Source organism: Amia ocellicauda, chromosome 8 (genome assembly GCF_036373705.1).
Source record: "Amia ocellicauda isolate fAmiCal2 chromosome 8, fAmiCal2.hap1, whole genome shotgun sequence".
In the NCBI taxonomy this organism is placed as follows: domain Eukaryota; kingdom Metazoa; phylum Chordata; class Actinopteri; order Amiiformes; family Amiidae; genus Amia; species Amia ocellicauda.
In genome coordinates this window covers 41,653,365-41,911,783 of record NC_089857.1, presented here as the reverse complement: position 1 = coordinate 41,911,783, position 258,419 = coordinate 41,653,365, and the positions used below count along the sequence as shown (strand labels likewise).

At 40.8% G+C, this 258,419-nt stretch overlaps 12 protein-coding genes and 1 long non-coding RNA gene across 26 annotated transcripts in view; 7 read left to right on the top strand and 6 right to left on the bottom strand.

The window, feature by feature from the left end:
• tpm2 (tropomyosin 2 (beta)) overlaps positions 1 to 31,740 on the top strand; it is a 34,483-nt gene extending 2,743 nt beyond the window's left edge. The window contains exons 2-9 of one of the 8 annotated variants that reach the window (XM_066711457.1): positions 261 to 386; positions 14,560 to 14,693; positions 15,990 to 16,107; positions 17,787 to 17,857; positions 19,409 to 19,484; positions 21,666 to 21,728; positions 22,033 to 22,102; positions 30,193 to 31,740. In XM_066711457.1, coding sequence (XP_066567554.1) covers positions 261 to 386; positions 14,560 to 14,693; positions 15,990 to 16,107; positions 17,787 to 17,857; positions 19,409 to 19,484; positions 21,666 to 21,728; positions 22,033 to 22,102; positions 30,193 to 30,275 — 741 coding nt within the window. In that variant the 3' untranslated portion in view covers positions 30,276 to 31,740. Of the gene's footprint in view, positions 1 to 260; positions 387 to 8,093; positions 8,332 to 14,559; positions 14,694 to 15,989; positions 16,108 to 17,786; positions 17,858 to 19,408; positions 19,485 to 20,457; positions 20,534 to 21,665; positions 21,729 to 22,032; positions 22,103 to 23,736; positions 24,849 to 30,192 lie in introns of those variants that run through there. The other 7 variants (XM_066711456.1, XM_066711459.1, XM_066711458.1 and 4 more) reach the window with 7 other exon arrangements.
• Positions 31,741 to 40,107: 8,367 nt separating this feature from the next.
• Positions 40,108 to 49,206, top strand: LOC136755081 (gamma-secretase subunit Aph-1b). Its single transcript, XM_066711455.1, has 7 exons — positions 40,108 to 40,633; positions 43,523 to 43,693; positions 44,690 to 44,763; positions 46,538 to 46,660; positions 46,889 to 47,016; positions 47,848 to 47,971; positions 48,107 to 49,206. Exons 1-7 carry the CDS (start codon positions 40,521 to 40,523, stop codon positions 48,142 to 48,144), a joined length of 771 nt encoding a protein of 256 aa, XP_066567552.1. The 5' UTR covers positions 40,108 to 40,520; the 3' UTR covers positions 48,145 to 49,206.
• Positions 49,207 to 55,589: 6,383 nt separating this feature from the next.
• Positions 55,590 to 75,332, bottom strand: ca9 (carbonic anhydrase IX). Its single transcript, XM_066711454.1, has 12 exons — positions 74,868 to 75,332; positions 65,098 to 65,127; positions 64,062 to 64,232; positions 63,670 to 63,812; positions 61,768 to 61,860; positions 61,486 to 61,552; positions 60,773 to 60,930; positions 59,901 to 60,027; positions 57,981 to 58,043; positions 57,622 to 57,645; positions 57,423 to 57,516; positions 55,590 to 56,870 (listed from the first exon to the last, which is right to left on the bottom strand). The coding sequence occupies exons 1-12, from the start codon at positions 74,992 to 74,994 to the stop codon at positions 56,810 to 56,812; spliced, it is 1,158 nt and encodes a 385-aa protein (XP_066567551.1). The 5' UTR covers positions 74,995 to 75,332; the 3' UTR covers positions 55,590 to 56,809.
• Positions 75,333 to 83,417: 8,085 nt separating this feature from the next.
• Positions 83,418 to 91,537, top strand: LOC136755079 (protein FAM221B). Of its 2 annotated transcripts, XM_066711452.1 has the most exons (8): positions 83,418 to 83,780; positions 84,411 to 84,474; positions 85,342 to 85,516; positions 85,853 to 85,996; positions 86,134 to 86,244; positions 86,514 to 86,717; positions 90,545 to 90,664; positions 91,064 to 91,537. In XM_066711452.1, exons 3-8 carry the CDS (start codon positions 85,384 to 85,386, stop codon positions 91,162 to 91,164), a joined length of 813 nt encoding a protein of 270 aa, XP_066567549.1. In that variant the 5' UTR covers positions 83,418 to 83,780; positions 84,411 to 84,474; positions 85,342 to 85,383; the 3' UTR covers positions 91,165 to 91,537. The 2 variants fall into 2 exon arrangements, with proteins under 2 accessions (XP_066567549.1, XP_066567548.1); XM_066711451.1 differs by having other exon boundaries at positions 83,418 to 84,449.
• A 2,300-nt stretch (positions 91,538 to 93,837) lies between these two features.
• On the top strand, positions 93,838 to 97,942 carry LOC136755078 (uncharacterized). Its single transcript, XR_010817619.1, has 6 exons — positions 93,838 to 93,992; positions 94,699 to 94,881; positions 95,515 to 95,679; positions 96,461 to 96,526; positions 96,871 to 96,949; positions 97,420 to 97,942. It is a non-coding gene; the product is annotated as an uncharacterized LOC136755078 (long non-coding RNA).
• Positions 97,943 to 99,050: 1,108 nt separating this feature from the next.
• On the top strand, positions 99,051 to 141,302 carry LOC136755077 (myosin-IIIb). 2 transcript variants are annotated; one of them, XM_066711449.1, is made up of 31 exons: positions 99,051 to 99,608; positions 101,830 to 101,895; positions 102,090 to 102,220; positions 106,747 to 106,849; positions 112,760 to 112,862; positions 113,042 to 113,198; positions 113,950 to 114,052; positions 114,350 to 114,475; positions 118,792 to 118,900; positions 119,335 to 119,451; positions 120,024 to 120,124; positions 121,341 to 121,427; positions 122,245 to 122,310; positions 124,531 to 124,644; positions 125,568 to 125,679; positions 126,745 to 126,791; positions 128,915 to 128,980; positions 129,916 to 130,035; positions 131,465 to 131,550; positions 131,743 to 131,790; positions 132,384 to 132,449; positions 133,678 to 133,725; positions 134,189 to 134,280; positions 134,558 to 134,722; positions 134,931 to 135,058; positions 135,434 to 135,606; positions 136,093 to 136,182; positions 137,177 to 137,342; positions 137,744 to 138,097; positions 138,922 to 138,994; positions 141,006 to 141,302. In XM_066711449.1, the coding sequence occupies exons 1-30, from the start codon at positions 99,507 to 99,509 to the stop codon at positions 138,976 to 138,978; spliced, it is 3,303 nt and encodes a 1,100-aa protein (XP_066567546.1). In that variant the 5' UTR covers positions 99,051 to 99,506; the 3' UTR covers positions 138,979 to 138,994; positions 141,006 to 141,302. The 2 variants fall into 2 exon arrangements, with proteins under 2 accessions (XP_066567546.1, XP_066567547.1); XM_066711450.1 differs by lacking the exon at positions 132,384 to 132,449 and having other exon boundaries at positions 99,052 to 99,608.
• Positions 141,303 to 144,718: 3,416 nt separating this feature from the next.
• LOC136755076 (uncharacterized) lies at positions 144,719 to 148,908 on the top strand. 3 transcript variants are annotated; one of them, XM_066711448.1, is made up of 5 exons: positions 144,719 to 145,159; positions 146,183 to 146,340; positions 146,528 to 146,690; positions 147,349 to 147,481; positions 148,674 to 148,908. In XM_066711448.1, exons 1-5 carry the CDS (start codon positions 145,108 to 145,110, stop codon positions 148,906 to 148,908), a joined length of 741 nt encoding a protein of 246 aa, XP_066567545.1. In that variant the 5' UTR covers positions 144,719 to 145,107. The 3 variants fall into 3 exon arrangements, with proteins under 3 accessions (XP_066567545.1, XP_066567544.1, XP_066567543.1); XM_066711447.1 differs by having other exon boundaries at positions 147,352 to 147,481; positions 148,528 to 148,780; XM_066711446.1 differs by having other exon boundaries at positions 148,528 to 148,780.
• Positions 147,021 to 155,888, bottom strand: LOC136755075 (uncharacterized). Its single transcript, XM_066711444.1, has 9 exons — positions 155,816 to 155,888; positions 155,260 to 155,493; positions 154,215 to 154,291; positions 153,905 to 153,993; positions 152,791 to 152,908; positions 152,382 to 152,518; positions 151,231 to 151,391; positions 150,367 to 150,484; positions 147,021 to 150,073 (listed from the first exon to the last, which is right to left on the bottom strand). Exons 2-9 carry the CDS (start codon positions 155,463 to 155,465, stop codon positions 149,810 to 149,812), a joined length of 1,170 nt encoding a protein of 389 aa, XP_066567541.1. The 5' UTR covers positions 155,466 to 155,493; positions 155,816 to 155,888; the 3' UTR covers positions 147,021 to 149,809.
• Positions 155,889 to 156,715: 827 nt separating this feature from the next.
• Positions 156,716 to 161,100, bottom strand: LOC136755074 (centromere protein H). The gene is made up of 10 exons (XM_066711443.1): positions 160,997 to 161,100; positions 160,515 to 160,649; positions 160,286 to 160,341; positions 159,831 to 159,879; positions 159,544 to 159,612; positions 159,380 to 159,436; positions 158,152 to 158,215; positions 157,845 to 157,896; positions 157,590 to 157,750; positions 156,716 to 157,173 (listed from the first exon to the last, which is right to left on the bottom strand). The coding sequence occupies exons 1-10, from the start codon at positions 161,041 to 161,043 to the stop codon at positions 157,081 to 157,083; spliced, it is 783 nt and encodes a 260-aa protein (XP_066567540.1). The 5' UTR covers positions 161,044 to 161,100; the 3' UTR covers positions 156,716 to 157,080.
• A 17,813-nt stretch (positions 161,101 to 178,913) lies between these two features.
• Positions 178,914 to 185,565, bottom strand: LOC136755261 (probable serine/threonine-protein kinase kinX). 3 transcript variants are annotated; one of them, XM_066711733.1, is made up of 6 exons: positions 185,409 to 185,484; positions 182,157 to 182,288; positions 181,198 to 181,330; positions 180,231 to 180,790; positions 179,512 to 179,863; positions 178,914 to 179,432 (listed from the first exon to the last, which is right to left on the bottom strand). In XM_066711733.1, exons 3-5 carry the CDS (start codon positions 181,310 to 181,312, stop codon positions 179,570 to 179,572), a joined length of 969 nt encoding a protein of 322 aa, XP_066567830.1. In that variant the 5' UTR covers positions 181,313 to 181,330; positions 182,157 to 182,288; positions 185,409 to 185,484; the 3' UTR covers positions 178,914 to 179,432; positions 179,512 to 179,569. The 3 variants fall into 3 exon arrangements, with proteins under 3 accessions (XP_066567830.1, XP_066567827.1, XP_066567829.1); XM_066711730.1 differs by lacking the exon at positions 185,409 to 185,484 and adding an exon at positions 185,521 to 185,565 and having other exon boundaries at positions 178,919 to 179,432; XM_066711732.1 differs by lacking the exon at positions 185,409 to 185,484 and adding an exon at positions 185,521 to 185,565 and having other exon boundaries at positions 178,924 to 179,432; positions 180,249 to 180,790.
• A 4,500-nt stretch (positions 185,566 to 190,065) lies between these two features.
• fbxo4 (F-box protein 4) lies at positions 190,066 to 193,621 on the bottom strand. The gene is made up of 7 exons (XM_066711442.1): positions 193,264 to 193,621; positions 192,606 to 192,841; positions 192,282 to 192,502; positions 192,090 to 192,165; positions 191,214 to 191,392; positions 190,700 to 190,875; positions 190,066 to 190,374 (listed from the first exon to the last, which is right to left on the bottom strand). The coding sequence occupies exons 1-7, from the start codon at positions 193,420 to 193,422 to the stop codon at positions 190,291 to 190,293; spliced, it is 1,131 nt and encodes a 376-aa protein (XP_066567539.1). The 5' UTR covers positions 193,423 to 193,621; the 3' UTR covers positions 190,066 to 190,290.
• Positions 193,622 to 195,100: 1,479 nt separating this feature from the next.
• Positions 195,101 to 199,396, bottom strand: rimoc1 (rab7a interacting mon1-ccz1 complex subunit 1). Its single transcript, XM_066711441.1, has 6 exons — positions 199,265 to 199,396; positions 197,749 to 197,858; positions 196,955 to 197,101; positions 196,683 to 196,814; positions 196,218 to 196,332; positions 195,101 to 196,031 (listed from the first exon to the last, which is right to left on the bottom strand). The coding sequence occupies exons 1-6, from the start codon at positions 199,386 to 199,388 to the stop codon at positions 195,796 to 195,798; spliced, it is 864 nt and encodes a 287-aa protein (XP_066567538.1). The 5' UTR covers positions 199,389 to 199,396; the 3' UTR covers positions 195,101 to 195,795.
• Positions 199,397 to 204,055: 4,659 nt separating this feature from the next.
• oxct1a (3-oxoacid CoA transferase 1a) lies at positions 204,056 to 251,185 on the top strand. The gene is made up of 17 exons (XM_066711440.1): positions 204,056 to 204,242; positions 207,586 to 207,694; positions 207,852 to 207,942; positions 213,017 to 213,152; positions 213,482 to 213,631; positions 214,420 to 214,526; positions 215,044 to 215,104; positions 226,419 to 226,526; positions 228,656 to 228,770; positions 228,978 to 229,072; positions 229,419 to 229,467; positions 230,088 to 230,160; positions 232,440 to 232,515; positions 242,714 to 242,803; positions 244,762 to 244,842; positions 249,787 to 249,888; positions 250,192 to 251,185. The coding sequence occupies exons 1-17, from the start codon at positions 204,138 to 204,140 to the stop codon at positions 250,225 to 250,227; spliced, it is 1,584 nt and encodes a 527-aa protein (XP_066567537.1). The 5' UTR covers positions 204,056 to 204,137; the 3' UTR covers positions 250,228 to 251,185.
• Positions 251,186 to 258,419: the final 7,234 nt, after the last annotated feature.

Below are 258,419 nucleotides of genomic sequence, written 5' to 3'. Positions count from 1 at the left end.
AGGACTTGGAGAAACTGGATTATGTTTCAGTCAGGCAGTATGACTTGCGACTGACACGCTTGCGAAATTATAATTTTGCGTGTGTGTCTGCTGGGTTCTGTCATGCTTTATTAAAGACAGTTCCCCACTTATAAAGAAATATAATTAGCAGACCAAAATGAATAAAAATGGTAACGATGATCCATGCTGACCCAGGGCTGTTCCTTGTTTTATGGAGGACAGGAGATGTGCTCAGAGTTTTTCTCTTGTCCTCCTGACAGCTGGAGGAGGAGCTGCTCGGCCTTCAGAAGAAGCTGAAAGGCACCGAGGATGAGCTGGACAAGTACTCCGAGTCCCTGAAGGACGCGCAGGAGAAGCTGGAGCAGGCCGAGAAGAAAGCCTCCGACGTGAGTACTGGGCACGCTTGGAGTCCTGTATACACAGGCATGCACACCTTTCACTGGCAACACTTTTGCACTGTGGTTCATTTAGATAAATATATGTTGTTGATTAAAGTACACCTGTTCATCAGTGATCTCCCCTGACTTAACTCTCCTCTGCAACCTGTACAGCTTCCATGCTTGGCTGCGTCAGCATTTGAGAAAATATATATAACTGAATTTATGATCAAATATGAATTAACAGAATAAAAAACGTTTAATGTGTGCTTGTGACGGCCACTGTGCTCTCTGCTGCTGCCAGTGAGGGTCGCTAGTACAGGACGGTTGGGACGAAGCACATGTGAAAAGCTCAGCAGGCGGTCCGTATGCAGAGGGCTCTGCTGCCCCCTAGGCTTCGGTCTACAGCCCGGCCTCCGCAGTCTGAGCCTGACAGCACCATCAATCCTCCTGCAACGAGACACACCACTTCCCTGTCGACAGCTGGGCCGGGGAACCTGCCAAGCTCAACTGCTGTCTGTAAACACGTCGTAGACCTTGTCAACACCTACGCATCAATGCCACGCATTTTAATTAATTTCAGCTCTGCACACAAGAGGCCCGAGGAGACACGCGGGTGATTTATTTGTTTTCTTGCTCCGTGACAGCGCTCTCCACTCTCAGGGTCACTCGGGACGGGCACAGTTTCGGGCCCTGGCAGTAGACAGGGCGAGCAGGGTGATATTTTCGGGAGACGAGCGCTTCATCTCTTGCCGAGAGGTTGTTCCCGGAATATGGGCAGACCCTGTGGTGGGATTTACTCACTGTGATCCCCTAGCAGCACTCGTACACATCCAGTAAACAGTTTAAAGTTGGCAAGTTGTCATTCTCTGGAGAGGCACGTACAGTAATGCCAGACATTGCCGTGTGGGAAAGTAGCTTTTTATCCAGATTGACGCAGGCAGTTGAACATTAATCTGGATGTGATCGCCTGTCATCTCAGCACATAAATAAAGGTGAAAATATACCACAGATTCCTGAATGATCTCTCTCTCTGCATGTATATGTGTGTGTGTGTGTGTGTGTGTGTGTGTGTGTGTGTATATATATATATATAGATCTAGATATAGATATAGATAGATAGATAGATAGATAGATAGATATAAACTACCCATATTTAAATTACCTAAGTATATTTTTACAACTTTTACTACAAGGTATTGTCGTAACATGGAAATGTTGATAAAAAAACTACTGAAACATCACAGTTGTAAATGCAAAAAAAATGCAAGTGTAATAAAGAAGATGTCAGGACAGGCATTTACAGAAAACGACCTCACCATCTATATCAGTGGTCTACTCAGAAGTAAAATCGGAAAAATGTGCCTTATTAAAATGTTTGAAAATTAGTCATTTTGTTTCAAGCCTACATGCAAAGTGAAGTGTGGAGAACGGAAACATGCATAAAATGGCCTATAGGGGTCGCTGTTGCCTAGAGTATGATCTAAACTGAATTTAACTCCTGTTAGTATGTATGTGTATTAAACCTCCAATCTGTAGTTTTCTTGGGGCAGAGTTGTTATTATTAACAGCCAAAGCACACACACACGATTCTGCAGTTTTCTTTATTCCACAACACTCATGTGCGGCAGAAACATGACAGTGGGCCACACCCACAATGCACTGCTCCTTCTTCACAGTAATCTGTCAATTCCATCTGTACATTTGTCATCCCAATCTTCTAATAAAGAAAAAACGAATACGATGTTACAGCAGGCAGCTTTTATAAGGAAACTACAGCGCCTTTGACGATGGTGTCCGTAGATAAGCAAGTCACGTTTTGCCGAGATGATGTTTACACTGCTGACATGAAAAGTGCAGTGTCATCGCTCTGGGTGGGTGCTACTGTAAGTGCCTTGCCAGGGAAAATACATAAATAATAACAGCGAAATAAACAAATATTGCCTTCGCCGGGAAATGAAACTGCTCTTAAAAATAGTCTTACCCATTCAACCACAGCAAACTGCTGTAGCAAGATTAAAACTTTGTGAGACACACCCTCCCGGCCCCCTGGCCCGTCAGTTGTTGATGAATCTCTAAATAAAGATGCCGAAGTCTTATCAACAACATTAACCATCAGTAATCATTGCTTCTGATGGTTTCGGTGACACTGAGGTAGTCTCTCTTAATGGTGCTAAAGTGTGTGTTTATAGATCTGGAGTAAAACACCAGAAAAGTTACTTTGTAGCTCTTTTACCTTTTTATTTGATTTAAATACTCAGAGGAGTCTCATCCCATGGGGAACAAAATAATTGTTGTTTATGCATATTAATTGCAGTCAAATACATACTACTAGCACTGTTGCGTTGCTATTATTATTATTATTATTATTATTATTATTTATAGGTAGTAGTAGTAATATTGGGGCTATTATTATTAAAAGCCCTGACACTGCTCTGCCCTCAGCAGCTGCTATGATGTCACTATGATGTCACTATTAAGGAGCGGTTTTGGGAACTGCACAGGACAAGTATCGAAAGTCTAGCAAATCACGAAAAAAGACGCTCAGTTAGCACGATGGAAACAGCATACCAGTACAGATGGTTACTGGGATGAAGCACAGTGTGAATATTCAGTAGAGATGCACATAATATTCCTTGCTTTTTTTTTAGCAGAGGTTGATTAATTGGTTAGTCATGCTCCTCCCTCTGTTGTAACCTTTCCTGTATTCTTATGTCTGAGGAATATAACACCATTCTCTGACTGTTGTGGTTACCCTCGGCTGAAAGAGTTAATGTGATGCCACCGAAGGAGGTCAAGAATGTAAAGAATGTTGCTGTTGGTTTAGAGTACTCTCCTCCGTACTTCCCGTTGCTTTGTAAATAGGGTTAGTCTTCTACCAGGGAAGAGTTATTCTGAATATTAAGCGTATAAGAATATCCCTCTTTCCAGCCCAGATAAATCGCATTGAAACAATTTTCGGAGTGCTTGTTAATCCCATTTCGTGCTCTACTAACAAACACTTCCCTTCGGTGCGTTAAGAGATCACTTTCTGTACTGTTGGAAATGCGTTCATTAGACAAGTGTGTGTTTCCTCTAATGTGATTACTTTCTATGTATACTTTACTCCTCCGCAGCTGGAGCTGGCAGGTAGAGAGGTATACCAGGCCAGCGATTGTCGATGAGACGCAAAAGGGTCTGTACCTGACACGTCCCCCTTGCTTCACTCGTTCCCTGTCAGAACTGGTTCTCCCACGGTACTCAAAGCTCACCGAGATGAAAAACGTTTTACAGCCATACTGAAGTACCGAACAATAGGAGGGGAATGTTAACTGGTACAATTAGGCCAATAGTGAGTTTAATGGAGTAAATGAAGTCTCAGATTGAACACAAAGCTCTGAACCGCTAAGACTCTCTGTGTGAAGAAGTGTCTCCCGTTTTCTGTCTTGAATGCCTTGAAGCCCAATTTCCATTTGTGTCCCCGGGTGCGTGTGTCCCTGCTGATCTGGAAAAGCTCCTCTGGTTTGATGTGGTCCATGGCTTTCATGACACACCAGACTAGTGCAACGTTTCGCTCATCAAATACAAGACTCGAATGCAAGGGTCTATGTTTTGTGTTGACAGTTTTCACTTATAGTATTTCTACCTCCGCTGTTCTACTGGTTTAATTTCCTCCGATTCCAGGCACCATTGTCTCAGAAAATCGATCGGCCTTCCTTTCTTCAAAACAAAGTGCTGAGCTGACACCAGGGAAAATGAGCAGCACATGTCCAGTGACTTCCTGTATGAGATACACCGTGCTAATATTATTTCAAGGTTCCCCACTATCCACTATCTCAACATATCCTGCTTTTTATGCACTGTTTTACAAGAGGAAAGAGGTGTCGTGTAACTGATTGTTGCAGAAAGTTTGTGAAAAGATGGACTTTGGTGGCAGTGTTTATTTTTCATTTTTCCACGAGTAACGCCAGGTCTTATTCTCTTATGCTGACACTTCCAAAGAACAGGCCGTTATTTTCAACGTCTACCACGGTTATATTGCTAGTAAACTGTTTGTTTCTCTTGATCAAACTATCTTTAGTGGCCAAGGAACTCCATAATTGCCGTCTTACAATAACACAGGTACTGTAAAACAAAAACAACAAATTCTCTTTACCTCGTTAGCTTAAATATTGGCTGACATGTAAAACCTGCTATAACTGTTTCATTTTAATCATTATGTGAGCTGTCAACAAGCCCCTGACTTAACTTCTTCCAGGCTAGACGGTTTCCAGTCAGCAAGTGTAATATTCTTCTCAAAATGCTCCTTCTCTAGTGTCACTATTGTTATGTCATTAACTTCCCATATTTTACGGAGTGCTAATGTTGATCTAATGGCAGCTGTTGAGCTGTTTCACCCTTGGGAGGCACATTTGACCCTTTACAAACGGAAAGGCAGTGAAACGCAGCTCCGCCGCGCTGTGTGAAGGAAAGTGTGTGCAAACAATACTGGCCCTAGTGGGTTAGTCAATGGCTCATCGTAGGAGTACGAATGTTAATTATTCTCTCCACACAACAGTTTCATTGTCTGAATAATATTTTTGTTGTAGTTTTATTTATTGATGAATCATAAATGTGATCTACTGCAATATGTATATATGTATTTGTATATACATATATTATCATTTTTATTTATATTGTGGGCCTTTAATATGGCATCATTTAATTAGTTTACCTACATTAAGTATTGTAGCACAAATCTCCAATCAGGGATATTGCAAGTCTATTTCAAAGAGAAAAGATGTCTAGATATATATTTGAATCTAATTTATGTAAAATTCTTGTTAGCAGAGCACAATTTGGCACATTTAAATTATGCTGCCTCTTTTTAAATATTTTATAGGGCGTAACAAAATAGTGTATGTCTCCCAGCAATCCAGTGTTACTTTAAATCGTACGCCAGTGCTGACATGATACATGATAAGAATACAAAACATTTCATTTTCATACCGCAGGAGAATGGCACCCAACGGCGACAATAAAAATGTATAAAATTACGAACATGGTGCAATATATATCTATAATACATGGATATACGGACATATATGCTTTATGATGATGTTAATGGTTAAGGGTGGCTGATTTGGCTAAAGCATTTTAATTATATACTGTTTTACCATCAGCAGCAAAATGGAGAATTAAAAAACACACTTTTCATGTTTAAATTCATATTTGTGGTTCCCTGGAGAGGGTGAACAGGAGGCATTTATCCTGGGAATTGAATAGCGTGCGTGTCCAAAAATCACTGTAGTCAAAGAAAACAAATAAAACAGTAAAGAAAACACCTCTCCTTATTACACAACCTGTGAGAGTCTCTCCCAGCTGTGTTCAAGCCGCCCTCTCCCAGAGCTGGCCAGGCCAGGCTGGGAGCTCCCCACTGGCATGGATCCAGTCACCAGCCTGGATGCACTCTCGTGACACCTACACGCACCGTGGGGCACATACAGGCTGTCCACTCCCTGACAAACACACACACACTCTCACAACTCACGGGACAACTCTGGACAACAAAGGATTTGGGGAATAATATGAATAAAAACTAAGCAAACTTCATCCTCATTTTCCTTTTCATTCTCTAAGAAATGTGGTTTCTTAGACAGCAAATTCATCGATATACTGAATCAGCACTTTTAAAGCCCTTTTGGTTCTCTGCAACCACACAATCTTACAATCGGTGTCAGTAGTTTTCTTGAAGCCTGTTCTACAACCAGACTTTTTCTTCATTGCCCTGTAATTCAGTAAGTCTTGCAATATAAGGAGCTCTATAGTGCATCTATGCAGACTCATGGCATTGGGCGGTTTCTGCACATTTAAAATTAGAGATACGGTTCACATGTTTTATTGCTTTTTTATGTGAATACTGATTACTATTCTGTGGACAATGACCTTCATTTACTGTATGCGCTGGAAACATTACACAAACCTGTATTTGAATCACAAGAGCTATAGTTCTGCAATGCCACCACCACGGCATTCTGGGAAAATGACAATGGGAGGTTATGGTAAAGGACTTGAATCACTTGCCCTATTAGATTATCAGAATTTCTGAGGTAACGGCCAGATAAATGCTTGTCTATGGGATTCAGACACCAACAAAGATGATGAGTGATTGCATCTTGCAAAGGGGAAGCATGCACCAGACAAAGCATCCACTATTTCTCTAAAGAATGGAGAACTCTGGACATTCAGTTTTACAGATTCCTCTTCTGTTCACATAAGAAAGGACCATAACTGCCACTGAAGTACACACCCTTTGTGCTGTAAATGGCCCATTGTACGGTCAGAATATAGGCCTAGCCTCAGTCACACTGCCAGAGTGTCCACAATCTCACAAGGCCTTGCAATTCACTCCAGCTGTGACCAAACTGTGGCTTAGAGCCGGGCATGCGTTCCTGGCACTCTCGAGGTGAGGTGGCACAGAGCTGTGATGTCATCAGTTGCTAATAAGGAGACTGCATCAAAGGAAATGAAACCGGGAGATATAGGAACAGGTGCATTAGCAGGGAAGACTTGGAAAAGGAGTAAGTGCTGTGAGAGAGTGCTGTACAGTGTGACAGATTATAGCCCTGTAAAGCGCATTTGTTGTGTGATACTAACTGACTAGATTACAGCCCTGTAAAGAGCAGTGATTGTGTGACACAAGCTGACTAGAGTACATCCATCTCTGACTTAACTAACTTTGTGAGAGCTGGGTCGGTCTGTCTGTGACACTGTTCAGTTTCAGAAGGAAGGGGGGCATTACGTGTTGCGTTATCCTGTGAGGCGCTCTGTGGCTTTCTTCCAAAGGGCGTTATACCAAATACATTACTGATCGATTGATTGAATTGACAAATACATGACATTTTGTATTTGCCTGCAAACATTCTTTGGTCGCAAATGCATTTTTTGCTACTGTATGGAAGCTTTTTTGTTTAACTTTGTCTTCCCATTATTATTATGGTGATGATTATTTAAATATTATTTCTCCCCACCGAGCTACAACCTTCCCATTGTCAATGAAAGGCTACGGAGGCCTGCCTAATGTCCCCGGGAATGCAAACCTAACGCTCACAGATGCACCGCAATGCCTGGCAATATAGACCCGCATACTGCTGCTTCAACGCGTGAATTCAGTCCACTCGTACTCTTGACTGTCGTGCAATTCATCCATTTTAAAGATCAAAATGTTAACGAACTTCAGGGCTTCATTGTTAACTAATGTCAGGTCCACGGCACCCATGTACAAAGCGTGCCCCCGTTTCTTGCCTTTTTTTAATATATCTGAATAGAGATTGAAAGTTACTGTACCTTTAACAGTACAGAGGCCTCTCTCCAGTGACATCATTGTATAAGACGGGGAATATTGGTGGCGTTCTAGTAGCGCAAATGTCCGCAGTTCTGCGCAGTTCTGCAGAATCCCAGCTATCCCATTGGTGGAGCCTCGCAGACCTGCGGACATCTGCGGTACATGGACAACGACCACTCAAAAAGAGGAGCAGGGGAGGGGGCGCAGTTGAGAAATTCCTGCGTTGTGCAAGTCGGAGCTCTGTGACTGCTGTGGGACGGCAAAGTGCGAGCTGGTGAGCCGAGAGAAAAGACATCACAGCATCTCCGAGCTCTCTGTGCAGACAGTTGCGCACACACGCACACAGCCGGTCACAGTGTTGCGCACACACACACACAGCCGGTCACAGTGTTGCGCACACACACACACACACGCACACACACACACACACAGCCGGTCACAGTGTAGCAGGCGAGGACTCGGCAGCAACATTGTCTCCGGAAACTTTGTTACCACAAAGAGACGAGCTGCAACACTGCGATGGCTGGAGCCACGTCCATCGAGGCCGTGAAGAGGAAGATCCAGACGCTGCAGCAGCAGGCGGACGATGCGGAGGAGCGGGCCGAGAGGCTGCAGAGGGAGGTGGATGCCGAGAGGCAGGCCAGAGAGAGAGTAAGACTTGCGCTGGGTTTATCTCGGTCTCTCGTATTTATTTGCACTTTATTACACCACGTCAATGAATGCTGTTTATAGCGAACGGACATTATTGGTTTGTATCGTTTATATTCGCAGTGTATTGGCAATGTCTCAGTGTGGTTTAATCAGTAGTTTAACCACAAATAAAACCCAGAATATTGCAGTAATTTGTAATTGAGTTCTCGATCCTGCTGAATGCAGTGTATGCATTGCCACAATGATGTCTTGGTACACAGTGCACCTTTTTTATTGCAACAATCGTATGAATCGCCTACGAATGCAGTGCATTTCAGTTGCAAGGTTATGTGCTCCAGGGCTAATTCGTCTCCAGGTGTTCACGTTAACGCATTAAAATAGCTCAAATTGGTTAATTGGCAGTCATATAATTAGCAAGTCGGTAAGATGCATGCTGTGGCAACCCGAATAGCAGGGTGTGTTTTCTTTTTGCAATGGAGAGGATAAGGCGTTTTACAGAGACGTACCATATTGTGTTCGCTTTAACAGGACCTCATGTGCATTAAACAGCACTGGCAGATGAAACGCCAGATCTGAGGTGTTTGGTGTGTTTGTTACAGGACGCTCGCATGGGACTCGGCTGTACTCGTGTACGCCATTCAGCTGTATGATGCAGCAGTTTCCCCCTGCGCCCGTCCTTAGACATGCTTTATTAGCCCCATTCCCTATTCTTCTAGTAACCGTCTTGTTTTAACATATTGTTGTAACAATATTTTTGAAAATAAAATGTTTGGGTCTGGTCAGTTGTATCGATTTGTTTCAAAATGGAGGGGTGGGTGTTGGCCAAGCGGGATGAATGGAAATGGTCAAGGTTTGCAAAACTTAAAATATAAGGTGTTGGAGATTACAACGAGACTGAATAGATCCATGCTTTTACATGCATTTAATCTAATATAAACGCATTTTATACAACGCAAAATAGGGAACTGACGCAACACTGGACACCGGTCAAGATTAGAGTGTGGAGTCCAAGTTTCTTAAAGCTACAGCAGCGGTTTTCCAATGCACCCTCTATAGTGAACATATTTTAAAGAACAATTTTACACACACCCATTATTGTTGTTCTCACCAAAGAGAGAGAACGGATGTAAATAATCAGTTTCCTGTGAAAATCACAGAAGCGGTCGGATGCGGGTTACCAAAGCCACATTTGAGAGGCTGGCCGTGTGCTGTAGCTTTAATGAGCTGCGTCTAGTAGTGGCGCTGGTGCGGTCAGGTGATCTACCTGCTGGCTTTGACGTCTGCGACGGTAACATAGTGGCCAAAGTCGTGTAGCGCGCAATTCCGCAGTTCTGCGCAGATTTGCACAATCCCACCGATCCCATTGGTGAACCCATGCAGATCTGCGGGTATCTGCGCTACATGGACGCGACCAGTACAAACGGTTGTGAACTACACTATCGGGAAAGTCATCTTGCATAATTACACCCAGCCCAGGAAGGCCACACAGGTGGAATAGCTGGTAGATTTAGTTCAAATTTGCATTGCTTGAAACTACTACTGCGCTACTCACTATAGAGGGAGGATTAGAATTAGCAATGTTTTCCAAGAACACTTTTCATAATTGTAATATGTCCAATATATCCTCTTGGCTTTTTTTTGTTCTACATGTCCTTGGCCAGAGAACAGCTTTGTGCCTCCCTAAACACTTTTTTCTCACTGCTTGTCACTTGGTTTTAATGTATTAATTTAGCAAATGAAAATGGTCTGAAGGATTCAAACTGCCACAGTATACACTTTGTTTTAAACTGGCTATAGAAAAAACGAGTTAAACTGGAGTGCTACAGCTCATTGTGAAGGACGGGTCAATCCTCCCACCTTCAAAAAACACTACCCGTGTGGTGGAAACGGTGTGGAATGTGAATCCTTCACCAGCCGCTAAAAACCTGCACAAGAGGAGGAAACAAAGGGAGGCCCTAGATTAGGAATGAATCCCAGGGTTACCATAGCCTTTCTCTGACCTTGGAGGCAAAAGGCATGTTATGGTTTCAGGCCTGAACCAACATGCATATTTACAGCAAATTCTTTAGTTCCTCACAGGATACGTTTTTTCCTTTTTCTTTTTTGGAGAAAATCTTACTGTAAAGCGGTCCCTCCCTTTTCTCTTTCAGTTCTTACTATCTTGTGTGGTATAGTATTGCAGTAATGTCTCTGAGGACATATCCAAAAAACTTGAAATCCAGCTCCATCTATGCCCAATTTAAAATTATTTGTAGTTCATTGTATGCTTGGAAGAACACAACTGGGGATGGTGTGGTGGAATGACCCCAAGGCACGGTGCAGCGAGGCGTGCGTTTTCCGCTCTTCCTGAAGATCAGTCAGGAATTCCATGGCAAACCGTTGACAGGACAAATTAAAGCGATTTTAGGTCACTGGGGGAAATGAAAATGTTGGCTTTTCTCTGACCGTTTGATCCATTCTAGTTCAATGGCATATCTAAGACCTGCCAGCATGCAGCTTCTACATTCACAGCTGAGGGTTATTTGGGTATGGCTGTACATGTTTTCTGACCCTTTAAACTGGGGATAAGATGTATGTACTGGTTTTACATCTGTAGAAATTAGCCTGGTGGCAAGTGGCGAGTGAGAATTTACTCTCAGTCATGTGTCCGCTGCTCAGAGAGAGGGCAGATGCCAGAAGACCTTCCCAATGTGTGAGATGGTTCTGTTTCGATTCCTTCAATAAGATTTGTCATGCCTACACAGTTTTCACAAGATCTAGAGACATGTAAAGCACTGTTTCAAAATACCCACATTTTAAATTTAAATTGCTGGCTAATACAGATTGTTGAATTCTTCAATGTGTAAAACTGCACAATGTTTACTCACTGGAAGATCTGCATTCTTTCTTCCTATCAAAGAAATATGGAAAGTAGTGTTTTTTTGTTTTATTAAACAGTGACCACAAAGTACAGTAAAGTCTAATCGTCTGGTCAACCTGTATTGGATTCTCTCAACCTTCAAAGGGGGCTAATAATGTTCGAGTCACACCACAGAGTTGACAGATTTTTCTCTTTAAAAAAACAAAACAAAAACATGGATTCCAATGTTGGCTTTGTGTGGCTGATATTGTGAGGGCATTTGCTCAGCTAATTTGTGATTTTGCAGAGAAGCGGGGGTTAAATAAATATCGGCATCGTAAGCAAAGCTTATTAGGAGATCTGTCCGTCTGGAGACGGCTGAGTTGCACAGTGTGGATTATGCTCTAGTCCCGAGTGTGCAGTACGACAAGAAAATCTGTTAACTATTTACCCCCCCCTCTTTCTTGGAATTGAACTGCAAAGTCTAAAGCTTGAAGACTATATTTGTGATTATTTATGGGCAATTACAAGTTTCCAAAAGGATAGATTTTGCTGTCCCCATATTGCAATAGTAAAAGGTTGTAATTTAGTTAGTTAACCAGGCCCTCATTGCTAAAAGTGGCGTGGTGCTGTCCCATGGGGCTGCCCTGTTTTGAAGTGTGGGAGTCTTCGGAGGATGAAGTGGCGGCAGAGCCTTCTTCTCTGCCTGTGCCGAGTCATCACAAGTCCTGATTTAGTCTCAAACAGACCGGACAGATTTAAAGATTACAGTGGAGGTGAACATTTTAATCAATTTAGATGCTGAACGACACTGAGAACAATGTACAGCCCAAACACTTACTGGAATAACTAATTTCAACTCTTAAAACTAGGTTAGTTATCCCCGAACACGTTTATCCACCATGTATAAAATTGTATTATTTTCATCAGCACTAATGTTCGCCCGGGACAATTCCAAACTTGGAGGAAAAGTAGCGTCAAAGCCAGTGTGAAGTCATGTCTCTGTGGAAATGGGAACTGATGTAGTGTTTGTGGGTGGGGAGGCCTTCTGTCAACCTGCTCTCATTCTAGCAGATGCAGCCCCCTCCCTTCTCTCCAGGCAGGGTTTAATCTGGCCCTTTGCCCTCTGAGCTTGTGTGTTTGGTTTAATTATTTTCTGACTCCCAGTGGAGGTGAAGGAGATTGCTGTAGGAGGTCCAGCTGCACAGATGTCATGTCCTCCTGCAGTGGAACATTAACGTTGAGAACATCAGCGTTGTGTGTGTAGAAAGAGCCCTGGGATCAATTTTAGATCGACCGCCTTTAAACTGCCAAAAGCTCAATCTGTGTAGAATACATTTATAAGTACTTGACATTCAAATATTTTAACTTGTTTTGGGGAAGTGCTTTCATCTCGATCTGAATATCCTTTCCAGTGGACTTCGCAGTGAGTGTGTAGCAGGCGGTGATGCCCACCGTTAGCGTCGGCAGATGTACAGTGCTGCCCTGGGAGGGGGGAGGAGGCCGAGACGTTGCTGTGAAACGTGAGCGGGGTCTGGAATGCATTCCATGCCACAATTGGCATTCCATAGCTTCCCCAACAAGTCTCTCAGGAATGGGGCAGATTTATGGGATTGCTCCGAGAAGTGATCTTCTGCTACTTAGAGAACATTGTGTCTATTGTTTGGCCATCCCAGCTCTTTGTCGGCACCAGAGTGGGCTTCAGTTTGACTGTTGGAATGTGTTCTACCTTTTCTTTACCAGGTCCTGCCTTTTCTCATCGTTACTCCGATTCCACCGACACATTCCACACTCACAAGTATATCCTGCTTGCGAATATAGAGTTGCACAATGTTGTCACTGTGTTACATTCAACTCGTTTGTTTCTCATCCACTCCAGTGTTGATCGGTGCACAAACACAACACAGGGGGAGAACAATTTAAAGAAACCCTGGGGTTAAAGCTCTAGTTACTGCAAAAAAAAAAAAGTCTAGATCAGTGAATGAAAAGCACATCTTTAGATACATTTGAGTGATGCACAGTGTTTTATAATGTATAAATGTTATGGTACAACTTGGCACCACCCTGTGAAGGTTTTATTGCTAAGATCATCCTTTCAGTGTTGCGGTTTTAGAAAATTTAATGTCTCCATCTATTAGAAAAGAAGTGAGTCATCATGCGGGAATAACATAATATCCCTATGTGGGCTGGGACAGGAAGCATGCTGTTCATTTCTGCATTTCTGTTCATCAGTCTGACATCAAGGTTAATGCTTAATTCCAGTTAAGGCCCCAAACCTTTGACTTTGTGTATCTTGCCTATTAAGTGTCTGCTGATTGTTCAGATTTCTTCTGCCTTTGAAAGAGCTTTCCTTTTTTAGCTTCCCACACACACTGGGACATTTCCTGCAAAATCTGTGGTTTGCCGACCAGGAGAAACTCTAGAAATACTGGCACGACGGGAAATTAAAACTCTCTTGCTTTCGTCATCTGCCGAAGATCTTTAATGCTGTTTATTATTCCATTTGTGATAATCTGTTCCTGATATGAAACCCAATGCAGCTACTGCTTTACCCCTGCGAGTGATGTCTTGTGTTGAAGAAGCTCTTGTGTAGTGCTTTGTTCCTGCCTGGATACTCTGTGTATCCAGGTAGGTATCTGGTGTTTTTCTGTTTGTTGGGGGAGTGAAAGTCACCATAGCTTAAGGCCGTTGCTCAGGGATCCAAAGAGCTCATGAAAGGGTGCTTCCAGAAACACTCGGCTTTAATATCACAGCATTGTAATGCCTTCTACCTTACCCGTGTTTGTAGTTGATTTTGTTCTTCAGCAGTTTGACCTGTGTTTATGTTAAACGGTACTCTGGTATCTGATAGGATCTTCCAGCACTTCTCATATAGACAATACTTCATCCATGCAGGGTTTTTAAAAAGTGAAAAAACATTTTGTTATGGATTCAACTTTCTCAAGGCCAAGGGATTCTGTTCTTAGTACCGGTATCCAAGAGGGTCGTCTCTAGACATCGCATGGGAAGATGCAGGAAGCTGCCAGAATTCTTCTCTGCAGTTCAGATTTTCTTCTCAAACCTAAACAAAAATGTGTCCTTTCTTCCAAATGATCTAGAAGAGACCCCTCATGTTGTATTGAAAATAACTCGCCACACATCAAACACATTGATTTAAAAAAAGCTGATCTCTGTATATTTTTGCTTTCACCATAACTGCAAACTACGAAGCTTTTCCTGTGCCAGCTTGTTTGGCCCGTGTTTGATCTGTGATGTTCATCCATATTAGCCATAGCACCCTGCCGAACACTGAGTGTTACACACATGCAGGAGTGGTGTGTGGGTGTGTGCGCTGGGTCAGGGTGTGGAGAGGTCTGTGCTGATGGCCTAGTGCTCTTTTTCTCTTTCAGGCAGAGGCGGAGGTGGCCTCTCTGAACCGCCGTATCCAGCTGGTGGAGGAGGAGCTGGACCGGGCCCAGGAGCGGCTGGCCACCGCGCTGCAGAAGCTGGAGGAGGCTGAGAAGGCGGCCGACGAGAGCGAGAGGTGAGAGCTACCCATCTTTTTTTTTTTAATTTTATATATATATATATAATATAATATATAATATATAAGCATCTTTTGTTTACTATTGGTAATGCATTTTGAAAAGGAAACATGATTTCGACAACTGCTACTTTTCATTAGTGTCAACAATACCTTCTATCTGGAAGTTTCTACACCGTGTCCTGACGCTGCGTAGTGCGAAGCTCTGCGCTCTTAGCGGTCAAATCACGGATCTCCACTTCCTTCCCTTCCATACCTTGCATTAACCAGAATGCTAACCATTACATCAACCTGCATTTGAAGCTTCCTTTGGTACACCCCCTTTTTGTCTCCTAATTGTTGATTCATGTGTAAACCCTGATCTGAGATTTCTGTTGGGCATCGAGTCGGACGGACTCTAAAACGTGCCCGCTGTATTTAATCTCAGGGTAGAGAGGATTTTCATTATATAAGAAAGTCTTAAGCCTTTGTTCAACATGCAGCTTTGCTCTGTGTCCAGACATACGTTAATACGAGATAATCTGTGAACTGGAACATCGCGTGTAGGGTTGAAAGACATTTCAGAGAGACCATCATTTGGCAACCTGGATTACCGATCAGCTGCTTTTGCCATGCTGTCCGTTCCTCCAGGGTTTCGGTGGAGGAAATGAAAGTGTGGACACTGGGGGGTTCCTGGTTTCAGCCCAAGTTCTGCCACAGTGTTATGAGCTAGTTCCTAAATCTCCTTGTCCTTCTCTTCTGTACAAGACCTTTTTGGTTTTGCTTTGTTTTTTGCACTTTGGTTTTGCATAAACCTGATCGCATGAACTTTTTTTTTTTTCCCCTCAGTCCCCACCCCCAGAATGATTTCTACATTGGCACTCCTTTGGCCACCTCTCGAGGCGCTCCAGCTTGGCCATCGCTAAAGCTGCCTCTGGTCATTTTTTCCACTGGCAGGCTGAGCTGGCCAGTCCTCCACAGAGCGGCTAGACCCAAGCCATTGACGAGTGCAGTCTGTGCTCCTCTCCTCTCCTCTCCTCTCCAGGAGCCCTCTTATCGGCTTCACAATGCTTATTGTCATGAATTAAACACAATCTAAGGCCTGAGTTGCAGTAAAATGGCTCTCCAGCACCTGCCATCTGCTTGTTTAATGAAGGGCAACCGTTCTGCTCCTCGTGAATGTGGTGTGAACTGTAAGTCGCCCAGGATAAAGTGCGTATGCCAATAAATATATTTACCTGAACTGACTTGAGCTGTTGTATCTTCCCTCAACGGGGATTCGTTGTTTATGCACTGCCCTTCACATTGTCATCACAGAGGCATGAAGGTGATCGAGAACAGAGCGATGAAGGACGAGGAGAAGATGGAGATCCAGGAGATGCAGCTGAAGGAAGCCAAACACATCGCTGAAGAGGCTGACCGCAAATACGAGGAGGTAAACCCCTTTGTGTGTAGAGATCCGTGGTCGCCTGCTGAGAGCGGCCCAACGCTCTTCAGATTAGTGGGGACTTTGCAAACCATACATCGGCACTTAGTGTTTAGTTCTGTTTTTAAAGGCAACTATAAGTTAATTAATCTTTAAAACAAAAACATTTAAAGGGGTTAAACATGCATGTGAGATATACTTTCTGAATGTGGTGACCTTAGGGATGGTTTGTTGTAAAGTGCTGAATAGATTTCCTTATTACCCCTAATCCTGACATTAAGCATGTCAAATGCATTTCAAGGCCTCATTTATGTCTCAACTCTCTGCACTTGGTTACAGTCGGCCAGTGTTTATTTGTATCTGCTTTGGATGCTTCTCGTATGTCTTAACGCAGGTCATGTAAACTGTGCTCGGTAAGATATTACACAAGAGGGTTTGCCACATCTTGGTCATGGGCTTCCCTCTCCGAACGCCTCTGCGCCACACAGCACGAGCAGCTGTGCGTGAATCAAAGGGACTGGAGCCCTCACTGTGGAATTAACATTCCTGTCTCTCCATGCCTGTTAGCCATTTCTATTGCGCCTGTCTCCGCTTTATTAATAGAGTGTGGTAATGAAATGACGCTGAGGAGAGTTTCCACCAGCGGGTCTTTGAAAACCACAGGCAACAACCGTTCTGGCTTTAATAGGAGTCCAAGGACACCTGCTGGCGTTTTGTTTTTATAGTTTTAGTGTGGTACCCAATTATCCCATTCAGAAGAAAAAACAAAATCGACATAAGCTTAGTGAACATAACATTTTTAGGAAGACTAGTGCGTAAATTAAGTCAGACTATTTTGCACGTGCAATTTATTGCTAGCAATTTAAGCTCTCCGCTGTATATGCATGTATATATGTGTGTATGTCAACATATGTATTGAGTGCTGTACATGCAAAGACCATAATGTTTGGGGGGGGGGGGTTCCCGGTACATTTTCTGCTGATGCTTCAAAGAGCATTTAATATCCTTTTCGCAGAATGACGGGTTTCGATCGCTGCTGCTTTTTTTTTTCGCAAGTGAAAATGATCACCAGCTGTATAGAGCAAGTCTGCAGTATAAATCACTGCTGACCCACTTTCCCAGTTCATCCGTTACAATTGTCCATTCCCAGTGTGTTGTACGCTTAAGCTTTTTACTACAATTTGGAAACGCTAGAAATCCTGTCCCTCAGAAACGCAACTAAAGCTAGATTTCTTGGGGCTGTAGATGTGAAAAAGCATAGTGTAGGGTCAGTGGATTGGGGCATTAGCATTGCTTGGATTCATGTGATGTGATTGTATTAAGCCCCAGATACGTAGAAATAAAACCGGTGTCAGATTTCAGTGTTCACAATATGTCAAGTCACCATTATTGGCATGAATGTATACCTAGTGGAGACACTAAAGCACAAGAATCTGTTACCATTGCACATTGTAGCGCATAACCTTCAAGATTAGAGCAACTTCTCAGCCCAGTTTATAGCTCGTATCATTCAGAGGGGGAAATTCTGGGGCTTTTTGATTTGTCGGGCAGCCACAGGACGTGCAAGATGATGGGGTCCTTGAAAGTTGACACAGCACTTGTGCTCCGGTGTGGGATATTCCTGAGTGAATAATCAGCCCAGGAGGCGACTCTGCCGGGTAAACTTGACTCTAGCTTTGCCTTCACAGGTGGCCCGGAAGCTTGTTATTCTGGAGGGAGAGCTGGAGCGGTCTGAGGAGCGCGCCGAGGTGGCCGAGGCGTAAGTGTAACCTGTTATTCATCTCTGCGTTTCCTCACATGGGTAGAATCAGAGAGGGGTAGGGAGCCTTTTCAAAACCTGCATTCACTCAGGTCATCCCTAACTCTCTGAACTGCAGTGAGTTACAGATGGTGAGAGTGACCCAGTTTCATCACGCTAGATATTCTGTAGACCCAGGAGTCACTTCAGATCTAATCTTTGCTTTAAAAATAATAAAATAACTGACACTGAACATTTTTTGTCTCTTGAATAGGAAATACATTTTGGGGGATTTTATTTAATTTTTTTCTTATCCAGACCGTCACAACCTCATTTACACCTTTCATCTCCTGCTCTCTCTCATAAAGACCAGTCATTGTACAGCCCTGCTGCAGCAGATTTACTGCCCAGGAAATCTCACAAAGGTGGTGCAATCTAGTGGAAGAACTTAATGAGGCCCAGTTTAGACGGCCCACTAGAAAAAGAAAAACGGGGCATGATTAGAAGTTGTCTTGGGGCATTCCTGATTTAATAATTTGCGCTGACAACTTTGCAGTGCAGTGTCACAGCACAGTGGTGTGTTGCCGTCCATAAAGTTTGGATCAGACCTCATTTACCACAGATTGGAATTGTACCAGCAGTTCTGTCACCCTTGCCAATCGAAAAATGCACATTTGTGATTTCAAATATACAAGTGATACTAAGATCAATTGGGTGAAATATTTTAGTGGCATTAAACTAAATACTGGCACTATCCCTGTCTCAAAACTGGATTTAAAAAATGTGGTGTTTGAGAACTTTTCTAAAATAAAACTTTCAATGTTAGAGGAGAGAGATGTGTTTATTTTGTATGCATGATACAATCAGACAAAATAACACCATGTATGCCTGTATGAAAGCTAGTTAGATGAGATGAACAATACTACAAGTTATGTTTTAAAAGCACTTGAAGATAACATGTTTTCATTTTTGCAGGTCCATCAAAATAGTTCAGTGACTTTTGCTGGGTTTTTCATGGCTTGTGTTGTGTTGGGATCTCGGGTTAGGTTTCTAAATGGATATCCTTTTGTTGTAAATGATGAAAGTATAAAAGGTTTTGTTTTGCATGAACATAATGGAAAGTGAGCCGTAAGTGGTTTTGCATGTGTATCGTGGGGACTGAAATGATTCTATGAAGCGGCAAGTTGTCTAACCTCAGCTACCCTTGAATGACCCCGGACTATGCACAGTCCACAAACCGTAAGAAATCATCTACTGGTTAAGGAATGCCACTGTACATCTAGAGCTTTTGCTCCTGGGGTTTTATTATTCTCCACTTCCAAAAGAGATGGCCACACTGAATTTATACACAGTGCCGACGTAAATTCCTCCAGTAGCATCTTTAAGTCCAACGTATGGTCATTCCAGTCCCCATTTCCCCCAGAAAGTGCTAACCTAAAGTAAGAGATGTTGGATACACTAACTGCAGCAGGGCACTTGGTTTTGTCTCCCCTTTTGGTAATGCATGCGTGAATGCACTCCCCCGGGATGTACATTTGGCCGCTCCTTCCCCTTTGCTGTGGACTAACTCAGTCGAGTCAGGCAGCTGGAAGAGGAGCTTAGACTAATGGACCAGAGTTTCAAATCCCTGATGTCCACAGAGGAAGAGGTACTGCCCAAGCCTAGCACAACACCTCCGATGTGTCACTAATGGTTCCTTTCCTCTGGCTAGTTCGGATTCCTGCTTCCTCTGCCCTTCATGCTATTGGTTTCCTGCGACTGAAACCCCCCCAAAAAAAAGACTTCTTCTGCAGCTTAGCCAGCTCTCACTTTTTTTATTTGGGGGGCTCGGGGTTTCTTTGACCACTGCTTGCTTTGCTGTAGCATAGTTGACCCTGTGGAGGCCCACGGCAAAGAAGTCGCAGGCAAACGATGAGACCCTTGGTGTGAAATATCTCGCACACTTACAGAAGAAGTTTCTAGTGTCATTGTCAATTATATCCTACTGGCTGTCCTGCTTCTCATGACCATGATGGTTTAATTTTTTCGCATCTCACAATCCAGGTGTCAGTTTGTTTTGTTTTTATAGATGTAGGACTTGCTTTTACTCCTTTACTGTTGAAAAGGCATTGATTTTTAATTTAATTACAATTAATTTGCAAACGAATGCGTGTCGGTGCAAGCATTTTATCACTGGAGGAAATTAATCTTGGGTAATGTTGCTTTATATAATTTCATGCACTGCTTCCAGTCGGAAGCAGTTTATGCCAAGAGAAATGCTTTCACTTATGAGGTTAATTTGGCATTGAAGGGAAGCGTAATTTGATACTTTTTCCACCAAGGGTCATTCTCTTTTGTCTCTGCCTTTCTGAAAGCCTTTTAAAAACTCGGTTGTTACTTGTTTAAGCCCCCTTGCATGGTGTGCAGGTAAGTTTTCTCCATCTCTCCAAAAAGCCACATGTAGCCGTCTCCACCAAGACAGTGTTGGTTTCCCTTGCTGACCAACTTCCGCAGCTTGACCATCTCCGAGGTCTGCTATGGGTTTTTTATTTTCTTCCGGCATTCGCTGCTCTCTCTCCATCTTCTCAACTCCCTCTCTCTTCCTTCCCCTCCCGTTTTCCACTTCTCTTGCTGCTGTACAGTAAATCTGGTGACCTAGAGGAAGAGTTGAAAAATGTCACCAACAACTTGAAGTCTCTGGAAGCCCAGTCTGAGAAGGTATGGGACAAGCTGTGTGATGGATCCCCTCGCACTGTCACAGAAAAGGCGCTTAGCAGCCTCTCGCTCTCGATAGACCTGCTGTTCGGCTGCAAAACGCCCACTGCCAGAGCCAAACCGTGGGAGTCATAGTAACTCTGAAACTGAAGCACTGATAATTAGGCAGTAACAACAACCTTCACGGAAAATTAGGAGTTGTTGCAGTCAAAAAGTCCTTTCTTCCCCAGCATTGTATAAAGTCTCAATTTGTAATCTGGTAGTTCCAAAATCAACGGTTATTGTGTAATTAAACAAGGCAAATTAGTATTTTGCCGATGGTAAAGCTGTGCGGCTGCCAGGGCACCTTCCGTAAAACAAGGATATTTCATCATGTAAAATGTACAATTTAAATTACCGTAAATGATCAGATCTTGCATAGTTCAGAAGTACTGTTAACCGCAGCACAACAAACAAAAAAAATGAAGTAAAACATTGTTGACTCGAGTACAAAGGTCTGAAAGTGGCAAACCTTAGATCAGTTGCACAGGCTGGAAGAACCGTAGGGTCCCCAGCGTTCAGGCACTCTGCTCCTTTCCAGGCCGATTTACAATTCGGCGTTTTCTTCCCATTGTGCTGTCGCCAGTGAGTAGGTGACGGGAATGTGAGCTGGCCTTTTGTTCTCATTCTCCAAGGATTCCCGTTAGGATACCCCCGTTTGTACAGAGAAAACATCTTGCTTTCTCCTCTTTCCCTGCTTCTTTGCTTTAGCTTTAGCATTAGCATTGCACATGGCTTTCATCTCTAGTACCTTCTGTGTCATTGTGTTGCAATTCTACACATGTAATACTTTATGCCTTACATGGGCTTCTCTTTAAATGTATAGTTTACTGAGACACATTTGCAACAGTGTTAAGCCAGACTCATTTTGTTCTTGGATGTGATTATCTTCTGAATCCTAGTTAGTTTGGTAGTGCCTTCTAGAGTCCTATGTTGAAGAAGTTACATTTATATACTTATATATATATATACATTTAATAAGCATGCAGAAGACATTTTAAATTGAATATCATTTAGCGCAAGATTGATTTTGAATATCTGAGAGAGCAAAGTTATGCAAGTGATTGTGTTCATAACATTTAAATTTATTTTTTAGTATTCACAAAAGGAGGATAAATATGAAGAAGAAATCAGACTTCTAACAGATAAGCTTAAAGAGGTAGGTAATGGTTTGACTCTCTTAACGGTCTACCGATCTTCGCCAAGATTGTTTTTCGTTAAACTCTGCTAATGTACGTAAAAATCCTTGTCCCTGGAAATGTCATTTTCTTCTGAAATTCACTTGGTGCCAAATGTCTGCATTTACATTTTCTAGCTGTAAAATTGTTAAGAAAAGATTGAAGTACATAGATTGTCTTGTTTTTGGTTTTGTTTTGTTTTGCCAATGCTTTGTAGATTTCTTGTTCATGATGATTCTAGTGTGCATCTATAGATCTGTTTATTTCTATTATTCATTTTCCTAGGCTGAAACCCGTGCTGAGTTTGCAGAGAGATCTGTAGCAAAACTTGAAAAGACCATTGATGACTTGGAAGGTATGCATGCATTTTGTTTGACTCTAATTTGGTATGTCCGGTTGCAGTCTGCTGATCGACATCTAACCAGAACAATAACCTTAACCATACTCTAATACACGTGAGCTTTTATGAAATGCTTTGTTGAAGCGTGTTCTGTACGGACTACATTTCATTCACTGATGTTTACTCGCAGATTTTAAAAGTTTACTAAGGCTGTTTCCCTTAAACCTTGAGTCCCTTTTTTGGGGGGGTTCATTAGATTTGTAAATGCATTTAAAAGTTCAAAACCTACTCAATATTTTGGCTTCATATGTATATTAGTGTGGTGGTTCTTGTTTGCCAACAGTTAGAGGAGGTATACAGAATCTCACTTGATGTAAATTTAGTATAAAATTATTTAATATCAGCTAAGAATTGATTTGCCAGCGCTTCTTATTTTATTATTTATTTTAACCACCTTTTATAGTGATTTTAATGCAATACTGCAGACGTGCGCACACTTAGTCATAGCTGTTCCATATTAATCTACATCCTGTATTCTGGGACAGATTTTAATGAGAAACTCTTGACCGAGATTGGTTGCTTGTTACATTTTTTCCCTATTTCATTGTACAATGTATTTAGACGCTTGACTGTAATTTTGCACATGATCCACTAATTGCCTTGACCTACTGTATCATTCACATCTCAACTCCAATTAAGCGGTTTCTGAAGTGAAAGAATGCTTAGCAGTAGCAAAGAGGTAAAGTATATCCTTTGATATCCGTCAGAAATGGGTAGAAGTCAGGGAAATGCCGATGTAAATGTATCTTTTAGGACATTTATTTCACACACTAGGTGATGTCAAGGTTTGCTGGGAAAACTGACCCCTTTCGAGAGTGCTAAACTGACTATTCTAACCTCTAATGAGTTTTGTCACTCATGGTCTTGGGATCCAAAATGGAGGTCATTGTGTTGTGCTGTGGCATGGTTTTAGTTTTGCACTTTAAGGTTAAAGAACCCACACAACCTTCTAGGCCTGGTTTGTATAGGGATGAGATTAATTGTAGATAGTGTTGTAAGACCCACTTCCCCAAAGATACGTTGGCAGTGACTTGTGCAGAATAGTCCTACTCAAGAGAATATTTATTTGCATCCGAATGTAATGCTGTTGACCTGCTAGTGCTAAAAATAGTCTGCACATTGTCGGCTTCTCTTGGGTGAGTGGGATTTGTGTTCTTTGCACTTTTATTATTGGATAAAATGGTGTGATCGATGGGCATTTTAACTTGCAGTATTGGACAGCTGCTTAGTATTCACATTAGATTTTAGTAGCTTATGCACAGTCTAATTTTGGAAGAATTGGCTCTAAATAACATGGCTGGTAGTCGGTTCCTCAGACAGCATCAAAGTTCTGTATTCTGAAAAAGCGAACAGACCAATAAATGACCAATAAGTGCAAAGAACTTGAAGAAACTACACTTGGACTATGAGCCTAGTTAAAAAAAATTGTAGACCTTTTCCTTGGAGTTGTTCACTCTGACTTTGTTTTTCCTCTTTTTCCACCCCTCGCTGTGTTCTGTACCATTTCACTGTCTTCGTCTTGTCATTTTCCTGCCATCTCTTTCCGCACTGTCCCCCCCCACGCTCTGCTTTGCCCTGGGACTCTGCAGACGAGGTGTACTCTCAGAAGCTGAAGGGTAAAGCCATCAGTGAGGAGTTGGACAATGCGCTGAATGACATGACCACTCTCTAGGCACCCCTCCTCTTCATTTTATCCTCCTGCATCATCTCTTACTTCATGATCGGCAGCTCCTTGGGGGGGGGGGGTTGTCCTTCTCCACTTATAATTTTTTATTCATTTCAGTGTTTTCATCGTTTAGCACAGTGTTTTTAAACCCTTTCAGAGTAAGGAAAATGTAAATTCTCTCTCACACTATTATGAATGAGTTTAAATCTATTATATGAAGGTATTCTGGCTAGATTTGCATTTCTAGAAGCTAATCGGATTGACTAGCCATTTACAACCCACCTTCAGAAATGCGCCAAACGAGCAAACTTTAGGCACTACGGAGAAGTCTAGGAAACTAATTGAGCCATTTATATTGATCGAACACTCGATGTTACTTTTGTTGGCCTCTCTTTCAGAATGTATCATTTTGTAAGAACTGCCATGTTTCCAAATCCCTTTTGCCTCAGCTAGTTCAGATCCCTGCTCTCGCCATCTGTTCGGTGCCACTTCCCTCCCACTCTTCCCAGATGAACTGTGATCGCTTAAATATGAAGGCCAATCTTCCCTGACAGAAACCCCAAACCCCACGGAGCTTCCCTCTCTCGATGTTCCTTCTGACCGACTTTACATTGTGTTTATAGCTCTGTTTTTGTCTGGAGGGCAGGCAGGGGGCTGTCAACATTTTTCATTCATCTTACAAGGCGTCTTCCAGTGCATCTCGTCTTGCTGAACAGGCTTATGTTCACTGCAGCTGCGATGTGGAAATGAACCGGCGTTTTCCTGTTGTGGAAGTTCAGCAGGCAGAATTCTGTATTGTAGATCTTAAAACTATGCTACAATATTTTCTACATAGTCTTCAGTCGGTCAGTTTTGATTTTACATAGTGCCGTCACAGCTGTTGCAGACGTTTACAATACACTCACTTGCTTTAAAGCCCTAGGATGTTGACAGACCTTTGACCGCTTCTTTTCCTGAATGATTTCAGTGTTTTTCTTTCTCCTTTTGTTTCTCTTTCCCCCTCTTTGTTCTTCTGTAATAAATGACTGAAACCTTTCTGTTGGTATATCTGTTTGATTTTATTACATTTAAGATTTCCATCTTCTGTGTTTCTCTCACTGCTTTAATTTGATATGAGATTTGAGTACTACAGAAAGCTGTGTTGTGGGGAAAACGTACAGACCCAATTTTAATTCTGCATATATTTTGGCAAGACACCACTGACAACCTTTGCATGTAGTCCACTAGTCAGGTATATGCTTTGTATTAAAGGTAGCTTTGGCAAACGGATCAGGTGTTTGTTCGATTTACATCCACTCCGCTGTACACAATATTGAGGAGGGACCCATCACTCACACATCTGTTTGCTACACGTGTCGTGGATTTCAGAGCTGTACCTCTTATTCCAGTGAAGGTGTTGGTAGTGGGGCTACGGCAGTGCTGTGCCATGTGTATTAAATGAGGACACTCAATGGGGGGCTGAGGAAACTCCTGCTTCTTCACCTACTCCACTTTAAAGAAACTTCTATTGTTTGGATTATATTGCCCCTTTTGTGACTGGAATGAGATTGTGCAAACCGCCACACCGTGCACAGACACTACAGCAGGAGTCAAAGGTATTCACACCCTTCTACTGAAACAGTTCTGTGGCGATTTAATTTAGTCTTATCAATATATCAATATTTCAGCTGTGTATTAATTGTATATTTTCAGTAAAGACTGTAGCTGATCAAACTGAATTTAGATGCTTGTCAGTGCAGGCTCTGGACTGCTTCAGTCAAATAATTGAAAACTACAGTTTAATGAATGTGTTCAACTCAATGATGTGCCATTTCAAATGAAGTGTGTATACTTTCAAATACAACAGTTTCAAGGGTCCTAGAAGGTGGATTTGATGCGACACAATGAAAGCCCATCATTACTGTGTATTAACCCAATAACTACCTTTTCCTTTAATGGCAGACAAAGAAATAAGTGCATTTTATTTAAAAAAAAATAACCTATTTGGTGCTGAAATGTCACAATTTTAGTCTTAAGAATTTAAGCTATGGTGGGTTATGGATCTTGGTTTTACTGGCCAAAATTTTGCTTGAACTGGACACCCATTGAAAGGTGCAAGCCTGTGCTTTGAGGAAATGGTTGGTCTCTAAAGAGCAGCACGACCCATTTCTCCCACTCCATCGACCGCCTCCCATATTGCAACGCTCCAGTTCCTTTCTGCTTGCCTTACTTCCTTTCATCTCCTCCCTGTGGGGTAGTAAGTGGGTGAGGATGGTGGGATGGGGGTTCATCATCTTCCATGCCCCCCCCCCCCGGTAACCCAGAGAGTCTGTTGATTTCGTCTGTCTATGTCCTATGATCTGTTTGCACTAATCCTGCCCTCTCTCTTTCTCTGTCTTCTCTCATTGGCTGTCATTGATGCTGCTGTCGCTGCAGACCGTTTCCACAAGGAGGTGGAGAGAAACCGCATTCTCAATAACGAGCTGAGGGTTGTGCTTAACGAGCTTAACAGCTGAGTCTTTGGTGGCACTAGCTTCAGAGCACCACTCGCCAACCTGCTTTATTACAAACATGCACTTGCTTCTGACAACTTTGAACCCTGTTCAGTTTGTTAACCCACCCCACTTTCCCCACCCATCTGGAGTACTGAAGTGTTGAGCTGGACAGTTCTGGAGAGAGAGACTATAAAGTGGGCTGGCCAATATGTGTTTTACACTACTATGTTGGTCAGTGGCACAACAGATTATCTCCCACCTCCCATCTGACCCGTTTTCCCTAGTATACGCATGATTCGCCCCCCGCCGTCGCTGCCTGTGCTTGTACTGGAAGTGTTACTTGCACTGAATCCATGCAGCAGGCAGCTTATGCAGAGGTCTTGGCTTGAGCGCATTTTGTCTCGCATAGGGTAAAGCTCACCAGGTGCTTGCTCACCTAGTTGTGCTTGTTATTTTATCCTCACGGAAATGATACACAATTCATATTAAAACCTAGCCCTTCTCCCTGTCCAATTTGAACATAATTTGACAACTTTTTCAGGCTTGTGTATTAGTCTGCTTTATACTGCAGAATAGCACTAATAACTGCTCTATGACTGGCTCAAGCCTGCATTTCTAGATTGATTATTTTCCTGTGTCATGAATTTCTTGGTATTGGTACTGCAAGCTTTAAGCATTGGTATTCAGACTCGTGACTGAAATCAAGGCCCATGCGTTCCAAAATGGGGGAGGGCAGCGAGCGAGGCAATTGCATGCCATTCATAAAACACACAAACGGGTTCAAAGTTTGTCAAAACCTAGTATGTCAAATGTCACTGGCTAAAAGTCATTCAAGAATGTCGTCTTTTTTTCGTCCTACCTGTCCCACGTAATGTTACACAGGTGAAAGAGTTGTGAGTTGTACTGTACCGATATTCTGGTAACAGAAATCCACACTTGTGTAGAGACTGAAAGTGTAGTGGATTTAAAATGTAGTCATAGGACACCTGTGAATATTGGTATGTTATTAGTTTCCCCTTTTACTCCCGTCTGAAACTATCTTGTGCTACTAATTTCAGTGGGCTTGGCTGCGTGATTAGAGGGGACGCAGTCTCATCCAACAGACTGTTAACTTACTGGATTTGTGAGAATGTGACAGTTGTCTCAGAATGGCCCAATTTATGGGAATTAAATGCTTCATGTTTCTAACTTTTTTGAAGATGGGATGAAAGCTCAGGATTTCAAAAATAGTAGCCAGAGGAGAGTAAAAGTGGTAACTTTATCCCACTGAATACCACAGCCTGGCATTGGTTTCCCCATGACTGTTTGTTTACTCCCCCTGTGCAAAAAAGCAGGAGAGGGTTTTGGAAAAACATCTGGGAGAAAAAAAACTGATAAACAACACTGTTTGCACTATTGTTGACTGTTAAATTATTGTTAATAGAATTAGTACAGCTATGTTTCAAGGTTAACAAAAGTTACCCACCACCTACCTCCACATTGATAGTTTTGCCTTGTCAGAGCACATGCATTTAAACAAAAAATACCTGCAAGTTAAGGAGGTTCATTCAGTTTCCAAATGTACTGAATGTCTTGCTCAAATAGAAGATCTAGGTCTTCCCATGTCAATTGTTTAATAGTTTTTTGTAGAAAGGTCTCATTCCAGATCAGGCAAAATTGAAATGGACACTTAAATGACATCAGATATAGTTGCCTTTTGAACGTGAATGTCTTCAGACAAACCTCATTTGATAGTTTTGAAGCTCTGGAAGGTGAGGATTTACATGATCTGGATGTAATTTCACCTGTGCATCCATACATTTAATTAATTATGCAAATTGCCTGTATGTAGGCTAGAATTCTTGCTGATTTTTAAATGTTTTGCAGTTTCGGACGAGTTACGCAAAGCTCGGCCATATTAAAACTGGCAGCCTTGTCAAAAAATAGAACTTAAAATTCACATCTAATGCAAAAGATGTGAGCAAATCTGTACCTGTAGGCCTGTCTCTAGGCAATACACACAGCCTGAAACAGTCGATTGGACAGGTCATTTATGGTAGGGGTGCTTATTTTGATTGCATGCCTCTGTGCTTTGCAGAACAGAACGCTGAAATATTGAAGAAACTAATACCTTTAAAAAAAGGCAGCTTACCTTGTACTACTGAACACGCATATTTAATATTGTACTTGAATTCCATTGGCTAGTCTTTTGAAGAGGGAGGTAAGCATGCTTCAAACGTTGTGTGGGTGCCGATGTTTTATGTATCATTCTCTGTGCAAAAACAATAGACTTATTCAGGTATTTGCACCTGCATACAGAGGGGTTTACTCATAAATATCAATATATACTGTCATATCAATCTGTTGCAGCAACAAGTTACTTTTTAAAGGTATAAACAGCTTCCTGTAATAGCTGCTACAATAGGCATACTTATTACATTGAATATAAAGATGTTAAATTCTATTAATTAGGGCTGGTGTAAACCCAAGTGTTTGATAATGTGTCTGAGCAGTCAGTTTACTCTGTCACTGATGCTGAGATCTTGCCTTGAACTTGAGACGTACTGCTCACAGTCTAAAGCAGTGTCTCCAACCCTGGTCCTGGAAACCCCAATCCACTTCATAGGTCTCCTTAAATCACCAATTTCTAAATACTGGGAACACATGGGAGTAATTAATCAATTAAGCAAGTCAACCAAGAGAATTCTTACCTCGAGAGGCTGAAGGTATTCAGAGGATTGCTACAATGGTTTCTTAATGACCGAATTTACCAAACCACCTGCTTTGTTTAGAATTAAATACTTTCAGGTGTTCATAAATTGGTGCTAGAAGGGTGACCTCCAAAACCTGCTGGATTGGGGCTCTCAGGACCAGGGTTGGAGACAACTGAAAAACCGGTATCTTACAGCTTTAAAACCTCTGCATAGTCTCCTGTCACACATGACAATTGGATTGTCGTCATTGATGTCCCAGACTTGAAGATGTAAAGTGTCCCTGGGAGTCCAGGCTTTGTCCCAAGAACCATGGCCTGTATCTGGGCCTGGCTTTACTGTGGGAGTCCTGCTGAGGGTCACATGTAAACAGTCATCCTTTAAAATGGGCATGGTAACATGGGAACTAATGACAGACTAAGTGGGTAATAAAGTAATCGCTTTACAATTTAATAAGCATGTCAAGTTTTGTCTTTTCTGCCTAGTTTGCACGGTTTAGCTGAATTTGTGGAGCACATTGTCAGCAGTTCTACAGGAATGTACAGTTTTGTTTGGCTGCAGAATGTGATTAGGAAGCCCTCATGTTTACAGTTTGTTGTGGGGGAAGATCTGTTCATATCAGTTAACCTTTTTGTCCTGTAGCTGACCCCACTTAAGAGTACACTCTTTGTTACTTGGTTTCTGTGGTATGATTGTATATCCCTGCTATTGTGATTTCAAAGTAAAAATAATGAAATGCCAGTTTTCCTCTGCACTCACTTGATAGCTAAAATCAGTCCTGGCTTTCTGAACAGATTTATTTTGCAGCTCAAACTCTAGTTTGGTTCGCTGTACATCCTCACCTGCTGTAGCTTCTTACTCTAGTAGAGTGGTGCTCGATTGCTGCGACAGATGACTAGAAGAGTCACAGAAGATGGACTACAAACTCGGACATTGTATTCGGTCTTCTGAAATGACAAGGAGTCGGGAATATTCTGAGTTGTGGCTGCATTTAACGTAGATAGCTGTATTTATTTTGTTTAAAATCCACCACTCTGCTATGACTAGATGAGCTACAGCATGTTCAGTTTGATTTGGAATCGATATGTGGTCGGCGCTCGAACGCCCACGCAGTACATTCCTCTTGAAGACCCTTGTCCCAAGTCCTCGAGCGCTTTTAGTTTAGACCCAGGCCTGGTTTCTCACCTGCCGCTCTCTTTTGTTTCCCGTCAATAGAGAAACTGGCCCATGCCAAGGAGGAGAACCTAGGCATGCACCAGGTGCTGGACCAGACCCTCCTGGAGCTCAACAATTTATAAAGAGTGTGCTCAACCCGGGAGGACTGAACCTAACAAAAAGCTTTATATCTGGGCCACGTTCCCAGTGACACAGTTCCCCTCTCCACGCATGCACGCTGCCAGACGTCAGCCAAAGCGAGAAAAAACAGAATTGGGTTTGTAAATTAAAATCGGACTTTTGGATTGACGTGGGTTTCCAAACAGGGGTGGGGAGTTAAATGTTAGCCCCAGGTTTTTGTCATGTGATTTTGAAATGGGGGGACTAATCTATAAGTCCCAAGTTTTTTTTTTTTAGTTTTTTTTTTCTCTCTCTAAGCTTTGATGTTAGTTTTTCATTGTAAAATGTCACCGGATTGCATTGTTTGAGAAATCATTTAAACTATGATTTATAATGAGGGTTTTTATTTGTAGGTGAAATAATTTTTTCAAATTTAAAATCTGACCCCTTTTGCATACTTTATATTTTAATTCCTGAATCGCATCTGCAATTGTATCAAAGCGCAAATTGCAAAACTTGTGACTGAACCAGCTATACTTAGTAATTTATCAAAATTTGTGGAAAGAAAGGGAACTTAATTAGCATCTCCATAGACCCCCTCAGTTTTCTCTAAATATTGGGAACTTTACATTTGTAATTAATCGCATCAGATCAATATTGACCTGTAGATTTGATAGCATTATCAGCGTGGCTTTTTTTAAATTCCATTTTTTTTTAAACCCCACTGGACATCAAAGCTCATTACAAACGTAATGTCTTAAACTCGGTGACGATGTCTTAAAGCGATTGGATTTTCTTTTACAATAATCCTTGATCTTTTGTAATTTTAAAATGAATGTATTTGTGGATTTTTCGTGTGGTACTAGGTCTGTTTTTCTGAAGGGAAATTCTTTAAAGATATATTCAGTAAATGTTCGGGGGGGGAGGGGATATTCTGCCTTAAATGAAAGCTCGATCTCTGCATTCATACTATGTGTTGCCCTCATAGAAACTGGTTTCCTTTCTCCTGCTTATTGTAATTTTTAACTTCTACAGTTCTGGGAAGCTCTTAATGTGTAGTCTGTCTGTGATTAAATTAAACATTCCCTGTTTAGAGAATTTCCCTCCAGAAGACGGCTCGTTAGCAGCCAGATTGGCTTGTTATGGAATTACAGTACTGTAATTGTAGAAAGGGTCAACTGAAAACTACTCTACTAGTTAAAATTTAAATTGTCGTCCTTTTTTTTTTTTTTTTTTTTTTTTTTCAAACACATGACTGGGATTTCCTCTACAGATTTATTTTCTTTTTAATTGAGTGAGTGTGTATTAGGGGTTGGAAATGGATCGCTACATTAAAAGCTTGTTTTCAAAGAGGTTGATTTTTATTTGATTCCCCTCTTGTACTCCACCCCCCCTGCCCTTGATATCACCCTGCTGTGTATCCTATGCAATTACCTGTGTAAGCTCTTTGTTACAGTTTATTAAAAATTTGAATACCTGAAGAATGTTCCCTCGTCTCATTTGTGTATTTGTTTTTGGTCAAATTCATCTTGTACCTTTGTCACACACCAAATATGTTCAGTATAACAACAGTGTGTGTTGTAAGCCTCTATTTGTGCCAATTTGTGTATCTATTGATGGCTGTTATAGTTGCATCCCTGCAGAGGTTACATGTATTGAGTAGTTAATTACTTTATTCCCCCCATTAGTTTAACAGTACAGGGATAATAAATGATACAAGATGGCCTTTGACTGTTGTATTGCAGGCCCACCCTGACAGTTTCCTCAGACGACTCCCCCATCGGTTCTGTACCACAGAGAGACGGCTTGGCTGCTCTAACTGCATGGTCTTAGAAGACTGATGTACACTACTGCAGTTTAACATTTCTATTTTTAAAAAGCACCCTGAATACTGTACTCCTTCACGCTGCTTGAAGTTGGTCCAGCTCTGTAAAACAATAAGGGGTCTTTCGTTCACTAACCGATGCCACTGGTGTCCGTTAGACATTTACATCCTGGCCTCCCCAGGCTTTGTCTCCAGCGGACTGTTTTGAAGGCCTTTCCAAAGAGTTCCTGGGGGGGGCTTTATTTATGAGAGGGGGCCGAGGGCTTCACCCATACACTACAAGTCTGTTTCTCTTGCTGATTTCCTCCCCTGCCTCATGCAGCAGTTTTCACGGAGGCATCGAGGATTCTGCAGCCCTGGGTTTCAAAGGGACTTTTCAGTATACTTCAGTTTTATGTCTTTAAATTTAAATGTATTGATATTCCTAGTAGATTCCATAGATAGTCCCCCTTTTGCCTCCAAAACAGCCCTGATCCGTCGAGGCATGGACTCCACTAGACCTCTGAAGGTGTGCTGTGGTATCTGGCACCAAGACGTCAGCAGCAGATCCTTTAAGTCCTGTAAGTTGCGAGGTGGGGCCTCCATGGATCGGACTTGTTTGTCCAGCACATCCCACAGATGCTCGATTTGGATTGAGATCTGGGGAATTTGGAGGCCAAGTCAACACCTTGAACTCGTGATTCATCAGACCAGGCCACCTTCTTCCATTGCTCCGTGGTCCAGTTCTGATGCTCACGTGCCCATTGTAGGCGCTTTCGGCAGTGGACGGGTTAGCATAGGCACCCTAATACACTCACCTAAAGGATTATTAGGAACACCTGTTCAATTTCTCATTAATGCAATTATCTAACCAACCAATCACATGGCAGTTGCTTCAATGCATTTAGGGGTGTGGTCCTGGTCAAGACAATCTCCTGAACTCCAAACTGAATGTCTGAATGGGAAAGAAAGGTGATTTAAGCAATTTTGAGCGTGGCATGGTTGTTGGTGCCAGACGGGCCGGTCTGAGTATTTCACAATCTGCTCAGTTACTGGGATTTTCACGCACAACCATTTCTAGGGTTTACAAAGAATGGTGTGAAAAGGGAAAAACATCCAGTATGCGGCAGTCCTGTGGGCGAAAATGCCTTGTTGATGCTAGAGGTCAGAGGAGAATGGGCCGACTGATTCAAGCTGATAGAAGAGCAACTTTGACTGAAATAACCACTCGTTACAACCGAGGTATGCAGTAAAGCATTTGTGAAGCCACAACACGTACAACCTTGAGGCGGATGGGCTACAACAGCAGAAGACCCCACCGGGTACCACTCATCTCCACTACAAATAGGAAAAAGAGGCTACAATTTGCACAAGCTCACCAAAATTGGACAGTTGAAGACTGGAAAAATGTTGCCTGGTCTGATGAGTCTCCATTTCTGTTGAGACATTCAGATGGTAGAGTCAGAATTTGGCGTAAACAGAATGAGAACATGGATCCATCATGCCTTGTTACCACTGTGCAGGCTGGTGGTGGTGGTGTAATGGTGTGGGGGATGTTTTCTTGGCACACTTTAGGCCCCTTAGTGCCAATTGGGCATCGTTTAAATGCCACGGCCTACCTGAGCATTGTTTCTGACCATGTCCATCCCTTTATGACCACCATGTACCCATCCTCTGATGGCTACTTCCAGCAGGATAATGCACCATGTCACAAAGGTCGAATCATTTCAAATTGGTTTCTTGAACATGACAATGAGTTCACTGTACTAAACTGGCCCCCACAGTCACCAGATCTCAACCCAATAGAGCATCTTTGGGATGTGGTGGAACGGGAGCTTCGTGCCCTGGATGTGCATCCCACAAATCTCCATCAACTGCAAGATGCTATCCTATCAATATGGGCCAACATTTCTAAAGAATGCTTTCAGCACCTTGTTGAATCAATGCCACATAGAATTAAGGCAGTTCTGAAGGCGAAAGGGGGTCAAACACAGTATTAGTATGGTGTTCCTAATAATCCTTTAGGTGAGTGTATATCCCACCCACTGGCAGGTGCCATGATAATGAGATTATCAGTGTTATTCACTTCACCTGTCAGTGGTCATAATGTTATGGCTGATCAGTGTATTTCAGTTGCACAAAAGTGAAATGGAAGAGAAACTTGTTTTCTGTTTTTTAATTAACAGAATAATTACCTTTTAATTTAATTAACACTACATTACAGTAACTGATTCTAAACCTTCTAAACAAAAGTCATTAGGTTAATAATTTTGATTTTCAGTTTATACCAGAAGTAAAACAAGGAAAAAAAAAAAATCGCATGCTGGCTGTGAAGACGTGCTTTGCTTGTAACTTTCCATTTGCTATTTAAAAAAGCATTTGAGAAATTCTTGACTGATGAGAAAATGAAAATGAGGATACTGTCATCGAAAAAGCTTTCAAAAACTTCCACTGGAGCTTTTGCATTCCATGTGGTTTTCATTTCTAAATATTTAAGTCAGAACATTTTCCTATTTTGTTATTGATTTTGGTAACCAGTGTTAGTTTTAATCATTTAATCATTTTATATATATATTTGTGAATTCAGGATAAAGGAAGGCTTCACCAAATTATTATGGTTTTGTGCTTTTATTGTTCTTGTTTCCACTTATTAGAAGGTTGTGTTGCATCTCAATAATACATCTCTGGTTGGTAGTGGAGCTGTTTCTTCCACCGTTTGTGTGTACATCTCTTCACAAACTGATTCCAATCCAGCATCCTGCTTTCAGCTTCCGATTGATCGCAATATCTGGTTCAGCAGGTCTGCAGTTGGACAAACATGCCAGGAAGGAGGCAGGTGAGCTGAAGCTTAATTCACAGCGAAGCGTGTCAGTAAAGTCACACACACATACGAGGAAAAATCACAACAGTCCCGCCAAGATAAGTGTTTTCTCAATCTTAACAGTTAACCCACTGACACTGGTGTCTAAGAGTTACAGGCAAAAGCAAATTATTTTTTTTTTGTTGTTGTTTAAAATAACCATCTTTGAAATGGCAACATTAGACCCGAGTACAAATGCCTGCTCCCCTTTTATCAATTAAATCAGTAAAGGCTGAGAAGAAGTAACGTATAGCAACACAGCTGAACGACGACTCTTTTTCTCTTCATGGATGTAGAATAAACTGAAAACTGTCCCTGCAATGCGAGCTCTTTTTTCTCGATAAAGAAAACTTGGGAAGAATGTCCCTGATTAGATAGAAGTTGTAAAAAGGTCTTTCCACCAGCCCGCCCAGCCAAGCCCAGCGCATGTCCTGCTTCCTCCGGGTTGAGCGCTCTTCCTGTGGGACGCTCGGCTAAAGCGTCCCAGTGTCATTAAAGCAGTGTGGGTGAAGTCGGAGCACCCTGGCTCAGGATTAGATGAAAAGACATGGTTATATTCCAGTTTGAACGAGGCTCTATAACAGTGCTATTCATATCCTGACACAAAAAACATTTTTGTTCTAGTTGCACTTAAGTATAACGCACTAAACATACTGTAAAATGATGTTTGGTCTGTTTCTCTCTCCATTTCCTGTGCTTCGACAGACCAGACTGGTTTCAGAAAACAAAAGTCTGCTGAAATGCATATACTCTTTAAGGTTGTTATTGTCATTTGAGATTACAGAAGCTGACATGATAAGGTAAAATGATATGGCCTACCACCTGGATAAACTTTAATTATTTCAACTGAATCGATGTGTCTTGCATTTCAAAACAAAAGGATTGTACAGTTCTGTGTGTATTACCTTTGGTTGCCCATGTATGGAAGAAAAATCTGTTTTCATATGAGCACAGGTGTACTGCCATATCAGTTTCTGTAGTTAGGTTTCTGGATACTTACACAATAAGTTTTGAAAAAGTAATAGGTATAATCTGCCCAACAAGGTATCAGATTTAAATGGTGACCATTCAGAACTGGACGCGCACAGGTTTTTAAAAGTGGCCTAGTGGATTTGTGTGTAATTTTTACAATGTGTATCATATTTTGTGACAGAGTGGAACATACTCAAGTGCATCCTGAGAAAAGGCCTAATAATATATTAATCTACACTGCACAGAGGATTAGAGAAATATTTTGAGATTCCAGTGCTGAGGACACATCTAACACATCAAGTGCCATGCATAAGCGAGAGAATGAAAGATATAGCGCTTTTCTTTGTGCATTGAATTCCATCATGGCTGCCTAGGTTTTTATTTATTTAAAAGTGAACTATCGCAGTGTATGTGTTCGTGTGTATACTATACTTTGCCATAATTGTACCATGATTTTACCAGATTTCTACCATATTTGTACCATGTTTTGACATTTTTACTATTATTTTATGTTTACCATTGGTTTTACCATAATTCTGGAATGTTTCTACCATAATTTTACATTTACCACATTTTCCCATGATTTGACTACATTTATACCATGTTTTTTTCCATAATTGTACACATTGGTACTATGCTACACCATACTACACTTTTCCATATATTACCATGTGTTTTTGCCATGCTACGCTATCATTAGTTATGACCATATTTAAATCAAAACACAGTAGCAGTAATATTTGCATCAGTGACAATGTGAGTGCAGTCTTAGTGATAACAGGTAGGTTAGTGTCTGTGCTACAATGTAAATTATGTATCTGTACCTCAGAAGCTGTGATATTACAATATGTAGTAAAGTAATAGTAGTGTAGGTAGGCTACAATCTGTTAATGTAGCCAGGGGTTAACAGTTGCCTATTTCATACTGTAAATACTCCTGGTACACTGATACGTGCTCCCCTATGACGTGTTTCGATGGCATATGACGGCAGGATTTAGCAGGCTCTTGTGTTTGTGTTGTTTCACATACGCTGATGCCTATGTCTAGTCGTGGACCGTGTCTCCCCCGTTCAAAACAACCACAGCTGTTATCCTGGGGCACTGTGTTAAGTATGTTTTCTTCATGTCAGAACACTTCAGCTAAGCCTATTGAGGCACAGGTGTCATCCAATCAAAGCAGTGCAGGCGGAGGTGCTTATACGAGCTGCTGAAATTCCCAGTGCCGTTTAACTCGCTGTCTGAGAGACTGAAAGGTGAGTAGATGCAGAGCAGGTGCTTTTATAAGAAATACCACCGAGGTCACATATATCATATACATTATAATATCAGAAGACCAGTGTGATTCGTGTAATGCATTAGTGCTGATGTATTTTTCTTCACATGACAGATTATGGCAGATCATAAGGTGCCCACCAACAACTAACCTAAAGCCTAACTAGCTGTGGATGAAACCTTTGGAAGTAGTTCTGTCCCATGTGACCATTCAGTGACATGGTAATATGAGTCAGGGCTGATAAGAAGCCCTCAAATGGAAAGGAAGCCTCCCATTGGCTTAGAAGGCAGTGTTGCTGTTTCAGTGGAGCATGCTGGGATAGATTCGTGCACAACGGGGGAGCTTGGCTTCCCACTAGTGTGACTATTGTAATGATTACCTGTGGATTACTGGCTCTGACGGCGGATTCGACGGGAATCCACATTTCCTGGTTGTGAAGACTAGAATGTAGTAGTTGTTGTAGAATGGTTAATAATAACTGAAACATTAAATAATCACGGGAGCTGTTGAAATCACACGTGTCAGGAGGGTGAAGAGTAAGCAGGGGAATACGTTGTTGTGTTCTGTTTGTTTTGCTGCTCTATAATACAATTTGAATTTGGATTACAAGTGTGTCTTTTAATACCCAGTACTGAGAATAGCCAACTACACTAAAAGCTGATAGTTAGTTGCATACATCACTGACTATATTACTAACATCACTGAGATGAGGAGCAGAAATGTTTTTTGGGGGTATTTTATTTGTCAAGCTACAGTCCACAGACTGACACCGTGTGTCTGACCTGTATTTGCATAAACACTGTATTTGAATTCATATTAGTTTGGTAGTTTACATTTGCATCCTGATTATTATTATTGTTATTATGCTCATTTGAGATGTCTATCTTAACACTGTCCTACATATTATGGAAAATGTTTTTGGAGTGTTATTTTTATTGGTAGTATTCTAGATTGTGAAACACTGTTTGCTGCTGCAAATACTGTAGTTCATTTTCATTAATTCAGTATTTGCCACCATCATAGCTGGGTCTTATAGTGTCCCCCCCTGGCCTTCACATCACACACAATGTGTCTTAATGCAGCAGGCTAATGCTGGATGTGTTTAGAATACACTGATCAGCCATAACATTATGACCACCTGCCTAATATTGTGTAGCTCCCCCTTTTGCCGCCAAAACAGCCCTGATCCGTCGAGGCATGGACTCCACTAGACCTCTGAAGGTGTGCTGTGGTATCTGGCACCAAGACGTCAGCAGCAGATCCTTTAAGTCCTGTAAGTTGCGAGGTGGGGCCTCCATGGATCGGACTTGTTTGTCCAGCACATCCCACAGATGCTTGATTGGATTGAGATCTGGGGAATTTGGAGGCCAAGTCAACACCTTGAACTCGTGATTCATCAGACCAGGCCACCTTCTTCCATTGCTCCGTGGTCCAGTTCTGATGCTCACGTTCCCATTGTAGGCACTTTCGGCAGTAGACAGGGGTCAGCATGGGCACCCTGACTGGTCTGCGGCTACGCAGCCCCATACGCAACAAACTGCGATGCGGTGTGTTCTGACACCTTTCTATCAGAACCAGCATTAACTTTTTCAGCAATTTGAGCTACAGTAGCTCGTCTGTTGGATCGGACCACACGGGCCAGCCTTCGCTCCCCACGTGCATCAATGAGCCTTGGCCACCCATGACCCTGTCGCCGGTTCACCGCTTTTCCTTCCTTGGACACTTTTGATAGGTACTGACCACTGCAGACCGGGAACACCCCACAAGAGCTGCAGTTTTGGAGATGCTCTGACCCAGTCGTCTAGCCATCACAATTTGGCTCTTGTCAAAGTCGCTCAGATCCTTACGCTGCCCATTTTTCCTGCTTCTAACACATCAACTTTGAGGACAAAATGTTCACTTGCTGCCTAATATATTCCACCCACTGACAGGTGTCATGATAACGAGATTATCAGTGTTATTCACTTCACCTGTCAGTGCTCATGATGTTATGGCTGATCGGTGTATATACTGCAGTCACAGTGCATTGGATAATGACAGACTACATGATATATTTCACTGGCAGTGTGTCATGTCTGGGTTTTAACTATGTATTAAAACCACTGCTTTAAAAGTGGGTAAAAATGTATTTGAAAACACAAAGGTTTCTCTCAGGTTTTTGTAAAAGTCCATTTACATACTAAACAAGACAAACTGTTAAAAAGTACAATCATTTGATAAATACATTGAAGCTGCCATGTGTTCGTTTATATCTGTTAATATTTTTTAAATTAATCTCGGGTAGTTTGGAGCAACTTTTGTTTTCTACACACATAGTATTTTGCCGCCATCTGTTGTTAAAAAAAATATATAACTTATCAGACCTTAGGTTTTGTGGTTTCATTTCAAAATAATTTAATAAATAATTCAAATATCCAAAGTATAACACAGTCTTGCCGAAAAAGATCCTTTCACGAAGGGTAGGCTTTTTTAAAAGATAATTGGCATTAAAATAGCAGAAACACTGATACTGTCTGATTGACGCACTAATGCAACTGAGAAATGTAATTATCCTGGTGGCCCGCTATACACTAATTTAAGGAAATACTGATCAATACTTAGTATGCTACATATTGTAATCTATTTCCTGGCAGGGTTAACTAATTAAGACATAATTAATTGTATACAATTATATCATAAAGTGTAAATGGACTTTGATACAAAATCTATATATCCCTGGATGTGACATCGCACGGGTCTCCTCCGCTACAGGGGGCAGCAGTAGCTTTAGTGGCCATTTTCAGTGAGAATAACAGAATAACCGGCCCCTCCTGATCTCTGCAGCGTCTTCGGTCTACAGCTGCCGCTGCTGCGCAGAGCTGCGAGGATCTGCACAGATCGCGGCGTGTGGGACTGGGTGACGTCACGCTCGGACCAAAACTGCGCAGCTCTGAGTAGAACTGCGCAGCGCGAACGCGACCACAGAGCAAACCCGGAAGCAAAAGGACAAGAGGAGCCGAACCGAAACGAACCGAAACGAAACGACGCGACGCCTCTGAAAACAAAGCGGCCGAGCGGAGAAAGAGGAAGCGGCAGCGGAGTTCACAGGAAGAAGAGAATAACGGCGAAGGACGCGACAGCTACTCGGCCGTGTCCCGTCTTTCAATGAGAGAGTGAGTGCGGCGGCGACGTGCTGACATGCGGCAGGACGCGGGCTGATCTGTGTGCACGCAGCGCGGATCACATACCTGTTCACAGCCGCACTCGACGAGGGAACCGGATTACAGACGCACCGGACCGGACCGGACCATGTCTCCGGACTGAGCGCGGCTGGACTCGTGTTTCGGGCCGGTCGGGGGTGTCCCTGTCCCGCACACAGCCATGACGGTGGCCGTGTTTTTCGGGTGCGCCTTCATCGCCTTCGGGCCGGCGCTGGCGCTGTTCCTGCTCACCGTGGCCCGGGACCCGCTGCGCGTCATCATCCTCATCGCCAGGTGAGTGCAGTCCGGACCCCTTCAGTCACTACTGTTATAGCCTTTGATCACTACTGTTATAGCCTTTGATCACTATTGTTATAGCCTTTGATCACTATTGTTATAGCCTTTGATCACTACTGTTATAGCCTTTGATCACTACTGTTATAGCCTTTGATCACTATTGTTATACCATTTGATCACTACTGTTATAGCCTTTGATCACTATTGTTATACCATTTGATCACTACTGTTATAGCCTTTGATCACTACTGTTATAGCCTTTGATCACTATTGTTCGACTTTAAAGCGGGCTACTGTGAATAATAGTCTGCATTGGAAACGCTTCTTTGGGGAGTTTTGTACAGGGCATTGAGGTGAGTTTAGAGAAACTCAGTGACATTTATAATTATCTATCAGTTCATGGTTTGTAGACTACATTTATGGTCTTAAGTTAAAAAATAAAAAAGCTGCAGTAATGAATAATGTATATTAAATCTTGGATGTTGTATTTTCTGCTGTGATGGAGGGAACATGTTTTACACATTGTCAATTATTAATAAAGTTACATTGTGTCTGTTCTCCTGATCTGACTACGTAACTGCCCTCCCCCAGACACGTCCTTGTAATGTATCCTAGAGACCAGCCTTTTTAGTACCCTCGTAAAAGCATTTGAATGATTGCGACATGCTATTATAAGTTGTTTTAAGACAGGATTGTCAGACTCCAGACCAGCCCAGCTCTTGGCTCTTTATTTGGTCTAATTAACCAATTAACTGGGTTAATTGATCACTTCTCTCCAGACTGTGAAAGATCCTGTGAGTTCAATGTTTTGAGTCGTCAACAAACTGTAAGATCTCAGCTATAAATATGAAAGTTGTAGGTAAGCCTAATTGGGAGCTCCTGTTGGAACGAAAACCAACAGACACTGCGGCCCCCCAGGACTGGAGTCTGACACCCCTGTCATGACACCCACTTGTGTTTCCCATTGCACTTTGTGACAGACGGCATGTCGGGTCAAGTCTCTTCGGTCATTGATCTTCACTGTGTATAGAATACGGAACATAAGAAAGTGTCCAGTCGAGAGGAGGCCATTCGCCCCATCGTGCTCGTTTGGTGTCCATTAATAACTAAGTGATCAAGGATCCTATCCAGTCTGTTTTTGAATGTTCCCAAATTGTCTCTTCAGCCACATCGCCGGGGAGTTTGTTCAGATTGTGACGCCTCTCTGTGTGAAGAAGTGTCTCCTGTTTTCTGTCTTGAATGCCTTGAAGCCCAATTTCCATTTGTGTCCCTGGGTGCGTGTGTCCCTGCTGATCTGGAAAAGCTCCTCTGGTTTGATGTGGTCGATGCGTTTCATGATTTTGAAGACTTGGATCAAGTCCCCACGTAGTCTCCTCTGTTCCAGGGTGAAAAGGTTCAGGTCCTCAGTCTCTCAGTAGGACATTCCCTTCAGACCTGGAATAAGTCTGGTTGCTCTCCTCTGAACTGCCTCTAGAGCAGCGATATCTTTCTTGAAGTGTGGAGCCCAGAACTGTCCACAGTATCCAGATGAGCTCTAACTAGTGCATTGTACAGTCTGAACATCACTGCCCTTGTTCTCAATTCTACACTTTTGACAATATACCCTAACATTGTGTTTGTTTTTTCGGTTTCCTTTAGAGGAACAGAAAAGGCAGTTTCCTTTGTGATCTTCCTGTTTTGAATTGTACAAATCGTAAGCTGCTTAAGCAATACACGCATTTGAATGGAAAACCAATGTTGCTGGGTTTTGAGACAAATTGTAACAGTCACTGTAGTCACACTTCGCTCCCCTGGCTCTGTGGCAATGATTAATTACACCAGAGATTAAAAGCACATCAAGATGGCAAGCTGCACTTTAGTTCTTGAGTATAGTGATTTATAGCTGGAGCGAAGGTCGGTAGACTGCAGGCAAGAGTTTGTCACTAACAATGTAAAGACTGCAGGCTGATGTGAATCTGAGTGCAGGAGAGGCACATTTTATTATTTTTTGAACAATCATTTGTATTTACATTCATCAACATTCAGAGCTGTTTTGGACAGCCATTTAACACTAAAGAATGAAGTGGCAGCTAAGATCATCTTAAATTAAAAGCTGAATGGCACGGCTTATGTTGTTTACATTCACCTCATTAGCCTTATATCAAAAGTAATGGATCTGTCAGCGTGGCATGCTGCCTCGCTCGTTTTGTTGTTTCAGCCTTCGGTATTCAAATGAATTCCCACACTTCATGTCCACAAAATAAATACCAGTGACGTTTCTGTCTTTGTAGTACCCCAACCAGTCTAACTTTTAACAAAAATAATACATTTCTCTTTGTGTGGAATTTTTACGTTTATAAAATGCTGATTCACATTTTGAAACCCCAAACATGACTTTTTATGCTAAGCAAAAAGCTGGTTGGGCTACAATCTTGCGTCTCTCCCTCCAGTGTCCCACGATGCTGTGCAGTGAGCACTCATTAGGACAGGACAGTAACTAATAAAACAATAGACCACAGTTACACTCCTGGCCGAGAGATCAGCAGCCTCCCACAGCTTGCTGAGTATCTAAGGCCTGCACGCGTCATGCAGAGACGAGCTGAATTTAGCACTCCCCGCCCCCAACCCCCGTGTTAATTTTATTTTGGTAAGTCTTTATTTCATTTCCCGAAGATGACATCACAGTTTTCACTTCTCCACATGTCTGCTTCTGAGGTAAACTGTTATCTACCCCTCCCCTATCTGTGATTTTCTTTTTCCATGTATTCCCAGTGTGTGCGTCTCTGGATATGTGCTCAGTTGAGTCGTCACAACATTGACAACAAATTGTTGCCCTTAAAGTTTCCATATTGTGTTATGAACTGTGCCTGACCCCCCTCTCCATCTCCCTCTCTCTCTCTCTCTTAGCGCTTTCTTCTGGCTGCTGTCTTTGCTCCTGTCTTCACTCGTGTGGTTCATTGCCATGAAAGCCACCAATAACCAGGACTACCAGCTACAAAGAGGTCTCCTCATTTTCGGGGTGATATTTTCAGTTGTTCTGCAGGAGGTCTTTCGATTTGCCTACTACAAGCTGCTGAGGTAAGTTCCTTCACAAGCTGGTGGCTGTTGTTTCCTTTTTTAATATCCAGCTGAAGATTCATCTAAGTGTCTCGGCTGACTTTGGAACATGTTCTCTTCCACTGAACTTGTGATTTGTAGCTCCGGGCCGCAGTCAAGTGTCTACTTTACAGCCGAGTCATCGTATAAATTTGTGTTTCCTCTGCTAGTCATCAAAGTCATGTGATTTTATTGTTCATATACTCCACCACTTTTACATAACAGTGCGGTTTACTCCAGGCAGATCACAGTGAATCTTATTAATCTGCTTCTCTGAATGTGTGAGCTCTTTCTTTAAGCGCGGGCGTCCGCACTAGTCCTTGGTCTGTTGTCACAGATAGGGTTACCCGGTGCACAATGGGGTTATGTTTATAACTGTCTCGGGTTCCAAACGCGTTGCAAGAGAAATATTGTGTTTGTTTTATCCTTCCCTCCGTTAGCAGAAAAGAGGAGTTGTTTGCATTGGGTAGACTTATGTTTGTGTTTACATTACATTGTAAACCAACATCTGGCTTTGCCTCTGAGTCGAAGTTAACGAAACGAAGACGCTGTGATTAACACGGGTCATCTGTCCAGCAGTGATCCATGGTCTCTTACTGCCACACTTAGATGTTCCCTGTCGTCGGTTATTTTGGAAAAGCTACTTAAGGATTAATTTTCCCCTTAGCACCAGGAATTTGAAGCAGACAAATCAATCCCTGATATTCAAGTCTTAGTCTAAATGGAATAAATGGAAAAAAATAGATCTATCTTTGTTCTGTAGTCCATAAGTGGCATTTTGGTTGGTTAATATGTTGGAGTTTGCACTGCTTCCGGGCTGGCCGACAGAAAGATGAACTGCTGTTTTTGAAAAAGAATGTGTGAAAGGGTGTAGTGTCTCTGTATTGAGAGAGAGCTTGAATAAGTGTGTAAATGCAGACACCGTACACACCTCTTGCTGGTGATTTCTCACGAGGAGTGCGTTTTCTTTTCCAACAGGAAAGCCACCGAAGGACTGGCCACACTCAGCGAAGAGGAACACTCGCCCATTTCAGTCCAGCAACTGGCTTATGGTATGATTTTATTTTTTTCTCTTTCACTTCTCTCCCCTTTTCCTTTGGATCCCTTCACTCCTTCAGCCCTGCACTCCAGCCATTCACTCATTCCGCCTCCAGATCAAGAGCTCTTCTCTCCTTCCTTTATCCAGCGTGGTTTAATGTAGTCGGGCTGCTGTGCGCTTGGTGTCGTGTGGTAATCTTGTCTTAGTTCGGGAAGCCGTCCCTCGGTTAAACAGATGTCAGTGTTCGTAAACTGTAAGCTTGTACAAAAAGGAGGTCAGTCTCTTTTTATAACTTGCTTTTTATTTTACCTTTGCACTATGGGAGCCCATACACACTAAAAGCCTGTATAAAACCAGGAAGTTCCCTGTTGTGGTAGTGAGAAGCATATTTGTGCAAGCTTTAACTTGATCAACAAATACTTTGGCCCTGATTATCACAGAACCTAATTTCATTGCTTATATATTTGCATGGGTGGTTATGATTCAATTAAGCATGTTCTCTCCATATATGAATAAACATAATGATGAATTGCCCTTGGAAATACTAACAACCTAGTCTGGTGTCTACGTAATTACTGTACATATTTGTTTTCATTAAGGATTTTACAACTTCCTTGAGACTTGCATGTTACGCCCTTCATACCAGTTCCATCTAGCACTCTTACTAGCGCCATGTCTCTGACAGTATTTAGTCGACTCTTGACTACGCTAAAAGACCGTTCCCCTGATGTGTGGGGTTTCAACGCTGTACCAAATCTGAAGGCTATGGTGTCACCAGCTATACTCACTGTGAGCCGGTAGCATTTCGGAAAGGATTACCGGCGACACCAGTAGTGAGAGAGTCACAGATTTCTTCTAATGCATTTCAGACCAGCGTGTTCTCTGAAAATCTCATGAGTAAAATCATCCCAGAACTAGGTCGCCGTGAGCTCGGTGGACTGACTTGCGTCATCGTAATAACATGCTCTGACAAACGTCCAAGCAGGACCTCGTCGCGTCGTGGGGAAATCACTCTGTCTGTTTCCCTCCCCTTGAGTTTCTCAACCTCAAAACAATGCTGTCAATCTAATCCCGAATCAGAATCTCCAGGAGGAGTATATTCTATATTAGACTTCTCTTTAAACCTCAAAGAGAAAAGCAGATGTCATGGCATATCTCTGTAAATGCATGTTGTGCTGTGTGTGTGTTTACTGGCTGTGAGTTTAGTCTAATGCTGCTTGTGTGATCTCTACTGCTGCCAGTCACTCAAATCATTGGGCATAAAACACGGAAACAAGCATTTTAGCAGTTTCTGTCTCTGAGGTGTATCATCCTTCTGTGTCCATAGCATGTCAAGATATTAATACAAATCAGATTGTTCCTTTTGAAGCTAAAATGCATGGCTGTCTTTGTTTTTTCCCCCTTTTCGGATGGCCTGTGCACAAAGCAGAGTCTATCCGATGTAGATAGTATTTGAAACCAGTTTATTTTCTAAGCCCTGGATTGAAAAACATCAAGACACACAAATAATACACACACTGATGCGTCTAAGAACCGAAGACAATCAATTTTGTCCCGTTTGATTGGATGACAACAGGTTTTCAAATTGTAGACCTTAAATGCCATCCTTAGTATAGATTTCAACTTAATTATCCACATGTGACCGTATCTGCGGTGATCTGACTACTGAATACAGCATCTTTCTTTAAATAATACTTGTCTATCTACCAACACACCTGTGATTAAAAGACTAACTAATGGCACCCGAGTTTCAAAGCCCTAATCTCTCACTGCTGTTGGTCTTGCAGTGGCTGGACTGGGCTTTGGCATCATGAGTGGAGCCTTCTCCATGATCAACACCCTCTCGGACTCGCTGGGACCCGGGACGGTGGGCATCCACGGGGAATCCCAGTACTTCTTCATCACTTCAGGTCTGTCCCCACACCCCCCTTCCCCACCGCTGGTTTTAATGGGACATTGACTGACATTTTGCCTGTTGATCGATGTACATGTCCAGTTATGCGTCATTTAAAGCTTATTGTCTGAACCATATGAGTGATCTCCGTGCAGAACAGAGACCTTTCTGTCATGCTTTTAATGTGCCGTGAAGGGTTTTAAAGGAATGATGTCCAGCCTGTCCTGTCCTGTCCCCCCTGCAGCCTTCATGACCCTGGCCCTGACCCTGCTGCACACGTTCTGGGGCATCGTGTTCTTCGACGGCTGTGAGAAGAAGCGTTGGTGGGTCGTCGGGGTCGTGGTGGCCCTGCACCTGCTGGTGTCGGGACTGGTGAGATCCTGTGCCTCTCTGTCTGTCTCTCTGTGTCCCTCCCATCTGTCTTTTCAACACCGCAGGATATAATGCTTACCTCATCAAACCTGGGTTGCTCTCATATGCTAATCAATGTTCTTAATGCTATATACAGCAAATCGAAGGCCAACACTGTAAATCAGCCTGCTTTAGAGAACTTCGAACATAGAAAGGGAGAATTAGAACATAAGACAGTGTCTAATCGAGAGGAGGTCATTCGCCCCATCGTGCTCGTTTGGTGTCCATTAATAACTAAGTGATCCAAGGATCCTATCCAGTCTGTTTTTGAATGTTCCCAAATTGTCTCTTCAGCCACATCGCTGGGGAGTTTGTTCAGATTGTGACGCCTCTCTGTGTGAAGAAGTGTCTCCTGTTTTCTGTCTTGAATGCCTTGAAGCCCAATTTCCATTTGTCTCCCCGGGTGCGTGTGTCCCTGCTGATCTGGAAAAGCTCCTCTGGTTTGATGTGGTCGATGCCTTTCATGATTTTGAAGACTTGGATCAAGTCCCCACGTAGTCTCCTCTGTTCCAGGGTGAAAAGGTTCAGGTCCTCAGTCTCTCAGTAGGACATTCCCTTCAGACCTGGAATAAGTCTGGTTGCTCTCCTCTGAACTGCCTCTAGAGCAGCGATATCTTTCTTGAAGTGTGGAGCCCAGAACTGTCCACAGTATCCAGATGAGCTCTAACTAGTGCATTGTACAGTCTGAACATCACTGCCCTTGATCTCAATTCTACACTTTTTTTTTCAATGCATGCTGTACAGTTAATGTATCTTAAGAAAGATAATTTATTTTCCTTTTTCTATTTTCAGACCATCCTCAATCCCCTTTACGAGGGAACTCTACCCCCTGCTTATATAGTCATGGTCTCAATGGGCATATGGGCTTTCTTCTCCTCCGGGGGCTCCGTGCAGAACCTGCAGTGCTTCTTCACATGTGAGTCAGAGAGTTGAGTGTGTGATGTTGTGAGGGGGTGGGGGGGCTCCTGCTCCGAATCGTGGTCACCTGTAGACCTGTTCACAGCGCTGGGAACGGGATGCTTACTCTAACAGCCCGTGCTTGTCTCTGCAGGTAGTAAAAGCGACGTGGATTCACAAGTTACTTCTTAACGCGGACATCCCGTCGATGCGGTGTCACTTTTGGGCAGACGATCCCACCCGGATTTCCCAGGCGTTCCTGCAACGCTCTGGAAGAAAACGACACCAAGCAAACTACAGGAGGGGGGGGCTGTGGACGGGCAGCCGCATGGACCCAACGCTCCTCCCTGTCCGGAGAACATTGCTCGAGGGATGAGTCATCCCGTACACATCGTAAATGGACTCGATCTCTTTTTATGCCTTCTTGTAATCCTGAGAGAGTGAGTGAGTGAAACGGATCCAAAAAGAGAGAACTGTTTTAATTTTTTCCTAGTCTTTTATTTGGAGTAGGGCTGTACTAAACGTCATCTGTTTTCTTTGTATTTTTTTACTATATGATGAGTGTGAAACGGGAACAGTAGCTTTTATAATCCTTCTTTTACAAGGATGCTTTTCAGTTTATTCTCCCTTTCAGCCCAAGGATTTGATTCATATCGTGATTTGGGGGGTGGGGTGGCGGGGGTGCAGTGTTGCCAAAGTCCTCTCTTTTCTGGGTTCAGCCTTTGTCTTTTTACATCTCCTGGGTTTCAGCTCTGGTTATTCGAGCTGTTTGTAGGGGTTGATCTAGACTCAAGGGGGGCGTTATTTCACATTGCAAAGCCGCCACAGAACAATATAGTGATTTGTATTTTTGTTTTAATGCTTCACGGGTTCTGCTCATCTGAATAAAATGGAGGTGGGGGGGAGATGCCCTGTAGAATCTGGTCTTTGTTCATCGTGTTGGATATTGTAGACATAGTTATCGGTCTGCCCCATCTACCCCACACCTCCTCCTCGGCCCGACTCTCATAGGATCAGAGAGTGAAGGAGAGGTGAAAAGTGTACAAAATATGTCTTGTGTCTTAGCCATTTGGACCACCTGATAAGAAAAAACACTGCCGGTATGAAAGTGTGTATTTGTTATGTTTTTTCTATCTTGTTTTGAAGTCGACACTATTAAAAAAAACTATTTTTGACTAACCGTGACTTCCAAGATAATGTAAATTCGGGTTCAGATGTCTGCACTCGTGTAATAAAGCCGAAGATCAGTTTAAAGTCTCTTTTATTATGTTTTTTATCATCAGAATATCATACTGACATGCTTTGACTCTTAACGGGCCATTAACTTGAATACCTTTTCCAGGTAGTTTTGTCCCAAATCAGTTATCCCCGAAAATAGTTTAAAAAAAAAAAAAAAATTGTGTCCTCCACGATTGGATAACAATTTCTCTGTACAATGAGGCTTCTGAAAATACTTCCTCAACCCAAATGGAAGGGAAAGAACAGGCAGGATATTACTGACGTGGAGGGTTTGAGGTTTTGTCCTTCATCGGTGGACTTGACAGGCAGTGTGTGATGGTTATTTTCCTCCGTTCGGTGTTTCTAGTGATCATGTCTGAGGTCTGTAATGCTCGGTTTTCTAGAGCAGTTATTTAGGCAGAAATCAAGCAGGTTTCGGAGTGAGAGTGTAACGGGAAAGGAAAATGCAGATTAAAGTATTTTATAATAATATCTTCAGTTGTCCCATCTTTGGTTAGCCCAGTCGCGATTGGGAAATCTTAAGGCATGATTAACTGGAATAATTAACTGCCTTTTCTTGAGTTCATTCCATTGAGCTGCAGGGAAAGGTGAATCTAAGGAAACGCCACTAGGGGACACTGTTAGTCTTTGAACAAACCCAGCAACGTCATACTGAGCAAAAAGACAACAGTTACTCATCCTGTTGGATGAAAGTAGGATGTGTCGTGTAAACACTGAGCAGTGTTTGTAAGGTACAGCTGGGCGATGTCCCCCACAGCACCACTGCCGATGGCTTGTCTATACTTTAGTTTCCTAATGTACACAACGTTTCACCGAGTGTTATTTCTCTCGCCGGGAATTCTGCTATGCAATATTATGCCATGTGGGTCGATCTTGGCACACCCACCTCATTGGGTGCACAGCCTGGTACTGCAACATGTGGCTTGGCACTCAGTCGCTGCAGCAAAATGTATTGTTTTCTCATCGTTTTCTTTAATAATTAACATATATAGAAGTAGGGTATCATTAGGATAGCGTTAAGGAAGGGAGTTGTTTTTTTATAAACGTCAACCACTTTTCACCTCCCGTTAAAGTTGAAAAGGTATTAAACATCTCCATGGCTCTCCTTCCCCTGACCTCTCTGTTCCTGCTGGTCATTGTTCAGGCTTCTCTTTGTAGTGTGTAATGCAAGTTGTGTGTAGTGGGGTTCTCTTTTGAGGAAATGGAAAAATAATCTGGTTTCCCCGTTGTTTTTATTTATTTTCCGTTCTCCGAGCACGTTTGTCTTTCTTCCTTGTGTCTGAAACACTGAGAAACGGGATATGCTGCCTGGAAAGGGTCTTGAGGCGTGCCGGACCCTCGAGGTTCCAGCTCGGCGGCCCGAACATCACAGAGTGGAAGGAGAGAACATTACAATATTCCATTGTGCGAGGTTTAATGTTCCCATTATTATTTTTAATCTTTCACGGTTTGTAGATAAGGTTTCACACCAAAAGCCGCGGTGCATGTTGCACATTTTACAACATATTAAAACAACCAGCTGACACAGATTTCAGTTTATCATTGGGAAACGCAGGTCAGACTGATTGACCTGCTGGGTTATAATTGTATCAAAGTCTTGTCAGCTTGGCATTGTTTTCCTGGGGAAGATGCTTGTGTTATATCTTTTTTTATTTATATATATATATATATATATATACACTCACCTAAAGGATTATTAGGAACACCTGTTCAGTTTCTCATTAATGCAATTATCTAACCAACCAATCACATGGCAGTTGCTTCAATGAATTTAGGGGTGTGGTCCTGGTCAAGACAATCTCCTGAACTCCAAACTGAATGTCTGAATGGGAAAGAAAGGTGATTTAAGCAATTTTGAGCGTGGCATGGTTGTTGGTGCCAGACGGGCCGGTCTGAGTATTTCACAATCTGCTCAGTTACTGGGATTTTCACGCACAACCATTTCTAGGGTTTACAAAGAATGGTGTGAAAAGGGAAAAACATCCAGTATGCGGCAGTCCTGTGGGCGAAAATGCCTTGTTGATGCTAGAGGTCAGAGGAGAATGGGCCGACTGATTCAAGCTGATAGAAGAGCAACTTTGACTGAAATAACCACTCGTTACAACCGAGGTATGCAGCAAAGCATTTGTGAAGCCACAACAGGTACAACCTTGAGGCGGATGGGCTACAACAGCAGAAGACCCCACCGGGTACCACTCATCTCCACTACAAATAGGAAAAAGAGGCTACAATTTGCACAAGCTCACCAAAATTGGACAGTTGAAGACTGGAAAAATGTTGCTTGGTCTGATGAGTCTCGATTTGTGTTGAGACATTCAGATGGTAGAGTCAGAATTTGGCGTAAACAGAATGAGAACATGGATCCATCATGCCTTGTTACCACTGTGCAGGCTGGTGGTGGTGGTGTAATGGTGTGGGGGATGTTTTCTTGGCACACTTTAGGCCCCTTAGTGCCAAATGGCCATCATTTAAATGCCACGGCCTACCTGAGTATTGTTTCTGACCATGTCCATCCCTTTATGACCACCATGTACCCATCCTCTGATGGCTACTTCCAGCAGGATAATGCACCATGTCACAAAGGTCGAATCATTTCAAATTGGTTTCTTGAACATGACAATGAGTTCACTGTACTAAACTGGCCCCCACAGTCACCAGATCTCAACCCAATAGAGCATCTTTTGGATGTGGTGGAACGGGAGCTTCGTGCCCTGGATGTGCATCCCACAAATCTCCATCAACTGCAAGATGCTATCCTATCAATATGGGCCAACATTTCTAAAGAATGCTTTCAGCACCTTGTTGAATCAATGCCACGTAGAATTAAGGCAGTTCTGAAGGCGAAAGGGGGTCAAACACAGTATTAGTATGGTGTTCCTAATAATCCTTTAGGTGAGTGTATATATATATATATATATATATATATATATAATGTATATGTATATGTGTGTGTAAAGGAAGATTTCTCTTCTAAGAAATGTCAAACATTTACAGAAAAACACCATGACCCACACATCCATTCACACAATTTCACACACATGGATAATGCTGATGAAAAAGTTTCCTTCTGTTAACATTTCAACATCTTACCCATTCGACTGGTGCTGCAGTTTGAGTCTGAGGATCTTTCACCTTAAAAAAACTATTATTTTAAACTATTAAAAGGGATTTTATATTTAAGGAGCAGAAATCTGTAATAATGTTGCATACCTGTGCCAAAAATCTGGGATTCCCGGTCCATTTAATAGCATCAGCTACTTCAATGCATTTTGTAATCATTAAAAACAACTTATCTATTGGGTTGACGTCTGTGTTGTTTTCTGCATAAGACTTTTAGGAAAGTCAAGTCTAAATCCTTAATGCATTTGTAAATACATTTGGGACTGAAACACCTTGGTTTGTGACTGGCTGGGAACAAACCCTTCCTTTTACAAGTAAAGAGCCCTTTTTGTCAGGTGAGCTCTTTTCCTGTAACATGAAGCCCAGTGTGAATTGCTTCCAAAGAAGAGCAAAGGCCAAATCGAAGGCTTTATTTAAACCCATGTCCTCCATAAACCTGTTGAAATAAACTAGTATTGTCCTTAACAAATCCAATATGTACTAAAGAGCCACCCAGAGGAGAAAATTATCAGTATTTAAAGAAGCCAACAACAGAAAACTAAACAATCGAGGGAAAACTGCTCTATAAATTATAGTTTTCACTGTAAATTACCTAATGTTTGCATTATGGTTTGGAGTCCCTTAGGATATGAATCCCTGATCCCTTTATGAAATTTAAAGAAAACCTGACAAAATGCACTTACCTTGTTTGTAAATGCAAAGACTGACCAAAACAAACCTCAATCAACAAATCGATCAGTCAAACAAATTGATTGCGAGTAAGTGCCAATAAATAGCTGATAATCGTGACCAGTTTTATGACCATCTGATTTATTACTGAATTTCAATAAATGAGTAGAACTACAGGATAAGACCATTGTTGCAGGGTTCTTGTGCCACAACTTTCTGGCTCTGTTGTTCAGCTTTTATTCGCTTTCCCAGTGTCCTCTGTCTCCGCTTGGTCTGGACAGGGACACACCCTTCACACAGAGTGAGCTCTTGCCCGGCTCTCTGAAGGGAAATGTCTACACAGCCTGGCTGGATCATGTTATCATTGATAACATTAGTTCAGGGGGAAGAGGCCAGCAGTGTCTTTGATGTGAGTCTTGGCAGATAACTAACATTTGTGCAAAGCAGATGACGCCATCATGAGTTTCACTGCTTCTTGGAAAAAAAAATAATATATATTTTTTAAGCCACAAAGGACTCCCTTTACACGATGACAGGCGATGTCATTGGGTGCCAACAGTTGGGTTGCAGTAGGAGCAGCCCATGAAGTCCAAAGCTGTTGGCTGGGTGTAGCTGCTTTTCCAATGGAGGGACACACTTGGACAGATCTTGACTTGTCATGTTGTGTGGAAATGAACAAATAGTGCATTTCACTGGTTAACACACCAGTTGGTCATTATTAGTGTGGAAAACTGTAGCTTGTTTTTTTTTTTGAGCATAGGAAATACATCATCTTTGTCATAAGGAAAGTTTTTTTCTCAGTGTTAGAGTTGTTCAATGTTTTTGAATGGTAGTCCATAAAATGAGGAAACAGACACTCAAAGAGTGGGGCAGGCCAGTTTGCCAGCAGTACAATCAGGAAAGCCCTGCTTGTCGTCTTGTGGACTGAGCTGAGAATTTACAAAACTGACCAGTTACAAATGATGCTGGTTTTACTGAGACGCTTTTGTAGGGCTTGGTCACGGGGGGGGAAGCAGTTGACCGGAGGTACCTGCAAATAATATTTAACTGTCAGACACAAGAATAGAAAATCTATATAAAGAAATAAAAAATAGAGGTATAGAAGATAAACTTGTAATAAGCTGTTGTGGTAAGGTATTCTGACTCTCGCTTTGAGATTAAACACAGATGTACATTGCTACCAATATTTTCCTAAACCCTCTGTATGCAAGGAAAACACTTGATTGGAAGGAACCTAAAAGATGAAAGATGCCTTTAAATGACACGGTGCAGCTCCCTGAGGAAGGGAAGCTTGTAATTATGGACGTTGTGTGGCTATGACCGTTGTGCTGTGTTTTCAAGCATAAATGGAAATTTCCAGCAGTATTTGCTGAACCCAACTTGAAATAAGACCACAGTTATCATAAATATAAAATATTTGTGTGTGTGTGTAGTTATATGCTGTTATTATTAAATACTGCTTATCTTTTCTTTGTAAGTTTTATTTTACTAGATAACCATTCTGAGATTAGAACCTCTTTGGCGAGTGAGACACAGTCAACAGGCACATAATTACTAATAATCTCCAGAAGACAACCATATGCAAATATGTCAGGTCTGCATTACTTACCAGTATTACTGTGACATAGGAGAATGATTTGTCACTGTATAAATACCCACGTTTTAATGGAAGGTCACCTGAGCATAAGGAAACAAGCAAACATTTTTGATTTAAGAAGAATAAAGTCCCAGCAGGACCTATAAAGAAAGATAAAGCGCCTCTGACCCACCACACAGTGGAAATGCTAAATTTAGATGCATCATGAATATCATGGCTCATAAATGGTTTGGTCACACCGAGTGATAGCACCTGCCCCTGAGCGAGGTGCGATCATATCATGTTCCACTTTAGTTTTCATATGTACTTCCAATGCCAGCTTTGAAAACTGATGGCTTAGTTAATGTGTTCTTCACTTCATCCCCACCTTTAAGTGACCTCTGGACACAATACTTTTTTGCTCACCTTGACTCCAGGTAACCCATCTTCCAATGAAAGTGTGTGTAGTACGATTAATATAATATGATTGGTTCTTGTTTAGTGAATTCTTTGCTTAATTAAATCACTATCATTTATCCAAGAGCAAAAAGCAGCAATCGATTAAACCATTATAGCTCCGTGCCCAGTCCAAAGTTGACTGGACAGTTTGATGTTATGATGTTGGTCAACAAGTGAGGATGTGGAAATAATTAAAATGCTCACCGACAATTTGAAAAAATCAGTCAACCCTTTATAAATGGACAAAACCTGTCTTGTCAGTCTTGTAGTTATTTTCTTACAAATAGGATTTCCTGAGGTGTTGAGTGCAAAACGCAAATGCTTGTATATGACTTTTTAAAGAATTCAATTCTGTTGTTGCCATAAACTAGAATATTGCACTTGTCCAGTTGAACCCTACAAAGGGTGTGTAGGCAACTGGGAAAATCATGAGCATGATACACTGAGAATGGGCTGTTTTTAATTTAAAAGAGTCAAAGGCTTTGTTGTGTACAAAAGGTTTTAACACAAGCAGTTGTATGACAATCTCAAGAGTATATATTCATCTGAAATTGAAATACAAACGGCAGACAAATTTGAACAAAACATTTATTGAAACGTTCTTTTCCAGTTGCTTCGCACGGCGCTCAGATTGTGAAAAGTTAGCACTGTCACTGTGCAGAGGTGACAAGAATACGCATCACAACACAACATTTTAGAGTATTACATACATTACATAGGTCTATACAATATAAAGATAAATAGCCTTCAATTTGTGCTTATAAAAACCCATATAATACGATATTATGTGACACATGAACAGAACACGGTCCTGGTGAGGCCTGGCTTTGACCTGTCCACGAATAGCACCCAATGGTGGTTTAAATTAGTGTCAGCAGCCACGTTCTACTATTTCAAAATAAAAAAGCAATCAGTGATCGGTTTGAACTTTGTGATTCACTGGAAGGTCAAAGTTTTGTACAGGTCTAGGCCTTAGTATAGTGCAGTCAGCACTTATTTCACTGTAGGTGTGGGGTAATAAAGACAGGAGTGTCTCATTGAAGTGAATACAGGAATGACAATTTTCATAAACACTATCTACTGATTCAATAAAATGTGTGCTAAGGTAAAGGGGTTTCTTTTGGGTTATTTATCTGCAAAAGAAAGCTCTCCAAAAAGTGCAAATTAAGAATTGTCTATAGGATTTAAGGATCTGGAGACTGAGGTTTTTTTAAGCCACTCACCACACATGACTCAAATTTTGCTGGAAATGGAAACAAAGTGATTTTAACTGCTGGCGTCAAGGCAAGGCAACTAAGCAGAAATACTTTGGTGTGCGTTCTTTGATGTAAGCAATCTTGTTAACTGGATTGCAAATACTTAATCCAGGTAAATTATACGCCCAAACCAGAAGACCATTCACACGTGAATTCAACCAATTATACAACAAAAACACCACCAACAATAGCAACAACAGTAATAAATATACTTATAAAAACAAGGTTTTGGAACTCTTGGAGTGCCTTCATGATATCTGCTTCTCTCGCATTTGAATGACAGTTGAAGTTGAGGACAATCCTGGACAATATGAACAATATAATTGCCTACAATGAATTTCTTATTGTTCATTTTAAGACCAAAAGGTGTGTTTTTTTTCTAGCTGCATTTTTTTTCATATTATTATTTACAGAAACAAAATGTCTTTAATTAAAAGCAATTCAAATACTTTTCAGACTCTGTACACAGCCCCCATAACTGAGAGACATTTTCTGTCAATGGATCACAGGACTGCAGAGTCTTCACCGTCTTTTCAGGCTAAGCCTCTTCCTTGGTTGCAGGCTTGTAGATGACATTCTGCCTCGAGTCCTTCGTGAATCTGTGGAAGCATATCAATAAATAAAGACTTCTTATTTATTTTACTTTTTTTTTTTGCATATAGTGTATGAGTCTGAATGCTGTCATGGTTTTAAATCTGACACTGAAAATTCTCCGGGCATCTCAACACACATTTGTAGGTGATCCCAGACTCACAGTACTGACTGGTTAAACGTGGCAATGAGCATTTAGCCCGTGGAGTTCAATTACTTTTATTAAACAAACCAGATTTAACTAAATGTTAATTTGGCATCAGGTAAACTTGATGTTATCTCTTCTAAATATTCCTTGACGTCGTTTTTTTTTGTTTCCTTTTATTTTTCCACACGACTAAACACCTGGCATCAGATGAAATGGGAGTCCTGGCACAGGAGTTTGTGAAATCTCAGTATTATCTAACAGTGTTTGACTTGTTAAGTAAACGCTTTTCTCCCGTTGGGTGGAGAGACACAGGTCCAGAATGATGTGAAAATACGAGTACTTCTTGTTTCCAATTTTGCCCGAAACACCCCAGAACCACAAAGAACCGGCAAACCTGACCATTCTTAATTACCTTGAAAACTTTTTCCGTTGGTGGACCATGTAAACTATGAACGCTATCAAAGTGACAACGAAAAGGGCTCCAAATGCAATAGCCAGGATGTCTCCTGTGAGGCAAGACATGGAAAGCAGTTAGTCTTTTTGTACTTTTGGCCAAAGACAGACAGAAAAAAACTAAATAATAATAATAACGGTAAGAGTGCAATAGATACCTCTGGAGAAGCCTCCTTGATTGCCTGTATAATGCACAAAGAGAGAACGATGATTAGACCAGGCAGTTATAACACAATTAAAAAACAGTTGTGCAAAGGCGTGGGAAATGTGTGTGCATGCAAGTTATCAGACGGTGACTGTCCCATGCATTTAAATGAAATCTAAAGCACTTAATGCGTCCTTGTAATGTTGATTTCCTGTTGTCTCTGAGGCCACAGAATTAATACAACGGGTAAAGAGCAGAGCAGGCTTTGTGGTCCCTTATGGGTTTTGTTTTGTGAAATGAGGTTTAAAATGCATTTCAGTGAGATAAACCTAGAGGCTGCTGTTTCTGGCGATTTTAAGATGTCTTACTTACCATTTTCTTCACCAATAGATCTGCTGTTCCCGCCGGAGCGACCAGTTCCGGACGGCTGGGAGCCTGAGAGCAAAAGTCATGCAGAGAGTTATAGTGTGGAGGGCGTCCGAGAATAGGCCTTGGTTACCAAACAGGTATGAGTTAAAATGACATACTCTTTAAATACCGTGAATAAATAAGAAAATACAAGGAATCATATACAGTGCTGTTGTGTGTGTGTTGAGGCAAGTTAAAACTTGGTTGTAAAGTGGTGTTTGTTACACTCTCGTAGTGAGAGACATTCACTAAATGTCAGTTAAATGGTCTGTTAATCCTTGAGATGAATATCTTTCTGACTCTGTCTTTCATGCTTGCTGCTGTGGTTGGAGTCCCTGGCCTCAGACACTGGTTGGCCAATCGGAGGTCTTCAGCGGGCACTGACCCCTGACTGGCAATCCAACCCTCACTTGCAATGTGTTATTGTAATATGTCTGTGTGGGATTATATAAGCCAGGCATACAACTTAAACAACCATTTCATACATTTTCTATGAATTTGTGGCCACACATGGATTGTAATCCAGCTTTATAACACATAGATGTTCAGAGGAGCATCTTCTAAGAGTGGCTCAATGTCAGTTCATTAGTGTGCCGGTCTTAGGACACCCCCATAGTTCATAGGACATATTTACAAGAAGAATAGGCTAGGCCTCCTCCAGCAGCACTTATCTTTCATAGAGAAGTCAAAGGTAAGTGTGAAACTTCGTAATATTTGCAGTACCTGTCGGGTGAGTTGCACCACTTAGTCATTAGCAGAATTGCCTTGTTTATTTTCCAGAGGAGGTTTTTGTAATGTGTTTATAGAGTGGATGTATCAACAGGCGGGGAAACTGGGTGGAGGCGTTTAGGCGACACAATCAAGTCCACACAAGTCTACTTCACACGACAACGTTTCACACAAGTACGTCTTGGCTGTGATACGGAGTAAGGCTGGAGTGTAAATAAACCCAAGGAAAAAGTATATGTTTTTATGCTCATTAAATACAAATAGTTATTCTGGCTTTACAATTCCTTCGGAGGTGATTTGACATATGTCATAATTAAATCTCAGCAAATGATCAATGAAACCACTCCCATTAACAATATTAAAGTAATCAACTGTCAGCTACTAGGCTTGTTATAAAATGTCATAGGAGACACAATTCTCTAACTGATGTGCTTTTAATGAGAAAGCTTATCTACAGCAGATTCCAGCTTCATTAAATAATTAAATGAATCAAATAGTCTCGTATCCAATCATAAATAAATAAATTGATAAATAAATACAATTAAAAAATGCTAATTCCTCAGAGTTTATTCAAAATATTTGTAGGTCACATCTGCCATTGCCATTTATTGCTCTATATAAGTGTAAAGTAATATTAAAATACAGTATAAAATATATAGTCTTAATGCTATTTTAGAGTTACTGTATAACATCTAGGAGTCCCTTACAATGCATTTCAATCATCGGTTGACCCAACTTTAATAATGTGGCACAGGATAATATATTGGCATTACAGGTTCTTAAATGGGGCAATGGGGTAATATTGAGTGTTTATCCAGTAGCCAATGTGTGTTGATGGATTAAATAGTCCGTAGATCCCTTTTCTTTTGCTGGTTTTCTGAGAGACAAGGTATTTCGACACTGCAAAGTATTTATAATTCACTGCAGTTGCAATGTTTGTGCTAATTATATGACCGACACTGAAATGCGTGTTACTGGCTTGAACAGTACGAGTTTACTCATTAACCTCAATGAGTGTCAAGGTTTCGTGCAGCACAGAGAGCAGAAACTAAAGTGAATGCATTTCTTTCACTGCAGTTTGAGAGGAGTTACTTTCGTAGTTTTAGTAATCTTTTTTCTAGACATGGAGAATTTAGTTTCAAAGCTCTTCCTTACCTGAGCCGCTCACTTCTGCCCTGAAAGATGACTGAACATCTCTGCCGAAGAGCAGCTGTGGGGCTCTGAAGTTCTTGGACAACAGTTCATTATGTTCAGCTTTCAAAGTGTCCTCGAGAGCTGCCAGCTGGAAGACAGGAAGAGCAATGTCAGGCACAATGTCAGCTGCCCTGTGGGAGAAGGGCCAGAAGATCTTTAAGACGACTGAAGGCACGATTATCAGTGTGCTTAACAAGATAGCAAGAGGAATCTCCATACATTCCAAGTTGTTGACGGAACCGCAGACCTCTACTGCACTTCAGAGTCCGATAAAAAAACATATAGGATATATAATATACTATAGGGAAAATATAGCACTTGTGGGAACATTCAGACAGGTTTTATGTTGAAGTTTTGTCTGGGGGATTCAAACTCTTTGTGGAGATGTTCACCCTGTCATCCCTCACTTTCTTCTTCCATCTCCTTTCCAGAAATATCCCAACCCCCTTTGAAATGTCTGAGAGTTGTATATCGGGGTTCTGTTAGTCCACAATGGTAGACACCTGGGATGGACAGAGCCTGTCCACTAAACCCTAATGTGCATTTCACCGACATATTTAAACCGAGCTCTACGTCCCCATCTGTGAAGTAATACAGCAATCTTATTAACCTGCTTTTTGAGGTGACTCCAGTGTTGAATTAAACAGAACTGTAGAGCTGTCTTTTTGAAGCCGGGGGGCACCTCAATAATCTCTATTAGTATTTGGACAGAACTATAAAATTCCTCCTAAACCTTTACAAGAAGTGTTGTAAAGAGAGCAGATTTGGTGGAGTGATTTTGATGTTCAAGTGAAGCAGATGGCAACAAATAAACACAGATGATGCCTGCCAACCTGTTTCCTCGACACTCTGATGGTATCATTGAAGATGGTCCAGTTCACAGTCTGAAAGCAGGGCGGCGTGGTGAGGGACCCGTTATAACGATAGAAACGTTGCAGGTTTGGGGGCAGAAGATGGCGAACATTGAAGCCAGGAATCTCAGTGTCCGTCTCTGTAAAATAGCACAACACACGGACACTGAGGATTGATGTCATGGACTGTCGTACAGCTTCCTGGGGAGCTGAGGTTTCACACACAAGTCAACAGCGCACACGTTGACAAGGCCGGATGGGGAGACCATGCCGGGACAGAGACAGAGTGAGGAGGCAGGATGGTGGCTCTCCCTCCCAGTGTGCAGGCTCTGTGGGATGTGTTGACCAAATGTAATTGTTATTGCGCATCTCAGCCATGACCCAGCATCCCCGCTGCCTGCCAACGCTCCCCTGGAGGGGCAGGGTGCTGCAATAAATGCCATCTGTGCAGGCCATGGTGGGTGTGGGCATCCCGATTATGAAAGAGATGAGTGTGAGAGATCAATGTGTAGCATTGCTCCATGTGTGCATGAACCTGTTACAGTGATGGCACTTTTAGTACAGCGGTATAATTCAGAGGAAGTGTTTGGGATACTGTAGACTCTAAACACTTTAAAAACTATAGTCAGAAACATAGGGTTTATTTTCAAACACGATTGATAAGAAGGGGATAGAAGAGTAGCGCCAAAATTTACCTTCTATACTGACATCTTTTAGGACAGAAAGGATATTCTCGTAGTTTTCATTTTCGTGCAGCCCAATCTGGAAAACAGTCAGCACACAACGCATTGGATCAGCATCACATTAAACAAGTGAATAATAAATACAAAAGAATAAAACTAATAAATAACATCCATTATATGGGTTGGCAGTGAAATGTGACAGGTGTGCACAGTTTTGATCGCGCAGGGATCGAGCAGCGGCTGTATTTTGTCGGGGTCGCACTGGACGGCCACGACCGCACGGACGTTCCTTACCCCGATGAAAGCCCCCAACACTGCCAGCCCGTCGGCCTTGCTCGCAGCTTCGGAGAGGTTTGCGTATTTGGAGTTGTAGTGAACCACATGGATCTGCAGATGCAAGGCACACAGAGCTCTTTAATGCAACGTGAGGAACATTATTTCTATAATCAAACAATATTAAGAACAATAAAACACTACAGAATTTGGTGTTTTATTTATACAGGGCTTATGGTGGTTTTGGTGCTTTTTGGTGCTTGTATTTGCTTTTTGCTGGTGACAACACATTTTAAACAACAAACTAAAAACAGAAATATATGATGAGCAGCTTGCCTCCTTAAACGTATCAAAGGATACAATATTTTAGTCCAAAATAATAGCAGTAGCTTTTTATATTGTCTATAAAAATATATATGGTATCACTTTACGATAAGTCTCCCAGTTACAGTGTACATACACAATAGGTAATCAGTATCATTTGTTTTAAGAACCTAACAACATAAGAAAGTGTCCAGTCGAGAGGAGGCCATTCGCCCCATCGTGCTCGTTTGGTGTCCATTAATAACTAAGTGATCAAGGATCCTATCCAGTCTGTTTTTGAATGTTCCCAAATTGTCTCTTCAGCCACATCGCTGGGGAGTTTGTTCAGATTGTGACGCCTCTCTGTGTGAAGAAGTGTCTCCTGTTTTCTGTCTTGAATGCCTTGAAGCCCAATTTCCATTTGTGTCCCCGGGTGCGTGTGTCCCTGCTGATCTGGAAAAGCTCCTCTGGTTTGATGTGGTCGATGCCTTTCATGATTTTGAAGACTTGGATCAAGTCCCCACGTAGTCTCCTCTGTTCCAGGGTGAAAAGGTTCAGTTCCCTCAGTCTCTCAGTAGGACATTCCCTTCAGACCTGGAATAAGTCTGGTTGCTCTCCTCTGAACTGCCTCTAGAGCAGCGATATCTTTCTTGAAGTGTGGAGCCCAGAACTGTCCACAGTATCCAGATGAGCTCTAACTAGTGCATTGTACAGTCTGAACATCACTGCCCTTGTTCTCAATTCTACACTTTTGACAATATACCCTAACATTGTGTTTGCCTTTTTATTGCTTCCCCACATTGTTTGGATAGGGAAAGTGAGGAGTCCATGTAGACTCCTCATCTGCCAGGTGTCGGTTTGCTAACTATCCCAGAGTCCAGATCATTAATATAGATTAGAAAAAGCACAGGCCCTAGTACTGATCCCTGTGGAACTCCACTAACAACCTCACTCCAGTTAGAAGTGACTCCTCTAATCGACACCCTCTGTTTCCTACACATCAACCAGTTCATAATCCATCTACTTACATTACCCTGAATGCCTACAGCTTCCAATTTGAGGATCAGTCTTTGGTATTGGTGGAGGTGATTCTAGGGTATGTGGGGGCCCCAGGCAAAATAATTCCTAATGGTGATGCCGGGGGGCGGGGGGTTGGGGTTGTGCGGCAGAGTGTTCTCCCGTGAGAGCCGGGGGGGGCGTCGGACCGAGGGGGGTGGGGGGGGTTCCCATATGGGGGCCCCCCCTCACCCCGAGGCCCCAGGCAATTTCCTAGGATGCCTGCCCCCTTGCGACGCACATGGGTGTGGGACCTTTCAAATGCTTTCTAAAAATCAAAGTATATCATCTAATGTTTACCAGTATTTGTAAGTACACAATTGTCTGGTAAGGATGCCCACTGGGAGGCTACTTTTAGAGCTATACCGGGCATGGTCAACTTTTTACCCACTAAGTACATTGTAATAATGCATAATTACACTGTTCTTATGAGTAACTATAGATGTAGATACTGAGTACCTACTATGTAAATACACAAAGTGTATTACATGAAGTGTACAGTGTTACTAAATATATATATAATTAAGTAAGTAGCAGGTTGGAATGTGGCCTGTGTGGTCCTACCTCGGCGGGGAAGTGGACATTATCAATGGTGTGCTCTGACCCTGGATCCTCCTTGGTCCCCCAGTGGAAATGAAGCTGCGCAGCGATGAACACTGTGTCGAAGCCCCGGACGATGCGCAGGGTGTTGGGCAGACTCAGCTGCACTGGAGTGGACACAGAAAGGAAACCGAAAATGGTGAGACCCATGCAACTGTAGCATAAGCAGTGCACTGGGCCTCCGCTTTGAACCTCGTCCCGCACCACGCAGCTCCATCCCTAGTAGAGCGACAAACCCACCATGCCAAAAGACCAGTCTACGTACTATTTTCTCTCTCGTCTTTCTTTGCCTGCAAAAACGATTCCTTGCCCGTCCCTGTCTGTTGGGGATGTTATTTGAGCATGCTGCTACTTACATGTGTGGCCATTGTTCTGTAACTTCAGAGATTTGGTGTCTGATAGATCATATCCTTCCAGGACTATCTCCGGGAGCATCGGGTCAAATAAGGCTTTTCTGGTGTCAATGTTAATCGGCGACTGTGATTTTCCTTTGCAGTGCTCAAATGCCACGGACCACGAATCCTGATCTGTACAGGGAGAACAATATGAACACAAGCCTGAGTGTGACCAAGGCGGATCATTGTTTGGTTTAACCCTGCTCTGGTACCATGAAAAAAGTTACGTTGACAGTACCATTTGGGGTGGGGTCACAGAGACCCCATGGTACCACAGCAGGGTTAAAATCTTATGCAGTCTAATAATCATACAAATAATAAAGCAGGTTTAAAGATTAAATCGGCATGTTAAACAAGAAAGCTTTCTCAACACACAAACTCAATTAGAGGAAAACAGAGAATGGTAACTAATAGATTGTTTTCTTAAAGCAGATGTTTACCTGAATTCATGTGATCACTATTATTTTCTCTGTCCATGTAAAAATATCTGGGCAGGGATTCTAGTTGTTAAATTAACCGATTGTCTGAATCGTGGCGTGAGTTTCTACTACTCTGTTTCAAATTACTGATCCTTATCGACCTTTGTACAAAGAGCCCCTGTGCTGCAGGGCGGGAGACGCGTCGACCTGGCAGAAGACACAGCCGAAGTAGAAGAGAGATCGGGCGCCTCTGAAATGGATCTCTTTCTCTGAAGGAAATACTCATGTCCTGCCATTGAGATCTTGCCAAACTCTCAAGGTTATCAAAATGGACTTGGTGATGGTTAAGGAACAAACTGTTCTAGCCACTATCTTAATTGATCAGAATATATTTAATCCTGCCATAAGAGAACTGTCAGTATGTCTGAGTCTGAGCTTTGGAGAATTAGCCCTTATTGGGGAGCAGACATCTATTTGATTCAATTGACCGCAAAAAACAGCACAATTTCTGTGAGGTCAGACCCTCAATATGCATTATTTCACTAACAAAGCACACCGCTGATAATGTTCACACCTACCAGTGTATGTCCAGTGTCCGTGAGGAGAACCTAAAAGGAAATCAAAGGAAGACTTATCAATTAGATGAAACTATGTTATAACAGCCTGTAAATCAACAAGATTAGGTTAAGACTTTCATTAATGTATTTACTCTTTCATTTATAATGCCTAAAATGGAAAGAGCCCTTTTTTGTTTCACTGATAAAGTAAATACTGTTATCTGGAAGCAAATTAAAGAAACAGAAGCCATAATAATGGATGCACTGATGCACAGGAAAGTGCCACAATTTAATCCACAAAATCTGCTTTGGTAACTCAGCTCTGTTATACCAATATGCTTAAGCAAACAGGAAGCTGCTATTGCAGGAAAAGCTACTAAACCACGGGGTTATGTCAGTGGTTTTTAATCATGGGATGTATCTGACCTAGTGTTACCCTAAGTCTTGACAATACTCTTTAACTCATCACATTAATTGCACATATTCATAGAAAACCCCTGAGAATTCAAAAAGCTGTGTCTATAGGTGTGTTCATGACCTTATTTTAAACAAATACATAAATTATTATTATTATTATTATTATTATTATTATTATTATTTTTATTTTATTTTCTTGGCAGACGCCCTTATCCAGGGTGACTTACAACATAAATGCTTCAAATGAGCTGATGAATGGACTCCTTTTAGTTTGAACCTTTCTTAACCTTGCAAAATTGAAATAGAGGTTTGAAACTTATCTATTTTAAAGCTTTCTTATCAATTTGAATTATACTTTGCCTCATGAGATATAGTTTGAAGTCTTTGACACCCCAGTAAAGCTCAATGACATATCTTATCTTAAAGTTATCGTCCTTCCTGTTAAAGCATTATAGTATATTGTCTTGTAATGGCTGCAATAAAAACTGCTCAGAAACATGATAATGGTTGCAAAACAAGGTTGCAGCTGTGGAATCCCACAACCAACCTCCCGTGGATCTCTGTAGATGGAAAGGTTTTTCGCAAAATAGATGCGTCATATGGGACACTACCATAAGTTACAATAACACAACAAACGAGCCTAAAACTCCAGAAAAAGAAAATGCACACTCTCCCTCCACTGTTCCACCATTTCTAAATCAGTCTCAGGAAAGGTGTGGCCTCCACAGCATTTCAGTCATATGTACCAAAATACCATCTGAAGTATTTGTTGTGCACCTATTTTTTATGCTTTTTCAGTGAGGGATTCTTAAATACCTATTCAAGCATTATGGTCGCTGTGGACTGTCTGTAGTGCAGGATGCATATAGTTTGTCTTGGATGATGCTGCAGAATAACATTTAAAATAACTCTAACAGCTGTGGATTAGGCAGCCCACAGAGTTTAACTGATGCCGTCCTGTCAAAGTGTCGACGAGGGTAGTTCACAGACGATGCTATATAAGTAAGTATATGTTTGGAGCCACTTTCTAGAGTCATCATGAGTTGTTAATACTGAAGGTGTGACAGATCCATGATGCCACCAAAAGATTATGCCACCATCAACTGTGAGTTTAAATATGAGAAGAAAGAGAGAGAGATACCAATTAATTTAATTAATGAATTATAGATTTCCATAGTATAAAATGTTGTCCTCTACAAACATTATTTTGACCATTAAAATGAAATAAAACGGCTGTGGGCCAAAACTTCCATTATAAAACATTGGCCTTGGCAGATCGTTACTTCACATGTCATGGATATCATAGAAGAACTTGAACACCTTTTCATCCGAGAGTCATCCGTACCTAACCAACTGTTTAAAATTACACTATTGAAGACACCACACTTGAGTTAACTCATTAAACGGACTGTAATTATATTATGAAGGAGCATCAGCAGAGTGTAATTTCAGAACAGAAGGAATCGTCTCGAAGTGACTCACTCTTGCACGGTCAGGGCTATTGGGTTTTGTTTGCAACAGGTGGTACATCAGACATATTGAGAAACTGCCCGCAGTTGTCAAACTGTGAGTAATCTCGTTTAGTTACAGTAAACGTGTTTGCAGTTGGGATTTCATGCACTTCCCTTAAAGAGAAAGCTGCCTAAACAAAAAAAAACTAAAAAACATTACTGTAGGATTTCTGAACTCTATCATCCTGTCTAAAATACGTCAACACACCTTGAATGTTCCCAAGATCAAGAGCTTCTGGGGCAGACTGGGACTGAAAAACAGCCCTGGACTTTTACCCTGGGGGGGCGACGGCTGGTGAAGTCTGGGTCCCAATAAAGTGCGGTTCCGGGGGGCAGGGGGTAGGATGGTGTTGGCGATGTGTGGTTCTGGGTGTCTACACGGGGCGAACAGCCCACATGGGAATCAACCGGCGCACCGAACTAAAACATGGCCAGTCCGCCTATGCCTTCTGGAAAATGTCAGCCATCCTCCCAATAGCTCCATTCCAGTATAATTGTCATACCTTCTTCGCCCCACACTTCCCTGGTTTGCTGCCAGAGGTCATGACCTCCGGAATTCTGAACGGCCTTCCACACATTCCATTCTCATCACTGACTGCAAATGTTCCAGCATTCCCAGCCTCTCATTGGTCCAGCTCATCATCCACTGACTACTGCCTTCCTCTGATCCACCCGTATAAACCCCTTTGTGTCCCACACTCGTTGCGACTTCTTGATTGTAGCATTTCTGCGCATTCGCCTGTGCTTCTGACCCTCGCATGTTTCTTGTAGGTTTGACTTTTGGAATTCCCCCTGACACGCTGGTAGCCTGATTGTTAGACCTCCTGCTTGTGACCTTCAAGCCTTTTCCCTTCTACTCTGTTCACTGTTCCTGTCCTAACCCTGCAACACAGCCCTGACAATAATGTTTTCATTACATAACAGCATGGTTTGCATGCAGCAGTTAAAAAGGGGGAAACAAATGCTAATTTCAGAAAATAAAACAGAAACACAGGCAAAAAAAAATAGGTCGCTTCTTCAATTTGCCTAAAAGCTTCTACTATGATTTTCTACACTGGTTCAAACATACTAGTCTCCAGTGGCACGGTCTTTACAGTACGGGTCATGACTGGGTGAAGAAGACTGTTTTGCGAGGGCTGACATGCTTCAGAGGGCAGCAGGAAGCTGGTGATGGAGGGGAGCTGGAGGCCGGCTCGGTAACCTTTCCCTCTTCTCCAAAGGCATCTGCAGCAGCTGCAGTGGAAACGCGTCCTCGGCAGGGTCAGGTTTCGGCATCAGGGACGCAGGGCACGTCTGGTTTTGCTCCGGGACGGCATGATGTGTTTTGTCAGCCTCCCGAGTGAATGTGCCCATTATGCACCATGTTACAAAGGTGTATCTTAAACCTGGAGTTAATATTCCTGTAATCTGCGGAGGCCAGAGGACCTTAATTGAGGTAATTGTCAAAGCCCAGGGTCATTGTACTGTAATACGATGCACGCTGCTAAAATTATACTGGCAGCTACAGAAAAGCCCTAGCTGTAAGCACTGGCTTTAGAGAAGAGATCCATCTCTTCACCTGTCGCCATTTCTTTTTCATCTGCCATGATTACAATGCGTGTGTCATCCTGTAAAATCTCGTGTGCAGTTATATAGCATTAATGGTTATCGTCTTGTTTCCAACGGCTCGGGCTCAAATTGGGTTCCTCCTTCTTCCAAGTCAGTTGTGTTTCTGTTGACCAGATTTGTGTGAGTTCTTGTCATGTTTTCATTTCTTATTATGCTTGTAACATAAGAGCCCAAGGCCAGTGCAGCTATGTTGCTCTATTGTGTAAACATGGTTCTTGTCCTGGATCAAAGGGTGTGAGTTATTAATCACCCTCTTTGATCCAGGATTATTCTCTTTAAATAATGATTAAACACTCAGTAATACCAGTACACAACAGTTACTAATAATACTCCCAGTGCTGTGCTGTAAATTCTCAGTGAAGACAAGTGAAATAGCAGATGTTATGTGATGTTTGGTGTTAGATATAAAATAGAGTTAAACCTAGAAGAGGTTTCAATATGAAAACCCCCAAAGAGGAGCATTGCATCAAAGGAAATCTTTAGTTAGAATAAAATACATCAATCTTAAAATGTGTCAGTTTAAACCTTTATTTTGTTAAAGGATCCTTCAACAAGTTCAGATTTACACTTAAAGGTTTACATTTTACATTATGTAAATATATTCATATAAGCAGTTAATTGATAAATACATATTGATACTATTGTTTTACCTTTACAACCGACTGATAAATCCCATTAACAGTTTTGTTGTTTCATCATCTTATTATATATTTCTCTTTTAACATGGTTTTGACCTGCTGTAAAAGAAACGGTCAAGGTTTATTAACTACAAATAAGAAGATTTTATATTATCTCCTGGTATAATCTTCACAAAATCATCAAAAAGTGTCACCAATATTACATTTGGCAATGATTTATTTAAATGCTGCCCTTGAGGTATCGTAGATAATGATATGAGTGAGGGCAAGTACAGTATTTTATCCAAGTAATATCCACGCTTGAGATACTGTATGTGTACCTTTTTTTTTTTTTCAAGATAACAAAACACCTCCTTACACCAAGATGTACTGTTTCATGCAAATGGTTACAATATCCACACCACAAAACACAAGGCCAGGGTGTATTCCAGTGCTCGATGTTATAATATAATCTGTAAATTACTAGAAGTATAAAGATTGAGGATCTCAATGATCGTTTGAACTCATTTACAGTAAACTACATTTTAAAGCCTCCCAAACAGATTAAAGAACAGACTCTCAGAAAAAGTAAGAGTGAAAAGTAGGATGCATAGCCTAATTATTTACAATGAAAATTCTCGATTTTGTAACGCATATCATTAGAGAGGTTGAGTCTAGACGTTCATCACAATAAAAGCTTTGAGTCTTAAGCTCATTTGGTTTAGCAATCTGAACCCGCAGAACAACGGCCTCCCACACACAAAAAGCTCTATGAGATGTACTTGCCAGAGTCTCAATGGCTAATTCCAGAAACTGCGTGGCTAAGAAATTAAAGCAGTTCATGAATGCAGATACTGCGCTGTTCTCTATAATGCAGGTGTTATGGCCATCTCCTGCCTGAATGCAACCTGGCATCGTCAATATTTAATTTCACAAGCCCATCGGACAGAGGACAGTGTAAATAATATTGCAGGTGACATTTAACGCTGTATTTTTCAGAAGCCCCAATAATTTGCTCTAAAACTGTTCTAGTTGGACCAGAAAACAAATAAGTGTAAACAAATGATGTAGACAAATCCTCTGTACACGAGTCTCCTCATTGAAATGTGAAAGGTGAGTCAGAGAAGTTTTCAGCACGAAGGATTTCAAAACGTCAGACTCGGGCCGTACAGAGCTGCTGTAGCTGAGCATGTCAGTTTCAACAACAACGATTCGGACAGAAATTCCTGAATCCATTGCCATTTTTAAAAGCACACTCTGTATGATGACCAGTAATGTCACGTCTCCTATCCTGACCAATTCCTGCCTTCTGAAATGTGTTGCACACCTTTGATGAAATATATGGGTAAAGTAGGGATAGAAGACCTCAAACAGGCACACGGGGTTATGAAACAGAAAGATAAATGAAAGTTAAATGAGCATTTTCTGCTGTCGTTTTGTCCATTTTCCTGAAATGTCTCCCCCATAGAGGCTGTGCAAACCTATGATCCACCTTCCAGGAAGTCCCTGTGAGAAATCACTGAGTGAGGGTCACCGTTTGCATCTACCCGGTGAGAAGTGGTTTCCTGTGAGTAAGCAGGGGCTTTACAATTTCCTCATGCAGTCAGATCTTCCAAGACATGGACTCACTTTCCTTTGAAGATTAATTTCTCAGAAGAATTTAATTAAGTCACATCGGGTTATGAAAAGTTTGAAACTTCCATATAATTTAATATCAACACTCTGACAGTTTTGATGATGTGGAATTCCTCCTTTGGCTGCAGATGTCGCTTTATTAAACTTTACTGGCCGCGTGAGATTTCTTACGCTGCGATTTACATCTACACGTAAAACACCACCTGCAGTGTCTTTTGAAATAATCTGATGTTTTTAAAGTGCTCATATAAGGGCCAGCACTCTTTTTCTCAGTAGTCTTTCAAGCAACATAAATGTCATTCAGATATTCAGATTAAACTATTAAACTATTTACAGTCTTTGCTACGGAAATACACATTTATGCTCAAATGTTAGAAGCTTTGTACAACACAACCTTCTTTGCCAGGCTGAAGCTACGTTTGGCAGAGCACGTTTCAGCTACCACAAAGTGAAAGCTTCAAGATTCAAGATCCAAAAACTACACATTTTTATTTGGTGACTCAAGAAACCCGTCTCAGTCTGTCAAATTGGCCCGGGTGCCAAATACTTTCTGTAGAGCCTAAGAAGTTATTTTTAATGTTGTATTTTATTCCTGTAAAACCTGAAATATGATTTAGGTCAATCATTACTGAAGTGTACCCTTTCATACGCCACTTCCACAGAAAATAATTTTTCAGTATACAGAACATAAGAACATAAGACAGTGTCCAATCGAGAGGAGCCCATTCGCCCCATCGTGCTCGTTTGGTGTCCATTAATAACTAAGTGATCAACGATCCTATCCAGTCTGTTTTTGAATGATCCCAAATTGTCTCTTCAGCCACATCGCTGGGGAGTTTGTTCAGATTGTGACGCCTCTCTGTGTGAAGAAGTGTCTCCTGTTTTCTGTCTTGAATGCCTTGAAGCCCAATTTCCATTTGTGTCCCCGGGTGCGTGTGTCCCTGCTGATCTGGAAAAGCTCCTCTGGTTTGATGTGGTCGATGCCTTTCATGATTTTGAAGACTTGGATCAAGTCCCCACATAGTCTCCTCTGTTCCAGGGTGAACAGGTTCAGTTCCCTCAGACAATGGCCTGTTAGTTTTGACCATTTTTAAATGTATTTCGCAGCATGTTGCTTGGCAGTATTCAACTAAATCACGATTAAGTCCAATTAAGTAATCAAACTCAACTGGCAAACCAAAAGGTACTCTGTCTCTAGATCTGCAGAGTCTTGTTCTCAATGTAAAGGTATTTTATTTGTGGTGTTGTATTCTTCTCTTTTATTTTTAAATTAACTAAAACAAAATAACAAATGATATTGATAGACCTCTTATACAATCAATAGTATCAATATTTATAGAAACAGGTTCTACAAAAATGTCACAATGGGTATTGTCATTGTCCAGCTATTTCCCTCATATGTGAGGTCCATTTGTTCAATCATTCACTATGTATGTGACCCTCTCTGGCATGAAGAAATATTTAGTATAATATGAAAAAAAAAAAAAAAAATTGTGGGTTTTCATTGCCTGTGTAACTCGGGGATCAAATACCAAAGCCATGTGTAATTGAATGTTACTGCAACACTCTGTGATGACACAATTGAGACTTATTGTCTTACAGCTGTCAGTACCATCGCACCGCCTCAAATCTGACAGAGAAGTCAGGTTTTGGGCTCGTCATAGCAGCGGATGTGGTAACAGTAAAGTCAGTCCTGGGCAAACGTGTTGCTTCATAGTAAACAAGACAAGAGATTTATTTTGTTTTGTTTTGTGCCATTTGAAATAAATACATAAACTATATTAATTAGTGATGTTATCCTCAAATGTGTTTTCTTTATATTCCGGTCAATGGTCATTGTTTTATTTTCTTTCGTTTTTTTTAATGGTCATTTTCACACACGTCGAGTATATGCAAGTCCTGTGAAAGTGGCCGGAGGCAGAATTAACCATATTTAGTTAAAGGCAGCTTTGAGTGCTGCCAACATTTTTTTTCCAAAACCTTTCTGCGTGAAGAAAATCCCAGAACCATAGAAGTCCTTGTTCTTTGTTAATGGAACAGTCTGAGCACAATGGAGGCACAAAGCACTCTCCCCATTTCTCCTGGCCCGTCTCCAGTTTGCTCAGTAATGCGTTCAGGTCGACCCCATTCACTATCCACATCATGGGGCATAATCTTCGGCCAAACACTTAGCCGCCACATGTTATAAACACACCCTGTGACAGCTGGAGGAGAGAACGAATGTCTTCACTACACACTATACTGGAGCCTCCCGAGGGCTCAGGAGTGTTAGTCTGTGGTGATTTTCATGAAATCTTACATTATTTTTAAGACTATTATAAGGAAAACCACGATTAGGTATCTTCTAGAGGCTACTCCGGTGGTTTTATTAAAACTATAGAGAAATACTGTTTGAGGCAATGAAAAGATTTGCAAGTCTTCAGAACAGTATTAACCTATTACATAATAATGATAAATACAAAATCCAATACTGTCCACAATAGTGAACATATATAAGACACTTAGCAAGTGTTCCTGGCTGTACTGAGTGTGCGGAGACTGAACCTCAACAGTTCATTAACACAATAGCTTGGCAGTACACATGGTTATGGTCTTAATGCATTTACTATAATTTCAAATAGTCCCATCTATTTCTGTTTGATTTCTTCCCTCGTTTACAGTGGAGGAGGGGAGGCAACACAGATATATAATTATTACCAACATAAAACCTCTATTCAAAAGTAATGTAATGGTAGGCACTTTTATCTTTTAATACATAATATAGAAGGATTTTGAATAGCTATTGATTGTTTGAAGATGTATAGTTTATTTTTTTATTGGTTTACATAGACATACTTTTACAAACATAAAAGCGGTAGCAGTTTTACATATATGTATAAACTTATTAATGCCCTACCTAAAGTGAAATACTGGTATATAAACAGCAACCAATTCCTATTTTGTGAGAAGAGAAAGTGTTCGGAAAAGAGCATCTGCTTTTATTATATCTTCTTTCTTTTTTTCCTCTCTCTGTAGCTCCTCTGTTGGCACCAAACTCAGGATGAAATACAGTAATGCAGTGTAATATCCCTTTGATTCATTATGTCAAAACTTGCTGGTCTGCACGTAGTCACTGGCTTCTTATTGAAATCCACATCAGCTGGGAGACTCGAGTCATGAATCAGCAAAGGAATTTACTCTGGCAGCTAACTAACTGAACATCTCAGTCAGATTGATCAATTGAAATTCATCAAGACTGTCTTGTGCTTAAGAAAGTGAAAGTGACTGGACTGCACACCACTTCAAGGTAACAATATTATGATATTATGTATCATTACTCTTTGTTTTCTCTTGCATCAGACACTCTATAGTGTTTGTGAACTTCATTTTAAGCACAAAAACAATTTAGGAAGAAAAAGCGAATTAAGAAATGGCAACATTATTATCAAAATCCCTGTACTTGGATTCTGTACTTCTGAAGTGCATAGCTATTGAGAGACTGACCAAACATATTAAGTAGCTGATTGTAACAATGGTTTAATTCAAAACCAAGCTTTGTGTAAGTGAACTTTTTTCCAAACGTGTTGTTTGTTCTCTTGTGTGATTTAATTTATTTGCCAAGGCTTCACAAAGATTAGAACATTTAAGGTTTATTCAAATAGAGTTAATAAAGAAATATTTAATGGGATATACAGAAATATATATATATATATATATATATTTAAAGAAGTTTAAAAACATGAAAATAAATGCTATTATAGTGGAAGAAAGCATTCAAAGCAAAATATGATTTTGAAAACACTAACACACAGGTACAGAAAAGACCAAGAAAGTATAGGAATAATTTTAAAATAATATGACTTAATTTTTCCAGTCACTTGCAAATTGACTTTATAAAGAACCTATTGAGACACATTATTGCTAATTGTGTGTGTGTGTGTGTATATATATATTAAAGCACCTCTTTACTGTAAGAAAAACAAAAGCTGAGTAAAGATGAAAGTGTGAAAGAAAGCAAACTTACCTTTCGCGTGCTCCTCACTGTCTTTCTCACTGCTGCTGTCCTCCTCTTCTGACGACGGGGCTGAAGACTCCACAGTCAGTGCAAGGAGACTTAGGAGGAGGAAAGCACGGAAAACTTTACCTAGCATCTTATTTGCTGCCACCCGGAGTAGCCTTGGCAATAAATCCAGCAGGAGTCTTCACTCGGTGCCCACAAAAGCTCTCCTCTCACTTACCACTAGAACTATAAAGCTTTGAAGATATGAGTCACGGACGGATCACCTAGTGTGCAGATTTAAGCAGTGTGAGGTAAGTGACACCAATCAGCTGTCACCAATCAGGTACGAGCAGCTTCAGAAGTGGCCACAATATCTTTATTAGCAATGTCTGGCCCACGTTCAAAAAATCCTAAGCGCAATCTCATTTAATTATGTTGTCCATCTGAGTTACCACACTTGCTCTTTAAGGTCCTTCCGTCCCTTCCCCCCTCCCACTGTGAACAAAGTCCAGTGCTGTGTGTTTGTGTGTGGAGAGGCCAGATTCACTTCTAAGATTTACAGCCGCCATGCTTTGCCAGATATTCACACTTACCACTGCAGCTCTGTTTCTGCTATCACAAAAAAAGGAAAGAAGTGAGGGGAGAAGATAATATCTCTCAAAGGGATTTCCTCCTGCCTGCTACAGAATTATTTTATCATCCACTGTCAAAGTCAAACAAGCTCTGGTCGAGCCCTCGTTCTGGCAGCTAGATATTTATCTCAAGAAGATGTAATCTTTCATTCACACTTCTCTTCCTGTCTGAAAGTGTTTTCTCTAAAGGGGGTAGTCAATCATCTACAATAAAGGGGGCAAACACATGTGATGATTTCTGGGTTAGAGCACTTATAGGTTTAATGATTTGCTGTGATAAGAGAAAAGACAAAAATAAATCTGATTTTGGATTTGCTAATACAAGGGTTGGCGTACACTTTTCCAACAAACCTATTTCAGTTTTTCATTTTAATGTATTTCCTACCATTTTATTCACTTGGAAGTTGTGGGGTAGGATGTGTAGATCAATTAAACAAAAAAAAACAGGCTCAGCAGCTGTGACTTGGAGGTACCCAGCCAACTACACAAACTGTAGACACGCAAGTACTATTGTTCCCACTGTGCCGGGCATGTCATCTGTGGCTAAAACTGTGATTCAGCGCAGCATCACTCGTTGCTTGTATTTGGAGTTACTCATGCTGTGTTTCATACTTATACGTATTTGTAAATGTACCTCATTGGGACATCTTGCTCTCATAAGTAGCTAACTATTTCACAATTTCACTAAGTTAAAATAAAATAAAATAGCAGAAGGTGTGGCATATGCTTCTGATGGTATCCTGATTTCTAATGCCTGGATTTGCATGTTTGTTACCGTGTTCATATTCTTGTATGTTCTGTGCATGATGAGGGAAATATACTATTCCAAAACAGAATATACATATAATAGAATACAGTGCATCCGGAAAGTATTCACAGCGCTTCACTTTTTCCACATTTTGATATGTTACAGCCTTATTCCAAAATGGATTAAATTCATTATTTTCCTCAAAATTCTACAAACAAACCCCATAATGACAGCGTGAAAGAAGTTTGTTTGAAATATTTGCAAAATTTAAAAAAAAAAAAAAAAAAAAAAGCACATGTACATAAGTATTCACAGCCTTTGCCATGACACTCAAAGTTGTGCTCAGGTGCATCCTGTTTCCACTGATCATCCTTGAGGTGTTTCTACAACTTGATTGGAGTCCACCTGTGGTAAATTCAGTTGATAGGACATGATTTGGAAAGGCACACACCTGTCTATATAAGGTCCCACAGTTAACAGTGCATGTCAGAGGACATACCAAGCCATGAAGTCCAAGGAATTGTCTGTAGACCTCCGAGACAGGATTGTATCGAGGCACAGATCTGGGGAAGGGTACAGAAACATTTCTGCAGCATTGAAGGTCCCAATAAGCACAGTGGCCTCCATCATCCATAAATGGAAGAAGTTTGGAACCACCAGGACTCTTCCTAGAGCTGGCCGCCTGGCCAAACTGAGCGATCGGGGGAGAAGGGCCTTAGTCAGGGAGGTGACCAAGAACCCGATGGTCACTCTGACAAAGCTCCAGCGTGTCTCTGTGGAGAGAGGAGAACCTTCCAGAAGAACAACCATCTCTGCAGCACTCCACCAATCAGGCCTGTATGGTAGAGTGGCCAGACGGAAGCCACTCCTCCGTAAAAGGAACATGACAGCCCACCTGGAGTTTTGCCAAAAGGCACCTGAAGGACTCTCAGACCGTGAGAAACAAAATTCCCTGGTCTGATGAAACAAAGATTGAACTCATGTCTGGAGGAAACCAGGCACCGCTCATCACCTGGCCAATACCATCCCTACAGTTGAAGCATGGTGGTGGCAGCATCATGCTGTGGGGATGTTTTTCAGCAGCAGGAACTGGGAGTCTAGTCAGGATTGAGGGAAAGATGAATGCAGCAATGTACAGAGACATCCTTGATGAAAACCTGCTCCAGAGCGCTCTGGACCTCAGACTGGGGCGAAGGTTCATCTTCCAACAGGACAATGACCCTAAGCACACAGCCAAGATAACAAAGGAGTGGCTACAGGACAACTCTGTGAATGTCCTTGAGTGGCCCAGCCAGAGCCCAGACTTGAACCTGATTGAACATCTCTGGAGAGATCTGAAAATGGCTGTGCCCAACACTCCCCATCCAACCTGAAGGAGCTTGAGAGGTCCTGCAAAGAAGAATGGGAGAAACTGCCCAAAAAAGGTGTGCCAAGCTTGTAGCATCATACTCAAAAATACTTGAGGCTGTAATTGGTGCCAAAGGTGCTTCAACAAAGTATTGAGCAAAGGCTGTGAATACTTTTTTTTTGTTTTTATTATTATTATTATTTTAATAAATTTGCAAAGATTTCAAACAAACTTCTTTCATGCTGTCATTATGGGGTATTGTTTGTAGAATTTTGAGGAAAATAATGAATTTAATCAATTTTGGAATAAGGCTGTAACATAACAAAATGTGGAAAAAGTGAAGCGCTGTGAATACTTTCCGGATGCACTGTATAAAGGCCCATGCTAGTCACCAGAAATACATTTCACATGCTTCTTGTTGTTATACATCTACAAAATTGTATTTGAGCTATGTATTAATTGAAATAAAGTAAGACCCACCTGGATGGCGTGAGGGCCCTTGAAAGCCACAATTGTATTTTCCATGTCTGACCCTCAAGGTGGTGTTCATTTTAAAAGATGACTAAAAACAAAACAAATTACGCTACTATGTAACTTCGTAACTGCTATTGATACAGCTGTGTCACATGGTGTTTGCTGTTTCATCAACATCCCCAGTCCCTTTTTTATTGAAATCACTGCTTTGATTCTGTATTGCATTTTACGTTTGTTTACACAATTTTTTTTCCATAAATAATAAATAAATAATCTGTTTTTAATGCACCTAAAAATGAACAGGTTGTTTTTAAGGAACTGCTGTACCAGTCAGACTGGTGGTAGAAGGGGATCAAACATCGGCCTCTCAAATGCCGTTTGTTTATCACGTTCAAGAAAGTCAAACAATCCACTCAGACCGTGTCGCTTTCTCAAGTGTGTGTGAGCGTCACTGAACTCAAGGAAATTAAGTGGCCGTGTGAGTGTGGGGGTGGATGATGACAACAAAGCTTTACTTTAAAGGAAGGAGTGTGAGGTATTGTTCAGAACAGTGGATATATTTGCATTTCATTGGTTGGGTGACTTTCTGCTATATGACTCTGTTGGAGTGAGGAGCTGGAGGGGGTGGTGTTGGGTGTTGTGAAATGTGTGATATTTAAGCCAAGTGGAAAACACATTAATCATCCAGTTATATACCATTTCCTTTAAGTTTCATGTAGGCAAAAGCTGTTGCAAAAGGGAAAATGAAACTCTTAGTGCCCTTAGTGTGACCTGGTGTTGTGACGAGAATGGTGGAAGGTGGAAGAGCAATGCTCTGTTATGCCCCCACATAGGGCATACCATGTAACAGTGGCTCTGCCCTTTTGTGGGAACAGGCTGGGTTGCAGCTCTTGAGGTTGGGGTTCAGCTCCAGGTGTAAATGGATCCTTCTGTTCTAGCCGAGGACAACCCTACTCTAACTCACCTTTATTCAGATATAGTTATCATATTTGTTCTGTTTAAATGCAGATACCACCTCTCGAACATGACATGATGGGTTGTATGGAGAGCGGCCATGTAGCAATAATACATAGTTTCTGACAGGATGTGTCCAGGAATGTGTTTTCCCACCCGTGAAGACCAGATGGTCTCTCCTTTGGGAACTCTAGTGTGACACAGCATGGATATTGTTTTAAAGCATTCGTCTTCAAACATTCAAACACATGCCAATACAAATGGATGTCTTCAACAAACAGTTTATAAATGTATCCCGGTAGGTCAGGCATGATGTACTCAGAATCGCCTTGCTAACTGGATTGTTCCATTTACAAAAAATACAAAGTAAAAACATCTATGAAGTCATTGTGTTTCCATGAACCCTGTGTTGAATTGGACCTACCAAGCTGCCATTCCTCTGCTGTCAACGCCCACGCGTTCCCCAGAAACATGCGCGTTGTGTTTGGGTTTCGGTGGTTTATCAGTCACAGGCCACTCACATAGTTGACATGGTGGTGGTGAACACATTTACTGGTTCCCATCCTCTTAGAGAAATATTTATACTCTTTGATGTCAAGAGATGTAGGCAGGATGGAAAACAAGAAAAATACCATCCTGTGCAAGTGGGTCCTGTTTCAATGTTGCTGAAAGTGTAGTTTGTGGTTTAATAGATATTTCCAAAGGGCTACAAAGCTTATAAAATGTTACCACTTTAGATTGAGGTTTCCAAATCATTTGTTAAAATGCTTCTTAATTTGGAAGATATAACTAAAGCTTTAAAACAGTTATTAACCAGAAACTGACTGACATCCACTGATAAACAGTTAAGAACAAATGGTGCTCACAGATTGTAAATGTATAGCCCTTCACTGATCAATTCAATAATGATTGATACAGTGAAGTGTCCCCAGTAACACATTTCTGAACATATGCATGAGTTTACACGTTCCTCTCCTGGGATAAGATACTGCAAAATAAATGCATGTGTGGAGAAGATCTTCCCCTCAGGGAAAAGAAAAGGGCTCACGTTCTGGTCAGGTGAGCAGTTGATTTGGTTTTCAGAGTTCACCAGTCTTTGGATGCCAGCACTTAATCTTAATTTCAGAGGTTCAAAACCAAATTTAAAAGCTGGAAGAGCTGTTTCAACTGAAAAACAGTGTTTCTGCTCAGACTACAAACCCCCATTCAAATTCTACGAGTATTTCTCCTTCTTCCTTATGTTTCTATGTTCAAGCATCTATTTCTTGTTTTGCATTTTAACATGGATTGAAGTTAACCTCTTCACTGCTGTGACACTAAAACAAAACGTACAACAATTAAATAAAGAAGAAATAAGATTCAAACACAGCACACACATTGATCTCCATCTGTACCTTTAGACAGAACAATAGCCCCTATGGAGTGGACTGCTTTCCCCATGGAAAATACATTTTCATTGCACTTATTTTTATTTTTTCTTAGGATTTATAATGTATACATTAAAGAGGAAAGCATTATATGTATAACATCAATGATCATGAGCTGTTTTCTCGATTATTTGTAATTATCACTTTATGTTAAGTAAAAAAGTTTGCAACTTGTCTGCTGTGCTCACCAGAAATACTTCCAATGTTTGAGTAATTACTGGGTAGTTTACTACAAAGCAGTTACACATATAAATAGAGCTTTGTATCACATTACAATTCTATGGAGCAGTTTTTTTTCCCCTAAAGTTCCCAGAACTGGGACAAACTATGGACACTTCATAGCTGACAGAAATAGGACTCAAATCTGTAGCCAGCACGATAATCCCTCATTAAATTCCTATGTTCTGGGAGTATATATTTTTAATGAATAACTCCTGTCTGTTTAATTACAGAATACCTTGTAAGTTTTCCAGCTGACTAGATGGCTCAAAAGATTTCCAAAAAACTAATTTCATAGAAGAGAAAGATATGCATGTAAACATATGGATGACCTTTCTGTTTTCTTTACAAATGCCATTGCGTAGCTCAATGTAATAATAGTAAATACAATTCCCACAAGTTACTGTGTCTGTTAATTGTTGTCTGTACACCATTTAGACAAACATTGACTTTCCTTGCAATTTCCTTTTCATAATGCATGTCCCTTTGATGGGAAGCAAAGCATACTTTATCATTATTTTAATCTTTTTCCTTGGAGCCATAATAACTCTGCATATTGTCCTAACTGATGGGAAATGCTAATACAATGTATAGATTTTGATTTGGGTTTTGATATGATCTTTCCTTCTTGGTGTGATTTTAGTAAGTATATCCAAGTGACACTTTTATTTTGACTACCTTTCTTAATATACAGAATGGACTCGACAATAGAGAGCGCCAAGTTCAGCCTGTTAAGGTGTTATGTATCTGTGGAAGAAATCCTTTCTCATTCTTTTAGTCTTTCCATGTCCTGCTGAACTCATGATAAAATATTCTTGCCACCCGACCCTCCCCTGCCAGCACAATGCTTTTCCATTGCCTATTATAGTTTTACGTGGCGCTGTGCCCTTTCTCTGCTGCAGAGACCGAGAATTCTGTGCATAGCTTTGGGACCATGTTGGTTTACCCTGTAGTTAACCTCTAAGCAACAGTACCAACAGATCACCTTTCTTGTTCCAACAGGTTTCTTCGTTAGATTGATAACTATATTCATTTTCACACAATTACTATTGCAAAGTAAACACAGGAGGCCGTTCGTTACAGAAGGTGGGCTGCAGCCCCTGCCTTAGCCCAATATCCGGCACTGAGACAGCGGATGAATCATTCGTCAAACTGAGAAATCAGGTTCCCACAACCTGAGCTCACAAAAAATACGGCGAACACACAAAGGAGGTGAGTGAGTGAGGGTTAGGGACAAATATGGCTGTCTGATGATGTTCACCATCCAGAACAAGAGCAGATGGAGCCAAAAAAACAAAGGGAAATGCTAAATCCATCAATCACTTAATCAATCGATTTTTATTTAGTATAGCACCCTCACATAAACGTAAGAGCGCATAATATAAATACAAATAAAAAGGTAATTATTTGGAATGGAAGACTCCTCTGGGATCAGACTATTATTGGAGAAAACACATCTCTAGGAGTCTACGGCTTTTCGCCTGGGCATAATGGTTCCCTCTCCTCCAGGCAGAACACAACAGAAGCCGATGATAAATTTGAAGATTGGGTAGTCATGATGATGGCAGTGATGTGTAGAAGCGTATGTGAATGTAGTGTGGGAGTTCAGCGGTTAATACCTTGGTGTGTGTATATACCATCTGTTCTCCTGAGTCACAAACAAATGTCTCAGGGGTTAGGTAATGATTGACTTTAATACAATGTTAGACTATTTTCAGGCCAGATACCTTAAAAGTGGCAAAGTGAGTTTCCTTATGGGCCTCTGCCAAAAGCACTGCATTTCTGCCCTTGAGGGAGAACATGGCAATGCTAATGAGAGAGTAGTTATCAAGTAACAGTTCACGTCAGGGGTAACGATGTATATCAGTTATGACATTCTAAAGAAAAACTTACAAAACAAGCAATGAGTGGGCTCAACTATAAATGCAGCGATTTTTTTTGCTAACAAATTAATGACCTCTTGGAGCAAAATGTTCTGAAAGGCGGGAACACTAAAGAGGTTTCTGTTCTCCGTGTCCTGGCATTTTAGAATCCATCGACCTCCGCCCCCGACGCTCATGAGACGTTCAAGGTGAACATATAAACACAGGCCAAACAGACCGTTTCACACAGATGCTCAGTGACCACCTCCAGAGACAGGTCTTACCCTTATGATACTGCAAGGCTGTTCAGCAAAAAGATTCCCGTCTCACTCGTCATCTCAGCCGCAACACCTGGTCGGATGTTTATGGAGGAGCCTGCTGGTCAGTGTCTCAGGCAAGAGCCCATTACTGTCAGCTGAATGTTTCCTTTACGGCATTTTTATTATTAGAAACGACTCCTCCACTATTTCACTGGGATACTGCAATACTCGCTCAGCCCTCGATACAAATCGTCAAAGCCAGGGAAACTCTGGAGAGTTTTAGAAGGAGCATTAGAGTTTAACATGGGAAAATCAATTCATGTGAGCAACTATACTGAACAAAAATATAAACACAACATGTAAAGTGTTGGTCCCATGTTTCATGAGCTGAAACGAAACATCCTTGAAAATGTCCATACTCACAAAAAGCGTATTTCTTATTCAAAGCTTTGTTAGTGAGCAGCTCTCCTTTACCAAGATAATCCATCCACCAGACAGGTGTGGCAGATCAAGAAGCTGAGTAAACAGCACGATCCTTACACAGGTGCGTTTTGTGCTGGGGACAATAAAAGGCTGCTGTAAAATGTGCAGTTTTGTCACACAACACACCTTGCCTCAAGGTTTGAGGGAGCGTGCGATTGGCTGCTGACTGCAGGAATGTCCACAAGGGCTGCTGCCACAGAATTGAATGTTCATTTCTCTACCATAAGTTGCCTCCAACGTAGTTTTAGAGGATTTGTCTGTACAGCCAACAAGCCTCACAACCACAGACCACGTGCACCAGGCCAGCCCAGGACTCCACATTTGGCTTCTTCACCTGTGGGATCGTCTGAGACCAGCAACCCGGACAGCTGACGACACTGTGGGTTTGCAGGGAAACTCCTCTGCGGCTCGTCATCCTCACCGGGGTCTGGACCGGACTTTGGCTCTGGTGGACATTCCTGCAGTCAGCAGCCAATCACACGCTCCCTCAAAACCTGAGACTGGAAATCCATAGATTAGGGCCTAATTAAGTAATCAATCATTAATTCCATTATATGAACTGTAACTCAGTAAAATCTTGGGAATTGTTGCATGTTGTGTTTAGATTTGTGTTCAATATACAAAATTTAAAATAAAAAAAATTGAATGAATTTGATAATGGCATGCACTTTTTAAACCAAATTAACTGTTTATAATAAAATGCGTACATGTGCAGCTGAAGGAGAACTGAACTTTGCACCCTCTTGAGTTTTTGCTGGTTTGCTCGCTTGTTTGTCATCAACATAAATAAAGAACAAACCCCTCTGTGGTTCATGCCTATATTATTTTAAAGAGGTTAAACATCATCACTTTTCTCTTGCCCTGCACTGACACCTGGTGGACATCTCTTGAATCTCTTCGGTCGGCGCACCCACACGCTGCACGTTGCTCTAGTAACACACAGCGTTTCTGCAACATTTAGCAACGTTGCTGCAAGGTCCTGGGATGGTTAGAGGTTTTGATTTGGTCCAGATAATATATATATATATATATATATATATATATATATATATATATATATATATATATATATATAGATATTCGGTGCAATTCAGCTGATGCAGGGGCGTTGTGGTGTGGTGTGTGTCCAGTGAAAGAGCCTCTTCTCCTGTTTGTTGCAGACCGAGCAGAGCTGCACTGTATCTACACGTGAAATACAGGTGAGTGCAAGCAGCTGATGATCAGGTAAGATGTTTCTTATTAGATTGCCTTTGCAATGCCAATTTCAGTGACGGTCACGATGACGAAATACTGTGGTAATGCTTTTTAATTCAAGATTGTGTACAGGACTGGTAATTAGTAAAGGTAGAGTCTAACTGGTTATCTTATACAGTAAGACACGTTCAGCGCTACAGCATGAAGCGCAATTCACGCCTGGCTATAGGGTTTAACAATATGCGTATGCTTTTAATATCACTTTAAACATGCAATCTTTTGTATATCAGCGGGGAAGTCTTTGAAAATGAAATGTTAATGCAAAAGCCATTTGAATGTTTTATATTGTCAGAGAATGTGCGTACTGGAATTAAAAAATACAAATGGGATGATTGCATTTGCATTTTGAACCAAATAACGCGTGCATAAATGGAAAATGATTGCATTTGTAACTATATTACAAAAATGTTCAAGAGACTTCAAACTTATAAATTCATTACAGTACTTTGTGACCATGAAGTTTACAATATCTGTTTGTGACTTGATTTCAAATCAATTTCAAATTAAGTCAATCTATATGTCCATCCACTAATTGATGTAAACATCTGGCATCAGACATAATGCATAATGCTGATAATGAAGTAAAAGTAAGTCATGGACTAAAAGTACAATGACTAAAATGACAGGAGTTTAAAATGTGACTAAAATTGAAAAGCATTTTAGTTAAAAGAGTAAGACAAAAAATAAATCTTAAATAGCTGCCAAAATGAACACTGATGTGCAAAGGGTAAATATTCTTATGCAACAGGTTCCTGTACTGCTACACTTCTTATGGCAGGGAAAGATTTGTGGTATGGGAGGTTTTGTGAAGATTTCTGAAGTATTTACTGTTTGCAGGATGAACATCAAACATTAATCACTTGAAAATAAGCCACCCTGATGTCCGCCAAAAAGAACCCGGAGGGGCAAACCTCCTCAGGCGTCCCTGGAGAGAAAAGAAAAGAAAAACGAAGTCATCTACAAGGAACTCAAGATGCCGTATGTCCCAAGCAGGAGCACAGTGTTGCTAAAGGTATGTGCATTGCGTTGTTGCTGAGACTTGACGGTCACAGCAGACTTGAAGGACGGTTAAGAGACATTAGTATTAGTGTCCTGTCCTACTGTTGAAAAGGTACAAACTCTCTGTCTGGGCCAATATGCCACAGTCTGCCCCTCAGCCTCACCCTGGAGTAACTCAGCACCCAGTAGATGAATCACTGCGCACACATCACAATCATGCCCCCTGCTGGGAAGTAAATGTAATATTTTTGAACTTCAGGGATTTTAGCAATAGAGAAAATATGTCAAATACATGCACTTGCATCTGAACCCCAGTGAATACGAAAGTGTAATGTTACTTCTGTTTCAGGATACACAGTACGACCCATAGTGCCTGCAAGAAAGTGTGATGTTGTGTCTTTTGCCAAGGCAATGCACAGAGACCAGTTTGGACAGAGAGTGAAAGAGCTCTTCAGCCCTGAGAGGGACGCTGCAGTGAGAGCAATACAGACAGGTAGGTAGCTCTTAAAAGATAAATGTTTATAGGATATTTACAAATGTGATGTATCACTGTCTCGTCTGAAGGTTAAAGAAGAACATTTTGTGATTACAATTCACTTGTGTGTTTGCTTTGGTTGTGGGATTTAACAGGCATTTATATTGGCTGGAGATGTCCGGAATATACATGGGACTGTTTCCGTGTTGGAGATGGGTCTATGTGCTTCTGTGGACATCGTCTGAGGGAGCACAAGAGTTACTCAGGTACACGGCAAAAGTCAAACTGTCAAAGTCAAAGCGGCGAGAATCTCAATCAAAACCAAACTGTCTGACCATATCACTCCAGTCTTAGTCTTGGAAAAAGAAAACTGCTACAAAGACAGAGGGAAGAAGTGTGCTGATGCACGGAGAGAGAGAGTATATCAATATAAAGCAACCACAGGGTAAAATGTGAAGGTTGAAAGCTGTATGTTATTTTTTAAAATTAATTATTCAGTTGTCACGTTTCCTTGAAATACATGTTTGTGTCTCAGGAAGTAGTGTGAGGGTGCCCTGTGCCGCGCCGGCCTGCTGCTGCAAAGCCTTCGCATTCATCCCGTCTCGGCCTGAGGAAGTCGGCGAATTCTGGCTGAAGAAGAGGCCGGGCTTCGACGCCGACTCCTGGAGGGCCAAGTGCCGATGCAAACACTCACACGAGGAGCACAACCCCAGCGGTGGCCGTATCTGCAAGAGTAAAGGTGTGCCTTCTATAGAAGTCGCCTTCTGATCCACATGGACGTTGTAGTGCTTTAGTCATACTTTAGCAAGCTGGTGTCTTGACCAAAGGCTCGTTTTGTCGGATGCTATCGGTTCTTCACTTACTCTTCTTTGTAATTAATACTCCCAATATTTATTTAGCACCAAGAACAAGGTCATATAACAGCAGACTATTCTTGTTTCTGATAACATTGCATCTCAAAACAATACAGCCACTTCAGGAAGACATCAGGAAGCCCTGTTCAGGTTGCAGCAGAGTCTGTTGCCCTTGTCTAAAATAAACTGAACCTTCAGAAAGACCTTCAGATGCAGCAATCATGAGGGTGAGCACACTTCTGCTGAAGACACACACACACCACCACCAACAACAACAACCATAAAGACCCATGCAGGGCTCAGTCCTTCATACGTGGATAAGTAGGTTAGCTGGCTAAGTTTCAGGATAACTTTCAGACAAGCTTTTCAGTGAGAAAGAATTCATAGAGATTAAAGATTCTTTAAATCATACAGATTATTTATATAAGCGTTACAGGATCGGTCGGCAAGGGATGATTTACAGTGCATCCGGAAAGTATTCACAGCACTTCACTTTTTCCACATTTTGTTATGTTACAGCCTTATTCCAAAATGGATTAAATTCATTATTTTCCTCAAAATTCTACAAAAAATACCCCATAATGACAACATGAAAGAAGTTTGTTTGAAATCTTTGCAAATTTATTAAAAATAAAAAACAAAAAAAGCACATGTACATAAGTATTCACAGCCTTTGCCATGACACTCAAAATTTAGCTCAGGTGCTTCCTGTTTCCACTCATCATCCTTGAGATGTTTCTACAACTTGATTGGAGTCCACCTGTGGTAAATTCAGTTGATTGGACATGATTTGGGAAGGCACACACCTGTCTATATAAGGTCCCACCATTAACAGTGCATGTCAGAGCACAAACCAAGCCATGAAGTCCAAGGAATTGTCTGTAGACCTCCGAGACAGGATTGTATTGAGGCACAGATCTGGGGAAGGGTACAGAAAAATGTCTGCAGCATTGAAGGTCCCAATGAGCACAGTGGCCGTAATCATCCGTAAATGGAAAAAGTTTGGAACCACCAGGACTCTTCCTAGAGCTGGCTGCCTGGCCAAACTGAGCGATCGGGGGAAAAGGACCTTAGTCAGGGAGGTGACCAAGAACCCGATGGTCACTCTGACAGAGCTCCAGCGTGTCTCTGTGGAGAAAGGAGAACCTTCCAGAAGAACAACCATCTCTGCAGCACTCCACCAATCAGGCCTGTATGGTAGAGTGGCCAGACGGAAGCCACTCCTCAGTAAAAGGCACATAACAACTCGCCTGGAGTTTGCCAAAAGGCACCTGAAGGACTCTCAGACCATGAGAAACAAAATTCTCTGGTCTGATGAAACCAAGATTGAACTCATGTCTGGAGGAAACCAGGCACCGCTCATCACCTGGCCAATACCATCCCTACAGTGAAGCATGGTGGTGGCAGCATCATGCTGTGGGGATGTTTTTCAGCGGCAGGAACTGGGAAACTAGTCAGGATCGAGGGAAAGATAAATGCAGTAATGTACAGAGACATCCTTGATGAAAACCTGCTCCAGAGCGCTCTGGACCTCAGACTGGGGTGAAGGTTCATCTTCCAACAGGACAACGACCCTAAGCACACAGCCAAGATAACAAAGGAGTGGCTACAGGACTACTCTGTGAATGTCCTTGAGTGGCCCAGCCAGAGCCCAGACTTGAAGCCGATTGAAAATCTCTGGAGAGATCTGAAAATGGCTGTGCACCGACGCTCCCCATCCAACCTGATGGAGCTTGAGAGGTCCTGCAAAGAAGAATGGGAGAAACTGCCCAAAAATAGGTATGCCAAGCTTGTAGCATCATACTCAAAAAGACTTGAGGCTGTAATTGGTGCCAAAGGTGCTTCAACAAAGTATTGAGCAAAGGCTGTGAATACTTCTGTACATGTGCTTTTTTTGTTTTTTATTTTTAATAAATTTGCAAAGATTTCAAACAAACTTCTTTCACGTTGTCATTATGGGGTATTGTTTGTAGAATTTTTAGGAAAATAATTCATTTAATACATTTTGGAATAAGGCTGTAACATAACAAAATGTGGAAAAAGTGAAGTGCTGTGAATACTTTCCGGATGCACTGTATCTAGTTAATATATTAGGACCGCACATCAGTAATGCTGCCCACTGCAGCCATGCATTGACACAGAGTCACAGACCCTCTATGTGGCTGCGCTACTTATCCCCAATGGTGCAATCCTCTACACTGTAGGCCATGTGGACATTTTGAGCAAATCTGCAGTGTGTAACGCTGTTTATGTATTATTCTTTCTAAGTAATGTGAAGATCAGGGGTTCCCAAAGTGTGGCACAGGGCCAAATGCGGCCCTCGAAGATGTTTGGTGTGGCCCCCCCAAAGCCAACCTTCAGCTAGGGCTGGGCGGTATACTGTGAAAAACTGTATACCAGTATTCATTTATGGACCGGTTTGGACTTTTACTATACCTTCAGATCGGTATTTTAAAGTTTTCTATGGTAAATTGAATAATTTACTAATTACTGTGTCATTCAGTCATAGCATTCAACTACCAATAAACTTCTCGTTCATGTATCCAACAACTTGCTGTGCGGCTGTGTGAGACTGCGCTGTCTGACATGAGACGCATCTGATCAAAGAACGCCGATAGTGTTCGTGTAATGCAAATTTCTGCAGAACTGCACAGCTCCACCAATGGGATCGGTTGGATACTGCAGATCTGCGCAAATGATTCAGATTTCTGTGGGCGGGGCTTAGTGGCGTCATGCAGAAACACTCAAGAACACGCAAGTCTGAAACTCTGCGCAGATCTGCGCTTCTCAGGGCGACCCTTGTTTTGGACTGAATGTGCCTCAGCCAAATTTTGAAAATAAATTCCATGTGTATTGCGTGTTGACATAAACAAACGTGATCAATGCACAATGAATGAAGATGAGACGGTGGAGAGTAGTGTGGATGAAACTTCACAGCAAAGTGACCCCAGTGAATCTGCCCCAAAGAAAGCTGCGTCTTTACTAGTGTGGACGTGATTTGGTTTCAAGACAACAAACACAGAACAGGGAAATGTCAATGTCAGTTGTGTCCTATTATTATTTATAGGTATGATTTGGTTTTCATTGGTGGTTCATTTTCTACTGCGGCCCCTTATCCAATGCAACCTCTGGAAATTGGCCCCTGGTGGGAACCCCTGTTGTAGATAATACACTAGTTTTAGTTATTGCAGTTATAACATTTATTCAGCACCTCCTCCTTTAATACCATAATTTAGTTGAATTAAATTCCCTTTGAGTTTTTGATGAGAAGTGTTGCTGTAGGAATAGAGTGTTAAAACATTGTGAGGGGATCTTTTCCTTTCAAAAATAAGTTTATTGCACCAAAGGCATCAGGAATCAGCCTGTGAATGGAAAGAAACCGAAAATCCCAGATATCAGTTGGCCCGTTTGCTTAAGCCAGGATGAGTCCATTTAGCCTGGATTTGTTAAACCATGTACGAAGAACTGCTGTGACCAAGTCTTGACAGGAGAAACTTGGGCACCTTTGTGAACCGAGCTGATTAACCAACCAATTAACCAACTGGATCCTCATGGTGGTAAATCAGCCAATCAGGCCATTGTGGGAGACAGTGCTTTAGTTCGATAATGAATTCATTAAAATGAACGTGTCACCCATTCTGAGTTTTAAATCATGTTTTGACCAGTCACGTTTTGGTAACTAAAACAAAGGGCTGATTGTCTCTGTCTGCAGGGTGCCGCTGTATGCGTTTCGAATCCAGCTTCCTCTGTGCCTCTTGTGACAAACATTGGGAGCAGCATGAGACATTTTTTGAAACAGAAGATTCCAGAAAGAAGTCGGGCCTTCCTTATGGTAAGATGGCAGACAGGAATGGGAAACTGAGCTTTTTATATTGTGTCATTTAGTCATGACTGAGTTTGCTGAATTTTTGGCTGAACAGGTTGGGTTTTCAGATCTCATAATAAAATAATAATCTATCCATGTGTGATCTTCAATATTGGTTACATAAAGATCACATCAAATCTATATTTTTCCGTGCAGTACCTCTAAAGCCCTAAAGATTGTTTATTTGTCTTTCTTTGTATTTTATTTATCTAGTACTATTTCACATTTGGTATTTGTATAGTTATACTTTGTGTTTTGTCTGTTCTTTTTCTGTAACCAAAAGAGATCACTCAGTTTGATGGATTTACATTTTTAAGTGTGTATCTATGGTTTAGTATTTTCTGACAGTCCTTTATTACTATTCAGGGGACGCCTATTTGCCATTTGCTGAGATGCCAGACCTGAGGGATGCTGGGACATCTCTGCTTTCAAAGCCAGTACTGGAAACCAGGAATAACGATGTTTAATAAGTTAAACATCCATTAAAAGAGCACCCACCCTTTCATTAATGTAATAATTAACATAAAATCTGAATGTTATGATCCTCACACAAAGTTTTGCTATTGTACAGTATTAGTATAAGTATAGTAAAAGTATTAATGTATAGGCAATACCCTAATAGAAAACTGGTTAATAGCTAAAATAACAAATTACTTTGTTATGTACATTTTCATATGGCTTACAAATCCATAAGATGTTAAATGTATCCAGAGCAAAGAACCCCATGATGTTTATATAAAAAAATTAAACAAACTGAAAAAAGGACTTGCACTACCTTAAAGTATATTCTGTAAAAGTATGTTTTATTTTATTAAACCCCTTATTTTTATTTAAAATACACACACAGTACAGTGTTTATGTTTGTTATAATTCATATGACTGGTTTGTCTCCAGTTACCAAGGCTATAAAGAGCACTAGTAATATAATCCAAATTATGAGTTATCAAGCCCTTCTTCAGAGTACCGGCACAATACTTCACAGCTCAGTGAAACCCATGTTTCCCAGGTGAAACCGAAACCTTGATAGCAATACTGTTATTAATCTTTGGACTTTGGTGAGTCTTTGTTTTTATTTAAAAGTCCTGAAATAATCCATTACTCATAGATCTGATTGGTTTACAGTTCTTAGAACAAAGTACAAACTCATCGAATCAAAACTACAATAAAAAAACTGATTTGCATAAATGTTTTATTGGTAAAATTCAACAGACAGCAGTAGTGGCAATACGTTGATCTACATTATGTGTATCAAATAAGCCTGGTATCATTGTCAGTACTGTGTAACCTGTTTGCAGCCTCTTCTAGGGTATTTAATATGTAATGTGGAGATTAAATTACTATTGAAAGCATAAGTAATTGCTAATAAAATCTTGTACAGCCATCATCTCTCACCTATTTTATACCTACCAGCAAAAGAAAACAATAAAAAATGCAAAACAAACAAAAAAGTAATATGTATTATTCATCATTCTGGCTATATCTGAAGGAAGCTCAATTTTATTTGTCACCGAGGGGAAGGTAACTGGAGTATATTAAATTGTGACTGTTTTGCCCCAAGAAGGAGATGCACATTCTGGTTTCACTTGCTTCTGCATTTTTGTCGTTAATAATTAAACTACAATTCATCATGTCTCAAGTTTCCAGGTCATAAAGAAGGCGCCAAGACAATGGCTGTGTAGATGATTATGCTGCGCGATACAAGGTGTGTCTCCGTGGTAATCGGTGATGCAGAGTATTCTTACAGTGGGATGAGGCACAGGACATTAATCATCTGTGTTTCTAGTCTCAGGTCAAGTGTGCCTTCATGTTATTGTGTGTATTGTGATGCGTGGAAGACCTCAAGTCAATTCTACACTTCACGGTCAACTAATTCAAAGCCATCAAACTTGCAGCCCCAACATGCTTTGTTGTCCTTTCATGCAGTCACTCTCACTTCCTGCATTTCCACTTGTCTAATCAAATGCATGAAACAACAATGAAAAAAATACAGACGGGTGACAAATTAAAGGAAAGATCAACATAAAGCGTCTCAGTGAGGTGTTGGGCACCACGAGCCCCAGAACAGCTTAAATGCTCTTGGCACAGATTGTACGAGTCTCTGGACTCTACTGGAGGGATGAACTCCATTCTTCCAAAAGATATTCCCTCATTTGGGGTTTTGATGATGGTGGTGGAGAGCGCGGTCTAACACGTTGGTCCAGAATCTCCCATAGGTGTTCAATTGGGTTGAGATCTGGTGACTGTGAAGGCCATAGCATATGAGTCACATCACTCTCATACTCATCACACCATTCAGTGACCCTCGTGCCCTGTGGATGGGCATTGTCATCCTGGAAGAGACACTCCCCTCAGGATAGGAATGTGTCACCATAGGATAAAGGTGATCACTCAGAATAACTTTGACATGATGTGCAGTGACCCTTCCCTCTAAGTGGACACAAACCATGCCAGGAAAATGCCCCCCCACAGCATAACGGAGCCTCTGGACCGCCTCACTGTAGGGGTCCAGCAGTCAGGCCTGTCCCGTTGTCTTGGTGTCCCACACATGCACTCGCCCACTTGTCCAGAACACGAGCCAGTTGAGCGTCTGTGTGACTGAAGCTCCTGCCATTCGTGCCCCAATAATGACCCCTCTTTCAAAGTCACTGAGATCCTTTCCTCTTGCCATCTTGATCCAAAATCAAGGTCAGCTGGGCCTGCTCAGCATTTTTATACATGCCACAGAGCATGATGGGATGTTAATTGCTTAATTGTATCATGCAGTGCACCTGTTTGGAGAAATCTGCATTCTTTATGTTCCTCCACTCATTTATTCAGGTTTTTCCTTTTAATTTGGCACCCATCTGTATATTAGAGGACATAACACACATAACACCTCCTTGACAGTACATTACACTCAACAACTCCTATAGAGCATGTATGCTTCACAATACCTTTCTACAAAGCATGTTCCAACAATGTCCTCTAAACAAACGAGCCAATCCAACGTCAAGATGTACCTTTGCTCTACAGTGTTGCCATGATACTATCAGGATAGTTATTCATTTTAGTATTTTATTATCTGAAACTCAACCTACAGGGTTTCTCCTAGTGCCATAAAAACTTGACTCATGATTTCGGGTGTAAAGGGCAGCTTCCTGGTAAAAACAGGCAGTTACTGCACCATTATAACACCGTCCTCCACTGAGAGAGCTCAAAGGGTCAGAGTATTTCCATCCAAAAGAGAAGATGAAGGGGATTCTTCATTGTGGACTTTATTTCTTTGGAGTCGTTTCTGTTATAGCTTTCCCTGAGTGTAAGTAAGATGCGTTTACCTCACAATTTGATCTTAGTGGTTTAATTAAGCTAAAAGAGGACAAAACAATATCATTCAACGCCATTTTCGGTTGTGTTCATTTATTGCAGGTTCATCAGTGTCTGTGGTTTCTTCTTTGAATGATTAGTGCCGATCATATTCCAGCAGTTGGTGATGACATGTGAATCTGTTTTAAGCTGTTTTCCACAGTATTGTATACAGCTCCTTGAGAAGCATCCATTATTTCTCTACTTACTACTCACCAGCACTGCTGATGTAATGGCAAACAGATCATTACAAATAGAAAATATAGCTGCAAGCTGCAATATAGGTGGCCAAGTATGTCTGTATGGATGTGGCATATAGTAATACTAGTTAAAACATACAAATAATAACTGAGCTGTGATGAGTATAAATATATATGCGAAGTGACAATAGGTGTAATTTGATTTGCTTGTGGTGGCCATCTTGTATAATAACTCAACTTGCCTTGAATAAACTTGATAGAGGACCTAGCCAAGGTCAACAGGCGTGCGTATATACAGTCTATCTTTCTCTCTTTCCTTGATGACTGTCCCACATTGTGGCAGGGAACATATCTGGAAGTCAGAAGACCTAAACAAGGGAAATCTGGTCTACTATCTAGACAAAAGCATGGTCAGTGTTAGAGGCTCATAACTGATATGTTAATCTTCCTTATTGACAGTTTGCTCGCTTCCAAAGGATGAAGGAACCGGGAATGGAATACAGTTCAGCTTTTTCTACGTCAAGTCCGAGGGCCTCTGTCATCCGTTCATTTTCAAAGGAGCCGGAGGAAATGAGAATCGCTTTCAGACGGACCAAGAGTGCATGAGGAACTGCTCAGAGAAACATTCCTACCCCGTTGGACGTAAGTAAAGCCTGGTGTTAGAGTATAGTAAAATGAGTTCTGTTTGGTGGATAATTGTGTATTTAATCAAGTGATCTTGTGAGTTTTTGGAAACTATATGGAAACCTGAATTCGTGGTGGAAAAAATGGATGTGCGCCATTTGGCGTGCTCAGACTTTGAGCCCTCCCAGGAGGTGTTGATTCATTTAGATTTCTCCTCAGGACAGAGACTGGATTACACTTTATTTACATCTAAAATATCCCAAAAGCTTCTACTATTAGTGGATCCAATCATTTAGACTAGGCAAATCCCTGACAAATGTAATACTTGATTAAAATGACATCTTCTGTGAGGGACTGAGGAGAGCCTCGTGATTTTTACTCTCCTTGGATAACAGGTTGCCTTTCCCACTGAATTAAAAACTCCCCAAGGACAGATGAAAATGAATGTAATGTTCTAACAGACATCTGGAACATTCTTGTTGCAGCAACATTTTTTTTCTGAGACTATCAGTCAAGACTGCTCTGAACTTCTGAAATCATGGGAATGCTATAATGAGTGATATGATATTTGATACCACATATCACTTTGACTCCTGGCAATTTAACCTCCTGTTTTCCTCCCTTTTCTAATTTTGTACTTTTTTTTAACAGGTGAAGCGTGTTCTCTGGAAAAGGACAGTGGAATATGTTTGGGCAGATTGCTGAAGTTCTACTATGACAAAGAGTTAAAAACCTGCAAATCCTTCATCTATGGAGGCTGCCAGGGCAATGGGAACCGATTTGAAACTAAAGAAGAGTGCAGAGAAACGTGCCACGGTTAGCACTAATCACATGTCATTAGTGACTCTTTATTATATTTATTTAACAATGGTACCATGGTGTTCTCCCGTGGTAAACCCACATTCATCTATAAGCAGAACAAATGACGATGGTGCAATAAAGCACACACAGGTATTGTCGAGCTTTTCGATAGCAAGTGTATAACGTTCCCTGATGTAATCATCTCACGTGGAGCTTTGAGTTCTGCTGAATGAGGCCTTGCTAAACACCTGTGTGATTCAGGCGCTTTGTCTACAACGGCTGCTGTGTCAATGTTCTGGTTTCATTGTGGGCGATGGCTGTTGACCGAAGGAGCGGCTGCATAGTGCCGAGACGCAAATTGTCCTAGTTAAACATTATCAGAAATGAAAGAGAGCAATAAAAATAAAACAAAACCTTTACCAATGGGCCCACCTGTTTATAGAATCCTAACATTAAAAATATACGAGTATCAATGGATGACATTAAAAGTAAAATACAAAGGTGAATGCTATTCAATCAAAGTGCATTATTAATTCCACATATCTGTTTTTTCAGGGTCAATCATAATTTCATAGTGATGGTATTAATTTTGCTTCTTATAATCAGACGTACTCCAGGCATGATGATGACAGTTTCTGAAGTATAAAACAATAAATAATACAGCTGTTAATGTGGATTGCATGGTTCTAATCATGACTGTATTGTGTACGAATATATCAGATATCAACCCTTTAATACTCTGTACTGCTCCATTTTTTGTGTTGACGGTTTTTGCCTTGTGTCTTGATTTCATCAGTAGCCGGAAGATCAGGACAAAATTTAGGACAAGAGACAGATCCAGATGAAGCTAGTCGGAATGAAGGTAAATCCCACACACAAGAAGGGCGAAGGCGCTCCCTACTGTTTTCAGTTTGCTCCTACACCTTTTTTTGAGCTGTAGTAGTTTTTGGTTAACATTCGTAAATATTGTCTATCCCAGCCACATACATGTTCACCTAGAGAATCCCACATTCAAGGATTTGACTCCATTCAGAGTACGTTTCGGGAATATGCAGGTTAAAGCTTTTTTCAATACACTCTCATTAGTCACCCGAATTGATCTGAGTTGAAATAATGGCTGTACCGTAGTGCTGAACTAAATCTGAAGTGTGTTGAACTGTGTCACCGGGGATTCATGTTTTTTTGTTGTTATTGTTTGTGTTTCAGGAATAATAGTAGGAGCCATAGGCGGAGTCATATTTCTAATAGCCCTCAGTTCTGCTATAGCTTTTCTTGTGGTCAGAAGGTAAGAATAAGTATTATTTACAGGAAAGATCGAGTCCGTCATATAAGCAACTTTTAAAAATCATAAAACTGGGATTTTAGTGGGACCTTCCCTTTAATGATTACCTAAATATATACATACATACATACATTCATACATAGAGTAATTGAAGTTATTTTTTAGAGATCCGTACAAACAATAATGTGGTTATAGTCAATACCAACTGTTGCCCCGCATGGCTAAAAACCAGGGGCAACGATTGTATAAAGTTATGGTGTATTATTCTGATGACAAATGACAAAACGATACTCGCAAATAGTATATATAAAGATTGAATAATGATAATAATTTGATTGAGCATGTGACCTACAGGGGAATGTTCAATCTTATAACTTTTTATTCTGTTTCTTGTGGGTAAGGCATTTGTTGAAACAATGCTTTTGCTTTCTAATACAAACTTTGGAAAAGTAAATATTTTAATTGTTTTGTAGGAAGAAGAAAGTAATGAGAAAGAAAGTACCAACAGAAGTGGAGATGCACTAGTAACAAATGAAAACACCCAGAAGAAAACTAATGGATTTCAATTATTTTTTTTTATACATGTGCAAAATCATTTTTAAATGTGTTCAATATTTTTATATATATAAAAATGTAAACTAATTGAAACCTATAATTTAAACAAGATGTAATTTTTGTTAAATATGTATATTAACCCCATTTAGCTGGTAAAGCTGTAATATGCCATGTTGACTGTTCAGATGTTTAAAGTTACACAGAGACAATTCCAGGACTTAATTTGGAACCGATACTAATCAATTGTTTATACTGAATGCCACTAAAGCCAGGGCTCTGCATGTGGATGTTTAATGAATGTGAACTATCTTTTGAAGTGCAGTCAACAGTATTATCATATAGCAGGCTTGTGTATGTTACCTGTTCAACTATGGGGGTTATTATTATTATTATTATAATTATTATTGTTTATTTGAAAATAAAATAAAAAAATGACATTGACACATTTTGTCCCAGACTTCTTATTACTACCACCAACACTGCTACTATTAACACCAGCACTACTACAACTGCCCTGCCAGCACTACAACTAACACTACTACTACTGCTACTAGCATTCTACTACCAGTTCTACTATTTTTCTTAAGGGAGAATAAAGAAGGGAAACTAAACTGAAATCTTATTGATTGATTGATTATTTTCTCTGTGTATTTATGTTCATTTTGACACGGTTATCCTGCACAGCAGTGGGGCTGGAGTCTCACTCGTCTCCTGCAACACAGACATGTCCGTTATAACCCCAGCGCTAGTGTTGTGTCCTGAATAAGCGTCAGGGGGCGCTGATGCGCCATTAGGACTACATGTACTGTCTCCTTGGAAGTGCGGCAGTTAGGTATCTCAGTATTACAAGAGATTATAGATTTCTAATATATTCATCACACAGTAATTCTTGTAGAAATGTTGTCGACATGGAAAATAATTACAATTACCAATTTCAATTACAATCATCCTCCAGCCTCTTGTTGATGTGGCTCTGAAACAGCTCAGACTTTGGGGTCACTGTGTAAATACCATCATTTCAGGGCGACAAACCTGTTGTCAAAACCTGTTAACCTTTGCCAGGAAGATTTAAATGTGTTAAACATGACGAACACTTCTCGACATGTAAAATGGTGCCATGCGCATCAGACAATTAAAACATGCTGTGTATGAACTGAACTGGACGTATTTATAAATGCTTTTGTATTTCTGAAAGAGTAATGCATCTGTAACACAAAATCAGGAGTTTGACTTTGTTAAAGTGGCTTCAGTTACTGAAGTGACGTGAAATGACGGCAGGAGGAGACAATAATGACACAATAGTTACTCAAACACAAGACAGATTCCCGGGGGTTATTAAGGCGCACAACTAAACCCAACCTACAGCAGGTTAAACCTACAGCTGATGGAAGTGTTATGAGGAACACCACGTGTTGTAACAATATCACTGTAATTACTTTGTATCTTTTAAAATGCAACCTCAAAGAATCCGGTCCCTATAGCATTCTCAGAATACATACCCAGAAAACAGATACATCCATGACATTATCTATCTAGCTTTGCATGTATGTATGTATGTATGTATGTATGTAGTTAAATCTGACTGGTCACATACCCATATGCTCTGTATCTCCACACTTCCACCTTAAGGCGCTGCGCGGCGGAGGGGTCGGGCTCTTTCTCTCGGTCAGCGCGACTGACGCCGGAGCTGCAGACGGAGTTTCCGCACCGCGGCGACGGCGCTGTGTTTATTGATGTGTTTATTGATTAGGTCGGCTTTGATCACACACACATTGTAACGCGTCTACGGGATGGAAACTTAATGGCCATTTGCGTGTAGTTTTGCAGGCAGGAAGCGCCGAGTCAAAGGAGGCATTGCTTTCTAACCACAGCGCAGAGGAGGACACAGACTGGTGTATATTTCAGCTGTGAAACTTGTTACAGTGGAGGGCGGGCAGCTTCATCATCATCATCATCATCATCATCATAGTTCTCACTTCAGTCGTATCCATTGAGAGGAAGGAGAATGGCAGCGGCTCTGCAGGAGGACCTGGCGGCGCTCAGCGACCTGGACGAGGCGCGCCTGTTGGAGTCTCTCGGCCGGCGCTTCCAGCACGACCGCATCTATGTGAGTGCAGCATCTGCGCAGGGTTGTGTGTAGAGATATGGAGTCAGTAAGCGGGGAGTTTGCCACTGTGGCCCTCCACTGAACACACAGCAATAGAGAAGTGTTTCTACTGATCATAAAGACATTGCAAAAGATGTGTGTGCGTGTAAAGCTGTGTCCTGGTCATCCACACCGAGACCCGCCGACCATCTGCACGGGGAGCGGGGCTGGGTGGGAGCTGACTGTTGAGGCTCCATCTGTGACCAGAGGCTGACCTCATGGGGTGGTTAGATGCGGTGCCAGCTGGGCTGTTTGTGAGCTTGGGTTCCCCACACATCTGAAGGGCAGGAACTGTGTCGAGCTCTCCACCATATCTGCCTGTATTGAGTTCAGAGTCTCCCAGAGGTGCTCTCTGCTGTGTTGGGGACTCCTTCAGGTTTATGCTGGTCTGGATGCTTTGTCACTGTGTATATGATCTTCCAAAGGCATATGCATGTTTTACACATTTGAAAAACAAAGAGAAATCATAATACAAAGTATGTTGATGTATAATCTATAATAAGTAGAAGTATTCATGCATTTATTGTGAATGCATTGTCAGCTGTTATGGCTGAATTGATTATATACACTAGTAGGCCTGATATTGATAGCAATCTTAAACTTTGCCTATAACCCTGACCAAATATAATTATTCTATTATGCGGTTCACTTAAACAAATACAGGTTACCAAGATGGCTATGGTATTTAATTTACTTTATTTATTATTAGTAGTATTGTGCTTTGTAGTCACAGTAGCTGGTTTATTAGATCTTTTCAATACATGTAGTTTTACTGAAAAACAAACACAAATGTTAGCCGGGGAAACATGATTGTCTTTATATGTTGGAATAGTTTAACAGTTTGAACTTCTTATAACTTCCAAAAAGGCAGGTGTGTTTCTGCATGTTTGTACTTCACAAATATGTGTCTAGGACTGGAGCAGCTTTACGGATGCGTTCCAGCATGCCTTAACTAGCCAGACCTAAAATGAACAGGAACAGTTCAGATTTACCAGAAAACAAAAAGAAGAACACAAAAGGAATTCTTGCAGTGCATGTGGAAAACAAAGGATCTCTTTATTCAACATCAGGAAATTGGAACAAAATCCATTATTACCACTACAATGACTCGTACTTTTGTCAATATGAGATGAAGAGACTATTTTATACTTCTGATTAGATTTGATCAGCTTTACAAACTTGGCAGAAGTCAGAAGGTGGTCTACAACACGTTAGATATGACAAGAGTCTTGTTCTTTTGCCCGCTTTCTTCATCAGATACATCCCTCGTTTCAGGGGGTCCAACTAAAAACTGACATTTTTAAAACATCCATCAGTTTATTTATTACTTGGAGGAGGACATTAAGCTTTGTATGATACATTCATTTAAATGGATCTTTATTGAACAATTTCAATTACTTAATACATCCTTGTGTATGGATTACAGGCCTCTTCCTGGAATCACCCAATATATATACTTTGTGTATACATTTAAAAATAAATTTGACAACATGTTGTACGAGACATTTTCAACTCCCTATTGTCAACACTGTCCTTATTAAGATGCTTAGGCGTCTAGTCTAGCTAATGTTTGGGCCATTTGTTTTCAAGCAAAGCCGTTCATGGCAGGATAATGGCAAATTGTCTTTCAAGAATACGTGAATGTGGTAAATGCTTGAGGCTACCCTAGCAGAGCGTTGATGTCTTTATTTTGCATACATAGAGTTACTGGTCTCTTAGATTCTGAGAAACTATTGCATTTGAATGATAAGTAGTTTAGCTAGATCTGATATGAGTCATTTTCTTGCAAAACATGTCTTCTATTTATTTATTTTTTGCAGTGCATAGAATAGCATTTATCATTTTCAGTAGTAAATTAAATGCAAACACTGTCATTAGGAGATGACGCTTCTTATTGTTTCGATTTGTTCTTATTTGTATTGTTTCCTTTCATTTGTCAGTTGTGATTTTTGCAAATGTTGTATAGCATTGTAATTCAGTGTTATACTGAATTTAAAATTTCCTTTGGTATATTATCACTGTTACAACATATATTTTAGATGAAAAGCCAGTGTAACTTAATGTGAAAGGAGTACTTTGACAGATTATGTGATATTTGTAAAGGTTACTCCAAAAATTGTAAATGGAAAGAGTATCTTTGACCTCCAGCTAAAATGTCTCTACCCATTTCATTTTTTTGCAGACGTATATTGGCGATATTCTGATAGCAATTAATCCATTTAAATACCTGCCAATCTATGAAAAACCGGTAAGTAACCTTCAAAGTAATTGATTACAGGGAAAATTAACTGAAGCTGAACAATGATAGACAGCTTTCATCAGTTTTTTGACAATTATACTGGGGACGTAATTTTTTTTTTAAATAGGCAATTTTAAACAGGACAAAATTATATTACTGCATGGCTCTACAGCAGCTAACACATGTGTCTGTTTTGTATTCAGGTATCTGAAAAATATAAATGCCATGAAAAGAAATCTCTACCTCCCCACATTTTTGCTGTGGCTGACCGAGCTTACCAGTCCTTGCTCGGCCGGCTGGCCACTGGGCCCAGGAACCAGTGCATTGTGATCAGGTGAGGATACTGGCTGGAGTTTGATACACAGCCACTGCTCTGGGTCAACACAGCGCATCTCACACACACACACACACACACACACACACACACACACACACACACACACACACACACACACACACACACACACACACACAGAGACAGAAACACCGTACAGCACACAAGTCACTCATGCATGGCTTATGCAGATTTACAACCAGGTGACTGCCTGGAATGGGTCCAATGCAGTTTGTAGCCAGCGGGCTTTTCAGGTATGCATGTCATCAATTCAGAACCTGCATGTCTCGGTTTCTGCTTACGGCAAGTTTTAAAAGTGGCATCGCTTTGAACACAGTTAGGCACCGTAAGACGCATTAGGTGTGGCATTTAATTACGCACGTTGCTGTGGTCCAGCATACGTGGTTTACCCACAGAGAGAGGGCACGCTGTTTCTGCCCTTGGTATGCCACTTTCTTCATCATTAACCTTTAAAGTCTCTCAATGCTGTTTTTTATTTTTGAATAATTATGTTTTTTGGAATGGAGGATATGAGAACACATCTTTAAAAAATAAAATAAAATAACTATCAAATATGGGTGCTGCATTCCAGATAGTTTCAAAGGTCTTTGCTGGTAAATAAAATGTAGGATTGGAAGTACGTATAACTACATCCAGTGCCCTTTCACATCCCTGTTTCTGCTGACTCTTCTGTGTCATTTATTGCAACTTTCCTTCTCGGGTTGTCCGTCTGGCAGCATCTGCAGTACAGTCACCATTTTCCAGAAACGCCTCTAATGTGTAGCACATTGCAACAGCTGCCTCATGTGGATTATAAAACACAGTAGCTGCACACTGACTCTGTGACTTGAACTCTGCTATCATTGCTCAACTTGATTCGGGGTAATCCAGTCATGCTCCTTTTGGATGTAGTCTGATCTCTGGGTCTGACATCATTTAATCGGCCACACCTGTTGCGTTCTTTGTTTATGGTATTTGAGTGACACGTAATGTGGGTTAAGGAGCAGGGCTGTGGTTATCAGACTTTGATGTGCACGAAACGATAAACAATAAACACTTGCAACGCAGCTCTAGTAGAAATGGCCACCTGAAAATAAACCTGTGTGCCTGATCTGTTTCAGTAATCGTCTCTCTCTTTCTAGCATGTGTTATTATGTATTTACATTCTAACTTTCACAGTTACATTCAGAAAATGATAAGAAAATGGTTATCTATCTTACCTAAGGTATATGTTTACTTTATTCATTAAATGTGAGCCTACACCCCTTTTCTCTGTTTGTAACTTCACGTTTACAATATATGAGTACAAGAGTCTCCGTGCCTTGTGTTCTGATCATTGTGGGAATGAAAATACTATACTTTATTATTATATGTTTGTTTGTATATCCTTAGTGTTTTTGAAGTATATTTAAATCTGGGAAAGCTGGACATGTAAAATGAAAAGTAGGAACCTTGTTTTGTCCTCTTTCTTTCTATTCATGCATTCTTGGCTTTAGTATGAGAGAAGTGCCAGGACTTGGCTATAAGCAAAGACCAGCTAGAAATACGCTGCAGCCAGAGGATTTTAAAGCCTCTCCCGCTCCCGATAGTGTGACATTTCAATGTGGAATATAGTGATATTTCAGCAGTTCATAAGAAACATAATTGTAATACCATCACGTCACGGGCGTTGTATTGAGTTACACACGCCTCAGTGGCCCTTTGTCTGTAGTTCTGGGATGTTTCCTTGGCAGACAGTGAGAGGCAAAATCACACGGGGCGAGGCGGAAATGGAGCCGAAAGTGAGAGTGTGGATTGAGTGAGTGCCTTTGCAAAGAGAGGTTCTCGAACGCGGCGACCGTGTGATGTGGGATATTTCCTCAATTTCTGACATAACGCATCATCGTAACATAACATGACTGACGTGTCCTACTGCATTCTTTGCTCTTTTATTAAAGAACCTCAAAACATGCAGTAAGTAACGTCATGGCTATAAATACACCAGCAAGGCCTTAATTATCGGATCTCTTTACATCACTTTTTACTATTTTCCCTCCCAGTGTAGTGTGGCACATTGGTATGTGAATTGACTTGAGTCACATCATTCCTCCTGTCCCTCATGCGGCTTCTCTGTGATCCCAAGTTGCACTGAATAAACGTATTACAGGTGTCTCTCATTGGAATGGGTCTGTTTGTCCCAGTGAGTGAATGGCACTGGGAGGGGGGGGCGTTGTAAGCGGCCAACAAAAGAGGACTGTGACAATGTGAGCAATTAGCAGGTTTGGAATATAAATCCTGTTAAAACTGGTAATTAACAAAAAAAGGCTTGAAAAGTGTTTGGCAGGATATTCCAGCGACCACAAGCCACCCACAGTACAGCATCAATGTGGGCACTTTTCACTTTTCAGAAGTAATCTCGCAAGAAGGCATATCTAGTGGTGCTGGTTTCATATATCAAATGTTTAATCTATTCAGTATATTTATTTTATGTGTACAATTTACTTTATACTTTTATAATATCACACATTTTCTAGTTTCTGTATCACGTGATCTATATTTTCAAGAAATACGGTTGAGTTTGCTGATGCAGGCTTTGATACCTGACACACAGTTGTATACAAACTATTGCCTAGTGTCTGTTACTTCACTGACAGAATATAGATGCTCTTCCTGTAGCCCATCACCGATTCAATACTCTGCCCAATCTAGCCAGAGTTAATCTAACGCACGCCTGTGGTCATTTCACAGTAGAGTGGTGGGTATAATTGGAATGGCACTGAAGCTTTTTCAGACAAAACTAAAATTCTGATTAATCTGATTATTATAAAAATAAGCAATAGCTTCTGCTAGGGCTGGGCGATATATCAATTTTTTTTTATACTCAATGTATTATTTTGGGCGAAATTCAAAAGGCTTATCGCGAGTATCGAGTTTGTAATTTTTATGCAAATGTATGTAAAGCTGGGGTAACTTTTTTTTTTTTTTATGCAGCCAATCACTTTGCAGGAAATGCTTGTCAATCTTTGTGGCCAATCACTTGCAGAAGACACTTATCAGTTATTTTTGATTTGGCCAATCACCATCTTAGTAAGTAAGGTGGGAGAAGTAATGAAGAGGAGGAAGCAAATGTGTGTCGGTGGTGTGTTACTGTCGAAGAATTTGTGTTGATGTTAGTAAATGAGTAGTTTTGAGGTCCTTAATTGGGAGATGCAACTGCTTATAAAGTTGCATGTTTATTTTACAAACAGTTTATTTCGTGCAAACGGTGCATGAAATCTTGAATGTTACACTCACTAGGCCTATATTAATTTTTTTTTTAAAGCATTGGAAATGAATAAATTATATAATACAGTTATTAAATGTTTGAATTACACACTAAGAATATAAGCGAATGTGGATATACACCGATCAGCCATAACATTATGACCACTGACAGGTGAAGTGAATAACACTGATAATCTCGTTATCATGGCACCTGTCAGTGGGTGGGATATATTAGGCAGCAAGTGAACATTTTGTCCTCAAAGTTGATGTGTTAGAAGCAGAAAAAATGGGCAAGCGTAAGGATCTGAGCGACTTTGACACGGGCCAACTTGTGATGGCTAGACGACTGGGTCAGAGCATCTCCAAAACTGCAGCTCTTGTGGGGTGTTCCCGGTCTGCAGTGGTCAGTACCTATCAAAAGTGTCCAAGGAAGGAAAAGTGGTGAACCGGCGACAGGGTCATGGGCGGCCAAGGCTCATTGATGCACGTGGGGAGCAGTTCTCACATTTCAACTGTTAACCTTGACTTGGGAAAGCAAGACACAGGATGCTTGAAGCTTTGCAAGTCACTGTTTATTATTTTCTTACCATATAACAATTTTATACCCTGCTTGTCCGAATAGAAAGTGAAAGTATACCGATGATCCCTGACATTTGGATAAGGTCTTCTATGTATATGTTTTTGCCTTCAAAAGAAACACAAAAAGCATTTAAGGACAAGCAAGGGTTCTAAGGGTTGAGTGTATAATCCTAACATTTTATACATTTGCAAGTTATGCAAAACCATACATTTGCTTTTAAATCTTTGCAGGCATGCAGGAGGCACTATGGGCATGTAAAAGATGTGGGGAAGGCTTGATTTCTTTACAGTCAATTTGAATGTGTCTGTGCAATGTCCCATGGAGCTTTCTGAGCCATTACGATTATTATTCATGCAATTCTACTTCTGACAGAAAGTCACTAGTCATTTCTAATGTTGTTACCGTTTGGTTCCTGTGACTGCTCTGATTCATGCATAGTCTCCATACTAGTGTTAAACAAAGCCGGGGCCAAGACCAAATTAAAGCCTTGACCTACTGGTGAAGAACAAATGACAAATTTGAACCCAGTCGTGTTTTTATCACTTTAAGTATCAGAAAGTTTCCTCTCACAATATAACATACCACCGTTGGGTACAAGTTTGTAACTTGTGAAGTGGTTGAAAGTTTTGATGTGGTCGAGGCTCTTGTCGTCAGCTGCTGCTCATGGCTCTTGTTGTTTGTCTTCCCCTCCCCGGTTCCTCAGCGGAGAGAGTGGTGCTGGGAAGACAGAGAGCACCAAACTACTACTGAGACAGATCATGGAGCTTTGTAAAGCCAACTCACAACTGGAGCAACAGATCCTACAGGTCAGTGTGGAGGAAACAAAATGGTTTATACTGGGGCTGTTCGTCCAGTTTTATAAGTTATAATCCTCCGGTTTTATGTTTTGTGTTTCTTAAATCATAATGATTAAAGTTACCTTTTAACCACCACTAATTCTGTTTCTCTGCTCCTACCGTTCACCAGACATGGACCCGTAAAGCCATGTCATGTATTCCTGTCTGCTCGGCCTTGATTGTTTCCTGCATACGCCCTGATCGAGTGGATTAGGAGTTGACTGACACACCCAGTCTAGGGTAGAAAGTCACTTAGTCAAGAAAGATTTGACGAAGGAAACAATTAGTTTATCTGGTAGAAAAGCTATTTATACTGTGAAGTGCTCCCTTTAACCCCTCTGACCTGGAAGCAATCCATGCTTATACAGGCTACTCAAAATGCAGAGTTTCATCACAAGGGCCTTTTACTCTACAAATGTACTTCTGATTTCAGCTTTCAGCTGGAGTGTGATATGTACTATAATCAAGAACATGTAAAGATAGTCCCTTTGGGCTACAATCTCGTGTAGATCTTGGATACAAGCACTTCCTTTTAGCATTGAATTACCCCTTAATTAACCAATTAACAGAAAGCTGGTTGTGCAGAAATGGTTAGACTGGGAGGTCTGGTAAATGGGTGCTAAAGGGGACCGAGTGCTGCGTCACAGAAAACAGTTGAACATCTTTTCAGCATCCAAATCTAACAGGAATGAACGGTCTATTATAAACGGAGCCTGTGGTTCTGTAGTAGTCTCTCTCATGTTCACTGTCACTGTCGGGCAATCGCTGACAGGAAAAGAAAGTTGTGCTTTCTTTCACATCTTTAAGAGAATAGTGTCAGTGTTGATACAAGTGTGTGGACCTTGGCCAATCTGTTGTCAACACCTCTATTTTCCATTCAAATAGTATTCATAGTGACTTAGTTGACCGGGGCTCCCTTCTGATCCCTGAATCAAATAATTTTTCTAATAGAGAAATAAAACCTCCCATTTCCACTTCCCCAGACTCGAGAGCATTAATGCAGCCAAGGTGTTGAGTTACTTTAACCTTAATTGGGCTGAAGTTTCATCTGCTGGTAACATGCAGCCCCTTTTAACATTTTGGCCATGTTTTCTGAGGAGCTCGAAGGTTGAAGTTCAAAATTCACGAGGACAGCATTGCATTTTGCCTTTGCAGTTCATGCACCCGTAGACACAGGAGGTCAGATGCTGTGGATGCAGATCCCTCACAAAGCAGAGGCAGTTTTTGCTGTGTGAAAGCCCGGGGGGACTAGACCTTTTGTTACATCCTTTCTATGGAGAATGTGTTTCTTTGAAAGCCCGGACAAAATGTGTGATTTCAGCGGGCTATTTAGTGCTGCTGTCCCACGCTGTACACTGTAGAGCTAACAATAAGTATCTCTTGGACAGAGAGTCCCATTATGTAGCACGCTTACAATGGGCCCACCTAAACGTGCATTATGATTACAGGGTTATTTATGCGAATGTCAGCTGAGGTCCAACGGTGCATATCAAGCAGTTTAGGCGGCGTATTTCATATTGACACAGGTACGTGTTTGCTTTTGCGTATTTCTCCAGGTGTCGGCTCAAGTGATTAACTTGTCTTTCCGAGCGTGAAGGCAGTAGTGCGACAACACTGAGCGAGGAGGAGGCATGCTGTTATTGAAATGACATTAGAGCACTTGGTGAAATACTATACACAATAAGGAAGGCACCTGCCAGTGATTTTGCAGAGTCAGTGTTGGGTATTTCCACATGTCAGAGATCGTTGTCAGCTTCTCAGCCGCGTCAATAAGTCTCCCTAAACCTGTTCTACGAGATGGGCTCAGACTTCACCGGCACTAATTACGCACACGGCAATAAAAAATAAAAAAAGACAGTCATTCTCAACAAAAACCTCCCTTTTCCACCCTCTTCTTAAATTAAGTAGTTTTGATGAGATTTTACACACCTTGGTTTGTCTGAGGTGATTTAAAAAAAAAATAGGATCAGCTGAAGATGGTTAATCTTTTGTAAAAAACCAACACTGCAGGGATCTCTCAGGATTTCAGCCCTTTTGCCCATGGTAGACACAGAGCGCTTCATATACAGTTAGGAACATAAATATCTGGACAGTACAGGCCTGGCAGAGCATCACCAGGGAAGAAACCAGCATCTGGTGATGTCTATGGGTTCCAAGTATTGGAATGCATAATTTAATTTATGATTATGTTAGTTTGTCCAAATACTTTTGAGCCCCTAAAATAGGGGGACAACATATAAAAATGCATGTAACTCCTACACTGTTCACCCAATTTGGATGTAACTACCCTCAAATTAAATCATTGTTTCCTTTCAAATCCATTGTGGTGGCATATATAGTCAAAATGATGTGTCACTGTTCAAATTTTTATGGACCTAGCTGTATTATAACAATTAATACAAGGTGTAGAAATAAACCATTGGGCACGATTGAAAAACAGAAACTCCTCTAGGATGACAGGATATTAAACCTCTGGGGGTCTTCAGGCCTAGGCCTTATGTCAGCCTAATGCATAAACTTAACTTCCTGTGTAGGAGGACATGTACAAACAGTCAGTCCCTATACTGTAAATCTCTTCTCACTATGGTTCGTTATGAGAGAATAAATAGCTCTTCATTCCCGTAATTACAATCCTATGTTTTCATGAACACTTCAGAAATATTACAGGACATCTCGTCAATTCCTGCAGGAAACAAACAAACCTTCTGCAAACAGCGTGAGTAAAATCCCAATCTGGATTGTAAAGAGGGTAACTAGATATTGACAAGCAAGATTCGCAGTTCTGGTTTCTCTAAACGAGTTCATGAGCAGCAGCCTTGAAGCTAATTAATACGAGACTAGAATACGCAACTCTGTATCTATTCCATTGGGGGAAGACCCCTGAGTTCCACGCTTGAGATCTCTCACCTATTTTCATTTCTCTCTGCGAAACACGGCCTTGACATTGTTGGTTGCCCATCCGCTGTGTGTTACACATGAGCAAACAGCACTGCCGGCCCAGGGCGCTATATTACAAGAAAGACGAGGTTATGGATGTGTCTTCAGTTCAGAGCAATGACTAACGAGGGCTAATACAATAATGACTGTCAGACTGAGGCAGGGTGAATGTGTGAGCTGAAACAGTGTCTTCCCAGTATAAATCTCTTTGGCATTATATGATGCCTTTACAGTATCCCATTGACCACACATGGATCATAGGGAGTGAACTAGTTTATCAAGACTAATCAAGCAGACTCAAATGCCTAGAAGAAGAACGCAGTGACTGGTTTTAAGTGCCCTCTGCCTAAACAGCTGATGGCGCTACAACAGGAATAATGATAGATGGAAAACCATAAAACGTATGGGTGTTTGAATTGAACAAGAAGAAAAACTCAAGATTTCAAACATCTTAGGACTGTGAAAATAGAGATGAAGTAGACTAATTTAAATGTTTGCTGAATGTGTGCTACCTTCGGCGTGTGAGAACGTAAAAATTAAGCCTCATTTTAGTCTTTATACTGATTTCTGTCTGTCTGTGAAACTATAAGGAGAAGAAAGCAGATTTAACAGCTATTTGAACCTCTCACTTATCAAAGTTTCTGGTTCATGCCACAGGTTACTGTTATTCTTCACCAGCCTTTAATTAAAAACACTTACAATCTGCCACAAAGGAAAGGCTAAACATTAGATGTCTGTGGTAATAATCCTGCTTTTATGGTTCAAGAGTAAAGAAGGGGGCAAGTAATGTGAAGCAGATTCTACCACAAAAAGAAAAAAAAAATCGTCATCACTGTGAAAACAAAATATTTTCCAGGCCGCAAATGTTTTTACTTCTTTCATTTCCTCTTCCCTCGTCTCATGTTGGTTCTGTGTTTCTCCAGGCTGTGCCAGATGACTGCTCTAGCATTCAGAAGTGTGTGATTAAAATAGGTCAACCCAGGGAAATCTCTGACATTTGCCTCAACAAATACAAATAAAAGCACTTGGCATTGGCTTTGATTTTCTGACCTAGATTTCAGTTCTCTGCTGGTTCTTGGCCATTCATTGTCATCAGTCATGACATACTCAGATATATTCTGCCCCATGTGATATATTTACATATAAACAATTAAATCAATAGTGTGAGCAATGTTTATTTCTTATTGCTTGATGAATTAGGCACATGGTACAACAATTAATGTGGTAGCTGTGATCTAAAGCATCAATCAAATATGTTGCTTCTTAGACACAAACTAGCAGCTTGTAGGTGGGGTGCAGGCAAATGCACTTACTGTTTGATTTAATCAACGCACTGCATGGACTTCCACATCTGAACTGAGCTTCGTTATAGTTGTCAGTTCGCTCTTCAGTCCAAGCGGTGCATTAACTACCCTGTAGCTGCTCACTTGAGATTTTATTATTTTGTATTTATTTATTTTTGTCCTGGAAAGCAAGTCTTTAACGCGCGCATTGTGTTTCACGCTGTGTCAGCTACCTCTACTGTTTTCAATAAGTCAATGTGGAAAACTGTGGTTTCCTCAACATCTGTAGCATAGCCACAGGAAGTTAGCAATGCAGAAGAAGATTAAATTAAAGACCTCTGTTGTTTTGCTAGGGGATTGTTCTAAGCAAGTAGCAAACGGAGACGAATGGTAAGTAGCAAATGGTGACGCTGGTAAAGCATGGGTAATTTTTAAACACACTTCTACCACATTTAATCAAATTTAGATTAGAAAATAGAACCTGAAGTGACTTTGTTGTTTCACATACTGGGTTCATATAATCCATCTGATGTTATGAGTTACTAAGAGATGTGAGCAAGAAGGATTTTGCAGAGAAACATCGGTATCGTTATACCAGGATCGTTGTGTTCTGCAAAGAGATGAGTCTGAAAGCACTGAATTGGTTCTCGTTTTTAAAGTTGTTTTTATGTGTATAGCTTGTTAGAACATGTCTGTTTTTATCTTGCTTGTTCACGTAAACAAAGTCAACCGAAAAGCAGCAGTAGGAAAGGACAAAGATGCTGGAGGGCAATGTCCTCAGCACAGAGTTGCTTGTTTTTAATATAACTGAAGCTCAAGCCTCATAAACAGTAGGAGATTTCAATCTTCACACAGGAAACTGGTCTCTACAGTATTCAGCATACATAGTTGTCCATAAACAGAGTTTGCAAATAATAAGGTGGAATTAAGTTACACATGCAATGTACTCTGACCGTAGCTCCTTTCGAATAGTTTAAAATGCTCTATTGTGGCAGGGAAGGAAGGAGAGAGGAATTTGCTTATTAATAGCTTTGCATGGAAATCTGGAACTAACCAGGGAACAGACCTTCAGGTTTTCTCTATAGTTTATAGTTTAATGTATTTCATTTGTCTACAGACGTCTGGTTTTGCCCATGCAGGTGACTGTGGTGGCTTGTTTTTGTGGTCCTGATGGTGCAAGATGAAGTCTCAGCCTGTTTACTGGTGCTACCATGCACAAGATCATACATTTACGTAATGCACTACATATTGTTTGCATACTGTGTTTTTCCAGTAAAGCCAGAGTTAAATGTAAGTTTGTGTACGATTTGATGTCGGCCCTCATTGTGTATGTTTATACAAAATATATTGTATTTAAATTTAATCCTAACTAACAAGCAATACGGAGACTGGTTGTACTACTTATGATGATATACACAAAATAGTTTTGCAGCAGGAGCCGAACTGAATGTCTTTCAACGATCAACAGATACTTTCAGTTTTCATGTCATACATATAAATTTTGCCTTGTATAATGTTTCTTCGTGGTCTGGAAACTCACACAATATAATTTATCTTATAAAATACCAAAGCTACCATGACATTTGCTTTTGTTTTTTAGTTAGTAGTTTTTATTGAAATGTGCAGAATGTACCACAATGCCGTTTCTTTCTCCTCCCAGGTGAATCCTCTTCTGGAGGCTTTCGGTAATGCCCAGACCGTGATGAATGACAACAGTAGCAGATTTGGAAAATACATTCAGCTCCGATTTCAGAACGCTTCAGGTATGACTTCGCTGTGTGTTTGGTTCTCTGGAGAAGTGTTTTGATCATGTAATTTAACACCTGTATGTCCTTTTATTTATTTTTCTCTTTTTGGTTTTATCGTCATGGTGGTTTTCTGAATCTGTGGTGATGATTATTGTCTTAACAATCAAACATTGTTTTTGTTTTGTTTTTGGCAGTGAAGGGAGCCAAAATCAACGAGTACCTTCTGGAAAAGTCACGTGTTGTCCATCAGGATGAAGGAGAGAGGAATTTTCATATCTTCTACTATATGCTGGCGGGAATTTGCAAGGAAGATAAGGAGATGTATGGACTCTTGGACCCATCTCAGTACAGGTGACTCAACATTTCCTGAGGATATTACAAACGGGAATTTTATTAAAGGGGAGTGGTCTGCGGGTGGTGGTTTCACAGCAGTGTGGCACAATTCACAATTTTCTTTCGGCAGTTGTACACTTCCTTATTGCACAAATTTTGCCTGCTGGTGTTCATTTTCATCAGAACATTTACCTTTGCATGCTAAAAATAGAAGTACCATGACTTTGTGCATTGTAAATACCTGTACAGTGAGATTTTAAACAGCCGGGATGAGGTAATGATACAGTTGTTTGGCAATCTAGATGATCAGTATTTCCAGTCTGATTAAAAAACAAACGGAAAACATGATTGTGTTTTTCTGCTACCAGGGAACCTTTAAATGTCCTGTCTAACATTGCCTTCTGCTTTTAGCATTTTCCCTCCTTGTGACCTCTGAGCCAACGTGAAGGGTGAAGGACTTCGATCTTACCACTTGCTTATAGTCCCAAATATTTGTAATTCTGTCTCTTGGTGACTTATCACTGACATTAGTCAAAGCACAATATATGAGATATTCCCCACTTTTCTCTGATCTTGGCAATGGCTACAGCTGGACAACAGGCTTTGTATCTTCCTCTGAAAAAAGATCGTGCTATTAGGAAGATCTTTCTCATTGGCATAATGGTGTTTTTAGGTGCACGATCCATGGTCCTTTGTGAAAATATATCGTTTACACAAAATATATTACATAAAGCATTGTTGTTTTGACATGTAGTTCATTTTCTTCCAGGTATATTAATGGAAAGTATGGTACAGAAGAGATGGTCAAGTACTGGAGTGAGAAATACCATGAGGTGTCTAATGCCATGGATATGGTTGGATTTGAAGAACAGGTGAGGGGTTACCTTGGGACAAATTGTAAGTGCCAGATGGATGTTTTTGGCAGCACTTGTTTTGATTGGCAAGGCATTGTGGGTATACATGCAAAGGAGCCTGTGACCTTAACTCGTGGTCGAGGTCTACTTGCTTATGCGAAGTGCCCAGTAATCAAAACTTTTAACTCTCTGCTCTGCTCAGTTTCCATTGTTTCCATCAAACCTATCAAACTCCTATAAGCATCAAGTATCAGAGAACTGGGTGAATTGGGTGTTTTTTTTTATTTGTTTATTGATTATCCCTCCATTCTGTAGGAGAAAGTGGACATGATGGCAATCCTGGCTGGGATCCTGTCGCTGGGAAACATCATGTTTGAGCCACAGGTCAACGAGATGCTCAGAGTCACCGAGAAGTCCGTGGGCTGGCTGAGAGCGGCTGCGGTGAGTGTCGCAGACTCTGATCTCTAAGGCAGGGTAATGTGTGTGTGCCATAATTCAGTAGAGTTAATAAGCGTTCTGTAAAGGTCTGCGTCCTTTAAATCTTCCTCCTTGATGAAGGGATCACTTCAGCAGCCACAATTTCCCTTCCTCTAATCCTTCTCCCGGCAGCAGTTTGGCTATCAAATCGTTACTTTAGGAAGTAGCAGTAGAGACGATAACAATCTGAAGGCAAGCTGTGTTTAGGTCATTACAGGACATCAATGTACAGTTAATCATGATTATTAGTACATTTATTGTCCTTCTCTATGCACGGTGAACCATCCTGATTCACTTAACACTGATGCGTTTGTTTTGGATGTACACAATCTATCCATATCCCTGGTGTATATTTAAAGAGCATTTGCTGGAAAATTGTACTCTGTAACACACACACTGTCCTGTGATGCTTCGATCGTCGCTTTTTATGTAAATGGACAGAAAAGCACTTGCTTTGCATTGATTCTAGTTGCATGTTACATCTGTGAGGGTTGTGTTTCAAGGCTTTGGTCAACCTCTGCTGAAGAACTAACAAGCTTGCAGGTTTTTTTTTTTTTTTTTTATCAGGTCTGGTCATCAGCCATATTCACAAATAACCACCTGTTAAACCACACACTGCCGTCTGAGAATAACAGCAAAAAAATGTTTTTAATTCTGTTACTCCCTTTAGTACCTCCTCCTCATTTATCCTGATCTCTCTCAGGATTTGACTGGACTGATTGTTAACCTGTGGCATGCTATCCTCCTTTCCTTTTTAAAAACCTAAGTGAAATTCTCATTTAGAACATTTGCCACATCTTGTTCATTTTCCAAGATACTTCCATTTTTGCCCTTTATCGGTTTCACTTCCTCCTTTATTGACCTCTTGCTGTTGTAGTATTGAAAAAACAATACTTTAATACATTAGTTTTACCTCCAAGAGCTATGTTTCTTTCTATTTCACTCTTTGCTTTCCTGATCCCTTTCTTAAGATCTCTTTGCAGCTCAACATATTCTTTGTATTTTGTTTTAATCTCTGTCCCTTTTGTATGCGCTATACAACATTTTTTTGCATACCTCTATTAACACCATTTTGGACAATGTTTCTTGGTCCTCAATTTGCTAAGTTTTGGTACAAATTTCTCCTGAGCCTCAAGTAGTATATTCTTAAAATATAATCATCCATTTCAACTGAATCTGTATGCGTTTTGCTCCACTCTAACTAATCTAAGTGTCGCCTCATACCTTCAAAGTTTGCTTTTCTAAAATTGTAGACCATTGTTTTAGACTTAGTACTTGTTTTTTTAAAGAATACCTCAAAGCTAACCATATTGTGATCACAGTTTGCCATTGGTTTGCTAGTGTCCCTCTGACTCTATCTTGGTCATTTGAAAATATCAAGTCAATGCATGCGCTCTCCCTGGTTGGTTCCCTGACAAATTGAGTTAGAAAGCAGTCATTTACCATCTCAACCATTTCTATTTCTGCTTCTGTAGGTTCTTTTTTGAGAAATTGGAAGTCCCCCATAATAACAGCCACATCCTTGCTACATGCTGTCCTGATTACACTGTACAATGCAGCATCTTTCTGAATATCTGAATTGGGTGGTCTGTAACACACGCCTACCACTAATCCTCCAGATATTTTTTCAAAAGTTTAACCTACAAAAATAGTTTGTTCTGTTACTGGGATCTAATTTGAGTTCTTCTGCCTCAATGTCATTTCTGACATATAATGCTACCCCACCACCTCTTCGATTTTGTTTTTTTTCCTGTCCCTCCTAAACTGTGTGTATCCTTTCAACTTGTATTCATCCCCATCATTTTCTGTAAGCCATGTTTCCATCACTCCTACAACATCATAGTCACATGCCAGCACTGTGGCTTCTAGGTCTAACATCTTGTTCCTTATACTGCTGGCATTGACATACAGACATTTCAGGACTTTCCTACTAGCAAGCAGTTTCCCTTTCCTTTTTTCCCCAGTTTTCTTTCCTTAGTGGAGCATCTCCTATTGTCAGAGCTCCCTGCCCCCCTGGTCCCTAGTTTCTCAATTTCTCTGCACATACGCTCCCCAATGCATTAGCCCCCCTTCTGTTTAGATGTAGGCCATCCGGTTTGTACAGTTCCCATCTATCCCAGAAGGAAGACCAATGCTCCATAAATATAAACCCTTCTTCCCTACACCAAGATTTCAACCACATGTTAAACTTTCTAATCTCTGCCTGTCTCCCTGGCCTGGCACGTGGTACCGGAAGTATTTTGGAGAAAACTACCGTAGAGGTTCTTCTCTTTAGTTTTGTTCCTAACTCTTTAATAGAGTCTTGCAGAACCTCTGTCCTACCTTTTCCTATGTCATTGGTTCCAATGTGGACCATGGCCAGTAGCCAGTCTACTAGTGTAGGGAGATCTGGAACCTGAGCACCAGGCAGGCAAGATACCATGTGGGTCTCCTTATCACTAGAACACACTGTGTGATCTACACCTCTAAGTATTTCAGGAGTCGGCAGTAAAGTACGTTACTGGAGTCAAGTGGATATGCCCGTGTACTGATCTGTATCAAACCAGAGCACATGCTTGTCAATAGGTGCTTGATAAGATTGCCTCCAGTCCCTTATGAATGATGTTCTTTCATGTAATAATAGTATTCGAGTGTTTTGGTGTGACAAACTTTATTTTGATGTCATGAAAATGTAATATTGCACCCTCGGCAAAGTGCATATGCTGAGCACAGTGTCCTCTCTTTAGCAGAATAAGTTGTGTTTAAAAGCCTTTTGCTAAGGAGGAAAAAAACAAAAGTAAGAGGTGTAGAGTGTAAAACAGTAGGTTATCTGCTTCAAACACCCGCAGTAAATGTACTGACCACATTGTTTGCTCAAACTATTGCGCTTGTCATAGAACAACCCCTGACCTTAGATCTGTAGATCCCTGAGATGGGTTTCCCACTGCTGCCAGCAATCGGTTTCCTTTGCTGGTATTTAAACATGTGAGTTATTGCTCACTCTGCTACAATTAAACCTTACATTTGAGGATCTTGGGGTAGGGTTTGCATCTGGTCAGCAAGATAAGCTTTGTGCGTTTGAAATGGAGCGTTGCTGCTATATTTGGTAACAGAAGTCCGTGTTGCGACGGCTCCAGCAGTCGTTTATTAAACCGATGTGTCGTCTCGCCTCCCCCTCATAATCGACAGCAGGCCTTGAACACAAACGCACTGAACGCAGAGCAGCTGTGGAGGAAACAAGTGGCGACACAATAAAACTTCCTCCCTGCTTTAAATTACTTCTACTCTCTTTTTTCTTCAAATTCACTAAAATAGCAAAAACAAACACACACACACATGCATTATTGACTGTTTAATATTATATTATTAATATTTGTTTCTACATATAGTTAATTATTTAAAGCATTTACAAGATGGATCTATTTTAAGAGGCATTTGAACAATCATTGGGTGGTTTGCATGTATTTGCATGCACATATATCAGGGTTAGATATTGCTCAGAAATATACTTATACTAAATATACTAAATAAATAATATCTAGGGATATAAATAGATAGATTCATACACTGAGATGAAAATGAATAGTAATATTTCTTAATTTCTGTTCAGAGCTCTGCAGCATTAACAAGATCTAAGGGCAAATGCCAGCAGGCGATGTTTTGCATGTTTACTATTCCAGCACAGTCCCTTTGCATATACAGGTTTCACAGGGATGCAGATATGGGCTCCAAGTTTTCATTAAAGTTTTGATAATTGCTTTACATAATCATTTTGATATTTGCGATGTTTGTTTTTCTCTCTGTGTCTCTGTGCTCTGGCATCCATTTTCCTTTGTGTTTGCGTAGGCCAATTAACTAATTAGTGGTGCGGGACTTCAAGCCCGAGCGTTACTGCTCATGTTTATGATTCGGTCTTCCGTAAAGTTGCTGCTTGTTTAAAAATAGTCACAAGCTGACTCTGTGTTCCACTTCTACACTGAAAACCACAAGCTGGGCTGAACCTGGCTATAAAGTGTTGTTGGTTTTATAATCTGTAGACAAATGAACTGCCAAGAACAAGCTTATTGAAATAACTGTTGGTATTATGGATCAAAAGTATGGCTTACCATACCAACAGCGCAATCCTTGCTTTCATCTGAGGACCTCATTCGTCATTTGAGTTTGACAAAGGACCCGTCATGGTCAGTGGGATGTTTTGTGTCTTGCAGTAACACAAAGAATGGCAAACCACACACCTGATTCACTTTTCATGTTTTAAATGCCTGACTTTGTGTCTATTTATCTCTCTCTGTGGTCTTCAGGGTCAGTTTGGGGTGCAGGAGGAGGAGCTGCTGAAAAGCCTGATCTGCACCATGTCGGTGACGCGAGGGGAATCCATCCGCAGGTACCACAACCAGCAGCAGGCTGAGGGTAAGAGAGGTCCATAATCTCACGTTTGACAGGCCTCACAGAACTGTTCCTGTGTGTTGTCCGCGTTGGAGGACGCACACCCGAATAGCCCATCTCAACATCCTGATACTGGTGCGCTGCCATTGTGCCATTTTTAATTGAATGTAAATGCCCTGTGGTGGAAGGCTGGTGAGGAGAAAAGTCCAGGAGTCGGGCTGTGGAGATGACGCCTGGTCGATCAAATTCGGTCATTCTTGAGAGGCACACAACATAATTAGAGTTTACTTGGCACTTGCTTTGATACCTCTCTGTCATGCATATGTGCTCACTTTCTCTCTCCTTCCCTCTCCCATGTGCGCTCTGTCTCTTTCTCACACATATGTGCCGCACACACTCTTCCGAATGTCCATCGGCCAAATTGTCAATCCCCGTTCTTCCTTCTCCTTTCTTTTCAGACGCTCGAGACTCGATCGCCAAAGTAGCATATGGTCGAGTGTTCGGCTGGATTGTGAGCAAAATAAACGAATTGCTGGCCCCTAATGTGGATCTCAATGTAGAGCTAAATGAAATAGGTGAGTCAAGGACAACTTCATCATTTGGTCTTTCTCGGGATATCCAACATGGCCTTCGCTGTCAGTCTGAATAGGGACCTGACCATGTTTTGTGTACATGTGACCGAAATCTTCCTTTGTATTTTATCAGCATAGAAAACCATTACTTAGAAATCCTGTGACATTTTTTTTCTGCATTGATGAGGAAAAGGGAAATGGGTTTGTCAGTCATTCTACAGTATCTCTAAATAAATAACTGAGATCTTGGAACAAGCAGGAAGTTATTTTGAGGTTTCATACTCAAAATATTTTTTTCTACACCTCAAGGAAATACCAAGTAAATTACTGCTAGAGATCTTCTTAGAAAATCCTATTATTATTCAGATATTTTAAAATAACCTGTTAAAATTTACTTCAAGGGGTGTCTTTTTGTTAAAGTTGCTTTCCTTCATTCCAAAATGTTTCACATATATAACAATGAGCATTTTCCAGCAAATACATCCATTATAGAGGGTTTGTACTCTATGGTACTGTGTGGCACAGTAGTGGTTGCGTTGATTTGTTTTCTTACATTTCTTGTTTTTATCACACAGGGATCTTGGACATTTTTGGTTTTGAGAATTTTGCTGTGAACCGCTACGAACAGCTCTGCATTAACCTGGCCAATGAACAGCTTCAGTATTTCTTCAACCATGTAAGTCAACCTCCGATTTCTAAGTACGAGTTGTGACTTCTATTAATTGTGTGGTTTTTATCTGCCCTTTTGCAAATTGGCTCACTTGTTGCATGGTTTTGCATAGTAGTGCCAGGGTGTAGACATGCTGCTTTGCTTATTATTTAGGTGCTAAACATTGGCACTTTATGTGTCATATACTCTCTAATTCCGTTAACTCATTCAGTTAATTTTCCCAGAATGCCTCAGGTTATAATTTTAGTCATTATGTCAATAACCACAAGGTAATTTACCACAGAACACAAATATGTTTACTTATTATAATGTTTTTGCCACTTCATTTTGCTGCTTTTTTACACCTGTTTCTGAATCGCTGAAAGATGATGATGTGCACTCGGATATGGTGACAACGAACATTAAAAATTGTTTTACTTATTTTTGTTTATTTACAAGATTATAACATAACGGTTTCAACATTTAAGGCATAAAGGTCAATTTATTTCAGTCATTTGCCAGGAAGTTCTCAATACATGTAGTTCGGTGTTTGAAATTATCATTTTGCATACAGACTTTTAAAAAGAAATGGGAACTGGCTCCTGTTGTCTGTGTTTGCAGCATTTGCTCGTCCTACCACGTCCTCGAAATACTTAACCAACATTTCATAAGACTTTAGCAACACTGTTTCCTGAGTTTGGCTTCATTGACGCAACGCATGAATTAATGAGACGGACTGTGGCTTTGGCCATTGACAGCTATTGTATTACATAATTATATAATTAAACAAAATTAATAAAACTTACTCTTCTGTGTTGAATTTGATAGGAATTGCATATCTCCAGGTTTACATGAAAACCTGGTTTCAGTATTAAAACATAAAATAAAGCCATACAATGTTTCCATGTTGTTCTTTTGTACCATTTTCAGCTATTATTTGTCACAGCTTTGGGGACTTTAAACAGTTCTGGCCTGCAGTTTAATTATTTAATACGAAAAAAACAATAATGACGATATTAGGAATTTGATTGCAGGGTTTGATTTGTACAGAACATGTATTTTGTCTCTGTATATACAGCTCTGGAGAAAATTTAAGAGAGCACTCCAACTTCAGAAATCAGTCTTAAGTGGTCTCTTAATTTTTTCCAGAACTGTATGTGTGTGTTTGTATGCATCTATCAATATACTGTATATATATGTTGCAGTCTCAAGTAACTGCAAGGTCTTTTTCATTATTTGGCAGCACATCTTTTTAATGGAGCAAAATGAGTATAAAGAAGAGAGCATTGAGTGGGAGACAATAACATATAAAGACAACAAGCCCATCCTGGTAAGCAGACTACAAGCATTGTCTCATGTTTCAATTCGCATGAAACTTTAGAAACTTTTAGTCCCAAATCCAGAATCTGTTTTATGGAATGATATGACAAAGCAGAGCAACAGGAACTGCTGACCGAGCACAAAAAAATACTCCATTCAGGGATAGATGTACCAGGCACTAGGTAATTAGTACTTGTTTGTCATGTAGGCAGTTATGTTGTTTATGCAACTATGGGATGAAACATAGTGCCTTATTCATACTTTTCCTGCGCCTGGCACCAGTCTTTAGCTATTCTCTGGTTTTACATGCACAACCCAAGTACATCAGTCGAGTCAACTGTTTTCAGCTTAATGTGATCAGCGTTCCCCTGCTCATTGAAAACCAAAGGGTCTGATCTTTGGGACCCTGCTGTTCTCAATAGGTATGGAGGATGACTTTGGATTTGATGGGTTCTTACACCATGGAGCCATCACCTGTGTTGCTGTTTTATGGGGAAATAAAGCTCCGAGAGTAGTGAATCTCATAATATGTTGCTTAACTGTTTAAATTCTCTGCACTGTTCAGTTAGGAGTCTTTGAGAAGGGCCGTGGGGGACATCTAGTGGCCAAGTAGGATGCCTGAGTATTTGGTCTTTAAATTAGCTTTGCACTGAAAAACATGATAGGCTACTGAAGAAGGTCTTCTGAACTTAGTAGATCCCATCAATTTGAAACTCGTATGGAATGTTTCATTAGTTTTAAATGTGTACTTCTGTGTGTTTTTTTTTTTTATTTGTATGTTGGTTGGTTCGTTGGTTTTGCATGCTGACTGGTTGTTTTCTTCACAGGACCTCTTCTTGGCAAAGCCCTTTGGGATATTCTCTCTCCTCGATGAGCAGAGTGCGTTTCCCCAGGTAATCAAGCAGAGTCTCCAATGCACATCTATCATGTAGAGCTCAAAGATTCAGATGTGTGATTCGTTTTATAGTTCTGCAGCTTGTAGGCTTAAAGCAAAGCCCCCACTTTTGGATTTTTAGAAAAAGGTTTTAGAATGTGTAATTGATAAATGTATTGTTTTAGAGTGTTTAATTGATAGATTTAGATCAGCGGTGTCAAACTCAATTTTACCAAGGGCCATATGATAATTTCAAGTTTCACAAGGGCCGCATAAATATTTGCTCGTTCCTATTTATAATTCACTGTTGTTTCAACAAAATTTGCAACACTCTAAATATTTAAATTAATTAAGTGTAATTCTAAATCTTTAACATTTATGATGATTCAAAACACACATCTGACCTAATTGCTGCTCTGAGGTGGTTCCTCAAGGGATGCCTGGAATTGGCGCTGATTTAAACCTCTATCCCTGATCAAATGTAGTTTTTGTTGCCGTGAATTACATGATCCATATTCAGCACCTTCCCACACAACGCTTGCTGGTGTAGATTGCAATGATAAGTTGTCAGTGTCCCAGGACAAGTTTCCTCCCCTAGCTTTTATGCATCCTGTTTTCTCACCACACTGCGCAGGCGCTCCTCTGTGCTCAGACCCACTCATTTCTCCCTCGGCAACTTAATTCGGTTCACGCATCTCTCAATTTGCTGAAAAATGTAATTTGCTGTGCTGGTGCCGTGCATTGCTGCAACATCCAAAAGCTCTTCAGTAACATTTAGATCAGAATTTACCTCCCAGATAAAAACAGAAAACTGGGCTGCTTCCATTATGTCAGTTTTCTCGTTAACAGCAGGGGATTATGCAATGAAATTACTTGCTTTTTGGGCTAGCTGGTCTTTGAGCTAAATCATCTACTCTCTCGGCAACAGTATTTCATGAGAGACTGACATTTGCAAACAAATGCTTTTTGTCTGGACACTACATCGCTGGCTTTAAGCATACAGTTCTTTAAAAAAGCACCCTCAGAGAAATACCTTGACGTTTTGGCAATTTCTTGGGATACGATGTAACTCTTTAACGGTAGCATCGCTCTCTGTTTTTGCTCTTTTGATGTAGTTCAAGACTTTTTTATTTCAGCCACTTTGTGCAGCCTTTTCTGTCTCTACACTACACGTTTAGTCTCGTAGTGCCGCCGTATATTGAATTCTTTCATCACGGCTAAACTCTCCTTACAAACGAGGCATAAAGGTTTCAAACTCTGCTCCACAAAGAGATATTCCAACTCCCACCTTTCCTGAAACACTCTACCTTCCTTGATGATTTTTCTTTTCTTGCACATTTTGAGTTTGATTTTATTGCAGATTACTGAAAGAACAGGAACGGGAAAGTAACTCAGCCTATGATTGGCTGTTAAAACCCTACCTCGCACCAATGACAATCGCAATGGCCGATGGTAATTGTAGTTTTCACAAGCGATTTCCTCATTCACAAGCTGTCGCGGGCCTAATTATTTAATGATACACCGCCTTTACATGGCCCGGATTAAAACCCTTGGGGGCCCGTATTCAGCCCGCGTGCCTTGAGTTTGACACCCCTGATTTAGATGCTCAAAGACTTTGAGAGTCAGCAACTATGCAGAATAGCAGAATCTGTTTTGAGTTTAAACTGGATTTCATGTTTTTCCACGAGATAATACAGATTAGGGAAGATCAACTGAATGAAGCTATAGACATGAACTGAAGTTTAATGTTTTAAAGGAAATAAAAGCTATAAAAAAGGGGCCAATCTCTCCTAGAAATCCACACTGTGGCCCTGGTCTTCTCAAATTTGTATTTTCTCATAGAAAGACCTGCTTCCAGTTCTTCTTGTATTAGAAACCACTTTGCACTCTGTACTTGAGTTAGTGTTTGATGTAAGTGGCAGCAGGTGGCAGTAGGTAGTTATTGTTTAGCCCCGGCTACAGTGGCATCCCTGTTTAGATTAGGGCTCTGTGTTTTGCATGATTTTCTATTGCAATTATATAGACTGATCGCACAAAAATCAAGACCTTCTCTATTATACATTACCAGTAATTAAATAAGGAATTATATCAAGGGTAATGATGACATGATTTCAGTTTATTGTCAAACATACATAGAGCGGCGTCCCTTTGCAACAGAAGAGCCTTCTTTATTTGAGCAAACAAACATAACTGTGGGAAACTTTCTTTTTAAATCAATTGTATTTTTCTTCATCTTCAGGCAACTGACAGTAATTTTGTTGACAAGCTGAACAGCAAATACAAGGGCAACAAGCACTACGAAACTGTCAGGGGACACAACCCCCTGTTCGCCGTGGTGCACTATGCTGGGAAGGTGAGTGTTGTAATTGAAACAAATACCCATTTATATATGCATATCAACCTCATCACCCGCATCATCAGCCTGTGTCGATCCCCTGCTGCATGAAGGCCTGCCCAAGATGTTTCGATGCTCAATGTCTCTATTCAAAAGTGTAGAATTGAGAACAAGGGCAGTAATGTTCAGACTGTACAATGCACTAGTTAGAGCTCATCTGGATACTGTGGACAGTTCTGGGCTCCACACTTCAAGAAAGATATCGCTGCTCTAGAGGCAGTTCAGAGGAGAGCAACCAGACTTATTCCAGGTCTGAAGGGAATGTCCTACTGAGAGACTGAGGAACTGAACCTTTTCACCCTGGAACAGAGGAGACTACGTGGGGACTTGATCCAAGTCTTCAAAATCATGAAAGGCATCGACCACATCAAACCAGAGGAGCTTTTCCAGATCAGCAGGGACACACGCACCCGGGGACACAAATGGAAATTGGGCTTCAAGGCATTCAAGACAGAAAACAGGAGACACTTCTTCACACAGAGAGGCGTCACAATCTGAACAAACTCCCCAGCGATGTGGCTGAAGAGACAATTTGGGAACATTCAAAAACAGACTGGATAGGATCCTTGATCACTGAGTTATTAATGGACACCAAACGAGCACGATGGGGCGAATGGCCTCCTCTCGACTGGACACTTATGTTCTTATTCCAGGTTATCCCAGCAGTTTTTGATCTCATCTTCGCTGCATATTTCAGTTCTAGACACTAAACTAAAGCACTTAATCCTTCCATGATTAAACTGGAATTATAGGCTGGTTAAGCAGGTTTTAAAACAGAACCACAAATGTATCTGGAGGGCGTTCACAACGATGTGATAAACCTACTGACACTTTAGTTCATCATGACTTCTTGATTTTTTTTTTCTTTTTGGTTTCACTAGGTTCAATACAACGCCAGTGGGTTTCTGGAAAAGAACCGGGACACAATCCCAGCCAGTATCCGGGGGTTGTTTATAAACAGCGTTACTCCCCTGCTAAGCGTACTTTTTGCAGGTATGTACACATGAAGGATTGAAAGACCAGAGCTTGGGCCAAGTCTTATGTCACAAACACCTGGCCAACAACACTAGTTCAATCATTCGCAAACTTTTTTTGGATTTTTTCCCAAATAGGATTGTTTTATTAAGAAAAACCTAATGATTAATTAAGTATATATGATTTGATGTTCTATCAAACACAGAGAAGTTCAGATCCAATTATGTAAACTCATTGTGTATTAGTACACTGTAAACAGAGTTTTCCATCTTGACATTTTGAGCTCTCTATGGGTGTGTGTTGCTTCTACCAAAATGTCGATGGTCTTGTTTTGATCAGTAGACTGTCTGGTTCCAGGATATGTCAAAATTGTCAATATTTTCTGAGATTTTGTATTCCTACTCAGACCAAGTATCCCCCCACCCCCCCATTTCAGAATGCGGATGGAAGGGAGGGGTGTAAATGTGGGCGGGGTATAAAAACCTAATTTTTCATATCAGAGAAAGCTTCACATCGTTAGAAAGCGGAGTTATTCAGCTTTCATGGGATACCAAACACTTGGCAAACAACACAACAGTGAAGAGTACACATGGGATTAAAGAGAAGCACACATGCCATTTCAAGGGTACCAGAGGGGTTACATTTTGTTAAAGAAAACGATTCCATGATTTCTTTCTTTTCTTTAATTGTTTATTTGTTCTGTGCTTTAATTTTGGAGTACATTGAGACATGAAACTGCATACATTTCAATAATTTTTTTTAAATGGAGGCGTTCTAAAAATTTGACCAGTAGTATATGTTTACTTCAGTTATAAAATAGAAGAATATTATTTCTGTCACATGTGAAATCAACTTTCGATTCATCACCCCTTTGTTAACTGCAGATTAGTATACCAATTAAAACAATAAAATTATGTGGGAGAAAAATATAAAGTTCTGTGGTTTCTATAAAACCATTTTATAGTAACATCACCAGTTCATCTTACACTCAAGCTCTCGCACAGCAGACCGTTTTTTGTTTTGTTCTTAGTAATTACCTTTTATATATGTTCCAATATAATTAATGTGTTTTGCATTTTTCAGCCACGATATCAAGAACTGGCACATTAATGCCACAACGCAGAGCCAAGGTACATTATTACATCACCTGTTTACAGATGTAATATAATAATTAATTTGTCACTTATTTGTTTTTATTTAACCTCTGTGTATGGTGTAAATAGTGTTAAAGTATTCAATTTCAGCAGAGTAAAATCTTAATACATTGTTTTTGTGAAGCATGCCTGTCATTGTCTATGAAGATGGTCTTGTAATGAATGCAGTGAGTTACATACCACATACAGTGAGGGAAAAAAGTATTTGATCCCCTGCTGATTTTGTACGTTTGCCCACTGAAAAAGAAATGATCAGTCTATAATTTTAATGGTAGGTGTATTTTAACAGTGAGAGACAGAATAACAACAAAAAAATCCAGAAAAACGCATTTCAAAAAAGTTATAAACTGATTTGCATGTTAATGAGGGAAATAAGTATTTGATCCCCTATCAATCAGCAAGATTTCTGGCTCCCAGGTGTCTTTTATACAGGTAACGAGCTGAGATTAGGAGCACTCCCTTTAAGAGAGTGCTCCTAATCTCAGCTCGTTACCTGTATAAAAGACACCTGTCCACAGAAGCAATCAATCAATCAGATTCCAAACTCTCCACCATGGCCAAGACCAAAGAGCTGTCCAAGGATGTCAGGGACAAGCTTGTAGACCTACACAAGGCTGGAATGGGCTACAAGACCATCGCCAAGCAGCTTGGTGAGAAGGTGACAACTGTTGGTGCGATTATTCGCAAATGGAAGAAACACAAAATAACTGTCAGTCTCCCTCGGTCTGGGGCTCCATGCAAGATCTCACCTCGTGGAGTTTCAATGATCATGAGAACGGTGAGGAATCAGCCCAGAACTACACGGGAGGATCTTGTTAATGATCTCAAGGCAGCTGGGACCATAGTCACCAAGAAAACCATTGGTAACACACTACGCCGTGAAGGACTGAAATCCTGCAGCGCCCGCAAGGCCCCCCTGCTCAAGAAAGCACATGTACAGGCCCGTCTGAAGTTTGCCAATGAACATCTGAATGATTCAGAGGAGAACTGGATGAAAGTGTTGTGGTCAGATGAGACCAACATCGAGCTCTTTGGCATCAACTCAACTTGCCGTGTTTGGAGGAGGAGGAATGACCCCAAGAACACCATCCCCACCGTCAAACATGGAGGTGGAAACATTATGCTTTGGGGGTGTTTTTCTGCTAAGGGGACAGGACAACTGCACCACATCAAAGGGACGATGGACGGGGCCATGTACCGTCAAATCTTGGGTGAGAACCTCCTTCCCTCAGCCAGGGCATTGAAAATGGGTCGTGGATGGGTATTCCAGCATGACAATGACCCAAAACACACAGCCAAGGCAACAAAGGAGTGGCTCAAGAAGAAGCACATCAAGGTCCTGGAGTGGCCTAGCCAGTCTCCAGACCTTAATCCCATAGAAAATCTGTGGAGTGAGCTGAAGGTTCGAGTTGCCAAACGTCAGCCTCGAAACCTTAATGACTTGGAGAGGATCTGCAAAGAGGAGTGGGACAAAATCCCTCCTGAGATGTGTGCAAACCTGGTGGCCAACTACAAGAAACGTCTGACCTCTGTGATTGCCAACAAGGGTTTTGCCACCAAGTACTAAGTCGAAGGGGTCAAATACTTATTTCCCTCATTAACATGCAAATCAATTTATAACTTTTTTGAAATGCGTTTTTCTGGATTTTTGTGTTGTTATTCTGTCTCTCACTGTTAAAATACACCTACCATTAAAATTATAGACTGATCATTTCTTTGTCAGTGGGCAAACGTACAAAATCAGCAGGGGATCAAATACTTTTTTCCCCCACTGTAAACCACATATTTGAATGAAACTCTATTAAAAGCAGAAATAGAAACATACATTCCTGTACAGTGTTTTATTTTACATCTGTAATTATTAGGTAAACACATCAATGCCTAAAGTAAATCAAAAACTCAAGCAGAAATCTTGGAGCTTCTTGACTCCATATTGGATTTTTGTTGAGATTTGTGATTGCTGGGTGGGTCAAAAGTTTTTTGACCTTGATATCTGCTGCATTCAGAAACAAATCTTAAGAATTTTTTTTTGTTCCTGAAAAACATAAATAAATGTCATATGTGCTATCATTTCATGGATGTTTTTATTTTGTTTTTAGCTCTTGCAAGTAGCAGAAGACAATTTCAACTCAACCAGAAAACAGTCTGTTGGAGCCCAGTTCAAGGTTAGTAAGCAAGTTTATTTTACAGTTATGCAAAACAATCTTAATAAAAACTGTAGTCAGATTATCTTAGTTTGAATTATGAGAAGTTAGCTTTTTATTTTGGCCTTGTTGACAGTCTGGAATTGAAACGTTAAACAATAATCATACCTTTTGATTTGGCTCTTTGTTTGATGTGAGGGTAATTAAGATTTGGAAATACCCTTCATCTAAAATAATTTGGCTCAATTTCTCCAGTAAGGGAAGAGAGTTCAAACTGTCATCACCTTCTCAAGTAGTCCATCACCTCGCTTGCAGACAGGAGGAAACAAAACTTTAAAAAATGATTCCCACGCCTTCTTTAATAAAAACAAAAGTTGTAAATCTGGGTTCAGTTCTGTATATGGTCAGGTAGTTTCTTTAATGACAGTGTTGATGGATGTTGGCCAGCTTCCACGACATCTGTGTTGTGTCTGAAATCTTTCTAATTTGTAGTTAGTTATTACATTCTCCGTTAGGTATCAGACCTTTGGATAAATTATACATTATGGGCCAGATACCAGTGATTACGACTGACAGTGTGTGTCATTTGTGTTGTTTTATAGTTCCTCATTGAGGCAGGCTCACTGGTCCACTGCAATGTGGATATTCAAGCGTAATGATGCCACATTTATCTGCAGTGGAGTTGTGTAACAAATTCCCAACCAGCCCCATTATAAATTCAATATGATATGCACTCAACTATAGTGAAGGAACAGGTGATTCATTGTGTTTGAATTAACAATGACGTGTGTGTCTGTGGGGGTGGGGGGTCATAGATGAATATATTTTAATTAAACTAGGTGACTCCTCTCTGAATAAATATTGATACTTATCTCCATACATCGGTGTTTGATTGTACTCAGAATCCACATGCTGTGCCTTAGTCACCCTGTTGCATTTCCTCTCTGTCCCTTCAGCACTCTTTAGCTGTCTTGATGGAGAAGATGTTTGCTGCCAATCCGCATTTTGTGCGGTGCATCAAGCCCAACGCCAACAAGCAGCCTAACCAACTAGACAGCAAGATTGTAATGGATCAGGTCTGTTTGAATATATACTTGCCCTGCGTCGGGCTGTGCTGTGGAGGAGAGTTTCGGATTGTGCCAATAACATCCGCAATGTCAGTTGATATGGTTGAATTTTTTATTTGGATGTAGCTGCGAATCCCAACTTCTGCATTATTCTGCCCCATGCTCCCCATTAGTCTGTGAGATTGCCCTACTGTCCACAAGTTAAAATCCTGAACAGGCTGGTCAAAGCAGTCAATGTAGTCTTGTAACAAACATGTAAATATAAATCCTAAAAACAAGCTAGTTGCCAGTGATGATAAATGCCTTATAGATCTTTGTGTGTGAGATGCGTTGAGGTTAATAGGAGTTTAGGTTATAATTTCTTCTTTCCTTCTGTTTATTGATTGTAATAGTTACTGAGATGTAAAGACAACATACAACATGGGCAATTAATTACAGTACCTTAAATACACAAAGACCCATGTTATCTTTTGCAGTATGACAGACACGTACATGAGAAACAAAAAGCTTAAGTGAGAGAGTTGGGAACGGGGCCAACAATCACTATGAGCACTTTCTGTTTTTCCTACAAAAAGATAAACAGCTATTTATTGAAGCTGGGATGTGGAGTAATATTCTCCTTGAGGATACAAATTAAGTTCTGGCAGTAACTCACATAAAGAGGATGTGGCCGTCTAGATAGGCGCTGTTGAAGAGCGACAATAATAAATATTTAAGAAGGCAAAGAACTAAAAAGTTTCTTCAAAGACTCATTCACGCCAAATGGGAATTTCCTGGATGGGCTACTTCACTCTGATTTACAAAGGAAATGCCTACTGTAAAGTGGAGTTCCTATTGTTTTCTCCTCACAAAGGAAAGCCTTTTAATTGTTCACTTTTTGAAGTAAGGAGCAAGTCATGTTTGCTGTTTAAAGTGTAACAGTACTTTTGTAAACCCTGCAGTTAGTGTTGTGCCGTTGGTTTTGTTCTACACTTCTCTAATGTGAATTGGTAGATTCGGTGTTGTGCAACACTTCACATGAAACCATAAATTGAACAGTAGAGCATCTAGTCCAGACATGTTTTGAATGGTATGTGTGGGTAGAAGAAATATGTCCTACTCCTCCATTGTATAGTATTCCTCCATATTGTAGTATTTCACCATTTTATATTTCTGCAAAACGGCATTTCTTTTCAGAGGAAGCATGCATAAAAAATAAGGAAATTCTCATGTATATAATACAAGATAGATATAGATCTATACACATGCACTCACACACTATAAACCTTGATCCCTCCAGGCTGCTGCTTATGCTCGTACCTTTGCACACTGCGGCTGTTTGCACGGCCTTCCAGCTCAGGGCTCAGAGCTCGCCGGACACAAAGTGGTCAGAGATAAATGTAATGCTATGTTATAATCCACCATCAATAATTCAACTTTTTGTGTTTCTCCAATCAAGCTGAGGTATAATGGCTTGTTGGAGACCATTCGTATACGGAGAGACGGGTTTTCGTGGCGACCTTCCTTTGCGGAATTTGCACAAAGGTACGTTTGATTAGTCGGTCCCTTCGTTCTTGAACATAGACTGGTGCATTGATTCTAGAGACCAGAAATGTGAATAATGGTTGTTATGTTGTCATTTATTTTATGTTCTGGATTTTGATCAAGTTCAATTTACCAGTATTCTGTTTACATATCCCACTTTGTTTGATTAATGTTATACAACTTTGTGTTTAGGTACAGCATCCTGCTGATTAAACCAGATGTACCTCTGAACAAAAACAGGTAAGAATTAAAGGGGTTCTGTGTTGAGTGCTTTTCAAACATTATTATTATTTATTTATTTTATATATACACTCCACAATCATCTTATGATGTGTTGGCGAGGAAACACAAGTCAGAATTTAAAAACAACTTGGACATATTCAAAGACTGAATAAGAGAAGAATAAACAACACATAATAATGGTAAAATAACACAAATACTAAAACATTTCATAGACCTTAAGTCAGGGAAAATATAATTCTGATTCAGAATCAGCTCTCTCTCTCTCTCTCTCTCTCCCGCCTCTTGGGATCCCCCTAGACACAACCATGTCTTTTGGCAGAAATCACACAAAATAAAGTATTAGTTGTAAGGTGATAGTAAACATAACAGGATAAAATGTAAGATGGACACCCTCCGGGAGAGACCGGGGGGTAAATTAATATCCATAGATGAATCTGAAACTGAGCCAGCGGGATCGTCCGCTCTGTCACTGCTGAGGAATGTTCCTTTAGCCAGGAGGACCCGCTGGCCTTTCTCTCCCACGAGTCGAGATCTGTCGATGGATTTTTTGGGAGCTCTGTTTGGAACATTTTGCTTCTCAACCTCTCCAGGTCCCAGACGACGAATTCAGCCACAGAAAGATTGCCTGGTTCAGATGTGCGTGGGTTCGAGCGAAGGTGCAGTTTAGTCAGAGCTGTGGGATGGAGTTAGTCCGTCGGCACTGTGGATCAGCAGCGGGGGCAGAAAGCTGCAGCATGCATCACAGGGGCATAGCGTTTCGTTTGTTTTGTTTTTCGCATGGTTATGTAGATGAAGTCATTCTAACACAGACTGTTGATTATAGTCAACTTTTCCATTTTGCAGTTTTATAAGAAAATACTTGTGGTTTGTACTAATTTTGATTGTCGTCCTCCCTCATACATTGTGACTCGTCTTGTTGCTTTATGTTTGCCAGCAACTTCCTAAAAGTATAAACTAAAGATATTTTCACTCGTGACAGAATGTGTGTTACTCTGGTATGTCCGTGCCATAACCCAATTTAATTAAGATCTGTATCTTTCACTTCATGTGGTATATGAACCTTTGTGGTTTTGTTTCTGCTCAAACTATTTGAAGAGAAATAACTTATTATGGCATTGAAAACAGCTTCTCGAGAGGCTGCTCGGCGTGGGGGCAGACACAGTCGCTTGAACTCAGCTGATCCAATGGTGGACAAGGCATGGTAAAATGCTCATTCACTTCCACCAGTGAACCTATAACACATAAAGAGGACAGTCATAATCATAATATTCATAATACTCTTAAATTTAACACCTTCAGAGGCAACACCAGATTTTTTCACTTCCTGGTTTCTCTTTCCAAGACCTCAACCTCGGTTTGTAAACTGCAAATTCATACTTAATGAAAATAAGAGATATTCGATACAGAACAAACGCAAAACCCACTGGCATCTTGATACGTCATCATTTCACTTTTTCTTTTGACTAGCATGTGTTTCTTGTTCAACACTGTGTACTAACTTTCACTGTTCGAGGACTCGTGCTCACGTTTCCTTTGTTAAAAGCAGAATGGAAAACACCCTCTTTACCTTTGGTCGCTTAACTTTAAGAGTGGACAGTAATGCACTGATCACAAAAGTTATAAGACCATGAGATCTGTTACAATTTATTTGTATTGATTTATTATGGCTGACACCTGTATGCAGGGTGGTTCACATGCTTAACCTGTAAAGAACTGTAGAGTATCGCATTGTGAAACATTAACGCCTCCAGGGTACAACAGGGTGTTTTATTGCCATCGCTAAACTGATTGAAGTCACATCACTCATCCAGTAGTCCGTTTTCTGTGACGAATGTCTTTCGGTTGTGCTACTCACCCAGTGCATGTTGTCGTCTCCCTTTCCAGCTGTTTGTGTATTCTGAACAACACCAACATCAAGGGCTGGAAATGCGGGTGAGTTGTTTAGCGAGGCCTGTTGCACAAGCACTTATGTTCTCATTTTACAGCCCCAAGAATTGGAACAAAATGTTACAAATGAGCTTTTACAGGGTTCTGGTTAAAGCAACGTTTGTTCCTGCCACTCACCCCCTGTTCACTTCATACTGCTACAAAAAGTGCCTTTTCTTTTGCGCCTATTAAAAAATAGGTTATATATTCATTAAGAAATCAGAATGTCATGTTTTAACACCACCATGCTAAGACTGTGCACAATACTTTTAATTAAGATTTTGTGCAGGTTTCAAAGGTAGAAGCAGACGAGGGACATTTTAATTGTATATCTGAAGTAATCTGTGTAGGAAAGCACTGTTGTAAAGTCAGAGACAGAAGATATGACAGAGACAGGCCTAAAGAAGTATTGACTCATTCCCTTCTTTTACTGACTGACTGATGACTTGAATTGTATTTTCCTTGTTAGTTCCTCACGCCTGTTTTTCAAATACTGGCATCAGGAAGAACTGGCAAAACTCATAGACCGACTCGGAAGGGCTGCTCTGGTCCTGCAAAAGAGTGAGTACTGAAACAACGCCTAATTGCCACAACATTTGTTTGTTTTTGCCTTTGATCTCTCGCTTAAGTGTCATTGGACAGATTAAAGTGACTGTCATGTTTCTTTCTGACTCGTTATAAATTATTTTTGTATCTGACGCATTAAGTTTTCCATCGTTTTATTAATTTGAATTGACTGTGATTACCTCAAATCTGCCTCTTCTACTAGAAACCATATAATTGAAACTGATTTAAGCCAAAAGTGTGTTAAAATGTGGGCGCTGTAATCACCCCTTAGACTACCGTGCGCGGACGTGCCGGCGGAGATACATGCTGCTCATCGCAGAGGTGCGGACACAGCGCCGGCTGCAGCGAGAGCGGGAGGAAGAGGAGGAAAGAAGGCTGCAGCAGGAGCACGAAGAGGAGATGAGGCGGCAACTGGAGATGGAGCAGGAGAACCACAGTGAGTATCCCTCCATCGCGCCTCTCAGTCACTGCATTGCATCTCCCTCCGTCCTGATCATGATAGCGTTTGCCTGAGAGCCAGAATACGGTTCCAGTATTCGGGTGGTGTTGTGCCTGCGTGGCCCACTTGTTGATAACTGCTGCTTTGTGTTGGGGTGTGTGTGTGTGTGTGTGTGTGTGTGTGTGTGTGTGTGTACGTGTCATAGGAACACCTGTGCCTTTACCGAGAAAGAAGAAGCCGCACCCCCAGCCTAGACCTCGCACCATGGCGGTGGAGAGCATTCTGTCGCCCCAGCAGCCCCCCGTGCCCCGGCCCCGGAGCAGGCAGTTTCAGGTGAGCACCGCCTTATACTCAGGCTGCCACCGGTCTTCACCCACCGCCTTCACCAGTCTGTCTGCTCTGAGGATCAGCGGTGCATAAAGCCTTTCCCTGGAGGGGGCCACTGCCTCCCACTGATGTCTGATTGTGTTAATGACATCACTAAGCAGAACGGATCTCTCTATCAAAACCGTGAATGTAAAGCCGCTTACGATCACTTACTCTTCCCCCCCAAGACTGGAGAGGTTTTGTGAGAGATTTATTTATTGATTTCCACACCCTGTACTAATCTTTTTGATCTGTGAAGCGCTCTGAGGATGTCTTTGCAGAGGGCGCCTTACCCAGTACAGATGGATTGATTGGTTGCTTCTGTCCTGCGCTGTGTTCCAGGCAACGCCATTCGACAACCACCTTGACCCAGACGTTGCCAGGGAGGAAGAGGCCGCCAAGGAGCGGCACGTGAAGAAGAAAAACACTGTGCGCTGGTTCAAGGAGACGCAGGCCAGGAAGGTGGTCAGGAACGGGGCATTCCCCAACTGGTTCCACGGGATGATCACCAGACGGTGAGAACCCTGGTGCCGGGCTCGTTTTCCGGGCTGCGGTGCCAGCGCTAATCATGTTGGGGATAACCGTAGGAATGTTAGCATGTATATTGTTTTTAGTTATTCTAGTAGCAGTTATAGTACTTGTAGCAGCTTGCAACATTTAGTAGTACTGTAGTATCAATACTGTTTTGTAACCTATAGAAGCTACTCCAGAGACACTCACTACAGGTTTGACATATTCCGGTTGCTTATTTATCATGCAGAACTAAACAACCACTTTGAGCTCAAGTAGTTGGAAAATATTCTTTCAGGTTCTTGGTTTAAATCAGATATACAAACCAGGTTGCCTTTCTCCTCCGCTTGTTGTTTTCTGCTACTATTTAAGAATGGATAAAGTTTTATTTCCAAGCTAACAAAAACAAATATCTCAAACCTGCCAAACACATTGTGACCCGTTTTAACATGCGCTGAAACACTTTGCATTGTTTGTTTTTATTTCCACAGACAAGCGGAAGATTTCATCGCCGATAAACCTCTCGGCTGTTTCTTGATTCGGGTTGGCCAGAGTCGAGAAGGATACACTTTATCTTACCGGTATGCCCGACCAAAGTAAAATGAAAACAAGATATTGTAATTTTCTGAGCAAAGTCACGTGTTTTAGTCAGGTTTTTTAGTCATATAAGTTCTCTCTTGTATGACTGCATTGCTGTGTTAATCTTTCAATCGCAGCAAAAGTGCCCCCAGTAAAATGTGTTACTTGCTCAGACAACTGCAGAGCCAACAAAAAAACCCGTCCCTGATGTAGAACGAGGAAATGGCCCAATATCAAATTGCAATTTTATTTGTATTTTTTTTAACCCTGCCGAGAGACTCATGGGGAAAGTGTTGCGTAGCTTGGAGGAGAGTAAGGCAAGGCCTGCATGCCGTGGAATCGCTTCAGAGTCTCTGTCGTTGTGTTTGTGTGTCTGTATGAGATGGAATAGTCGAGCATTTGACTATTGGTTATCAATGGCCACTATCGACCAGTGAAACCAACATCTGAAAGAAAAGAAAATAACATGAAAGTATACATTGCTTTTATTGTAAAGCCTGTACTGATGATTGGCTCTCCTTGTAGCGGTAATGAAGATTAACGGGAGGGTGGGATCTGTTGTTTCTTGCCTGTGATTGGCTAAACTAGAACGTACCTCGGATAACAATAGGTTCCTCACAGGAAAGTGCTGCATGGAAATACTTTGACAAAGTAAATGCAATAGCAATAGCAGTTTTAATAGCAAGAGGTACTTTTTACCTTTATTGTTCAATTTTAATTTGTATTAACAGAAAAGATTTTGGCCATATCGAGGGGGAAAATAACGCTTCCTAACAAAATACAGAGTCTGACGCGAGATGCGTGCTTATGCTTTTGCTGCTGTTGTTTCAGCCTGTTTTTACAGAGCCTAAAGTTATTTATTGAGCTACATATTCAGCTGAAGTTCAGAACCAGTAATTGTCACATTGCATTCCATCAACAGCTGTGGACATATCGAAATATCTGTCATTTGCATCACTAATGTTTGTGTCTGTGTGTTCGATGTATGGTCTGCAGAGGCCAGGACCGGTGTCGACACTACATGATCGAGATGCAGACGAACGGAAAGTACGTGATTCTGGGGGAGGACCGAGCCCACGCCTCCCTGCCCGACCTGGTCGAGTACCACAGCAAGGTCGGCATTAAACCCTTCATGGAGCTGCTGACCGTGCCCTGTGGACAGGTAACTGCGCCCGGCGCCGACTGCTGCCATCTTGACCTCAATGAAATGCCTAACATGTACTTGTTTAAGTATAAAAGCCATCCCCTAAACTGAACCGGCCAGTATCATTTGAGAACAGCTGACCACATTGTACCCGTTTTATTTTGAAATATATCCTGCTGTGTCTTAGAAATGTAGGCGGCTCAAATGTAGATTTTATTTTAAATGAGGATTAGTTGATGTAGCAGTAGTAGAGGTAGTGCTGGTAGTAATAGAAGTAACTGCAGCAGTTTTTAAAGGGTATTCAGTTTCCTATGAGTGTTAATAGTTCTCCCTACCTAACCCTTCCTCCCTCTTCACCTCTCTCCCCTCCTCACTGATTGATTGATTGATTGATTCTGCCGTGATCGCCGCTGTTGCAGAGGTGCGACCAGGAGCCAGACTACGAGGAGCTGAAGAACATGATGCTGAGACCCTCGTCGCTGGCGGACGGAGGGCACGACCCCTCGGATGAGGCCGGGCACGACCCCGGACACCTGGAGCTGCTCAAGTTGTTCGTGCCCCCCGATCAGGGCCCCTCCCTGGAGGCGCAGGTGCCCCCCGTGCTGAAGAGGATCTCTGACCGGAAGCTGAGGATGGAAGCGCCGGGGTCACAGAAGAACCTGCCCGGGGGTCCGCCGTCTGAGGACGGGCAGGTGTATGAGAACACCCGGCCCTTCCCCCGCCTGTACCCGTCCATCCGCCTCGCCATGAAGGAGATCCAGCAAGTGCAGCAGGTGAGGAGGCGGCACAGGGCCACACGGGGCCACATGTCGGGGGGTCTCTGTGACTGGAAGTAACACAAACCAGTTCGAGCCCAATCTGGATTTCGATTTGATTTTACACTGCGTCCATAGCGTGTGAGTGTGGATTTAAAATAAGATTAGTCTTGTTTAAATACCTGTGATTGTGTTACATTTGTTATTAAATATACTTGTCAGGATTGTGTCCCTATCTGTCCATCATACTTAAACAACTTGTTGCGAAAGGTGCAGTAAGTTATTTTCTGATCAGGATGTGGTTTGCATAACAATTTTGTGACAGGATTAGTCATTGTTTTTTATGGCTTATCAAATTCACTGAGGTATGAGACCCACCTTTGAGAGTGTAATTACAGAACCTGTTGTGTGAGCGTTTGAAGAATAAATATGTGAAGGCTGCGTCTTGAATTAACCCTTTTCCCCAGCAGTTAGCAGGTGGAAAAATCGACTTTGTTTACCTAAATTCATGTGGAGGTAACATTTTGGGGAAAATAGTATACATGAAAAGCAGAGTATCCATAACATTTGAATGCCATGGATTTTCACTTACATCTTGGCCTTGAGGTTACAATGTTTTATTGGGATTTAAAATCAATGTGTATTCTCCTTATTTTATTGTTGGTCAATTCAAAGCTTCTAGGACTGTCAAATTCCTATCAATGGTCAAAATGCCAAAGCTTAGCATGCAATAAAAGTCATAATAAATATTTGTCTGCTTGGATAAACTCCGGGAAACTGTAACTCTTTTGATGTTGATTTTATTACCTGTATAAAGTAACAATGCGTTTTATTTTCCCCAGCACTTTTCCGACTGCATTAAGGATGTAGAGATGAAGCAATCCAGTCACCATTCCTAGCAGGACGGTGATCGCGGTGAGTCAGCAGAGACATTTCTCTGCCCCTGAAGCCAGAGATGACATGATTGTTGCTCATGCTGGTTCTTCATTGTTTGAATGACACTGCAGAAATGCCTGACCATGCCGGCATAGCGAGGCAGATCCCAGATAGAGAACAAGGTGCCACTCTTGACCACAACCCTCCTACATTCGCCCAAGTATCTTCATCAGCCTCTTTGTGGCCGTGTTACATGTCCAGGACCCTGCATTGTTTGCAGCCTGTTATTCCAATGGCTGAACTTCATTCCTTCTGTTTCCTTTAATCATCTCAGTCAGTCATTCTGTTAAGGCGCATTGGTGTGTTGATTAAACTGCAGCAGCTACGGACATTTATTTAAAGGGACATGCATTCCTTTATTACCCATGTCTAATTACTGAAGTTTTATTCAATATTGTTTCTTCAAATTTGGAAATAGATCATGCCAATGTTCCAGTTTACTAGTAGGAACCCATCATTTGTCAACAAAAGAATGAATAATAAAAAATAGCAGTCATTCCTGGAACAACTGATATTAAATACTGAATTCATAACATCAGTGCTGTTACATATATAGTACAAAGATACCATGATAATAACACAAGGTTGTTTGCAAGCAGCACACTCCGTGTCACGCAGGGTTTCATGACCCGGGCTTTACATTTTGCTGTTAAATGTGAGCATTGTCAGTTGGTTGACCCTGCCTTCATTCATTGATTGACATGGCCATAAGAAATACCTGTTTCAGCATCTACAGAATTGGTAACAATGGACAAATATCCTTTTGTGTTAAATTGGGAAATAATGATTTATCTTTAATCCAAAGCCATTTTAAACTCTCTACATCTGTAAGCACTTGCTGCAGGTCCTTTAGCTCAGTGGTTCTCAACCCCAGTCCTGGAGAATGCTTAATTGAACTAATAATTTGCTTACATTTTGACTTTTTAAATTGTGTAACTGATAAAAAGTTTGTTCCTTAATAATATAAGTTACTTTTACACTTTTATACTCATCTTACAATCCCTATTGTTTTAATAGATTTTGAATCTTATTTTGGAAATTATTACTTCAATTAAGGGATCAATTAAGTAATTGAGAGTTCAGTTGGAACAAAAAACAGCATGCAGGGGCTCCCCAGGAGCAGGGTTGAGAACCACCACAGTTTTTGGTAAAATGTGCATCTCCTGTGTAAGAAGGGATGTACAACGTTCCCCATCGTGTTATACATGGCTCAGGTGGCAACTTTATCCATGAAGTGCAGTTTTCTTGTTGAATTGCTTCTGTCAGGCGGTCTTTAAAGTGTATGTTTTCTGCTCAGGCAATGTATACATATCTCAAGGGTTGCAACCAGCTTGTCAGCTTTCAGAAAGCTATTTGCCCAGATATTACTGGCAAGTCTGAATTTGGCAGTAAACCTCAAATAATGTAATTGTATACCTTGATCTTATAACTGGCATTAGCGGAGAAACATCCAGTCATATTATTACATTTAGCTTCGAATGTGTTTAATGAGTGCAGATTAAACTCATCAGATTAAATTAATCAGTTGAGCTGCTGCAGTAATTGATACAGTACTTAGTACTGTTGATTGTAGTGTCTTTGACTACATTTTTGTGTCTCACGGTTTCTTTTTAATGCATCAATTAGTCAATTACCATTTATACAAATCAGAATTAGTTTTATTTTTCTAATTAGTCAAAGCATACTATAATGTCTTAATCTTGCATTCAGTGACTATAACTGTGGAGGCTGCAGGGACATCTAGGGCATTGCAGTTTAATTGCAAACTGAAATAAACTCGACATTATAAAAGGCTGGGCCCGATGCATAGTTTTCATAGAGCATTTTCACCTGGGCATTTGAAAACTTTTTAATTTGAAAATGAAGGACAGTGTAGTTTGTACACAAAGCACTAGAGGTGTGCATGTACCTTCCCCTTCAGATTGTTTTTAATTGGAGTTGGAAATGTAATCGAATGCTAACTTTTGGCTTCTTTTCTTTTTTGTTCCAGATTTCCAAGACAACAAACGTCAAACTTCCAAACTGTGAGATGAGAGAGAGAAAGAGCACTATTTATAGTAGTTTAAATAAATGTTACTCTAGACTGACTCTTTTGAATAGTGGAATTTGGGAAAGTCTCTTAATAGGGGAGGGGGGTGGATTTTAAAATATGAATTGACTTTTATTTAAGATACTTGTGTTACAGCTGTATGTACTGCAAGTCTATGTGCATATGTAATTATGAATTCTGTATTTTAAGATTTTATTTATCAATAGGTTACTTAATAAAACATGTTTTATATTGTAACAGTGTTATGTTTTAATTGTCCATTAGATACATTTCCACAATTTTAAATAAGAAGTCAAATCAGCCTTAACCTTAACCTGTATGTGTAGCATAGATTAACTCACCCAACCAAATCTAAAGCTGAGGTGATTTTTAATCTTATCAGTGAATGCTTATAATAGCCCACTTTATCTTTCTAAACAAAATGACTTGATGTATACAGCATGTTGTTAGGAACCCCTGTATCGCATGCTTTTATTAAATGGTTTCATATTCAAAAAAAGTCTGCTTTGGGAAAACAAAAGCCATCTGTATTTGGGCCAAGCCAAGGTATAATCCAACCCTTCTGGCTAGTGGCCAGCAACCATCAACCGAGTCTTATCTTGGTTTCTGCCAGGCTGGTATAGGTTTTAGTGGTTCATCTTTTAAAACTGCAGTTCCTGATTCTAAAATTGGAGGATAAGAAACAAAGAGAGCAGATGCTGGCTGTAGTTCATTGTTTAATGAAAGGGGTGGAAATTAATTGTCACAGCACCCGTGAAAAGAGACAAAGGTGGCACCAGATAAGCTTATTGTAAGTCTTTCAGTTGGCGTACATCATCGCAAGACTGATGTCACGAAAATGTCTCGCTTGTTCTCCAAATAATTTCCTATCATGTTTCATTCATTTACTGGACAGAATCTAAGGGGTGGTGGTAAATTCCCACCAAGACATGGTTTGAAAGTGACTTCTGGAGGCCAACCTGAACTAGGGAGAACTTAGTTATGATAAATAAGACCCTTGGTGAATAAATCAATAGCCTTTTTGGTCCCTTTGCTTTTTTAGAGTCGGCCCTTTATAAGAATCGGATCGTCCAGGACAGTGTGCAGACATCAAATTTGTAATCTTATTTATGTAATGAAGTTAAAACATCATGTCTAATACATGAGTATCAAATATCTATTACATGAGTATCAAATATTAATATAAATGGCCCTGATCCTTAACACAACAAACAAACTAAAATGTCAGTGTAAAATAAGATTGATGTGAAATTATTCAAGGGGATTTTTTTTTAAAGGAGGTGGGAAGATCATTATCTGGATGGGGGCGTGGGGGGGACTGTTTAAAACCAAAGAAGACATTCCACATTTCACCACAGACGAGCCTGAGCTTTCCAGAGTCACAATGCGCCAGAAGATTGCATTTCTCTTTCTCTTCTGTTGTGTGTTCATCATAGCAGCTGAAGGTATGATTTTGTTTTATTTAATGCTCATAATTTGAAATGAGTGCTTCCGGCCAAGTGAGGACCTAATACTGCAGCAAAGTATTCAGATCAAGAGATAGCTAGAATTGCGGCTTATGTATTTATTTTTGCATGATCACAGTAAACCTCAGTTAACAAGCCAACTGACACCTTTCGGGCACAATTACTCCCATGATTCACCTTGGGCTAAACAATTACCATGGAAGTCAGCTTGGAAAGCAGGTTCCAAACCAAACATTTATTTTGGCTTTACTTTAGCAATGAGACAGACATTCAGCAATCTGTATCTCACTTCTCCGGTTTGAAGTATAGAGATGACTTTGTTGCGTGTGCATCCCATTTGTTTATTTATTTGTTGGTTTGGCTAATTCTGATGTCTTACTTACATTCATCATGTGCGTGTGCTTGTGTGTGTGTGAATTTGTATATGTATTTTGCATGATTTAAAGCTTCCGTCTGCAAGTGATGAACAATGTCTCTTATTAAATGACATTTGTGGTGACATCAGCATTGTCTGTTTCAGGTTATATACCCAGATGCTGTTCTGAGACGGCAAAAACGATCCCTATGAGAGTCCTTCAGAAAGTTAAGAGCCATCAGTTCAGCAGTGGAAACTGTGACATCGATGCCATAATGTAAGTAATGTATAAGTGACAATAATATGGTCTTTGATGTTACAGTTGGTCTGAGTTTTTTTTCTCTGGGTTATTTTTCTCCAGGTTTTAAACCACAAATGAGCAGCAACTTATTTCTCAGGCTACAGTAAATGAGCAGCCAGGGGGTTTATTTCACTTTCAATTTGAACTCTTGCAACACAAATAAAATCACACCGCTGTATCATTGGGTTGATGATTTTTCTCTAAAATAGATCAACGCTTGCGTAAGCCAGATGTTTGTGTGTAGGTGTCTCTTCTCGACAGTGTCGGTGGGTTTTCCAGGTGAACTCGCCGCTCGATCCCGATGCATCACCTGAACATTACTGTCGTGAGCATTGAATTCAATTCCCACGCTGCTCTTTTCACAGATTGTTTGTCAGATGGAGGAAACTCTGCGCAAACCCCGAAGACAACAATGTAAAGAAATGGCTGAAGACATTAAGGGACGAAAAGAAACCCAAGAGAGTGAAGAGTGCAGGAAGAGCGAGGAGGAAGGGGAGAAGGGGAGGCAAAACCAAAAGCCTGAACAATTAGACTGTGGTGGAGGTTTATGGAAGAAAAGTGTCAAATACTAAACAAACCATGGCCTGTAACTAACAAAACACAAACACTAAACATGGCCTTTGCCAAACAATGCACCGGCCTCTCCGGGGGCATAAATCGTCTGAATTGCAGGCCCTTGCTTACCCTGAGTTTGGAAACTGATAAACTGTCCAATGACAGTGAGGAATTCAATGGCATTTTCACCCTAGTCAGTCGAGCCCCTCAATGTATGTGCACTACACATTCAATGTAATGCAGTTAAATCAGTTAAATGTATATATGTATATGAAGATATTTCCAATGGTGAGCCCTCTACCCAGCTGCAGGATTTTGTAATATTACGACCCATCTACAAGAGGTTGGGCAGCTGGGACCAGGAAGAGTTACTAACAAACGCACAAACTTCAGCTCAGACTGTCTATTATACGTCACTCATTTAAACCTCCACATGTTTGGGAGTGTGGATATGGCTGCAGCATTTCCGGATGAGCTGTGAATCCTTAATCTAGATATTTCGTTCTCTGCTGTGCAAGTGTTTTTTTTTTTTTTATCAAACCAAGACAGCATGTGTATTACATGGAATGTAACATCCCTGTGAACGCTATTCATTGTAGAAAAGACGTAATTTGGATTAATATAATCCTATGCGTATACAGTGATAAAAACCATGCATTTGTTGTATTAAAAAGTAAAAAATATATTCCTTTCTGTTTTTATTATACATACACATCTATATATACATGTATAATGTGTGTAAGAGAGTGTGTTTGTGTGTAGCTGAAATAATGTCTGTGTGTGTATTTTACTTTAAGGAACAATAAATATCACACACTTTCCTGCAAATGATTCTTCATCAAACATCAAAACAAGCCCGAACAAGACAAAAGCATTCTGACTGAGGTAAAGAAAATACATATTGTACTTACTGTAAATTGTACTAAAACACATTGAATATAGATGTGCTGAAACTCCCTCCCTTGCACATTTCACTGTTGCTGAATCAGACTACGGTTGTGGCTTTGAGGTGAAACGGGCAGCCACTGAGTTGTGCGTGAACAGAAGCTGTGCATAGTTTCAGGAGTGGCACCATGCCAGTTTTAAGATTAGCCCCCAGCCTTTGTTTGTGGAGCGCAATCTGCAGATAATCAGAAACCACAACACCGATCAGCTCTGCTCTTAGCAACAGGTTGCAAGAGTGAATTGAGGAAATGCAGCCAAAGACGGCAATGTTTAAAAACACCTTGGGAATGTGACTGAAGTTCACTGAATAGGTACAATCAGTACATGGGTTCAGTAATGATGCCCAAATCAGTTTTAAATGGTTTCTTGTTGCTGCAAAGGAGTTAGAAAGTCGTGTTCAGGTTGACACAATCTTGAAGAATGCTGCGGACTTCCAAGAAGAAAGTTACCTTCATCGAGAAGCCAGCAGTGTGTAAGTATTTAACTAATACTCTGCTGTATTTTAATAACTAATGTAAGCAAAACAAACAGAAAAAAAACAACTCTTATGCTGTCAATTCTTCACATTCTGTTTCAACTGGAAAGCTAAAAGTTTCCATTGTGAACGATTCCTGTGCTTTGAAATCTCCCTGGAAAATATACTTCACTGAGCTGTGATTAAAATACATTTTATTTATATATATATATATATATATACATATACAAACAACAGTACTGTCAATGAATCACAAATGATTACTTTTAGAAGGAAAGGTATATTAATATCAATAATACACAAACACTTGGACTGTTTCAAGATATTATTAATTGGTTTTACCCATATTACAAGTACATAATGAACATAAAGTTTACAGACAAGGTGTGTATTCCACTGATAATCTTCTCTCCCTCTTGGGCTGCTAAACAGTGTAATTAACTTCTGAGCTAAGTGTTATTTTGGTCTGATGAATAATGTTTCACATAACTAATATTACCCCAACAACTACAACACTGTGTGTGTAGGGGGGGGTCCCTGTTTCTTTTCATATGACCTACTGTGTATTAATAAATATATGTATTTGTCAGCCTATATATAGATTTATTAAGGGCTGCATTCATTTAACATATTAAACTTTCTACCACAAAACAATGTCACTAACACTGCTTCTTGAACAGTAGTGGTAATAAAAACATTTCTTCACTGGAATATGACCTAGCATTTGTATGACATACCTCATGAGAACGTTGACACAAACATCTACCACAGGTTTAAAAGAGTGAATAGGGACAGAGACTAAAGTATGACCAGTCATAGACTACCCAATGTTTATTCTAGATAGAGTAGTCCTAGAGACTAACCATGCTCTGTGAAACCAGTCCATAGAGTCACTTCTTACTTCTTCACACCTAAATAATCAGATTTAATAGACTACCAACAGCAGATTAGTATGTGAATAACCCACCTCTTTTTCTTGCTGTTATTACCATATATAATTTCCTTCCTTGTCTTTTCCAGTGGGAGGAGAGAGACATGCCCTGTCTGGTCAGCCTCACTCTCGGACCCTGCAGTCCTTCCTGCCCCTGCTGGTCAAACAGCTGTCTCTGTCCCCCGTCTCCTACCGACAACTTAAAGATGGGGGGGTTGTGACCACAGAGCAAATCGGACAGATTGAGGTGCACGTGCTACTTATTTATTGAGCTTCAGCTGCTCATGTTCACCTTCAAGAAAAAAAGTCCCATCCCAAAAAAAAAGTTCTCCAGCAATCCAGAGGTTAATGCTTCCAAGTGTCTTACTAAGCTGTCTGGACACCTCTGTATAGATGTTATATTTAAAAACAATCTTTTTGCTTTTCATAAATAGCTTGAAGGCTGCCGAGAGCGGAAAGTTGCCAAGCTGCTGGAGATCGTGAAGAATGCTGAGCTCCCAGTTTTCGGCGCTTTCTGCGTTGTCCTCGGAGAGATGGGTTACTGGTATCTCTCTCAAACGCTTCAGTCAGCAGCCAAAGAAAACATGCTGGTCACAGGTAATTTCAGCACTGTGCTGGTGGCATGAGACAGTAACTTATAATTAACATTTTATTTAAACAGCTACTGCAGAAGACAGAACACTTATAATTATAGTGGTTTAGTTTTAAATAACAAACTTAATCTCATGTCCCAACAAAGGCCATGAGTGGAACAGGATATCCATGTTTTAATTGAGGTACTCTTTCAATCGAGAGTGAGTTGTGTGTCCTGTATCACTGTAAACGCACAACACACATCCATGCAAACCTGTTCCCTGTACACATTCAAATGGTCATTTATTGATCATTTGTTTGGTGTCAAGTGGGTTGGGTAAATGAAAAAAGAAATCTAGTTAGTGCATCAGAGTAGTTTAATAAATAGGTAATGCCAAGTATGACTTAACAGAGCAGATGAAATACCTCAGAATCGAACTGCAGCACAAACAATTTTTGCTGTAAATACCAATGGCAGAGATAACATTTACTTTTCGTCAGTCCGAATCAGCAATCCGAAGGATAAGAGGAATTTGCTCTTCTGAGTAGATTATCTTGCATGCAACGGGTATTTGATGTTTTGATCAACTTTTGTTTCCGATTCAGGTTTCATATTACATGTAAATAGAGTCCTACAGATAAGTGATGCCATGTCTTTTCATGTGACATTATTTTGTTTTAGAAGGTAGAGCAGCCAAGAACAACAAGGATTTGAAAGAAGTGGTTCTGCTTCATAAGGACATCACACATTCAAGAGAGGCCAACCTAGGGCTGTGCAGAAAAATGCAGTATCTCAAATGCGAATATGATAAAAGGTATGTTTTGAATGTATATACACCGATCAGCCATAACATTATGACCACTGACAGGTGAAGTGAATAACACTGATAATCTCATTATCATGGCACCTGTCAGTGGGTGGGATATATTAGGCAGCAAGTGAACACTTTGTCCTCAAAGTTCATGTGTTAGAAGCAGGAAAAATGGGCAAGCGTAACGATCTGAGCGACTTTGACAAGGGCCACATTGTGATGGCTAGACGACTGTGTCAGAGCATCTCCAAAACTGCAGCTCTTGTGGGGTGTTCCCGGTCTGCAGTGGTCAATACCTATCAAAAGTGTCCAAGGAAGGAAAAGCGGTGAACCGGCGACAGGGTCATGGGCGGCCAAGGTTCATTGATGCACGTGGGGAGCGAAGGCTGGCCCGTGTGGTCCGATCCAACAGACAAGCTACTGCAGCTCAAACTGCTGAAAAAGTGAATGCTGGTTCTGATAGAAAGGTGTCAGAACACACAGTGCATCGCAGTTTGTTGCGTATGGGGCTGCGTAGCCGCAGACCAGTCAGGGTGCCCATGCTGACCCCTGTCCACTGCCGAAAGCACCTACAATGGGCACGTGAGCATCAGAACTGGACCACGGAGCAATGGAGGAAGGTGGCCTGGTCTGATGAATCACGAGTTCAAGGTGTTGACTTGGCCTCCAAATTCCCCAGATCTCAATCCAATCGAGCATCTGTGGGATGTGCTGGACAAACAAGTCCGATCCATGGAGGCCCCACCTCGCAACTTACAGGACTTAAAGGATCTGCTGCTGACGTCTTGGTGCCAGATACCACAGCACACCTTCAGAGGTCTAGTGGTGTCCATGCCTCGAATGGTCAGGGCTGTTTTGGGACCTACACAATATTAGGCAGGTGGTCATAATGTTATGGCTGATCGGTATATACGCTTGTGCAATCACCTTAGGATAGTGCTTACTTGCTTAATCATTCGTTCATTATCTTCTAGTCCTTGAACTACTCTGGCACGTGTCACTGCTCCTTGAGACTCAAAGTCCATTTCTGTCTCTCCACCACACCCCAGTCCCCAGGGACAGATCCACTGCCAACCCCACGATCCCACTGTCCTCTGCCTTCACCCTTATCTCACTGCTTCACACCTATCCAGTGGCTGCGTCCGAGGCATTTTTGCAATTGGAAAGATCTCCTGTTCTGGCCTGTTCTTCTCAGGCTCCGATCCCTGGGGGAGATGCTGGCTCTGGTGCGGGAGGAGAGGGAGGTGGCGGAGAGGGAGAAACGCGACACCGAGCAGCAGAGCGCAGAGCTGCGCAGACTGAACACCGAGATCCACACCCTCATCGCCCGGCTGCAGGCGAGCTGCGGCGCCGGTCTCAGCGTCGACCCGCGGGGTGAGGCAGCGACACGGCCGCACAGATGCCCGAGGGTGGGCTTGTTCCTGGGCTGAAGGTCATGTGATGCTGCAGCACGTGCTTTTTAATTAAGACATTTTTATTTAAAGGAAAAAGAAAATGCCACGTGTAGATTCAACACCTGAAGGAGGGATAGAAACGGGTTTTGGAAGAGCACAATTAGTTACATTGGAACACAAATTGTAAAAATTCTTCAATGTAATAAAAGTGTAATATATAATAAATATATAGCATTCTAATCATAAGTAACTGTCAATACCAATATGTAAGTCATGTTACAAGCAGTGTTTGAACTTCTAAGATAATGTACAATTGTCAATCCATATCTGCCAAACTTGGTTATATTTTCTGCCCGTGTAAAATACAAGCACTGATAAAGACACCATAAGATAATTCAAAGGGAAAAAAAAAACTGATGAGATGGCAAATTCTCTCTTTCCTCTATAATCAAATTATTGTATCTTTAAATGTTTCCAATACAATCATTACAATACATTGTAGACAGTATTTGTCACAAAGTTCATTTTTAATTTCCCAGAGAAAAGGCAATAGGTAGTTTGATACATAATGCAATTAGAACGGTTTAAAATAATGTGATAATTGACTCTTTGAACTTAAAAACGATGGCATTCAAACGTCCAAGGAAATATAAAGTGTTATAAAGGGTGCAAATGTTACACTCGACACACAGAGAGTACCATCGCACAATGCACGATCGCACAAGCGCACCGCAGGGCGAAGAGGTCGGCAAAAAGGGCCCGAGACCTGGGCTTTCACACCGAGCCGAGCCACGCGGTGCTGTGGTAGTGCCGGCGGGGCAGAGCCTTGCCAAGCTGATGGAGGAGCGTGGTAGACCCGGGGTCCGCAGTGAAAAGAGGAGCAGGACTCTCTGAAAGGGCCGATCATGTCATTTAGTGTGGCTGGGAGAGCGTGACATCACCGGTTGCATGACTGGACCGTAGACTTCCGGGGCCCGACATAGATCTCCTTCAGCGCCAGGAGCAGCTTCAGGACGGGGGTGCACAGGGCCGTGAGCACGGGCACGCTGTAGTACTGCAGGTAGAAGAACACGTCGCGCACCGGCACGAGCCCAAACACCGTGAGCGTCCCCTTGGCCGTGGGCGGCAGGCAGCGGACCGTCCAGTAGGCGGCGACGTTGTGGTAGGTCTTGAGGTCGAGGTCTACGGTAGCAAGGTGACCCTGTAGAGCAGAACAAGGACAACGAGACTAAGCTTTCCTCAGCTATGTGAATCCTGAGTGACGACAAGTGCTCTGGTCTCGACAACACCCGTGTGTTTTCACAATATTATTTACTTAATCACTCAGACAAAACACATTATCTAGCACCGCCTTGAGGCACTCTCTTTCATTTCAGACACAAATTCCTTTCTAGTCCTATGCAGCAGTCAGTGGAGTTGAGTTTACAGCTGTACATTCAGTGACCAAAAGGCTTATATCGACACTTTGAAACAAAACGAATCAGGAATGCTAACCAGCTCTTCCAGGAGACGGTGGACGCTGGCCTCGATGGCGTGCTCCAGGTGCTGAGAGGACAGCAGTAACTGCAGCATCAGGATGGTCCAGGATGCTGTGGCAACAAGGAGCAGGACCCTGTATGGACCAACCAAAGACTTCCTGTTACAAACCTTTACACCAGCAAAGCACTGACACAAGCAATGCCTTTCGGACGTGTCCCAAAACACCGCACCATGGCCCTACTTCTCCATAGCACTGAGCAGATTCCTACTAAAGTTCAACCAATTGATGTAATGCCATATTAGAATCAGATACAGCAGATGCTTTATAAATACTGTTGTGCTGATGAATCCTTGTTAACTAGCTCTGCACAGTGCACACTAAATCACTAAACAAATATGTGAACAAGCAAGATGTTATTGTAAAGCAAAAGCAAAAACAAGAGGAAAGTGAAGTCAACATAAACACTGCGGTTTATAATGAAGACCAGTCAACCTGGTTTGTGTCCATATCCTACATTCCAGCTGTTCTAAGTCACTCAGTTTGCGTGCTGCAAATGCATGTCTTAAGAAGTTAATTTGGTGAAGAAAATAACTAATGGATGTGCTTTGAAAGGCTTTATGAAATTATGCAACACCAGTTAGACTATAAATGCATCATCTTGTCCTGATGTGAAATACTGGCCTTAAGCTTCACTTCGAATGTTGGATTGTCACCACCTTGGTTTCTGAGCTAATAAACCCTCATTAAGAATTCATGGTTTCAAAACGTACTTTTCCAGAATTAAAGGCTTCCAAGACTTCCTTTATACATCCGATTCAACACACATGATCCACAAGGCACTCAGGTTGCGTCCAAAGGAAGCGAGACGCGGCTCTTACCAAGTCTTAACCCTTCGTGGCGTCAGCCTGCTTTTCTGAATCACGTTATCGGCCAGGTAGTACAGCAGTGTGCCGATGGCCACGGCGTACAGGAAGAGATAGAGGAGGTAGGTGGCGTGTGCCTGCAGGAGGTGGGTTTCACACCTCCTCTGGACGTCATCCTACACAACAGGAAACGCACATATTCATTTTAAACACAATGAAAACACATGGAGGGATAGGAAGGTATCAATGGTCAACAATGCATCTGACTGAAGTAAATACGCAAAAACCTTTACAGCTACACCATAGAATGCATTAACGAGTTAACAAGTATTGCTTGGTAAATTATTATTCCTATTTATGTCTTATGCAGACACCCTTATCCAGGGCAACTCACAGTTTACACAAGAAGCAGTTTAAAGGGTTACAAGCGTGCAGTAATACAGACAATACAATAAATACCACATCGTTCTGACTCATGAGAGGCAGAGCTAAACATCAAACTATTTGTCAACAGCAGGTAGCTGAATAGTTTACAAGAAAAGTTTAATTTGGGATACGAGACAAATTAGCAATGAACAGAAAAGCAGTACTCCATTACCCATGGGGCAATAATGCACATTTATAGAGCGAATGGGGACAATATAACTTGGCTCAATGGGAAATAAACAAAAAGTTCAAAGGTGTAATTGCCTTTATTTGATTTATGGCGTGCAGACATCAATAAGAATAAATTACCTTTGTAGAATCCAACTTCTATTTCATGTTGAGATAATGAAACATTGTATCGTGCAGTCTCTTTTTAAGCTGCCAGTTAATTAATCTGAATTGTAACAAGACAGCAGGTTAACGAGTTGCCCTTAACATGTTTATTTATTAGTAGAAAATAAATCTCTGAAGTGGGAGTTGGGCCAATTGCTTGAACACGAGTGTAGACTTGACAGAATGCCGGAGATAATATAACATTTAAAGGGAAACCCCAGGCCTCCTTGAGCAATAGGGCAACTGTTTTTATATAAGCACCCAAAAGAAACAACTATGCATCAATCTAATCTTTGTGTCACTGCAATCAACTTATGCATATTTCCAGACATGCTTTAAAAAGATCTTCCAAAATGCATTATAAAGAAGACAGGTTTCAAGATTATGATCTAATACTGTATACTGACCAGCAGCTTCCAGAAGTCTGTGTGCCAGGCCAGGACTGTACCGTTGAGGACGGACTGGGAGCTGCTCTGGACTGGATGCTTTTCAGAAAAGTCAGTTACTTTTTCTGTGTAGTGGTGCAAACTCATCAGCAAGGGACCTATGTGACCAACAGAAGCAGACTGCATTACACGGGTCACACTCGACCGCTCCTTCTCTCCTAGCAGGCTCACACCAACAAAAATACAAAAACGCATCCCATCAAAAATAAAAATAAAAGATGGCGGGAAACATGCCTTGGCACTTGCAATCGGGTAACTCTGAGAAACAGACAGTGTCTTTCTAAATAGCCCATTACCATTCGCTGGTATGGAAACTTCCTTACAAAGCCTGGCTACAAAGCATCGCTAATTATGAACACAAGAGGATTACCATGAAGATATCGGAAAACGATGAAGACTGCGAAACTCATGAGCACACAGGAGATGAAGAGAACACAACCTTCCGCTTTGGTCAACCTCATATTGTCCATCTCTGGCCAAAGACTGACCTGCAAAACAAGGGGTCAACAGGACAAGAGTGTCAGGGTCCAGGGACATAAAACAGATTAGGCACTCAATAAGTTAAATATAGCTGCTTTTGCCTCAACTAGCGTACAGGCTTCAACATGAAAGGTACTTTCTCCGACACCCTTAAACTCGAGGGACACCGAAAGGGAAATTTTAAAGTGGTTTTATGCAAATGGTCCGAGAGCTTCTTCTGAGAAGGAAGATCTGAGACTAGAACATGTTCAATAAACCATGAACACAAAACAGTTGAACCAGAGTGGTGAAAACACTGCGTAACAACTTTGTTTAAAACACAATGCATGCTTCCATTCAGGATTAAACACTTGCACACATCTGTTTATTTAATTTTTTGGTTGTGTAACAGGAACTTGTTTGCCTGGTTCATTTTCAGCAGTGCAAAGCCAGGTTTTGTGCCTTGGCAAATAATTATGTTCTTACTCAACTTGTCTGTCAACTGCCACAATGTGCGCTGAGCATCTCTGGGGACAGGGTTGTCAAGAGTATCTTTCTCACACTCACACAGAGTTGGATTCAATTTCAAATCAATTGCAGTTCAATTCTGGATACGGAATAAGAATCTTAACTGAAAATCCGTTCCAAGAATTGGAACTGGAATTAACTGGTGGGATTAGAACTGGACGAAAGGAAATGACCTGAGCACAGAGACCCTCTAAAGTTGGTTGCTGAAATAAAACTTATACATTTTTGTTTATCAGGCAATGTCAAGTCTATCAACCTTACTAAACCTGAAGAGCATTACAGCTTCAGAGCAATCGAGTGGGTACTACAGAACCATGAGATGGAACAAAGCTAGGGTTTAAACTGTTGCTCTGACCAATTTTGTATGAAAGAATTTGAGCTGCTTGCGGTTTACTGCTACTATATACATGAATACATTCCCAAAGCAAATACTGGGTCCCAGAATGGAGACCTATCTTGGAGTAAACGTGAATGAAACTAGTAACAGATGTACTTACTCCACCCCCCACAGCCAGTTTATCCAGTGACGCCTTGGCCTTCTGGTGTTTCTGCTGAAGGACCTGTTGCTTTTCCTGCAGGCTTGGGCCTGTCGGTGCAAATAGAAAAGCTGCTTCAGCACATTCCTTGGCAAAATGTGCACAAGTTACAAACATTACATTTCGAGGACATTTCCTTACTATGCATCTTTGTGGGGTAAAATGCTGAGGGGGGTTTAATTCCAACACCAAAAATAAAATATACCTAAATTATAATCTTATTAAAAGAAAACACTATAAATAAATAAGTAAATAAATAAATAATCCACACCTGGAGTCATTCTCAGCATGGCAAGGTTGGGGCTTACAGACTTGTCAGCTAAACGTCTGCTGGACTCCACATTGGATCTGAAACAGAATGATCAGACATATTACAAACACATACTAAAATAGGTGGCTCAGCAGATACAATCTCGGCAGCACAGGTTATTCAAAGGGACTTAGATAATATTCAGCTGTGGGCGACACCTGGCAGATGAAATTCAATGTGGACAAGTGCAAGGTATTACATGCAGGTAACAAAAATGTCCACTATAATTACACTATGGGAGGAACAGAACTACATGAAGTAACGCATGAGAAAGACCTAGGAGTCTATGTGGACTCCTCACTTTCTCCATCCAAACAATGTGGGGAAGCAATAAAAAAGGCAAACACAATGCTGGGGTATATTGTCAAAAGTGCAGAATTGAGAACAAGGGCAGTGATGTTCAGACTGTACAATGCACTAGTTAGAGCTCATCTGGATACTGTGGACAGTTCTGGGCTCCACACTTCAAGAAAGATATCGCTGCTCTAGAGGCAGTTCAGAGGAGAGCAACCAGACTTATTCCAGTTCTGAAGGGAATGTCCTACTGAGAGACTGAGGACCTGAACCTTTTCACCCTGGAACAGAGGAGACTACGTGGGGACTTGATCCATGTCTTCAAAATCATGAAAGACATCGACCACATCAAACCAGAGGAGCTTTTCCAGATCAGCAGGGACACACGCACCCGGGGACACAAATGGAAATTGGGCTTCAAGGCATTCAAGACAGAAAACAGGAGACACTTCTTCACACAGAGAGGCGTCACAATGTGAACAAACTCCCCAGCGATGTGGCTGAAGAGACAATTTGGGAACATTCAAAAACAGACTGGATAGGATCCTTGGATCACTTAGTTATTAATGGACACCAAACGAGCACGATGGGGCGAATGTGCTCCTCTAGATTGGACACTGTCTTATGCACTGAATATTAAGTGTCTCTTTAAAACAATCGGTGTCACACTGTCTGTGTTTATGTACACATAGGTTACTAACACTGTACTTACACCAGGCTCGCTTGTGTCCTTGATATTAAGGGGGTCACGCAGTGCGGTCGGGGGGCGCATCCGGTCTCCTTCCCCGGGGTCTCAATGTTCTCCTTGGACCCCTCTCTGTGGAGACAGGGTCCCCTGTCCCTTAGGACCCGGGTGGGCGGCCTGTGCGGGGTCGTGTTGTGCCGGTCCTTCTGGGAGCCGAGTGCAGGGGGGGCCATGTTCACTGCTGCCCCCGCCAGCCCGGGTCTACGCGCCGCAGAGACAATGACATGGATACAAAATAGCGACTTACAGAAGATGCGTGTGTATGGCGGTGCAGGTTTGCGGAACTTGACGTCGCCTCATACTATCTATTACTAAGGATTTACCATGACTTTCTAACACTAATACCCGCCTCCCCTGCAGAGCTGCAAGTCTTTACATTAAACAGACATTAACTCCCCAACCCCGGCAGTCACCGCAGCCCTGTCCGTTAGGAATGTAGACATAATTATCTCATAATTAGCATGCTTATTACAGATGACGTCAGTCTGCATGTATGTTCTCAATAAACCACGACGAAACCTACCTGCACGGATGTCCAAGTCTCGCCAGGAAGACTTTTCAAAACTGCCTCTTAAGACACAGACACGATGAGCCGCACCACGATGCTCGCAGATTGCGGCGCTGGCTGAACGGCTGATCGTTTGAACAGCACTCGATTACTCCAGTCTGCGCCAATGAAGCCACGCCAGAGGGACAGTTCATACATGACTTTTATTAACATACATATATATATACATACACACACACGCACACATCATGGAGGTTTGTTAGCCATGATGTATGTATGAATATATATATATATATATATATATATATATATATATATCTTTCTTTACTTTTCCAATGTAATTATGTATTTTTAATCTAAGGGAAAGGGTACACCAGTATTTGTTTTTTTCTTTACTACAAATATAGTGACTATTTTCTTTTTTAATGGGATGGAGTACATAAAGAAGCAACACCTGTTCAAAGGAAATCTACCCACTAGCCTGAAGGGGAAAGTATTTGATCAGAGCATACTATTAGGGCTTGGTAATTTAATTCAAAAAATGATACAGAAACCGGACAGCACAAAGGAGCATGGAAAGATGTGTGCTTGGAAAAAGAAGAAGAGACGGAAGAATAAATGAATGGATCTGAGAACAAACCAAAATAGGTGACACTGAAAGACTGAAAATGTTGAAATGGCAACCGGACACATCGCAAGAAGAACAGATCAAAGATGGGCAAAGCTATTGAATGGATGAAAAAACACATAGACCACACAAACTCTGCGCGCGCACACACACACACATACACACACACACACACACATACTTCTCATTTGCTTCAGTGAAATTTGTATTTGTACATTACATTTATACATTTTATTCATAGGAAATTCAATCAGCAAATCGCAAAAAAAAATGAAATGAAAAATGAATCACAAAATATGAGCTTTTATATTTTTTTACATTGCCTCAACAAGTACAAAATGTTTAAGTAACTAACATTTTTCTCCACCTTAGACTAAACAAAAAATATATAAAATTGCAAGGACTGGGCTTGACAGTAATATAAAATGAAAACCATACATTAAAACATGACCATCAAAATCATACAACTGACCCTACAGTTATAACATTTCCCACTGTGATCAAACCAACCATTTGATGGATTTCGATGGAGTGGGATATGCGTCTAAATTCTTCCTCATTGTGGGAGATGAAGACCAATAGTTGAAATAACGTTTGTGGGGAGCTTTAATACGCCGGCACAACAGACTGAAAAACACAAACGTCTGCTTCTTCAGTCGAGCGCTGGGTTCCTCTCCAGGCCCAAGACAATCCCTCTCAGTTTAGGGTCTGCAGTCCAGTTCACTTTGCTGGAAAGGATAATGTCCTGTGGAAACACGAAAACGCCGTCATCGAACAGAAAGAGGACCCTCACTCTGGGCTGCCAAAATCTCTTCTGCAGACCCGGAAATACGATCCCACCCTAAAACACCGTTACAGTTTTTATTTTTGTGTCTTTACTAACACCCTCAGCGATATCAAACAATTTTAAAAGTCTGCAATGTCATGTCAAAGTTATATCTACAAACAAATAACACAAAAACATGCTTCTGCTTTGATCTGCAGGATAAAATGTAAACATATCGAGCAATTCCAGGTCATTTCACTCATGACTGCCCAACTGACGACAGGTCGCATTTCTTTTTCTGCCACTAAAGGATAAAAACGGGCGGAGATCAGTTCTGGTCATCGAGATGTGTTGGGTCGAACACTTCTATACAAAACAACACTCATCAGCTTTACCTTGAGCACATTCTGTATGACAACAACCATCTTCATGTACTTCTCCAGGTTGGTCTGACCCTTCTTTAAAACCTCGCTGTATTTGCCTTCCCGGACGTGCTCCCGTGTATTCTTCAGCTCTTGGAGTTCCTTCAACTCCCTGTGAGCTTGTTTTTTCAGCACTGAGGGGCGTGAGAAGCAGAGCAATTCACAGTCTCAACATTTTACAACATGAGAAGGCGATGCACGATCTGCACGAGTCAATAAATCACTCACCGAGCCTTTTTTTCCGGATTTCCAAGACTTGCTGCTCAAGTTGACTGGATTCCTATGCAACAGTGAGAGAAAACAACAACCGTAATCTGTTTAAAAGAAGGACATTGTCAACACCAGTAAATGTATTTAATTTCCTCCACATCATAATGCAGAAAGTTACACACGAAAAACAATGAATGCACCAGTAAACACGACTGCAGAGCATAACACCTACATTGAAGTGAAATATTCACTAGTCTCCGACAACAACAGAACCATTAGGAATAATATTCACCACAGACTCCAGACTGAAGCACAGCACACTCACCTGCTGCAGTTTCATTATTCTGGAACAAAGGCCCCGGCTGTGGTTAACTGTTGCCTTCATTAATCTGCAATCGAAATCAGACAGAGCGGTCAGACAGTGCCAGCTAATGGGACGGTCTTCAGCCACGGTAAACAAATACTCAGCATTTCAATATACAGCAAATGCATATGCGCTATAAACCAAAGGATAGCCAGGGCAAACATAAGGATTTTCAAGACTTATTCAGACACTTACTATTCTATATATACACACGCACACACACACACACAAATACAGACAGGTGACAAATTAAAGGCAAAACCTGAATAAATGAGTGGAGGAACATAACGAATGCAGACGCCTCCAAACAAGTGCACTGCATGATACAATTATGCAATTCACATACTATCATGCTCTGTGGCATGAATACAAATGCTGAGCAGGCCCAGCTGACCTTGATTTTGGATCAAGATGGCAAGAGGAAAGGATCTCAGTGACTTTGAAAGAGGGGTCATTATTGGGGCACGAATGGCAGGAGCTTCAGTCACACAGACGCTCAACTGGCTCGTGTTCTGGACAAGTGGGCGAGTGCATGTGTGGGACACCAAGAGAACGGGACAGGCCTGACTGCTGGACCCTACAGTGAGGGGGTCCGGAGTCTCAGTTATGCTGTGGGGGGCATTTTCCTCGCATGGTTTGGGTCCACTTGTCCCCTTAGAGGGAAGGGTCGCTGCACATCATGACAGAGTTATTCTGAGTGATCACCTTTATCCTATGGTGACACATTCCTATCCTGAGGGGAGTGTCTCTTCCAGGATGACAATGCCCATCCACAGAGCACAAGGGTCACTGAATGGTGTGATGAGTATGAAAATGATGTGACTCATATGCTATGGCCTTCGTAGTCACCAGATCTCAACCCAGTTGAGCACCTATGGGAGACTGTGGACCAACGTGTTAGACAGCGCTCTCCACCACCATCATCAAAACCCCAAATGAGGGAATATCTTTTGGAAGAATGGTGTCCATCCCTCCAGTAGAGTCCAGAGACTCATACAATCTGTGCCAAGAGCATTGAAGCTGTTCTGGGGCTCGTGGTGCCCAACACCTTACTGACACCCTTTGTTGGTTTTTCCTTTATCACCCGTCTGTATATATGCATGTTTTTTTACAATATTTCAAATCAATGTTATATTACAAAGATGACATTCTAGAATGGCATTAAAGTTATTTAAAATACTGTACTTACTCTGCCTCTTTGTCATTGTGTTCCAGTTTTTCCAAAACTGCCTGAGAGACCTGCATTCTACACAAAACAAGCTCAATTTAAACAAACATCAGTTTCACAATTTAAAGTATGTATATTGCAGCAGAATAGGAATCCTTCACAGATTTCCTCAAGCGGTTACTTACCTGTGTAAGGCCAAGATTGTATTGCAATAAGAGAGTTTAGAATCTTCTAGGTCTCTCTCTAATTCACATCTAGATTAAATTAATATATAAATAAAACCAAGTTAAAATGACATCACAAACCAGACGAACATTCCCTTTTACAACAGTTCAAAGACAGTGTCAGGTCTTCAGACTGTACTAAAATGTGTTGCACTAACTCAGAAATGACAAATTAAATTAAGATGGAAATCTGAATATTCCGGTTAATGCACAATCCCAGAAATTTAAGTTAAGAAGGGAAAACTTACGTGTTTTGGTTTTCATCTGTAATTATGTCTTGAAAGTCCTTTCCTTGTTCTATTAAATAAAGCAGTTTATCAAACCAGGTTTGGTACAGAAGAAATGTAAGATACTGTACATTGCAACATTTCACAGCATCCTACTGTAGAAGACTATTGTGTTTTAAAATCCATACATACAAAGACAAAAGACTTACAAAACCTTTCTGTAAGATTAACATAACAGTTAAGCGACATTATTAAAAAATACCAAATATATCAAATCTGTCACATTTAAATAATATACAATGCATAGCTGCCTGCATAGGGTAGAGTAACAATAAAAGTACTCAATCTTTTTTATCTACAGCTTTAGCCAATCTCGTTATCCATCTTTGAAATCTATTTCCAAAACACTGATGAAACAATACAAAGCTGTGAAGATCAAGGACTACATATGAGCCCTGAGACAACCCACTACTGACCTGCATTAACCTTTACTCTCATTTCAAAACACTGGTTTGCCACTTGTTCTTTTATCCTGCAGAACAGAAGAACAATAATACAATTGTTAAAGAAGAGTTGACACTGTGGCTACATAGGGGAGACAAATGAAGTTGTGTTTCTGTTCCTGCTTTTGCCCCGCTAAGATCAACCACAATCCTGGACAATCCTGCGACAGTCATGCATGATCTTCCTCACGGCCTCACCAACCTGAGCAGGTGTGTGAGGGATTCCTGCTCCTCGCAGCTGGCGGTGAGGGGGGACTGGCAGCTGCTCAGCGCCTCCTGCCCCAGCTCCAGCGAAAGACCCTCCAGCTTCTCAAAGACCTCCATCCCGCCAGTGCGCCTGCGCGATGTAGACATAAACAGCACGGCCTGGTTAGTGACAGCCGTCTCTCTCATGTTTGAGTGGCTACACAGCCGTATTGGACGCGGGAAAGGCTGCCAAATGACAGACACATCACCGGCATATATAAACACCATAACCCGGCTGGGATGCATAACGATGAATATCCGTGACTGACTGTATAAACGGTTTTATCAGTACAAACGCGACCAGTTCCAGCCCCAGACGCGCTTCTACGTTTAAAAAACATGCATCATTCAACATCATTTCACTTCTACAAAACCACTTATGTTTGTTGTTGTTGTTGTTATTATTGCATTTCAGTTTTCAGCACGACGCCGTGTTACCCTGCCGCCCGGTCCGGACAGGAGCCCTCAGCGCCCGCGGTGGCCATTTCCAAACAACCCCGCCGGAGCTTTCCACCCGCCCCTCGCTGCTGCTCATTGGAGGAGAGTACGGACAACGAAAGTGCTGCGACAGATCTACACTCCTATTGGGCAAACGACGAGTCAATCATATGACCACGGACGATTCTGTCCTCTCATTGGTCCCTACGTGAAAACGAAAACGTCACCCGGAAGTTGTACCGCGTCATTTTATCAACCAATCACAGCAGGTTTTGGGTTTGTTGTGTCTAACATGTGAGAATATTCAAATATTGAAATCCGGAGAGTTTGTATCAGGGATGGGGAGTGAGTGACCGAAGTCTGGTTATATTATATAATATTATAAATATGCAGGTTCCCATTTGCTCACAGATTATTGTCAATTGACATTTATAAAAATCAACAGTAATAGCACGTCACTAGCTCGATCATTTCTGGAATATGTCCATTTTTATTTTGGACAATGAGAATCTTTAATCCTCATTCAAAGTAAATCAATCAAACTTCATTGTATATAGTGGAACACCATGCCAAAGCATCATACAATAAATACGATTAAAATCATTAAAATGTTGCAGGATTGCTACAGTGCAGTAAAATGCATGAATCATATTTCATCATACATTAAGTTTGAGGATTATAATGATAAAGTTCATTGAAAAAAACCTTAAAATCACAATCTACCCCCAAAACAAAGTCCCACAGGTTCTCCACTGCCCTGCGGTTACATACAAGAAGTAGAGGTTTGTTCATTTGGCTGCTTTAGTAACCCTTCATATTTGTGTTTTGTTTGCACTCAGTCATTACCAATGCGCTTTTTGTCAACATATATTTACTTATATTACTTATTTAAGGAGAAAATTATGCAGCGGTATCAATGTACCGTGAGTTTGAGTGTGCACAAATGTACTCTACAATCAAAGGCAAAATGTACTTATTTTGGATAACTTACAGCTTCCTTTTGCAAACTTTATGAAGTTTTAAAATGATTGGAGTGTTAGGACTGATTGTGGCCATTTCTTCATTTGATACAGGAGATAACAGTAAACACATTGCTTTCCCCTGCGAGTTCAACAGACACGTCCATTGCTGACCACAATGAATCACAACAGCACAGACCTAGTTTGTGTCCTCTTCCTCCTGCTCCCAGAGCCACAGCAGCATGAACATCATCATCACACTAACATCTCGCAGTTCAAAGTGAGCTACTCACACAGTGGCTCACTTTACGTGCCAACCTATCGGCTCTGCGTGCCACTCGTGCCACAGGTTCGAAACAAAACAATAGACAGCTATCATCTCAGTCATGTGGAATTACTACAAGCATGCAGGTTTAAATTGAATGTGTGTGAAATTATTACATTGGGGTAAATACATAGCCTGTGTAATAATTTCACACACACTCAATTTAATCCTGCATGCTTGTAATAATAATATACATTTAAAATGTTGGCATTTAGCTTATCTGTGATTTTGTATGTTCTTTACCAAAAACGTACAGTGGGGGAAAAAAGTATTTGATCCCCTGCTGATTTTGTACGTTTGCCCACTGACAAAGAAATGATCAGTCTATAATTTTAATGGTAGGTGTATTTTAACAGTGAGAGACAGAATAACAACAAAAAAATCCAGAAAAACGCATTTCAAAAAAGTTATAAATTGTTAAATGTAAAATGTTAATGAGGGAAATAAGTATTTGATCCCCTATCAATCAGCAAGATTTCTGGCTCCCAGTTGGCTTTTATGCAGGTAACGAGCTGAGATTAGGAGCACTCTCTTAAAGGGAGTGCTCCTAATCTCAGTTCGTTACCTGTATAAAAGACACCTGTCCACAGAAGCAATCAATCAATCAATCAGATTCCAAACTCTCCACCATGGCCAAGACCAAAGAGCTGTCCAAGGATGTCAGGGACAAGATTGTAGACCTACACAAGGCTGGAATGGGCTACAAGACCATCGCCAAGCAGCTTGGTGAGAAGGTGACAACAGTTGGTGCGATTATTCGCAAATGGAAGAAACACAAAATAACTGTCAGTCTCCCTCGGTCTGGGGCTCCATGAAAGATCTCACCTCATGGAGTTTCAATGATCATGAGAACGGTGAGGAATCAGCCCAGAACTATCTCAAGGCAGCTGGGACCATAGTCACCAAGAAAACAATTGGTAACACACTACGCCGTGAAGGACTGAAATCCTGCAGCGCCCGCAAGGTCCCCCTGCTCAAGAAAGCACATGTACAGGCCCGTCTGAAGTTTGCCAATGAACATCTGAATGATTCAGAGGAGAACTGGGTGAAAGTGTTGTGGTCAGATGAGACCAAAATCGAGCTCTTTGGCATCAACTCAACTCGCTGTGTTTGGAGGAGGAGGAATGACCCCAAGAACACCATCCCCACCGTCAAACATGGAGGTGGAAACATTATGCTTTGGGGGTGTTTTTCTGCTAAGGGGACAGGACAACTGCACCGCATCAAAGGGACGATTGACGGGGCCATGTACCGTCAAATCTTGGGTGAGAACCTCCTTCCCTCAGCCAGGGCATTGAAAATGGGTCGTGGATGGGTATTCCAGCATGACAATGACCCAAAACACACAGCCAAGGCAACAAAGGAGTGGCTCAAGAAGAAGCACATTAAGGTCCTGGAGTGGCCTAGCCAGTCTCCAGACCTTAATCCCATAGAAAATCTGTAGAGGGAGCTGAAGGTTCGAATTGCCAAACGTCAGCTTCGAAACCTTAATGACTTGGAGAGGATCTGCAAAGAGGAGTGGGACAAAATCCCTCCTGAGATGTGTGCAAACCTGGTGGCCAACTACAAGAAACGTCTGACCTCTGTGATCGCCAACAAGGGTTTTGCCACCAAGTACTAAGTCGAAGGGGTCAAATACTTATTTCCATCATTAATATGCAAATCAATTGATAACTTTTCTGAAATGCGTTTTTCTGGATTTTTTTGTTGTTATTCTGTCTCTCACTGTTAAAATACACCTACCATTAAAATTATAGACTGATCATTTCTGTGTCAGTGGGCAAACGTACAAAATCAGCAGGGGATCAAATACTTTTTTCCCCCACTGTAGATGTATGTCCATTAGTTCAGTATCTGTGTGTAGGGATGGCTAGATACCACTTTTTCTTTTCCGATCTGATACCTCAACCTTTACTATCTACTGATACCGATACCCATCCGATATTTTTGTTTACTACTAAGCTTACTACTAAGTTTACTATGCCATATGTATGGATGCAATGTGGAACAAATTCTCTATTTCCTTAAAGGAAAAAATACAAAGCTCACAACAACATGACTTATGCAATAATGCTGCTTCCTTTTATTTAGTGAAACTCTTTTAAATGAAAAAAAAAAAAATATATATATATATATATATATATATATATATACACTCACCTAAAGGATTATTAGGAACACCTGTTCAATTTCTCATTAATGCAATTATGTAACCAACCAATCACATGGCAGTTGCTTCAATGCATTTAGGGGTGTGGTCCTGGTCAAGACAATCTCCTGAACTCCAAACTGAATGTCTGAATGGGAAAGAAAGGTGATTTAAGCAATTTTGAGCGTGGCATGGTTGTTGGTGCCAGACGGGCCGGTCTGAGTATTTCACAATCTGCTCAGTTACTGGGATTTTCACACACAACCATTTCTAGGGTTTACAAAGAATGGTGTGAAAAGGGAAAAACATCCAGTATGCGGCAGTCCTGTGGGTGAAAATGCCTTGTTGATGCTAGAGGTCAGAGGAGAATGGGCCGACTGATTCAAGCTGATAGAAGAGCAACTTTGACTGAAATAACCACTCGTTACAACCGAGGTATGCAGCAAAGCATTTGTGAAGCCACAACACGTACAACCTTGAGGCGGATGGGCTACAACAGCAGAAGACCCCACCGGGTACCACTCATCTCCACTACAAATAGGAAAAAGAGGCTACAATTTGCACAAGCTCACCAAAATTGGATAGTTGAAGACTGGAAAAATGTTGCCTGGTCTGATGAGTCTCGATTTCTGTTGAGACATTCAGATGGTAGAGTCAGAATTTGGCGTAAACAGAATGAGAACATGGATCCATCATGCCTTGTTACCACTGTGCAGGCTGCTGGTGGTGGTGTAATGGTGTGGGGGATGTTTTCTTGGCACACTTTAGGCCCCTTAGTGCCAATTGGGCATCGTTTAAATGCCACGGCCTACCTGAGCATTGTTTCTGACCATGTCCATCCCTTTATGACCACCATGTACCCATCCTCTGATGGCTACTTCCAGCAGGATAATGCACCATGTCACAAAGGTCGAATCATTTCAAATTGGTTTCTTGAACATGACAATGAGTTCACTGTACTAAACTGGCCCCCACAGTCACCAGATCTCAACCCAATAGAGCATCTTTGGGATGTGGTGGAACGGGAGCTTCGTGCCCTGGATGTGCATCCCACAAATCTCCATCAACTGCAAGATGCTATCCTATCAATATGGGCCAACATTTCTAAAGAATGCTTTCAGCACCTTGTTGAATCAATGCCACGTAGAATTAAGGCAGTTCTGAAGGCGAAAGGGAGTCAAACACAGTATTAGTATGGTGTTCCTAATAATCCTTTAGGTGAGTGTATATTTAAGCAGCATTTAAACATTCAAAATGAATACTGAAATATCACTGAAAGTACAACTGTGCAAAATTCAAATCACAACATTTATTTAACACAATATATATATATATATATATATATATATATATATATATATATATATATATATATATATATATATAATTCTAGTGTCATACACTGGATTAAAAGATGATAATATAAATAACTCAAACCTCAATATATATATCCAAATATATATACACAAATCCAATGGACCCAATAATGGACACAAGCACATACGTTGACACTGAACTACTGGGCGCACAAGCACACCTACACAATGATACAGATAGTGGATGCTAAAACAAACCAGTTCACACACAGACACACACTAACACCTGGAGACAAACACATTGACACTGATCTACTAGACACTAGAACGCACAATAACACTGCCAGTGGATGCTCACACACACACAAACACAGAGACAATAACTCTGTTTAACAGCTGAAAAATATGTATTGGTACAGATGGGGAGAAACTGACTCCCTCAACAGATAGATAGTTTAATTAGAATACCATCAAAGAGGTTTCTTCACCTATAATGAAGTGCTCCGGAGTCAGACACAATCGCATAAATGTTTTCTAATAGAACATACTATAATATTGAACATTACACCCTTCTTGCTGTGCACCTACAGGACATTAATAATAATAAACATCTTTATCTCAGATGTCTCCTTAGTCTTTTATTATTATTTTTGATTATAACTTGATTTCTTAGCAGACACCCTTATCCAGGGTGACTTACAATTGTTACAACTTATCACATGTTTCCCATTTATACAGCTGGGCATTTACTGGTGCAATCTATCTGCAAACACTAAGAAGTCCAGCTCAAGACATATTGCTATTATTTAATACCCCATGTGTATGCTGGTTTTCATTCCAACAGCATCCTCAATTACTAAATTCATCTAATTCATTTTTCAATTCAACATTTAAAAAGTATATAGAGGTATTTTACAGTTGATGATTAAAAGTGCATTTGATTGAAGGTACAGTTGCTTATAAAATATCCCAGGGCCTGGAGAGGTGCTTAAATGTATCTAGCTAATTAAACAATTAGACCAATTCAGTCACTGAGGAACGAAAACCAGCATACACATGGCCTTCCAGGGATTGAGTTTGAGACCACTGCTGTTTTTAAAAATATGCAGTAAATACTGTGATTTACTCTCCTGGTGATTTTTGAGGTGAAGTATCATGTTGACATTGGCAAGAAAGTGTTACTGTAAAAAGGAAAGGGTTTTGTAGTTTACAACCAATGCCAGATCATTGCTACTTGTGGTTATATTAATATTAAATAATATTAAAAAACAAGAACAAACCCACATTGGTATCTTCTCCAGTCTGTCTTATATTGTCAATGATTAATGACTGTACTGTATTTATATTTCTTGGAAAGTATTTATAAGCTCAATAGATACCTATTCTAAGTGAATCCCAAATTGTTTCTGTATGTAGCTTGAATAAGAAACAGTAGATCTCATTTTCGGATTGATGTACTGCTTGCAGTAAAATTAAATGTGTATATTGTTTTATCTCCTGAATATTATACATTTTGTGATATACTTTGACATTGTAGATCACTGTGTGTAGTGTTTCTAACTGGAACATGCATCCATTTCTTAATGTATCCTTTCATATTGCAAAAGGTATAACCAGTGGGTTGAAACTAGTTCAAGCTTTTGGTAACATGGTATATACAGAACTGTGCAGAATCCAGGGAATAAAATTAACACCCGCCACCCAAATGCGGGTAGATTTAGCCAGTGGTGGGTAAATCTGTACATTTTACCAGCCACTTTGGCGGGTAGCCAACAAGTGAACTGAAACTCATCTTGTTTGAATTTCTCCTAGCGTATTGGTCGATGTATTTCAAAATATGAATTCATTTGTTGACGTTGTAGTGTTGGTATCTTAGTCGATTTGGATCAAAGTGTTTTAGAATTATGGTCCATATACGCACAAATTGGTGGAATTATGTAGATCTGTGGAAATCTGCACTACAACGCACCCCATGGCTTCCTTACAGAGAAGCACATAAGGGTATAATATGTGCAGTGCAATTAAACTACCAGCTCGACTGGAACAAAAACCAGCAGGGCAGGGGCTCCTCCAGGAACTGAGAAAATAAAATGAAGCGGCCATGTCTCACATCTACATCGTAATAACAAAAAACAATCAGTCGCTTGGAACAGTATTAGAGTGGAAACTTTTTAAACACAAATCATTTGAACAATGCATACACAGGGGGGGCACATTTCCTACAGTGAAATCGTAGCTTTTATATATACAGAACTGTGCAGAATCGCTTGCTGTGTACAGGACAGTTGAAAGGGTGAACAGAAGACGTTTACTATGTGGCCATACTCGGTGAGGCGCTATAATAAAAATCTGCTTTTACCAGTCAAACCATACGTTTCTCCACTGCAAACACCTGGAGCCTCAAAGTTGCCTGCAGCCTCTAGTCATTATCATATTTCTTAGCAGACATAATAATAATAGTAATAAAGTTGTATTTCTAATAATAATAATAATAAAATGTGTTCCGGGCAGCTCATGTCTGCGATCGGTCAGAAAACAACACGATACACCCACCAAAGCAGCTGTAAATGTATTGTTCACATCGCTGGCTCAACTTGTAGAAATCCTCTCCAGCTCCCCACACTCGCACCTCACAGGGAGAGGAAACCAAGCACTAGAGATCTACAACCGCCAGGACAGGCAGCAGCACTGGACACAGGAGAAGAGCAAAGGATGCTTTTGGGGATGAACAGTTGCAGGTCAAAACAGGGATGGACCGACGTTGGACCATTTAGAACAAAAAGACTCCTGACATCGGTTCGACCACTCAGCCATGTTTACCCAACACTGCTGTGCCATCTGTGTGGCTTCGCTCATGTTTATCAATCACGTTCAAAAGAAGACCTTGATTCATCATAAAGGTAAGGACATTTTTATTATCTACAACTGAATTGTGTTTACTACACTGCTCAAAAAAATTAAGGGAACACTTAAATCACACATCGGATCTCGATGAACGAAATATATTAAAGATAAAAATCTTTACTGTATATTGTGTAATTCATTGAGAACAAAATTACGTCACAGCGGTCAGTGGAAACCAAAATCACCAACCGATTGAGGGCTGGATTCAAACTCACACCGAAAAATCAAAGTAAACAATTGAAATCATAGGCTGTTCCTCCTTGCGTGAATTTAATCAATGCAAGTCATAATGTGACTCAGCAGTGTGTATGGCCCCCACGTGCCTGTATGCACTCCCGACAACGTCTGGGTCGTTGTTTAGAGCCTGTGAAGACCGACCTCCTGTAACGCCGCTCACCAGGTCAACTCTGTAACAACACAGTGTGTAAAAAGACACACTTTGTAAAAATGGAAGCTCTGAAATGAAAATACTGTCTCTGTTGAAATGTTGATGGATTGCCATGATGTACTGTCTGCAACTTTTTGGATCACATGGTTTTACTATTTATAAATGTAACACTTTTCTAATCCTCTGACTTCAGTTGAGTCTATTTGTGGTTAAGATTCTGCCTGCGCTGAGCTGGAGATATTTTGAAAGAATCACACTGAGGAAACGGAGGCGGGTTTTTACTGTTTTACTTCACACAGGTGAACAATAGCAACTCTGCCACTGTTCAGAATCAACTGGGAGAAAGGCCGGGGCCAGTTCATAGCTTTGACCTGCCTACAGATACAGATTACAAACTTGTACCCCATCAGGGTGAAATTTATTGTCAGAAGCCTCTACTATACAATAAAAATGCAAGAGGGTAATGCTCAGTGAGTCTGACTTGAAGCTTATTCGGCTGCAGTAGTGTCTGTAGACCGCCAGGCGGCACTGTTACCCCACAGTTCCTGTGTTTCACCTGCTTTGCTGATGAACTAGTGCTTCTCAGATGGAAAGTCGGTGATACAAAACATTTTAAAGACTTTGTGCAGTAATTTACAAATGCACTTTCTCAGGACTCATCCTAGAGCTTAATAGATGTATATACAACTGAAGCCTTGGAGCAGGCAGGGTTTTGTGGTGCTTCCGGCCCAGTGTGAAGCAGTTTGTTACAGCAGCTGGCTGCACTGTTAGTCCAGTTGGTAATAAAGTGTTTTTTGGACAGACTTGCACACCCATCACTCCTCACACTGCAAGCACACTATGCATATACAATTATACATATTATTTATATGTCATCACATCACCATCAGCACAAGTATTTCCACTCTTTCAATTGTCACATTTTCATTTGATAATACAACCAAAGGGAATGTTCTACTGAGAGACTGAGGGAACTGAAGCTTTTCACCCTGGAACAGAGGAGACTTGATTCAAGTCTTCAAAATCATGAAAGGCATCGACCACATCAAACCAGAGGAGCTTTTCCAGATCAGCAGGGACACACGCACCCGGGGACACAAATGGAAATTGGGCTTCAAGGCATTCAAGACAGAAAACAGGAGACACTTCTTCACACAGAGAGGCGTCACAATCTGAACAAACTCCCCAGCGATGTGGCTGAAGAGACAATTTGGGAACATTCAAAAACAGACTGGATAGGATCTTTGATCACTTAGTTATTAATGGACACCAAACGAGCACAATGGGCCGAATGGCCTCCTCTCAATTGGACACTTTCTTAAATAAGAGAGGTAAATATTGATATTAATACAAAGCTCATGTATTGTTCATGGACATGGTACCTTCATTGTCATGTAGAAAGGGAAAATAAGACTAGACATGACTACTAGTGGAGCTCCCAACATCTAATGCCAAGAACTGGGGAATCCTGAATAATCAGAATGTTTTATAGACCAAAAAGGAACAAATACAATGAAAGGTGATAAGAAGTATGTAGGAAAGCAGAGAATACTGTGTCTAGTGCATCTGGTGACCGATCCTCATGCCACACACTGTATCTGGCACATCCTGTTCCTAAAGTCCTGCGATTAATTCTCACCCTTCACAGTGTTGCTCCGTCCTACAGTAATGTTAATGTTAACCCCTCCCTAATTCCTGTTGTTAGCGAATGCAAATACCTTACATGTATTAGATCAACAGCTAAACCTCTATTGACCATTAGGTACACATATTATGCAAAGCAGAGCAGTGTTAACTTACACAAAACTAAACATGCACACCCTTGAACACTCAGGCTGCAATGCCCTAGGGCTGGACGGTATGGCCAAAATACAGTATCACGGTATTTTTCTATTTTTTGACGGTATGACGGTATTTTATAACTATTTCTTCAGAACAACCTCTTCTAAATGCATTTTTCATGTATAATGTACTTATAAGACAGTATCTGAGTAAAAAAATAAGAAATGGAATTCATTTTTTAATTTTTATTATTGATCTCACACCCCACACAGTAATAGTGAACAGTTTTGACACTGAGAACGTGCTCTTCAAAGCCTTAGGTATTGAAATATGCATTGTTTTTCAATAAACTATATACATAACACTGAAATAATGCACCTTTTTTGCAAACAATGCCAGGCGAACATTGATATTCTATTTTCCCTGAGTTATTCAGGTCCCTCAGACATGCCACTGAGCAAAGCATGCCAGGGGGTCTTGTTATACATTCTACTGACCTTACAGTGCTCACAGTTCCTGCTCAAGGCAGCAGGGCTATATTGAGGGTGTGGCGTGTCCAGAAGGACAATTGGCAAAGGTGTGTGATTGTTCTGCCTGTGATCCAGTGCACTGTGAGTCTTTGTTTTGACCAGTTGCACCCCAGGGGGGCTGGCAGGGGTAAATCTGGGCAGAGTGGATGCCCAAACTGAATCAGCTTCTGTTTTCAATTGCTGGAAAAAAATAATCTAATTCTGATCCTCTTTTTACTTTATTGCACATTTTCCACTTGTATAATATAATGTATACTGTATTATAAGTACATAATACATGCATAGCTGAAGCTGTTCTGAATCCACAGATATCACATATATAGCAGTAGCATCTATAATAGCGGAGATATGAGCTGAATTGTACAGTGAGGGAAAAAAGTATTTGATCCCCTGCTGATTTTGTAAGTTTGCCCACTGACAAAGAAATGATCAGTCTATAATTTTAATGGTACGTGTATTTTAACAGTGAGAGACAGAATAACAACAACAAAATCCAGAAAAACGCATTTCAAAAAAGTTATAAATTGATTTGCATGTTAATGAGGGAAATAAGTATTTGACCCCTTCGACTTAGTACTTGGTGGCAAAACCCTTGTTGGCAATCACAGAGGTCAGACGTTTCTTGTAGTCGGCCACCAGGTTTGCACACATCTCAGGAGGGATTTTGTCCCACTCCTCTTTGCAGATCCTCTCCAAGTCCTTAAGGTTTCGAGGCTGACGTTTGGCAACTCGAACCTTCAGCTCCATCCACAGATTTTCTATGGGATTAAGGTCTGGAGACTGGCTAGGCCACTCCAGGACCTTAATGTGCTTCTTCTTGAGCCACTCCTTTGTTGCCTTGGCTGTGTGTTTTGGGTCATTGTCATGCTGGAATACCCATCCACGACCCATTTTCAATGCCCTGGCTGAGGGAAGGAGGTTCTCACCCAAGATTTGACGGTACATGGCCCCGTCCATCGTCCCTTTGATGCGGTGCAGTTGTCCTGTCCCCTTAGCAGAAAAACACCCCCAAAGCATAATGTTTCCACCTCCATGTTTGACGGTGGGGATGGTGTTCTTGGGGTCATTCCTCCTCCTCCAAACATGGCGAGTTGAGTTGATGCCAAAGAGCTTGATTTTGGTCTCATCTGACCACAACACTTTCACCCAGTTCTCCTCTGAATCATTCAGATGTTCATTGGCAAACTTCAGACGGGCCTGTACATGTGCTTTCTTGAGCAGGGGGACCTTGCGGGCGCTGCAGGATTTCAGTCCTTCACGGCGTAGTGTGTTACCAATTGTTTTCTTGGTGACTATGGTCCCAGCTGCCTTGAGATCATTAACAAGATCCTCCCGTGTAGTTCTGGGCTGATTCCTCACCGTTCTCATGATCATTGAAACTCCACGAGGTGAGATCTTGCATGGAGCCCCAGACCGAGGGAGACTGACAGTTATTTTGTGTTTCTTCCATTTGCGAATAATTGCACCAACTGTTGTCACCTTCTCACCAAGCTGCTTGGCGATGGTCTTGTAGCCCATTCCAGCCTTGTGTAGGTCTACAATCTTGTCCCTGACATCCTTGGACAGCTCTTTGGTCTTGGCCATGGTGGAGAGTTTGGAATCTGATTGTTTGATTGCTTCTGTGGACAGGTGTCTTTTATACAGGTAACGAGCTGAGATTAGGAGAGTCCCTTTAAGAGAGTGCTCCTAATCTCAGCTCGTTACCTGTATAAAAGACACCTGGGAGCCAGAAATTTTGCTGATTGATAGGGGATCAAATACTTATTTCCCTCATTAACATGCAAATCAATTTATAACTTTTTATAACTAAAATTATAGACTGATCATTTCTTTGTCAGTGGGCAAACGTACAAAATCAGCAGGGGATCAAATACTTTTTTCCCTCACTGTATTTCTTGGCAAACGCCCTTATCCAGGGTGACTTACAAAATATAAGCGCAATACAAAGTGCAAGAAATCAGTTCAGTACAAGGCATCAAACATTACAAATTCAGATTGAAATAAAACAATGTGATTCAAAGCATAATACATTTTACAAATTTCAATTTACACAAGTGAATACAATAAATGGGTTGTCTGGGACATCCCGGACTGTAAAAGCCAAGTGCGGACAAGATGTTAGGTCACAGTCAAGGGCCACGGGAAAGGGAGTAAAGGGGAAATCAAAACAATACGAGTACTAATAACACAAGAAGTATGATAAAATATTGTAAAGTGCTATCTTAACATTCTCACAAGGCCTTTAAATAATAGAGATCAGTTCTGTAGCATGGGACTGTTCTAGGCAGGTGGGATTAGTGCTCTGCCATTGAAATCTGTCCCAAAGCTTCCTACAGGTGATACACCTATATTGATGTTTTACTGCATATAGCCTCTTATTTAAACATATAACCATGCTGTTTACAAATATCAAAAAAACAAAAGAAGCTCGAAATGATTTGTATAGCGTTAGCCTGAAGGTGACCACCTCTCAGTTATAAATTGTTCTGTTAAATATAGAGAACATGTTATTATTATTTATTATTAGACACCCTTATCCAGGGGAATTTACACAATTTAAGAGCATTACAGAAGTGCAATAATACAGTATAAAATGACCACTCAAAAAATACAAGTTCAAAATGACAGTGCATATGTAAAATATACAGCGAATACAAAATACACGTCCTACATCCTAGATTGTAATTGCTAACAAGTGCAGACAAGATGTGCAGTCATAGTTCAGAGCTAAGGAGAAGGGGTAGAGGGACATCACAATAAACATGGGTACTGGCACTGTAAAAATAAGCAGTGTGAGGAAACGTTATTGTTAAGGTACAACGCTTCAGTTGAAGCAACCCTTCGGATCCCAGTGAATCAGGCACCCCAGTGAGCGCTTCCAGTAACAGATGAGACTTTTCAACAGAAGATGAGTGCTCGGGAAGAACAAATTCACAGACACCGAAGTCTGTTAGTTTATCTTCATTTATTGAAAGTTTCACACAGCCTTTTATACATTTACAAGCAGTATTTCAAAGATGTTTCGGGGCAGTCCCGAAACTGGATGATATCTTCTTGGCATATGTCCGGGGCAGTTCCGAGACGCGGGAAGTGATAATTAATAAGGTATTCCTTATAATTAGTTTAAGCAGGGAGGCGTTGATATCAAAGACACAGTAAACAAAATTTCATAAAGTTTTCTTTGTAATTAGTTCAGACATGGAAGCGCTGGTACCAAGGACACACTGTACTAATAAAAACGTGTTAATAGATCATTTCGGTTCGTTAGCCACGGCAGCAGAAATTGTTTCTATCTGCCACACAGATAAGTCTGAGCAGAGACATCATAATAAGAGCAGAGAAATCCTAATAAGAACAAGTTTTAACTAGTAACTTACTGGAAAGTTTCTTATATTTTCTAACAGTTATACAGTGGGTATATACAATACATAGGGGGCAATTTTACCCCAACAGTTATATAAAGTGAGAATTACAGGAGAGCTGAGCCACACGGGAATAAACTACTAATTTACAGGTACAGTCTGAACAGGTGTGTCTTGAGTAATCGCCCGAAGGAGGTCAGGGACTCTGCTGTCCTGACCTCAGTGGGAAGGTTGTTCCAGCACTAAGGGGACAGTGTATAGCCGGTGCAGTTGGAGCTCCCCGCACGGGATCCAAACCACACACCACAGGCGTCCCTCCGAGCTCCGCACTGCACCGCACCGAAGCAGCTCCAGCATATTAGAGCGTTAAGCCCACTTCTCCAAAAGACCTGGTCACCCAACGTGGGAGGATTAACGCTACACTGATTTTACTGAGGGGTTACGGCACTTGTAACAAGCTCATTATACCGAATGAGTCCCGTTACAGAGGCAGGGTTAGTATTCTGGCGCAGGAGTACCAGAGAGAGGTCTGGAGGGGATGTACGGAGAGATGAGGGTCTGAAGGTAGAGGTGCAGTCTGGTCCAGACAGTAGTAGGTGAGGGTCAGTGTCTTGAAATGAATGCATGCCAGGATTGGGAGCCAGTGGAGGGAGCGGAGCAGTGGAGTAGCGTGTGCGAATCGGGGCAGAGAAACACCAGGCAAGCTGCAGAGTTCTGGATGAGCTGGAGTGGGCAGGTCGTAGCAAGCAGGCCGGCCAGGAGGGAGTTGCAGTAGTCCAGACAGGAGATGACCAGGGACTGGACGAGCAGCTGAGTCGAGTAGTTGGTGAGGAAGGGACGGATTAGGCGTATGTTGCTCAGGAAGAATCTACAGGTGCATGTCAGCGTGGTGATGTGCTGGGAGTAGGAGACCGCAGGATCGAGGGTGACTCCTAGGTTCTTATCGGAAGAAGAGAGTGGATGAGGAAACCAGGAAAATCTGGGTGTCATCTCCATAGAAATGGTAGAGAAACCATGGGATGCAATGAGGGGCCAAGGGAGCGAGTGTAGAGAGAGAACAGGAGGGGGCCCAGGACGGAGCCTTGGGGTTCGCCTGTAAGAAGAGATTGAGGAACCTCGCCATGTCACCTGGTAGGTCCAGTCGTTGAGGATGGAGGAGAGCAGTCCCAGAGATTCCAAGGTCAGACGGGCAGGAGAGGAGGATGGAGTGATCGACGGTGTCAAATGCTGCGGAGAGATCAAGGAGGATGAAGACTGAGGAGGCCGCCCGAATACAGCCAAGGGAGTCAGTGACTGCCAGGAGAGCAGTCTCAGTGGAGTGAGCTGTGCGGACACCAGACTGCAGAGGATCAAGGAGTGAGTGATGTGAAAGAAATGATGAGAGCTGGTGGTGAACAGCTCACTCAAGGGTCTTTGAGAGGAAGGGGAGTAGGGAGACAGGGCGGTAGTTCTGAGGAGAGGTGGGGTCAGGGGTAGGTTTTTTTGAGGAGTGGGATCACTGCAGTTTGTTTGAAAACAGAGGGGAAGCGGCCAGAGAGGAGTGGAGTAGAGTTTGCGGGGGTTATTGACAGAGGATTGGAAAAGTGATTGGAAGTAAGACTTCTTAGCGGAGGTGAGGGAGGAGGAGAATGTGGACAGTAGACAGATAGGAGTTACAGACAGATGGGAAAAACAGTCAATGGGATTTAAGAGAGTGAGAGCAGTGGAAGAGGAGACAGAGCGGAGATTATGGTGGAAGGTGGGAGTAAGAGGGGCGAGAAAGGCATGAAGTGTGGTCTGAGATGTCCAGGGGTGTCACGTAGAGTGTCGAAGGGGAGCAGCCTCTTGAGGAGATGAGATCCAATTGGCGGCCTGCCCTGTGAGTGAGGGGAGATGGGGAGAGGGAAAAGTTGAAAGAGTGGAGGAGGGGAAGAAATCCAGCAGAGTGGGAGGGGTTGGAGAGGTGGATGTTGAAGTCTCCCAGGAGGATGTAAGGGGAGGAGGAGAGAAGGAAGTCCAGTTCATCCAGAAAGGATCGGGAGGGCGGTAGAGAACCAGAAGCAAGAGGTGAGTTCTACTGCATGGAATTCAAAGCTGTGTGTCGAGATAGAGGAGAGAAAGGGGGGACAGAAAAGAGGAGAGAAGGGCAGAGCAGCGGCCCTGTCCCTTCTCCCCGCCAAGTAGGACAAGGGGAGTGGGACAGGACAAACAGAGAGGACAGGGCAGCAGGGGTGGTTGAGTTGTCAGGGGAGATCCATGTCTCGGTGAGAGTGAGAAAATCCAGAGAGTGGTGGGAGGCGAAGGCGAGATGAAGTCGGCCTTGTTGGAAGCTGAGTGGCAGTTCCACAGACCTCCTGAGAGGGGAATAGAGGGGAGGGAGTAGGAGAGGAGAGGCAGAGATGGAGTTGGAGGGATTAGGGAGCCGGTGGTGAGCAGGTGACCGCCGAGAGGCAGGAGAGAGCAGGACAGGAATGGGAGAGATGGTCATAGCTGCCCCGCTGCCAAAGAGCAAGGACTCTAGCTGTGGGTCTCAGGTGAGGAGATTCCACACATCAACACTAGGCAGCTATGACCATCTCTCCCATTCCTGTCCTGCTCTCTCCTGCCTCTCGGCAGTCACCTGCTCACCACCGGTTCCCTAATCTCTCCAACTCCATCTCTGCCTCTCCTCTCCTACTCCCTCCCCTCTATTCCCCTCTCAGGAGGTCTGTGGAACTGCCACTCAGCTTCCAACAAGGCCGACTTCATCTCGCCTTCGCCTCCCACCACTCTCTGGATTTCCTCACTCTCACCGAGACATGGATCTCCCCTGACAACTCAACCACCCCTGCTGCCCTGTCCTCTCTGTTTGTCCTGTCCCACTTCCCTTTTCCTACTTGGCGGGGAGAAGGGACAGGGCCGCTGCTCTGCCCTTCTCTCCTCTTTTCTGTCCCCCCTTTCTCTCCTCTATCTCGACACACAGCTTTGAATTCCATGCAGAAGAACTCACCTCTTGCTTCTGGTTCTCTACCGCCCTCCCGATCCTTTCTGGATGAACTGGACTTCCTTCTCTCCTCCTCCCCTTACATCCTCCTGGGAGACTTCAACATCCACCTCTCCAACCCCTCCCACTCTGCTGGATTTCTTCCCCTCCTCCACTCTTTCAACTTTTCCCTCTCCCCATCTCCCCTCACTCACAGGGCAGGCCGCCAATTGGATCTCATCTCCTCAAGAGGCTGCTTCCCTTCGACACTCTACGTGACACCCCTGGACATCTCAGACCACACTTCATGCCTTTCTCGCCCCTCTTACTCCCACCTTCCACCATAATCTCCGCTCTGTCTCCTCTTCCACTGCTCTCACTCTCTTAAATCCCATTGACTGTTTTTCCCATCTGTCTGTAACTCCTATCTGTCTACTGTCCACATTCTCCTCCTCCCTCACCTCTGCTAAGAAGTCTTACTTCCAATCACTTTTCCAATCCTCTGTCAATAACCCCCGCAAACTCTACTCCACTCCTCTCTGGCCGCTTCCCCTCTGTTTTCAAACAAACTGCAGTGATCCCACTCCTCAAAAAAACCTACCCCTGACCCCACCTCTCCTCAGAACTACCACCCTGTCTCCCTACTCCCCTTCCTCTCAAAGACCCTTGAGTGAGCTGTTCACCACCAGCTCTCTGCATTTCTTTCCCATCACTCACTCCTTGATCCTCTGCAGTCTGGTGTCCGCACAGCTCACTCCACTGAGACTGCTCTCCTGGCAGTCACTGACTCCCTTGGCTGTATTCGGGCGGCCTCCTCAGTCTTCATCCTCCTTGATCTCTCCGCAGCATTTGACACCGTCGATCACTCCATCCTCCTCTCCTGCCCGTCTGACCTTGGAATCTCTGGGACTGCTCTCCTCCATCCTCAACGACTGGACCTACCAGGTGACATGGCGAGGTTCCTCAATCTCTTCTTACAGGCGAACCCCAAGGCTCCGTCCTGGGCCCCCTTCTGTTCTCTCTCTACACTCGCTCCCTGGGCCCCTCATCGCATCCCATGGTTTCTCTACCATTTCTATGGAGATGACACCCAGATTTTCCTGTCTTCCTCATCCACTCTCTTCTTCCGATAAGAACCTAGGAGTCACCCTCGATCCTGCGGTCTCCTACTCCCAGCACATCACCACGCTGACATGCACCTGTAGATTCTTCCTGAGCAACATACGCCTAATCCGTCCCTTCCTCACCAACTACTCGACTCAGCTGCTCATCCAGTCCCTGGTCATCTCCTGTCTGGACTACTGCAACTCCGTCCTGGCCGGCCTGCTTGCTACGACCTGCCCACTCCAGCTCATCCAGAACTCTGCAGCTTGCCTGGTGTTTCTCTGCCCCGATTCGCACACGCTACTCCACTGCTCCGCTCCCTCCACTGGCTCCCAATCCTGGCATGCATTCATTTCAAGACACTGACCCTCACCTACTACTGTCTGGACCAGACTGCACCTCTACCCTCATCTCTCCGTACATCCCCTCCAGACCTCTCTCCGGTACTCCTGCGCCAGAATACTAACCCTGCCTCTGAAACGGGACTCATTCGGTATAATGAGTATTGCATTGCTCTTATATTTTGAAAGTTGTCCAGGCTAAGGCTGTCTGAGAATAAATAAATAATAATAATAAAACAACCATTACTTAGCTCATCTAGGCGAATATGTCCACTGGACTGTGAAGGGTCTACATGCTTAGCCTCTGTCTCCAGCTAGGATCCCATCATAAGGACCTATGAGATGAACACAGTTAGATCACATGATAAAACAAATATTTAAGCAATGATTTCTGATAAATAAGATTTCCTATACCTTCCTCTTATCTCTGCATCGGGGACAGAGCCTGACTACTTGGCTTCAAAATCTGGAGTCACAGATCACTGTTTGGTTCGGAGGAGAGCTGTAGAAAAAGGTCCCGACCCAGGACACTTGTATCTGCCCTTGACTCTTCTTCCTTTTGAATATGGAATTCTTGCCAGGCATCTTTGGAAATCCACTTCCAAACCCATGCAGATATTCCTTTCTTCTTTTTTTTTTTTTTCTCAGTCTGGCCCATCTGCCCCTCCTGCTCAGCTTCTTTCTTTTCCCGCTGTTTTTGGGCCTCCTCCTGCTGTCCCCTGTCACACCACAGAGTCCTGAGCCGTGTCAGGGTCTCTCTCATCTTCTGCAGGAGAGAAAGAGAGAGAGGAGAAAATATATAATGACATAGACTGGTGCGCTGACAGACAGACTGACAGCTGAGTGGCACAGAGACACAGACGCCCCTGCATGCTTACAGGCCAGTGACAGAAAAATTAGTTTTCAGAAAAGGACATGTTCCTCTCTCACAAGATCTCAACGCATTCTCTCCAAAGACACTGTTGACATCACAGAACTCGTTTTCACAATAAGTTTGCTTCAATGTAACGTAGGTCTCGGGCTCATGTGCAATGCGCCAACAGAGACGCACAGAGAGGGTATATACAGTTCGGTACAGATGCACTAACAGACACTACATGGACACTGCTCTGACACACAGACACTAAACTTGCCATCAGTGGAGTCTCTACCTGGAGGCCGGAGGACATGTTCCTCTGTGTCTCCGGACTGTCCTTCAGTTCTTTCTCCTCTTCTACTGGTGTATCCCTCTCCATTTCATCCACCTCCTCTTCCTCCTCCTCCTCCACACCCTTGTCGGCCTCCTCTTCCTCCACACTCTCGTATGCCTCCTCTTCCTCCACACTCTCGTAGGCCTCCTCTTCCTCCACACTCTCGTATGCCTCCTCTTCCTCCACACTCTCGTAGACCTCCTCTTCCTCCACACTCTCGTAGGCCTCCTCTTCCTCCACACTCTCGTAGGCCTCCTCTTCCTCCACACTCTCGTATGCCTCCTCTTCCTCCACACTCTCGTAGACCTCCTCTTCTTCCACACTCTCGTAGGCCTCCTCTTCCTCCACACTCTCGTAGGCCTCCTCTTCCTCCTCCTCCTTCACACCCTCGTCGGCCTCCTCTTCCTCCACACTCTCGTAGGCCTCCTCTTCCTTCTCCTCCTCCACACTTTCATCGGCCTCCTCCTGGACACTGTCCACACTCATTTCAGATGGAGCACAAGCTGTGAGAAAGTTCAGGGATGTTAAGCAGATGTGAGTACAGAGCAGCTGCAGTGACAGTCTGGGGGAGCGCAGACAGTGTGTTGGGACTGAGAAACTCTTTCTTGGGAGCTAACAGTGTGAGCCTGTGTTTCCATCATCACGTTTATGGGGCTTTTTGACACCATTGTGAGTGAGAAGATTAGCTTCATGTACAGTATGTTACTCTGACTCTCATCAACACACCTAACTGAGGCCCATAATGGAGAGTCAGCTGACCAGCAGGCAGACATCAGGAAACATGACTGGATGGACAAACTCTGAGCACCAGCTGTGATGGGACAGATCTGAACACAGTACTAATGGAGTTAAACTGCTACCAGCTCTCCATGTCCACACTGGTCACAAACTACTGTCCCTTAAATCTTACCTAGCTCTCCGAGGATGAAGGAGTCCATGTGGCTCCTCCAAGTCCGAGATGTGCGCTTCAGGTTCTGTGCATGCTTGGACAACAGGGCGTCAATCTCCTCCAACAGCGTGACCATCTGGGTCTGGCTGGGGTTCTGGAACGCGGTGGGATCGAAGTACAAATGTGCATGAATACAGACAAACAAAGAGACTCCGACAGGGCGGGGAGAGGAATGACACTTGACAGATGGACTAGACACACGCACATACTGAACTAAAGGGACACACACAGATACTGAACTAATGGACACACGCACTGACACATAACTAACGGACACACAAACACGGAATTGGTATTGGTAGTGATGGGGATGTACTCCCTCAATAGATACGCAGATAAGGAAAACTCAGGGTCTGATTTAATTAGCGCTCCAGAGACGGCCAGTCAGACAGAATAGTCTAAGTGTTTTCTAGAAGCATACTATCTAGCATACTATCATATTGAACATTACACTCTACAGGACATCAGTGGGATTACTAACATACCCCAAACTTTACCACAGACTTCTAATTTTGTTCTCTATGTGGCCTTGGATTAAATAGTATTTCCTGGAAATCAGCTACACAGAAACTGTACTGAACCTGGCCTGCCAGGAGCAAAACACAGAGCTGAAAAGTGCACAAGATTTACACAATCGTACTGCAACAGTAATGCAAACAATATATTTGGCATCTAGAAAGTGCACTGTCAGTACTAGGTGAGTGCGAAGTGTCCTAGTACCTTTCATGAGGTTATCCAACTGTAATTATTATTATTAATAAACAATGTGGATGAAATAACACTGTAAACATACAATAACACCGCCCATCAGAGTGCTGTAGAGTGACCATCAATTGTAAAACGTCATCACAGCGAGCCGGTGTCTAACGCCCTCCCTGTGACGGCCCTCTCTCAGCCCTGACAGTAAGAGTGGTACACACCTGCCTTCTGGCGCTCTCGTGATTCAGCAGCAGAACAGTTATGGAGGAACGGAGCACGTCAATGCTGATCCCCAGCTCCTCCTCCACAGAGGCAAAGACCCTCTCTGCCTCATCCTGGAGCGCCTCTCGTACCTGCACCGGCCAGTGGGGAGGGGATTTAGGACGCAGTGACATTGTGGCGACAGCAATTTGTAGAATCACACTCCGGATTCGTTCAGGTGTGAGAACTGACTGTGATCTACAGCTGCTATTATTAATGCTACCATCAATAACAATAGTAATAATAATAGTAACTGAGCTCTCAGTTACTTTATTTAACCCTTAATTTAAGTAATTACAATGTGACACACACACATGAACAAAACTGCAAACACTCAGAAGTCCAGCTCAAGACGTATTGCTATAATTTGAAGTCCCTCTCTGTGTGGGTTGTGCACGATTCCGGATTGTAGTTTCTGCGGCGATTGCACTTTGCACCTTGCGATGTTTTTAGAGGCAAAGCTAAATTGTAAACACAGCTGAATAAATGGTTATGGCACTGGCAAGCAAATAGCTTTCCCTCGCCTCCCATCATAAAGCCCCAGCATCACCCGTGTGGTTTGTGAAGCCATTTCTGTCCAATAATTAACAGGGCAAATAATTAAAGTGGAAATGGTGAACTAAGCAAATGGAAGAGCAGATAATGAGTATGGATTCATATTTTAAGAATGTGAGATTGAAGGAATGCTTGTTAAACAAAATATGCAGTAAATGCTGATGAATCTTGAGGTGTAACATCATGTTTACTTTGTCAAGAAAGGGTTACTGTACAGAGGAAAGTGTTTTGTAGTTTACAAGCAATGCTCTGTGGTTATTAAAATATTATAATATTAAAACACAAGAACAAACACACATTGGTATCTTCCCCAGTCTTTCTTAGATTGTTCACTGATTCAAAAAGTATTTATAAGCTCAATAGATACCTACAGTGAGGGAAAAAAGTATTTGATCCCCTGCCGATTTTGTACGTTTGCCCACTGACAAAGAAATGATCAGTCTATAATTTTAATGGTAGGTGTATTTTAACAGTGAGAGACAGAATAACAACACAAATCCAGAAAAACGCATTTCAAAACAGTTATACATTGATTTGCGTGTTAATGAGGGAAATAAGTATTTGATCCCCTATCAATCAGCAAGATTTCTGGCTCCCAGGTGTCTTTTATACAGGTAACGAGCTGAGATTAGGAGCACTCTCTTAAAGGGAGTGCTCCTAATCTCAGCTCGTTACCTGTATAAAAGACACCTGTCCACAGAAGCAATCAATCAATCAGATTCCAAACTCTCCACCATGGCCAAGACCAAAGAGCTGTCCAAGGATGTCAGGGACAAGATTGTAGACCTACACAAGGCTGGAATGGGCTACAAGACCATCGCCAAGCAGCTTGGTGAGAAGGTGACAACAGTTGGTGCGATTATTCGCAAATGGAAGAAACACAAAATAACTGTCAGTCTCCCTCGGTCTGGGGCTCCATGCAAGATCTCACCTCGTGGAGTTTCACTGATCATGAGAACGGTGAGGAATCAGCCCAGAACTACACGGGAGGATCTTGTTAATGATCTCAAGGCAGCTGGGACCATAGTCACCAAGAAAACAATTGGCAACACACTACGCCGTGAAGGACTGAAATCCTGCAGCGCCCGCAAGGCCCCCTGCTCAAGAAAGCACATGTACAGGCCCGTCTGAAGTTTGCCAATGAACATCTGAATGATTCAGAGGAGAACTTGGTGAAAGTGTTGTGGTCAGATGAGACCAAAATCGAGCTCATTGGCATCAACTCAACTCGCCGTGTTTGGAGGAGGAGGAATGACCCCAAGAACACCATCCCCACCGTCAAACATGGAGGTGGAAACATTCTGCTTTGGGGGTGTTTTTTTGCTAAGGGGACAGGACAACTGCACCGCATCAAAGGGACGATGGACGGGGCCATGTACCGTCAAATCTTGGGTGAGAACCTCCTTCCCTCAGCCAGGGCATTGAAAATGGGTCGTGGATGGGTATTCCAGCATGACAATGACCCAAAACACACAGCCAAGGCAACAAAGGAGTGGCTCAAGAAGAAGCACATTAAGGTCCTGGAGTGGCCTAGCCAGTCTCCAGACCTTAATCCCATAGAAAATCTGTAGAGGGAGCTGAAGGTTCGAGTTGCCAAACGTCAGCCTCGAAACCTTAAGGACTTGGAGAGGATCTGCAAAGAGGAGTGGGACAAAATCCCTCCTGAGATGTGTGCAAACCTGGTGGCCAACTACAAGAAAAGTCTGACCTGTGACACCTATCATTAAAATTATAGACTGATCATTTCTTTGTCAGTGGGCAAACTTACAAAATTAGCCGGGGTTCAAATACTTTTTCCCCCCACTGTATTCTAAGTGAATGCCAAATTGTTTCTGTATGTAGCTTGAATAAGAAACAGTAGATCTCATTTTCAGAGTGCTGTACTGTTGCAGTAAAAATTAAATTTGTATATTGTTTTTTCTCCTGAATATTATACATGTTGTGATATACTTTGACATTGTAGATCACCGTGTTAATTTGCATATTGGTCTTAAGTTAAACTGAATTGTTTTGTAACTGGAACATGCATCCGTTTCTTAATTTATCCTTTCATATTGCAAAAGGTATAAGCAATGGGTTGAAACTGGTTCAAGCTTTTGGTAACATGGTATATACAGATCTGTGCAGAATCACTGTGTACGATGCGACGATACACACGAGAAAACGGACATACTCGGTGAGGCGCTATAATAAAAATCAGTGCAGCTGTTTTACCCTTAGTGCTATACTGTGCTTTTACAGGCTGTAATCCTATATAACGTACACATCAGTAATCAATGTGACAAATGAAACTAAGCATCTAAATAAGGTTGAGAAGGTAACTGCAAACTGAAAAGCTGCTGCAGCTGAAAGCTACTTAAAAGTGTTTTTGTATGTTTGTTTTTCAAACCAATACACAATCGAAACTTAGAGCAAAAAGCATTTACTCATCTATTAAGATACCAGAGCTCTTTATTTTATAATTGTTCATAAAAAAGGGTAGCTGATTTGAGATTGTTACTGGTTTAACAGTAGGCAAACTTTAAATGTAATGAAGTGTTTGTTGAAGGACTTCGTTAACATATTTGATCACAAGACGTTGAAAACTCGCCATGGCTGCTTCCCAATACTTTGAGGAATATTTATCAAAATGTGCCTTGTATGATTTCTGCTTTTACCAGTTTTTCAGTTTCACAGTTGCCTGCAGCCTCTAGTCATTATCATATTTCAGCAGACATAATAATAAGAGTAATAAAATTGTATTTCTAATAATAATAAGATGTGACTCACATCTTTGCGTTCCGGGCAGCTCATGCCTGGGATTGGTCACAAAACATGATACATCGAAAAATCCGTTGTGACGTCACATTGTTGCGCTATGGTTCGTTAGACACACGCACGCGCAAGGCATTGTGGGTAATCTTTATGCTGTCTTGATTGGGTGATTCAATTGGCCTACAAGCATTTTGAAGAAATATTTTATTAATATATATATAATGTTTACTGGCATTATTGACATTATATATATATAAAGATAAAGCTGTTTGTTGTTCAAACTGAGCCCTTAATTATATAATTGAGCTCTTAATAAGCTCTTAATTATCAAATTGGCTCAATTATATAATTAAGAGCTCAGTTGGAACAAAAAACAGCTTTCTCTTTTTTACAAACAAATACATAATTTAATGCAGGGATTCCCAAAAGCGCCCTGGAGGACCACCTATAATATATATTTGATGATATATAAGTCAACAAATATATATTATCATAGATACCATATTTGATGTATTTGTGGAATCTGGTCTTAAAGTGCTAGTGCAACCTACAGATTTAATTTTATCACAATGACAGATGCAGTAATCAAAGACATCAGCAAACTAACACTGAGGTATCAGTACCAGACCCCTATAGTCACAGAAGTGCTGAATTTACACATGATTTGCCTACAAAATCCCGCATTTTACTAACAGTTGGTTTGGTATTGCTAGCCTAATGATCTATGTATTTGTTTATTTGTCAATAATCTCTACATATTTGTAATTGTGATTTCTTAACAATTATCATAATTAGCAATTGCATTTGTCATTGGCAGTCAATTAATTTGTTTTGTCTCCAGTATAGCATTTAATTGGAAACTGAGGTATGTTACTGCTTTTCAATTTAACCATTTGATTATTAATGTATAATATTGACTTGCTTATAATTGTGATGATCGTTTAACCATTATTGGTTACTATTGTTAATTTTGTTTTGTTATCAATTATATTAATTAATTTGTTTTGTCACTAATATAACATTCAATTTGCCAATTGATGTTTAATGATGGTCTAGTAAGTCTGTATGCATTGTCTGGGGCAGTGGTTTTGCCGGTCCAGTCCTGGAGTACCCCCTGCCCTGCTGCTTTTTGTTCCAACCTAGGTCTTCATTACTTCATTGAATGCTATATTGCATTGTTAGGTCAATTAAGGATTCAATTAAGCAATTAAGACCTCAGTTGGAACAAAAACCAGCAGGGCAGGGGGTACTCCAGGACCGGTTTGAAAACCCCTGGTCTGGGGAATTTAATATGATCTTTGTGACTTGAGCTACACAAGCCCGGATGAAAGCATAATTGCTGAAAAGTCTGCTGCTGTTTTCTTCACTTGAGCACTTGGAGCAGTTCAAGACCACATTCCTCTAAGAAATCAAATGTGGTGTCTATGATATATTTGTGTTGACTTTGTTTCTTCTTAAATACAGTGTGTGGACAGGATCTCTCTTTAACTAATTTTCTTCCTTCATGCACCTGTTATACGATTATCCTTTTTTTGCTTCCATTTTTTCTACTTTTTCTTTTGATATTTTCTGTTTTTGTCTTCATCACCATCACCATGCACAAACTACAGAAAAATAAAGTTGCATCTATTTGGTCACATGCAAATGAGGAAGTCACAACAAAGCACACTGAGATGATGGAGGGATATTCTTGATATCATGTCTTACGAAGAAAAAAAGTGAAGTAAATATTTTTAATTATGGGGTTATGTTTCTTATGTGTCATTACAAATCATGTCATAACTAGTATAAATTAATAAAAATAAAAGATGGTATGTTTTGATAACATTAAAGTTTACCAAGAGATACTTATGCAGTAATATGTACTAGCCCTGAAATCCTAGAAGTGTTAAATGTCATTACCACAACGTATCATTACCAAAACACATGAAAATGTGATAGTAATGACACCACCATACTGGCAATGGCAGTAATGGTCCGGTAAGGGGGTTGGGGGTGCATGGTTCACTGGGTGATTGAGCCCAAGAAGGAAAAGTATTATGTTTTGGGTAGTGAAGAAAAGCTTCAGAAAAAATGAGATACCATTTCCTCTCAAACAGGAGTGGAAATTTAAAGATTTAATCTCTGATCTGGCAACACTGCCTCTACAGCACAATTGGCACTGTTTTAGGCTGTCATGTGGATACATGTGCACATTGCTTTTGCAAACCAACACACACACAGATACTGGATTACTGGAAACAAACACATTGATACCGATCTCTGTGTATACTCACACACACACACAATGACACTGATGGCGGACACTCACCCAATCAAACACAGAGGCACTAACTCTAACACTAACTGTTTAACAGGGTGAAAAAGATGTATTGGTACTGATGGGGAGACGTACTCCCTCAATAGATAAGCGGACAAGGAAAACTCAGGGCACGATTTATTGAGAACACCACCAAAGTAGTTCTCTTCTCCTCTAACGAAGCGCTCCAGAGACAGAATCATCTACATTTTTGGTAAAGAACATACAAAATCACAGATAAGCTAAATGCCAACATTTTAAATGTATATTATTACACAGGCTATGTATTTACCCCAATGTAATAATTTCACACACACTCAATTTAAGCCTGCATCCTTGTAGTAATTCCACATGGACTGAGATGATAGCTGTCTATTGTTTTGTCATATTTTTCTTTTGTTCTGCAGTATTGTGTACTAATTAACCTTTCTGATATAATTTGCTTCTTCACCTTTGTATCCAAATTAACAGGACATGATTGGGTATCTCTCTGTCCCACACATGTGCTAACAATCCCTATGGGCATTAGACAGACTTGGCAGCAGGCTAAAGTGAAGGAGCTGAAAATAACATTATTCAAAGTGTTAAGAGTCTTTGAAAGAGCCACACTGAAGCGTGCTTGGTGCCCTGGTGCTGGTTCTGGCTATGGGGTCATGAAGAAGGGTCCACATGCCTACATGCCTCTGTCTCCAAGTAGGATCCCATCATCATAATTGACCTGTGGGATTAACACTGTTAGATCACTTCATAAAACAAATATTTAAGCAATGATTTCTGACAAATAAGATTATTTCGTACACCTTCTTCGAATCCCAGACACAATACAGACCAGGGATGGTGAACCTGTGGCACGAGTAGCACGCAGAGCCGATACGTTGGCACGCAAAGTGAGCCACTGTGTGAGTTTTTTTTTCTTTTGCCAGCCTGCCAATCAATTGTCTAAACTGATTGGCACTTTAGAAAACCAGTCAGTATATTTGGCAGTGACGGCACCGCCCCCAAGTAATTGAGCAGTGGTCATGTTATTATCTGAATATTAATGCTTAAGGTCAGGTTCTTGTTCGCAGTTATGCGCAGAACTGCAGAATCCTCCGCTCCCATTAAGAACATAAGTCCATAAGAAAGATTACAGATGAGAGGAGCCCATTCGCCCCATCGTGCTCGTTTGGTGTCCATTAATAACTAAGTGATCAAGGATCCTATCCAGTCTGTTTTTGAATGTTCCCAAATTGTCTCTTCAGCCACATCGCTGGGGAGTTTGTTCAGATTGTGACGCCTCTCTGTGTGAAGAAGTGTCTCCTGTTTTCTGTCTTGAATGCCTTGAAGCCCAATTTCCATTTGTGCCCCCGGGTGCGTGTGTCCCTGCTGATCTGGAAAAGCTCCTCTGGTTTGATGTGGTCGATTTGATTTTGAAGACTTGAATCAAGTCCCCACGAAGTCATCTCTGTTACAGGCTGAAAAGCTTCAGTTCCCTCAGTCTCTCAGTAGAACATTCCCTATAGATGTATTATCAAATGAAAATGTGACAATTGAAAGAGTGGAAATGCTTGTGCTGATGGTGATGTGATGACATATAAATAATATGTATAATTGTATATGCATAGTGTGCTTGCAGTGTGAGGAGTGATGGGTGTGCAAGTCTGTCCAAAAAACACTTTATTACCAACTGGACTAACAGTGCAGCCAGCTGCTGTAACAAACTGCTTCACACTGGGCCGGAAGCACCACAAAACCCTGCCTGCTCCAAGGCTTCAGTTGTATATACATCTATTAAGCTCTAGGATGAGTCCTGAGAAAGTGCATTTGTAAATTACTGCACAAAGTCTTTAAAATGTTTTGTATCACCGACTTTCCATCTGAGAAGCACTAGTTCATCAGCAAAGCAGGTGAAACACAGGAACTGTGGGGTAACAGTGCCGCCTGGCGGTCTACAGACACTACTGCAGCCGAATAAGCTTCAAGTCAGACTCACTGAGCATTACCCTCTTGCATTTTTATTGTATAGTAGAGGCTTCTGACAATAAATTTCACCCTGATGGGGTACAAGTTTGTAATCTGTATCTGTAGGCAGGTCAAAGCTATGAACTGGCCCCGGCCTTTCTCCCAGTTGATTCTGAACAGTGGCAGAGTTGCTATTGTTCACCTGTGTGAAGTAAAACAGTAAAAACCCGCCTCCGTTTCCTCAGTGTGATTCTTTCAAAATATCTCCAGCTCAGCGCAGGCAGAATCTTAACCACAAATAGACTCAACTGAAGTCAGAGGATTAGAAAAGTGTTACATTTATAAATAGTAAAACCATGTGATCCAAAAAGTTGCAGACAGTACATCATGGCAATCCATCAACATTTCAACAGAGACAGTATTTTCATTTCAGAGCTTCCATTTTTACAAAGTGTGTCTTTTTACACACTGTGTTGTTACAGAGTTGACATGTCACACAGGGTGACCTGGTGAGCGGCGTTACAGGAGGTCGGTCTTCACACGCTCTAAACAACGATCCCCAGTTCCCTCAGAAGCCACTGAATCCCACTTAAAAGTCCGTTCAGGGATTCGGCTTCAGTGTCCTGGACCTGAAATACAAAGCAAATCTGAAATGAATGAATCGATAACAAAAACACCCATCCGGCGTTTTCACTTCACCTTATTACGGAGTTTGAACTGGCCTCTCAGAGCACTGTGGCGTCGACACACTGGAGAGAATCTATTCTCTGCCTCTGGCCTCATGGGAATAACTGGAATAATCCCACAATCCCATCACTGTTATGATGGAAATTACTACATATCTCGTGGCTGTTCATGTAACAGGGCTCATGGTGTATATGAGCATGTTACGGCGAGAAACTCAGAGGAAACCCCACACAATCGCTGAGCTTGAACATGAAAGATTTCACCTACCAGCCAGGGGTTTGGCAGCCGGCTGAGGTGCAGCTGCTGCGCCATGTAAACACAGGGCACCCTACTGTGTCCCGCTCTGGAAATGATGGAGAGAACCAGCAGCGGGCGGCCGGAGGACCCCCAGACAGGATCGATCATGGCCCGAATCTGTGCCAGCTCGTCTTTCCGCTCGCAGCCTTGAAATTCACACAACACGTCACATTGTTCGCATTTAAGATCTAGCCAACAGTGTTCATTCAGATATTTCTCTCCTCATGTTCGTGTGTGTGAGTTCGCTTGTATAAAAGCCTAATTACACATCTGTACAAAGATTTCTACAACATCACCTATTATAGTCTGATTAAAACTCACTGCCATCGAAAATCCATCCAGTCTATCTACTAGATGTTAAATGAGTTTTGCTTAACCATCCCTCACTGTGTAAATCAATTTCAGCACGATTAGCATTTCCTTGCCTAAATTACTAAAGAACACGACAATCTAATTCTATGAAAAACCAGAGGCATGTTCCTACCTGTGAGATCCTCTGCGTTGGCCACATAAATGAACCCGTCCACAACCCTGCACACCTCTTGCACGTGTGGGATGATTGTGTACTTGGTGTCCACACTCTCTGGCTCCATGGCGCTGCCCGTCACGAAGAGTTTACTCTGTACGCTGTGCTGTTCGGCCCGAGCCCTCTCCCTCTCCTCCCTGGGAAACGAACAGATGTGATCTTCAATACATTCAATATTCCCCATCATTGCCATCAAAGCAGAAACACAAAAATGCTAAGATATCCTTCGACACACAGACAGAATGTGATTCACAGGGTTGTAGTGGTTGCTCAGCCAAACGTTGTACACCACTGTATTACATTCATGTGGGACATGATTCTCCTGGAGACCACAAAACTATTAAACGTAATAGCACTGACACACATTACTACTCCTCTGGGCCTGACATGGAGAGAGAAAGACAAAGACACATAAGGAAAGGATGTTCATTTAGACAGGAGGGAAGACCCCGGACATTGTGACAGCAGTAGGACAGAAGACAGTGGGTAGGAGAGATGGAGAGATGGCAGATAAAGCTCAATCCTGCAGCTCTATTGCTTATTAAAGTCAAAGCCTCTGCTGGCCAACCAGGACTATGGCATGAGTACCTGTGCTTACATAATGACATGGTCACACCCACGATACTGGGAAAATGCCTAACAAGTGTGTCTCACTTACAAACAGCAGGCTGTGAAAAGAATCGCCAGCAAAAATTACATCACAATACATACCATCAGTATAACAGTGAATAACTAAACATCAATATTAAAATATTACACAATTCAAGTAAAATTTGGGGATTTTTGAAAAACGAAATCTTAAGGCAAAAATTGACTTGTTTAAATTGAACTTACCTAACTGTTGAGTACAGTGTTAAAATGTTAAATTGCTGTTGGTTATTGTACAGGAAGCTTATTCCAGATCCAATACCTGAAGCAAACACAATTCGGGAGAATAAGAGAACATCAACAGCACCACGTGGGGAAAGGGGTCTCTCATGAGCAGACAGTAAATCAGTGACACAACGAATACACCACCACACGCACCATCGATCTGCCTCTGTGGAAGACCCGCCACAGGCAACACATCGGGAGAGTTCATCATCCTCATGACGAAGGACACGTCCAGCTGCTCCAAGCCTGGGCCAAACATGGCGAAGCGAGGCTCGGTGTGCACAACCAGCGAGTGCAGGAAGGACGTCACCACCGAGTACACCGGCCTGAGGGGGCTCCGTCTCCGCCGGCACGCGGGGCAGCCCTTCAGATACCTGTTTGATGGAGACTGGAGGTTAAGATCTGATCATAACAACCTGATTAACGCTCTAAAACAGTCTCTGTGAATTCTAACCAAGACCACACACAAACACCTACTCAGCCATGAAGTCTGGACTAGTGCTCTCAGTGCTGTCCAGGACAGGTCTGTCCAGGCCCTGCAGGTCTGGCATGGACGAGTGGTCGATGGAGGACCAGGAAGGCAGGTCCCGGAGGAGAAAATACTTCCACAGCACTGGGTCTCTCACCACACTCCTCCAGTACTGGCTGGTGCTGCCCAGCTGGCACAGGTCTTGAGGGGACAGGAATGACATGACATAAAACTGCATGTCCACCTTGCAGGGAAGAAAAGACAGTGTGGTTGGTCAGCAAAGCATAATAACACTAGGCAGACACGCGTGGCTAGCAGTAGCATGAATCAAAAAGATGCATGTTTAAAAGTGAGACATTTTGTTATTTTATATTTTTGCATAATAAGAAATAATTGGACTGACACGCTATACAAAGTTACGAATCTGTGAGTAGAATCAGGTGCTACACTCAGGTGCATAAACTGACACTGTCACACCAATCCACAAATAATGAAGCAGGCCTGATATAGCACTAATACTAGCACTGTTGGAATAGCCAGAGGACAACCTTTGGCTGAGGAAATAAACTAGTCAGGTGACACCTGTCAATAAAGTACAAAACGTATATATAATGACTCAGGGGGGAAATCCTTAAAGAGAAGGTTTAATTAAATGTTTTATCTTACCGGTATGCTCTCCAAATAACAGCTTCCTGTAATTGCGTCTTTGTCCGCATTTTCTCCAGTTGTTGTATTTATTAAATCACGTTGTAAATATTTGTCTCTAAACTTCCTTAAACTTTTGATGACAGCAGACTCAAGACTGCTCCATTTCCCCTCGGCCATGGCAAACACACGCTGCAGTCTCTGCTCCGGGAGAAAGACTGTATCACTGCACCGTCTCCGGCATTTGGGCTTTAATTTATTGTGCAAAAGTCACGCAGCTCTGTATAAATCATGTAAAAGGTGAGGTTTTCCCAGCCTGCGTAACAAGTTCCACGTCCCCGTCCGGGTTGCCGTACCGTCTGCAAAACAATGCAGCAATGCATCATGGACATTGTAGTTTCTGCAGCATGGTGCTCACGGCAGCTTTATAGAAGTAGGCTATCATGAAAGAAAGTCATTTGTTTTTATTCAGCGAAGAAATAAAACTGAGAAAATAAAAACATATATTCTAAGAAAGGGATTTCCAGTTGATAAAGTAAAATAATGTATGTTATTTACAAATGTTAGGCTATACAATGTTATAAAAACTAACCAAATAATGTGTGGATATACAGCTGTGGAAAAAATGAACTACTTAACATTGATTTCTGAACTTGGAGTGGTCTCAATGTTTTCCAGAGCTGTCCCCAAATCATGTGTGTGTGTATATATATATATATATATATATATATATATATATATATATATATATATATATATATGAACAAGTTAGAAGTAGTAAGCAGGAATCAAATTCGGAAAAGAACATTTTCATTGATTCATATATATTTTTTAAACATATATAGTATATAGATGGCTCTAATACTGTGTTGTCATTCCAGACCACGTGGAGATGAATAACCTAGGAGCTTGCATTGCAGCCCATTTCCATTCTAACATTATAATGTACAGGAGATCCAGGAAGTGGGTTTACTGGCCTCGGACAGCTGCTGGGACGGGTGCTGAACTACTAGACAGCTGCAGTTTATTCAATCCAGGCGTGGCAACATGTCCTTACAGCTCCAACACAATTTCAGTCCTCACTCACTCACTTCCAACAGCAACTGCAGCAGATCTACTGGAGTTTTGCTACCAGTGGATTTTTGTACTGGAGGCAGCGGTCTGTCACTGTGCGATATCACGGCTTCTTCTCACACACCTGACTGCAATACTGGCTCTAGGAAACACTACTGACATAAGGATTTACCTTTAACTGCAGCTGCTTCTTCAGCCTTCTGTTTACGCACTTAAACAGAACTATTTTGATCCCACGTACCAATGGTCTGTTACCTGTTGCTTGAAAACTGGACAAAGGCAAGCCTCTGGCATCTTTGGTAGTTCATCTCCTATACCGGGTGTGGGTCTCAGACCCCAGGATAATGATGCCCTGGAGGTCAACACAGACAAGTGTGCTTCCCCTGTAGTACAGACACGGCCTGGTGCTAGTGCTTAGATGATATCCTTGCAGCAGCATGATGTAATCCTTAATCTCACATTTTTAAGCCAATAAACTAGTCAAAAATAATTGTGTATGTTCTTATTGAAGATAAACACTCTAAAATGTGCTCTAACCTTTCATAAATTTTCATAAATGTTTTATTTAAAAGGTGATTTTTTTTAAGGACATATTGTTTCACCTTAAACACATGCAGTGACTAGGTCTGAGGTATATGAACTTTAAAATAATATATATACAAGAAATCAGAAACTACCTTTCTTCAGGTAAACATCTGTCTCATGTTATGAGCCCATTGTTGAGTTTACTCTTGTTGACAATTTAAGCACTTGAAGATCTTCCCACCAATGATTACTTGTGAAATTAGAAAAACATTCACTTTAATACAACAGAGACAACGGGACAGAAGCATGAAAGTATCTGTATTTTTGCAAGAACAATTCAACTTATATCACTGTTGAAACAAGTGTTATAGATAAACTACATATTTACAGAAACAGCCTCCCGCTAAAACCCCGAACCAAACAAAACTGCATCAGCCAAGCATTCGGCAGATTTCTAAAAACCAACACATTTATTAAAGGAAGACGTAAAAAAAGAAAAATGAAAAGAAAAAAAGAAACCCAACAAAGCTGCAATACTTGTTAAAAGAAGACTACTACTGCGATCCTTCTTTTTGTTTGATACCATCAAAATATAAAGCAGTACCCATCCGCGGGTAAAAGCTTGTCAATGTGGAAGAGAACGGATTCTCAGTAGTGGGAAAGAAGCACCATTTACACAGCAGATACATAAAACAATACTGTACATACTGGAAATGGTCATGAATACATAGCTTTTTAAGCACGTATTTTTCCTCCCCCCCTTTTTATTTTTATAAATGCAATCAATTAAAAAAAAAAATTAAATACAAGCAGCTGCTGTACAGTGATCATATACAGCTGGCTTATTTGTGTCACGTACTCTGAGCAAACACATGCCCGCCCAACAGCCTGAAAAATAAGTGCTTTTTGGATTCGCCTCCCAACAACCCCCACCCCTTCTCTCGCTCCCTCTCTTTACTGCAGGATGTTCAAAATCTCCTTCGCATTTTCAGTATTCCAGCCCTGTCCATGGAGGGGTCCTTCACAAACGGACACGTATTTGTGCAAGATTTGCATGCCAATGTCCCTGAACTGTAATCGCTCCTCTTTGCGCTCAGCCGTGTCCATGCTGCAGTCTTCGTACTTCACTGCCCAGAAACACATCTCCCCGATGTACATCATGGTCAGGAGGTGGGTGTCGGAGAAAATGCCTGCGACAAGAAACACACTGAAGATTGGGGTCTGCGTGAGAATCTCAGATCATTTGGTTTTACCTGACCGGGACATTCAAACAGCCTTTTCGATACGTCGCCAATGCTGTCCCAGACTAACCCAGAGCTGCCTAACTGAAATCTCTTCATTCTTTCATTCATTCACACACTCACTCACTCACTCACCTTCACTTAGTAAGTTTGCAGTCGCCGAGTCGTGAAACACTACTCCGTCACTGAGCTTCACGCAGTTTCTGACTTGCAACATCCTCATGAGATAGCGAACCCCTTCTTGAAGACACTAGATGAAACGAGCATTAAAAAAAACAATGCCAGGCGTGAGAGTGGATATTTTGATATACTAGAAACAATATATAGATAAAAAATCTATTCTACATCAGGGTAAAATGTAAGAAATGTATAAAACCTGTGTAATCAGTTTTCATCTTGCCTTTATCACAAACATTTAATCAATGTTACTGTTCATCATATAAACAAGAGGAGCTGAATCAGTTCAGATCATTCACATTGGCTAGTAGCTGTGCCCCTAAATACCAGTCTTCCTGATAGACACTTGCTCTATGGCTACATTCACCTGATTACTGAAATTACTTATACTCATGATTAACACCCATAATTTTCAGTATTGACCTTAAGAAATGTTGGTTTGTTTTTCTTGATCCACTGCTTCCGCTGATGCAGAGTATGGCAGTACATATACAGAAGGGCCCCCCGTCTCCAATACAGGCACTCCAGCAACTCCAAACCAAGGACTGACTGAATCTGTCCAGACAAGGAAAGGTTGCATGTTACAGACAAAGAGGGTTATGCCGAAGCTCCATACAAAAGGTCATTGCCGAATAGAAATTAACTGATATCCTTTGCAGGTAACAAAAGGCCTAAAACATCGTTCATGTCTGTACCTCTTGTCCTGGTGCAAGTCGTCCTGCCAGCACTTCAGGCTCAGTGAGGTCTTGCAGAAGCTGCTGAATTTTATAAGGAGAACAGTCTTCTGGAAACTCCTGATCCACCAGCTTGTTCTCTTCATAGAAAGTGATGTCTAGAATAACCTATAAAAGAACCTAGTTAATTAGCACCTGCAGGACTTCGGCTTATTTCTTCATTTAATTACGAGAACCTCAAAGCCCGACAAACAAGAGACCCCTGAATCCAATACTCACCGATGTGCGTAAAGGAACAGAAAAGGCATTCTGCAGACTATTGCATTGAGTGTGTGATTTCTTTTGCCATTGTAAGAGGTTTAAGAGCTATGATTTACTCAGTGCTAAACACATCTGAATTGTCCTTCATTGGCTGATAAGAAATTGAAAAAGGCTCTGATAATCATTGCTTTACTTTTGTCTTAGTCATTTTTTAATTTTTATTTTGCAATAGACAAATTACAATAAGGACTGTTTATATAAAAAGTCCCAAGTTCTTCTGCAAGTGACCCCACGGGCAGTTACGGAAAAGAAAATCACTGCACTCTTCAACGATTCATATGTACAATATATAATGCTTGGCCATAAATAATCATGCATACTGTCAGTTTTGGCAAAGAAAATACAGTATTCAGAGCTTCGAACACAAGCCTAGTCTGGATCCCATAAGAACATGCTTTCAATTAACTACCATAGTTTTCTATAACTTTGGAGATTCCAGTCTTGTGAGACAATATACTGCATATTGCATTTTTTCATTTGATTGACTGATATACCTGTGTGTAATCCTGTAGCAGTTTTGGGAGACTGTTACTTTCTCCCCCTTGTCTGTAATAGTTTTTCAACTTGTCTAGTATGGCAGATGCATTCTGTAAATAGTCATCATCTAGAAAAAAATACAGTATATTAATTACTTGTTCAAGGAAGCATAGTTTAGATAAATATCAGAGCAGAGTATTGATTATACTTGGATTATCATTCAAATGCTAAAAATATTTAAACAGCACTAAGTCTTTAAAACCAAAACAGCCTCATGGCGGGGCATCAAATCAAGCTAAAACTTTAAAAATATAAATGATCTAAAAAAAACTTAAACTGATGCTTTACAGGAGGGTGACATTTTTAAACGCAAGAAGACTCTTCAAAACGTTTAAATCAAATAATGATTTATCTCAAATGCATAGAGGCAGCATACATGAGAAAAAATGAAATTAAAATGTCAAAAGAAACCACATGGAGGTGGGGGGATGTAAAAAGTACAGGGACTTTCAAACGTAAATAGTTAATTGCTTTGTTAACTGAAAAGAAGGAATTATAAGCCATTATAATTGAGAAGACGTGCAACGTTTCAAAATGTATACCCAGTATGGCCGATTATGAAAAAAAATATCGTGCAACCTTTGCAAACTGAAATATACATCTTTAAAATAACTTGAGTGCACAACTTGCCATGTGTGTTTCTCGTAAACATAAGCCAAATATCACTTACATTAACAAAACTCATTACCCAGGATTAACTGAACTGTAAAATACAACACAACACACGAGCTGCACTGTTTTGCAAATGTCAATCTGATCACACAAAAAAACACTTTCCCTCAAAAAGCAAACCGGCCTCAATGAACCTGATCACAGGGCTGCGCACATCAGCAAGCCAGGCGAAACAACTATCATCTCCAAAACGTCACTCCATTACTACTAATATACACATGTTTATATTATATATATAAAAAAATAAAATGGTGAAACAACGCAGTAGGCTGGTAATTTCGGAAATGTGACGTAGTGCACACGTTCACGTCTATGTTTACTACAGAAGCGCTTTAGCAGGAGTAGGCCACGCCAGCATCCTGCAGCAGCAACAAGCCTTCAACCAGAAACATCCCTAAAGAGCCTGCCGGGCACCAGCCCCACCACAGCAGCCCCATCTGACGGTGCGAATACAGCGCCAGCGGTCAGTGCGCCTTTACAGACATACAGACACGTTAGTGGGAAAAGCCTGAGTGCCCGTTTCCCCGCACACGCCACGGGAAGATGACTATGTTGGAAGTGTAACTCATCCTATATCCGGGGGCGACCCCTTTAAAACACATTTCCCTCGGAATAGATGTCAATTGAGCGATAAGGGCAGAGGACAGGACCTTCCCGCAAACCGGGCTTTCAAACACAGCTGTCGTTGATGTTGATGCTGCTGCTCCGGATCTCACGTCCCTCCGCGACGAGCCCCCCGCCCCAAGGACACACACCGGAGAGCCCGCCGTCTTTCCCCGTCGCTCGGGCCGCACACGTTACCCTGTTTCTCCATCCTGAGGCTGGAGCATTTGCTATCCAGCTCGAAGATCCTCCTCTCCAGCTCGAAGCCCTGTCTCCTGCAGTCGTCAGCCATGATGGAAACCCGGTCACCTGACCCGGACATGGTTCACGTGGACGGAGGTTGGGGGTTGATCACGTGATTGTGTATGACGCGCTCACCGAAACCCCGTCTTCTAATTAAATGCATATATTTTTTAAATGGTTGGAGTTTCCTAATTAATCTCCCTCATGGCTTCTTTCTAATTTTGCCCCATTTGTTTGGATGTGACAATGCACTGTAGTATGTTTAGGATGCATATTAATGTTGCTGACGTGCACACGAATGTATACTTACCGCTTCACTGTAACCCTGTAGGGATTTTAGCAGTGTCGTCAATAAGGACACATGGTGGATGTTAAGCTTAAATATGCTGTTAAGTTTGTAAGAAATGCATTTAAAACTTGAGGTACAAATTGTACGATTGCACTGCGCAGGTCATAAGGACGGGGTGTCGATCGCAGCACAGTCGATTGGCGAGTCTGCGCTCCAAATGTGGGACTCCACGCTATTCTTGGACAGTCATCACCAGCACTGGGGTCTAGTCCCCCTAATAAAGATAATAACATTGATTCTTTAACAAAAATGACAATAAAGTGACTGTACTTTTCTCGTAAATGATTATTGCATGTACACTTGTATGGTATTATTCAGATTAGCATCAGTGATAATCTATACATGAATTTGGAGGGTCAGTCTGGCGATTGCTCACACCTGAGTTTATTGAGGAAACTTATCCAACCAAGATATTTCTGTTTTCATTTCTTATTAATTCTATATACATTTCCCTGTGATCTGTGTCTTTCAACAACTATGTCCTGTAGTTCTTTTGAAAGCTCTTTGGTGCTCATGGTTAAATCTTTGCTTTGGGAATCACTCCCCAACAGAGGGAACCGAACAGCTGAAATCATCCTTAAATCATGTGAATCACAACTATTTAACAGTTGGATGTTGTGGGGTAGGATGTGTAGATACCTAATAAATAATGCACTTTAATTCCAGGCAACAAAAGGTGAAAATGTGTAGACGTATATATATATATACCATCGGCCTATATCAGTCCACTGAACGCCTTAAAAGTGTATTATTTTATCTTCCAATATTTAATGTGCTCATATACAGTGAGGGAAAAAAGTATTTGATGCCCTGCTGATTTTGTACGTTTGCCCACTGACAAAGAAATGATCAATCTATAATTTTAATGGTAGGTGTATTTTAACAGTGAGAGACAGAATAACAACAAAAAAATCCAGAAAAACGCATTTCAAAAAAGTTATACATTGATTTGCATGTTAATGAGGGAAATAAGTATTTGATCCCCTATCAATCAGCAAGATTTCTGGCTCCCAGGTGTCTTTTATACAGGTAACGAGCTGAGATTAGGAGCACTCTCTTAAAGGGACTGCTCCTAATCTCAGCTCGTTACCTGTATAAAAGACACCTGTCCACAGAAGCAATCAATCAATCAGATTCCAAACTCTCCACCATGGCCAAGACCAAAGAGCTGTCCAAGGATGTCAGGGACAAGATTGTAGACCTACACAAGGCTGGAATGGGCTACAAGACCATCGCCAAGCAGCTTGGTGAGAAGGTGATACAGCTGGTCCGATTTTTCGCAAATGGAAGAAACCCAAAATAACTGTCAGTCTCCATCGGTCTGGGTTTCCATGCAAGATCTCACCTCATGGAGTTTCAATGATCATGAGAACGGTGAGGAATCAGCCCAGAACTACACGGGAGGATCTTGTTAATCATCTCAAGGCAGCTGGGACCATAGTCACCAAGAAAACAATTACACACTATGCCGTGAAGGACTGAAATCCTGCAGCGACCGCAAGGCCCCCTTGTTCACGAAAGCACATGTACAGGCCCGTCTGAAGTTTGCTAACATCTGAATGATTCAGAGGAAAACTAGGTGAAAGTGTTGTGGTCAGATGAGACCAAAATCAAGCTCTTTGGCATCAACTCGCCATGTTTGGAGGAGGAGGAATGACCCCAAGAACACCATCCCCACCGTCAAACATGGAGGTGGAAACATTATGCTTTGGGGGTGTTTTTCTGCTAAGGGGACAGGACAACTGCACCGCATCAAAGGGACGATGGACGGGGCCATGTACCGTCAAATCTTGGATGAGAACCTCCTTCCCTCAGCCAGGGCATTGAAAATGGGTCGTGGATGGGTATTCCAGCATGACAATGACCCAAAACACACAGCCAAGGCAACAAAGGAGTGGCTCAAGAAGAAGCACATTAAGGTCCTGGAGTGGCCTAGCCAGTCTCCAGACCTTAATCCCATAGACAATCTGTGGAGGGAGCTGAAGGTTCGAGTTGCCAAACGTCAGCCTCGAAACCTTAATGACTTGGAGAGGATCTGCAAAGAGGAGTGGGACAAAATCCCTCCTGAGATGTGTGCAAACCTGGTGGCCAACTACAAGAAACGTCTGACCTCTGTGATTGCCAACAAGGGTTTTGCCACCAAGTACTAAGTCGAAGGGGTCAAATACTTATTTCCCTCATTAACATGCAAATCAATTTATAACTTTTTTTAAATGCATTTTTCTGGATTTTTTTTTGTTATCCTGTCTCTCACTGTTAAAATACACCTACCATTAAAATTATAGACTGATCATTTCATTGTCAGTGGGCAAACGTACAAAATCAGCAGGGGATCAAATACTTTTTTCCCCCACTGTATATCTATATATCATATATATATATATATTTTCTGTTTTTAAAATGTTAAAGCTGTGGAATTGGAATGATAAGTTGTATCATGTCTACAATCAGAGCATTTTGTATTTGTCCTTGGATTGTCATTTCAGTACTTCACTTCACCAGGCAGAGGTTGGTATAACATGCCATTGGATTGTGTTTTCATGTAACATTTCAGACTGACATTAAGTTGGTTAAAGGTGTTTGGGGTAAAGTTTGCAGGTTATTTATTTAAGCTGGACTATATTGATTGAATGTCTCATAACCTTAGACTTCAAGCACTGGATCAATACTGTGGCAAGAGTTTCTGAACAGCAGTCAAACATGGACCATTGCTGCACAAACATTAGTGTGGCATGTCCTCTTGGTTCATCAGGGTTAAACCCACACCACAGACTACAGCTTTTTACCATAGGAATACAGCATTTGAAAAAGTGAATGTTTATAGCAGTTTTGCCTAATATTTCAAGAAATGTAGGCCTACACACATTTATAAATTTCTTGGTCAGTGGGTTTGTTTGTAAATGTTTGTAAAAAGCCTATGATGGTTCATTATACCTTCAGATATTGGAAATAAGTATACTGTATTAAGTGTTTCTCTTACAGTATAGTCAAAGTCAAAGTTATAGATGTGTAATTATTATTTAATTTCACAATTTCCGTAGGGCCGTGGACATAAATAATCCGAATAAACATTTTACTAAAAGGGATATAATCTACTATAATAATAAAGTATAGTAGAGTGCACTTCATAAATTAATATCCCCCCCATGTTCTGTAATATAATATAGGATATTAATTTGTCACTATAGCAGATGAATATGTACACTATATGTACACTATAGCAGATAAATACATTTCAATATTTCAATATTTTAGTGCATATGTGCCCATTTTGGGTGTCATAACTGAAAAATGCAACAGTATTCATACGATTTACAGTAATGGTAGCCAGCTAGGTCTACCGCAAATATTCAGTTTCACTTTAATTAATTAAATAATAATGATTCACTGATTCATTCAACAGTTTTTTGTAATTTTATTTGTCATGTCCTATTGTTATTATTGTTATTAAAGTATTATTTTATATATTCATATTCTGTATTATATTCACAGTACAGGTAAAGGTACTAAGCTTGTCAACTCAGTTTTATTTTCCACAGATAATTCAGGCGCTTTTTTGGATGTTATAGCCTAGCTTGGCCACAGTCACTAACACACAGCTATATTAGTCACTGATCATTACATAAAAACGATCTTTTGTGCATAATTATATCCACGCTTGCTGCATTTACACTGTGGTGTGTTTTTCAGAGCTGCGGAAGTGCATTTCAGTCCTGTGCACATATCTCGCAATGACAGAGACAATGCATGGTCTCTGAAACCCTCATCACACAGTGACCTCCCCACACAATCACATACGGGACAAAAGTGCATCGTATAGTATTTGGCCCACAGGGTGTAAACATGTATTATTCTAACACTAACTACACCACTGTTAAAGTGGACAAACACTGCTAGATTTGGCATTTCATTACTGGCATTGCACCCCTTCTACGTATACATGCGGTAGGTGCCAAACGAAAGTTCATCTGACATGTTTCTACCCGTGTGCATGTGGACATTATACAAGTCACACGACTATTAAAATCTGAAGGGCTGTCTGTCTGCCTGTTTATTTATTAATGTATATACTTATGTATGCATTTAAAGTCAGAGTGCATGCACACACTATCTAGAAAAGTGACACGCTGAGTACATTATGCACAAATAATGGTGACATCATCTTCTATCTCGGTTTCATTATCATTGCTATTATAATGACATATTATAAAGTGATCAACATACTTCATTTAGGAAAAGGAAACACAGGAGAGCGATATTAAGTCTCACTGTCCTGGTCTGACCCATCTCCAGTTTAGATACCAGTTTGGCTCCCGGCAGTGAAAGGGTTATATTATAATGAGCCGGCCGAGCCCCCGTCACTCCTTCTCTAAGCCCCGCCCCTTCATCCTTATGGGATCCGCGCAGTGACGGAGCCGACTGCCATTCACTGCACCTTACACATCATTACATTAAATTAATATCAGCAGCCCTGTAAAGATGGCGGCTTTCAAAGTATTATTAAGGACGGAAAAGGTTTTCTACAGAAACGTGTTTGCCGTCTGCAGTGTCAGCCCCAGCGTCAGCGCCGCATCTCCGAGCAAGGTCGGTATAAATAAATACAAAATGACACGATCATCCTCCTACCTTCATTACTGTTGCGTCACAGCACGACTGGACTTAGATTTCATGTTTTTAAAATTAATTTAATCAGCAGAAAATGTCTGTAACTGATGCAGGCGGTCATTGATTGTAATCTATTGGTTTTATTGTATTGTATTTTATTTTATCATGCACTTGCTTTTCTAGACCTCGCCGGTCCCTGTCTTTGTTTAACGGTGATTCTTTCATCCTGTCATGAGATGCATGTGATATTTTAATTTATAGTACTGTACTTGGTCGCTGAGTGGCATCATTTATAGCCCAGACTTGTATATATGTCTTATTTTTATTGCGTTGGTGAAATCAAGTCGGCTAAGAGGCTGCAGCAAGTGGACGTGAAATATAAAATATTTATCGTCACATGTAGCTTAAACATTGCTGACCTTGGAAGAAAACAATCATCAGAACAAGGTGATCAACTCACTCTCCAACACATCAGCAAGTCAATCAATAATTAAATATCTGTATCAATGCTTATTTATCTGTTTGTTGCTTGTGCATTGCCATGGTTCAGACACAGAGTACAGGCTGAATGTGACTTCATTGTAGTCTTTGTTTGCACCATGTTGTTATACCTTTGAAACGTATTATTAAATAGCGCCACATTAGGTCCGCCACATAACTCTTTTTTTGCTGAATGCAATTGAATTTGAAAAATATAATATTTGCATAATAAAAGATATTCAATAGATCTGTTTAAGAAATGGACTACTGTCTACATAAAACAAACAGACAGACCAAAAACATTTGGTTCAGGCCTTTCATCTCCTCCCACCACCAAGACATGCAGTGTATTTCAGTAGGAGTGTCAAACAAAGGTCTCTAAACTACATTCATATGTATTGAACACTGTTACATCCTTAATTTTTTACATGCATGATTTTATCTATATATGTCTTGTATATTAAGAAAGGTAATGATCGTATAACATCTCAGTATAGGAAGAGTGAGATTTTATGTGTTTAAAGTTATTTTTAATTAACCTTTAATTTACTGAGCTGTAGTTTTCCACCACACGTTTAACCTTGTGCTGAGTGTGAGGTGCTTTACTATGGTGGCATTCCAGCTGTTGTCCTACAATTATTACACCGGGTTAGGCTTCTACATTTAGAGTAGTGACGCACTAACCACCCACTTCTGTTTCACCATCCTCATGATAATGTGATTATTGTGGCCTCATTTTAGTTTATTTTGGACATCTTGTCTTTCATTCTGGATATCCCCCTCAGAGACACTTTAAATTGTATTTCACTGTAGCCTACATTTAAATCAAAAATTAGCCAGGACCTCGTAAAGACGTGTGCCCACTGTGGCTTTCAAAGGTCGGTTTCGCATAACTTCAATTACAAACCATCAATCTCACCTCACAGGCTGGAAATACTACAAGCGGTCAGTCACCTTGCCACTTCCAACAGCCTGCCCATGCGATCACATGCGATTTCTGCCTGAATTATTTTAATGTGACAATAAACAGTGGTGTTGGTAATCTGTGTAACCAATGACAATAAGTCATGCTTCAGAAACAAGCCTGTTTAACCCGTACGTCCATAGTCAGGATCAGAGATCACAGGGTTCCAGGCTGGATAATAGAGAAAGAAAGGTCACAGGTCACAGGACATTCAGTTTGAGGCACTATCTCACTGTGGTGAAATAAATATATTACTAGATTAAACACGTTTTTATGAATATTTATAACCTAGTTTAAATGTCTTGAATTATCTTACGGAATGTGTTCTCACTTCCTTTTTTTAATATGTATTTTGCAATCAATGTCTGCAAATGTAATAATATCCTGTTTCTATGTCTGCGAAAGGTTGGTTTGACATGCCTTATTACATTCCCCATTTTCTGTTTGTACCCGTTGATGTTTATGTACTGTGAGGTGTGATTATGATAATAAAGATTGATTGACTGATTTATTGAATTGAAAAATAAGCTTTTTAATCCCCTTATTGTTTTTTATGTGCGTATGCATGCACTGACGAAAATGTAAAGGTATGAATCTCACTCCTATAAATATAGACATTATTGTTGCCAAACTTAAAATGCATAGCCTGAGATGTAGACTACATAATGTAGCCTATGTGTGTTGTTTAAATCACAGTAATGTGCTACAGAGGTATATGAAGGAATTGTGAGAAAGGTGAGACATTCCTGGTTGTTTTAACCTCTAGATGTGGGGGAGTTGTGCATTTCCCTTTGATAGAAACTATGAAAATCTTTAGAATCATAATGGAGTTTTAAAGCACCTTTTAAAGTCCAGAGATTGTCCAATGACTTGTCTAGGCATCAGGCTTTGGGATGAGTGCAGGAGTTATTATTAGCTCCACTGGATGAAGTTCAATGTCTGTCTTTTCATGAGCTTGAGAATGTAGTCTTGGCAGTCTTCCCAAGCCCTTCTCAGAGAGGGCTGTTTCAGCGATCATGCCGGCTCATTTGCTGGCATGTGTCCTGCTGCCATCGCTCTGCGTATTTTGGTCAAGCGTTGAGATTCACTTTCTCCCCTCTCTAAATGTAGTCACGTTGTATCTTACTGGGAAGGACTTTCATGTGCTTTCATTTTGTTTTACGTGCATGTACGTACATGTTGGTGTATTTTGTTTTCATTTCCTTATTTTTCTATGTAGCTCTTTTTAAATTTCTAAAAACTTTTGGTGTTGTTTCTATATCTTAAATAAAACTGAAGAAAATGAAGAACCCCAACAATTCCCAACCTACAAACACACCGTGGAAAGAGTGACAAAGTTGTTTGTTTGCCGAGATGCTTTTCTCCGGCTTGGATTTAGTGAAAGGATGAACCTGTCCAGATGAACTCTTCAGCACGGCTTTGCAGGGCTTGCCCTCATTGACCTGTGATCCCATTGGCCACCTCCAGAGAAGCTTTCATTCATGGATTTGAGGGACACAATGACATCTGCTTGCTGATGCTAGCTCCTAACCTGCATAACTGTAGATAATGACGCCTTCCTTTTTTAACGATCTCTCAGTTCAATAGCAATGTACAGAAACCATACTATATGATTTCGTCCCCAACTGTTCCATGACATCTCTTTACCACAGCTCGATGAACATATATATTTATATATATATATATATATATACGATATCTCTTCCTCTGCCTGGTAAGCCTATGGTTTGACAGAAAAGGCTCGTTAACACATATAACTGTGAATTATTTGGTCATTTCAATATTTGCAGCCAATTACATTTTAATGAACTGACAGCACACTATATTATTTTGGTCAGGGCCGTTTTAAATAGAGGGTATTGATTTATTTTATTCCAGATTTGTGGCTGCTATTTTTCAACTTCCAGTAAAAGGAAAGCTAAATTCTACACGGACGCAGTGGAAGCAGTTAAAGACATTCCTAACGGAGCTACAGTTCTTGTCGGAGGTAAGAAGCCTGTAGGCCCAGGCACAAAAAACATATTCTTTCCTGTATTCCTATACGATTAGGTGTCATTAATCCTCACTAATGCACACCACTCCCAACATTCAGTAGATATCAAGTATCTGTCCCTGCAGTTCATTATTCAATATTTGAATTATAGGATTCGGACTGTGTGGCATTCCAGAGAACTTGATAAACAGCTTGCTGAAGACGGGAGTTAAAGGCTTAACAGCAGTCAGCAATAATGCTGGGTAAGTATTCACAATAGTCTCCATGTTCACTAGAATAAAGTTAAGAAAAATATGTACTGCTTTATTCCCAGCAATCCTAGCGTTTTCATAGGCCTTGCTTTGGTGAGGGAGATATGCAGAGTAAAGCTCTGATAAGACACTGTTTTATGAGTTTGATATAAGCCACCTAAATTCAGAGCATTGACGCACTAAAGTAGTGACAGCAAACAATACAAAGGGCACAAATGTTCATACAACAAACTATAAAAAGTATGCATTTCTCTAGGATTACATTTTCTGCATCAGAGCATTTTGATCCATCTTGTGTTACAAATGTATAACAGCAGCTATATTTAAGGTTTGTTTTGTAAGTGACATATAATTGCTGTGTATATTCCCTGTGATTTATAACACTATCATAATCAGGACTAAAGACATGGGTAGATTAGTTAAAGTAAACTAATTTTTCCATTATTTATTCAACACATTTCTCAATGAACTACATTTCTGAGGAAAACCTAAAGGGTTTAGACTTTTAACTCTCTTTAGGCAAAAAAAATAATGTCATATCTTAATATAAATAGTTTAATTTCCTTTTGTGTAGCTAAGCTTGACGTCTGCTGCTCCGTGTTGTCTGCTGTGCTTATTGTTCGCCATTGTCTTTGTGCCGTAACCCAGATAGACAATAAAAGCCATCTTTCCACTGGGAGGCCAATTGTCTAAGGGTATGCTGCTTTTCTAGGTCAGGTACAAAAGGCTTCTCTTACATTGTGGCATTGTACACCAGAAGAAGGGCTGATTAGGAAAGATGAACTAGACCTCTAAGGCCACTGAAATTATTTTATGAGATGTTAATCACCCGAATTAATGTAATAAATTAAATGTAACTTGATCCAATAGCTTAGTTTTATGCAGCACACAATGATAGCAAAAATGTCTTTCATTAGGTCTTGTTTGACACCAAAAAATATATTTGAAATGATTCTACTATTTTGACCAGTTGGGCCTATTTTTCTTCGGCCTCTTCTTTTTGTTTTATCAAAGAAAGGTTTCAGTCTCTTTCACCCATTCTGAGGTTTTCTTCTACTCTTCTGCTGTCAGGGTTAATCATGATCATTCAAGGTGAAGATTACTTTGCAGACCAGTTGTTAAGGTGCTTCACACATGTAATTCACTGTTGATGAGTCAGTGTGGCCTCAGATATTTATTGTGATTACTATGCATGCAAATGAAATGTAAAATAATACAAAATCTATCCATCTATTCACCCCCTATCCCTCTATCTGTCTTAGAATACTATCAAGTTTCTCTGTTTTCTTAATATAACCTTTTCATTACACCTTCTGTTGTAACCTGTAAATGTTGGGATAGTGCTCTACAAGTCTATAGTATATATAATATATAATTGTGTGCAGTATAAATAGTGGTCTATAGTGTAGTAGTATGTTTTCCCTGCTATATTCTGTAGGTGTTTCTTCATCTTCTAGTTATAAAATACACCTTCCCAGGCTGTAATTTGAAGCTTGACTTATTTTTATAGTCTGATGGCATTGGCACAGGTCCTGTGAAACCCACATGTCTTCAGAGCAGATAACTCTTTAAATCCCACTGCCTTTGTGCGTCTGCGTCTTTACAGTTGGTGGACGTCTCTTCTATTTTGACTTTTGTTTGAGTGCTGACATGGACAAAAGTTGCCTGAGTTAATGGAAAAAAATATATTAAAAACATGCATGACTTTGATTGAGGGTGTTGGTTAACGATGATTGCAAGTTCCAGCTGGACAGCACTTCAGTGCAAGTCATCTGACAAAATAAGAGCAGCTTGTGTCATCTTTTTTTAATAGAAAGAGGGGTTGTTTTTAATTGAGCCAGCTTGGGAAGAGAATTATAATGCAACATTTGCAAGAGATAGCACAGTTAGACATTTAAATGGAGCTGAAGGGTATTGTGGTACACAATAGCAAGGAAACATTGAATTAAACAAATGTGTACTGAAAGACTGAGATAGGGATTGATTTACGGATTTATATATTTATGAAACAAGAAACATTTATATTTAAACATGCTAAAAATAATAATAATAAAAGAAGATATCCCATAAGTATAACCGTAAGAAGAGCTGGTTTGGATATTAAAGCTGTACTGCTGACTGGGGTTTGTGTTTTTTATGATCAAATAACCCACACCTGTGAGTCTCACTTCTGGCACAAATCAGAACTGGAAATGTAATCACTCTTAAAACAAGACATAATACGATTTGTGTGTGAAGGGACATTGACATTGAAGGGGACAAAGGTTGTTTCTATTTTAAAGAGCCTGTTGTCACATGCTTTGGCAGCTGCTGCAGCATTGTTCACCTCAAGCTTTGTAGCACCTGATGGATGCAGTAATATATAATTTTATTGTCATATTTCTTTCATGTTCTATTTTTTAATTAGATGTTTTTTGTACTGGATTCTCAGCGTGACATTTGTTTGTCATTGTTTCAGTTCTATGGGAAGTCTGTAAGTTTCACAGGTCACCTTTAGTTAAATAAAAACAATAAAAACATTGTATCCAATAAACTCAGTAATGTGGAAAATCGTTTTGACAAGCGACTCTACAAAGGTCATTCTGTTGTAGTCATATGGTGCCTACAACTGGGAAAATATATTGGGGAAAATACAATGCAGGCTCAATTAATCTCAATATGAGGCCTAGGTTTCATGTAGAAAAGTAATTGTTCTTCCCAAGTTGACAAATGCAACATGTACGTAGGGATCAAAGAACAGAAGCACCTCTTCTGCATATTTATATAATTTTTTCTTTGTTAGGTAGTCAAAGTTTAGTGGATATGTCACACAGACCGGCGAGTTTTAACATCCAAAGCACACATAACCTCTGGGGCAGTAAACAAACTGGGACACAAAACCCCGGACACTGCTTTTTTTTATCACCTTTACTCTACTTTCTCCATTTGCTTTAGTTATTTAGTTATTTCTTTAGTAAGTCACTCATTGTATACACAACATGCCCAGGTTGTGTAATTTGAAATTCAGATTTTGGAAAAAGCTAAATGAAGCAAACAACAACACTGAAGGTGACAGGTTTGAATGAAGATCCTGATTTGTAAATAGTAAGCCTCTCTTCCAAATGCACGGCATTGCGTGGAATTAAACCAATGGACAAAAATATGAAGGAAACTGAATGTTTTGGGCAATTCCATTCCCTGAAAGTAAAAAAATCAAGGTTGTTCATGTTCTACCTGCCTTTGCACTAACAGAGCATTCCTGCATGAAATTAAGTGAAGTTGGGAACCTGTGCTGTGGCCTGTAATACAATACACCAACAGGATGCAGATGCTTTATCCAAGCATTGAACGATTTCAAACAAATGATATGTGCTGATATGAATTGTAATGCTTTTTATAATCGTTATATAGCAGGGGCACAATCCATATCACCCAGTTAATGATTACAGAGCACATTAATGTATAATCAAACACGAGGATGCCACTGAGAAACTTCAAATGTAGAATTTGAATTAGACATTGTAATCTTTTTGTGTGCGCGAGGCTAAATAAGTATAAATCTTATTGTTCTGCTTCTAACTTGGAACGTTACAAGAAAAGAAATATAGAAATCCCAGCATATACAACACGACAAGGCCGACAATAAAGAAAATGCAGATGACCCTACAGATGGTATTGTAGAGTGAGTCTGCATAATGCACACTACAGCTTACTGTGTAACACAAACCCCTCCCCATTCCCTGTGCTGCATTCATCTCCTCCCTCTGATGCACTTCCTTCAGGTGAAAAAACTGAGCTTGAATTAAACTTTATATAAGAATTATAAAATGTAACCTGCATCACACAATGATTAACAGCCACAATGGCACTATGATTTTTTTATGGCCCTGCAGATGTTCTTCTTACTTTTTATATGAGCTGAAAAGAATATGATATGAGGAAGTACAAAATTAAACCACGTCCGGGATTGTCTGCTACGTGCAGCGCGGCAGAGCAGTTTACTTCTGATCTGGAGCCGTCAGAGCTTTGCAGTCAAAACACTTTAAATCCTTCATCTGCCCTTGAGCACCACAGCCCCATTACACTGAAAGTATCAGTTTAACCACAAACCAGACATACACCGCCTGCCAGAGCATATTTGTCAGCGATTCAAATCTTTAATTTTTTAAGCAGAACAAAAATAATATAAAAAGACATCAGAGGTTGTGGCTGCTCTCTACTATTGTTTTGAATTTGATTAATGTTTTTTTATGCTGCAACTTTGTACTCCTAGGTATTGTGAATTTGTAACACACTTGAAAGTACCTTTTATAGTGGAAAATATGTATTTCTGATCTGAATATTGTATATTCCTTAAATTCCTTCTATCTTGACATTTTGAGAGGCCATTATTCTGCCTTATTTGCAGTTCTGCTCATTAATTGTAAGGAGAAAGCATGGTCAACCAATCTGCCTATCTACCAATCAAGACATGCATTTGCTTATTTTCACTCTTCTCTCCAGGAGTAACCGCAACAATTAATAATTATTAGTTATTTCTTGGCAGACACCCTTATCCAGGGCGACTTACAAAATATAAGTGCAATACAAAGTGCAAAAATACAGAGCAGTACAAGACGTAACATATTACAAATTCCAATTCACATAATACAGTAATAATAATGCAAGGGAAGCTGACCCAGGGGATATTTTCCATCTATGAAAAGCTATTTGGCCCGATTCACCCCACAGTAACACTTGTAGTACTCAAAGGTTGTTTTTCATGCTTTTAATGCTTGTGGTCTTTCTTTTTTTAGCACAGTATTTCTTAATAGAATAAACAATGCATGTTTTAACTATATACATTTTCTGCTTTGAAGTTTAATTGAATATATAGAGGATTGATTTGTAATCATAAACTTTCAACACTAAGGACTCCTGTTATTCAATTTGACGTTTGATATCTCTGTTGCCGTTGAAGAATCTAACACCGGCACGTAACGGCAGCAGTTTATTCCGGCCGCAAGTGTTGCCCTTTCACAGGAGTCGGCACAAGGACACGAGGCTATGCACACCAGACATATCTCTCCTGATTGTTTCCATGCAGGGTTGATAACTTTGGGCTGGGCCTGCTCCTTCAGACCAAGCAGATAAAACGCATGATTTCATCCTACGTGGGAGAGAACGTGGAATTTGAGCGGCAGTACCTGTCGGGGGAGCTGGAAGTGGAGCTTACGCCTCAGGTAGGACGGAGCGGATTAGCCTAAAACTGTGTTTTAGTGTCACTCACCACATGCAGGGCTGGGACACAATATTGCATCGAACACTGCACTGACTTGTATAGGCTTTTAAACTGCAGGTTTACCCCAGGGACATGTGCATCTCTAGGTTTTGAATACCAGTAAGGGGAAGCCAGAGGTTCGAGTTCAAATGGCCGGTGCGTAGGCCCAAATGTGCTCGACTCCTTGTAGTTTTGATGTTGCTGTTGTGGAGGGAAGTGATGGGAGATGCTGGGCTATCCATCCCTGTGCTCGGTACTTCCTCACTGTCTGATGGGTGTCCACTGTTGCAGGGTACCCTGGCAGAGCGGATTCGTGCGGGCGGGGCGGGCGTGCCAGCCTTCTTCACGGCCACGGGCTACGGCACTCTCATCCAGGAGGGAGGCTCCCCCATCAAGTATAATAAAGACGGCACCATAGCCATTGCCAGCGAGAGCAGAGAGGTGAGCAGATTTCCGTCTCGCTGCTTCACACACGGGTCTCTGTACTGCGGGTCAGGGCTGCCGGTCCAGTGAGTTGGAGAAGTTCTGGATATGCTAGTTGGGTAAAAAAAGGTAATTGAATACAGAATTATGAATATATCAATCCACTGCTGGATGAGGGCCTCCCCAAGATGTTTCCACTTGCTTTGAGATATAAATATATAGCTGTGTATGTTTATTTTCTAAAACTGCACATGTTTTATTATCAGAAATAAGTGGCATGCAGCCCATATTTACCAACAACCACACAATGAATGCCTTTGAATACGGACGTCCAGATAATTTCGCCCTTCGTTTCCTCAGGGAAAGTGATTTTTGTTTATAAATACATGGAATTGTTTGCCTCATCACATGCTGGAGCTGAGTTTGTAATGCTTTAGAAGTACACACATACACACGTGAGCAGGGAGTCCCTTGTGATAGCTGACACCATCACCACTCGTGGCCCAGGTAGAAAAACAGGAATCCCCAAATAAACCGAGAGTGGTTGTCATTGAAGTCCCTATAGACATGAACTTTTCTGTTGCTTAAATCTGTAGTGAGGAGTAACATAGTGATACATTTATTATTTACAACCAACCTCATCAGAACATGGGTCGGATAAGGACACCACGACACCACAGCTATTTGTGTTTTACATACTAGCAAATCAAATCAACCAAAAAAGAAGAGAACAAAATGCCTCATCCCTCATAAAAAGGTGTTTGCAAAATTAATTTAACAAAAATGTTTTTTTCTTGCGTCTGCAGGTGCGTGAGTTTAATGGCCGACACTATGTGATGGAGAAGGCCATCACTGGGGATTTTGCACTAGTAAAGGCATGGAAAGCTGATCGTGCTGGGAACATTGTGTTCAGGTACTGGGAACGTTGTGTTCGGGTGCTGGGAACATTGTGCAGACAGAGCAGACCTAAACAAGACAAAATGCAACTGTACTATAAATATTTATGCAGCGTTATTTTGATGAGGAATTCTGTTTAGTTGTCAGTCGTGGTGGTTTAGCAGTTTCTGGACGCTGGGAAATAATTGTCATGAATTTAAACTAGGGTTGTCTTTATGGAAATAACAATATGAACAAGAGTTGTCTCAATAGTTATAAATTACAGTGCTACACAACAGATATAATTAAGCATATAAAACATATGATATGTTATTTTGGTGTTTCTCATTTTTTTAATTACCTTTAACTACAATACATTTTTGAAATGATGTAATTATTATTTCCATTAAGCTGAAATCATACTTTATGGATGTAATGCTTGTTTTCAGCCACAAGAGTTCAGCATTGACCATTTCATGAAAAATATGATTAGGTATTTGCTGAAAGCTACATTATTACCTAATTAAAAAATCTCTTCTGATATCTTTTTACAGAAAAACAGCAAGGAACTTTAACCAGCCCATGTGCAAGGCATCTAAAATCACAGTAGTGGAGGTATGTAGAACACATTGAATACAAACATTTTTTTGTTGTGTCTCAGGACAATCTCTTCTTGTGTTATAATTGTAGCTGTATTTCAGAGGGGCTTGAAATCCAGCCCGCAGGACCTCAATGGTTTTGGCTTCTCTGCCTCTCTAAGTAATAACCACTTACTGAACAGTTTGCAGTAACAATCTTTTCCAGCTTTTAGGCAGATGTTGTGTAAAAGGTGACACGTACACCCCCCTCCCTCCTCTTGCACCGAGTGACTTTTATGAATGTCATTTGTGTGGGCGAATCGATAAATCAATAAAAACAATTGTTATATTTGGCACCCATGTATTAGATCAGTGGTTTCTTCTTTTGTTGTGGGGATGCATAGAAATCTGATCGTGGTTCCCTCACTGAGTTTCCAGCCTGGCTGAATTTCATGTTGTTTGCAAAGATGCAAGGGCTCGGTGTCATTGAATGAGAAGTCTAGAATTGGCCAACTTGTACTTTAAGGAATTTATTGTCTATGAAATTAGTATCTAAGACTCCCATTTGGCTGCCTTGGTTTGCTTGTCTAATTAGAAGCATGAATGTAAAAGGTTTATGAATGTCCTCATAATACAATGAGCCTCTCAGTTCTAGAGACGCATTCTGTTTTAGGGTTTTTAAATTATGTCTCAGCAGGAGACATTTTATGCCAGCAAACAAACCAATAATGACAAATGAGTATAACTATTTATTCCATTATTCTCTTTGAAAACACATACTTTGCAGAGAAAGTAGACATGTAGGCAATATCATTAGTGAAGTATGGATTATTCCATGACAGAGACAGCAGCGTAATTATGCAATAAAGTAATAGACAGAATTTGTCTTTTGTCTAGTACACAGTATAATATAATTTGTAGTCTTCCTTTTTTCATGTCAAAAGCAGACCTGTCTCATCAATCAAAAGTTCACAACAGTCAAACCATGACTACCCCATCTGTGTACACTCGGTACAACCTGTTTTAATACTGCCAGAAATGTAAAGGATGTCTTTATAATGATTCTTAATTTTGCAATTAACTTACCTCGCTCCCATCCCTTGACAACGACTTTGCCAATTAGAGTCAATACTGCTCCATTGCAGTTAGTTAAAGGCGCCATAAAAAATAAAGTTAAATTGAGTATGAAATGAATCGGCACATAAAACTGTCTGGGATTAATCATAACCTGCCAATCTGAACCTTGAAGTGTCATCACCATCTGTCCACCGCATTTGAATGTGTACCATAAAGTAGCTAATGTGCTCTCGACACCCGAGTGCACTCAGAGGTGTACAATAATTGGATGCCCATACATTTTTTCCTATTTTAAATCCCTGTTTTACAGTCATTAAAGAAACAAAAAAGAAACACAGGCTGGCTTCTGTAAAGGTTACCGTACAGAACTTATCAGTGAAAGTTTTTGTGTACTGAAATAACATTCGACAGCTGAACAAACAATTGGTTTGTGGCTATTTTGATTTTAAATCTTTGAAGCTTCCTTACAGAATTTCTATCATTCCCCTTTTTCAAACCTCTCCTGCCTTTGAATTAAAGCTTTCATCTGTTGTTTTGTGTTTTAAAACGCAGCAGAGCGAGACAAAAGATGCATCCGAAGGCAGGCAGAGGCAGCAAAGCAGAAAAACATTAATTAAAACAGAAATTGCAGTTCTCTGGCAGTAGTCATAACTATGAACTATGTTGTGCGCTTGAAGAAGGTTCCTATCACAAAATGACACTCCATAAAATAAAACCTGATTGATTGATGGGAAAAGCAAGGATAACAGTAACTTCTAGTGCTAAACATTTTAGTTTCGGTCCGATATTAACTCCATTTCACCTCAAATACCCCAAACTCAGCTGTCAGTCATTTCCCCTGTTTCTTTTCTTTTAATTTTGTTATTTTTTGGTCTAAATCAAAGTAATTGGGCTGCCTTGTCCATTTTAAGTGGTAGAGCAGAGTTGAATATATATTTTAGACTTTCATTGGAACAAAATAGGAATAAATGTGGGCATTTGAGGTCAGTGAATCACAGAGGGGAAAAAATGTATTCTAACGGAACTGAGTTAATAATTAATAATTCATCTTCCGTGTTGAATCATTTAAGAACTTCATGGGAAATCTAGTAGCAATGCCATGGGGTCTATTTTGATCCATTTAAGTTGCTTCAACTCTAAACAAGTCTAATGTTATTGGCTTTAGTGGATCTCCGTGCTCCAAATCCACGCTGACTGCCTCCAATAGTGCTGTGAACATATAGGCAGTTAGAGAAATTAGGTTAGTAGAGGTGAACTGCTGGAGGGATTCGGAGGATAATGATTAATCTCAGACATCCTGCATGGTGGTAAATCAATAGATATCAATTAGATATCAATTAGGGTTAAACAGAATGTGAAACCAGGTCAGAAACGTATGGAATAAATACAGTACAGTGAAAGCATACATGAGAGTGACAACACAATTTTAATTCAAACATTAAAAGCTACAGTGGATCACGAATGACTGGTATTCAGTGAAACATAAATACCTTTGTTCGGCAGACGAATGGCTGTCAAAGGAGGACCTCTGAGTCTTCCTAAATTAGGAAACCGAACGAGAGAGAACTGAAAACTAACTGATGTGCAACACTTGTTTCAGTAATGCGGATCACAAGGCACTCTTGGCGGCACTGCCAGGCTGAGATTTCCTATCTATTTAAGGCCTTTGTATGCAACTTCCTGTCTCTGGGACACTGCCCTGTGTCTGTTTGGGTGCCCTGTAAACTCAACACTTTCAGCACGTATAGTACTGGTGCTGAAATTGCATTCTGTAACTATAAAAATATTGTCTGATTTGGTGTCTTTAATATTTATTCTGGTGTGTAATATACATAACAGCATAAAGCAAGTCTGTATTGTAATGCTTTTAAATGTCTATTCTCCTTATTTGTGTTTTTCCATTTATTTCCCTCGGCTCCACTACAAATGTAATCTTTCACTTCTAGAGGTCCTGGGATACATTTCTTCTTGATTTGTAATGGAGATCTCCAGCCAACACTGTTTAGGCTGAACAAAAAGGCCTTTAAAAGTCTGCTTTTAACCCTAAGACTGGCGTATTGTGCTTCAGATCCTGGTAGGAGTGCTTTGATTTCATTGCATACTGTTCAAATGGATGCTGCATTATAATCATTTGGAGCAAATGGCCAAAGGAGAGCAGGTGGAATTAGTAAAAGGCTAATGCTGGTTCTCTACCTTTACATTGACAAGCTCTGTGTTAGTTCTACATTTTCAGGAGACCTGTGTCAAAACAGAGACTAAATTATTATCACAGAAATGTGCTCCCCGTGGACCGTTATTAGCGTTCTAAAGGCCGTTTAGATAAAAAAATGTTAAAATGAGGATAGTAGTTGCCGGGTTCCTAGGCAACGAGACTCTTTCCTTAAATTTGCAATTCCTGTTATCTCAGGTACAATGGCTGGCTGCGTGCATTGTGGGACAGAGAGCGGCTGATTTGCAGTTAGTTGTTTGGATCACATTATGAATGCAGAGTGGAGCTGTTCTTCGCTACATTGTTAACATGGCAAGCAGCTGAAATGGTTTCCAGGCCTTTTTAATTGTGTATTGATTAAATCAGTCTTCAAAGGTTTTTTTTTTCCTGTGTGTGTGTTCAATTTTGAAACACTGGTTCCTCATCATTGCATTTGACAGAATATTATGCACGAGGAGTTCCATAGCAATGCACAGCACGGACCTTATGACTTCTAATTTCTATTTAAATTACCTGGGATTGGCAAAATCATTACAAGCACCCCCCTTCCACTTCCCCCTCAACAATATATTTTCTGCACTTCACTGTTCGTATTTGAAAAATGAGTTTGTTCCTCTTTTTGTATTTACTTTCCAGCTTAATGCCCAGAGAAAGGGATGCTTGTTGTTATCGAATGCCATGTCATTAATGAAGACTAGTAACTTTTTTCATGGTCTACAGTTATTTTTTATATTTTGCCTTGGCATATCTAATCACTATTTTATTAATAGCAACTTCATTCCTTTATCTTACTAATATTATTGTATCTTATTTTAAATAGTAAAACTGCTGCCATTTGTCTTTCCCATTTATTGAAGACATCGGTAAAGGTCCTTGAACCCTATATATATCACCACGTGGCTCATAGTCGAGTTGCCTTGCATCTTGAGTCTTACGCAGGAGAGTAATGAGATTGATGTGAGCAATAAGAATGCATGTGATATGATCGCTCTTGTTTGAATGTATGATAGCAACTGTGCCGTTATCTGCTAGTTGCTGTTACTGGTTGGAAGTATTGTCTCTCTCTCCCAATTTCCTTGGTATTTGAAGTTCTGCAGTGCAAATCACTTTAGGCGAGGAGCCGCCCGTACCCGCCTTTCCTGAATTGTGTACGGAAAAGTAAAACCCGACGGGGACTCATCACACATCACACAGCAGCACCCGAATGTATCCTAAAAATAAATCTGTAAAGATACTGTCATGTCGCTGTCAGGTGGGTGCAGCACAAGCACGGCCTTACACACTGATTTTTTAATTCAAAGTGATTCAAACCTGTCTAGAGCAAGTGGGTCAAACGACAGCCTTGGCAGAGATGTTTTTTTTGGACAGGGACATCATACTGTTGTTATAAAAAGCAGAAAGGTTTCACAATAGATGAGGACTGTCTACCATTTTATTCTGTTTTATCCAAGGTCCCTGTCTTCCTTGCCTAAATGTATAATGTACTAGAAACCTGAATCAATCTGGTACCTGGAATATATCATTAATCATTCATTTTCTGTTTGTAGCTGTTTTTTTATTGTAAGGAAACCTTTACTCTACCTTCCTGATCCATTTTATTTTGTTGCAAATGTTTTAATTTAAATGCATCTTCCCTTTACTCTTTTACCTGTGCATTATGGGTATAAATAATGACTGACATTAACTGCAATACTAAAGAAAGAAAACTAAAATGGGGAAAAAAAAACCTGCTACTACCACACTATATTGAACAGCTGTACTTTTCCCTTTCATAAACTGTAATAAAAATTCTCTGGTCGTCTGTAATATGCAGAAATGATGGTGGCCAAATGTTAATACCTAAACCGCTTTTAAAAATGGCTGCAATCGCTGTTTAATATTCAAGGGACGTACAGTTTAAAGTTCATGATAAAGCACACAGTGACATTTATTTTATTCTCAAAGCACTTTCATATGGATCCCCTGTTTTGCACAGCAATTACTGGTAACCTTCAGTTATTTTAGCAGTTTAATGGGAAGGCGTTGGATTTCATCTAACAGGCGGCATCTTTCACCAAAGGGCTAGAAATTCACTACTTCACCGTGGCCCCAGACCCAAATTGCTCTAATTTGAAGATCTATTTTAAAGAAGGTGCCCTTATAATATCATCGCATTTGTTTCAAAGTAATTTCCACAACTGGAAAACAATGGGTAGCACTCTGAAAAACAAAACACAACAAAAACCCCAAAGCACAGGACAGCAGACAAACAAGGGAAGAAAACAAAAAACAACATTCATGTTACCATGCAGTATGTGATCAGGCCGCTAATTTGAATTAAACTCTGGATGCCCAAACTAATCCGGAGTGAAACCAGTACCAGTTCTTCTGTGTAGATTCTTCACTCTTGCTTTATCTGAAGACACGTGGCAGTCATGTTTGTGAGGCTAGTGTATTTCAATGTGTTCTCGAGGTGTTATTTCCCAGTTGCTTCTGCTGAGGGAATTCATATGCAGGAATTAATTTCATTATCTGTGTATGGGGAGACATCTTGGTGGGGGGTGTATTCACCTTATGATCTGGTATATCTGTAAAAGAAGAAACAACGTTGTGTTACAGTGCTGCGCGCACAATTCCTTCAGAGATGGCACTTTAATAGCAATGTTTAAAATGTCCTTCACAGATACGTTTGCATCAGTTTAAATAAATTGAATATATAGTGGTTAAGATATAGGGAGACTCTTTTCTTGCTTTGTGGAGAAATACAATGTTTCCCTTGCCCTCTAAGAGCAACGATGTTTAGTTTCGGCAGACGAGTCCTCAGCAGATGTTTCGGTGCCCTTCATCCGTGTATGGGCTTGATTTGCTCTGACCTTTTCAGAGTTCCCTCCGTTCGATAATGAACAGTGACACTGATGAGACACAAAACGATGGGACACAACTGGTTCCCCGTCTGTCTTCTACTCCGTCTCCTCTGTAAATTGTTAAGGATGAGGCAGGGAGTTAATGAGCTGCAATCACAGTCACTACTGGTGCTGGTCAAGTTTTGTTTGGTGTTTCTCATGTCGGGTGCTGGTCCACAGATCAAATGCAGATTTTTCTCAGTCTGTTTCTTACAGTGAGTAACCATGTTGAACAAACACCTGTCTCTGCCTTGTTGTCATACCTGTTCAGTGTGAAGGGTGCGTAGCTCTCCGCAATTAAAGTGCCACCAGTTGACATTATTATGAATGTGCTCAAGCAATGTGAGAAGCCTGCATTCTGTTAGGGTTTCTTCCGTGTGTTTGTGTGCGTGCGTGTGTGCCAGCGTGTGTGCGTGTGTGTGTCAATGCGTGTTCGTGTCTTTGTGTGTCTTTGTGTGTGCGTGCGTGTGTGCGTGTGTGTGTTCGCGTGTGTGCGTGTGGGTGTTCGCGTGTGTGCGTGTGGGTGTCAATGTGTGTGTCTTTGTGACGTGTGTGTGTGTTTTGCGTGTGTGTCTGTGTGTGTTAACATATACACAGCTCCCTTATGTTCATTTTAATGAATAACAACTGGAGATGCTTTGTTTTCACAGTGAATGGCATTGATAGTTAGTAATTTCTTGCTAGGCTTAAAAACATTTGTTGACAAACTGTCACTGCCTCTTTGCTTACTTTCTGTTATTTATTTTAAATGTGTCTAACCTTTGGAAGAAATAACACTTTTTTTATTTTTAGCCTCTTCAAGACTGTAGACTATACCTCTTAGAATAAATCACATCAGCTGAGCTGGCACACATGAAAGTCTTAATTTATTATTGTGTTAGTCTGTTTCAGAGTAGGTTTGTTTAAATGGACAATCATTTTGCTGGGAGCTGGCCTTAGGCCTTAATCCATTTTTGTATCACTCGCTTGTTTACCAACTGTCATCTGCCATCATTTGAATTCTCCAGGCTGAGCAGAATCAACATTAGCTGCAACTTAAACAGATTCTCAGTGCAATTCAGGTCAGGTCTTAATAAAAGTTTAACTTGGCTCCTAGACATGTACATATATACATATAAAGGTTATAAATCACATTTACCTGCCCATAATTAAGACGGCTCAGTGAAAAGGACTTTGAGATTCTGCTAACCATTTAAATGGCATCTGTAAAATATTATATAAATGAACAAAATTGAAGGGAAATACAGATGATATTAAGGTCTGTTTTGTAAAGTCCAGAATGTTCCACTAAAGAGAAATAAAATGATACACAGTTCTAACAGGTTTTAGTTTACCTTGAACTCTGAGTTACGTAAAATGTAATTAGATTTTTAAAAATATATATTGCATTTCATTTTAAAAAGTGTTTTATCTTTGAACACCTCAGTCCACGCACTTACTAACACAAGCCTTTTGTTAGCAAAGAGAGGCCTAATCTAACTGGATTTGATTAATACAAAGAAAAAGGCTGCTGACTTGCAAGTTATGATTTACAAACAATGGCTGTGCAAAATTAACTGTGCAAAAAAAAAAATAGAAGAAATACAAAAAATGCATAGATTTATATTTGATTGAATGGGCTGTAGAGAGAAAATGCAAGCTCCATAAATCAGAATGACAAGAGGCAATGCAAATGTTGTATAAAATGCCTAAAGAAGAGCTCAATACAATAAAGAAACATCGCAATCTAATTTCTCAAATGCAATGCCACATCGGACAAATTTGGAGGTGTGCCAAAAGCACTACTTTATATCCAAAGCTGACAGCTTTTCACAAATTCAGTGAAAAACATATGGAACAAAGGAGTATCAAATCTCCTTTGATACCTTTGATGCGGCTGTTTGTACATTTTTTAAAGAGAATTTTGACTATTCTCAGCCCATAATGGACTTTGTGATTGACAATGTTGTGATTTGCATACTGCCTATAAGTACATTTGAATTGTGATTTGTTATAGATTATTTAGTGCTCGTTTGGTCACACAACTGCTTTGTGATGTTTATTTTTTTCTTCAGTTATTTTTTACAGACTGATTCGAATGGCGGGGGCGGGGCTTTTATCAGGTTGATCTTTCCTGAACTTTTATGTGGTTATGATCCCATTTTGAAAGACTAAGAAACCTTGGCAACCTGCTCAATACATAAGATTGCAACAAAAATTGGTTTTAGTACAGATCTCTCTCTTTCTCTCTCTCTCTATATATATATAGAGAGAAATATATAAGTATATATCCTGTATATTTGTATTAAGGTACACAAAGTTATACCTGAACACAAACAGTCCAGCACGAAGCAATCAACCCCCTTGTTGTGTCAGTTTGAAACCCCTAGATGGCAGCGCAGTGGTGGGTATTTATGTATATACAGTGAAGGAAAAAAGTATATTATCCCCTGCTGATTTTGTACGTTTGCCCACTGACAAAGAAATGATCAGTCTATAATTTTAATGGTAGGTGTATTTTAACAGTGAGAGACAGAATAACAACAAAAAAATCCAGAAAAACGCATTTCAAAAAAGTTATAAATTGATTTGCATGTTAATGAGGGAAATAAGTATTTGACCCCTTCGACTTAGTACTTGGTGGCAAAACCCTTGTTGGCAATCACAGAGGTCAGACGTTTCTTGTAGTTGGCCACCAGGTTTGCACACATCTCAGGAGGGATTTTGTCCCACTCCTCTTTGCAGATCCTCTCCAAGTTATTAAGGTTTCCAGGCTGACGTGTGGCAACTCGAACCTTCAGCTCCCTCCACAGATTTTCTATGGGATTAAGGTCTGGAGACTGGCTAGGCCACTCCAGGACCTTGATGTGCTTCTTCTTGAGCCACTCCTTTGTTGCCTTGGCTGTGTGTTTTGGGTCATTGTCATGCTGGAATACCCATCCACGACCCATTTTCAATGCCCTGGCTGAGGGAAGGAGGTTCTCACCCAAGATTTGACGGTACATGGTCCCGTTCATCGTCCCTTTGATGCGGTGCAGTTGTCCTGTCCCCTTAGCAGAAAAACACCCCCAAAGCATAATGTTTCCACCTCCATGTTTGACGGTGGGGATGGTGTTCTTGGGGTCATTCCTCCTCCTCCAAACATGGCGAGTTGAGTTGATGTCAAAGAGCTCGATTTTGGTCTCATCTGACCACAACACTTTCACCCAGTTCTCCTCTGAATCATTCAGATGTTCATTGGCAAACTTCTGACGGGCCTGTACATGTGCTTTCTTGAGCAGGGGGACCTTGCGGGCGCTGCAGGATTTCAGTCCTTCACGGCGTAGTGTGTTACCAATTGTTTTCTTGGTGACTATGGTCCCAGCTGCCTTGAGATCATTAACAAGATCCTCCCGTGTAGTTCTGGGCTGATTCCTCACCGTTCTCATGATCATTGATTATTATTATTATTTTGTGTTTCTTCCATTTGCGAATAATCACACCAACTGTTGTCACCTTCTCACCAAGCTGCTTGGCGATGGTCTTGTAGCCCATTCCAGCCTTGTGTAGGTCTACAATCTTGTCCCTGACATCCTTGGACAGCTCTTTGGTCTTGGCCATGGTGGAGAGTTTGGAATCTGATTGATTGATTGCTTCTGTGGACAGGTGTCTTTTATACAGGTAACGAGCTGAGATTAGGAGCAGTCCCTTTAAGAGAGTGCTCCTAATCTCAGCTCGTTACCTGTATAAAAGACACCTGGGAGCCAGAAATCTTGCTGATTGAAAGGGGATCAAATACTTATTTCCCTCATTAACATGCAAATCAATTTATAACTTTTTTGAAATGCGTTTTTCTGGATTTTGTTGTTGTTATCCTGTCTCTCACTGTTAAAATACACCTACCATTAAAATTATAGACTGATCATTTCTTTGTCAGTGGGCAAACGTACAAAATCAGCAGGGGATCAAATACTTTTTTCCCTCACTGTATATTATATATATATATATATATATGTATACACACATAATGTGGTTCAGTTCCTCGGGTGAAAAATCCTTCCAAGCAGATGTGTTCAGCGCTGCCCCACCCACAGTTGTTTCAGGTCACCCACTGTCTGTCTCTCTTGCTGCGGCAATTACTAATATAGGCCTCACAGTGGGAAGCTGATCTCAGAAGGCAAAGGGTTTGTTTTCCATTATACTGCGCCAACATTCAATTTCTTACCCACTGTCATGTCAGAGCCCGACTGCAAAGCCAGGGATTAGATGCTGAGGCTGGTTTCTCCAGGAACTATATATTCGTCTCGCTGCTGTCAAGGCTTTGACACTGTAAGCTGTGCTAGAGAAATGACAGCGTTGGACATTTTGCATGATATAATGACCTTGCCTTTGGGGAACTAAAAGCAACTTATTGCCAGTATCAGGGTCTCGGAGGGATGCCGCCCCCTCTCAAATTAAGGCTTTCAATGAATTATGTCATGCTCCGTTTAGTCCTATTGTCGTTTTATAATGAAGTCATAAGGCACAATTCAAACCTAATGCAGATTTTTATTGTCCTCTCATATTTATTCTAAATAATGTCTGCATGTACAGGTGTATGAATTGCAGCCAATCAAAATTCATAGAATTAATAGTTTTGTATTATATAATATAATGTAACTGACCCTTGTTCCTACTGGTCTTCCCCATGACACACAACACATACCTGTATTTGATCACATGTTCTCTTAATTAGCCTTTAATTGTCATCAGGCACCGTAATTAACCTAACCTAATATTAATTGATTTTGCCTCAATATAGAGGGGTGGTTTCTTTACTAACTTCCTTGTAAGGCCCTCAAGAAAGCTGGTGTTAAAACCAGAACATCCATGGTAGAAAGAAAGCACACAATCACAAACCTTTCAAAAGCATCAGTGCCAACAATGAACAACACAGCAAATTACAGCACACACTGGACTTTAATTTCACTCGTGGGCGTTCAAATTGCTCACACCGTCACAGAATCCCACCTCGTTCCATCAATCAATCCGTCTAAACATAAATACATAAGTTCAACATGGTTTCTGCATCATTTGTGCAAGATCTGAAAGCAAAGGGATTCATCGTGGTTAAAGATAATGCATTTCGTTGTTGTGGCTGTGTCTCAGCTTCGCCCCTGCCTGTCAGCTGAGCATTTGGTGCTCTGGCCCTGATTTGTGAGCCCCCCTTGTTTCTGTCCTTTCAGGTGGAAGAAATTGTAGATGTTGGGACCTTTGCAGCAGAGGACATTCACATCCCCAGCATTTATGTTCACAGGGTTGTCCAGGGGAAGAGCTATGAAAAGAGAATAGAGGTAAGAGTGTGTGACTTGTGTGTGTGTCTCCAGGAGAGCATCCAAGCCCCCATGCCAAGAGACCCCCATCACATATGCTGGAGGCTGGGGATAACCCTGCGCTCGTTTTCTTTTAAGCAGGAAGCAGATGAATTTGAACACCGCGGGGGAGCTGCTACAGTTCTACTGGTTTTACATTAGAGATGACTGAATAAATCATAATAATAATCATAAAACCTACTTCAAAATATTATGAACAAGGAGCTTGTGACTGCATGCATATATGTTGACTGCTTCGACAACACACTTCCATGCATTTCACATCTTGTATAAACATACTTCCAAAGCAGGTTGGGGAGAAAACAGATAAGCAGCCATCACACATTTGTATTCTCAGAAACATTTGTACAATGCACTTTTTGTATAATCAGTTAGATGAAACTGCTCAGTCTGTGGTATGTCAAGAACAGTGTGCTGCATAATGTTGCACACGGTGACCTACAGCGATTCTGAATGTGCCAAGGAACATATCAAAAGCACAGCCTTATCAGATTTAAGTCATAAGGTCATCCTTTATGTTTTTGTAAGTGTAGCCTTCTGTATTTGTGCTATCGTTGTATGTGCATGTATGTGGACTACAGAAATTCCTTTCTGGCGGGTTCCCTCATCAATAATACAATAACACAAGCCGGATCCACTGGGTTGTTACAGCTGCTGACTTCGGGTCTGAGAAGAGCAGGCCCGCAATCATTAAAATAAAATAACTCATAGAGAAAAGACATTTCGACAATAAAGACAATAAAGCATTTCGTAATACTCAATTACACACAGGTGACGACACACTTCATCACACAATATGACTTTTCAAAAGGGCAGATATAATGCATTATAAATGCTGTGTTACCCAGACAAAAATTACTTTAAAGGAATGTTTCCCATTAAAATATTGGTTAATAAGTGAGAGCAGCACCAACTTGCACCATCAGCTAAAAAGAACAGCCCAGAATGACATGAGCGCCTACCCTTAGACCTCTCTGGAACCGTGAGCCTTTTTAACCAACTAAAATATGATTTGTTTGTTCCAATTGAATAACTGTTGCAATCTACTTCATAGATTAATAGAAGCAAAACAAAAACACCAAAACAAAACAGTGCACATTAAAATTGCATCTGTTACATAAGCTTCGTTTTTTCACTATGTTTTTAAAACACTTTGTGTACAACAACTTCACTAGATGCTTTTGCTGAGTGGCGAAGTCCTTTTGAAATCACAGCAATACTGAGGAACAGAGACTGAAGGCCAATTAAATAGCCAGCAGTATTCCTGTGTTGAGGGAGAGTGTGGGTTGTGTGTTGTGTGTTGTTACCTACATGCTTTCCATTTCTCTCATAAGGTGTTTCAAATACAATATTCGTTGAATTCAGCTAACAGGATAAATATGTTTGAGCCATACGCCTGGAAATAATTAATGTCTAATGAATTCAAATCAAAGCACATTCTCGTTTGTGCCAAATTGCTCGAGCTTCTTAGTCAAATTAAGCTACTGCTCACTACTTTAATTGCAATTAGAACATTCAGAATGATTACTCCCAAGCTATGGCTACTCAAGTGAGAGACCAAAGTTTACAGCCCTTAAAGGAGAGGTTTTTTTTTTCTTCCATTATGTTATAGAATTAATTTAAATATCTATCCATATGTTTGTCTGACCATATAGAAATATTTCAGACTTTGGACAAAGCAAAGCGATGCCTGAGGATTCTGGGATATGATGAGAGCCGCCTGCTTGTCCTCTGTTGTAGCTATGATAATAAATAATCTGCTTTAATTAACAGGCGGTTTCACTCGTATCTTCATCAGTGTAATCTAAACAGCAATTACTGGGAGGCAATACAGCCCAGTTCAGCACTGGGACCTTTATTAGCATGCAGAATGAACTTCACTGCAATCCTCATGAAACACGTGTCTGAGTGAATCAAACTGTGTTTCTTGACGTGAAACAAGAGGATGTTTGACATGTGCTTTTCCTGTTAATTCAGGCTTTACATTCTTTTTCAATGGATAGTCCACTGGTTGGTTTTGAAAACAGCGTGACGTTTGCGTAGGAGTCCCAGCCGTGGCGTGATGTTTAGTTCTTGTGTCTTCTGCGCAGAAACGGACCGTTCAAAAGACTCAGACTGAAACTCCCAAACCCAAGAAGGAGTCGGACCTGGTGAGGGAGAGGATCATTCGCAGGGCGGCCCTGGAGTTTGAAGATGGCATGTATGGTATCCTTTCATGGGAGATGGTTCTCTAGGATGCCAGTGGGAAACACACTTTGACTGATCCTGTCCGTGCAGGTGCAGGAGTTCTTTGAGGCCTTTACTTGTTTTCTGATGGGGGCAGACTCGCGTGACTTTTGTCCAGCTGTATTATGTGAGTGTGTAAGTGTGTACTGTATGCTTGTCTATTGCCCTTGACCGCAGATCCTCCAGCTAACCTTGGGATCGGTATTCCTATGTTGGCCAGCAATTTCATCAAACCTGATATAACCGTCCACCTGCAAAGTGAGAATGGCATTCTGGGTCTGGTAAGCTTGTCTTTTGTCACTATGGGTGATTCTGATACTGACTAGGATTACATTGTGTGTTATTTTAACCACATGTATTGTGTTAAAGTATTGATTTTTGTACTATCTACTTAAATCTATGACTGCAGGAGGATGAAAGAGTAGTGCCCTCAGGACACAAACAATAAATTAGAGACAGCAAACAAAATATGAAGCTGGCCCAAATACACTGAAGGCTAAAGACGAAACCAGATGTTGGGATAAAAGTGGGATTTTCACACGGTGCTGATTTTCTTTTTATTTGATAAACTCCTGCCCCCCACCCCCTCTGTTTTTTAAATGTTTTGACGTGTTTTCCTGTCTACAGGGACCCTACCCCACCGAATCGGAGGTAGATGCGGACTTGATCAATGCAGGTAATATTATTGTTAGTGAAAATCAGCAAGCGGCGCTGAAAAAACTAGCACTATTTGTTCAGCTTGTTTGTTAAAAATTCAAGCTTTGAACAAATGTATGAATGCGCCGTCTCGAAGAGTAAAGCTCCAGTGAAGGAGCCATGGGAGACGGTGGAGTTGTTTTAAAGTGCAACACAACACTAACAAGAATGAACAAATACATTTTTTTTAACTCTCTTCTCTGTGGATCAATAGCTCGGCAATTTCCGAATGATTGTGTTCCCTCCATGAGGATAGTTCTTGTGCATTGGTGGCTTCCCTTTTCTTAATGCAGATTAAATCCAGCCGTAACCAGCTCTGAGGACGGGGGGAGGGGGGTGCATCTAAAACAGTGTGTCGATCTCTCTGTGATGGAAAAATAGTTCAGATCTCTTATCTCTAGGAAATATAAGATCAGGTGGAATCTGCTTATCTTCACAACCAGTGCATCTCTCCGTATCGGTCCAGGCCGCCATCACGAATCTGTATCTTCTTTCTGTCAGCTCCAGGTCATCTTACGAAAACAACGCGGCAATTTATTTGGTTCTGGGATTAGCTATGATTATACAAAATGACTCAACCTGTCCCCCCTCTCTCTGCAGGTAAAGAGACGGTCACGGTGCTCCCGGGAGCTGCGTACTTCTCCAGCGATGAATCATTCGCCATGATTAGGGGGTAAGCGATCGTCGCCGTGTCACATTTACCCATTCCCCGGGAGGATGCATGCGTGTGCGGGGGCCATGCTAGGCAAACAACTGCCAAGTCAAGTGATTTAAGAATATATTTACTTTACTGTGCACTCCCGCCCTAATTGGGGTCACATCTTCAGCGTTTGATGTCTCCCACATCAAAGGCTTTCCAGACTTCAGTGAACCGTTGTGCTTGTATCACCCATAGCTTCGTACAATCTCATTCAATGCGGTACAGGCCTTCTCCTTCTCTGGTTTGCAGCCCAGTATACTCCTTTTCATGTGTCTCTTGAATAGCTACGGTGCCTAACATTGTCATCGTAAAATGACCTATAAGAAAATACTGCTTTTATAATGTGCTTATACTTTTGTCACCACAAATGTTTGTTAGAATCGTTAACCTACCATTCAGCTTTAAAGTGATATTAGCCTAAATACTAGATGATGGAAAAGTCAACTCCTGCCTGTTGCTATTTTATGCTCCAGTGCTATCTGGTTTTGAAGATGAAATTGTAAATAACGTAGGAGCCAATGTATAGTTGATTGATTATACCATTCATCTCATACAGAAGATATTAAATCCACTACATGAAGAATTGGAACAGGGGGAGAGCTTTTACTCCGCCGCAATTTAATACACTTCAAATAAACCTGCAGGCTGCACATCCGCAGAGTCTCGTCCTGGCAGAGATTTGCTTTTTCAATTTGTCATGTAAATGGATACATAAACTACAGGTTGTGGGGATTCACTCATGATAGAGAAATATGCTGCACCCTAAAATATTTTACATTCGGTGTCAGATTGTGTTGGAAGAGAAGTAGATTTTTTTTGGTTGCCTGGTGGCAAAGATGGCATAGGGTGAATTTGCTAAAAACAAGAATGATTAATCGACCATTTTAAAGACCCACTGGGCAGGTCAGCCATATGCCATAGCTATTCTGATGATGAACTTAAACGTTTTTTCCTCATTTCCCTCCTAGAAATCAATTTGGGGAAACCAAAGCAATACATTATTGGCTAATGCAACAGTATGCCATGCACTATAAAAAAACAGAATTAGATGCTAGACATGGTCATTTGTTTTGTGTTAAATCCACTGCAGTTAAACCCAGAAACATGAGCTAAAGTATGAGTCTGGTGCTGTGGGAGGTGGATACCAGCTTGTCAATAATGTATGGGCTCAGATCTAATTGATTTAATATGGCACATAATAGGAAAGAGACCATTCATTCTAATCATACCTTGTTTTCATTTCCTGGCGAGTCAATAATGACCAATAAATCCTCCGTAATGGTGTTGGGAGCCTTGAAAAGCACCAGGGAGGTATTCTCCTCGACGCTTCCTCGCCGTGACTCAGAGCCGTGGGGTTTTAGAGATGTGACTGCTCATAAGTAAGAGCATGCTGGGCTGCAGAGACGGTGAGGAAAAGCTGTCTGGAGCTTGGCTTGTTTGCGTTTCTCACCAGACTCGTGCATGGATTTGGACCCAGACATTTAATCTCGGAGATGTTTACCTACTGAAGCTGCTTATTTAAAGTGTTTGCTATTAATTTCATTGTGTGACACATAGACGACTTGTCCAAAGACATGTTTAGATCTTGTGATTTCAAATATATGATTAACCTTCTCAATTATATGGGCTTCCAATGGAGGGTTTTATTATGCCACTGATTTCTTGAGAGCTCTAGGTTTTCTTCACGAGTTTGTGTCCAGTCCAGGCTGTTCGACGGACATCCGAATGGAAATTGTATTTCAAGGAGCAGGCCTCTGGGAGCCGACTCACAAAATGTGCTTGAGAACCATGATAAAATACATAAAACATAAATATCACAAATAAAAAGAAACAAATAGACAGCCACAGGAGAGTAAAGAGATTTCCAATGAGATGACCGTGATATGCTTTTGCATCTCATCCAATTTCTCGACATGTTCATGGCAGCCGGTCAGTTTTGTCACTTCAATCCAGCGCTGTAAGATCGCTTAGGGCAGCCTTTACATAAACTACTGTGGTTTAGAGTCCTAGACTGAGAGCTCAATATACATATTTCTTGTTATTGTTTTTTTTATAATATAACGCTATAATTGGTGGTAGTTATGTGGCGGTAAAGCAGCCTATGTTGTTGAATATAAAACAGAGGAACACATAATGGGTTTTAAAAGGTATTCTTTTCAGTGTTTATTTATTTATTTAGAAATATCTTTATTTAAGCTGTCTCTCTGAGGAGAAAGGCAGAAGATCGACTGAGTTCTTTTCTCTCCAATCAGGGGTCACATCAACCTGACCATGCTGGGGGCAATGCAGGTGTCCAAGCAGGGAGATCTGGCAAACTGGATGATCCCTGTAAGTCTGGATTTATTTAGTTAATATAACTTTATTTAAATGTACTTATGTATGTATGTGTGTATGTAAACAAGCCAGAGAGGAGGCCTGATTGTGACTGATAAACTTATTTTTCTGTCAATCTCTGTTTCATAGTCAACAGTTCTTGCAGGTCTTCCATTATACAATATAAAAAAAAAGCATGATATTTAATTAGTTCACAATATATTGAAAAGTTTTAAAATGCTGTGGGTTGAAAAGATGCATACAAGCACAGAAGAGTCAGCTACAAAAAATAAAATAAAGCACAGAATTTAACACACATTTCTGCTGACCCCAAACCTTGGGTGACAAAACACATTCACTGATCTCTAAATGCCGGAAATGATTCATATTAATGGAACATAGTTTTCTTTAGATTTTTTAAGCAGCTGTAAGTGTTTTTTTTAGGGGGAGCATTTAGATCTCATCCCACCATTACATATAACCCCAAAACCACCACTGAATTACCGCATCCTCTCCCATCATCCTAATGGGATGAATGGTGATGCATTGTCAAATGGGGATCAGCAGCTCAGTGGGAACAGTTACTCCAGCCACTAAGACACAGCATATTGTGAATGAAAATCATTAAACAGAAAATTTATGTCCGGAACAAAAGGTATAAACATTGTCATTATTTCTGGATCAACCTGCGGCAGAATCATGGGCCACTGGCCCTCTGGGGACCACACTTTGAGAACCCCTGCTTTAGACTAAATTAAATGACTTTTTACGGGAGCAAAATTACAAACAACTTGAATTGACTGTTAGAGCCAATCAAAGTTATAAGTTGAAATATGTGTGATATTATCTTCTTTGAAAAACACACTTGCAAAGTTCTTGGTAAATCCCAGTCCGTATACAGGGAGATTATTATTTAGTGCCAGAAACTCTTAGCAACCACCAAGGAATAAGGATTATTTATACAGGTAGCAAAGCCAGGTGGCAAGAATTGATTGCTTTATTGCTGTATGTCTATTGCTGCCCATTGGGGAGCTTTTGAAGGCTATTAGTTTTCTGACAGGTTGTATTGTGGTACTGCAAATAGATTGAAATTGTCATTTCTTTCAGCAAATAATAATAAGATTTAATAAATGTCAAAACTATTCTCATTCTGAACAAATAGAAACAAGGAGACATAAATTAAATGAGCTAAAAAATGCGGGCCAAGGAATATTATTATTAAACGCATAAAAACACAGATTGCTTTTGCACAATTAAAAAATGATCTGGGTATGGGAGCTATATTTATTAACTGTGTAATATTAAGATGTAACCCAATTATCACTTGGCTTAATCGCTTATCGAATTATGGAGAAATTCAACCCTGTTTTGTATGCCCTGAAGCACACTTTTAATATCTGCTGAATGTGTGATGGAGCATGCATATCAATTAAGTTTATACTTGACAGAGGATTTCTGGATTTTCTCTAGCAAGATGCATATATTAATGCTTCATTTTAATATTTAAATTTGAATACCATGTTGGGAAATGTATATACGTAAAATCTAAGTACAACACAATGGTATTTCTGATGGTTTTATTAGTGAATATATAATATTGTGCAGACATCACTGTTTGCTCCCTAGGTTTAGTCTGCATTGCATTGTTTGTGTTACAGACAACACATTGGAGTTGCTGCTAAGTGGAAGGAGGCCATAACAACAATAGGAGATATTGCAGATCCCCCCACAAAATATGTTTTGCACTGATGTCATTATGCTTTTTGGTAACCCAACAGTGCAGTTATTTAATCTATTAAATTTCTCAGATGGCAGCTTAACAATGCTGGAGCTTCTGAGATATACAGCTGACAGTTGTAAGCTATTGTTATCTCAGCGCCCGCTCACTGGGAAGGCTACGAATCAGTCCTCCCACCCACTCCTCAAATTATATGTGTGGCATTAAAGCTACAGGACTGCAGAATGGAACCGCGTCTAAAAGGAATTATTAAATTGTACATCAATAGTTTTCTGTTTGCGTATGTATGCTCTGGCTCTCATTAGTAGAATATTAGTCTGTTTTAATTGGAAATGGCAGATTTTATTTGCAGCTAGGGCTCAGTGGCACTTTTGCACAATAATATGAAACATTAACTATGCCAGCTCCTCGATGCTACCTCTAAAAGAGCATTGCACAGGATTTGCAGAAGGCTGTTGTTTAATGTGATGTCACCAGCTGTGCTTTCTGTCGTTCCTCCATAGAAGCTGTTCTCTATTCTCATTCCAGCCAAACTTGATTCTGAAGGAAAGGTTCACGTGTCGTTAATGGCGCACAGTACTCTTTAGTCAAATGTTATTTGCTTACAACGGAGCGACACGGATGCAGTTCTTTACAGTTAACTATGAGAAGCTGTTTTCCGCTGAACGTAATGTCCCCTGATAATGTTTTTATAAAGCACATTATATACTGTGTGCAACAGTTATTAATGTATTATAGTACTGGTGTGCGGTTGTCGTCTGGAGAGTCTGGAGACATGCATGGCCTTCAGAGCAGTTTCCATGCTGGATATTCACGTGGTTTGGGAATATGTTCTCAGCAGGCAATCGATCTGACGTGTGCTTTATTGCTTTATTTGTTCCCTGACTCAGAACCACTCCCACTTCTCATCTTCGCAAATCTGTGAGAATCTTGTTGTCAAGCTGAGGGAAAAGTGCTTGATTTAATACCGTGATATTGTGGATGTTCAGATTTATTTATTTATTCAGTACCTGGTACAGCTTGATAGAAGTATTTGCATTCCTGAAACTTTTGTTTCAGTGATCCAGTGCCTTTGCAGAGTTCACTATAGATGTATTTTAAGGTCATTCATGCAGATTTTTATTTTTATCTTTTTGTTTCATACAGAGGGAAGCTTTTGGAAATTAGATTAGTTGTTCTTGAAAGAGAGGTCACTTAATCTGCTCCTGGTTTAGTGTCCAAAATTAGACTCCAAAGAATCATGGCTGCAAGCTTTGTGCTTCATCAGTATCAGTATATGAAGTGCCCGTCTTGTCTCTGTCTTGCCGCAGTGTTGCCCTCAGTCCACACAGAGAATTGCACAGCTGCTCCTTCATATGTGACGGAGCGATGCTGCTGCAGACGATCAATTCTGCAACGCAACATGCAGCTGAAATACACAACCGCAGAGAAAATCAATGCAGCCTGTGTAGCGCACACAGTGGCTATTAATCTTTCTTTCATCCTCCACTTCTTACAAACGTTTCCATTAATGGCTTCTATATAATCTCTCGACAGCGACCACATTGAGTAAAAGCCAATAAGGTTGTCAAGACTGGCAGTGTAATTACAATAAGTGTCTAATTGCCGTTTGCAAGCCTGAGACTTTTGTCACGGTTTTAAGTACATTTCTACGCTGTATGTCTCTGCTTCAGTAAACTCTTTTGCCACTGTAAAAATGCAATATTAAAAAGAAACGTAATTTAATAAAAGAAGTGAGAAAATATTTTCCAATTCTTCCAAAGGTCTGGATTTAAAAGATATGCAATTGCCTACATTTTGAAGTACTATGGAATAACATCCAGTTTCCCCCATTTATTATCTGCCATAGTTCAGATTTTTTTAAACACCTTGCTCCAGTATGTATCATTTCACTATTCAGTATGTCTCGGCACCTTGTTGCACATAAGTTATTTTAGTCATAAAGGATTCTGGTCATGGCAGACATTAAAAGCAGACACATACCTTAATGTAGGTCAGTAGATACAATAACTTCTCACTGTAGGGCTCTGATTGATACATGTGTTGTTTGCAAACAATTTTTGACAAATCTGACCATTGGTTTTCACCAAATTTAATAATATCACCTTTGTATTTCATTTTGTACATTTTCCTGCACAGGCACGTATGCCTTTACCTACTGTCCTCTATGAAATAATGTTCTGCAGTCAGACTCTCAGACTCTGTTCAGGGATCCATCTACTTTGATGTCGACTGGTGACATAAATTGATAGCAGAATTATCACATGTGATGCATATGATTGAGAAGTATGAGCAGGGAATCAGTTTGTTTTGTGGTGATACTGAATTTTATTAACATTATTCATCGTTAATTTTATATCTACTAACTTGTGCCAGATACAAAAGCTGGCTGATTAGAGACAAGCCACAGGGCATTGTACAGATCTTTGTCGAGACCCCTGCTCCCTGCTGAGGAGACCTCTAAAATAGTTGGCATTTGTGTACACGCTAATAATCTATCACAATTGTTAATATGTATTAACATAAATATTCAAATATCTCTATCTAAAAATACATAGCTCTGAAGGCTCAGGGAGATAGATGAAAGATGACAGCCATTCGGCTTCAAAGCTGCCTTCCTTTAAAAGGTATTCTGGAAAAAGACTAAAGAATAAATACATAAACTGAATTAAGCTGATTGGGGAAAGGTCTTGGTGGCAGTGATGACAGAGAGACGGTGAAGAATAATAAAACGTTCAGCTGTAGAGAGAGAAAGCACTGATCAGGAAACAATTGGCCACTTTTCTATGTTTTTGGCCGAAAAACAACATCTCAAAAATCAAAGTAATGTATTAAAATGTCAATGTATCTGCATCTCTTATTATGTAAAAGTTTTGATCTGAATTTGACATTTTTAGATATACAAAAGAAAGGGTTAATGTCACATCCTATGATTCATTCAAACAAACTTAAGAAATCAGTTTGATTCTTGATTATTGTCCGGAATCCAGACTTCTGAATTAATTCACTCTCTTTTTATTTGGTTAGCATTCAGTTGCCGTGATGTTCATTTGAAAAGTAATGTTTGTTAATCACTCCTGTTTTTTGCCTGGGGTCACATACAAGTATTTAATGTACAAGTACCCATTTCAATTTAGAAACACAAATCGCTTCAAATAAAACATGGAGCAAAATACAGAAAACAAAAGGTTACCTCCATAAAGACACTTGAAAAATCATGTTAGCTCTTGAGTTTCAGAATTGCACTATCAGCAAACTCTTAACCTTTCACTGAGACTGGCCCAGATTGCCACTTCTAGTTGTCCAATCAACACCCAAGCTCCACATGACAAGATACATCCCATGTGTCTAAGTTATCCTAACCTGACATCACAGAACATGGAGACCAATCAGTCTGAAGGAAAAAACAACAACTTTTTCTGTGCTGTTCTGAGGAATTTCACTAATTAATACATTTACCTCTGTGAATCTGTCTGCATTAAATACAAATGTTCAAATATAGCCAAACGATCATGGCATTGATGTCACATCGAAAATCGAAATGGCTCCAGACCAAGGAAGGAAATCTGCCAAAGATTTTTCATTGGAGGCGGTATGGATACCATATGTTTGTACCATCCAGTATCGTTTGCTTTTTTATGTTCCGAAGCTCAGATTTGAATGATATGCAAATGTAGAAAAGAGTCCCTCAGAATATGTATTGCAAAATAGAGAGATTGTGTGTGGCTGTGCAGGAACTTCAATTACTTGAAACAACTTGAAATCAATTAATTTTTCACTCTTCAAAACCGGGGGAGCTGTCTTTGCCCCCAACTTCCATTTTGTATTGAGGACTCCATCGTGCAATCGTGACGGTAACTTTGTTGAGTACCGTGGGTTAGATCCCAGCAGTAACACTGGATTTTGCTCATCTCTGTTCTACAGTTAGTGACAGATACTGTGTGCTCTTAGATGTGTAACACAAGTTGCATAGAAACAGTTAATGGTGTGCTTTGTTACATTGTTGGCACAGCAGGCCGTTTCCAGATACAGGAAACAGTTTTGCGTCTATCCAGGGAGCTGTGCATAGGCCACTTAAATCATTTAGCAAACAAGGGAGTGTGGGTAAGCTAAGTAAATAGGGAATTACCTCAGTTTGTAACAGAAACACCATTACAAATCAGGGAGACAACTCCCAATGTGGAGGAATATCTGACCCTTTTCCAAAAAGGGATAAAAGTACAGCTGATATAGAAACTATCAACATGTGTTTTGAAATCCAGTCTTAATTGGAAATCCAGACAAGTGCAGTTTTCCAAATGTAAAAACAAAAGCAAAAACCAAGAGAGAAGCCTTCTCTAATAACACTGTGCAGGATTGTTTCTCGCTGCCTCAATAAGAAATGACATCACCCGGGTCACCGAGTCGCACACAGTGAGTTCTGTTGCGTCCTGGCCTTCATCCGCAGCAGCCAAGCTCGAAGAGGTCGAGTGTAAACGTGAAACATTCATAACACATAATGATCAGAGCCACCGTGTGTTGAATTACAAATTCAAATCGGCTAATTGTGTTTGTTCACCACGTGTCCTCTCCACTTTCTCTCCAGTGAGTGTGTGTACACCTGCTGTGTAGGACCCCCGTCACTTATTAGAAATGCCTATTTCAGGGTGGTGGACCCCTCATTGCAGACACTGTGTCCTGTTTCTGCTTGCTCTGGTATAAAGAAGAACAGCTGCTCATTTGTTATAGGTCTTAAGGAAAGGCTCAGACTTTATTTAAGGTTAGTTTCCAAATGGATTTCTGAGGCAATCGAAGAGCGTGTCACACCAGCCGGGAGGCGATGCGAGGCAAGGCGAGGTTGTCTCCCAGTCCTGGGCTCTGTTGACTGGTTATCCACTGAAGCAATAGCTGTCAGATGTGAAGAGGCATTTTTGTGCCACTGTCATATACAATGTGCAGGCTTATGGAACATGCCAGAAGGATGCACAGGTATGCACACCTCACCCATTTAAAGTGGTACTGGTGTATTTGTCCGCTGGTCATTGGCAATTACTTTTATGCCCTTTTGAAACAGGACTGCGTCAACAACTCTTTGATTTCCCTTTGGTTGCATTATTTGTTCTCTCTGGGAAAGGTCAACCCAATTAAGTTATTTTGCTGGTTTATAGTTTGTGTAACCAATTAACGACACACACTTCTGTAGGAGCTTGGTCTATCTCGAGGTGATGGGCAGCCCTGTGATAATCGAAGACTGCTCTCGAATACAGAACCTCTGCCGAGCCAAGTTGCCTTCTCCCGTCTGTTTTTCTGACTGAAGGTTTAAGGAACGTATGAAGGAACTATTTGATTTGTTGTCATGGAAACACAGTGAAGTGAAGCCGTGTGATGTGGCGTTGCCCTGCTACATGAATCAAACCTTCCTTATATTTCCAGGCACTTGGCAGCGGACGTAATGCTGTGATGAGATCATATCAATGCAAGGACTGTCCGAGATGGAGGCATGGTTGGAGTCGTGTAGTGTAAAGTGCTCCATAATGACAGCTTTGCAAATTATAATCACGGCAAAGCTGAGGAATATAATGTTACCGGTTGTTTCGTTCCTTATTGGGGATATATTGTAATAATGTCTCTGACGGCAGAAACAGGATGAAAACGTCTTGCTTAATTATTGTGATTGAGGCAAGAAACTTTTAAGCATAACCTTTGATTAGTCATCTTAAATCCTTATAGTATGTGGATTTGAGGGTAAGAGGGATTACAGTACAGTCGTCCGTCCTACTGCCTAAGCGAGTTCTGGCTCATCTACGCACGGTTCATTCTTGATTCGGTGCCCTCTTTGGTATGGAGTAGCTCTGGAGTAGATGTATCTAAATTAGACCAGCCTTGCTCCACATTGTATCAGAACATGAAACTATTGATAATCAGCTGCTTAGACTAATTTCCATGGATGCGTAGCCCTCTGAATGCCTCCTGTTGTACCTCAAGCAAGTTCAAAGGGACCATTAGCTTTCGTCCGGAGTTCAGTTACGTAGTCCATTCTTGATTACTTGCTTCACTGACTGTTATACAATCAGGACCTAAGTGTGATGTGACCACAAGTCACCATAGGGTGGTTACACAGTGCTGTGGTTGGTCAAAAGCTAATCCTCGAGTGTCAAGTGTCCAGGATCATCTTCTCATCTTCAACACAGTCTTCGTATTTTTTGTTTTTCTTTACGTTCACAAGAGTTCATTTAAAATCAATCACTGGACAATTAGAACAGGCTTTAAAATACATGTTGCCGGTTTGAGAAGGTTGTCCATCTTGTGGGATACGAACACCAAGAAGAGGATGAACTTTAGGTTCATATCTGCCGAGGGTTGATTCTAGGAATGGGTAAATTATTTGGATTCCTTGTCCTGTTTATATTTCACAGTTGTTTGAAGGCATATCAATCTCTATATGTGTATGTGTATATAATTATATATTTCACATGCCAATGCCAATGGTCTCATACTATACCTTTAAATAGCTGCACTTTACATATTTGTTATATTTTACTGGAGGGAAGTTAGTGGCAGCTTGACATTAATGTTGTGATTTCTCACATGTCCTTTTCTCGAGAGTTAATTTCTTGAGGCTCAAACACCAATGAATGCCCATTGTTTGGGCTTATGTGACAGAGGCAGGCAGGGCAGACAGAAGCTGTGGATCTTGCAGCTGAATGCTATTTGTCTTCTTCCTAATGCTGTTGCTGCAGCATTGAGGGCCTCGACAGGGATTAGACATTCGCCTCACGCACAGCCGCTCATTTCATTGCTCTTTTCCACAGACTGACACTCCCAGTAATTGGAGTCTGTCTCTTTTATTGTTCCATAAAACTCTTTATGGTTGTGTCTATTTTTAAAATTGAAGTCAGCAGGTTGTTCAAAACCGAACTGTAAACGGGTTCTAAACATATTGAACAAAACTCAGCTAATTTAATGCACACTATTGGGTTCTCACCTGTGCTGTGAGACTTTGTTCCCTTATATTTATTTTTGACTCGAATGCTAATTAGAGATGTATGTCGTGTGGTGTTGGAGAGGAACGCCCATTTTTATGGGAAAGAATTGCTGCCTCTGAACTCAGTGTTGTCAACGTGCTGAATTAGGTTACTTACAGACGCAGAGTGGAACTAATATAGAGCAGATCAACATGCGACAGAGAGGGGTGTAGAAATAAATAGACGTGCCAAATGAACAACACAGCATGTTCTGAAATCACGTAGGTGTGACGGGATGGAGAGAAATCTCTGATGGAAGCCTGGCCATCTGTCCTGGGAAGCAAAATGCCAGGGATGATATTTTTCCATACATTACTGTATAATCATAAACCTCCTGCTGGAATGAGTGCCAGGGCTGTGATTTCGGCAGTTAATCCCCCAGGAAGCCTTTGGGGTCAAGGCCATGCAGAAAGGTGCTAATTTTGAAGATTAATGGAACAATTAACCGCACAGCTGGGATGATATTGTTTGGTTTCTTTTTTTGACATGACCCATGCGGTGACCTATTAGCATAAAAAAGTAGTGTTTTCAATGTACTCTCACAAACCCAATGGTTCAATGGGCCCTTTTGAAAAATATGCATTGTCTCTGTGTACATAGTACTGCGCAGTATTCACATTTAATAAAATGTAGGTATGGAACAAATAACAGTATTTTTGTTTCCCCTTTGATTCTTGTTGTTGTTTTTAAATAGTTTTCTGGAGTTACGCAGCAAAGTAATAATGCATGAAAAGGGATTTTTAAGTTTTGCACTTTTAAAAGACAGAAACCTCTCAGTTGTGGGAAAAGACAGTTTAATTAATATGCTTGGGTAAATTCTATAGAATTTATGCTATCCTTGTTCCTTCAGGCTTTATACACTGAACAAAAATATAAATGCAACCTGCAACAATTTCAAAGATGCAGTAGGCCTTAATCTAAGGATTTCCAGTGTCAAGTTTTGAGGGAGCGTGTGATTGGCTGCTGACTGCAGGAATGTCCGCCAAAGCTGCAGTCGGGTCCAGACCCTGGTGAAGATGACAAGCCACAGATGAGCTTCCCTGAGATGTTTTCTGACAGTTTGTGCAGGGCTTCACGGATTGTGCAAACCCTCTGGCAGCAGCACTGGTGGCCATTCCTACAGTCAATGCCAATCTCACGCTCCCTCAAAACGTGAGACATTTGTGGCATTGTGTTGTGTGACAAAACTGCACATTTTACAGTGGCCTTTTATTATCCCCAGCACAAGGTGCACCTGTGTAATGATCATGCTGTTTAATCAGCTTCTTGATCTGCCACACCTGTCAGGTGGAAGGATCATCTTGGCAAAGGAGAGATGCTCACAAACAGGGATGTCAACAAGTTTAAGAGAAATAAGCTTTTTGTGCGTATGGAAAATGTCTGGGAACTTTCATTTCAGCTCATGAAACATAGGACCAATGCTATAATGCCATGTGTGTGTCTGCCACTCATCCCTCTGTGTCTTCTCCAGGGTAAGATGGTCAAGGGAATGGGCGGGGCCATGGACCTGGTGGCCAGCGCAGGGACGAAGGTGGTCGTCACCATGGAACACTCAGCCAAGGTAGAAACAGTTTCCATTGTCTTAATTCCTTCATTGTGACTCTCTCATGCAGGAAATTGACTGAATGGATTTCTCCAATATGAAGCTGTAACCTTTTATTTAGTTGTTTTGTGGTTAAAACGTGACTGTGGCAATACAGGTGCTTTTCTCTACATACATGGAACTGGTGCTTAACTGAGAACAAGATAATACTTGATTTTTAGGAAACACCACAGACTAAGTTTATAATCTGGTCCGCATACTGAATGATTCATTCTACACAAGTTTATTTTTGCTTTGCTTGACCTTTAATTGCACTGTATGAGTTGATGTGTCTGTAGGAAGGTAAACGCTTGTCCTTGACTGTGGAGATGGAAATGTTCCCTAAATATGAGACTGTTCTGCAGTGATTAAGTCACAACTCACAATTTCCTTTCCTGTAGTTCTCTTGAATTGAACTTAATTTTATGCTGTGTCATGTTCAATTGAATTAAATTATGGGGATGCTAGCCATGTTGAAGTTTCCTGACCTGTTTATTCTTCATTAGATTACACTGTTTGGGTAAATAATCTTTATTGAGTTAACAAATGATTTCCATGTTTAAAAACTCAGAAAATGAAATGCAGCATCAACATAACATATTGTGGTTCACTGATAAAAAGGTTGATGTCTTTTGTAAATTGTAGATGTTAGAATGTGTATTGCCCTGGTTTCAGAAGAACATTGAATCTGAAAATATGACGGGTGAAGGTTTAGTTTGTAACATGATAATGACCCTAAACACACAGCCAATTCAAAATATTTTTGACTTTGTCTCAGTTCCTGTTGTTATACAGCATTCTTCCATAGAAACTTTTGTGAAAATGCAATGTCTATTGTGAAAAGATAACTTATAAATAATAAAATTATTACAAACCAAGTTTTTAAAAATGATTAGCTTAAGCTGTTTGTAATAAGCATAAGACGCTGCATTAATAAAAACACTCAACATAGATTTACCCTCAATCAAAGCCGGAGATGGGTGATTGTTCAGATGTGGATGTAGACATGGTGCAAATAAAAATAATTCAAAATCTTGTCAGGATGCTGGACTCACTAACTCACTGAACTCACTGGACTTTTCTAACTTACGATAACCCTTGCACGTAAAACAATGGGGGGAAGAAAGATCTCGAAGTATAAAGTTGCTCATCGGTCTTATTTGGCCTCTTGTCATTCATTCTGCAGTCAATCAAAGCTCAGAGACGGTAGACATTACAGAAAGACAGGAGCCTGCCGTGGCTCCCCAGAAAAGGCAACGTGGGCCCTCCAATAATCTGGCTCATTTAGTGCAATCATTATGTGCACTGATCTTAATATGAGAATTATTGCAGCTTTTGAAATAAGCAGTGAACCAAATAGGCTATTAATCTCTATCTCGCTGCTTCTGTAGGGACTGCTTTCCAGACGCTGGCCCCTGTGTGCGTCACCTCTACTTTTAAGAGCAGGGTTTAGATTTTTATTGCAGTGATAGTGAACATTTACAGCAGGTTGAGGCGAAAGCAGGAAAGAGCTGCGATCATATTTTTGTCAAGGAGATATCAAGATTTATATTTTATGCCCTTTTTTTGTGCTACAAAACCTTCTTTTCACTGGGCTATGAGCAGCACAGTGCCCCGTCATATTAAAATAAGCGAGCTGTAGTGCTGTACTTTGGTTTTCCCACAACACTTCCCTGCTTGGGTTATAGATGTCAGCATTGTGGATGGGTGCCTGTCTCAGGTCCTGTCATGGTCTGTTATTTAATGCCAGGCTATGAGTGGGGCTGTATTTGTGGCTACTCCTTTTTGTGCCTCGCGTTGCTCTTATTTGTAACTAAAGTAGCAGGCTTTTAAAAATGATAGCATTATACCTTGTCTAGTTTGCATTGCTGATTAAGTGATAACTGCTTTATAATTATTATGGGTCTGTATAACAACATGATGTATTTACCCTGCAGGGTGGCGGACACAAAATCTTGGAAAAGTGCAATCTGCCACTAACAGGGAAGCAATGTGTTGACCGGATCATCACAGAGAAGGTAACCACTATGTATATGAACCCCCCCCCACCCCTCAGACAAGTGTCATTGTATAGGTCTTATATAATGGCTGCATGTCATGAATTACAATTATTTTAGATTTTATTTAAACTCTCAGAAAGGGTTTTTTCATCATTGCTGGATCTCAGCTACTTAATTAGTATTCATATGTGCAGCACTGAGAAACCACAGTTAAAATAGCAATAGCTTCCATTGTGTTTTTGGGATTAGAACAACAGGAGGTTAAACTAAAAGGATAACAATTAGTCAGGTTTTGCATATTCAGTTCTATATGATGAGTTCAATTGTAGAATGTGAAAAACTGCTCAAGAAATAGACAGAAAAGGTTATAAAGAACTGAATATGCAAAACCTGACTAACTATTATCCTTTTAGTTTAACCTCCTGTTTCTTGATGAATGTGCACATTTTAAAGTTACCTTTTGGGGAGGGTGGGTATTTCATTAACTACACCACATTTTCTCTCCTGTAAAACAAAGCAGACCCAGTGACACTGCATTGAGGTAATGCTGCTGAGTTAGCATAATATATATATATATATATATATATATATATATATATATATATATATATAAGACAATTGTCTTACCAATGTGTGTAGCTTTCAGATATACTCTCGGTGTAATTATTATGTGCAGTCCCATTCTGCAGGAGAGACTACTTTTATATTACTGCACTGCAGGTTCTGATAAAATACATGAAAAGAAAGAATCTCATGGAAAATGTAGTACAACTATATACAACTTACACAGCAGACGATTTAACAGTGCGCATCATGAGGCTGGGCATATGAGAAAAGCTCTTCATGCCATTACTCAGATTGAGTTCACTCCAATTCGAAAAAGGCTACCTATCACATTTGCAATGTTTTAACTTTAATTCAGATGTCAACCTGGTAAATGTAGTGTGCAAATGACATACTAAATCAGATAAAATCATTGCATTGTCACATTAGTGAAGCATATTGTAATGTAAATGAGATTGTGTCCAACAGATTGTTTAAATTCCAGATAGATTTCACATTCCTTCTAGATACTGTGTAATACTGCTTGCCTGGTTTAAATGACATATTAGAATAGCAATCTTATTCTATTAATTCTATTTTATGTTATTCTGTTCACCATGTTTTTGTGTTAATTTATTTCTGCCACGCGACTGGTCACAGAAATAGTTTTAATTTTAGGAGAATGGGTCCTTGTTTGCTGTAACAAATTGACAGGCTGTAGGCAAAACCATACCCTTGCACTCGGTTGGACTGTACCTGCTCAATGGACAGACAGAGAGATGTGATTTACAGTGAAACTAAGCTGTCTACATGAATAAATGTTAACTACCTCTCCCGCCTCCCCCTGCCCTCGTCATGTATAAATCACAGATCCCTGCCAGCAAACTGGTTCTCCTCTACCTTCAAAATAAGTGCAGAGGACCCCTGTCCAAAGAGGCCTAAGGCTTCCTTCAAAATATTATGAGGAATTATGCTTAACCAAGCAATATTCTTTATTTGTCTTACTAAGCAAATGTGTGTACCAGACAAGCAGTGGCCTATAAGCTTATTTACACAAAGACACACACAGACGCACACTGTGGGGTTATAAAGTTAGAAGCAAAAATTCTATAAAAACTGCATACTGTATTCGTCATATTTAAGTGGCATGAGACTGAAATATCAACATCCCATAAAAACGCTTATGAATTCCCATTCTCAGGGGTCAAAAAGCTGGGTGTAACAGCAGAAGATGCTGTGTCCCTCCAGACACTGAATCTGAGACCCATGTTCTGAAACCAGACAGCTTAAGGTCTTAGCGAGAAGTTTCTAGTTCAAAAATGGAAGAAAAAAGTTCCCAGACCATGCAGGTTACTTTATCCCTTATTAGATTTGCATTTAGTTTTTTATATTTCAGAATATATAACTGAAGTATTTACATGACTTGTAATGCTTCTGCAGGGGGATGTAAATGCACTACCTTGCACTGTTATAGCTTCCTCTGACCTGACAATAGATATGTTTGAATGAAACATGTAGTGATAAATATCTCTAGCTCAGTGGCTCCCATGTAAATAATTCTGAAATATTAAAGATGATTAGTCTGCAAACAAATGTTTTTTTCACTCAGAGCCATGAGTCAGTGACCCGAGGTCAGAGGTTTTAATTTAATTAAAACTGGAATCATTGCTTAGCATGTATTTTTGAACAGTTAAATCTGTCTCTTTGATGGATTTTGCTTCAGTGAATTATACTTTAAACACAGGGACACTTTCGTATTTCCTTCTTCTTCTTTTCCTCTTTCTGTTTAATCCTCAGGTCTGTTTAATGATCAGTATCACAGGACACAATCAGGAGTACGTCTTAAAACACCATTTCTGCTGGTTTCCTTGTTTATTTGTTAGTTAACCTCAGTCCCAACATCCCAACCTTTCTATTCCATTGAGGAGTCCCCCGCCCCCATCAAGAGAGCTATTGCATTGGTCCGCAAAGTTGTGCACACGGGCATTTTCGTGTCCGCGAGGTGTCTGCTGTGCCTGCAATGCTTATTCAAAATTTTAAATAAACTATGTTTCTTGAGGGGAAAAATAATGTTTTATTCCAATAATGCACTGCAATAACTAAACAAAAAATAGTTGTCAGGCACTCTCACGCACAAACGGGCAGTGTAGCGAGGGATCGAGCAGATAGAGTTTCAGACTGATGTGATTGTGGAACAGGCGCTCAAGTCCAGAAAAATAATGGACTTTTGGTTGCAGTTACCAAAATAAAAATACAGCTGTATTAGAGCAACATTGTCCTTTTTTGTGTGGTTTTTATGTGGACTCTGGTTTTGGTAAACAATGATTATTGCCAAAGGATTTCATTTTATTTTTTTCAATTCTGCAACATCAGCTGTTGTTATATGTTTACATTGATGTTTCACATTTATCATCAAGACAACCCCTTTAAAAACGAGGGAGTGGGTGTCTTATTATAATATTACACTTCCATTGTGTTTGTCAGATACCTGTCTGTCTTTTATTTAAATCTTATGACTATGTATATACTAAAACACTTTGGCTGTGACATGGCAGTGCCACACTGTCAGCACATCATGAATAATAAACAATAGACAATTACCTGTTGGCCCTTTCCAAGATGGCCGAGCTCTGAAGGGCTTTTATATAAACCAGCTGCAGCTCTTTCTCAGCAGCTGGATAGACTTTCTTTTGCACATTGCATGAGCAGTAGAGCATTGACTAAAATCCGGATTTTCCATCTCGTGGGGAATTTAAAATATACAATATGGTGAGTGTGTGAGTAAATTAGTGGCAGGTATTCAGCATGCTGTGAACAGACCAGTAATATTTTCCAATTCTCAATTATTTCTCGAAAGATCTTCTCCGTGGTTATCTGAGCGTTCAGTAAGGACAGCAGGGTGCTCTCGGTTTGGTCGCAGTCGTTTATTATTTCCCCATCAGTATGACATCAAATCCCCTCATATACTTCATCTGTTGCATTATTGTTAATGTTGTTTTCTAATTGGTTATTTTAATAGGTTTCTATTCAGTGGTCATGTGGATCTTACACACTTGTTATGCTTGGACAACCTGTAGAAAACACGTACAAAACAACTTCCTCTCTGCGATACTAAATTCCACAGTCTTGAGAGAAATTCCTGGATTACTGCATTTGGGAGATATCATTTTTGGAAAAGACAGTAGTGCGCTGTGTTTCCACGGAGGAGTAACTCAGTCATGTTTTATCTCTGGATAACCTGGTATGAATTCTTTTCAGATCTCAGACTGTTTTGTGTGGCTCAATGAACATGAGTCCATCTGTAAAGGCCCTCATGTCTGGTCTTTCAGTATAGTCTAACCTTGAGATGAGACTTTGTGTTTGCTACAGAATGACCCCGTCACACTTGAAATGAAAGTATAGGCCATGTGGTGGGGGATTCATTGTGTCTTTGATAATATCCGTTTTACTCATTAAATAACCTTCTTCATCCAAATTGCCAATAGACAGGAAACCTTATAATGGTACTAATTTATCGCATTACTTCTCTTCCTTTGAAACTGGTCAACCGTCTGCTGATAAATCATCAGTGTGTGTCAGATGTCATCGAAAATGAGTTTTTCGATGGCGGACTCGAGGAGAAGTAACAGACGAGCAAATATAACAAAATCCAGAAGTGAAGTTGTCGTTCACCACCCCGTTGAGACCGTGAAAATGAATCAGGGTGACTTATGACTTCAATTCGAGGATAATTGTTAGAGGGGCCAGGGGATGCGAAGATATATCTTTTACATTTTACTGACAACACAGAGATGATGGACCCTTTTGTATTTGTTTGTCACAAAATATTAGTGAGGTTCTCAGTTCACACAGAAGCAAAAGTTTGAAGGATGTTTAAAGACCCTGGTTTTGAATTCAAGATTATGATTGTTTCTTATTCTATGAATCTAAATCAGATTAATGTTCTTCCGTGACAGGTTTTTTCGTGATGCCAGAGCCTGCTGAAGAAGCATAATGCCATGGCTCATGCATACTAGTCTTTATAAAACTCCAATTTAAAATATATGGCTTCAATTTTTTCCCACAAATATAAATCTTAATCTCCCTTACATCCTTTCAAGTTTATATTTATTATTCCTCCTTTCTTGGACTCTTGTGATGCTGCCAAAGAACTGATCCGTAAAACCATTTTCTGTATGTGTTGTGAGGAGCGTTAATTAAATACGTCTCTATATTTAAGTAAAAGTGTAAAATCATGGTCGCTTTTTTCTTCTCTGTTCTGCATAAATCTAACTCAATTCCTTTAGCATAGTAATTGAATATCTGAGTTATAACAATTCATTCAAATCATGTCTGTCTTATTACATACACTGACTACAACCTCCGCAAATTAATGCCACACAACATTTAGCTGAAGTCACTATGTTTCCCTCTTCTCAGGCTGTCTTTGATGTAGACAAAGACAAAGGACTCACTCTGATCGAGGTCTGGGAGGGACTGACAGCAGATGACATCAAGAAATGCACAGGCGCAGATTTTGCAGTAAGTTACACTGACTTTTATACGCAAACAAGATACAGTCAGGAAAGATCTCGGTTCAGGGCAATGAATTTAATGTATTTCAGTGCCGTGTGTTGCAAAATTAATCTAAACCAAAAACATTTGGCTATTGAAGCTCCTGCCCTTTTTAAAAGGAGATATTGGTTACTTGTGACGTTGTTTTGTCGTGCATGACATTCTTTTCATCCAGAACTATAAAATGTGATTAGTTTTCTATGACCGTATTCTTTAGAAACTACCATTAAATGTCAAGGAATTTTAATAACACCTTCTCTCTTTTAATAGGTGTCTCCGAACCTACGGCCAATGCAGCAGATTTAATAGGTAGTCGATGAACAACAAAGGATCTGAATGCCAAAATCAAAAGTATATGACACCAACTGTTGAAACCAAAAGGGAAGGCCTTTTACTCATATACACGTTCCATGACTGTAATCTAGCACTATTTTATGACACTCTGATTTTGCATTATTTAAAATACAGTAGAAATTAAAGGCTTCATGTACAGTAGATGTAAAAACATAAAGAGGTTAAAATAATATTGAAATTTGTAATGTTACAGTTTTGTCTAAAGACATGTTTTGAAATTGAAGCCCTTGCATTTTAAGTTTGTGAAAGTGAGTGTTTCACTCAGGAAATCAAAGTGCGCTTTTTTAGTTTTTTACCTTTTTTTTTTTTAGCTGAAGTTTGTTCTCAGTTCTTAGCAAACCAGTCAGACTATTCGTTAATGACTGAATGGCAACGAAAATATCAATGCAAACATTTTTACAATAAAAGTCGAGGCCTTACCTTTTAAACATTTTTACATTATTTCTTTCTGTGTATAATAAAATGCAAACCTGTCAAGAAAATAACTTTGCATATTGTATTATTACTAAGGTGTATTACTGTCAGGGCAGGGGGTGAGTCACACTCGTGGATCTTGATGTAATAACGATAGAATGTAGTATCTATAATTTAATTACATACAAAATTAACAAATCTTTAGAATCACACCTGAATCTCCACTATTTTGTGGTTCAATTGATTTGGAGACTTTGTGAAATTTCCAAAAACTGAATCACTATGCATGAGTTGAGAAATCTGTAGCAAAAATATATATTCTGTTCACATAACAAAACAAAAAATGTAGAAATATTTAATATATCAGAATCAAATACATTTCAAGGATTTTGTATTTTCCAAGAGACTGGAGTAAACTCTTAGAAACAAATGTGATAAATATATATGACTTGCATTCCCTAAAATGTAATAAAATGTAAAATGAACAATGAAAGGAGGTGATTGTGTCCTCATAGCTATTATTTGAGTCTGTGTGCTTTGTGCAGCTGTTGTAATGCAGTGTTTAGTTTAGTGTTCAGTTGCAGTTAATGGTTGCCACAGTTTCTTTTCACTAACTGGATATTTCTCACTGTTGCATGAAATGTATTCTTCCCTGTTTTAATTGCTGATATTTCCACATATTACAGTATATTGCAAGCTGCTTGAAACAGCTTTTTACAAACCACTTATGTGAAAATACTCAGAATTTGTGTGTACAATTTTAGTAGATTGGAATATTTAGTTCAAATGATCTGTGAGCTCTCCAATCAGTTCAAGGCTGCTTGCTTTGTTTTTCAAAATTGATATTTGCCAAAGTAAAGGGAATGTTCCCTGACAGAAAAATAGCAATTTAAATGACATTTGTGTTTTCATGCTTAAATTGTCTTTCAAAGAGCTATGTGATGTAACTGACTTGAGAAGAGTGTTTTTATCTTATTTTTTATTATACATTATTTCACATAGCTTGCATTGGAAAATTGCACTGCATTTCACAGAAAGGGGAATAAAGATAAACAGATTCATTGAACAACTTACATCATCTCTGCAAGAACACCTGTAGACTTGCAGTTTCAAATTCAAGAGCTCTTGGGTAAGTAAGAAAACGGGACTCAAAATGAACCAAAATGATTAAAACCAAAGTCATGTTCAAAAGCTTTGTGAAAACGAAGAAAAGTAGATCAAAGGGTACTTAAAGAAGTCAAATGTTAGGTCTGCCTTGGACAATAAACCAATACAGATGGAAATTAAAAGAAGAGTGAGAATGGGATGGAGTATATTTGGAAGAGACGCTGTTGAAAGGAAATGTGCCCATTTGTCTGTGAAGAAGAGTACAACAAATCAAAAGTATAGAAATGTTAAAATGGCAATGCGCCGGACACACTGCAAGATGAACAGACCAAAGATGGACAAAATAATCTATAGAATGGATCCCAAAGGATGAAACAGACATAGAAACTGACCACATAAAAGATGGGAAGATGAAGTAATCTTTGCTGGCATGACCTGGACAAGAGACACTGTACATCTTGGGGTGGCCTTCATCCAGCAGTGCATCAATAAAGGTTGATGATGATGATATATACAGTGAGGGAAAAAAATATTTGATCCCCTGCTGATTTTGTACGTTTGCCCACTGACAAAGAAATGATCAGTCTATAATTTTAATGGTAGGTGTATTTTAACAGTGAGAGACAGAATAAGAACAAAAAAATCCAGAAAAACACATTTCAAAAAAGTTATACATTGATTTGCATGTTAATGAGTGAATAAGTATTTGATCCCCTATCAATCAGCAAGATTTCTGGCTCCCAGGTGTCTTTTATACAGGTAACGAGCTGAGACTCTCTTAAAGGGAGTGCTCCTAATCTCAGTTCGTTACCTGTATAAAAGACACCTGTCCACAGAAGCAATCAATCAATCAGATTCCAAGCTCTCCACCATGGCCAAGACCAAAGAGCTGTCCAAGGATGTCAGGGACAAGATTGTAGACCTTCACAAGGCTGGAATGGGCTACAAGACCATCGCCAAGCAGCTTGGTGAGAAGGTGACAACAGTTGGTGCGATTATTCGCAAATGGAAGAAACACAAAATAACTGTCAGTCTCCCTCGGTCTGGGGCTCCATGCGAGATCTCACCTCGTGGAGTTTCAATGATCATGAGAACGGTGAGGAATCAGCCCAGAACTACACGGGAGGATCTTGTTAATGATCTCAAGGCAGCTGGGACCATAGTCACCAAGAAAACAATTGGTAACACACTACGCCATGAAGGACTGAAATCCTGCAGCGCCCGCAAGGTCCCCCTGCTCAAGAAAGCACATGTACAGGCCCGTCTGAAGTTTGCCAATGAACATCTGAATGATTCAGAGGAGAACTGGGTGAAAGTGTTGTGGTCAGATAAGACCAAAATCGAGCTCTTTGGCATCAACTCAACTCGCCGTGTTTGGAGGAGGAGGAATGACCTCAAGAACACCATCCCCACCGTCAAACATGGAGGTGGAAACATTATGCTTTGGGGGTGTTTTTCTGCTAAGGGGACAGGACAACTGCACCGCGTCTAAGGGACGATGGACGGGGCCATGTACCGTCAAATCTTGGGTGAGAACCTCCTTCCCTCAGCCAGGGCATTGAAAATGGGTCGTGGATGGATATTCCAGCATGACAATGACCCACAACACACAGCCAAGGCAACTAAGGAGTGGCTCAAGAAGAAGCACATTAAGGTCCTGGAGTGGCCTAGCCAGTCTCCAGACCTTAATCCCATAGAAAATCTGTGGAGGGAGCTGAAGGTTCGAGTTGCCAAACGTCAGCCTGGAAACCTTAATGACTTGGAGAGGATCTGCAAAGACGAGTGGGACAAAATCCCTCCTGAGATGTGTGCAAACCTGGTGGCCAACTACAAGAAACGTCTGACCTCTGTGATCGCCAACAAGGGTTTTGCCACCAAGTACTAAGTCGAAGGGGTCAAATACTTATTTCCCTCATTAACATGCAAATCAAATTATAACTTTTTCTAAATGCGTTTTTCTGGATTTTTTTGTTGTTATTCTGTCTCTCACTGTTAAAATACACCTACCATTAAAATTATAGTCTGATCATTTCTTTGTCAGTGGGCAAATGTACAAAATCAGCAGGGGATCAAATACTTTTTTCCCTCACTATATATATATATATATATATATATATATATATATATATATATATATATTATATACATATTATATACACTCAGTAAAGTGGTTACATTCCTGGTTTTATAACATATTATTTAAAATGACATTTATTATGTCGTACTTGCTTGTCATTTTCAAATACACTGGCTTAATTTACCCCAGCTCAGCGGGAATATAAAGCAAAAGCATTATGAAAACAGCCAAGCTGTTTCCCATCCTGGGGACTGATAGTTGCTCATGCAGTACGTCTCCCACAGACCAGGGTCACCCCAGCAGGTACTGTAGGAATATTTTGTCATTTGGAATATTTTACCAGTTTCACCGATCTGAAGTCAAGGTGCTGAATCTAAAATACGTATTTCTCAGACATTGGCTCACATAGATTACAGCATGAGAACAAGGTTTCACAGTGTGAACGGCCTGCTTTCCATCTGGGTAATGGGTCTATTAAATGTAAGTCCATACTGGATGAGCACACACTGCTTCCTGAACAGCGCAGCACCAGTAATACTACATAAAGGTTATGTTGGTTTTATGTAGCACCTTTTGGTATATTTGTCATCAAATTGGATACAATACAAATCTGACTTTCCATATGCCTTTGTATGTCCTTTGTGTGTTTCTCAATAACCATTTTACAGCCACTCATTTCATACAGTAGTTGCTATGAGTCGAAGCTTATACTGTTGTATATACAACATCAACAACAATAATAACAATGATAAAAACATAAATTCTTAAAAGTGGGGTACAACTAAACTAATGTTTCAGCTTTTATGGGTGAAAAGGGTGTTTCACAAATTGCACCATACATGGTTCCATTTTGGTTCCATTTTGAACCATTTGGTTCTACGTTCTAGGGTTCCTACCAGAGAGCTTCAGAAAATGGTTCATTATGGAAACTTTTTGAGGGCCACATATGAAGCAAACCACTGACCCCTTTTTGGTTCTATATTGCACCATTTATTGTAAGAGTGTAGGTCACCTTAAGGCAAGACTTGTATATGATCAATGATTACAGGGCACACTATTATGAGACTGAAAAAAGATTGCCTCTAGTGCACTGAACTGACTTATGCACGCAGACACAAAATAGGTCTGCTTGAGCTGCATCCAGTAGTTGACCCTAATTACTTTCTAATCATGTTTGTGACTCCTAACTGATGTCCATAAGATTCTTCACAGCAGCCATTTAGTGCTTAAATATAGCAGCTGGACTGCAGCATCATCATCAGCAAAACACTGCTGTTCGTGTAGCAGAACCTAACCAAACCTGCAAAAGATCTTGTTCTTGTTCTCTTCCTCCTCCTGCTCCTCTGTCTTGTTCTCATTCTCAAACATGTTTCTCACATGATGCTCTTGATGAGCGTGTATAAATGAAATTAAAAAATGTATGTGACATAACTTAACAACAAAAACAAAATCTTGATCTCTTAGCCCTCCCAGTAATTCCCCAGCTTCCTCAGGCTGAATGTTTAAAAGGTTCTCTAAATATCCGGCTGGTCACAAACGAGACTGTTAAGCACTAGTCATGAAGTGGGAATGTCTTCAAAATAAAAGTGATGGTGGGTTTAGAGATTTCAGAAAAGGGTAATTCTTGTTATCAAATGCCTTTCCTTCTCTCCGCTCAGCTCTTTGTATTTATGTTTGAGCGATGCATATTCAGAATGTCAAGGTGAGAGAAAACAGCTGCTGCTACAAAGGATCTTTTGCAGACAATCTGACAATGGGTTGAGGTGGGCTCTGGTGAAGCTTGACAGATAGTGCCATAACACAAATATTAGATTGTGAAACTCATTCCAAAGCCTGTATTCTTAAGGTTAAATTTGTAAAGATCTTTGTGTCTGTGGGAACTGTGTCTGTCTCTGCTGGGGAAAGAAATGATGAAAAACATTTCAATTAAAATTGTCTCGTTCCTTTTCACTGTATATTGCAGTTTGGAATATAATCTTTGAAGATGAATCCTGCCACTATCCATATGTTTATGCCAGTCAGGATTATTTTAATGTATTTTAACCTGTACTGTAGGTTAGGCTTCCTGGTTCAGGAAATCATTGCTGGATCCTTGGTTTGTTTATGTTCCAGAACAATCTGATCTTTCATAAAAGTTTAAATAAATTAAATATATAAAAAAATATTCTTAAATTTAAATGTGTTTGATTAGAGTAGAATATTAAGAGCTTACTGAACATATATGTGAATGCTGGGCTTTTTAAGTTTAAAGGAAGATTTTGATTTCAGTTTAAGGGCTGGAAGAAACTACAGGTTTCTATCAGCAGGTGGGCCAAAGTTTTGATTTAATCCGGCCCTAAATGTCAGCAACCCCAATAGTCAGATCAATCATAAAAGAGAAATAAAGAATTGTATAATGTTCTGAATGGAATATTTGAACATGGAATTCAAGTATCTGCTTTAGCAATGGTCCCAGGTATTTTAAAAAACAAGACAGAAATCTCAGACTTTCAAACCATATTCACCCTGAAGACTTTATACACAATTGCTGCCATTGTACATGCAAGTATTTATGCAAAAGCTCATTGCACTTATGTATAGCAGCACATTAGGAAGGATAAGATTGTAAATTACTTATAATTGAAAACAAGTCACGTAAGTTCCGTACCTTTCCTGTAACCATTTTGATTTGTGGTTTCATGTATCTGCCTAAATGGGCAAAACCATTGCATAGTAAGTTCAGTTGCTGAACTCTTAGGTTGCTGGCTTGACAGTATATACATATTTATGGCCACTTTCACCATAATACTTTGAGTTAGGGAAGGTTTATAACAATTTGCCTCCAAACTGAAATATATTAATGCATAAAAAGAGCTTAAATCTTCTGCTTAATTGGTATTGTGGCTTAATTATCATAAGGCAACAATAAAATATAATTGCAGTTATATTAAATTATAGAAAGTACAGTAAAAACAATCTTCTTGAATATTTTGTAAGATTTATTTATGACTTCTAAATCTTTCCAAATTAGCAACCTCCTTCTCTTACCCAGTCTTTTTAAATCGTTCTCGTAGGCCTGTTTGGGGAGGATATGCATCATTAAAAAATCCTCTAGCATATTACATTTTATTGGTAGGATTTTGTTGTTTGTTGTTTATGTTGAATTATGCTCGTTGGAGCTACAGTTTTCTCTTAATTATATATTTTTGGGAGGTTTGTTCTGAATAACATGGTTTCAAAATGTTCAGTTTTAGAAACCCACACTCTAAAAGCGTCCCTTGATGGTGCTCATTTTTATAACAGTGGACCCTAAACAAAATAATGAAAGGATGTTTGTTCTGCCCTCTTTCTCAGTAATCCTGATGACTGGCAGAGTCTGAATGCAGAAGCTTTGGGCCAGAAAGAGGCATCCAAGTAAAACACGAACACAACAGCATACAGAGCAGTGAGCTGGAAGGCTTTATAACACACATTCGCATTTACATAAACCTTTCTCTCTTTACCTTTTCCACTGTGCAGACATACATTAGAGACAGCAGACTCCTTCTTGTTTATTGCAGGACATGTTTTAAGCACTATGTTGAATGTTGCACTTTTATTATTGCTTACTCATTGAAATAACTTCAGAAGTTCAGACTAATTATGTTACATGATTGAGGTTCACGGTTCAAAATCATCATAATAATTAACATTTGTGAGTGTAAAAACAAACATCCCCTTTTTAAGTATGTAGAAGAAAGAATGTTCCTCTAACATGAATCCGGGAATTATTTATTGTGAGCATTTTGTGTAATAAATAAAGAAACAAATAGCTGACCATTCTTGTTTCAAAGAGCCTATTTATTGCTATGCTATTTTCCTTTTTTTTCATCCTTGAATGATCCGTCATTTTGATTCTGTGTTTGACTGATGCGGACGATTTCACAAGATGCCCTTTCCCTCTGGCTTTCCAGCAGAGACGGCCATCAATCTGAAGGATTCAAGCAGAGGAGGCTGCAAACTGTCTGCACGGACATTTCGAGACCTTGATCAAGGGGGCCACTTCAGCATCCCCGTCACACAAAGTGAGAGGACCGGCTTAGCTGGAAAATCAATACAAATACTAACAGTACAGTCGAGCTTTGAAGAAATTAAACATACGATTACAGAGACCTGCTATGATATTGTCTACCAGCAACCGAATTAACGCTGTGTGTTAAATTACTCTTCATTCACAGCCTTGCAAACGTGTTAAGTGCAGCCTGGGCTCCCAGCGGATGCGACTATATCTTTCCTCAGATCAATAAGTAGTAATTCATTTTCTTTACTAATAGATACGTAAAGTAAAAGTAAGAGTATCTACAGTAGTAAAGCGATATACACTTCTATATATACATAACTTAAAGTGTAGATAGACAGACAAAAAGATATTGGGCAAACAGCAGGGTTGAACAGACTTGATTCAGTCAGTATCACTGTGAACTAAGTGCTCAGAGAACTAACCTGAAGTTTCAGACAAATAAGCAAATCAGCAACAGGAGGGTGTGCAAAAGAGGGGCATGCATCTGCATTTTATTACTTGATAATA

What these genes read in the sequence shown, in the direction of transcription:
- LOC136755079 (XM_066711452.1), top strand. Translation starts at nt 85,384, where the DNA reads ATGTCCGCCAAAAAGAACCCGGAGGGGCAAACCTCCTCAGGCGTCCCT. An exon ending in AGTGAGAGCAATACAGACAG is followed by an intron (nt 85,997 to 86,133) that starts GTAGGTAGCTCT and finishes GGGATTTAACAG; the next exon opens with GCATTTATATTGGCTGGAGA. An exon ending in CCGTATCTGCAAGAGTAAAG is followed by an intron (nt 86,718 to 90,544) that starts GTGTGCCTTCTA and finishes CTCTGTCTGCAG; the next exon opens with GGTGCCGCTGTATGCGTTTC.
- LOC136755074 (XM_066711443.1), bottom strand. Translation starts at nt 161,043, where the DNA reads ATGGCCACCGCGGGCGCTGAGGGCTCCTGTCCGGACCGGGCGGCAGG. An exon ending in GAGAGTAAAGGTTAATGCAG is followed by an intron (nt 159,880 to 160,285) that starts GTCAGTAGTGGG and finishes TTTATTTAATAG; the next exon opens with AACAAGGAAAGGACTTTCAA. An exon ending in TCATACAGAATGTGCTCAAG is followed by an intron (nt 157,174 to 157,589) that starts GTAAAGCTGATG and finishes GTGTTTCCACAG; the next exon opens with GACATTATCCTTTCCAGCAA.
- fbxo4 (XM_066711442.1), bottom strand. Translation starts at nt 193,422, where the DNA reads ATGGCCGAGGGGAAATGGAGCAGTCTTGAGTCTGCTGTCATCAAAAGT. An exon ending in TCCACAGAGGCAGATCGATG is followed by an intron (nt 192,166 to 192,281) that starts GTGCGTGTGGTG and finishes TGTTTGCTTCAG; the next exon opens with GTATTGGATCTGGAATAAGC. An exon ending in ACACTGTACTCAACAGTTAG is followed by an intron (nt 191,393 to 192,089) that starts GTAAGTTCAATT and finishes TTCGTTTCCCAG; the next exon opens with GGAGGAGAGGGAGAGGGCTC.
- ca9 (XM_066711454.1), bottom strand. Translation starts at nt 74,994, where the DNA reads ATGCTAGGTAAAGTTTTCCGTGCTTTCCTCCTCCTAAGTCTCCTTGCA. An exon ending in CAGTGAGGAGCACGCGAAAG is followed by an intron (nt 65,128 to 74,867) that starts GTAAGTTTGCTT and finishes ATTTCCTTTTAG; the next exon opens with GTTCTCCTCACGGACACTGG. An exon ending in ATCTATTGGTGAAGAAAATG is followed by an intron (nt 57,646 to 57,980) that starts GTAAGTAAGACA and finishes TGCATTATACAG; the next exon opens with GCAATCAAGGAGGCTTCTCC.
- LOC136755081 (XM_066711455.1), top strand. Translation starts at nt 40,521, where the DNA reads ATGACGGTGGCCGTGTTTTTCGGGTGCGCCTTCATCGCCTTCGGGCCG. An exon ending in AGTCCAGCAACTGGCTTATG is followed by an intron (nt 44,764 to 46,537) that starts GTATGATTTTAT and finishes TTGGTCTTGCAG; the next exon opens with TGGCTGGACTGGGCTTTGGC. An exon ending in GTACTTCTTCATCACTTCAG is followed by an intron (nt 46,661 to 46,888) that starts GTCTGTCCCCAC and finishes TCCCCCCTGCAG; the next exon opens with CCTTCATGACCCTGGCCCTG.
- LOC136755077 (XM_066711449.1), top strand. Translation starts at nt 99,507, where the DNA reads ATGGCAGCGGCTCTGCAGGAGGACCTGGCGGCGCTCAGCGACCTGGAC. An exon ending in AACCAGTGCATTGTGATCAG is followed by an intron (nt 102,221 to 106,746) that starts GTGAGGATACTG and finishes CCGGTTCCTCAG; the next exon opens with CGGAGAGAGTGGTGCTGGGA. An exon ending in GATGGAGCAGGAGAACCACA is followed by an intron (nt 134,723 to 134,930) that starts GTGAGTATCCCT and finishes TACGTGTCATAG; the next exon opens with GAACACCTGTGCCTTTACCG.
- LOC136755261 (XM_066711730.1), bottom strand. Translation starts at nt 185,544, where the DNA reads ATGAGCTGCCCGGAACGCAAAGAT. An exon ending in GCTGCCCGGAACGCAAAGAT is followed by an intron (nt 182,289 to 185,520) that starts GTGAGTCACATC and finishes TGGCCGGTGCAG; the next exon opens with GTACGAGAGGCGCTCCAGGA. An exon ending in CTTCATCCTCGGAGAGCTAG is followed by an intron (nt 180,791 to 181,197) that starts GTAAGATTTAAG and finishes ACTTTCTCACAG; the next exon opens with CTTGTGCTCCATCTGAAATG.
- LOC136755076 (XM_066711446.1), top strand. Translation starts at nt 145,108, where the DNA reads ATGCTGCGGACTTCCAAGAAGAAAGTTACCTTCATCGAGAAGCCAGCA. An exon ending in CATCGAGAAGCCAGCAGTGT is followed by an intron (nt 145,160 to 146,182) that starts GTAAGTATTTAA and finishes TGTCTTTTCCAG; the next exon opens with TGGGAGGAGAGAGACATGCC. An exon ending in AAATGCGAATATGATAAAAG is followed by an intron (nt 147,482 to 148,527) that starts GTATGTTTTGAA and finishes ACCACACCCCAG; the next exon opens with TCCCCAGGGACAGATCCACT.
- LOC136755075 (XM_066711444.1), bottom strand. Translation starts at nt 155,465, where the DNA reads ATGGCCCCCCCTGCACTCGGCTCCCAGAAGGACCGGCACAACACGACC. An exon ending in AACTGGCTGTGGGGGGTGGA is followed by an intron (nt 152,909 to 153,904) that starts GTAAGTACATCT and finishes CTTGTTTTGCAG; the next exon opens with GTCAGTCTTTGGCCAGAGAT. An exon ending in ACCGTCTCCTGGAAGAGCTG is followed by an intron (nt 150,074 to 150,366) that starts GTTAGCATTCCT and finishes TCTGCTCTACAG; the next exon opens with GGTCACCTTGCTACCGTAGA.
- oxct1a (XM_066711440.1), top strand. Translation starts at nt 204,138, where the DNA reads ATGGCGGCTTTCAAAGTATTATTAAGGACGGAAAAGGTTTTCTACAGA. An exon ending in AAGTGGAGCTTACGCCTCAG is followed by an intron (nt 213,153 to 213,481) that starts GTAGGACGGAGC and finishes CCACTGTTGCAG; the next exon opens with GGTACCCTGGCAGAGCGGAT. An exon ending in GCTGGGAACATTGTGTTCAG is followed by an intron (nt 214,527 to 215,043) that starts GTACTGGGAACG and finishes ATCTTTTTACAG; the next exon opens with AAAAACAGCAAGGAACTTTA.
- rimoc1 (XM_066711441.1), bottom strand. Translation starts at nt 199,388, where the DNA reads ATGTCCGGGTCAGGTGACCGGGTTTCCATCATGGCTGACGACTGCAGG. An exon ending in GACTTGCACCAGGACAAGAG is followed by an intron (nt 196,815 to 196,954) that starts GTACAGACATGA and finishes TTGTCTGGACAG; the next exon opens with ATTCAGTCAGTCCTTGGTTT. An exon ending in TGCAAACTTACTAAGTGAAG is followed by an intron (nt 196,032 to 196,217) that starts GTGAGTGAGTGA and finishes TTCTTGTCGCAG; the next exon opens with GCATTTTCTCCGACACCCAC.